Raw genomic sequence first — 249,459 nt, 5'->3', positions numbered from 1 at the left:
TTCTGACCACACTCATGAAAATGGAAGAAAAATAAAAAACGACCACATAGAAACCCACACGACAAATCACAAGAAACAGTAAAAAGATAAACCAACTTACTAAACTCAAAACCATACAACTGACCCTAACACACCACAATAATAACCAAAACTCTATCCCTACACTAATTCAAAAAACCCCCAATACACTATAAAATTAACTAAAACCTTCAAACTAATTAGCAACATAAAAATCTAAACTACTAAAAAACCAAACACCACTACTCAAAAAAACATACCTAAAAAAAAACCCCACCATACTATACCCAAAAATACCCCTAATAAAAAGACCAAAATGACTGTCTTATGATGCTTTTATCCCCAACCGTCTGTTCTGTGTGTGTTGTATGTTGTGTTCGACCTTTAGGACTGATTTTGAGAGCAAAGCAAGGAAAAAAAATAGAAAGAGTGCACAGTTTGTTCAAAGAAAACAGTGGTCACTGTTTATAAGAAGAAAACAGCAGTCACTCCGTGCATTCCCTCTCCAGTATATTCACCTAGAGCACACAGACTGCAGCACAGATCTGCTTTGCTCTTAGTTAGTTTTAGCTAGCTATGGCAGAGAAGTTCCCTGCACTATGGGGGATTTTTTTGTTTTTTGTTTTGTTTTCCTTTTCTTAGGACTGATTAAACCTGCTGCAGACTGAAAAACCCAGAGGAGCACAGAGAGCTGGCACCTGTAGCCCACCAAGGCTTACACCTGAGCATTTTACCAACACCAGAAGAGCTGATACAAGACCGAAGGACCTGAACTACAACCCACAGCAAGGGCTTCCTAATTTACCATCTCACTTCAAAACAACAAAGAGTTTTTTTTATTTTATGTTATTCCTTCCTTATGCTTATGAGAGCTTTGTTAAATAGTTTTTTCCCTTTTTTCCAAAGAAGTTCTTTCCCAAACCAATTTAGAAAGACAGAGACCATTTAGGTTTGCTTTCCAAAAAAACCCTATTCAAAGTTTCCTCACAAGTTTACCTTACACCACAACAACAAACAACCCAACTACCAAAAAAAAAACAAAAAACAAAAAACCCACAAATAAATTTAAATTAACACCAAAACAAATTATTCCTAACTCAATATACCCATGCCTCAAACCATCAAAACAAAAATGCTACCTATAAATACACACAAAACCAAAAGATCAATTTAACTATAAACAATACCTCCCAAATTGCCCACAACCATGAAATAGATACTGCAAACAAGCAAGCTAAAAAAATAAACCCCTATAACATAATAAACAACAAACCAATAAAAAACAGTAGAAAACCCAACAAACCACATCACACTACCTCAAACCCACCAAAACAAATGCTACATACTCACCACGATAAAAGGCACCACTAAATAAGTAAAAGTCTGCCCTACACCTCTCACTACAGCTAATTACAGCATCGTAACCCTTACAAAACATATCCTTTAAAAAACACACTCCCACCAAAATAAGTTCAACAACAAAAGTCAGTTCAAGAACAAACTGATCAACACGGAAGCTAAAAACCCTAGTGTGAAAAAAATAAACCATATCCCTCATCATACACCATCTACTTCGTAGCAAAATAAAGCTACACAATAAGTTATTAAAAACCACCTTAAACAGAAAAATCTTTTAAATATTTAGTAACTGCATCAAACAAAGCATCCAAACTTCCACCAGTCAGGCTAGCCCTACACCCTGAATTCTTATATACAATAAACAAAACCCCAATAACACATATCAGAAGTCTATCCAAAAAAGCTACTTAAATTAATCCTACCTCAAAATACAAACAAATGCACCCATAAAATCACCTTCATTCAAGAACCAAAAAAACATACTAAATAACACCAAAAAATGAAACAAAACTCTGGATACCACCAAAGAATGCAATACCGAATGAAAAAACGCATATAAGTACCACTATTTATTATAAAACCGGGTGAAGAGGAGTTCCCCCCAATTTCTACACAGATAACAACGGAAGAAGAGTTTCTTTCCTCAGTTTAAATTCCTTTTATCATCATAAAGCCCATTTTTTTCCCCCTGGGGGCATCAGGGAGAGATTAACAGGACAAAACTGAAAAGGAGAAGGAAAAAAAAAATCCCCCATAAGCCCACGCTGCCTTACCTACTGCTGCACAGCACATCCACGTGCTCCCCCAGACCCCGTGACGGGCTCTCACCCTCTTTCCACGAGCCACAACCAGGAGACCAGCACAAACCCCTCTCAACATGCAGCTCCGTGCCAAAGCGAGCAGAGGTTCTCCTCCTAAACCAGCCCCCGGCAGAAAACCGCTCTCTCATTATCCTTTACAGCTCACACCTGTGGCTGGACTGTCCGCTCCTCATCCTAACAGCTCACACCTGGGGCTGGTCCGTCCCCTCCTCATCCTGCCGGGTCACACCTGAGGCTGCTTTGACCCCCCTGAGCAGGCGGGGGCGGGGCCGAGGAGACGGAGCCGACCCCACCATCAGAGCTGGCCGGAGGGGGCCGGGCCGGGGGCGGTTCCCGAGGACCGCTGTCCACTCAGTGCTGCCAACGCCTCTGCGGGCTCGCCAATCGCGAGCCGGGCGGGGATTCAAAAGGTCCCGGAAGGAACTGCTGGCTTAGTGCGGAAGTGTCTGGTCCGTCTGTGGGTGCGCGGTTTCTGCACGCTGTTGTAGTGCACTGAGAACGTGTTCGCTTATTTTTCTATAAGCTATGGTGTGTGGGACTGTATTTAGGTGCGTATAGCGTGGTGAGTGGTAACAGGTGAAGATGTCGTTGGGTTGAGGGGTTGTTGGTCTGCCGGAGTTTGCCTCCGAATCCCAAGACCTTTTCCTGTGTGGAGTTGGGAGGCGAACGTTGCTTTAATTTGGCTTTTTTCTGACCTTTTTTTGGTGCTGGCTTAGGGGAGTGTGTTCTGTGTCAGTTATCTCTCTTGCTTGTGATTTCCCACTGCTCAGGTAGAGGGAACATGGAGAATTATGCTCCGTGCTGGAAAACGTTCTTGAGAAGTTCTTCTATAAGTTAAAGTTACGCTGAGCCTTGGGTGAGGGGGGAATGTGTACTCCCGGGGTGTGTTGTTTGTGGGCGGTACAGAGATTTTTCCTGCCTGTTTTTCCCTCTTTAATCTCTTGTGGTGTATGGGCTTGGCTGGGGTCTGATACTGAAGTTTTTAATTAGCCTTTAATTTAGAAAGAACGTGGCAGGAAGAAACAATCTCTTGAGGTTTGTGTTCTTGGCTGATTTATGACGTTATTTCAATAAAAAGCTTTCTGCAGGAGTTGCCATAGAGTTTGTAAGAGCTACTTATGGAAGCAGAGGTAGCTTTTGAGTAATGTGTTTTTGAATTAGCTTAAGCTTTCTGTTTAAGGCCTGCAGGTAGCCTCAGCCCTGGACAGGGTAACGCTGCCTGAGGGGAGGGAAGTAGGGACGGAGGGGTTGGAAAAGGTGTGTGAGACCTCCCTTAGATGTCCTTAGTCTGGGAGGGTGCTGAACATCAAATGAAATTTGGACAGCCCGAGGTTTGTTGCTTTTGGGTTGGTGGTACCGTTTCTTTGTGGATATAATTAATTTTCTTTCTGTATTTTGTACTTCAGGACACATAGAAGCTCAACTGACCCTCCCACACCAAGTAGTGTAAAGGTATGGTAGTTAAATGAATCAGTTGTTGTCTCAATGGGTTAAACCAGTTGGTGCTTCTGTTGATACACTGTAAGAGTTTGTTGTTCCTGTGCACCTTTTAAGATAAGTAGTTGGCTTGCTCTGGACACTTGATAGGAACTGTGAGTTTGGAGAAGCCCTCTATGGATAAATTGCTATTCTGTTGCAGCTCTGCAGCAGTGCTGGGTTTGGCAGTGTGGCTGAGGCATTTGTGAGAGCGGAGTAGAGAATGAGCCAATCAGCTCCAGGCAAGGTGAGCACTGTCTGCTTCTGTTTCTAGAAGCTTTTAACTTCTGGAAAGTTTAAAGCTTGTGGTTGTAATTAGCAGTAATAATGGTGCCTTCTTTTATCTCTCAAGGTCCCTGGCAAGCATGGAAGAAGAACTGACCCAGAACTTGTTGGTGCCCTGGCTGAGAGAGAAAGCAAATGGTCTTGAAAGAATTTCTGTGAGTATATAAGATCCTGTTTTCTTGACAGCTTAAGAGTTTATTTGAGGGGAAAATATCTTTTTTTTTTTTTTTTTTTAACAGGAAAATCTGGTGTGAAACATGTGACCAAGATGATTTGATGCAATGTTTTGAAACTTCAAAATAGGGTGATATTAATCTTTTTGGATAGAAGCAAAGCATCTGCAAATACTTGGTAGGAGACTGAAAGGTAAGTGAGGGGCTGAGAACACAAGGAACCATCTGGGGCTGTGATTTGATTTCACAAATGGTTATGAATTCCTGTCTCCAATGTCTATATGTCAGTAGAACTGGATCCAGCTGCCCCAGCTGAGAAGCAGGGTTATCATGTGTTCCTGGCTTTTTAGTAGCTTGAGTTTTGCCCAAGGAAGAGCATCCTGGTTTTGCTGCTGTGTTCAGCCAGCATAGTACTCTTTGGTACATCTTTCCAGCAGTAGGAGCCTGGATTTCTGTCCCTTGGATGGCCTTGCTGTCCAAGACAAAGGCTAAAGGTGAGCGGCAAGGCGTGCCTGGCATTTTATCTCCTGGTATCGCTTAGGTAATTGCTCACGTGTTCACCAGTTGGTTTTTTTGATGGCCTTTTACTTTCTAGATTGAGGAAAAAGGGTCTTTTCACCTCCCTGCCTTCTATAATTCTAGGATCAGCCATTACTCTTTTCAGGCAGACTAAATAGCCTCAGGAGTGGGCAGAGGAAGTGCTGCCTGAAGTGTAGTTCCACACGAGATGGGAGCAAGCTTTCTGCAGAGGTTCAAACAGCTTGAGACTTATTGAAGCACTGAAGCCTGAACAAGAGTCTCGAGGCAGAGCTGTCAGTGGCCTATTTTGGTATTGAACAGTCTTGATGGAACTGTTAAATCCAGTTTTTCCAAGAGCTTTTTCAGTGTATCTTTACTGTCTTTGTCTTGACTGCCTGATTTCCACAAGAGATGCCTCCTTGAGTTTGTTGTGTGAGCAAAGGATCATTCCCACAGAGGCTTTTCTGCATTGCACGTTTAGTTACAGTCTCTAGTCTGGAGGAATTTTTCATTTGGAACCAGTTACTGCCTTTCTTAGAAGATTTGTAGCATAGTCAAAGACTGAGCTTACCCTTAGAAACACAGCATGACTGACAAGGCTATCTGTGGAGCATGTGCCATCTCCAGAGAGGATTCAGTGACAGCTACTTGGGTTGTAGGAAGACAGCTGGTGACAGCTGGCAAGTTTATCCTTTATTATCAAGGCTGTCAATGCTGCTGTTCTTCCTTTAGTTCTGTTTCTTTGCACGTCAGTTCTGCAGCTGTGCTGCTGAAGTGCAGAGGATGAGTTCACTTACTTTATTTCAGTTTCTCATAGATTCTAGTCCCATTAATGGGCCTGCCTGGCATAGACAAGAGGAGAGTTTGGTTGAGGGTTTTTTTTGTCTTTTTTCTCCCCCCTCACCCTTTTGTAATTTGATTGACAGCAGGTAATTCTTCAACTCAGTCTTCACTCCTGATGCTACAGTGTCGTGCTTGCTAGGGGAAGCTGCACGTAGTGAATGCACATTGCATTCAGCTGTCAGGAGTAATTTCCATCTGTCCATGTGTGGCACAAAATTAGAAAGCAGTCTTTCCATCGTGCAAGTCTGCCCTATATTTCCCCCAACCAAGTTATTCAGTCCACAAGTTACCAATTTTGTCCTCTTCCCTCCTTTCTGCCAACAAAATACACGTAAAAAAGAACTGCTTGTAGGCTGTGAAAGCTACTTGCAAGTCATGATCGAAAGCTGAGCTTCTTGGTCTTTTCACAACTTTCTTGCCAAACTCTTTGGTTTCAATGGATCTCAGTTCTCTGTGAGAGAAGGAACCTATTAAAAGCCACACGGAGACATTAGCTATCAAGGGCAGAAAAGCCTTCGCTACGGTCAGCTGCAGGTTTTGTTAACCCCTCCAAGGTGCGACCGCGGTCATTACCTCGACACGGTAGATCAGATGTGTATGCTGTTTTGTGGCCCCGGTGTAAGACAGCCCTTTGTAGGTCATAAATCATCATGGGTAGTCACACAGACAGCCTTGCTGGCCCTGTCATTGTTATTAGGTCTAGAAAGATAGTTGCTGACCTTTACCGAGTACTATTTCTGTTGACTGCTAAAAACCTTCTTAGCAAAGTTGCATGTTCCTCGGTTGTGTGGGCTAGGCTCTTTAACTGCCTGTGAGCTTTCTGAATCTTAGGAATCTTCAAGGATCTCTCAAATGAGGGCCTAGTTTATTCTGCATATACTCTAAGAAAGGTAAGCTTCAGGTCCTGACTATTGGTACTAAATACTACCAGTTATTCCCATTAACACAGCTTCTAATTTTGCACACAACAGAAAAGTGAGCTCCCATGTAGAAGAGGCATACTGCTGTTGCCTGACACTGTTGGTGCGGGCAGCCCAGTGCTGGTTTACGCCATAAAGAGCTCATTAGGGTTATAGTAGCAGGGTGAGAACCTGGCATTGTATATTCCACAGCTTCAGGATAACACTTGTTAAATGCCTCCTATTCTGCCATGTATCTCAACGCTTCTGGTTATTGCTTGCAAAGTTATTTTGCAGCAAACTTCCAACCTGTACCAAGCAGTATGGGATACAGGTAAGGAAAATTGCCACAATTGTGCCAATTACGGAAGGAAACGCCACCTTTCTAAACCTGTCAGAGAATGGTGGCAGAGGGTTCTGGAGGGATTTGATGCTGACGTTCATGGGAAAGTTTTAAACCAGAAGCTCATGAAAGGTCCCCGTATTTTCTATGATTTGAGGGTGAAGTATGAGGAAGTTGTATTGGTTTATGTCTTTCAGGGAAGTCCTAAATATTTCTTTGCTAACAGACATAGCTTAGGGTGCTGAGAGATGCAGTTGGCTAGGTGCATTGCCCAGCTTCCTCCTTGCCCGGCTATCGGAACACTCAGTGAAGCAGCAGAGAGGCAAAGCTTAAGCCTGGTGCTAGAAAGCCAGATGGGAACTGTATGAAGCTGAGTCCTCATTCAGTGGTTTAACCACTGGTGCTGTAGACTAGTGAGTTACAGCACTCAGGAAATGCCTCTGTTTCTGTCCCATCTGTAAAGACAGGAAAAAAAGTCTTAGCTTTCTTAAGGAACTTAGAGATGCCTCCTGCTTGTAATAAGTATCACATCAAAGAAATTGGTTATGAGCTTGGTTCCATATTAACAGAGTTGAAGCTCAACTGTTGAACCCACTGCTGCTCTCCACATTTCTGTGTTCATTGCTCTGATAATGAATAACAGTTGGGATAAAATACTTTCGATGAAGCAAATACAAATGTTTTTTTCTGCCTCTTTTTGTAAACGTTGTTGTAAGCCTACATATAGATCACCTTCTTTTGTTGCTCATTTTTTTGGCACGTAAGGGAGGAAAAAATCCAGTACTTGGTATGGGCACTCTTCAAAATCAAGACAAAGGCCTGCATTCTGATTTTTAGGGAGATAAGAGTAAATATCAAGTAACTGTATGGATTGAAAGGATAATTTCACATTAATGATAATCTTATAGCTGAGATTGGCATTTGCCTTGTTAACTTTTAAATTACCGGCATAGCTTATGCATATTTACCTCAATTAGTAGCTTCAGATCATTCCTTCCATTAAGCTTAATGCGAGGTCTGGGTTCTATCTGCAGTAGAAGTTTTTCCCAGCCCTTTAGGAACCGTACGGGGATCATTACGTGTCTGCCCTTGGCAAATGTCTGACCATTGTCAATTGCTATGTACAGTCAGCGATGCAATGAATGTTAACTGTGTTACCTGTATCACATGGGCCGAAATGCCACAGCAGCAGCCAAGGGCTAAAGTTCTCCTGCTGAAGGAAGGAAGCTGACTGCTCTCCGTTTGGCACATTATCAGTTTTGTACGGTTTGTGATGGACTGTAAGTGTGTTTTAACACTCGGATCTCCCTCCTAAAAGGAGGCATAATGGAGCCCACTTGCTGGAACAAGAAAGAGTGGGACAGATTGTAGCAAGCTGGGAAGAATAACAAGTGGGAAAAACAGACCATCAGGAAAAAGTGAATCCCTCAGGAAAAGGGACAAACGGACATACGGTCAGGCCTCTTATCCAAACTGTGGGAATTTTACATGGTACACGGGAATGTGTTGGAGGATTTAGGAAGGGTGCTTGAGGAGCTCATCAACTAGCATTATCAGACAGTAAAGCCGTTACCACGCCCTAGCCTGATAAATGTCAAATAGCCCTGATGAATTCCATAACACAATGCAAAGCGAATAGTGGGGTACCTAGCAGAAGATTACACGGCAGGAATGAACAGCAGCCTGCTACTGGTCTTTTGACATTCCAGAATATCTCCAGGTGCTCGCTAAAGGTGTTTTTTAGAATGAGGACTGTAGTTAGGACTGATTCAGGGACATTTTAGCTGGAGTTTTGTATGTCTTTTGGCAACTCCACAGGGAAACACCCCAGCCATACAAGCATGCAGCAGTACCCCAGCTGGACAATGCCAGGGTGCTGTTGCCTTCCTGTAGCGTTGGGCAATCCTACTCCTTTTAAATGTAAACCCCAAAGGTGAATTAATACAATAGTAGGTTTTGGTCCTCCTAATAAAGATTTGTTCATGAGACACTCTCGCGCTCTCTTAGCCTGAATCACTCTCACAGTGTACCAGATCCCCTAAGTTTCTCAGTTGCTTCTCCTTTTTGCCCACCTCTGCCCAGGTCTCAGAATTTTAAGTGTATCACCTCTTACCAGATGGGTGAGCTGAGTGCTGTGCAAAATAATAAACCACACTGTAAGATGCTGTGCTTGGTGGAGCAAGTGCTAAGGAGGAGATGCGAATAAGGAGCTGGTTTGGGTGAAGTGACTTTTTTTCCGCTTGTTTGTAGTAGAGCGCTTGGAAACAGGTGCTGACAAAAAATGTCATATTGCCGAGGCCTTCCCCTTGGCTGGCAGTCTTGTGTATGCTGGAGCTAGCCCAGAGTATCAGGTTGCTTTATGCCATGAAAAGCTAGAACTCTGATCTGGAAAGAATTGGAACAGCCTGTGGAACGCTGTCAGACACGATCGGATAGTGATGGCTAAGAGAGGATGACCAGGTCTCAGATACCCGAGATCAGTATTGAGAAAACAAAGTTTGCAGCCATGGCAGCGACTGTTGTCTTTTAAATGTTACCCTTCACAGGGCTTGGCATCCTTAGGTGTAACGGAGACTGTTAGTCCTTCTTGTGGTGAGTGAACAGGGCCAAGGAGCTGAATACCTTGCACAAATCAGGGAATGGCTTCTCCTATTGCTGTCTTTGGGTGTATGTGATTGCACATACATCTGCAGACACGTGCCTCGTGTGCACGCTCTGTTACCTTCTGCCACTGTGATGTCAATGTTACGATAATTCCTGGTACGAGCGTAAAAGACACAAAAGTTGCCTGTCAGTTACAAGAACCAACTTATAGACTGTTTGCTTCTTGTTGTTCTCTTTAGCTGTTTTCAATGAGCTTTGCAAATTAGAACTAATGACTGAGATAGTTACTAAGAATATAACTCATGTTTTATATTTAGAAGGTTTATCCTTCCTCAGTTGCTAAGAAATTTTAGTTTCGCATGCAGTCAGGCTGTGAAACTTCTTCTGAGCAGTGATTGTACCCATGCACTCAGCTGATCCCATTTCAGAATGGGCTTATGATATTTAAACTATACAAAGTTTTTCTATACCTAAGACACATCTTTAAGTCCTTGTGTGTAAGTTCCAGTGGAATGCTTTGCTTTTAGATTAGTACATTTCAGTAGACTGTGTTTTCTCAAGGTCTGAAATGAGTACGCTTAACACAAGTCTAGAAAGAACTTACCAGGTGAGGGCTTCCCAGCTTGTGCTTTGGCTTCTGAATGTACATGAGTACTCCTACCTATGTTAAATGTGCATATGTCTTTGTATGGAGAAATGTAGGGAAGCAAACAGAGTTTTTTTAATGAAATGACATGTTGCTGCTGTTCTAGGACAGTTTGTTGTTGTTTTTTTTCTAGCACTCCAGGTGGATTCTAAAAACTGGTAATCCCAAGTGTTTAGCGATCTATTGAAATACCATGAACAGAAATGCTCCTATTGATCTTGGTCTTTGAGTTGTGGCTCAGACCTGAGAAGAGATCCTTAACTGCCTGTTCTTCAAAAGAAATCTTATTTTCCAATGGAGTTTTACTGAAGGAGAAAAACCATCAGGTATTGAGACAGAGAGCCTAGTGTGATTTGGGCATCAAAATATTCTAAATCTCCCAGTTTAGCTCTAAGGATCTGAGTGTCATCTTTCTGTCTTTGAATCGCTGGCGTTGCTTTACCTGTGCTGTTTACATCCAATAACTGTTTTGAGAGGCTTCTGGAGAGTCACGTATTCCCATGCTCCGTCCACCTGGAAGAGCTGAAAAGAAGATGATTGCAACGGGAACAGAAAAGTGGGAGTGGTTTTAGACTGTGAAGTATAAAGCTAATTCCTTGTTTCTCACAGGACGGACAGAGATGGAAATTATACTTGACTTTTTTGGTGAGATTAGAAAGTGCGTGAACCATTGGTTTCCTAACCTGTACTGTAAATTGTTCTAAATGCATAAATGAGAGGCAGTTTTAAAAATAGTGGGCGTTTGTGATTACTCTGTGGTTGCTGAGTCTGTAAACAGCAAAACAATTTGATTTGCTTGAGTCTAACTTGGACCTAGCTGAGAATAGGTTGGACATTTTCTCTCAGAACACCTTTTGTCAGAAAGCTGAATTTTTTCTACTAGATAATCATTTTGTGAAGTGTAAGTTTTCTTTAGTAATTGAAAATATTGTAAAATGAAAATATTTACTATCCAGGGAAGAGTATTTTCCAAAATTACACTATTAGTGCCATTTGCTAGTGACTATGAGCTGTCAGCTTCAATAACCACACACATATGTATTATTTTTAGGTAAGGTTGCATATGCTAAGAAATTGCCTGTGAGCTAATGGAATTCTGTTTTTATTGCTTTAGGGTTTTACACATACTGACTGGGGAAGAACTCCAACTTTCCCTGTATATTCCAGGTTTACAGGCTTAGCTACTTGCTGCTGCAAGAGGGCTACTATTGACAACTGTTAAATGGTACCAAAGAAGTTGCAGCTACTTGATGTAGAGGGCTGACATATATAGGCTACCTGATAATGCAAATTTCCTTAAAATATTCTCCGACTGCCTTTTTCTGTGAGGCTTTTTTTGTCTTGTGCTGCAGTAAAGAATATGCCTGAAAGCATTCTGCATCGTGGCTCTGGCTAGTCTGACAGAAATGTCTCTTCCTGCATGCAGACAGATTTGATCTGCCGGACGATCAGGCAGCCCAATACAAATGCCCATGGAATTGCAGCCGACTATGGGAAACGTTTAAATGTGAACATGCTGGTTTGAGTTTCTACCCATGAAAGCGCAGAAACTTGGCGGTTTGTCTAAAGGTATATATGCATGCATTTCTGTCTCTAATGCCCTTAAAGACCGTTCTCTTTTAACCTTTGCCCCCATGTTCCCACGAAAGAGACAATCTGTGCGTACTTTCACATTGTCCATCGTCAAAGCAATTCGAGAGTCGTGGTAACGACTACCCCTCCTCCCCTCGTTCTGTCTCTCTCCCTGTTCCTTCCCGACCCACTTCTTCCTTCACCCACACCGGCTCTGGCGCCCGCTTCGTGCCGTCTCGCCCCCGCGGCCGCGCCCGGCCCTCTCGGGCCCCTAAAGTCCTTGGGCAGCTGTGAACGAGCCTGTGGCTCCGCCCATTCTCCCTGCTTGTTCCACCGTTGCCTCCCAAAATTCCATCTCCCCCCTCTGAAGGAGTGTACGCTGAGCGGGGCCGACCGGCAGCCGCAGCACCCGCGCTGATTCTCTGCGGCGGCTGCACCGGGCTCGGCTCGCGCCAAGCCGAGCTCCTGCGCCCCAGAAGAACGGGCCGTGCCCGGCGGCGCCGGGGGCCGGATTAGGGGCCGTCAGGAGGCACAGGGAGCTCTCAAAGAGAAGGCAGGCGCGGCGAGCGGGGACGATCAGGCTTCCGCCGCTAGCCTCTCCCGAGCCCCCCCGTCGCTGCCCGCGCAGCCCGCGATCCGCGGACACCATGGCCGGCGAGATCGACGATCTGAACAGCCGGGAGGCGCAGACTGTCTGTGACGGCCTAGGACGCTATGAGACACGTTGCAGGGCCGTCCGGGACATCCATGTGGATATCCAGCTGTTCAAACAGGGAATAGGCCGGCAGGTGGAGGAGGTGCTGCGCCTCGCCAGCCCCCTGGCACATGCGGTCTCTGAGCTGCAGCGAGAACCTGCCCTGCGGGTACAACTGGAGCGCCTGTCTCGGCAGTGGAGGCCCTGGGCCGGTCGGGGGCTGCCGCAGGACTGGGTGAACGAGGAGGCCGTGGGGCCCGGCTCGCCGGGCAAGGTTCGGCCGGGCACATTCTCCAGTCATGCCAAGTGGCGGTCGCTGGCCGGAGCCAAGTAAGCGACCTGGGAGACAGCAGGAGGGAGGGCCAAGGGCATGCACGAACCGATGTTTCACGGCTGTTGCCAGACTGCGTTGGCACGGAGTAGTGTTTTAAGGACACGGGGTTCCTCTTCTCTGCGGTGCTGTCAGTGGTAGCTAAACTTGCAAAAACATAGTCAGTCTTTCCTACTAGTGATAAACTTCCTGCATTTGAACAGAGCATTGTAACGTGGTGCATAGAACCCCCACTTAGTGGAAAGCTCATCTAGTACTGAGATGCTTTATGTAATCCTTTTTCTGTGTCTATCTCTGTGAGAAGAGTTGAAAACTGCTGTGCATCCTTGACGCCAGAGAGGACTACCAGACAGTAGCTTGATTTGGTCACATAAATGGGTACCGGGACTTGGCTTTCACACTGACAGCATGTTTCGTGTCCTCTTGGTTTCATGTCTTGAGGAGGTTTTAAGACTGTTGAAGCTTAAAAAACTGGCTTGTTGGTCTATCCAGCTTGGGGTTAAAAATAAAAGCTTGGAAACGAAATTCACTAGGATTGGTGAGAATGAGCAGCGTCTGTATTGCATTCCAGCCCTCTTTATTCCTACTGCCCTGTGAATGGGGCACTAGGCTTCCTACCTCGGCTAATAAAAAGGTAGAGGTGCTGTTTGATACATTGTAGCAACTGCCACCTTTCCCCCCCTGTGATAAAGGTAAACAGCATCCATACAATTCACAGACCCGTTTCCTGTCTGTTCTGTGAGCTATCCACGCTTGTGTTGCAAGGAATAGGAGTAAGCTGGCTGATACGGAAGGGACAAGGGATTGTTGTCCCTCATTCCATTTCACCTGCACCATCACCACCGTCTACACTGTGGTGTGTACTTCACGGTCTATGAAGTCTTGCATCAATGTTATGGTGATATTCAGCTTTAGATATCTGTGTCCGCATTAAGGCACAGCATAAGCTTTTGTTTGGATGAGAACCTTCCTGCTTTGCTTCGAGGGTTCAGGGAAGATCAGTTAAGTGCTGATTGATCTTCAGTGCCCTCCCAACAATTTAGGTTGCAGAAATTCTCAAGTTAGCAGAGCCGACCGAAAGGGAATTTCAGTTCTGAGAATTATGGGGGTACAGCTACGCTCTCTGCACCAAGTTTGTGCAGTGAAAATGTGAATTTGTGGATCAGATTCTGATGTGGCTGCACACAAATGGCAAACAGCAAGCTTTGGTTGCTGTGCCGATCACCCAGATTCGCTGTAATGAACACTGTTCCTTCAGTTGACTCCAATTTCTGGTTATATGACTGAAGCATTTCAAACGGAATACCATAAATGGTGCTGTGTATTTTTTCAGAAACACAAGTATCTATGATAAAACTGGTGACACTTCTACTCTTAGTAAATACTTCTATAGTGTGAGATATGAGAAGCAAATAATACTGACCTGGAACAGTAGCAAATGAAAACGAGCTCTTTTGCTCCTGAAAAGATTTATTGGTTGATTCCTTTTTACTGTGTGGTCGATGCAGCATTAATTGGATACCAGAGATTCTGAGAATCTTTGGTGTCTGGACCATTATTTTCTAATAGTGCTAGATTATTTTTCATGGTCATTTGTTGGAGGAAGAAGTGAATCCAGGGAGTTCCAAGCATAGTTCACAAGTAAGGACACAAATCTCCATTTAATTTTAATCTGGGCAATTTTTGCTATGATGTCCTTGAAAGCTGTTATACAGCCGTCTAAGTGCTGGTTTAGGTGGAATTTTAAATGACCATTAGCCATTCTGATTCAGAGGCGAGTCTTTCTGTTGTTTTGGTACCAGCCTTCAACTCAGCTCTCTTAACCAGACCGGAATCTTGAGAGCTGCTTCCGCAAAGGTGGGAAATAGGGGATATTTGAAGAGTTAGTTTCGAAGATCTGGATCCTGGAGCCATACCTGAGCTACTGAGCATTTACAAAGGATGAGTTTTGATCTTTATTTTGTTGATCTGATTTTACATTTTGGCAGGAGCTTTATAAGTTATAATATTTTCATAGTTTTTGTGATTGAGTGTGATACCTTTGTTAAGAGGGAGGACTAAAAGTACTTTGAAGGTGTTCTGTTTTATGACTGTCAGAAATGTTTCTGTGTAAATTGGACAGACAGCTGCAGAGAGTCTGCCTCATGCCTCAGTAGTCAAAGCCTCAGAGAGATAGCCGCCATGACCACCTATGAAGGTCTAAGCAAGTATTACCCATTGGCTCCCTGGTGACCTGATGGCACCCAGTAGTTAGTCAGCCTGTGAGTAACTGCACAAAATGTGACTTGGTTGTACATAATGACCTACGTATTTCCAGCAAAGATAGGCTTAGAGAGCTGATGTTGTTCATCAGCCGAGAAGGCTTCAGGGCGACCTCGTTGCGGCCTTTGAGTACTTTAGGGGCTTACAAAACGGAGGGTGAGCGACTTGGTTTTGTAGGGGCAGACAGCAACAGGAGAAGGGGTAATGGTTTTAAACTGAAAGAGGGCGGGTTTAGATCAGATGTTAGGAAGAAACTGTTCATTCAGAGTGTGGTGAAGCACAGGTTGCCCAGGGAAGTTGTGGATGCCGCATCCCTTGTCAGTGTTTGGGGCCAGGTTGAATGGGCTCCTGGCAACCTGATTTAATGCGTGAATCCCTGCACACGGCAAGGGGTTGAAACAAGGTGATCTTTACTATCCCTTCTGACCCAAACTGTTCTGTGGTTTTATGATGACGAGGAGATTACATCATCTGGCAATCACCTGGCATTACATACTCTATTTCTAAGCTATCTCAACTCCTGTGTATGATAAAGGATGTCTGTTGGTTTAACTTCTTATACTCCCTGCAAGTATCCTTTTGGAATGGTGACATTTCAAGGTTGCCTTGATCCTTATCTAGGTTATTTTTGTGTGTTGTTGTTTGTTTGTTTTAATTCACTGTGACACAGTCACAGGCACCTGCTGGAGCTGCTGAGGGAGAATCGTTCCTTGCTATCCACTTATATCCAGGCTTACTTCAAAAAAGATTCTATTCTTCTTTAGTGCAATAGCTTTTCTAGTGTTTTTAAAGGTGTTCAAGGCTTTTTCTTTCAAGTTCCAGCATGAGTTACAGACAGAGAATACTTGTATTGTTTGATGGACAATGGCTTTCTACTAGTAGAATTAAAGGTAAATGTGGTGCACTTCTTGCTGGTGTCTAGCAGGCTTGTTTGCATTTCCTTAAAATTTCATCATTCCCAGTATCTGATGTATCAATGATCTCTAAGGGACAGGGTGTGGGATCTTGCGTTTGTGGCAGTCAGTGGCAATATTACTGTTCATCAAAGTGAAGCATCAATTTCACCTGTCATATGTAAGAAGTGGATGCACTTCTAGATAAACAGCATTTCTAGAGCCAGTGCTTTTTATTGTGACCCTTGGGTAGCTGGTGGTTTTATGAAAGACACTGAATGACTGAAATCTCTCATTTGAGGGAGAGTAATATCATTTGTGTCTGTCATTCTTCTGGAAATTGTACTTGTTGCAGACAAAATCTTGAAGACATAACAGACATGCACCTTAGAGGTTCAGCGAGGAATTAACAATGATATTTCTTTTGTTTCTAATCTTGTGATCTGGTGCTTACTTTATCTGAATGCATTGAGTTTTCGCCACTAGCTTGCAATAATTGCAGCTTCTGGTTATGGATCTCCAAAGTGTAATTTCTTTGCAGCAAACAAGCAATTCCAGCCTTACAACTATGGAAAGTATTATCACCATCCATTACATGAGACCTCTGAGGTACGCAGAGGTTAGTTCTATAAGCAGGCTTGGATAAGGCATCCAAAATATTAGTGTTAACTTCCTTTTCTTCAACTTCACCAGTTCCTCATCATGTTGTTGTCACGTACAAATGAGTACTTCTTATTATGAAGTACAGATATATGTAGTTATCGTTCTGCTATTTATAATCAATGTGACCACCACTGATAGAGTAGTGTTGCTAAACATATGGGTTTGTCAGAATCTTGGCATCTCCAAAGTGGATTTTGAAAGTGACACCACTAAATGCACATCAGAATCTGATCCCAGCATTCTGTCAGCACGTGGGCCTTCTTGCCCATCCTCCAGCCTGGTATCAGTTTCTCCTTTGGCACTGTTAACCAAACCATAGCAGTCGGGTTTGCATGAAATCGGGTAATGCTAATGCAGCACTTGTCATTGCATTAGAAAGCCGGTTCAGTGTGTAGAATGCTACATGACCTTTGCAATGATGATGTCATTTGACGATTTTACTCACCCACACCCCCAGCTTATAAAAGCAGATTGATATTTACAGCCAGCACAGGCATTCTTCACATTCAGGTCATAATGGCTAAACAGTTCTAACCGCATATCATGTACATTCTAGGGAGCTGCATTAGCTATGCTTTACATTTCAGTTGTGGATATGGACAATAATTGTTGACTGGGATCTCAATTGCACTAAACACAGCAATAAAATTCTGAAGCCCTGATTCTGTGTGGTTTCTATAATTAGTATTTGTTGCAATTCTCTCAATCCTGGCAGCTAGTGATAACTGAATATATTCATGCACAGTACTGTTTTCTTGATAAATATGAAAGTTTCAGAATAGTTGGGGGTTTTTTAGAATTTAAAACTTCTGGAACCATGCAATCAATGAGACTTTTTTGTGAACTGTGTGTGTGGGGAATTTCTCTCTACTACTTGTAGCTGCTGCTTCTTGGAAACTTAACTGCAGTAATCATGTATCCGTGAGGCAGTTTCTTCTTCCTTTAGTTACGCAGCCAAAAATCACATAGTTTCTCATGGTTTAACGTGCTGCTTCACCCCCTCCCCCCCCAAAAAACCCCAGCCCAGCCAGGCAAAGACCCAATCAACAAACAAAATCCAAAAAACCAAACCACGACCTCCCACTAACCATGAAAAAAATTCCTGGCTAATTTTTCTGGAGTTACATTGACAGACATTATGAGGAAAATTTATGTTTTTCCCAGAAAGAAGCTATCTTTACAGAAGTTACAGATTATAATATATTAATAGGATTGGATTTACTTTGTAATGCTTGTACAATATATTTTTTAATGAAATTTCTTTCTGCAGCAAATAGAAAAAAAAGGCACAGCATACCATGCAATCTCAATCAATTTCTCCACTGTTACACGAAGTTTTCTGTTTATCCCCATCACAGTGGATGGTGATACCTTTATCTTACAAAAGATAACACCTCCTAGGTGCTTGGGGTCTGTTAAGGAAAAGTGTGTGAAGATTGATTTAAGTTATGCATTGCCAATGTTTCGTTTGCAGGGTTGGCTCCTGGGATTAAGCAAGTATTCCTTTCTTATTTGGAGGTCACTTGCATGAGGAAAGCCTGTTCTTGGCAGGCGTTTCTGGATATTCTTCTCACTTTTGCTGCCATTTGAAATTTAGTTGTCATGTCTGTTGTCTGTTCTGACAGAGCGTAGACCTGGATGACCGCCAGAAACCTGAGTTTAGAAGAGTTTTTAGTTCTTCCATCATTGAAAATGGGCATCGATCTTCATCATCAGGTAGGAACAGAGCATCAAATGAATTATCACTGCTTGTAAAATACATGGTCTTGTCAGTCATAGAGCTGGTCGCACATTTGGGAAGGGTTGGAATCTGCTATAGTTTCAGGATGGATATTGTCCTGCGGCACCAACATTTTATTTCATAATTTGGAGTTTAACGTTAAAGCTTTGGCTTTACGGTAAAGCATGTACTATGGTGTTTCATAATTAGAGGCTATTACTGCTGCATTAACTTGAGACGTAAGTGATATAACGCCTACTATGCTGGGTGCCATTGTAGGCTTGCATCCAAAATGTCTTGCGAGTCACCCGTCAGCTTCCATCATCCTTCAGTGGAGGAAGGACTTACCGTCTTCACTTTAGAGAAAGTCATACGGTGTTTCATAAAACCACGAAAGAACAAAAATGGTGCTTCCTTAACCAGGGCGAGACTGAGAGTGAGGGATGTGCAGAGGAAGAGAAGCTCGCCGATGCAAATGGTAGTATATTAAAGATCTAAAGACGTTGTTCCTGCTGAGATTCATCTAGGGTAACTGTGATGGCCACTAGGATCACTTGTGCCAGGGTTGTTTCTGCTACATAAATGGTACAATGTTTCACAGGGGATTAAGTCCAATGACTTGTAAAATAAAGTTTTGCAGGGACATTGCTTTGTAACTTTTGTTACAAATCTGCAAACGAATTCACTGCCTCCCTTCCATTTTTTATTCAGGCCAGGCAAAAGTCACCCATGAACGGACCTGTTTTCAGATGTCAGACTCTTCTTCTGCTGAAGCCCATGCCCCTGCAGTCGCCTTACAGATGCCCCACCTTCCTGTTACTGCAGTTAACCAGGACATCTGAGAAGTTTTCAGGAGAGAACATTCGGCCAACAGGAACAACTAATACATCCTCTTGCCTGCTGGGACAGGGCAAGAACACAAATACATGGGAGTAAAATCTTCCAGCCAGCCAGGTAAAAGCGAGAAAAAAACTTGCTGAAGCTGCATCCTGCTTTCCTTTCTTCAACTGGCTGCTATGAATATATATGGTCCTGTGTAACTATGAAACCTTGCTTTTTTGGCTAAATATCACACTGTGGGGCACTCCAGTTTGGAATACTGTGGGTCCTTCCTAGCTGGAGCTTTCAGCTGTAATGCCACATCTGCAGACAGTTTTTGTGCCTAGTGTAGTTGTTTTTAGTGAAGCAGATATTGCAGCAGTTACTGAATTCAGTAAGTTACTGAATCTCTTAATTACGCCCAGCTCTTTTAATAAAATTTGTAGACATTTTTAGTGCTTTGAGACTGGAGGCCCTGTGAGAAGCTAGGCAGATATTTGGCTAGCAGGTTCAAATAGTCATTTGGAGGAAGGCATGACTGACAGCAGTCTGGCACATATACACACGTCAGTGATTGCATATTCTTAGTTAAATTGAAACTAGTTTGGAAAAAAAAAGCCACATTGAGCCATTCATCCTTGGCTGTGACACTTACAAATTGGACTTTATATGGGTCAGAAATTATAGCAAGATACCAGATGGGATTGCTAGCAAGAGATGGGGATTATTTGCAGATGATTTTTTCAGTTTTTATCTTACTGAAGCTGAGAATGTAGCAAACACTTCCTTTGTCTTTTTTTGTGCTGATACAGTAAGGACTGGAATTCAGTTACAATGAGAACAGTGGATTCATCTGCCACTGGAGCTGAATGTTCCTATCTGCGTGCCTTTATGCAACAAAATGGAGAGTGATTCCATGCTCTTTGGGGGTTCAGATCTGAGCATGTATTTTGATTTGTAGGTACACACAGTAATACTAATATTGCTAACAAGTCTGTATATAGACTCATAGAATCATGAAGACTTGTTCTACTCCATCAGATTCTCAGTCAGTTCAAAGTGAGGGGTACTTACTGTTATTTGCGCAGTGATGTACGTATGTGCTGTTAGCAATCTCTGCAGTGGAAACCATAGGTGCCAGAAAAGTGTGCCAGGCAGACAGCTTGAGAAGTGAAGATCTCAGCTATTAAGTGAGAACTGTGGCTGTACACAGTAATGGCAGTCGGAAAGTGGTGTGCAACCCATGTATATTGAAGTAATTACTTTTGAGCAAGGTAGAAGTAACGGTCTCCTTTGCAATACGAATGTGGCAAAGGATAAAATGCTTTAAGGATTTCTGATTCAGTTGGAACATGAATTGAGCTCTGTCCAAAAGTACTTTCTGATTGCTGTCAACCAGTCATTACTGTCTGCGCAATGTACTGGCATTCCACGTGGTCCCCAAGTGTACCTTATTTAGCAAATACATAGCCCTTTCAGAATAAGGATTACCACTCCTCCTCAATCTGAAAACATCTGAGATTGGCATAGATATCTGGCAATTGTCAGTGGTCACAAATTTGTCACGCCTGTATGCTGGCATCTACCAGTGTGTTTTACATGAGAAGTGTAGTTGATCTGAATCACTTCCAAGAAAGGGGAGAATTCACAGAATTTCAAAGAGTCATTAGACAGTGATCAGATTGTAATTGCCTAAGATGGCCAGTCCTTTCTGTACAGAAAGAACATTCAAGAAATCAGTTGCTGGGTTTGCAGCAAGTTTTGGCTTTAGGATATTAAACTTGGATGAGACTGCTCCACTCCTTTTGCAGTTATAGGGCATAGCTGGAGTCCAGAGCTGAACCCTAGAGGCAAAGCACAAAAGAAGAACCTCAGGGGTGGAGGGAGGAAGCTGCAAAGTTGATTTTAGCTGCATTTGCAACTTTGAGTCTGTTTTACTTTACAACTATAATGTCTTCCTAGTAGAAATTAGGGTTAACCCTAAACTCCCCATGGCTTATCTGCTCGAATGACTTTTGTGAGCACCACTTATTCCATTAACTGATATGTCTGTGGCAGTGTACCCTCCTCTGAGGTATGCACAAGGGCCTGAGGTGGTCTGACCTTCTGAATGCAGTTTTATCAAAGACATCCTCTCAGAGTCCGTTCTGGTAGCTTACACTATCCTCGCTGCAGTGCAACAATTGTACAGAGGAATCTAACAGCTGGGGGAAAATCCTTCCCCAGCTTTTAGCTCATATGGAAGTTGGGGGCCTGTAGCTTACAGTGTGGTGGACTAAAAATCAGTGCGTGTCTATCCACCACAAAGCAATGAGCAAAGTTTCTGTGCTAATGCATCTTTTCTGTTTTATAGAGAGAGATGCTACTTCTGTCACCATGTCTGTCTCAACTGTGAATTATGGGCTGCGTAGTGGAGCCAAAACGGAGAAAGGGTATGCACTTTTCGTGACATTTTGTTAGACCATTGTGGTCAATATAGGGTCTCAAGGGATGGCTGTTCTGCTGACTTGGAGAACAGGTGAGTCCCAGATGCTGTATTTTAAGCATGTGAATGTATAATTGTATATTAATCAACTTGCCCCATAATCTCTTACATTAGCGTAGGTGGTTCATTTAATGAATGCACTATGTCCATCAACATGTAAATGGGCATAGTCCTCTTAACCGCACTTCTACTTTAGGGCAATAAGCAATCAATGACTACGGAATAATCACACTATCTGTACTAAAACCATCCCTAGTGATTACTGTACGTAGTATTGTTTCATTCAAACACAGCAGTGCTTATATACATACCCTGAATGTTCTCAGGTTGAAATGTGCCAGGTTACTTACTGATTGTGGATGGAAATCAGCAACCTGCTGTAAATATCAAGCCATATGTCTAGTTTGAGGACCCATTCATTCCTCCTATACCCCTGCATGACTAGCTCTTTTGTTCCTCTGATTCCTATATCAGGGCCATATCCTGGCTCATCCTCACACCTTTCTTTTCACGGGACATCTAGTAGGCTGTACATTGACAATCACATCTGTGATTACAGCTTTGGATAGGCCTTAGCACACTTGGCTGTTTTTGCGGGGAGACTTCTTTAGGCTGTCCCACCAGTCCATCGAAGAACAAATGAGTCACTGGTGCTATATTTTAAGGCCATTAAAGGCTGTGAGCTTTCCTTTGGGCTAAGTGAAACAGAGATGAGAAAGGACAAAAATTTACAGAGCAGTTTCAAGCAGACGTAACTGTGGATTTCCACATTGTTTTAGTCTTAATTACTAAGACTTTCAGTGCCTGATAATGGTGGATTTTTGTTATGAGGAGGAGGTACTTTGAAAACAGTTTTAAAAATACTCATCTGTGTTGAAATTAGTACTTTGGGCTTATTGTTGGAACCAGCATATGATTGCCATCAAATATCCTTAGTTTAGCTAGCCTAGAGTTTAATTTGTAGATAACTGCCTTGCTGAGGACTACTATACATTCTTTATTAACTCAGAGTTGCAGTTGCTTAGTAGAGGATTACATGGTATCACAATTACTCCTGGTTTATCCAGACATCCTCTGCATGCAAAATATCCATCAAGAAAAGAAATGGGAGAGAAGAAAGTTTAAATCTCAAGTTAGGCTTGTATTTGCCTTGAAAACAATCCCGAATTAGGCATTACATTTCTTCCAAGGTAGTTTCCAACATCAGCACTTCAGTATTTGAGTCATGATACACTGAGCACCCCTAGAGAACTCTGGTGTCATACCTGACCTCCATCTGTACCAGAAATTAACGCGTGACACTGATGTCATTGTTCTTTGCCTGTTTCCCATATCTATGATAGGGAATATTTTTCCAAATGCAATGTTTAGCTTCCCTTCATTTAATGCTGAGAAGTGCTATATGGCCCAAATGAGCACAATTAGAAACATAACCCTATATTTCTCAATCAAATTAACAGCTTGCAGTCTGTAAAGCAATGCTGACAGAGGCTCAGAATTCTGTGCACTGTAAGTAAAAAGTTTCAAAAGTACTTCCTGACTTATTCTTCAAGTTTCATTTTTAAAATGTCATAGCCTCCATGAACCCTGAAGCTGGAAGCCAAAGGGATTTAGTGCTCCTGTGTGGCCACAACTTTTTTTTGGTCGTCTTTTTTCCTTGAAGGTTTTTAATTGTTGCTCTGCTCAGGCCTACCAAGTGCTTGTGACTTATCAAGCTGTGTCTTATTTGTAACAGTACCTTAGGGGCTTCTACACTTCAGTGCTGTTGTGTGTCAGTAAGAATTTCACTTATCTTAAAATTGCTTTTGACTCATCAGGTCCCCTTGAAATGCATCTTTTGGAAGGTTTAAAGACAACAGTTGAACTTTTATGCTTGTCAAGGTGACAAGTGGTGCTTCTCACTGCAGAGAGTTACTTTTTTGTTTAGCACATAATTTTCACATTGTTTCTCCAGTGCCATTGACGGTTACTGTGATGTGACCCCCAGCTCTCACTCCCCTTCTCCTACCGTGCATCGCCAAGTTGAAAGGAGGAGAGAATTGGTGCGGTCTCAGACGCTCCCGCGGACTATAGGAACGGAGGCCAGGAAAGCGCTTTTTGAGAAACTTTGAACGTGATGATGGAAAGTACGTCACACTCCTTGTCTCCAGAACGTTTGTTAACTGGAAACTATTTTGTCTGGGCAAAGTTGCATAGATGTTCCTGACAAGTAGGTTTAAGTTTTTCTAGAATTTAATTTAATCTGGCCTCTGTTTATTTTCCAGAGGAAAAGGAGAATCCAGAGCTAAGCTGAAGAGGTCGCTGAGTTTTGGCGTTGCCAGTGCTAGCAGCATCAAGCAAATTCTGTTAGACTGGTGTCGCTCAAAAACCATAGGATACAAGGTGAAGAATGGCTAGTGCTCTCATCTTTCTCTTTTTTTTAGGAGAATTTGCCAAATTCCATGCTCAAAAAGGTGAATGTAAAATATGCTAGAGAATGAGTTAACTTCCTCAAGGTCATCAATTTCTGTGTGGGTAACACAAACATGGTTTGCATAGGTAGCACTTCAAGAGAGGTCCATGATTGCATGAATGACATTCTGTATGTCTGTTAAAGCAATGCATTTTTCTGAAAGCCTGCCCTTCTGTGCTTATGGATATAGATTCCAGTATACAATCAGATATTTCTTTTTCTTGGTTTGCGGGCTGTAGTTTTTGCATTCGTACTATACATGACAAGTTCTGAATACACAGAGACTATGGCCATTTTGCTACATGCAGACCAAAGCACTCTCTTAGTATTTTTCAAATGAGTTTGTGGTAAATGGTTGGGTTTTAATCACACTGTGAGTAAATTTCTATGAGGAAGCATCAGTGTAACTAAAAGAATGCAACAGTTGATTTTATTCATTTTACCTGGCCTTAAACTGCAATTGTCAAAGAAATGTGATTTTTTTTTTCCTCAGGGATTTTTTCGTGTGTAGTATGTTTTTCAACATTACTAAATGTGCATAATTATTGCTAAACTGTATATTATAGTATAAAACAACCAGAACTAATTAAGTTTATGGTTAACTGCTTACCCAAAAGCTGGGGCTTGAATCCCATATGATGGGAAACCAGCATGAGATAAGAGCACAAATGCGTTTCTTTTCGACTGTGGCATTTGAATTGCCTAAGAATTGACTAAGAATTTGTTTTAAGAATCAGGTTGTGCAGGAGGTATGATTTTTTTTCTATATTTCATACCCATCTCTGTGTAAACAGATACTGAATTGGGCAAAGCAAGCAAGCATGACATTGCCCAAGCAAGCATTTATTCACAAAATGAACTGTTCTCAATTTCAAATCCTACATAGGGTGATTATGGTTATATATAAGCAGTGTCCTCAGTTTCTACAGATACTTAGCTGGTGCATTGGTGGTGTTTGACGTTCACAGTATTTTCTAAGGGCTTTGGGTCATGGACCCTGACTATGTGTCTGCTCTGCATCTGGCTATTCAGGCAAAAAGCTTTTATTGCTGAGTGTGCTGTTTTTCCCAGAATGTCAACAGTGAAATAGATATACAAAGATGGGAAGGAAAAATAAAGCCTATGCTCTTGCTGGTGGGAAAAAGAGTAGAAAACTGCACTGAACAAAAGCAGCTGCTCTTACTTGTTCCTCTGTGCTGCATTAACACATGTATTTTTTTCATCATGACAGCACATTGATCTCCAGAACTTCTCCTCAAGCTGGAATGATGGGATGGCATTCTGTGCTCTTGTGCATTCTTTCTTTCCTGAAGCTTTTGATTATAATAAGCTTGACCCAGCTAATCGCAAGCAGAACTTTGAGCTGGCCTTCACAACAGCTGAGTGAGTACATTAGCTCTTTGTGAAGTACTTCCAGTTCAAGTCTAATGCACCTGAGCAGCAGTGAAGAGTTTAATTATTATTCTTTTTGACTCTGTATTGATGCCTTGAGAAGCTATCTAGAACAGAGGCTAGACAGTGTTAAAGTAGTGAAGTACGTGCTTATTAAAAGGCCTTCAAAGGATACGCCTTGGGCAGTACGAGAGCCTGGCCGAGGCTACACCCAAGATGGACGATGGATTACACGTTTTCACACTTTGTAAGTTTTGGTCCATTTACATATTTGGGTTAATTGTCCAATGACAGCTTCAGGTTATGAAGTCCCATCCTCCCAGTTTGCTCTTTGCAATTTGGTGTTTTTTATACTTCTTGGGCCTGAAGCTGCAATGGTGTTCTTGGTTCTTGGGCTGGAAAAGGATTGGTTTGTCTAACTAAACTGTGAGGAGAACTGCTAACACTTTATGGGAATTTCAGAGTTATGTACCCATGCACTACAGAATCTGGATAATATGAAAGTTAAAACTTAAGGCATCAGTATTACTAGCTCGTATGTATTGCATGTATCATTCCAAAAAAGATAATAAAGCTCTGCAGAGAGAATGAATAGAACATGTGGGAGACTTCACCCCTTACTGCATAATTTTTGCTTGAAAAAGAATGAAGGTTGAATTCAGTGCAAGCAGAGATCAAGGCTGAGAACTTCTCAGTATCTCAACCAGGTTGAAACTTAAAACAGGCAGAGCTAATATCCTCAGTCACACTATCCAGATTCTTTTTTTATGCAGAATTGCAGGCAATTAAACACTAACTTGTTTGTTAAAGTAATTATGAATGTGAACTTGCCAGTCAGAAATGGTAACTTTGAGCTGCTATTAACATGATGCTTATGGTAAGACATTTCCATGTGGTATGCAGCTCGGATTGGTACACTTTTTCCAAATAATAAGTGGTAGGAATACATGGCTAATGCGGTACTGTAAAGAACTGGATTTGCCGGTGGCCATTCAGAAAAAGCCTTTCAAATTTCTCCACATAATGTTGTTTCTCCTCATTGCAGCCTCTAGCAAAGGAATTTATTTGGGAATTACAAGTATTTTTACAAATACATATGTATGTATATATAAAAAAAAATTTTGCTTGCTCGTGAGTTGAAGGAGATTGTGATACTTTTAGGTGATTGATCTCTAAGAAACTACCTACAACTCTCAAAGAAAAGATGCAGTGTTCTTCTACCTCAGTTCTCGTAAACAGTAAGTTTAGGGGAGAAGAAAAGGCACCACAAACACAACACTAAGAAACGTTAGTTAAGAGGTATCTACAGAAATTACTGTTCATAGCTATGATTGCCTTTAAGCTGATTTATTCAAGTGCCAGTAAGTAAAGGCTATCTTCTCAGCTATTGCTGATCGCCCCAGTGCTAGCTGTGCTGAAAAAATTGATTCCTGCCCTTGTGATTTTTCATCTTAAGCCTCTGCAGATCTGTAGATCTGTTCCTTTCTGCTGGTTCAGATCATGCACATCTTGAAGATATGTGGGTGGTGGAGAACAAACAATTCACAGCCACATGGGACTTCATCAGCACATCTCATCTCTTCCTGAGTTTTTCCATTCTTTTGAAACTCCCTATATATTAACCAAAACCTGACACATGGGCAGAGTAGTGCGAGATTGGGCTACATGCTACAGATATAAGGAATGTGAATGATAGTGAAAAAACCACCCCTCCAGGGCTATAGATCACATCCCAGTATAAAGCAAGAGAGAGAAAGAACAGGAATGTTCTATGGTCATAATAATAACAATGTCCATCCTCACCCTGCTCAATTCATTGTGAAATGAAATGATGCTGGTAAACCCTGGGATTTCTTAAATGTTTCAATGATGCTCAAAACAGAGCATCAAATGAGTCTTGAAAGCAGTTACATGACTCTTGATTTGCTGTACCTGTTTTATTGTTAATACAGGAAAATGGCTCACTGTGACCGTCTGATAGAAGTGGAAGATATGTTGGTGATGGGTCACAAACCAGACCCCATGTGCGTCTTCACCTATGTCCAGTCTCTGTACAGTCACCTACGACATTTTGAATAAAACTATCAACACCTCTCCAGCCAGAAGGGTCAAGTACAGCATGCTAATGGGAAGAGTGACATTTTGCAAATGGAATACAGTATTATTTCTTGCTTTTTACTGTCCCTTTGCTTACATTAAGCTGTGTGGCTGGCTGACTGAAGTATTGCCGAGCAGTGCCCTGAAGTGTTGTTCACATCACCATGTCAGTAATACAGAAATAGGTTTGAAAAAGACAAAAAAGACATTGGCCAAGGCAAATGCTGTAATTTTGGTGCTAGTAGTAGATTGGATTTTTATGACTTTTATGTTTAAAGATCACAGGAAGCAAATTTGTCTCTATCAGACTGGGGACAATATTATTGCAGTGATTCTGCTATGAAGGTGTTCCATCTTAAAATGTATGTAAAGCTTCAGAAGATAGTGTCTTTAGTCTCACTTCTCTGTAGAGCACAGTACAAAAGAAAAAGCAGATGGACAAGGAAAATTCTGTTTAGCAAATAATAACCTAGAGTACTCAACCACTAGGGCAATAATGCCTCTCCTCCAACTCTACCCCTCCAAGTGGGTTGTGTGCTTGAGATTGTGGGCACTGAGATTGTGTGCTTGAATGGTCTAGGATTGCAGGAAAGGTAGGAGCTAGCAAGGTACAAAGTCCTTTGGAAAGTTGTAATAGAAACAAGCCTGTAGTGTGCTTTTACCTGGACTCGGGGAGAGCAGCTTTTCATTGTGGACAGGAGTGAACTCTTTAGAACTTGTTAGTACAGATGCTGATTTTGAGGTAGATGAACAATGGACAAAAAATAAATGGAAGATGTGGGAGTTTTGAAATAGTTTCGAAAGCTTTGCACTAGTTTTAGTTTTCAGTTAAATTAGCATTAAAACCACAGTAGAGTTAGATTATTCCAGATTTACTGGAATAAAGAAGCCGTCTAAAATTATTTTTCCCGAAGAACAGGGTCATAGAAAGTAAAAGCCACAAGTCCTCTGATCATGCTAGAGAATGTTTTTTAACCTGCCCTTGTGCTTTTGTAGATATTTAGAAAGATTAATTTGGTTCTGGATTGATGCTCACTTATAATAAAATATGTCAAGCATTCTTCAGATTTACTGCATCTCTTTAGAATGATGTGACAGATAACCGAGCAAAACCAAAAGATTTTTGTTCCAGTCATGATTGTGTGATCTGAATTTCAGTTAAAGTACATAAGTTCAATTGCATTTGAAATATGATTTTAGTTCAGTCTAGTCAAGTTTACTTAAGAAACCGCTTTGTTAGCATGTAAGTGCCATTGCCTTCAGTTTTTCACTTTGTCTTGAATGGCTATAATTCTGAGGAGTAAGTGTGCGCCTGTAGCTCTACCAAATGTGTCATAAGGACAAACGTACTTCTGTTTTGGAGGAGTTTGGATTAAGCGTGATGAGAAATCTGTCCAAAACTGGCACACACAACACACCTGTTTACATTCTTACAGTACAACTGCCACAAGAGGGGCAATAATGACATAATCCATCGCATTCCTTTGCAGTCCAAGGTCATGGATGGTTTTACTGTGTGATATGAGTGCTGAAGACACAGGTAAGTGCTTGGCCAATTTAGGCCTAATAGCACATAATTATATAAAGGAAATTTTAGACTGTAAAATTATTGCCAATTCACCTGGGTGAATCTACATCCTTTCTTCATTTTAGCTTGTTTTTGCAGCTACCCACAATGTCTTAGTACAGGTTTTCTAAAGCATTCCTGCTTCAGAGAGGTGGTGGTAAAGGTACCTGGGACTTAGCAGCCACCTGTTTGCAGGGAAGTGGAAGACTATAACCTGAGTTGATCTATTGATGGTTTGTGTGTAAGAGTTAGGAAGAGAGTGCTATGGCATACTTTTAGAAAAACTTACAGCTTTGTGTATTAAGAGGTCTGCTCTATATGAGTAACATCATCTATTTGATTGTATGATTAAATTGGAATTAAAGTATACAATGTAAGCCCCAATTGATTTTTCAGTATTTTTATTTAAAAAAATAAATGCAGAGCATGTGTGTATATATGACAGTGTGTTTAGCATGAATGATAAAAGAATAATCTATTTAGTTGGCATAGTATAGATTTTACACAAATGGATTGTTTCTTAGCTTTTCTAATGTTTCCGTATTATATCTAACAGCATATCTATGGTTTATTGACAACTTGATCCTACTTTTAAAAGCTAAATTGATTTGTTCTGTGCAATATTTTCAAGATAATGTCAGCAGAGACATCATCTACTTTTTAAGACTATGCTTCCCACAGCAGGCAAGTCCTTCCCTTTTAAAGTGTAATAACTGGATGAATGTCTTTCATCACTTCTCCCTTGGTGTGATATTTCTAATAAAGTGTTTAATCTAAACATATGCTCAAACCCATGCAAGCTCTTTTTTTATCTATTTTAAATATACGTAATTATGTATAAAGCTATCCCAAAGGTTCAACCTGGTACCATTAATTTAAACCCCTCCTGGCTTACAGTGGTAGTGTTAAACTCTTCAAAACAGAAGATAAGATTGCTTTGTGTTAGATGGATTTAAAAGCCATTTTTGGCTATGCTAAAATATATCTATGTATACAAAAAGCTCGGAGGAGTTAACAGAACCACAGAATATTCCGAGCTGGAAGGGACCCACAAGGATCACCACATCCAACTCTTCAGTGAACGGCCCATATGGGGATCAAACACATAACCTTGGTGCAGTTATAGCATCATGCTTGAAATTACTGAGCTAATACTTTGGGCTGGATGGGATTGATCACTGTGGTGGTGATCTAGTCCAATACCCCCTTGCAATAAGCAGGGGCATCCAACCCAAACCATTCAATGATTCTATGATTTCAGCTTTATCAGATTGCTCAGAGCGAAGCCCAAAGCTGACCTGGAATTTTTCTCTGGGCCACCTGTGCTAGTATTTTCCACGCTCATTGTAAAAAATTTCTTCCTTATATCTAGTCTAAATCAACCTTTTTAGTTTTAAACTGTTAATGCTTGTCCTATTGCTACAGGCCCTACTGAAAAGTTTGTCCCCATGTTTCTTAGAAGCCTCTTTTAAGTACTGAAAGGCTGCAGGAAGCTCTCCCCTGAACTTTCTGCAGGCTGAACAGCTCCAGCCCTCTCAGCTTTTCTTCATAGATTATTTTGGACACTAGTCGAACACCAGAGTTCAGACCTATTACATTAGTCTGCTTTGCAATTCCAGCAACGTGGAAAGAAAGCAGTTTATGATGCTGCAGTATTAGCTCAACCTAGAGAACTCTCCTAGTACAACACAGTGGCAGCAGTTCTGCTGATTCTCCGACGAATAAGACTATCAATGGTATTTTTCATGCACCCAATAAGGAACATGGCAACATTTAATTTAGATCTTGTCTCGTTAATGCTGGTTGGTTAGACTCCTCACGGAAACCGTGAGACTTTTCCAGACTGAGGACTTGGCTATTTCACAAATAGTGAAGTCCTTTTCTATGTGAGGAACCCCCTCCTTTGTAAAATCCTTTTTAAAGGCATTACAGTGGACTGTGGTAAGCGAGCTGGTGTTAGCTTACCCCTACTGCTGTGCAGAAGAGAACTTACTTTTTCATCCAGTCATCACCCGTGGTGTGGAAAGGCGATGCCGGTGTCCGCGCAGCCGGCGGTGCCTCCGCAGCACGCCGCCTCCGCCGCTCTCCCCTCAGGGCCGCCCGCGTTCGTTAGTGTTAACGGTCGGTAGTGCGCGGCTCGGCCGCGGGGGCGGGGGGCGCGCGGTGAGACCGTCCGGTGCGCGCAGCCCCTGCGGCCCTGGAGCCGTTTCCTACCCCTCTAGGTCGGTAGAGAAAACCATCTGAGGTAAAACGAAAGCTTTATTTTGTTGAAAATTTTATATTGCGGGATCAATTGTAAATTTAATATTAACAGTTGAGAAACAATTTGTCTTTTACGGTAGCTGACATTGATGAACGGATTTATGGTTTGTAGCTTTAATTTGTGACAGTGTTGCTACAATCTGAGGCAGGACAGCATGGGATACTGGGTTTTCAGAACAAAACGGCATGAAGTCCCACTGGTCTCACAATAATGTTGTGGAGATCCATCACTGGGGGGGCAGTCTTCAGCTTTCAAGGTGATTGAGCAGGTTTTCAGAAACGTTACATTCTCTCTGCTCTGCTCTTGTGGTGTTTGGTTTGGTGTTTGTATGTTTGTTTGTTTTGGGTGTTTTTGGTTTTTTTTTTTCACCAATATTCCTTCTTTATAATTTTCTGATTTTTTTGAACACTGTCTGGTTTCACTCTGAGAAACTCTGCTCTGATCTAAACTACAGAAGAGCTAGACGGAGGGGACACAGCTGTATCATCTGATGTCAAGCTCTTGATCTCCTTCATCTGCTTTGGCTCCCACTATATTTCCTCCCAGGAAAGAATATTGTTGACACAAAGATGGAATATACTACTAAGGATATTTTATGACTGACATCTTAACTAGATACTTAACACACCTCTCATTTGCTTCCACGGTCTTTATGCATTTCTACAACAAATCAATTCAGAATTACCATTCACAGGTCTGGGGACTATCAAAAAGTAATGTCCAGCGAACACGTGGGTGTTTTTTTCCAGATAAATCTTAACAGGAAGTGGGTGAAAAGAAAAACCAAGAAATTACGTGTGTGTGCTATGCCTCCTCCACTTGCTGCTACAGCACCAGGCTGCTAGCAGTGGTAGCTACTGTAGTTCCCACAGCAGCCAGTTTGGTTGCCTTCAGTGCAGTTCAAGCCACCTCCTGCAATATTTAGTCGCACATCTAAAAATAAACTGCGGTGCTGCTGCTGAGGAGATTGAGACTGAAAGACCCTTCCTAGGGAAGGGGAACTGAGGATGTGGCACTTTGCCAAGGCTTTGAACTTCCGAGTAGTTCAGTCAAGGAGCAAGATCAGTCAAGAGATGTGTGAGGGAAAAAGGAGTTAAGGGTAACTGTGCTGAATGGGGTGTGGGCAGAGCTGTGTGTTGCTGAGCAGCTACGTACATTTGGGCTCAGGAGCTGTCTCAGGAACATTGCATGAGCATACTGCAAGAATAAGAAAATTTATAATCAACTTTGCATGAATTCAGGACATTGGTTTCACCCTCTACTAAACATGTGTCCTCAAGTATGATTTGTTCTTTTGTTCTTTGCTCTACTTTAGTCCTTTCTGGACTTTCTCATTTCCTCATTTGCCTGCTGAATTTTCTACCTCAGCTTTTCAGCTCCTGTTTTGATTTGGGGTTTGTTTTTTGTTTTGGTTTGTTGTATTGTGTGGTTGTGGTTTTGGTTCATTGGTTTGGGTTGGGTTTTCTTTGATTGTGGGGGTTTTTTTGTTTTTTTTTTGTTTTTTGGTTTTTTTTTCCCAAATCAGCATTAGAAAAAAAAAATCACCTAATCAAGCATTAGAACAGGCTGCCCTGGTGGAATTCTCATCCCTGGATGTGTTCAAAAAGCATGTGGATTTAGCACTTGAGGATATGGTTTAGTGGTGAATACAGCTGTGCTGCCTTAACAGTTGGACTCAATGACCTTAGAGGTCTTTTCCAACCTCAAAAATTCTAAGATTACATTTCTTTTTACAGTTTAGATTTTATGCAACCATATTCTTGAAATGTGTTTACTTCTCCAACCTCTGTGAGGCTATTTATCTTTTATATTTGTTCACTTTTTCTCTTGTTTTCTGTGATTGCTTGTTTAGTAATCCCATCTTCCTCTCCTTTCCTTTCTTCTTCCTATTGTATAGTCTATCTTTTTCTGTCAGTTCCACTTCTCTCCTCCTAAATTCCAATCATAAATTCATCTGTTTCTTCATTCTCCCACTCCAAACACATCACTGCATTCTTCCCTACACGTCAGCAAAGACTTGGAGAACTTTGAGCAAGAAATCTATTTTTTTCATATCAGTGTCATTTTGCAGGTAAAATGAACAAAATATTTCTCATCCTTATAGACCTGTCTTCTCCCCTTCTTGCTTCAGCAGTCACATATAATGCTATTTCTCTTTTTAGGTTCCACATTCCAAGAACTGACCTTCATTATATCCAGAAACTTTCCAAATAGCAATGGCCAAACTGTTGCAAGATCCATCTAAACTTCATCCCTCAGAATGGCACACTGCAAACAGGATGCAGCGTGCCACTACAGAGTCCCAGAAATCCAGGTCAGAATGCATGATAGCTGAGAGTTGGAGGCTGGTGGATGAAATAGAAAAGACAACTCAAAAAACCCAAAGTGATGTCAACAAGAAATTAGGTAATCTCATGTCTTCTGCAAGGGTCAAGATACGTTATTTGAAATATATATTCAAGACGGACTTAGAAAATTAGTTGATAATGAATAGGAGTGAGTATATGTCAATGCCATGCTCGTTGATGTCACGGAAAAATCAAAAATACTTTATAAAATATTTTGAGGCAGACTCTATTTTTATAACAAAACACACGAAAAGCTATTTTAACTAAACCTCCTGACACAGGGTTGCTAAACTGTTTCCACAGAGCCCGCAGCAAGAACAGGCAACTCTACTATTGAATAAGTCTATTTTTAGCCATATCTAAGATCTGAGCTACATACAGTCCTCTCGCTCATAAAATGGGCCCATATTAATATGTTTGTTATTTTGGTTCTACAGAACAGAGACTGGAAGAAATAAAATTCTGGAAGCAAGAATTAGATAACAAGCTGGAACAAATTGTTCATGAGACAGAGACACTGTTGACTTTGAAGAACAGGCTGGAGAGAGCTTTGGAGGGCTGCAAAGAGCCACTTGTCATTGCCCAAAAGTGTCTCCTGTACAGGTGAGCATTCAAAGAGAGAAAAGAAATCTAGATAATGAACCTTTAACAAATAAGAAAACAGACTGCAAACTAAGGCCCATCTCTCTTTGCAGTGGAGTCACAGTCTGATTTAGGTGTTAAAACACTGGGGAAAGCAGAACTTTATCATCTTCTGGTAAATGCAGGCATTTGAACAATGTGGCTGATAGTTTTTCCTTTTTTCATGCAGGCAGAGGCGAGTTGGGATTGACTTGGTACATGATGAAGTAGAACAGGAGCTGGTGAAGGAAGCCGAAGTCGTCCAGGGGATTATTGCTTTACTTGGACGTACATTGGAACAAACAAATGAGCAAATCAGGTGCAGAGGCAAAGAGCATAATAGAACACTAATTAGATGAAAATTAAGACAGCTATAATAGTGAGAACTTGTAGGGTCAGACTGAGCATAGGTCTTAAGTTATCTTCAATGCTAAATAGGAGTAGGAGGTCAGTCCTAATTCATACCGCTCAATCAGTAACAGTGAGAGGTTCTGCATATGGAATACAAAGTACTGGCACTTGATGCTTGGCCTTCTCATGATACAGTCCTGTGCCTTTAATTTCAATGAGAATTGGACCATCAGTTTATAGAAAGACAGCTTCATACTGTAGATTTTGTGACTTGACAACTAAGGGTTCCTACATGAAGATTTCTGTAACAGCATTTGAATTACCTTAGTGCATGTATGCATGCATATTAAAGATACCTGTGTGTGCCTACACTTTGTCTTAGAGTTTGGTTGTTTCTTCTCCTAGACAAAACCGTTCAGCAAAATACAACCTGGAAATGGATCTGAAGGACAAATTCACAGCTTTGACGATTGATGATTACTGCGCTAGCTTGACAAATGACACTCCTCAGATTATATATTCTGACAATGCAATGAAACTAGAAGGAAAGTAAGTGGTTCTTTAGTTCAACGTATGATAATTATACAGATAATACGGGCTGTCCCAGTGATAGCAAGATTAGTTTTGTGTAAAACAGGCTTTATCTTTTTGCCATCTGATTGTTTCTCATACTTCTGTCCATTACTTTTGTATCTGTATAATACGTCTATGAAATAAGCCACAATAATTATGCTCCCAGTGAACTGCTTTAAAAGGCTTTTGAAGCTCACAGTTAGCTAAGGCAGAATTTCACACATTGCTTAAACACAGAATAGATTTACAGATCATAACTTCTTTCCTCTCCCAGGGTGTCCCAGTGCGGAGAGTGCTGGACTGGGAGACATGAGATGTAGAGTCAGTTTCTGACTCAGACATTAACCTGTCAAACATGCCCACTCTGCATGGGTTAGTTAGTGTGAAAGGTTTAAATGGAAAAATGGCTACCACAGAAAAATGGGCTGAAAAGAGGAACTATACTGAGAAAGCAGTGTGTGCGAGGGCCTCAGAGAGTCACTGTTGCTATGCAACAGCTGGCAAACTTGCAACACCAAGAGGCTGACAGCTCTTGTGGCCAGCACAGTAGCATGCATCAACAACGTTATGTAACTCTGACCACATGCAAGATGGCATTGCCCGCTCTGTGCAAGTGACTACTACAACTTTATATATCCACCCAATGAAACAAGGAACGAAGCCCTCCGAGGAACTTTCCAAACACTCGCCTGCAAGCCACAGCTGCACAAGGATGACCGTCTAATTCTGGGGCTGGGCTTCTCAACTTTTGTTCCAGGCAGGTACTGCAAGTGTCATATAGGTGAACTGTGTGAGAGAATAAGTGACTGTGTTGTGTAAATAACTACCTGCTATTAATAGTAACAGCTTTATTAATGGAAGATGTTCTAAGAAATATTTGTTATTATGTGCATTTAACCCCACGATAACTCAATTCTTCGCCAGGGGAAAAGAAAGTTATAGCAAAGTTGCTCTATGACTAGCAAATTTATTTTCATCTGACTCAACTACCTCATTACAAAATTATTGTGACAGTGTCTTTCTTTCGTATCTGTAGAACTCCCAGGACAGGTGGCACTTACCGGGACATGCAGTTAAAAGTACGACCTTGTTCTTGATTTTGTCATAATTACAGATTTATGAAGTCATACAGGGCCTCCTGCTGTCTGTTGGTGACTTTTTATATTGAATCTCTTTCAGTTTTGTTAGCCCTGAGGACTGGATAGATTTCTCAAACATAAATGTTGAAAAGGCTGACAAGCAGCGAAACAATTCTTTGGCACTGAAGGCAGTTATTGATGGCATCCTCTCGCAGACAGCAAATGATATGCGCAGGCAATGTGAGATGGTGAATATGGCTTTTAGAAATAGGGTGAAGGAAGTCAAGGATGCCAAGCACAAGCTAGAGATGCTTCTTGCAATGGTAAGTCATAGGGGACAGTCAGTGAAAAACTGGAAACACTGGGCTTGGGTTATCTACTGGTTTTCCCAGTCCAGTGGGTTGCACTAATCTGCCACATTTTCCTTTTTTTTCCCTTCTCCTTCCTCCATAAAAGTAATCTTACATTGCTTTTCTCAGCTCTGTGTGCACCACCATAGAGAGGAATTTCTGGAGTCACTCATTCAATCTAAGTGTTGCTGTAGCCATCGGTAAAGTCAGGACTTTCCTTGTGATTTTTAGTTGCACGGGGCTCCTATAGCTTTTTCAGGATTGTGATATGAGCCTGATAATTGATAAAAGCAGGGTCAATGTGCTCAAAATTTGACACATGAAAACTGAGCATTAATATTAAAAAATAATTGCTGAGCTTAAGTTTCTGGATTCACCCAGAACAGTATCATCTGCTTTCCAATGAAGGAATCATACTCCTGGCTAAGCTTTGCAAAATATTCTTGGATGAAATAACAACATAGTGAGTGTTACTGTGATTGTTACAACTATTAGAGATGGTGATGATTTCACACATTGCAAGAGGCAGCGTGCAGAATTTTGTTGTTGGATTTGTTAAGGTGATGGATGAGATTGCTGCACAGGAAAAGAACATTGCAGCCTTAAAGAAAGCAATCGCTGATAAGGAAGGACCTATAAAAGTGGCTCAAACCCGCTTGGAAGCGAGAAACCATCGCCCCAATGTGGAACTGTGCTTTGACACAGTGCACAGCAGCCTGATGACTGAAGTTCAAGAGATCACCAAAAATATTCAAAGGCAAGTGGAAATGATGCAAGAGGGAAATCTGGGGTGGTAATTTAATGAGTTAGCATGACAATGGGTCCCAGCTCCTCTCCCTGAAAAGTTGGGAATTGCTTTTCTCTTAAGGGCAGGACGCTTTAAGGGAAGTTGATGGATAGACTTTATGGGAAAACAATTGATATCGTCTCTACAAATCTCTTTCCATCTTTCTTTTCCTTGCTCAGAATTCCTAAGCCTTATGAGAAAAAACCCTATCCATGTGTTTTCAACTAATGCCTGCCTCTATTTCCCCTATTAGATTAAAGGATGCATTGGCACAGGCTCAGACAGAGCTGAAAGCTCTGAGCCACCGACAGCTTTCCTTGGAGGAAGAGATCAAGGTCAAGGAGAATACACTATACATTGATGAAGTGCTGTGCATGCAAATGAGAGAGTCTGTTTGCATAAACAATTACTGAAGTAATTTTTTCCTAGAGATACTGGGAGATTGTGCTCCAAAGAACCAGCTCCTGCTGAAATTTTATTGACAAATTTCCAAATTTATTGCCTTGGCTCAATGCTGTCTAGTTGTGCAAGGCAATTAAAACAGACCTAGTATTTACAGGTATCTGTTTCACAGCTATCTGTGCTCAAAAACATTTGATGAAATCTTCCACGTGGCAATAAAAGTCCAGAATAATGAGAGATGCCCCTTCTTACATGTTTCTCTCATGTGTAACCAGTGATATCTTTAGCCATTGAAAGGTGTCAAAAGGCAACTGTGTGGAAGCTAGAGCACGAGTGTCCTCATAAATCACTTATTGGAAAGCTGGGCAAGTGAGAGGGATGTCTGTCAGGACTGGCCATGCTATGTTTTGTTTTTATCTTAGCATCTGCTGCTAAGAACTAGATGGTATGGCCAACTTAACAGAACAGGACCTAACTTATCTAACTGATACACTAGATAGTGCATCTGTCTGCACATCTGAATCGAGATCAAGTCAAGGCTGACTTTGGGAAAATCGCTTCTTCACCCCATGTCTCAGTTTCCCCATTTGTAAAATGGAAACAATGAGATGGGTTTCAACAGTACAGTGTTTGAAGCTCTACAGTGAGAAGTGCTGAAAAAAGAAGGGGATCTTATTTTTTATCAGAGATGCCTGTAAGGATGGAAAAGGGATCACTGCTTCCTTTGGTTCTGGCAAGGAAAAACAAAGCAAGGGCAAGAATAAATAATGCTAGAGACAAAGGAGTCCAATTCCCAAGTGCAGCATTTTAATGCATGGAGTTTAAAATTGTCCCTTGCCTCTCTCTTGCTGGAATGATAACTCCCTTTCAGAGGCACTGCTGTCAAAATTCAAATCCCTTACTAAAGCCCTCCAAAGAAATCATTAATGCAGATGTCACTAGGTGTTCTTCTCTTCTTGTAGTTTACACCATGGGGTAGGTGATGACAAAATAATTGAGTTCTGAGTCAATCAGGTACTTGAACTTCCTGTAAATATCAGCCAACAGCCGCTCCTCTTCAGTGCTGTCATCTTGGGCTGTATAAATCCTGACCTGTATGCACAAACAGCAGTCATTTCTCTCAGATATAGGGAGCTCAACTCATCACAGCTCATGGCAACAAGAAGCATCTGTGACTAATAAGGAATCTAGAGAAGCAAAATTCCTTAAATTTGAATAGAATCTTGAGGCTTTCCTCTCTTCCCACTCCCAACTGACTGAAAACATCATCTCCTGCCAAAGAATTTTTGGGAGGTGTTGGGAGGAATGGGTTAAATAATGGAACACTAGCAAGAAGGATTGTAAATAACTCAGGTGATCTTGCAGATGGGAATAGCCCTTGATAACCCAGTACGAACACTAGCCAATGACCCTGTGGCATGGAGTTTATGCCTGCATCTCCATTCATGTGCATCTGCCTGGGGTTGCTTTGGGGATGCCTCGGTGAGCAAAGGAAGGGAAGTAAATTTACTCTTTGTCTTTTAAGCTGTGGTTTTGTGGTTGTCCTAGCTGTCTGCCTGTGCTGACACAGGCAGGAAGAGCAAGGTTCTTTTTACCTCCATAACTGATGCATCCCTAGGATCTGCAGAGATCTGTGAGGACCTACTGAATTCAGATTGTAGCACACGAAGTAGCATGTCAGCATGGTTTACACCAGCTGCAGTTGTGGCCTGGCCCCAGTTCAACACAGGTCCCCTGAAGGGTGTGACGTGTTTATATTTTTTTGCAGTTCAGTGGGATTCAGTCCACTTTCCTTGGTTTAAGCATAGACATAAGCACTGAGCCTGAGAGGTGACTGAGAAACCCTAGAAGTGGGAGATGGCTTGAACTAGAGATGACAGAGGGAATGCCAGTCTAGGAAGAGCTTCTGGAATTTTCAAGACTTCAAAATAAACTTGTATAGTATCTGTAAGTGGCTAAGTAGGTTTGGAAAGCCCCATTTCTCTGAGTGGTTCCCAACCTCTTTAGTACTAAGGAATAACATAGGGAAGATAGTTATATTAACGTTTCTGTAAGTGACCTCTGCCTAGGCATGGGGTCCTTTGGGTATAGGAGCAAGAAAGGCAATGGGAGTTTTGAAGCACAAAGTCTTACCTTTATGGTAGTCAAAATACATTTCCTTTCTGCACGGTTTTGTAGCAGCCTCTCCATAAAGCTGACACTTAGAAATGCCCAGACTTTCAGAAATAACAACCTCTTGCATGATAAGATAAGCTGTAGCAGCTCATTGTCCAGTAACTCATGGTCATTGTTCAATTCAAGTGTTAATTTCTGAGAAAAAAAATGAACACACTGTTACTGTACTACTACACAGACGTTACGTGCAGTAACTAGAATTCAACAAATAGTTTTCCAAGTTAACCAACAAAAGTTAATGTCAGCAGATCAATTTGGTACCTTGACATCAGCTGAGAATCTGTTTTGCATTATGACAACAGTGTATGTGCTATAGTAAATCACTCTCCTGTTAAGATGGGGTGATCCTTTGTGAATTTATTAGAAAATGCTGTACCCATAGTCATACCATGATCTTATCTAACATAATGAAAATTATGAGAGAGAAGAGTAGAGCCTATGATGGTTTCTAGAAAGCTTTACAGATCTCTGGTGTCTATTGGAAACTCTGCAATGGAACAGGACTTACAGAGAGCTGTCAGCAACCATCAGGTGTAAGGCCAAGTGTTTCCTTCTGGCATGCAAAGAGCTGATGCTCACTTACATGGGTCAGCTGTTGCATACCTTTGGTGACACATCCATTGTGACACTGAAGTGCTTTGACATGGGCACTAGTTAATTTAGATGTGCAGTAGAACGTTTGTGCATTGCCAAAATAGGGCAGCCCGACAGCATTATGGTGGGTTATAACTGGACAAGGATAATTTCATAAACTATGCTATGGGTAAAACGCTGAAATGACTCACGAAAACTGCCCTCTGAATGTAAAACTGAAGCAGTCAGGAACTTCTGTTGCTGAGTGCTGTTATGCAGAAGGCCTACGTGAGTACTTTGTTTAGCTTTGTGATAATGCAGAAGGGTGTCCCTATCATTTCCCTTACCTGCAGACCATGCCAGTAAGCTGGGAGAAGGTTGGTGAGGGTAGGTCTCATTGTCCAGTCTGGGTCACTAAAATAACAGCTCCGTAGGCTGATGCTCCTTACTGGGATCTCCACTAGCAGGATCCTAGCTAGGTGATCGTGCTTCATGACTCTTTCAAAGAAGAAGTTCACGTTCAGTTTCGGGGCTCTCTTGGCCAAGTTTGCCCATGACATTCCTGAGACCACTTGCCCATGAGGGTCATGGATATGACACTTGATATTCAAGGTGCACAGGGAATGAGAGCTGTGCTCCCGCAGGATGTCCAGCAGTTCATCAGACATGCAGTTATAATTGAAAGTCAGGATGGTCAGCCTGTGGAACTTAGACATAGTTTGGTGGAACAAGGCACTGCTGTAGACAGAAAGGTGGAGACTGAAGAAATCCTCAATATTGATTTCAGATATAAAGCTTCTATTTGTCAAGCTGCTCAGAGAATTCAGAAGCTCACAGCCTTCTTCCAAAGTTATTCTTGCTCCTTTTAAGTTAAGATAATCAAGTTGATTGCTCATCCTTTTCAGGAAGGCAGCTAAATTCTTGATAAACTGAGCCCTAACCACATTTTTCCAGATCAAGCAGTCTAATTCTAGGTACTTGATGCTCAGGGATTCTAGGTGACTATTACATTTACCCAGGTGTGAAAGAAGACCTCTCATAATCACTTGAAATTTTTTGGTACAGGGAGTATTGTAAGGATTCGATAACTTGATCTCAAGGCGCTTCAAATATTTGCCAAATTTCTTGGTATACCACAGTGCACTTTGAAACTCCAGTGTGCGTGCCCTTGATGGTTGGCCATAGAATGTGATGGTTCTGCATCTCCAGAGAGACCCAGAGTGCATGGTGCAACTCCATTTTTTACAAACCAAGGCAGCCTGAGATCTGTCCCTGTCATCTAACCAACGGAAGACATGACTCAGACAGACATCAGGTAGATAGGCCCAGGAGCTTTGCTCGGGTTCACCATCATCTTCCATTGAGAGGGCTTTTCTTCTGGGTCTTGAGTCAAACCAACATGCAGAAAGCAGTGGGTGGATTTCTTGCCAATCCAAACATAATAGGCTTCTAAAGAAATGGATTAAAGTTTGCTTCTTTACAATCCAAAACCACCAACCCTTTGCCTCTGTACTCCAGCTGTCAGAGTCAAATTCTTGAGTCTAAACTATAGTCTTACCTAAACCAAAAGATAAAAAACAAAGAGTGAAGAGCAATCACAGTACAAGCACAGGATACATGTTTTAACTTTTTGGCCTTCAGTCTCGCCAAACAGTGAAATGGTATCAACTGCTGCTACAGCAGTCACACCCTCTAAGAAACTTTTGGTTAGCATCAGCTGCAATTAATTGATCATGGTTTGTGGCCTGATGCCTGATGTTTAAAAGTACTCAGTTCTTTGGGCTGTATACATTTGAACAGGGCCTTCAGTGCAAAATTAGCCCTAATAACTTTTCACAGACTTCTGAGGTACCATTCCATGATGATTAGTACCCTGCCTTAGATTAGGGCTGGATAAAAATGTTGAAATGGATGGAAACAAGAAGTGCACCGTAAGAAGAAAAAGAAAATATGCAGATCCCTTAGAGTCTGTTTACAACTACAAGGCTCAGATATTTCAATTTTAATTCTATAAAAAGGCATGAAAGGACAGGCTGATAGCACATTTAAGCTTCAGTCTGCTGTTTGTCTTCTCGCCTACAGTTCTTATGGCATACAGAATCTCTCTGCCTGTACACAATACTCTTTTCAGTTAGCACCGTTTCTATTCTTAGGGATTCCTCTGCCCACTCTTGCCATTCGAAGTGCCAATCCACATCCCCAGCTCTCAAGATAACCCTTAGAAACTGAGCATGTGGTCTGATTACGACCCAACTCTCTCTTGTTTTTGTACCTCCGAGAAGAGCTCTTTGTTTTGCAGAACTATTAGTCACTTAAAGCTCTTCTCGGGGGTACTAAAATCCAAGCCAAGTCTTAAAATATGGTGGCTGAAGCTACAGTTAGATAGTGAGAAGAACCTGAAACTTTTGCTACAGAGATTGAGGGTGGGGAGGACACAAGGGAAGAGGTCTAACACTTCAGCTACCTGGAAGCCCTGAAGTCAAGGGACAGAAAAAAGCAGAACAGGATATAGGGCTGCAATACACAGAAACACATCTGTTAATAAAGGATGTTTATTACACTACAGTCATAATTTTTAGTGTGTGAATACAAAGGGGTACAAACGTCATTACACAGAACTTTTTGAAACCAGAGTTCTTATGAATTGGTAAAAAGTATGTTTGTTCCTAAGCCAGTGTTGAGATTCAAGAGGTATCCTGCAGTGTTACTGAGGTGGCTTCCCCATCACTACAAGCCAAGTCTTAACTAAGGAGGTGTTCTAGGTGTCAGCTCTGAGTTTAACTTGGCAGGGGAGAGACAAGTCTTTGGAGAAAAACAGATGCTACTACAGTTCTTTCTAGAGCAATTTTTTTTTTTTTTTTTTTTTTGAGGCAGAAGTCATTTAAAGATAAGTGAATGCTTTGCATATCTTGTTTGACACTCGGGTAAAGAAAAAAACCCCTAAAACAAATAAAAACAAAATCCCTCCACCGCTGAACACGTATGTCCTTTACCCTCGGCCCCCTTTGCTGCCCGACTTGCTTCAAAGGGCATCCCGGATGGTTTACGATCCCACACACGTAATTAGCTGTCTAGCTGTCTCCTCCAGCAAGAGCTGCAGAAGCCCGTGGAGTAAAAGCAAACAAACAAACGCCTTCTTAGACTTTGAACGATAATTACCAGAAGTAACAGGAGCTGTGGCCTGGATACGCAAGTGAACAACCTAGCCTGAGTGCTTTTACTACTCCAGCTGGCGGGGATCTGTGGGCCCAGGTCCGCAAAGGCGCCGGGGCCGCGGGCGGGGCGCAGCGCAGCCCCTGCGGTTGTGCCGCTGGGCCCGGCGCATTCCCCTCAGCCGCGGCACGGGCCGCCCCCGTCACCCGCAGCTGCTCCGCGCGCGCCGAGCCGAGTAACGGCAGCCGCGCGTGCGCGGGGCCCAACCAATCGTGGCGGGCGGCAGCGGCGGCGACGCCAATCTGAGGGCTCGCAGCGGGCGGCGCGGCGTTCAAACGCTGTGGCGGCGCTCCAAGCGGCTGCTGCAGGGCGGTGGCAGCTCCGTTCCGATCCGAGTCTCGGTCCTCTCCGGCGTGCTGAGTGAGTACTGCCCCGAGCAGCTGGCAGAGCGGCTCGGTCGCGGCCCGCTTTTTCCGAGGCCCTCTCCTCCTTCGCGGCACTTTTCGCTCTTGTTTCTACCGTCCCTGTGGGCGCAATAACGGCGCCAGCTGGACCTGCCCAGTGCCACGGTGTCCCGTTACCCTAATGTGGCCGCACTGCTCATCTGCCACGGTTGTCGGTGGGGAGCACGGCCAGTGCCAGCAGAGCGGAGTCCCTGAGGCGAGAGCGGCTCGGACGAGGCCTGGGCGTATGCAGGGGCCTCCAGGAGAGATAGAGCACCGTGCTGTGCAATACCCGTTTGATAACAGATCACTGTAACCGTAGGACAGCAGCGGCTGTCTTGGGTCATTTCAACTGAATCGTATTTGCTAGCATGTGAAAATCAAGAACTGACAGTGTTCATGTACATATGTTAAATTGTCACATAGAAAACTAGCATTTTAGCCCTTCCCACAAAAGTCTTCTGCCAATAATAATCCTATTTTTTTCAGGACGTATGTATCTACAATCATTACTGTGACTGAAGCAGAAACCTTCAGCTAACAAGTGCGGCAGGAGACGATAGCAACTGTAAGTTGCTGCAAGTGTAAACTTGTCTCACAGTGGAAGGTTGTTTTGATTAAAGAAGGCAAGACTTTGGTATATCAGATCATGATCTGAGACACAAACAAGCATATCCACTCATAGAGCATTCTACCTCTCAAACTAGAGTCTTACAGTGGAATTCCATTACCAGGCTTCTTTGTGGACCTGCACAAACCTAAACAGCTGTAGAAATCAACCCTGTTCTCTTTCAGGACTCCAAGAAAAAGTCTACTCAGCTCTGGTTTTCTTCTTTCAGGCAAGTGTAACCAAATATATTGTGTTACAATTTCCATTTATCTTTTTTTACACTGCTTTGTACCTTGTTCTGCCTAAGCCTTGCTCTCATTTTGATTGTTTTAGAGATAAAGTTGACCAAGAACTGGAACGAGATGGCATCTGTGATCCAAAATGTCAAAGCAAAAGTGGCTTGGCGGAAACACGAGCTCCTAGCTGACCTCAGTGAGAATGAGAGCCCTGTGCCTGACAAATTCAAGACAAGAGCCTCTCTGAGTTCTCTCAATACCATTCGCATGTCTTTAAGGAAACGGGTACCATTAAAGCGAGTAGAGCTGTATTTTCATAAAACCCCAAATATGGAAAGTCTGGAACCAAGACAGAGGTGCCAAACTCTTCAGACTATTAAAAGAACAGCAAAATATGCTTTTGGAACAGTGTCCCAGGTATTTTGCCTTTGCAGTGGAACATAGATAAGAGTTTAGTTTTTGCTTCAACTCCAGTACTAAGGATTCTGAATTCTGTACTGAATGCTGTATTCCAGACACTCCATTCCCACACACTTGCACAACTTAGTTGTTGTCTCATAGCTACTAACTTTTACAATATTTTACATCTTTTCCTAAAGTATAGACTTGATATACTTTATATAATAAAGTATAAATATATAAATTTGCTTTATATATAAAGCAAATTTATGTATCTGGCAGAACACAGAGGAAGGTGAAAATATTTTATTTTATTATGAAATAAGAGTTTTTCCTCTACTGTATTTAATCATATATGGCAGAGCAGCCTTCACACAGAGGAAGCTGAGATTGCCATTGCTTGCAAAGAATTGTTACTGAGGAATGTGTAGCACTTCGCATATTTTTTTTTCTTTTATTTATTCTCTTGTACCCATACTAGTAACTAGCATGTTCTGCATTACAGTTAATCTTAATTTAGACTGACAAAACCTGCTACAAGGTAGCAGGGTAGCAGATGCAAGCTTGCATTTCCCTTTCTTGGAGAGCTCTAATTTGTAAATGCATGAGTTTGGTGTTGGGGAGCCTGACTTTTTCCAGCAGAAGAGCAGCAGGAGCTTTGTTCCAGTGCCTGCTCTGGAGTCCTTGATGAGTGCCAAGGGTTGGGGAAGCAAGCAAATCCTACAGTGCGAATGAGTACAGATGTTGAGATGCCTTCATGTTAGTTGAAACCTGATATGAGAATGGAAGCTAGGAATTCTGCCCAAATATTCCTAGTCTTCCTGGTCCCAAACTCAAGGCTAATTGAGTTCATTTAGCCTAACATGTCTAATGCTTCTTTCAGAAATTACAGAAGTCTTGCCAAAGCCCAGTACGCTCAATAGTGGCCTTTCCAGCTGAATCCATCAGCAGAAACTATGCAACTAGTTCTACCAAAAAAAGAAGTGCTACACCTCGAACACCTTGCTGTAAGAATGTTACTCCAGCAGCCAGTTCCAAAGGCACTCCAAGGTCCAGCAGAAGGGCCTTGCTTGGGCCAACAAGGGAGTCAGAACTTCAAGAATGGAGGGATTTCTCATCCGGGCTTGGTAAGAATGCTCTCTCTCTCCGGAGATCCAGAAGAGCAGCAGCACTGAAGAGCCCTTATTCATCACCTGCTCCTTCCAGCAGAAAGATGTAAGTTACATTTTTCTGTAACCTCACCCCCTTTTTTTTTTAATTTTTTTTTATTATTATTATTACTCTGATTAGAGTATCTGGTAAAGTGAAGGGCAAGGTATGAAGTTTTCTATCCTATTCCCCTGAAGGTGCTGCTTGAATAGCTAAGAAAGTAGATCCAGCTCTCTGATAGACAGGGACTGCTCTGCATAAAGCTGAAACATAAAAAGTAATTTTTTCCTAGAGATACCTGAGTTCTTTTCTGGTGCCTTTTGGGTAAAGGAAAATGCTCTGTATGTATCTCACTCCAACTTAATTACACCTTTTCTGAAGCTGCTATTTGTATTGTAAAAATATCAGGAATATTTTTACAGGAATATCAGAACGCTTATGCTGAGTTCTTACAGAACGTACAGAGTTTCCTGCCTCAAAGAACTAACACAAATGAGATCAAGGGTTGTGAGCCAGGGAAATACTGAATAATGTGCACATAGGTTTTTCTTTTGGTCAAAGTTACAACAAAGGTTAAGGCTAGAAGTTGAATCCAAGCCTTGTGAATCTGAATCCTGTGTCTGAATTGGAAGATAGCTGTTTGAGGGATGATTTGAGATGTGAAGCAGTTGACCAGTGGAATTAAGGGCATAATTGCCACTGCCCTAAACTTCTCTGGGTAAAGCCTAGAGGTAACCAGAGTGGTACTGCAGGGATGGAGGGTTGAGTAGTGTCACCTAGTCAGCCTGTCCTGTTTTGATCCTTAGCACTGACCATTCTGTTTGCAGAGAGTTTGACTATGAGTTGGGACTGGTCTCCTCAGGGATTTGCCAATTGAAGCGTATCTCCCAAGCATTCAGTGATGCCATTGTGAAAGAGGAGAGGTAAATATTGCTCAGTGTCCCTCAACTTTTCGCACAGCTTACCTGCCATCTGAACACAGCCAATTGAAGGCTAAGTAGTCCCTGTAACTCAGGATGAGGAATAGTTGCAGAACTTTTTCACATGTAATGTAATATACCCATTTTTTTCTTTAAGATACCTGGGAAGATTAAATCTGCAGTTGGATTTGCAGCTTCTAAAACCTGGCAAATGCTCTCCTTATCTTCAGCTTCCTTGTTGTGGAAGTCAGATTTTTAGCAGAAAGAGCCTATCTTTGACCTTGTGTGAGAACAGTATCTCCCTGACTCTTGTCTAAAAGAAGTGCCAGTCCAGGCGGGGGGAGGAGGTGGGAAAATTCCAGTGTACTGGCACAGTCACTGATGTCTGCACATCTATAAAAAATGCTTTTATTAGGTAGCGTTAACAGTCCCAGATGAAAAAAGCCTCTTATAAAATACCTTTGTTAATCCACAAGGTGGTAGGCTGTTGTATTGGTGAAGGTTATGTCATTCTGAATTAGACGTATTAAGAAAGTAAAAATTAAAGGTCAGAAATCTTGTCACAGGGTGATTAGAACACTTAATGTCAAGCATTCAATAACTAAATGTCAAGCACCTCAAATTCTCTAGAGAGTTTAGCATCAAGTACTTACCTACAAAGAGGTAAGAGCTTAACATTGCAGATAATTGCAAAAATTTGTACCAATGGGAGCGTGTCTAGATAACAATAGATTAAAGCTTGAATCAAGTTAATTTTATCGTATCTACTGAAAGTTCACTAAATCTCACTCGTAATATTCTCCCATCTGCTAGTGATATGACAGTTTGTCTCATTCGTAACTGAAGATAGTAGCAACCAGGTAAAGTAGTTGTTTGCTTATCTTGCCTATGCCTGCATGCATCTGGGGGGAGAAAACCTGCTGTTTAGAGAGAGGCTAATTATCTCATACTGCTTTAAGGCCGTATTATGTAGAACCACAGGGTTCTTCCTTCATGTTCACTGTGGCCGTCTGCTACAGCAGGTTATTGTGCAGTTGTATAACTTCATGTCTAAGTTGCGGATTAGTGAGTCCTTGTGGGTTCACGATGATGCTCCTATACAAACATCAGCTTTTCTCACCCCAGACCAAAAAATTACTGGTACTAATATTTTTGTCACTCCAGTTCTCACTGGTTACTAATGATCACAAAGCATGAAAGAACCAACCATTATCCTGAGCCATCTGATATTACAGCCTTTCTTTTCCACCCCTCAAATTTTCATAGCGGTTGAGTTCATGGTATCACAATTAACAGCAGCTCATAACTGTATTGGTGGCATTTTTCAAATAGCAGTTGTACCTCAATGGATGTGACACAACTATCTTCTTCAGCCATTATGTTGGAAGGGTTCTTTTTGTTAAAGGGAAAACTTCACCCTGAATACTATGTTCTAGTTCAGCAATGAAGATAGATGCAAGACACTCTGCTCTAACTCTTCAAGAAAAGTGAGAGCAGACTCAAATGCTGGACTGATGCTTTCAGCAGTGATCTATACTGCTTCCACAATTTGGCCCAGTATTCCTGCATGTGTGGAGATGCATACAATGTGTTCTCTTACTGCCTAGTTGCCTACTGGAATAATTGTGAAATGAACTTTTTTGGAGGTGCCTTTAGTCTTGCATGAGATTTTCTGTTCTGGTATCCAACTGCCATGAGTTTTAATGTTAGCGCTCCCTTTTCATTTTTTTCATGACGAAGCAAACCTTGATCTCAAATGATTGTTTTCAACTCCACGTATTGTTCTAATGTTTTGCATTTTAATGAATTAGATTATATCACAAGAAACGCTCCTGTTGATAGTTAAAATATTGTCGTACTTAATTTGTGTATTGCCATTTATGTTCACTGAAGGTAAAATATTTTCTTGATAGTGTTTAGAACAGTTACACAGTGGAAGTGTACCGGGCCTCTACCTTTCTCCCATCTGTTTTCCAGCAATTTGTGACAACCAGTTTATTAACTCTAGTGACTTCATGCTGGTAATGGTAGTCCTGTTGTTTTTCTGCAGGCAACTAGCAATAGCAAACTACTACTATCTAATGGCACAAAACTCACAGTCTGTACATCAATCCCTGAAACCCTCTCAAGCTATCAGAAGGCAAGCAAAGAAACTTCGTCAAGCACTTGGTACATAGACAGAGATGGCTGTAACAGTTTTTTCATGTTTCCAAGTTTATGGGCACATATAAAGGAGAGGTCTTTATAGCACCTGAAAGGCTGCACTCTATACACTTAAATGAGCCATTACAGGTTTTTGGTTGTGGTGTTTTGTTTTGGTTTTTTGTTTGTTGGGTTTTCTTGGGGTTTTGTTGGTGTTGTTTTGTTGGGCTGGTGTTGTTTTGTTGGGCTGGTGTTGTTTTGTTGGGCTGGTGTTGTTTTGTTGGGCTGGTGTTGTTTTGTTGGTTTGGTTTGCTTTTTTGTTTTGGTTTTGATGAAGCAGCTCAGGACTTCCCTTGCTTTCTCTTTTCAAGTAGAGAAGCAAAATGGTACCAACCACAGTGTATTATCTCCCGCTGACATGAGCAGACTGTCTTGAAACTGACTTTCATGAGGCAGTAAATACTTAGAAACTGATGCTGAACTGGCCAGTAAAAATCACCAAAGGAAGGGCTTATGACAGTTTTATGAAGAGTAATCCTATGTAAGAGTAATGTTTAAACTGGTATCCAGCAGCCATGAGATTTAGCATAACTACTTTCCATGTGAAAAAGGTTGGTCTATTATTTTGAAAGCCTAACTTGATTTGTGTTTTTTTTTTTCTTATTAGCAAACTAAAAGTTATTCATCACGTTAGCCGGAAGTTAATAAAAGAGTAGTGGCTTCTTTGACTTCTAAGCAAAACTGCCATTCCAAAGCAACAGCTGCTGTGGAGTCACTCATGCCACAAGAACAGAGCTGTATTAGGACTCTTGCTTTGTGGCCTTAAGGATTAGCCTAACTAATCCTATCTTAGGTAGTTTGGTTCCAGACAAATCAGCACCTTGTAATTTCTTACTGCTGCTTTAGATAGCATCTTGGCAGTTGAGTTAAACATTGCTTTTGTGCTGCATCTGTCTTTTAGCTATACATGGAAATTAGTTACTACAATTAATGTAACCTCTTGCAACAACTGTTATTAGCTAATATCACAGTGGAAATATTATATACGTAAGTATATATATATTTTTATAGATAACACATATATATATAAGTATGTAAGTATGTATACTTTTGATATAATTTGATATCTAGATCTTGCTTCTAATTACTTAAAAACCCATTCATTTGACAAGCCCTTTTTAGTAGGTCATTCAGTGTAACAAAGTTTAGTATTACAAACTAAAGCAAAGATTTCTCGAGATTTTACAATTCAACAGTTCAACAGCAAGGCTGTTTTCCATGGTAAGCTTTGGGCTGGCTTCTCTGATTATGTTCACTCTAAAATGAACCTTCAAATGAAAGACTGATTTCGGAAACTTTGCTCTACTTGGTAACTTTTAAGATGCGCATGTGACCATTGTTACTAAAATGTTAATGGTATCAGGTATAAATATGAAAAGTATTCAGTTATGATTTATGTATAAGTACTGATTTTAAACTTGCTCACAATTATGGTTTTCTTGTGAAACAAAACCATTTTAAAACATTGAAATGGTTAATAATGCCTGGAAACATGAAAGCAACCCTGCCAGCCAGAAGAATTCTAGACTTTCAGATGACTGAGAATTTTAGCTTATGTTATTTCTTAATGAAGTGTTTGTGTGCATGTTGTGGGCTGCTTTTTAGAGTTTTTTAACAATTTTTCTATATGAAGTATAGTAAAGTATAGTATCTCAAAGTTATTCTTTGCATGTCCTGAAACTACTTCTATAAAGCTTTCACAAAGATGTTGTCTTATTAGTGAAATGCCGCCTTCTGTGACTTTTGAAAAAGGAAGGAGGGTTGGCGGGTTTTGAAAAGTTGACCTCCAATCTAAGTATTATTTCAGATAGATCAAACAACCTCTATTTATAATGTTTCCACCAGCTACTTGGACGTGTACAATCAATTTATTTTGGTAAATTACTGGTAAAAAAAAATCGGTGACACTGTTTGTTTAAAGGCAAGGAAGGTTTTATTTAATTTGCTAATCTGTTTTAAGATCTTAAAAACCAGCTCACATCAAAATCTATAGCAGTTGTAGAAATCTTACTCCTTATTTCACATTAAGAAATTCATTATTGTACATTTTTGAATCTTTACAAGGCAGCCATAAGAAATATAAACATTTGTCACCAGATAGAACCTTCTCACTGACAATAGTTAAAAGTATGCACTTAATAAAACTATAGACTGAAAGAACACCTATAATTTCAAGTTTCCTCGTGTGAATTCAGTTGTAAGGGGACTGTCCCTTTTCCCCCCCACAAATAGAAAAACAAGCTATGCATAAGACTTGGGGTTCTGTGAGAGGACTGCCATTCTGGGCTGTACACCAGTCATCGCGGAATAACCCTGCCTTTCAAACTTGCTATCCAGAAATCATGTTTCAATGTTGCAACCTCTGGTATACCATCTCCCAGCATATCATACTATACCTGCCTCTCTCTTTTCCCCGCCTAAGCTCTATACATCCATACAAATGAAATGTCAAATTTATCTTTCCCAACTCCCCAAAATTCCATTTCAAGGATAGCTCACTGAGATTAATATAAGTACACGATAAACTGTATTAATCCCTGTCTGTTGGGCTTGACCTAAAATCAGTGAAAGAGCCAATATACGACTTCAATTCCAGAATCCATGGCACAGGATTCTAGCTATTACAGCCCTTATTTCTGCATAGTGGATCTTTTCATCCAGAAAAATGTGTTATTACTTCCATTTTTATGGGGGTTCTGAATTTAGGCTCATCTGTAGCAACATAAAGTTACCTCGAGTGAATAAACATCATGGAAGCCTTAATTACCTGGATAAACCCACAATTTCTGCTTAAGCTTTGAACACAGACCATGAGGAATCATATTACTCTTAGAGAAGCTGATAAAGTAGGCTGGAAAGTTTTGTGTTTATAGGAATTCTATCCTGTACCAGCTCTAGATGAGGAAGAAAGTGGCCTGCATGCCTGACATGAACAATTCAATGCAGAGATCTTGAGTTCAGATGCCACATATCTATCTCTAATCAGAAAAATTATGAAATTGTGGTGCATAATCCTCATCTCTCCATTATCAAGCCAACGAGTTTACCAAAAAGATACCCATTCTCCAACTATCTAGTCCTATGACGATGTACTCACCTTTCTGCAGCCTAGATGGTGACGGGGAAAAAAAAAAACTAGGGAAAATGCTACTTAAGTAACAACTGTTGGACCTACAATTTTAAAATGTAAAAATACCTACTGGTTTCAGGTATTTTAAATGCTTATAAAAAATGCTTTTAGCAAATTTAAAACAGAAAATTATATAGAAAGAAGGGAAATTCTTTTCCCTTTTTAAATTTATTCCATGAAGGACAGGATGATACTATAGATCTAACTATTGAGGATTTGTTAAATAACCCATTAGTAGTGTCCTGGATAAAGAAAGACTGCAATGTATAAACAGGACAACTTGTTCAGTAGCAATGGCAAACAAAATAGTTGGGCTTCTGGAAAAAAGCCATTGTCCTGCATAGACCAGGGTTTGTCTTTTTTTTTTCTCTAGTTTACTGACAGTTCCACTTGTATATAACCAGTGAAAGTTTTAGCTGTTTGGAAGTGACTTCCCTTGGTGCTAGTGGAAAAAGTGAAGAAATCTGTATAAATTAAGACCAGTTTAATGTAAACAAAAATGACAGCTCTCATGAACCCCAATGAATAAAGATTACCAGTACTTTGTTATTTTTACACCTAACAGAATTTTATGCTGAAGAGATACAAACCATGCCACAAAACTAAACAGGACTACTTTGATCAAGCAAAAAATCTATTCCAAGAGCACTAGTGTATGCAAACAAAAATGTTCTTCGAAATAAACAGATTTGGATTAACATCACTAATCAATTCTGCAATCTATACAATGATATCTTGTTCCAAAGCTACCTAGACAAGAAAACTGAACAGATAGCCACTGTTGCTGTGTTTGAGTTGATTTTGTTCTTTTTTTAATGTATATTGGTTACAAATTTGCTGTGAAAGCAGAACCAAAACTTAAGTGTCTTCCAGTAGCTATACACATATACACACAGACAAAACCAAAACACCACAACTGTGAAGGTGTGTTTTCACAATATCTCAAATAGCTCTACCACTGCTATTAATCACAGCCATTTTTTACAGTAATTTAAAATGGATCCATATCAACAGGACAAATAAGTAAATGCTTCCAACTGTGGCTTACTTGTACTGTAGCCTTAGTACCCACTGGACAAACAATGCTGCATTTTACAGTTTCATTTATGCTCCTCCATTCAGCACATTAAAAGCATGTGCTTTTCTGTTACATACTGGAGGCACTAAACAACTCATGGTGCTGAAACAAGGGATGAGTCTAATAAATGCTCTGTGAGCACACCTACCTGACTTTTCTGTCCCTTTTGCTTCCGTGTATGCTAAAAACACTTTCATAGTCTGTATAATTTAAGTGCTGACTGCACAGAAACTGCAGCAATGAGGAGTTGCAATCAAGAATAAAATGACTAGGGTCAAACTTGCCCTCAGTGAATGGCCTGCCTAGAGAACTGATATTCCACAAAAACACAAGTAGAACTTAAATCCAATTGCAAGCTGAATGCCCATGAATGACTGGAGGCAGTTTCATGTGGACAAAGCGTGTAACTAAAATGCCTGTATCACTGTTTTGCCAAAGTACACAGCTGGAGTGTGTGATCACAAGATAAACCATTCTAGCCATGAGCAATCAGCAGTGCTGGAGTTATGCAAATGCCACATAAGCTCTCATAAAATTGTATGAAAACAAAGTTAGGGAGAATATTTTCAGCTTGATTTTAATACCATGTGTAGAAACTTTGAAATCGTTACCACACTAAATCATGCACACACACACATACACACACACATACACACACACATAAACTTGTTTTACTGCTATTAGCTCCTAATATTCTTAAGGGAAGCCAGCACAATGACTACTGTAAAGGTGACCCAGCTAGTAATAGAAATACACGAAATCAGAGTCTTCATGACATGGAACCCTGTAAAATGACATTGTCTCCAAGAGTAAAAGACAACCCTTTATAACCTAGATGATTTTTCTAACTTGTACTCAGACACTATTTCCTTCAATACAGTCACAGAATTACTCACAGATCCCTCTTTTGAAGGGAAGTAGACCTTTCTACTACAGCAACATAAAAAAATAGGATTTCAAGTCTCTTGGGGGATAGAGGTAGATGGCTAAAGCAACAGTAGCTTTGAACAGGAATAGTGATTACAGTCAGGAGACACGCTACACAACATCCAGTGCTTAAAAAGAACTTTTTGAGCAGTCAATATTTTAGACCCCTCAGCAAACTTAAAATTTTCCTCGTAAGTTCCTCTCTCACAGGCCTTGGATTCCCATGCCTATTTAAAACTAATGCAGGAGCATGTTAACAGTAAATTCACCAGAAGGAGATGGAGGCCAGTGTACCCATGCAACCTCTTCCTAGTCCAAAGCAGAGAATAAATGGATTACGTGATTAGAATTAATACATGCAGTGGGTTGAGACAGAACATGGAATAATTCCTCCAATTTCAGGGGTTCAAGAACTATGATACTACTGGGAAAGCATTTGTAAATGTAAAGACTGTTTCAATGAAGTTTGCACACAATCTTTCATTTAGCTTTTGTAGCAAAGAGCACAAAACCCTAGCCCCTTGTAATGCATTTACCTGCTCCCAAAGACTGTTTGCTACCAAACTTTTTACATCTTTCCTTAATCTTCAGCAGAGATTACCCCTTCCCTGAAAGGAAGCCTTAGGAAAGAAAAAAACAACTACTGATGTGCCAGAGATATTTCAGGAAGTTTGAAATAGGTAACTGACAGTCTTACCAAGTAATGTCTGAAACTATTAATCAAAGATCTCCACTTACAAATTATTTTGCTGCATCTTAAGACAAAAGCTACACTCCTATGCCCTTCCAAAAGCCCACTTGAAACTTCAGCCTTAACAGGGAGTATAGATTTACTTTACTTCTGCACTGTCTTAACAGTTTTCCATTGCATTTCTTGTTTTACATGTTAATTTTCAAAGTCATTATCCAACTTGGTGAAACTCTTTCTGGTCTAGCAAAACCTGAAAGGGGGATGGAGAGGCACAACACCGTCTCCACCCCAATTCCCTGAAATAAAAAACAAACAACAAACCTGAAAAAGGAATGTCCTTTTGACTTCAAGCTTTCTCAGTGTCAACAGTATGTTTTTAACCCTAAAAAAAAGGGGGGGGTTTATGTGCACTTGTAACTTCATTGCAGGTTTTAAAACATGTGTCAGTTTAGTCATTAAAGTTTGCCTGATGAATTTCCATGGAAGTATATGCATGAAGAATCTGCAAACTGCCACTATGTTAAAGTAACTATAATGCTTTAGAAATATTACTACTTAGGGAAAATGTCTCACATTTTACCACTAGTAAGTTCATTAAGAGATCAGAGAGCAATTTAAATCCGTAGAAAAATGTCTATTTGGCACTTGCATTGTCGCATGTCCACTCTTTGAAGCACAAATACTGTACGTCTGAATGCTACAGATTGTCTTAATACAGCAGTTGCTGTGAAATAGGAGAAGGTAAACAATTGATCAATTTACTTACTTTTTTTTTTCCTTCTAGTATAAAGATTCTAGTTAGAACAATTTAAAAAATAATTGCTCTGAAGTTTGCAGATCCCTTAGTAAAACGGTTCCTTTTAACTTGCCCTCTCAGGATCTGACTCTTGGACTGAGATCACCAGAGCCATCTTCTTTGGAGTAGTCCACACATTTTTGCACAGTCACCATGTTCCACAAACAATGCGATCTTTGTACAGTTGCACACTACTTTGTTTACAACAACACTAACTGTGTTCAAGCTGGCAGACACATTTATCTTTAACATGAAGTTTTGTTTGTGAAGTCAAGTTCTCTCATTTATTTGTCCAGCACCTCACACAAACATGAGTGCCCATGTTGGAGTCTGCTGACCAACAGTGTAGGCTGAAAGGAAACCTTGGGTTTAAGGCACCCAGAAAGCATCTTGTACAAGTCCTAACCACCTGTTATAGTAGCTCGCACTGCTGCTTCCCTTTATCACTTTTATTGAAAAGTGAAGTGAAAACAGACATGACTACTTAATGTTTAAAGTGTAAATCTTCTCTGTAACCTACAGGACCTACCCTTTATAACTGCTTTGGGTGCAGTGAATAAGCTGATACCACAATCTGTCTGAGTAAAATCACTATCTTTTCCTCTTATTGCACGTTATATCTGTTCCAAAAAAATAACCTCTTGCTATTATGATAAAAGTGATAGTTTTAGATTGTTTTAAACTCCCCCAATAAACATGATAAGAGGAAGAGACTGGGAGTGCCCCACTTGGTGTAAGAAGGCAGATTTCAGCACAGGGAAGACTCCAAGATACAAATTCCTGTCTACTTCTCTTAGTTTGGAACTGCCTAAATACTATCTTTGAGGCATGCCTAACAAGTTTAATGGGGGTGCACCCAAGATCTACATTCCCAATCCTCCTAGGGAACAGATTCAAATTTGTGAACTCCACCTCGAACCCAAGCAATGGAAGGCAAATGCCTGTCGTGATCTTTGTCTGATTCAGGCTGGCTCTGAGCACGCTCTGGCTTGGGGTTCAAAGAAGGCGGGTCAGGCTGCTGCACAGACATAGTCCTGCGGAGGTGGTTTCTCTTGCGCAAAAACTCAGGTTGTGAGTGGAGGCCAAAGCTGCCTTTTCTCAAGATCATCCGAGAGTTGTTCTTTTTGGGTCGTGAATGGAGACTGAACTCCAGTGAGGCCAAGTGGGCTGCATAACCTTCACTGAGGAACTGAAATAGGAAGGAAAGAAAGGGAATGACAAATTATTGCTGCCTTGACCAATGAATGCTATGAGGAATTAAGTTTGGAACACTGGCGTCCCAGTTAGACATCTACAGAATACTAATACGCCTTTCCCCTCACTGTTTTTTCAAGTCATGCATTCCATTTTATCATTCAAAAATATATAATGCATGCACTTGTAGATACAACTTACAATCACTTGATTCTCTTTACTATTATTCAGCCTTTTAGAAAATGCCTCATTTCTAACCCAAACTGCCTTTCCTTGAAACACTGTTGCTGCTTTGTGTATGTGTGAGTTTGCACATGCAGTCACTTGCATGCATTTTCTTCTCTTCCCTAGGACTTCCTGATTGAATAGCAAGAGTTACTTACTTGACACTGTGCCTGGTATTTCTTTGTGGATCGTCCAACTATGTAGATCTGGGACGGTGACAGAGCCAAGACACTGTACACAGAAATATCCTTCATGGAACCATATGCGGCACAGATTTTGATGTGGCACTGAAACAAACATTACTTCCAAAGTGAACGCACTATTGAACACCATGCATCTACAAGGCTGGTGCTTGATTTGCAATAAAGCAGCATATGAGTTCACTGTTAATTTCAATCTGTAAACCACAGAAAGCTAAATTGGTCTGCCTGCATGTGAACAAGAACTACAGCTATGCACACAGAAAAGAACAAGCAGTTCATTTACTTATTTTTCGTGACTGGAGGTCACTTTGGATGTTTTATCAGGGTTGTTTTATTATTGTTGCTCTTTAAAAAGTGAGAAAACAAATGAGGAATGGCAAAAAGACTTTGTGATGTTCAGAAAGAAGGAAGATCTCTACTGAATGGCATTCTCTGAAAAGAGGTTTTAAGTCTATAAATAGGTTTCTAGTACCTCTTGTATGAGATTCCGGAGAAAAATGGTCTTTTGTCGCAGTGGGTCATGAACAAGTCCATCTGAGAAGAAGATCATCCCTTGTGGAAAATTGTGTTGAGACAACCACGAAACCACACGCTGTTTTTGCATATCTGGACGGCCGGTTATATAGATAATCAGATACCCCAGGTCCTGCCAATGCCTGTCAGAAGAAGCAGTTAAATTACATGTGTGTAGAAAGAGAAACAACATTTACAGGTCAGGTCAGCATCTTTTCTCAGACCAGTTAGAAATCAGATGTTATCCTTCAACAAGAGGAAAGGAGCATGCCTAAATTTCTGCTCCAATCAAGAAACTAAGTAATAATGTCTACACCTGGGGGGGGGGGGTGGGGGGTGGAGGGGGTGGAGGAAAGCAAGAGACATTCTTATACAAAATATTATAAAAACTATGAGAGCCGTTTAAAAACACACTTAGAATAAACCTTGCAACACATCAGGTACTGCTACTTTTGAAACCTTCAATGAAATTTCCTGCCGTTTCAACTATAAGGAATGGAAACCCTTGAAAACTGACATTTCTATATTCCCATGCAAGTTCCAAAATGAGAACTGCCTTTTCCCATTCAGTGCAACATTAACAGACCTGCAAAAATGGATTTAAAGACCTTATAATTTTTTCTCCAAAAAACATTTTTGCATTCCTGGCACCTGATAATTCTGAAGTACAAATATGTTCTTATTTGAAATTAGTGAAACACAAAATACATATGGAATCATTATTCATTCACTGCACACACTTCAAGACCATATTCCTAAGAAGCAACTTTTTATCTTTAGGCAACTTAAACTACAAATTTCAATGTAATCCACAGCATTCTTACATTGCTCTGAAATTCAGGCAGATGTACCGTGCAAGAAAATACAGAAATGTATCTGCAGTGGATCTTGGCCCTTAGAAAATCACTGTCTTTAGTATAACAACCCTTTTCCTTCCTACTGTGTTCAAGCAGAAAGTCAGAGATTTGAAGTGTTCAAACCTCATTTACCTGACAACATCAACAGCCCCTGCTCGGACTTTGGGGTCACTTCCCATAATTGAAACACTTGCTGCAAAGGAACCATCAATGCTGAACACAACACATTCCATTCCTCGGGGCAGTACAGTCAGGTAACTTGCAGCACTGCTCTGGTCCCCTCTGGAGAGTCAAAGCAATAAATTCATTTAAAAAGCAGAATGTCAGAATATGCCTTCTGCACATTTTATTTCAGACTTGAAATTAGATCTATCTGGACCTACAGCTTTAAAGATCACTGTCAAATATAGCTTCTGATTTCAGTCTTACGTGGGACAATTAAAATTTACACTTTAAGGAAACAGTCTTCCAAAGAGAGATTTGGAAACAGCTCTTAATAAGAAATCACATACGTACAAATAACTAAAAGAATTAGAAAAAAACCCTGTGACCCAGCTTGAAGTACTCCAGCTACTACTCAAACTTTCTCCATAAGCTTAACAGTTGGTAACATGAGCATTAGCCAACCTCTATCCTTGAAAATTACAGTGAGAATGCTAGTTGAGAAAAGTAAAAAAACAAGAGCAAAAGCAGCAACCAACCAACCAAAACCAGACAACCAAAAAACAATGTGGTCATATACCACTCTTCTTGTGGAAAGACATGTGAAAAACATTTCCTTATGATATATTTTCCTAAGAGAACTAGATGTTAAAAAATTGATAAATGACAAGGAAAACCAAAGCTTTCCCCATTCCTCATGTTCCCTAAAACCTGTAATCTAGAGACCATGTTCATGTCTGGTGATGAAGATTCTTACAGTATGTGCTCACAGCCTAATGAACAGACAGGATAATTAATTCTGTTCCTCTTTAAACCTTCTGCACTCTAAAGCTTCATTTTTGAATATAATGTTATTTATGTATCAGTAACTCTACTCTCTTGAATTGATTGCCTTTTTTATTAAACGCAGGTAAAACATTTTCTCCTCCTCAAGTAGCACTACATAGGATTGCAAGCTGACTTTGGACTTTGTTAACTGGTGGACAAAAATACATTCTATTTCAGCTAAATTCACCTCCCAAGTAGGGATTCAAATGAAGCTTTTATGCAGTTTTGAAGTTCCTTCCTGATCACAACAACCCATCACAGCTTTAGTTCCAGCTTGGAGTTATTACCTGACCACCATTTTGATGGGATACACACCAACTCTCAGTCTCTTCTGTTCAGGTATATTGTAGGATATTCGTCCACTGCTGTTGGATATCTCCGTGTCAAAATACACCCACCTACCCGAAGATGGCTCAGTCATTATGAAGATATCCACCTGCAAAATCAATGAAACAGTAGTCTTAGTGTGATAATCAACAAAATACCCCCTATTTACAAGGCCTGCCAAGCCTAGATAATATTATTATCTACAACCATGGCGGGTAGTAAAAACTTACAAGGAATTTTAAAGAAACTTCATGACTCAGTAAGAACTTCAAAGAAAGTCCTCTCAATAAGCAAATGCTTCCTAACATATAATACAAGAGTTTATTGCTTTCATGATTTATTGCCTTCATAATTTAAAGCCCTGATCTTAGCACTGTATGTGTCAAACATAGGTATAGAGGTCAGAAATTTGGGAGGAACCCTAAATTAGGAAAAAGACAATTTTATCTTGCATGGCTATATCACCTTCTCGTACACTAAACCAACTAAATTTCATCTGGTAATTGAGATGAACTCTTTCTCAAATCATAACCTTGCCTACAACCAAATCGCTTCAAATTATCAAAAATTTCATCAATGTGGTTTTCTTCAACTGAAATATTTAATCAAAATTAACATAAAGGATATTAAATACTTTGCTGGACCTGAACCAGCTCCTGAGTGAAGCCTCCATGCTTCAGTTATCCCCTCACCTCAGCAGCATTGCTCTCTTAATTTACACAGAAACTCTTACAATCTCAGTGAATATGAAAAAATGTGTTCACTTGATGCTTGGCTTTGTTAGCTGTAGGCCTGACTTTGGCAGGCAGCTTTAGGAATGACAGTTTCAATTGTGTCACATTACCAGTAATTTCTAAAACTAATCCTTACTTGTCCATGTGTAAGATACAGCAGCCACCTAGCCTCTAGAATGTCTATTCTTTTATCTAGTTGTTTTACCTGGATAGGGTGATACATTACTTTCTTTTAGTGCTTTGTCAACTACTATTAAATTCTTTTTCCTTCTTCCTTGAAAGTTAATTGTCTCCAGTAGGTGGTACAGCTGGATGGCAGGTTTAGAAACCACTGCACAGCACACTCACCACTAACCAAAGGAGATAGCTATAATCAGGTAAGAGAGATGAGAGCTCAGAAAAAGATCAGCTATCAGAAAAGCCACTTTAGAGCATATTTTTGCTGAAGCAGTAGGGGGCTAGTGACATATTCCTCCTCACTGTAAGGCTTTTTCTGACACTGTACATGGGTACTACATTCAACAACTGTTTCCAGTAAAACTAAGAAAATTGATTACTTGGACTTCACCTTTTCACCTGTTAAAGCCACCATGTCCAGAGGTCCATACATAAAGCGCCCAACTAGTACCTGAGGACCATCTTCTGCTGCAATGACATCATTAGCTCGGTGATTAGCAGTCACATTCTGAAATAAGAGCAGAAGATGGGAAGGGTGCTGTTTGTTTTTGTCACGAGGCTGCTGTTTCTATTTCGGTATAAACAGGGACACAGAAAAACAGTCCTGGACAGTGTATCTGAGATATATCAAGTGCACTGCATTCTCATTTCAGCTGGAGTCTGATTTCCACTAATGCTGGGTTCCTGAATAGACTTTCTAGAGAGAGTGCTCAAGACAATCAAATAAGAGAGAACATTTAAGGGATAGCAAATTCTTTTTCACTTCAAGTGGTGCCATAGAGCCACATCACTAGGTGCAGGGCACATGCATTTTAACTGACTTAGCACCAAGAAGAACGAAGGTAATATTTTTGCTTGGCTTATGGATTTGTCTAGCATAAAATAAACCTCTTTGCATAATGGAAACTCAGGCCTATCTGTTATTTAAAGAAAGAAATACACTTTCTCCCAACATGAAGTGATAAACCAAGACGAAATTGCTTGTATTCCCTAACCACTAATCTGTCTGCCTCTGGATTAAGTTAGCAGTTTTCAGCTCTTTAGTGATATTCAGTTATGTAAACTCTTACTTGGGGAGATTAAACTCCATTTAAATTTCTGCCAAACCCATGTTCCATAGCTGCCATATAAATTCAGAGTTCAACTTACCCTCAGTTTGACATGTGTCCTTTTGCGTAGCCATTTTTCTCGTGGATTGGATGGACTTAGTGTTTCTGGATCCAGGTTGCCATTTTCCTTGAAATTTACATTTTCATACCTCATCACCTGAAATTATATTAGTATTTTAATAGTGTGTGGCCTGGAGAGTCCTGATACTTGGCAAAGAAAGAGAAATTACACTGCTTCCCCTTTTGAGTGACACTGCAGAGCCAAAAGCGCAATGGAAGTAGAGAGAGTTGAAGTCATATGTTCATATTAACTGTACGGACAAAGAAACTGCTTTCACTCTGTTGGCCAACACTTAATCTCAAATACTTATTGAAGAACTTTTTCATTCACAACACAGCCTGCACATTCCTCCAGAGAAAATGGTGAAAACATTAGGATGGTATTAAGTGATAGTCATGTTTTCTTGATTATGGTCTGCAAAGTCAGTAAAGCAGCTTAAAACCACAGAAGCATTTTTAGAAGTCCTTTATGTGGCAGACATCAGACTCCTGACTTCACTCGTATTGATCTTCTACCATCTACTCAGAGAGAATGCTTCTTATCCCTTTTGGGTATTACTACTCCAGTAGGTGATAGGCAGGTACCCACAAGTACCCACCGAAGTCCAATCTGTAAACATCCAGTAGCCTATTTCGTCATACACATTCTTACAATCTATCATACACTTACCAAGAAACTTGCAAGTCCAACTCAGATTTCAGGACACAACCCACAGAATTCAGAATCTGGGTGTGGGTGATGCCACATTTCAACTGAAACCAGAAGCCCTGTCTCACTGAAATCTGTGGGTTGTACCTGCAATCATAAATAGCTATTTTGAATGAGAAATAGATCAGCAAATTTTTCAAGTTGAACAGCTGGTTTTCTGTGCTGAAGTTTTACACTTTCAGTGCTCTTGCTAGAAGAGTGGTCTAGAACCATTTTAAAAGGTGTCTTATATGAAGTCCCTTGAGTAAAATCATGCTGCTATCAGAGTCAGCAAAGCAGCTGGCTTGCAACCAATCACAGTAATGTAGAGAAGTAAGCATGGTTTTTAAGAAATTGGCATAAATTCTATTCACTAGAGGTAATTTCAGGCAATATATGCATCCCCAGGGCATTCAGGAGCCATTAGTCTTAATCTTAACCCCCCAACAAAGGCAGAAGGTCCAGACTGTACTGGAACTAACCAGCCCTTTATGTAATACTGTAAGCTTACAAACTGCTTTATAGACATGTTCTAAATGCTTGAAAGATTTACTAAATTCTAAAAGCTCTAACGCATATACAAGGCTAGGAAAGTCTCCTGTAAAGGAGAGACTCAAATTTCTCACTGAAGCAGTACTTTCAGACTGGTTTACTATCAGATGCACGCTAGTAATTTGATACTTAATAGGGAGATACATAATTATGTAAGGGTGGAGATAGCCTATTCCTTCAAAAACAGCACAAAATCAATATATAATACAGGTTTAGACTAATCTGGGCCATGGGAGGGGTGAGGCATGCATAAAGGTGCAATATTACCAGTCACAAAGTCAGCAGTGCTAATGGTAGACTCATCGTCCCCTTTACCTCCCCAAAAAATCCAGATGTTTCACTCCTACATGCACTTGTATGCGATGCATCCACTGTTAGCCATCTAACTGACCTAAAGATTGAAAGACTGACCCTTGGAAAATGCAATTAACAACCACAAGGTTATCTGTTGCAAAGAAAAAAAAATAAAAATCAATTACCTGTCTTAAGATGAAGGCCACAACGTCTGTTGATTCCCAGTAGCTGGCATGAAAGAGATGTGGGAGGGCCACCGTTGGAAAGGCTGTCAGCACATCTGGACAATACAAGGCATAATCTATTCGTTTTGTTCCCCACCACTTTGCAGTAACTACAAAAAATGAAACAAAATAGTATCATATTTCTATATCAATAAATTTCTTGCTGTCTTCATTTTTAAGCTAGAAAATGGAATAAAGTCTTCTGCTTTCTTAATCTTGATATTTTGAGTCTGTTAAAGGTATCTATCATTCACAAAAGTACTGTTTTTACTGACTGCATCATCACGTAACTGCCTGTCATCTAAAGAGTTCTTCTGGGTCCAAGTTTTGGGAAGCAGAAATCATCTCAGCATGATCCCTACTGCTTTCTGGTCCACAGAAACTGTTCAGTGAGAGATTAGTACTGTTATGATCATGTTATAGGGTAAGAATTTCAAATGTCTCCCAAACAGTGAAGCAAACATTGAGACAGATATATAGATACATATAAATATACACACATATATGACTATAGTCCGTAGCAGGCCAATATAATGTTTTATAGCACTTTGAATTATGAGTAACAAATCTTATCTACCTATACTGCTTCATGCCTGTAACATGACAATAAAACTCTTGTGGCTATTTATCAGTGGCACCTTAATATAAAACTCTGACTTCTTTTCTATTACTTTTATTTATCTAATTGCAAATAGAAAAGGATTATAATTTGTGTTATGTAAAATTACAGAAGATTGGGCTATTCTCATTCTTCCCAAATTCCAAGCAGATATCTTTTCATAATCAACTTTTTCACAGAAAGAATGTGAAGGAAAAGGCTGCTGCCATATCCAATAGCACATGGCACCAGGCTTCACTCACTGTCAGTGAGGCATGCTGATGGCAAGCTTTCAGCTGACCCAGAGTTTTCACTGTTCGTGCTGCCCAAGCTCAACTTTCTTGTTTTCCCTTGCAGTTGATTAGATGTATTTGGAGATCCAGGGCTCTCCAGAGAGAAATGTATGTTCAAAGAGCTATTCTCAAGGAACAAACTGCTGTGATTGTGGAGAACATCACCTGCAGGTTACAAAAATGAAAACAACATTAAAAAAAAGAGGATGCGCACCATCCTTTTTGAAACTAGCTTTTGAAATAGTGTGTATATTTTGTTTGTTTATTCATTCATTTATTTTTAAATACAGGGCCAATGAGTGTTTTCATCAATAATATCACATTTAATGCCCATGGATGAAACTTCCTCCCTATGGAGTGAGAATAGCATGACTACACGGAGAAAGTACACACCCTACTGCCATGAACGTGCAATGGCAGCTGGGTGCTTTTGGCCAGGATCTTCCAAACTGGATAGTGATCCTGGGATGCTATTTTACTTCACACTCAACCTTATTCATTTAAAAGTCATTCTGTGAGAAGAACTACATAGCCCTGGGAGTCTGTGATACTCCTCTGGCCCTCTTTCTGAAATAAGCAAAATGTCCTTCCTTGCATAACGTGACAATTGAGAGATACTTTATGCCAATATGATTTTACCTTATTTTCTATAAAGTCAATGAAGCACGACTCCTTCTACTAGAACCTTTCTCATCTCCCCCTTCCTCTTTCTTCCCCAGAAATCAATCTATTTCTGTCTTTTCCCCCTGGATTCAAATCTCTATTACCAACATAACTATTGTTTAGTAACCCATCCAGGAGAAGAGTGATCAAGACTGCTTAGTGGTCTGATTTGTCTTAGTAGATACCTACAACAAACCAACCACAAGTGGCCAAAAAAAAGAACATGCAAAAATCTAGGGAAAGGTCAACGAATTGTAAAAAATAAATTGTTTTAAACAATAGTCAAAGACATGGAATTTTCTAAGCGACACTTCTTAACACTTCTAACTAGAACAGTGGTATCGCTTTCCAACTCCTCTTTAACACAACTAGTATCACAAACCTCATGCATAAGAATAACTTTTTTTCTTAGTAATCTTCTTTGCTTCCACACTTGTGAAGTATGTCTGTGCTACTCAGTCCCAGATGACTTGTTTTTAGCATATTGCTATTTCAAATTCTCTTGAGCTGTGAGAGAACACTTAAGAGAACAACAGGCAATGAGACTCATTAAAACAGGCACTGTACCTAACTGGTGAGACCTTCCATCCCCTAGTGGGTATCTCTGGTACCGTGGGACACTGAATGGAGGAAGAAGATGGAATCTTTTCTCCAGCAATGGTTCAAGTCTGCAGGCAGAAGGGTCAGCAGAGTGAAAGAAGCTGTACACTTGACTGCAGGCTGGTCGGACCTGGCATACTTGGATGAGAATAAGACAGAGAGAGAGACATCAGTATTGCTGCTTTACAATTTTCAAGAGGTCTGTACAGAAACATAGTAATTATGGTCTTTTGCAAACCCCAGATTGGGACACATCTGGCCAAAAGAAACTTAACTGAATTGTTTCCTATTTCATATGTAAAGAACACTCCACTACACAGGAGTTTACAGAGACATCACAATCTGAGATGCAGGCACATAAGAAATGTGAAGAGCAGCAGAAAAGAAAAAAATGGAAGCAAGAAAGGAAAAAGAATTTAAAAATCTTGTAAACGTATTATCAGGCATTATAGCTGTGATGCTCAGCACTTCAAATATTTACTAGCAAAATGGTCTGCTGGGCTTGTGACATCCAGAGGACTTAAACCTAGAGGACAGGAGAACCTTCCCTTATATTATAAAAATTGATTCTAACAAAACAAATAAATAAATATATCTGAATTTAACTTGTCACATTATCAGGTAGCTTTCTACCTTTCATTTCAGTAAAAAAGGCACCTGACTCTTCTCAACTAATTTCCAACTGTCTGAATGATAGGTTTCAATTTGTCTGTTTTCCTCTCAACTGTATCACAATTATCACTTTAAAATAGGATTCTTTCATCATATGCACCTCTAAAGACTAATTATGCTTCAAGTAGACACTGCTCACCTTACAATGTGTTTGAAATGCCCATCAGTTGAGCTGCTCTCAAAGCATACTCCTTTGCAGGATACCAGAGGAAGGATGGAAGTGAGAGCTAATTTGAAGAAAATAGTTTAAAATACTAGTAATTAACATGAAATTTTCCTGTCAAATTGTCTGGAGGGTAGCAGAGCAGAGACTGGGGAAAGGACTACTGGCTAGGAAAAAAAAAACCTTGGAGTTCTGCATTGTTGTCTCTTCCTCATTACTACAACAGATTTTCTCCCTCACCTAAAAAATAAATGCAAAATTTCCTATAAAGATACTGTGCTATCCAATGCTCATACCATGCAAATAGAGAAAGCATGTGCTGCTGAATAATTAAAGGTAAACTTTTAACTGAAAAACCTAAAAAATCCAGATGCTTTAGAAACAAAACTAAAAAAAATCTGATCTGATCATTAGGTCTGTTATTAGAGAGGAAGAATGGCTCACAAGTAGCACACCTGAGGGCCAAATCCACCTGTGAAGCCAGACATGAACAAGAGGTAATGCTGAACAAAGAAGAAATGTTATTTGTGGTATTGTTTTCAAGGACTGATCCTTGGTGAAGTATGAGCTTCATGTTGTATGACATGGAATATATGATTAACAGCAGAACATAAGACATGCTTTTATAAGCGAGCAGTGACATCCCTAGAACAATCCTTATCACCTACTCACATTAACTTCCCCATCTCTTAAAGGAAGAAACTTACCTCACTCCCTGACTTTAACTAGGCTTTATTTACCTCCTTTTTGTGTGAGCCCCCTTGTTTACAAAGGGAATTATGCATCCTGTATTTTAACCCCAAGAAGAGCTTACCATCCAGACCAGGCAGAACAGTGCTCCTCATGGCCAGCACCAAACCAAGTGGTGATCCAAAAAGGAAGAAATCAGACACCTCAAATTCAAATCGGCCCAGATTTACTTCTGAGAGACTGGAATCCACAGGAGGAAGGTCTGCACCATCTTTCAACACACTTGAGTGGATGCTGAACAAAGAAAATACTGAATCAAAAATAATGAAGAGGGCATTCAGAAAAAAAGAGCATTCCCAAAACAGGATGTCCAAGCAATACACCTTGAAACTGTAAAATGATACTGCAGTATAGCAACCATAATTTTCAGTGTGGCTATTCAGTAAGTTTACTACCTTCAACATGCACGAGTTTCCTGCAATCACTCTACAGAACACTTGGTGAAGTTTTGCAAGGATCATGAATATTCAAGTTTACTATTTTAAATATAACACAGTACTTCTCCTATAAAATAACCTAAAAGTGACTGACCAAAAAAAATCTTCATGTTTTCAGTTGCAGATAAGAGAAAAACAACCGTTCTGTCTCAGAAGGAAAACATTCTACAACACACTGATATCCAGAAAATGCAACGAATGCAGAATAGTCACTAAAAACAAAGCAAAGGACATTCAAAGCAGACTACAGAATTACCTTAACCTGCTACTAAGAAAAATGTCAGACTTGAAGTAAAGCACAATAATAAGTCTGCACTAAACTCTAGCAGAACTGAAACTTCAACACACACTAGGACTTCCTCCTCTGCATCACTCACAATGAAATAAAGGAAATAAGACTATAGATAGAGGAAACAAAAGCCTGAATAATTCATGTAAGTAAAAAGCCAAATAGATTAAAACCAGCAGGAAGAGACAAAGGGAATGCTTATGTTCCCATCCCATATATTTCAAAGCTTTTTTAGGATAAAGGAAAACTAAGTTAACTTCTCCCCACAGTACCCTCCTCATTTAAACCAAATGCAGGGCACTTTCTTTGTTGTTTTAAAGCTGGTCTGAATAGTTCATAGACCAATGGGAGCACCTAAAGCAATTATCTCACTAGATAATAATAAAAGTCCTGAAAGTGAAATCAGAGGGATTGTTTAAAAGAAATAGGTAACAGAAATTTACAATTACAAAGTCTTCACTCATCTTGTTTTGACAGGGCTATACTGAAGAAATAGAACTTTGTGCATTCATTTTTGCATGTTCAAAACCCTCACAACTGAATAAAGATTACATAAAAAACTCTCCAGATGTGAGTATGTTCAGGCGAGACCCTCTAAATCCATAGTTTTCTTTGAGTGCTAGACAAGAACTTCAAGTAAACCTCCAGAAACATACCACAAACAATAACAGTGCCCCTGTGCTCTGGTGTTAACAGGCTCCTTTCAATGCAAGCCCATTTCTTTTACTCAGTCAGTGACCACTGGTTACCTGGACAGGAACGCCTGATGCTGGGTTATGGTATCACAGTCATAAGTGGATGAGTCACTCTGTTTCCGAGGCAGTGGCGGCCCTTGCTTCTCGTCCTCCGTGACTGCCGAGATGTCGATATTGCTTTCGCTCAGGTGTTTGCTGCCACCCAGACTGGAGTCCTCTGCTAAGAGCGGATTATCCTTCAGAAAATGAACAGAGCAAAGGGAAGATTTAGACAGATAACAAAATACAAAAGAGCTTATATGAAATGCCTGCATTTATACATATGACCTCATTTTATCCAACAAAGGGTGGAATGGATTAAAAATTTCTCTTTGCAGTAGAAGGAAAGAGGTGAAGACTAAATTTCCCTTCAAGATAATAGCCAAAAAGCCAGAAGGAGAATCAAGAATTTGAGGGTGGAGGGAAGTGCAAGGGGTGGAAAGGAGGAGTAACACAAAAGCTTTATCCCTCATGACTTTATTATTCTTAGAGAACTATAAATAGGGTAATCAGAAGGGTTGCACAAAATGTGCACAAAATGTGCACAAAATGCACATTTACAACATTAATGATCTCTCTCATCATGTTCCATGGATATGGGATATGATTTTTTGAAAAAGTTAGCTTCTGCACAATGCGAGAGGAGACCAGTGGTACCGTATTATTAAGATCATTTATTTATTGTTCATTATTAAATTATTTTTCATTTCCTTCAGCAGTTCTGCTGCTTGCACCAGCATCCTCCCTGATGCTGCAGATGCTGCTTTTCAAAATAAATGCCATTGGACTGAACCTCGCACTTCATTCATGCATTAGAACTATGTGCATGAGGCATGCAAGATCTGGTTTTTTAGAATGACTGTGCATAAAGCCTGGGGAACAAGAGGCTGGAGAGCAGCCACACAGAAAAGCACCTTGGAGGTCATGGTCAATAGCCAGCTGAATATGAATCAACAGTGTGCCCTGGCAGCCAGGAGGACCAATTGCATCTTGAGGGGCATCAGGCACAGCACTGCCAGCCAGTCTAGGGAAGGTGACTGTCCTGCTGTGCTTTGGTGTGGTGGCCTCCCTTTGAGTCCTGTGCGCAGTTTTGGGCACAACAATACAAGAAAGATAAAAAAGCTATTAGAGGGCATCCAAAGGAGGGCTATAACAATAGTGAAGGGTCTGAAACGGAAGCCATAAGAAGAGCAGTTGAAGTTTTATGGCTTATTCAGGCTGGAGAAAGGGGGACTGAGGGGAGACTTCATAGCAGTCTATAGCATCCTCGTGAGAGAAAGTGGAGGGGCAGGCACAGACAAGTTCAGCGAGGAAAGAACAATCAGTTTTGGGAGGACATGGGATTTGATCTCTATGAGGTGACCCTAGAGAAGGTCACTGCAAAGTTAGCTCAGCATTGTAGAAGAGAGCAGGATTCAAAGTTGTTCTCCTCCTCCTTGCACATATCTATCTCCCAACACTTATTTACATTTTCTTTACCACCATTCTCTGCTCCTGTCCTCCTGGACATAGCATTATGCCACTGCATTACACTATTGAAGTATCATTGGAAGACTCTTCACAAGCCATAACATCAAGCACCCTGAGTACAATTATGTTGTCATGGTTGGTACTTTTAAGCAGGAAGTGCAAAACTCCAACTAGACAAGACAGAGGAAAAGAGAGGGCAAGGCTTACAGATGAGGTCTGAGGCATGACAGACACGCAGACAGACCATGGAAAATATGCCAACTGAGTCTGTTTCTCTGAAGCTACAGAAAGAACAAGTTCATAGGGTGTACGAACTATGAGATGAACCTTCCACCACAGTTCTACCTACAGTCTCCAATGGCCAAGAGGATCTCCTGGCTTCTGTGGCAAGTGAACAGTTTTATTCCCAAAAAGCCATGTTATTAATGGTAATTCTCCTTCCTGGAAAAATTTAGAGGATGTCTCTGCTTGAGAGTACTCCCATCACACGTAGTTCTCAATTGAACCAAGACAATTGGTACCACCGAGCCCATTTTTGAGAGGAGGTAACTATTTATACGAAACAATTTTGCCAGGGTCACAAAGTCAAACAGAGCATAGACACCTCACACAGTGTCCACTCTAATTCATCACACTTACTTGAGCCTGAAGTACATAAGATCAGGTGAACTTCAATTTTATTTTTAAAGTGTGTTGCACACAATAATGACGTTTACATGCTAGCATTACTTCAAAAACCTGTACTTCTACTACCACAAAATCTTTCCTGGATCACAGGTATAATGAATCCTCTCTTCTGTGCAAATGCAGCACTTGTATAGACACTCAGTGGTCCACTCACAGATCTCCAAGTGACTTGCATTACTTATGAAGAAAGAGGCATTCTTTCACTAGTCACTAAAACTTATTCATAATATATTTTAATGCTAGACCTCCCCCAGTGTAAGGAATTCCAGATCCCAGGTGAAAAGAACGAAAGAAAGCAAGCAAGAAAATATTTTGACAAAAATGGCAGCCTACCAGAGACTTCTGAGCAAGGACTTGTTTCCATCTACAGTAAGGGATACAATATAGAGACCTGGTAACCCTGCTTTAAAGGCTAACAGATCAAGCCTTCACTACTGATTTCTGTACATCATAACACTGAAGCTTAATTTTTAACTTAATTTTTAACAGCAAATTTTTGATACATGGGCAGAATCCCATTCTATCACGGCAATTTACCAAATCCTTAAATTTCCTCTGGCTTCGATGGAGCTGACTTCCTCCATGGAATGAATCTATAGGGTTTCAGCTGTGTGTGTTTTTTCTCTTCACCTGGATGCTGCTGATGCTTCCTCTCCTGCTACTGTTTCGACTCTCATAAGCTGTATTAGAATTATAGCAGATGGCATCAAAGCCCAAAATTCCTCCAATGCAGTCACCTATAAGACACACCTGAAAAAAAGATTTTTTTTTTAGAGATGTAGCAAGTGTTTTTTAAAAAACCAAAATCATCACAGTACTGCAGAGGAGCTTCTGTCTTACTTCATCACCTTGTTACTGGTTTTTACACTTTGCTTTGTATTACAGCTATTTTTTTCTACTTGCTTTTATCACCAGAAATATGCCCTACACTAAGAACATCTGTCCCAGGGCCTATTTTGATGAGTGGGAGTTCTGCCACATGGATTAGAATTTTTCCAGCTGCTTGCAGCCAGATTCCAGCTCGATAAGTCCAGATCACCGGATGACCAGTGTCACAAAGATTTCAAGCCACTTAACATTTCCTTCAGAGTCATACAGGGGAGAGAACCCTACAGATTGGCACTCCCCCGTCAGGACAAGGGAACAAAACTTCAAAATGAGGTATTAAGCAGAGAGATTCAGTGTTGCTTCACATTTAATATATACACAGTAGCTACCTTCAAACTATGGATCTGGCAATTCAAAATACATATGCTATTAAAACTGGGAGTTCAGGAGTAATTTTATGGTACACTAGAATCTCCCTCACAAGCCAATTCCACTGAACACCTCCCCATCCCACACGAGATGATGCTTTCTCCCTGTTCCCCTGTCCTAGTCTGATCATGAGTAACAGCTTGATAACATGCTTCAGCAAGTCTCTCCTTATGATGCTCAGACTGAAGCAATTGTCTAATGTGCTGTTCCCAAATCTGATTAGCAAGACAGATGATACTACAAACCTTAACTTACTTCTAAACTTAATTCAGCTTGACTACAACACTAAACTACAAGTTTTGGATAAAGGATGTTGTGCATGTTTTCTCTGAAGTGAAGAACATTAGGAAAAGTGAGTTCTTCAAGACGTAGGTAGGGGAAAATCTCAAACTCCTCTCACTGCATACCCATTTAGCACTCTTCCTATATTGAGTACATTTCTTATACTCAACCAAAATTATAAAAAAACACTTTAAAAAATAAAATAAAATATCAAAATACACTGAGATATCTATCCTAAGACATTTCTGTTTCTGAAGTTGTATACAACTGAACAGCATACCAATTTACTCTTTGACTTTCAAATTCCTATGCTGGATAATGAAGTCCACAAAGAGTTGAAAATCTTAAGATACAGGTAACCTCAATAAAATTAACAGCACTTTTTGTAGGGAGTTGGCAACATCTTCTTCAATTTACCATTGTGTTTCTCATTCTTACTATTATTGGCATTAAGGTAATGGAGTTAATTTGCTCCAGATACTATATAAATTCAAAAAGGCAATCTCTGATGTAACAAACTTGTAATGTAAACTGACAGAAGAGACAAAAATATGAAAGATACGCATAGTGTGCACGTCAGGATATATGATGTATATTCCATCAGTACAGGACTTATTCAGAGGCAGAGCTGAAATTTCTAAGGAGGAAAGCAAAGCACTTTAGAGAGCACAGAGAAGTCACTTCTACTTTAACAGTGGTGCTAGTTGATGGCAAAAATTCTGTGGAACATACAGAGGTCAAGCAGACTCTTCTACAAGAAGTAATATATATTATTTGTAAACCACAACAGGGAGACTTGTTTGTAGCTTTGTCAAAGAAAAACTTTGTAACACTGAAGTTCTGTTGAGAAAAGATTATTTTTGTAACTGGTATCATTCTTCTTTACATAATTTCACCTTTCATAATGTTCTGTCACTGCAGTTGGGCTGGTTTTATGCTTTAACCAAGAACAGTTTTACCATGCATAGTAAAAATGGCTTCCAACCAACTTTTAGTCTAAAAACACTGATACATCACAGCATAATCTTATTAGTGGCATGGAAAAGAATTTGTGTAATAAGACACATGATTCCCTTTGAAGTTTACACTTTACTCTACATTAAATGTATTTTCTTTCTTTTTATGAAGTGTGGAGGTCACTGTACTTAAAGGAAGTGAATGTTTATGGCTATTGTAGATGGCCCCATTACAAAATAATATCAGCAACTCAGGGTATCAATATCACATTTCTGTGTGAAGCAGGAAGTTTTGTAGACTAAAGATGGTGAAGCAGGAACAGTAACTGACAGTTACTGTCAGTTGAAAGAAACCTGTAGGCGACTTCACTGGTGTGCGGGTCACACCAGAAAAATGACATTATTTCCCCACAATTAGACAAGAAATCTGCAACACTGCTAGCAACTGAGTATTTGTCTTCTATGTTTCTTTACTGTCAATTGCTTTATTACTATCATGATGGAGGCAAAGAAGAAATAATAGTTCGGTATTGGATTTCTTGGGTTCTTGAAGGCGTCCCAATTTTTCCATCAGCTATGTCTGAAGAATTCAGATGATCATTTGTCTCAGGCTGGCATGTTCACTACATACCTCGCTTACCATACCATAGCAAAATAAGAGGTTAGGAGCCAAAATGCTTGTGGGAGAATGTATATAATCTTCCACCAGCCCAGTAAATGCATGTGAAATAGTGCACAGGATTCCAGAAGTGCCTGTCTTGTGCTGGAACTAAGAAGGCATTTTGTGTAGGTGATCTCATGCTAACATTCATTCATCCATTGTATTTGTAGTGTCCCATACTCATAACTCAAACCCCTCAACACAATGGCTTAAAAAGAAACAGTCTTACTCTGAAGAAATTTTACTTAAGAGAATTGATTTAAGAGAAAACAGTCCTACCTGTCCATTAAAACCGGCCCCATCAGTAGATTTTAGAAACTCGTTGTAAACTTGATTGGCTCTACTGATCACCATGGCAACTGCATCCTGGTACTGAGGAGATGAAACAGCCAGCAAAGGCAAGGCAGCCAGTGGGATGTGGTCTTCACTGCTGCTAAGACAGCTCTCATCATAGCTGTAGGGATTTAGGCTAGAAAAGAACATATCATCAGGAAAACTGCAAGAGGCAGCACACAGCATTAGAGAATGGGCAGTTACTAACAGAAATGGGTTGGCCTGCTGCAGTTCACAATGAGCAAACACAGGAAGGATCATTATCTCAAAGAATTCAACTCCTTAAGAAATCCAAGGCACTACTGCTTTAGATGAATGGGATCACACTAGAAGCTATTTCTGTAGTTAAACACATTTCATGCAACTGTTCTTCATACAACTAGACATAACTTTGAATGGCAATGACGTGATCACATTTCAGCTTTTGTTCCCCCCCCACTACAATAACTCACTGCACCGGAGAGCAGAATCCAACCATCACAATGGAATAGTTTCCTAGAACACAAGTGTGACAGGTGTATTGTTCAAAAGTATATTAAGTAATTTTCCCAGTGTCCAATCTCTTCAAAAAGATGAAACAAAGCTGCACACATTCTGAAATCATAGTAAATGTTTGCATAGTAACATCCGGCAAAAAGGAGATGACTTAATTGAAAATGCAACCTTAAATTTGATAGAATGTCAGCTTTACTTTAGTGGATGTGCACCTTGCAAGTTTCCCAGTAAGTCTGTTGATCATGTCTTGACTGATTTTTACTGATGAGTGGGAAAACAACTCACAGAGAGCTAAAGATGGAAGGCACATCAGTGTGTGCCAGATTCTCTTAGAGTAAGTTGACTGTCTTTTAGAGATTCAAGAAAAGTCAGAAGTATTTTGAAAAATGCAGCACATCTAATGTCCATCCAAAAGCCACAGGCAGACAACTTGAGCAGTATTTTGTATTCCTTTTTTTGGGAACTTGGTGGACTGTCACAGTACTTAAAAGCAAGCTGCCTGAAATGGAGTTGGTCTGTACCTTTGCTAAAATTCATATCCTTGAGACTACTACGAGGGTAATAGAGGAAGAAGAGAAAATTTGTTGGTCTGTATTCATGTTCTGAGCCTTACTGGACATTTTCACACTTGCCTCTGCCGGAAGCAATCCAGTCACTCGGTATTTTTCATCCAAAGTAGTAAACCAGACTTAGATCCTGGAGCTCAGCTGATCTGCCAAGCTGTGTCAATTTACCAATTAACACAGTTTCATTTTGCCAGCTGATTGGATCATCCAAATGCATAGCAGATATACCGTTATGAATACTAGCTCAAAAATTAAACCTGAACCTTCAAAACCTAAATGAAATCCCCTAATTTACTAATAAAATTGGTAGGTAACACCTCAGAAAGATAGAAACCCAGGAGAAAAAAATCCAACATACTAAATGAAGGCTTGAAATGGAAAAGAATACCCGCATATGTTTTCATAATAAAAATAAGCTGGCAACAATATCCACAAGAGAGCTATGCAAACCAGAGGCAATGGAAAAATAAATAGCTGGCAATCTGCTGGTTTTTTCCCCACAGCTAAAGAAATATAGAAAAAACTGAAATACAGCAATTACTATCAAGACAATTAAACACAGCTAAATGACTTAGAAATGACGGTTTGGGTTTTTAAATTCCAATGTGTTTTATTGTACAGGTATAGCCACAGTGACCTCCATTGTTATTACAGACACAACACAAAGGAAAGACACATCCAGACTACCAAAAGAATATATGGAAGAGATGAAGTTGTTTGTCAGAGGGGACAAGTATCAGTGCTGAAGCTCAGAAAAACAGGCAAAATATCAGTGCTGAAGCAGAAAAGAGAACAAATCTTGGTATCTTGAAAATCGTCAGGTTGTAAACATCAAACACTTACACAAAGGTTGGAGATGGAGAGGGAAATCACACAGAAGTAGCTGCAATCACTAAGCACCTGAGAGATAAAGTCACTACTGTTAGAACCTAACACCTCCGTGATGAAAGGCAGCAAATGACTCAGCTACAAGACAGGCCTCATCTTTCACAGTGGGTAAGAGCACACCTGGCTTTTAGGGAAGAAGGGACTGATGGCACAGTGGCATTTCCAGAAGGAATAACTGAGACTGCACCACAGAGAGGGGGGTTGAGGAGAAAGCATCTTTGGATATCTGTACTCAAGAAGTCCCCCAACATACCTTCCGGCCCGAGCCCCTCAGGGCCCCCCTAGGCCTCACCACGGTGTTGCTGGCCTCCTGTGGGCCCAAGACAGAGGCGTGTGGGCATGTCCTCAGCACCTGGGGCATCGTGCTGCTGGTGAAGGGCTGGGGGGAGGTACCTGGGAGGACACCTGCAGTGGGCTGGAAGCGACCCAGCAGGATCATTGAGTGACTCTCAAGTGAATAGCCCATTCAAGGGCCAAACCCACAATCCTGGCATCAGTAGCACCATGCTCTGAGCAACTGAGATCATCTCAGGGTCACCTTAACATGGACCATAGCCTGCATCTTCAGAAAACGGAGACTACATTCAAAGCTACTACAAAATCTTGTACCACTGCTTAGTCAGTTATCTGCCTCACCCTCAACAAAACACTACAGTAAATAAAACCACCCCTCCTCCACCATGGTTTGCTAAATGAAATGTTTATCACACCTTTATGTTCCACAGCTGCATTCTGGAGTTCTGGCTATGAAAGCTGCTGCCATGAAGCTACAGAAATGTGAGAGACAGTGGGAACTGTCTCCTCTTTTGTCAGCCCCAAGTGGGTACATGTCAAGCAGCTCTACAAAAGAACACACCACCACAATATCAATCTTATATCAGTGCTCAGAATAATTCTATAGAATATTCAAACATCCCATCTGGCATTTTTCAGTCTGGGTGAATATTCTGTGCTGCAGCAAGGGGCAATAAAGAAACAGAGAAAGAAAGTTGGAGCTGTGTTCATTTGGGCTGCCAGCACACATTCTTTCTTCTACTCTACCAGCTCTTGCAGATAGGTCGACCTGCAAGCAATGAGTTCCTTGAGTGCACATAACTCTCAAGGGGTGAAGGGGAAAAAAAGCCTGTTGACCGATGGCCCAAACGGGAAAAGATGACCTTCCAAACACTCCTTGACGTTTCACCTCCTCTTCTATCAGTCCTCTTGTTTTACAGAGCAGCACTTCGGATATATACACACTTATTTCCTGGTTGTTTCCACATTTAAAATTATGCAAATTAGTTTTTTTGGTTTTTTGTTTTTTCTATGATGCAAACAGTAAGGCACAACTTCCATCAGTCTGGTCTGCATCCTGTCACCTCTTCCTCTGATATGCAGGCATCATCATTCCTTCACCTTAAGGCCCAAAACACACTTGTAGACCTCCTCAAATCTTCTGCAGGGTTTTCTGCACTGCATGAGCTTCAAATGTAACCCTGGGTACTATACTGCAACAAAAAAAGACTCTAAAAGGAACCATCCCTTACAGAAGCCCCAGACAAAAGCAAAAGAAGTGTCCCTTTGCTTACAAAAACAGAAATCAAGAAAATCTGATTCTTTCCTTCCCTCATCAGAGTTCTGCAGTTAATCCTGGTTTGCATTTGTAGAAGAGTTGATGGGGTGTATATGTTTCTTCTTCCCTTCTCTGTCATGCCATTTAAAATATTTATGTCACGGAAAGTAATATTACTTCAAAACATTCTCTCATTCCATGAGTGAATTTCAAGACTGAAAAAGCAGCTGAGAATGAGCAACTACTGAAGTGGATACATCCAATAAAAATGGTTTTTAAAACGAATTCATCCACTTAGAAAAGGATGAAAGATTGCTAGTCTTGCAGTGAGCAAAAGATTAAGAACGATTCACAAAATTTCATAATGCAATATACGGGTCACAGAAAACCATTCAAAACCACAAAGCATAACCAAACAGCAGGGAATGCAAGTCAACTCACCTGGAAACAAGAGAGAAAGCTGCTGAACAGATTGCTGGGCAGGGAACAAGTCTCATCAAGATGTGGCCCGAAGAGGCAGGGAAATGGGCTTGGGTCACTTTCTCAAACACGGAACTGAAGGTGTTGATGTCTGCCAGCTTGCTGCTGTGGTCTCCATTTCCAGTGTCTAATATGTTCCCCCCATGTAGGATCAAAATTAACACATGAGTTTTGCAGTTCTGGTGTTGAACTCCTTCCTATGAGAAAAACAGGAAAAAGGAAAGAAGGAGGCATTTTTATGGACTTTGTCAGTTTACTTGGTGTCAACGTTAGCAGTGATTTTTCTTTTCCCACCCCCACTGTGATAATTTTGTGATATTTGCTTTCACTGGAGTGGGAGGTGGGGCATGTGTGTGCATGTGCACATCCTGTGTGCTCCATTTCATTCACGTATGTCTGACTCACATATGCTATGCTCTGGCACAAACCCTGTGCAGCACAGATCCAGGCTTCAGATCAATACAGATTAAGACAGCTTTGTGTACACCGGAAGTTACTTTAAATACTCTGAGACTGGAGAAAAATTCCAACCTCCACAGGCAGCATAAGCAATCATCTTTCTAGGTAACCTAGTGATTGCTTCATTTACTGGCAAGGTTCTCATTTAAATTATCACAAGTCCAAAAAAGACAAATTTAAATTTCTCTGCCAATGAAAACATTCAGCAAAAGTAGATGATACAGTTATCTCAGACTTTTGAGACTAGTATCTTCTTATTAAAATGAAAGACACTTAATAAAAAAGTAAAAAAATGCATCATTGCTAATATTCATAAAACTCACAAGCAAATTTATGAATATGTGAATAGGCACATACACAGACAACAATCAGCATGTTCCGTAGAATAACCAAGATATTTCCTACTTGAAACCAGAAAAGCATTTTGAATGTCCTATGATTTCACCTTTTTTTCCCTCTTTATCCCTTGATACTCATGTGCACTCCAAGAACTCATCAATACATAAAAAGATTAGATTTTTTAATCTTGTTAAATCTTGATTGCTATTTTCTTCTTCACTTTGGATGACATAATTAGTGAAGATTCTAGTTCCTCACCAAATATGAACACACTGCAAAAGCAAGACTAATGATTTTTGTCTAAGGATCATTAAGTGCAAGATTGGTTGATTTACTCAGAATCTGGCAATGATCTGGACAGTTTATTCTTAAGCGAAATGGGTAGCTTTAGCACTTGTATAATGGTGACAGAGAAGCAGCTGAAAATGAGAGAACTATAGGTTATTCCACTATCTCTGTTCAGCCCAGGAATTTTAGTATCCAGTAGAAGTATTTCTTGTGAAAGCATTTTGCTGACTTGACTTGTACCTGCTTAAATACAGGAGAATCATGGAAGCATTTTTCAGGTTCCACTTTTCCATGCACTGATTTACAATTTCCTTCTCCAAAAGGTTTCACTCCAGTTTTCAGAAGAGAAATTTAATAATTCCCTTTAAAAATTAAATGTAGTTCCTTCCATGGACAATGTCTACTTGTAAATAAGCAGCACTGCAGAGGAGTTGGTAGAACTGAAAGCTTCAAAAATGAAAAATTCAAGTGGATCAATATTGCTGAAGTCACTGCTATGAGAAGTCTCTCAGCTGGATTTAACCGGTATCTTTCACAGGAAGACTCAAAGGGAATAAAATGAATTTATCTCTCAGCAGTAGCTCAAGCATGACTTAGACAAGGTGCTCAAGGACTAATTGACTGGACATCTGAAGTCAATCAATGACTGTCATTATTTTAAGGAGGCTGTAGGACTGAATTCTTCAAAAATGGTAAAGTAGACACTTCCATTACCTGTCCTATGTGTGAATGGAGGACCTTAATCAGTTTTCTGGAAGACCACAACATGTTGAGATTCTTTCCTGCTTCTAAAAAAAGGCAATTCTGTTTTTATCAAATTCATGACTGCTGCTGAATCTACTTAACAAAACCTGCATTTCCAGTCAAGTACTAAGCAGACATAACAATTTATCGTCAGAAAACTAAGTCCTATTTCCACCTAAGTATGCAATGTCTAAAAATCTTGTGATGATTTTCAGGGATTGCATGCGCACCTACTAAACAAGGGAAAACCACACAAAACCATCAGATGAGTTTACAATTACATAACACAGTATGAGAGTATTTTCACATGTCTACTCCTTGAAAATCAGCACAGCTTGTTTTAGGAAACAACCTCACCTCATTGTCCTCATGTATTTCAATACTGCCTTGTGCAGGGAACCTTTGTTTTCTTAAAGAGGTTCTATATAATTCACCTGAAAGGAAAAGCGACATATTAGTCATATAAATATTTGTCTGCTACATCTTTTACAGACATCCAAGGCACATTTCTAATTTCAAGACAGAATGTTCTGTTCACAGGAAATCCTGTAGACAAACAGAACAATACATGTTCACCAATGATTCCGAGAGACACTAAGCAGGTTCTGCATCTTTTCCTGAAGTTATTCGTTGCTCTGTCTCTTCATGTGGAGTACATTAGATCTCAAGATCACCATGAGAAGAAAGCCCAGTGGAAGGAAAAACACTGAGTGATTCAACACCCCAAAGCAGGCACGAAAAGCATGGGTTTGATACATGACCAAAAAAAAACCTTTGCACCCTGAACCCAGGTGGAAAGAAATCGTATCATTATTCCTAAACTTCTGAGATTATAAGGTGAAGTTCCAATCCATACTAAGAATCAAGCTAGGTCCTCTTTTATTTTTATTACACAGACCATTTAAAATATCCCTAATATTCTGCCATGTTAATCGGGGAGAGATTTAGAGGAGAAAAAAAAAAAAAAAAAAAAAAAGGCTTGTGCTGGCTATAAAGCATAAAGTGGTGATAGTCCCAAAAGAAAACTGCTATTTCCATTATCATGCTCTCATGAGAAATGACGCCGTTTCTTGCCATCTGCTGCACTATTGCTAGCCCTTTATAATGACAAATCCATCAAAAGAAATATGTTCACATGAAGGCTGTGACATATGCTTTCTATTAACAAATGAGAAAGAATACTGTAAATATACTGCAGATGCAGTTTTGCAAACTGCACTGTTTATAGGAAAATAATGGCATGCATCAGAGTCCAATCCTGCTCTGAGAATCACAGGATGAGATAGTTCCTGTATTAAGTTCCACAGTTTCTCCATTGAACGAGTCCTACACATGCTACCAGATCTCGTAAATAACTACTACACAGCACAAGAGAAGAAGAAATACACAGGGTTTAGCTGAGGATCTCAACTCAAAATGCTCCACAATTCCAGTTACCAGACAGGCCAGTTGGGAAAGGTATGATTTCCAAAAGGGAAGGGGTTGGCACCTAGTGACAACATGTACTTATGAACACAGCTTCGGGAATCAAGAACTGGCATTTCACTGTGGACTCCAGGAAGGTAATGGACAATGCTTCCAGAGAGAACTGTGATGAAAGGAAACACCCTCGTTAACATGTTAACATCACACTTCTGTAAGTCAATTCCTGCTCTTTAGCAAGCAGTGCAAAAGCATAGAAAGATCAAAAGCAGAGCCACATGTAAATATGCTTGTGAAGTTGGGCACCAGCAGCAAAGGAACCCTAGCAATGCCAGGCTTGGCATTACTTTTCATGCTTACAGCACTCAGAAATTTCAACAACACACTACTTGCAGCTCCCTAAGCAAAGATGGGAGAAGGAAGTCCTGAGCACAAAGCACTGAAGGCTCCTACACTCCAAATGGAACCATGTTGTACTGCCCTGTGTGAACTACTGTGTACATCAGCAGCTTCACCCTTCACTGCTCTACCTCTACCACTTCAGTCAACACTATAAGGCACTAATGCATTAAAAAATGTCATAGGCACTTTCCTGGTACATTACAATAATCCATGTTGAAAATAATTAAATTTAAAAGACATTTTAAAAAAAATCATGATCCCTCCACATGCATTTCTCTTCTCAGTGTAACATACCACAAGACCTGTGCTAGTTAACAAATGCTATTACTATCTCTAGTTGTTGAATAGCTTTGGTACAAAGGAAAATGAGAACAACTTCAACTCACGTTGTTTTTCCTGTAGAAAGCCAGATGAGCAAAATGAAGACTCTTCACCTGCAAAAGAAAGAAACCACAAAATAAACTAAAATTCCTTTACACGAGCATCAAGTTCTTTACTTTTTCTCCCGTGTTGCTGTAGATATTTTGCAACTGACTACTACAACACTGATTTCCAAAACCCTTATTGGCTTCCATGGGAATACACCAGCACATGACACACTTGACAACTGCTGGAATCTATTAATCAAAATGGTTATGTTAGAAGCCAGATTTTACTCTTTATTTCAAGAAAGGTATCACGGGCAATGAAGTTTACAGGTAGGTAGGGAGGAATTTATTTGATAGAGGAATGCAGGTAGGAATCCATTTGAGAACCTGTAACAATAGCCACTGAATCTCTCAATAACTAAGAATTGGCATAACTTACCTAGGAATACAAACCAGATTCTTATTACAAATATTTAATCAGCAGCTGTTTAGAGAGTATTTCTGTCCTTCCATTCCCTCCCACAGTCCACCCATCCAAGGAAAATTGCAAGTATTCAGATCTAAATACAAAACCCTAAAATACAGAGACATAAGGATATGGGAATAAAGGTCCTACCTACAGATAAAGTGCTCCTACAGCACTCTGGCCAGTACTACCAGGGAAGGCAAACACCTTTGCCATCATTTGACCATGATAAAATCTAAAGGTATCTAGCCTATCTCTACCTACAACTACCCTCAGAGATGGAATGAGAACACAAGTCTCTCAATCCCTTCTCTAGGTTCTTTCTTCAGAGGCCCAGGCAAGATTTATTTTATTCCCAGAACCTACCTACCACTTGAGTACATTCACACATGCAACAAACACAGAACTCTGTTCCTGGGGCACAACCTGACTCAAAAACAGAGGCAACATCTTGTTGCATGTGCTTGCCATCAAAGAACAAAACAGCAAATGACAAGGACCAGGGAAGCTGGTGGCCCTCTATGATATGTGAATAAAACTGCAAGTGCTGCCGTTCCCTGCCCATTGATTTTCTGTGAAAAATTTTTTTCACAGAAGACTAAGAAGACTCTAGAACTTGTCAGCACTGTCTCTCACTCTCATGAATTATAAATGCTGTTATGCTAAATCCAACTAGAGTTAATACATTAAGAATAATAATAATGTTTAACTCCTCTGACGGATGAAGCAGTAAGTAAGCTCTTACAAAGTAAGAGCCCTGCAACTATTCTCTATTTTTTCAGGTGCTCCAACTATGGCATTTGACAATTTGGTTTTGAAGGGAATAAAAAGAACAGAAAAATGTCAGGCTTTTAATATACAGCAAAGATATCTGCTTTAGTTCATTCTCTGTGCTAGATGTACCTGCAGTACACTGCCACATCTTACCTTTGAGGAATGAAAATATTTTGAATGAGTTATTTTCAAATTTCACATACAATCTTTCATTTTCAGTTCCTTGCCAGGGCAATTCACAGATGGTTGTTCTGCCAAAGAGGTTGGGTCACAACTGTTACCTGCTTTCAGCTTATTAGGGAAGAAATATTAACTGCAATAGCTCATAGAGAGTCATTGCTGGGGCAAAGCAGCTGTCAGTCACTCCTTTGGGAACAATGTGTGAAGCTCTCAGGAATGTGAGAGCTAAAGGCAAAAACCAGACCTCCCTGCCAATAGCACAGGCCAGCCTTCTGAAGTGCCTGTATACACAATTCCACAAATGACAACATGTAAAACAATGGGTTTCACAAAGAAAAGTCCTTCCCATGGCTGTGTAGGTAGAAACTCTCCATCACAAAAGAACAACTCTCGATAGAAACTGAAGATACATCCACTATAGAACAAAAATTAATTTTTATTTGGTAGGCTTAAGAAACAGACGATCACTTTTTTTAGTTTTCATCACACACTAAATTTAATATATTCTGAACAAAATGTCACTTCTCTGTCCCAGAACTGAAGGATGATCTGCAATTACTCTTATTTGAATGTTACTAAAAAAAATTAAAAAAGAAAAAAATCAGGATGCTGTTTTTTGGGCAGTGTTGAAACCATCTTATTTTCCCACAGAATACTGGTAACACCAGTAGAAATAACTGTATCTGTTCTTCAGAGAAAGCAGCTGCAGGTAAAAATAAGATTCACAAAGTTATCTTTAGTGTCATGCTGTGGTACATAGCCATTACACACACATTAGATTTGTAGACTGCAGCCATTACACACCCATGTAGCTGTGCTCCTGAGATGTCAGAGGGCATTTTCCACAATTCTTGACTCTTGTTTTGCTCTCGCCTGGGATTCCATCAATAATGGGTTCAGCATTATAGGACAGCACAGCAGAACAGAGTAATGTGCCTCAGCACCAAGGAGATATCAAGGGAATTGTTCTCTCCTTTCTTCCCTCACACATCCAATCTTGCAATACTGGCCAAAGAAGTGCCAGCAAGCTTTATGGTATACATGACTTTCTGCATTCTAATAATCTGAATTCATGTAACAACATAACCACACCACTGGAACAAACAATATTGATGTTTCTCTTTAGAACATGACTTTCACCTCAGCAAGAATCCTGTGAAAATCAACTTCTGAAGAGAAAAATCAGTTAAGTATTTTTTTAAATGCCATAGCAAATGTAATGCTAGTGTAAGCACAGATATGTCAAACTTGGGAAAACAGAGGGAAAGGAAAGGAGGCAATATACCTGCAGATGGTATGATCCTCTTCATGGGAATGGCAGTCAGGGAAACTCTAGGCTCAATGAAAACGATGCAAGAACATATGCTGATTTCAGCATGTGGACTGGACTTCAATACAGATTAAAAGATGAAAAGGGAGAGACTGCAAGGAAAGCAATGCTCTCTGCAGCAGGACTCAGCTCTTAGCTAAAAAAAATCTTAGCAGGTAGATTAGGCTTCCTCCATTTTGCATGCATTTTCTGAGCTGTATTCTAGAACATACGGCATCACAAGTAGTTGCACAACACTAGTAACCTGCCCGACTATAAACTGCCAACAGTGGTGATTTGCAGAAATCCAATTCACTGCTTTTCTCTAAAATCTGCAGCTAAAAGTAAAATCTGTTCTTTACATATGAACAATCTGATGTGTTTTGCAATGCTGATGACTATTGTAGTTTCCATCCTTCCCTTCTACTGTTCACTAAGCCAAACTTTCTGTTTGCCACTCTTCATATTAATAGGCAGCAGCAGATGCTATTGCAATAAATTTAACAGCAGCATAAACACTACAGTCAGCTATGTAAAAACACCGCTTAATTAATTATATGTCTCCAGGAGGGCATGACGAGGAGGGGCAGACCACACACTGCCAGAGGGAAGGAAGAGCAGTTTGTTTATACAGAACATTTACTGAGGACAAAATCAGGAAAGGCAGTCCTCAGAGGAGAGAGAGAGAGGGAGAAACACTAGTAAGAAGGTAAAACTCGTTGCAGCAGTCATGAGGGCGTACAGATTTTTCTGTTATATTGAGTGTTTTGATTACTGTATAAATGTTGGAGAACCTCTGAGATACATGGCAGGTATAACAAAGAGGACTGAATGAGTGAGCCAACAAAAAGTGAGACCAGATGAACTCACTAAAGACACCACAGTCTGCACCAGTCTTGCACAGAGACCCTGGTTTCCTGTGGGAGTTTAATGGCTCCAACTCAACACAGCTCATAATTTCAGACACTATGGGTTAGTACCCACATCACAATTCACAAGTCACTTAACAAAACGTCTAAATCATGCAATGCAAAAAATTAACCCTTCCCGTTGAAGTGGAGAATGCTAATTCACACCCAATTTAGTATATCTCAAACATTTTCTTTTTATTGCCTTGACCTGGTAATTCACCTTTTTTAAACATTAGAATTGCAAAATTCAACAAAACAAAACCAACATAGAATTATGCTGAATTATTTTACACACAGGAAAAAAACCAAGTGAGAAATAAATATATAAATTAGCCATCATTATACAGGGAAATTATACAAATATACTATTGTACAAGGAAGAAGAACAAGGGACAAAAATTCAATAATCTTGCCTGAAAAAACTGACCTTAAAGACCAAATTAACAGCTGAATTTCTGTCATACTGGTAGTTAACTCAGGGCTGTTTGCTAGCACCTTAGCATCTCTTCTTGTCAAAAAGGCATTTAACCATTGCACAGAGAGCTGCAGGCTCTGCTTTGCTCCTAACCAAGCAGCATATATACGTATTAAAAAACTGTACAGCCTCAATCATTCACTTAAACTGGGATTAATTTTATTTCACAAGAAACAATAGACAGTTTTTAGAAAGGCTACAGGCTTTCTCCTGTAAAAGCATCAACCTGAAGAATGATGTAGCTAAACTTTCCTCTTACGTGTAAGACTTGTACCTATTGTCCAACAATGCAGCTGAATATTTGATGAAGAAAAATCTCCTAAGGTTGATTAATTACTTCTCTCTCACAGTAATATTCCTCCATAATACCAGACTAGTTATACTCTTAATTTGATGGAAAGATAATGCAGTACAGTTCCGCAGCCAAATTAAAACCTGTTTATACCCTACAAAGTAATAAACTAACAATTACTTCCTCATTCCCTTTCCTATCTCTACAATTCTGTACAGGGAAAGATCACGGTAAATTTTTGTAGCAGCTGTCAGTGTATCCTACCCTTCTGACGGGTACTGTCTTACCTTGTGCATTACTTTGGCTTAACCAGAAATTCAAGAAATCTGGGACAAGACAAAAGCATTGTAATACATGCTTAATGCTCTGGAATGCCTAACACAATTCCTGGGAGCTTAATGCACTCTAAAAAGCTACTAGTTGTGCAGTCTGCTCAAAACAAAACCAAACTTTATCAAAACAGAAGAATCACTGTCATTGAGCTAAGTCTTTCTAGCAGCTTTGTGCACACACGACAACAGAAAACATGAATTCCAAGCTCCATGTAGTCATACAGTTTAGCTTTAGGTAGTCCTGTGAGGAGCAGAAAGTTGGATTTGATCCTTATGGGTCCCTTGCAACTTGAGATATTCTAGGATTTTATAAATTAGCTTATTCCACAGATGTGTATCAATCTTAACCAAAAACATTACTCTAGTCTTCAAGTCCTGTTCAGTGCCTTCTGGATATTATGACAGGAGAACAGAAAGAGCAGTTGAAGGAATGAACAAGAAATTGTCCCTGACACTCTTAGAAACTGGCTGCTGCACATATAAACTAGCCTTTTTTTTCCCTCCCTTACTCTCGAGGGGGCAAATGAGATCCAAAAGATATGATACTGGAGCGGGGAAAAAGAAATCATCACTCAGTGATGCATTTACTGCACTTAAAATGTCAGGAATTATTTTTTTAAATGGAAGTTATAAAGACACCTAGAGCAGTGGGGAGTCATAGGGCATGTCATGAATTCAAAAGCACTTTACGGTCTACCGAGAAACACAAAGCTTGTAATTAAAAAAAAAAAAAAAAAATCAGAAGAAATCAAAAAGCTCAATCCTAGGTGGTGCAGAAAGGGAAGGAATTGCAGGTTTCCATACACAGACCAAGTACAACTTGCACAAGAGTAGCATCGACCAGCTCCAAACCACTATCTTGCAATGGTGTGGACATGAAGAATAATTTTGATCTAAATCAGCAATTCAAATTACTCCCAGAAAGAAAGCAATGTCCCTGTCAGCACCATTTTCCAGATAGACAATTGATTTGTTCAAAAATGAAAAAAATCTGTTTAATCTAGTCTTGTGCAATGGGACAAAGAAAGGCCTTTCACTCACCTGATATGAAAATTTCCAGTTGTGAAAGCTGATCATGTCCAAATATTTTGCTGGTAACCAGTAAAGCAATCCATCAGTCTGTATGTGTGGCATATGAAGCACAGGAAAAGTGAATTTCACAGGCATTTTACAGTCAGTTATGTTTTAAACAACTAAAAATTAAATCGTATTTTGTCAATATACCTGAGAATTCCTCCTAATTTGAAGCATTTTAATTTAATCAACTGGACTTGCAGAGTAAAATAGTAGCATGTTGCTGACAAAATTGACTAATAGCTCTAATAGCTCTTAAAATTTAATTTGGGTGTATTAAATAAATAGTCATCATCTCTGGCAAGCTTCATTACAGAAATTACGTTGTTAGTTGTTCGCTTGCTTGTTTATTTGCTGCAAAAATACCAAATATGGCCCTTTTTTTTTTTTTTTTGTGAATAAATTAAATTTTAAAGCAAAGAAACAGTCAAGATTCATTGGGGCTTTGCCTGTTTCACTTTTTTTGTGTGTGTATGCATGGGTCTCTGTAATATTAACATTTTGGAAAATGCAGGCTGAGCTGGCAAGGAAGATGACCAGCCTGGCTGATAGAGAGCTTTGGTTTGAACTCCAGGGAAAAAAGAGAGTGCATCAGCTTTGAAAGAAGGGGCAAGCAACTGGGGAGGACTACAGGGCTGTTTTGAGGTTACACAGGGAGAAAACTAGAAGGGCTAAAGCCCAACTAGAACTTAGTGTTAAAACTACTGCTATAAAAGACAACATGAAATTTTACAAACATATCAGCCATAAAAAGAAGGCCAAGGAGAATCTCCATCCTTTACTGGATGCAGAAGGAAACACTGTGATAAATATTGTAACCTGGAGCCCAGGGAAAGGAGCCCACTTCTGGCAGGACTTGTGACCTTGAATAATAGCCTGGTTGATTTGTCTCTTCAGCAGGCCAGTGGGCATCCACTGGTAGGACAAGAGAGAATGGCTTTAAACTGAGAGTAGGTTTAGTTAGGATATTAGCAAGAAATTAATGCCTCTGAGGGTGCTGAGGCACTACCACAGGTTGCCCAGAGAAGCTGCAGCTGCCCCTGGATCCCTGGAAGTGTCCAAGGCCAGGTTGGAGCAGCCTGGGCTAGTGGAACATGTCCCTGCCCATGGCAGGGAGTTGGAATGAGATGGGGTTTAAGGTCCCTTCCAACCCAAATCACTCCACGATTAATTACACCTTCTGGTGAAAGACAGAAATTATGGTCTCCTGAGAACCATGACCTGTGCAAGAATGCACGGTTAAAAAAAAATAAATCAGAGACTGTAAACACCAAGTTTCAGATGTTACCTAATTCTGTTGCATATTACAAAGATGCATATTTCTTTTCCTTAAAAGAAATAACCAAACAAAAGCAGGCCAATTACCTATTTTTCCACAACTACACCACAAACTCACATTATTGCAAATATCTTGCTACTGTGATTTTAATACATAATCTAAGCCAACCATTTCAACCTTCCTACTCATACATCCATATGTGTTTCTGAAGATCATCTTCTCTAAATTTCTAAGGGAAGTTTTTGTAGGAAAAAGCTATCCACAGACAAGAAAGATGTACAAGCACTTTCTCTTCACTGCTAGACAAACTTTCCTCCAAGACGTCTTTCACCACTGCTAAAGACAAAAGCTCTCTTTCTACCCATGTCAAGGACAGTAAACAAACTTGATAAATACAATCCATTACTTTCAAACTACTAAGTAATTAAAACCAGTGTGTCTGGGCAAACAGACAAAGGAAATTGATAAAGATCACATTAAGATCTCAAGCTTGGCATTTGCTAAATTCTGAAATCTTGGCTTCGCAAACTTGGTTCTGGGATATTCAGCAGCTGTATTGAAATATGACCTGTCCTATCATTTCTGGTAAAATGGCCAAGAATCAGAGCTGTCCAGCAATAGTTGTTGGTTCATTGAGGACAGGCAGAAAACCAGGCAGTCACAGAAAAAAAACAGAAGCTCAATGCAAGAAAAACTTCCAAGCTTGTATATTTTATTAGATATGATGAAAAAAAGAGGTCTGATATTGCAATGTAGCTTGCACAAAGGTATACAGTAGTTTTGTCTGTGTTAATGACCCACAAAATGCCAACTGCTTCTGCTCACCAGTTAGGAAGGCAGAAGTAAGTAAAATTCCGTAGCCTGGAAGTTACCACCTCAGGAAGGGCAATCTGATCAACTAAAGCTGCAGAACAGCTCAGCCTTTTTCACACTGTTGTTCAGTGTAATTAAAGCTGATTTATGTCCATGGGTATGTGACACTGGTCAGCTGGCAAAGCCCAGGTATCCTGGCATTGAGCTGCATTGCCAATTCCTTAGAAGCTTCATGTTTCTTCTACTCTTTAGAAAAATAAAATGAACTGAGGGAAGGGGGGGGAAAGAGGTGACAAAATGAAGGCTAAAGAGCTGAAAAGCTTGCTAGCTGTATATGGAGATTGAATCATAAAAATACAGATAAACTCCAACTGCACTGGCAAACATTTACTATCTCCCTGTGGAGCTCTGTGGTTCTTCATTCGAGATGTTTCTGGATTCTCTCACCATTTGTGTGTGTGAGAGAAAAGAAAAAAGAAATGGTATGCTAAGCTCTTTTAATACTTTGCAGCTCTCAAGTCCACATTTACAAAACACCAATATAACGAGAGATAGCAATTGAGGGAGAAAGGACAACCCTAGTATTCACGTGACTTTATTTCAAGTTTTATGCAGGTTTGATCTCAAACAAACATGTCTTGACCTCAAGGATAATGCATACTCCAGCATTTTTTCCTCAGGATTTCACCTTTTGAAATGCTGACAAAGGTTTAACTTTACATGTTGATTACTAGCTTGAATTGAATGAAATTTTTTTCTGTAACAAGTATTTGCCTGGTTTGCAAATTAACATGTATAGAAATCTCATTTCCCACCATAAAAAAACCTCAAGTGATGCAATATAAAGCATATACTCATATATTCAAACTATATGAAAAGTCTTCTTCACCTTACCTTAACTCACCTTTACTGCACTATATAAAAACAAACTAACAATAACTTCAAACTTAGAAACACTAACAATATATATTTAAAGTAAAGATATGATCTCAAGATAGCTGGAGGACTGAAAACCACCAGGCTGTATTTGCTCCTAGTGGTGAGTACATGCAGTTTCCCTTAATGTAATTGACAGAATACTTTGCACCAGGAATGAATTTAAATGCGTTAACTATGGTGTGTGAAAATGCTTTTGTTCAACAAGAAAGGCATCTGCATCAACATAATTTATGCAGTTGTATGAACTTTTAATTCAGCTTGATTGCTGTTTATGTTATTTTCTCTTTTTAGCAAGAGTGCAGCTAAGAAGATTTCTGTCAGCGTGCTTTACAAACAGAACTCTGCTTGCTTTTGCACTGCTGAAACAGTAAAATCACATTCTGGCTAAATGAGAGTACGTGTAATATTGGCTCAGACTTCTGCTAGCCCAGTTCTCAACACCTTCAGTCCTTGTCTGACATCTCTATTAAGAACAGTCAAACTCAGCAAAACGAACTGTGACCCAGCAGTACAATGGCTGCACAAGTGACACAGTATGACACTGCAGGTATATCTTAGCATAGATCAATCCACTGGCTGTTTTGAGTCCGGTATGCTGGTTCTAAAGTTTGTAACAGGTATGTGTGAACACAAATGAAAAAAGGAAAAGAACAGATTTCTTTTGCAAAATATCACAGAGAATTAGCTTAAATGAAAATAGAAACCCTTTGTATGAAGAAAGATGGAATGTAACTCAGAGGACTGCTTCCTTCCTGCACATATCTCCCATGCAGCCCTGGGTCTCGCATTCTCTGTGGCAGTTATTCGATTGCATAATGCAAGAAAACCCAGCCCATTATCAGCCTTGTTTCTGAACAGCAGAAACCCTTAAAAGTAGTCTCTTAAAACTATTCACTAAGTGTCCAACACAAAGGCCAGTGTGGAAGAAAAAAGCTAAACAAACCCATCCTCATACAAAGGTGCTAAAATGAAAAAAAAAAAACCCATTCTAAATCTTTGCCAGACGTGGGAGAAGTAGAGAAATTTCTGCAAGAATTCAAGGATACATGGTTCTTGGTGAGTTATTAAGAAGACTAACTCCCTAATAGATATAATATTGGTACCTTGTAGCATAGAAAATGCAATATTTACAACAGGTATAACATCTATAGTGTATCTTAAAAATTGCCATTGAATCTCTGAATAAGTTATCAAGCAACATAAATCATCCTTGATATCATGTTAAAAGCAAATGTAAAACTGACTTTTTTTTTCTCTATTTGCCTATTTATCAACTGTAAATACACTGCGTGTATTGTGTCTACCTGTCAGCTAAATACTATAAAAATAAATCATTCTCATAGTAGGTAATCAACAAATTTGTGACTCACATAAATATTACTTTTATATATACACCTGTTTACTTAAATAAACCTGTTAACAGGTATTTTCCTGTAATATACAGGATTAACTACATGAAGAAAAAAATAAAGAAAAGCCTCCTAAAATGGACAAGTATATTAAATTATTTTTAAAGCTAGATTAATTAACAAGCACCATTATGCCTGAGCCCCATATCACCAACGGAGAAGCAAGCTAGGTCTTTCTCTCTCCCTGAAGTCAAAAAGGCAATTTAATTTTCAAACAGCTAGGAAATTTAGGAGCCAAAATAACAATAACACTGCTTAGGCCTTTATCCTAAGTCCCAAATTCTTACTAGTGTATCAGTGCCCATTTCCCACTCCTTTCAGTGGTACACAGTTACGCACATATTTATATAAAAATGGTCCCAAATACACGTGAAAGTATGTGTACCCATAGAAATTCCAGATAAGAATTCGTTGACTTTGAGGAGCAAAATAACCTGATGACAACAAGAAGTCTCTCACACGTTGAATACAAGAAAAAATAAGTTTTAGTCTTGTAATCTCTCTTATAGTTGGTCAGTGGAGCCCAACACTGACTTCCCACTGAAGTCAATAAATTTGTATTACCTGGTCTGCCAAAGTTTTCTCCTGAAAGAGATCACTGCAATTCATTTCTCAGCACTAAAATGCTACTTACATATCAATGTAAATCTTTTAACTATGGGATGCTGTAAAATGACATTACTTGTGTAGAGTATTTACATAGTATCTAAAAAGTAATTGCTTCAGTAGTCAGATGTTCTTGTTAATTTTTAAGAATTATGTAATACAAGCTAAACATTACCTTGATTTTCTTCAAGCTTCCCAATAGTTTCTATCTGCTCAACAAGGTCATTTGAGTTCCACTGGCTCATGCCTATGAGAATAGCATTTTTTCCTTCCACCACCTCTTCTGTAAAAGGAAAAAGAATAGAATAAATTGCTGTGACAAACAAGAAAAATAACAGGGTGAAAACTAGTAATCGAGAGACAAACATTCATTAGAGGCTCTAAGGGGAATAGAGAACAGGTTATGCAGGACTGTCCAGGAAAGCTCCTTGTCTACTCATATGCTTCTTAGCGATCCTATACGCTTCACAGACTATGTGCAGGAAAAACATGGAAAAGAGAGGACTGTGAATCTTCTCTCTCTTGAGCAGCTGCTGTAAAACAGTCTCTAATAATCACTGAGTCTTAGAGTGGTTGGTTGGTTTGGGGGGGTTTTAATTACTTTTTTTAATTTGAAGAACATCTAAAAGGCAGAGCAGAGAGAAGCGTGGACACACAGACCAGTTCAAGACTTTCCAAGAATATTTTTTGCCCTTTTATCAAAGCCACCTGTGCTACGTAAAGCTTTACATTTTCATCTAGGAACACACAGACATAATGGAATGGAACCAACTCACAGCACAGAGAAGCACCTCTTTCATTGAGATCCCATTCAGGAAGTGGGGTAGGAAAAACTGAAAGCACAAAACACAACCTGTAGATAGATATTAACTCTCTTTTGTAAAAAACAAACCCAAAACCAAAGAGGCCTAGAAGGTGTAGGAAAACATTTTCCTTCAATTTAATGGCTATTTGGCAAGAACAGTGCATTATTCCTTTCTGAATAAATTTACTCAAAGCACTTCAGCATGGCTGGATACAACCCAAAATGGTCTCTGTACCTAGGGCAAGTATACAGAAAAAAAGTAAGTAAAATAAGTAATAACAGTTCTTTACTTGTTAAGGCAGATTCAGAGAATGGGTCAAATTCTGTCCTCTTACTGCCCTTCATAGAGAGAATGGCTCTAATATGCAAATAAACACAGAATAATTTAGCCAAAGCATTTCTGGCTAAAATACTAATTCTCAAATACCTACCTTGCAGTAGGCCTCTAAATGAATCAAAAATTTATGTTCTTTCATGTTCTCTCACATGTACCTTTCTCATTTAGAGAGATCTTGGTACTGGAGAATGAGAAAGATGGATATGTATAAAGGACTGTATAAATCACTTCACAGTCACCACCACATCTTATCTTTCCCTCAGTCATACCTTTATAAACAAACAGTGATACAGGTAATTTATCAGATTTATCAGAGAACCTGGATCCAGCAAAGCCCCCTGAGACGTGATGCAATCTCAGCTGCTCCCTGACACAGAGAGAATCAACCACTTAGCACAGACTTTTTCGCAGGTTTTCATCACTTTCTCTCAGAGGCTGATTTATTTGAAGTTCTATAAGGAGAAATGGAAGGACCCATGGTGGATTTGGTCTCTTCCCTCCTCCCTTCAATATGTGATTTCAAAATCCATCTGAGTGTGGTGGGTATTTTCAGTGATTTTTTGTGCTTAGTCTTTACTGCTGTTCCTCCTGCCAATTTTTTTAAGTAACAAGAAGCGTCTTGCACCCTGAGCCTCACATCAGCCCCTCAGTGCAACTGCACAAATACAGATGGAAAAGCAATCAAATTAGCAGCAGTGTAGAACAAACAGCCCTCAAGACCTCCTTAAGGTCTAGCAGTGGTGAGTGTCTGGCTGACAGGTTTTACCCACAAAAAAAATATGGTAGATAATGGTTCTCTACTGTAGATTTTGTTTTCCTGTTTTGTTCTTCTTGAGGAAAGTCCAGTGTTGGTGCTGGAAGACTAAGCAGCAGCAACACAGCCGATGGCCCTTAACACTGGCAGGTGTGTGCAGCAGACATGAAGGCCAGTGAAAAGAACTGAAACAAATCGCAGACAAGTGCCTCCAGGGTTGTGCAACAGAAGATTCTTTTTTTTCAGCCTAAAGGCTGTGGGGCAGGCATGTGGGGAGATCAGTATGGGGGTGTTTTCCTGTCTGTTGTGGAAGTCTGATAAAATGGCCAAATGGGAATGTGCAGGGCTCTCTGAGCAGCTTTTCAAATCTGAGAAAAAATGTCTGTCAACCATGGATTTTTATATTCTGACAATTTTGTGAGGATGTATTCAGCTGTAATTTTCATTTTCTGTGATCAGAGGTACATATTTAACTCTGTGATCAGAGTTAAATTACAAGGCAGTTTCCTGCATCAAATATAATTTTACATGTTGACACTGTAAAATTCACATGTCAGTGGCATGTCACATGGAAAGCAAGAAACAAAAGAAAGCCAGGCAATATAAAACAGTATAATATTACTTCTTCCTTTCCATATGGATTTCACTAAATTAAGTAGTTAGCCATGACAGATGAATCAACAGTCAAAACATGTACAGCTGCTTCAACTCAAACACAGGTGCTTGAATTCTCCCTTTACAAGGCTGCCAGCCTGAAACTTATTTGCACCAGAAACTGAGATTTGACCCCAGCTGTTTTTCAGAATACAAAAACAGCTCACTAATGTTATGTTTTAATGGTGCCGACTGCTGTGCCCACTGTTTCCTACTTCAGCCTGTCTATGAAGTACAAATTACACATGGGTGGATGTGGGATAGCTTCCAGATTCTCCCATGAAGAAACCCCATAGTACTCAACTCCAGCTGCACTGTGCAGCTGCAAGAATATTGAACACTGACGAAGCACTATCTGTAAGTAACAGAGAATGGGTGAGAAATATAGGTAAGAAATACTGCAGAAAATGTTATGCTGGAGACAAGAAAAAGGGTATCAAACTACCTCATTTTTAGGAGGTGAAAGGCACACCCTCTGTCCTGGACAGGTTTCCCTCACTCCAGCACAAACAAACTCCTCTTGTTTCTTTGGTGCTAATTTTAAATTAATCTACTGATAATGCAAATTACTTCAGTCCACGCATATGTTTTCCTCTACCAAAGACATGAGCTCCCTTATCACCAAGAGAGCTTCTGAGTGTAGAAACACCTTCTGCCTCTTCTGCTAGTATTTTTGCTTCTGTGTACATTTCTTTTCCTGACATTTAAACACTTATTTCTGAAAGGCTGTTTGGGAGAACCTATGGACTGCCCCAAGGGTAGTGAGGCCTTGCAGAGAGATCTGAATAGACCACTGGGCAATCACCAGCCATATGAAATTTAGCATGTGCGAGCGCTGGTGGAGACCTGAGATGGGGTCATCCTGGTTTGACCCACAAATTGGGAGAAGGGGCTGAAGAGAAGCCCTGGGGAAAGACCTGAGGGTTTAGGTTGATGGCAAATTGAATATGAGTCAAACAGTGTATCCTGACAACCAGAAGGGGCAAGAGTATCCTGGGGTGCATCAGGCACAGCATCCTAGCCAGCTGAAGGAAGGTGACTGTACCACGCTGCTCTGGCACAGCCTCACATCAAGTCCTGTGACGAGTTCAGGCTGCCATAATACAAGAATGATCTAAAGCTATTAGAGAGCATCCAGAGGAGGACAATCAAGATGCAGAAAGGCCTCAAGACCTAGATCTATGAGGAATGATTGAGGTCCCTTGGTTTGCTCAGTTTGGAAAAGAGAAGGCTGAGGGGAGACCTCCTCACAGGCTGCAATTTCCTCAAGGTCAGCTATGGAGAGGGAGGTGCTGGTAACCTCTCTGGTGACCAGTGACAGGATATGAAGAAATGAAAATATATCTAAACAAAACTTGATTCGAAGAGCATTTTTGCAAGGTAACTACCAAGTAATCTAAACTTGGAAATACTTTGTGTCAACTCAGTATGTTCAGCAAATTCCAATTGCATTTCTTGTTCTCAGTCCACAACGCATGCCTCACCAACTCCAAAAATGCAGGCATCAAATTGACCTTCAAAGCATTACTGAACAACGGATCTCAATGATTCAAAAGAATATTCCATCAAGCACAGTAACTGGTCATACTCGCAAAGACAGAATCTAGTCACACTTTTGATCTACCCACACCAAGAAAACTACGCCATCTAGAATGTCTGAAACATCATTAGTTCTCCTTTTGGAGAAAAAATTTGAAGCATGATTTGGTGCTCAAAGTTACAACAGCAGCTTCACATGGAATTTAGAAACATTGCTGAAATCATCAAGACAGCTATTTTAAGCACATGGTAGAACATTGCAAAGCACAAAGGCAGTGTGGAGGAAAATCAGCATAGGGTGTATTTCTTTTCTATTTCCAACTCTTCCACTCACTAAGATTTAAATGCAGCTTAAACAATTTGGGTATCCTATTCTCATTGAATATCCAGTGGGAAGAGATCACCATCTCTCATTCTCTTCATGCTTAGACATCTCCCATGCATATTTAATTTTGATCCACAGAAGCAATTTATCACATATTATTATCTCTCACTAAAAGTCTGTTATTAGGAGATTACCAACTCAGTAACAGATGTTGTTCATTATCTTTACATAGCAGTGACTTTTTATTTCAAGTAATCATTATAAAAATGATAGTGACTGTCATTACAAGCCTTTCAGACTACACAGACTACTTCTCACATTACAACTTAAGTATTTAAGGAAAGCTCTTTCAGAAAAAGCAAGTTAAATGTGTCAGATAAGCGTAAGTCTTAGTTCCTAGAAACAGAACCAAAACCAGAGCCCCAGTCTCCCACTGGAGGCAGGAGATTGTGTATGCACACAACCTACAGATTCTTCACCCAGTTCAGAACAAAACTTGGCATGTTACCGAGCATGTCAAGATTCAGGGCCTCACAGATGACATATGGACTGCTGCAGTTACCTCAGCTGGTTAGAGCACAGTGCCATAGATTCCCATATGGGCTATTCCCTTAGGAGCTGGACTCCATGATCTTTGTGGGTCCCTTCCAAGTCAGAATACCCTGTGATGAAATCCACAAACATTCAAATACTGCTCCTTGAACAAGCAGAGGTCCCAGTTCCTCCAGTGAAAGCTCTGATAGAGTAGAAAATCTAAGACATTGGTCTTGAAAGTAGGCCATAAGTAACATGGACACTCATGGCTTCATCAGGAACTGTGAACAAGAGCACTCCCATTATAACCTCATACACTGTCTGAAGTGGGAAGGACCTGAGTCCGACCCCATGACGTCTGCACTGGTGGTGTCATGCTGCTTCTGATGCCAGAGTCAGTTCAGAGCAGCTCACTCATCCACCCCAGCACCTCACCAAACTCCTGTAAATTTAGATCCATTCACAAATCCTGGATAGAAGAAATGATGGAGGTTTCGTCTGAAGAGGACAATGTTGTCAGTTCACCCATGAGGGAGCTTAGTTAATTGTTGCAAAATTGGGGCAAAAAATGGAGAGGGGAGAACAAAAAAGCGTACTCACCTCGCGCATCAAAGAATTCATCATCGGAGCTCTCTACAGAGTCTCTGAGAACATTCTGCATGTGCCGCCGAGCACCACCGAATCGGCATGGGCCAGCTGGAAATGCAAGGAGACTCACATTAACTCATGGGAATGCTCTTCTCTGTTCCAGAAAAGACCACAACACAACCCATTAATGAAGTTCGTGTAGGTGCCTCAGGAGGATGTTCATCATGATGGTCATCACTTTAATCTCAACTGTCAGCCAGCCAGAGCTCTCAGGAAGGCAAAAAAATACTTCCACTTAACCAAAGTGATTAAAACAAATTCATGTTGAAGATAAGCCTACTTTTAGCTAATGCAGCAACCTCAAAAGATAAATCCTTTCCTGTTGAATTCACCTCGCTGTTCCGTTCCAACACTGAAATTGCGCGTTGTTTCTAAGACACAAAGCAGCATTTCCCCAGGACATGGCAGTCGCTCCCACTTTAATTTAATTTAACTCCTAAAAGAAGTGCCATCTTATTTGGCTCATAGATTTGCAGACAAGCTGCTCAATTCTCACTCACTGAACTGGTTTAATCAGAGAGCTTTGCTATGCTGGAGCCTGGGGCTTTCATTTGAAGATTGCTGTTTGAAGACAGGAAGGCAAAACCACATTAGAATAGTTACAGTAACAGATATAGTCATAACAGCTTAGATGGTCCTAACGGATTATCACACTCAAACTAATTTGTAGTTAGTAAACCAGCCTTGTCTAAATATCTGAATTCTCCTTACATCTAAGCAACCCAACACTAGAAAGAAGTAGCAAAAAGATACTCCTTATATTAACAACAAAATCTCCCCACAATCAGTGGAGAACAAGGGATCAAATTCACCATACATACCCCTAACAACACTACTGTAGAAAGGACACTCGTTACCCACCAGAATAGTGTCCTTCGTTTTATTCGCTTCCACAAATGATGACATCAGACCTGATTCTAATGTTCTGAGCCCCTGGCCACAAAAGCATTCTTCTTCTCTCAGTAGTAAAAGGGCAACTCAAACAGAGGATGTATCCTTCTGTATTATTCTGGATAAAACATGCCACTAGGTCACAGCCTTTTGTTCTTCATTTACTCCATCTATAGCTGAATTAATCAGAAATATAAGTGAAGGGTGGTGAGAAGAAGCAGATTTTAGCTGGCCAAGATGTGAGTAAAAATAATAATCAATTAATATCATTTTAATAGGGTTTTTAAAAATGGTTAGTAAGGAGTCAGAATTCATTACAAGAATACAGCATGTATTGGGAACGTGTCCAGTGATATCTGGCAGCTACTGGAACCTCTTCATTCAGATACATATCTATCCTAAAATGGATCCCTACAGTCATCAAAATAGTGGTAGAAAGAACACTATTCTCAACTTCAAATGTAAAAAAATCTGCATTGGGTCAATGCTTGGAAGAACAGGCATTCCAACATTTCAAAAGTTCAAGGTGGAACGCACAAAAAAATTGAAACCCAGAGTGATGTATGGAGGGTTGGACAGAGGGAGGAAGAGAATGAGGGAGGGAGAAAGGAAGAATGAAAGGAGGGAAGAGGGTATTAAAAAAATTGCAAAAATAAAAGTACTCCAAAGCAAACAGCAATTCCCTGGAGAAGAACTGCCACTAGCCTAGCTCAAAATCAGTTAAAAGTACCCACCCCACAAAAAGAGCTCATGGTTCCAGGGACCTTGGAGTTTGATGCAGAATGTGAAGGGAAGGCAGGGAAAAGTGTCGCAAATATCCAGGCATAAATTCTGGCTATGAGAAAAGATCTTGGGAACATCAGTTTTATTATATTGCACTGGGTATGCTTCTAGATTTAGAAGCAGCTTAAACATGACCACAGTCAGCAGCACAAATCTGCATAAAGCTCACTGCAACAGCTCTCCACATCTAGATGAATGTGCTGGCTGGACTGCATTGCATTGCCCTAATACATTGGTCCTATTGAGTCTGCTTCCTTCTGAGCCAGCAGATTAGCATTAGGCACCTTCAGAGGACTCTATTAACATTTCTTGATTTTATTAGACACTGTCATTGTCTGGACTCACTGATGTGATTTACACTGTCAACTGCTGCATGTATTTTATAATATTGCTTCAGAGAATGAAAAGATCAGCCCTACTTCAGAACACAGCTGAGCTCCTCGGTAATGACGCCTTATGCTTCTGTGGCAGTGAACCTACCCCTTATCAGATCATTGAGCTGACTTAGCAGCAAGATTTCAGAAATTTTTGCACCCAGGGTAGCAACTTTCATTTCATTCCAGTTGTTTGGTATCACAACTACTGATCAAAGAAGAGGAAAGCACGTAGAAATGCTTTGAACACTACATGACCAATCTGTGAGTCACAATAGTTAAACTGGAAGCACATACAGTAGTTCCCCATAAGCTGTCGGGGCAGCATGACAGAGGGACAGTAGGATATAAGTGTATAAGCTGGATGCTCTAGTCAGGCTAGCACTAACTGTAAGTAATTGTAATTAAGATTACAGTCAGGGATTTTCCTCAGTTAAAAAAGTCTTTGTTTTTTTTTCTTCAACAAAGAACAGCTGGAATTTCACCAGTACTTTGCTGCATCAGTGACCTGGTGATCAGACAGGGGGTGCTGTGATGCACGTTAGATATTGATTTCCTTATCCCTATGTATAAGGATCACAACTGAAATCTATAGGCTGCACAACAGCTTCCATAAGGGGAAGAGCCAGAGATCACAGTCAGCTGCAACCTCTTGTGATAAGCAGCAAAATAGCCAGGAACTTTGACTAAAAATTGCTACAGAAATAGCTCCATGTTCTATTATGCAACACTTGCACTTCAGCTGAAGGCAAGTCAAACTGCACCTCTGTACACGTCATCCTAATTCAGATGCGAGGCAAATTTCATCCTTGGTGTTTAGTGACTGTACGTAATTCCAGCAAACAGCAGAAGAAACAGTTCCCACTCACATATCAGCAGCTTCTAATGCTGTCCATCCAGAGATGGAACAACCCACTAAAATGATGCAATCTCTGATATGTTCCACAAATAGAGCTAAGGAGCAGAACAGTCATGGAAAATACCAATTCCACTTTCACCCACAAACACCAGCAGGCTTCATTCTACCATAGTTCCACAAGAAATCAACAGCAGTTGAAAAGTATATATAAGAGAAGAATTAGCTCTAGCTTCCTCTGGTCAGGAGGCATAAACCCAAATTCTTTCCTAAGGTGTCTTGTTTTTTTACAAACTGGCAATGATATGACATTAAGCAGTGCATGAGCACACTTCATTCCATGTGATATGAGGGTGATTCTAAAAGAGAGGGGGAAAAACCAACCAAACAAACAAACAAAACCAAAAAAGACAAAAAAACCCACAAAAAACAACAACAAAAACAAAAAAAAACAACAACAACAAAAACCACCAAAAAAAAGAAACACAAGATGAATTAAAGTGACGCTACTGGTCTGTAGCCAACATTCTCCAGACTAAGGAAATGGAAACAGAAAAACAGGTAATAAGTGAAGTAAGGCTGAAGAGGCTCTGCAAAACAGTTTAAGAAGCAAAGGTTTTCCTCTGAAAACTGAATAGCTAATGCTGTTGATTCCCAACTTCAATCACTTTCCTATATCCTTTGGAAGGTCTGGTGTCCAAACCACACTCGTCCTGTAAGTCCTAAGCATCCTAAGATAGAACAGTTCACCACTGTCACTCAATAGTAAGCAATGATCTGCTACCAGTACCAAAGATGCTGCCTCAATATTACTTGTTAAGCAAAGATAGTATTTGAAATGCATATCAAGTGAGGAGAAAGAAATGGCATCTACTTTCCATTTCCATTCCAGTAACTGGCATAAATTCTGACAGCACAAAGTAACACCATACAGTACAGACCCCCGGTCCTCAGATGGCATTTACCTAGAGGTGAAATGTGTGGAGAGTACAAGAATATCTTTTGGAAAATGGAAGGAACATTTTCTGGTGGAAATGACGTCCTCTAAGCACACCCTGCCAAGTCACAGGGATTGAATCTGCTACTGGATCTAATGAGCAGAAAATTAATTTTCAAATGCAGCAGGAAGTAAGTCTAGTCCTGCTGTGAAACCATAGCCATGTTACCTTTCTTCACTGGTTCTGCCTTCTCCTCATTTTGAAATAGCTTTTAAAACCACTTACTGCAACTGAAACAAACTGCATTACTGGAGTCATCACATCACTGTTTACAGAAACACTTCACAAGCAGGACCAGAACATACACTTTGGGAATAAAAGAGTAGTGATTTCATTCCTGAAACATACTTGTGAGGGCAGAGTAGCAGCACAGTAGGCTCAGTCCAGAAGATTCCGTTTAAGAGTCACTCCAGCATCTCTGTCTTCTCCTTACCAATGCACACATGACTGGCTACCTTGTCAGGCAAGCAGGACAGATGGAAAGTAAGCAGGATGACCCAAATGCCAGTTGTACTAGCCCCTTGTGGACTGGCAGCATCACAGGCTGGTTCCAGAGGCCATCCCAGCTCAGGTATGCTCACACCAGACTTTGCAGGAAGACTCATTCAAGCAGCCTGGGACAAGAGCAGCAGTTTTCATTGGATGTGATTACAGCACTAGGTTTTACTGTAAAACTAATTCAATATTCACTTCACTGTCATACTATCACAGATTTCAAGCTTTGCAGCAGGCCCAGCCTTTTTTCTACATCTTTTGCTTGGTAACATTTTTCAATTTCCAATCAAGCCCAGACATAAGCACATGCCAGAGGACAGGGAATCATAAAGAGAGCATTCCTGAATACTGTCACCACACCTAACTAGAGATAAAACAGCACACAGTGTTCTCATAGCTACTGGAAACTCAGTCTTTCACACAGTCAAATACTGAGTATTGAATTAATTTCAATTTAAAAAATAATAAAAATAAACTCTATTGCACAGATTAAAACTTTCCACCATTTGAAGTCAGGGGCAGTTTTCCTAACAAAATTTAAAAGCACAAGTCATTTTTCCATTTGGATAGAGATGCTGGGTAGGAGGAATGACCTTTGCTATTGCAACTGACTGCTGTTGCATAATAATACTTCTTTCTGTTTTGCTGGTTTCAGATGCTTCTTGCCTACCCATTAAGTGATTTAACTGAGCTACCCACACAGTGTTACCTAGTGACTATGCAGTTAAGACTTACTGGAGGCCAAGTTCACCCACTATTATTTTTTAGTTATGTTTTATTTTTTATTTGGAAAACATAAAACTGAAGATGCATGTTACAAGGACGGGTATTTAACTACTGGAGGCACTCCTAAGACTCAGGAGCTCATACAAGACAGAGGGAGATGCTGATCAGAAGAAGTCCTTGCCTACACACTGACCACCAAAAAAGATGAACCATATGTGGCATCATTGATAGCAGGGCCACACAGAATTCATCCAGAATCACAGAATGAATCTGCATCAGAGACTGGAACTGAAATGAAATCAGTGGAAGCTGAAATGAAACACGCTCAAAGGAAGGGGCTGAGGGGCGACATGGGCTGGGAGGCCTACAAAACTGTGAGGCTAAAGGAGGAGAGGGAGAAAAATAACAGTGGGAGGCAAGAGGGAGGGTAGAGACAACATAAAAAGCCAAAGGGGATGAGGAAGAAAAAAGTGGGAGATCAAGTAAAGATGTCAAGTTCCCTTATCAAAATACACAGCTGACAAAGCCAGACATAGTTACAGACAGAAAAAAAATCCACACAAATTGCAGGCTCTCTTGTCAAGAAGTGAAAGACCTAACTGATGGAGCAGTCCAGATGCAACTGCGGTCAGCAGTGCCCAACACAACCAGCTCCTCTCTCCTATTCCTCATTCAGTGTCTTTCATCTCACAGCAGTTTCACAGTGAGAAATCCCTGACTGTCTACTCTGTAAAGCCCTCCACTGGCAGTTCTGCAGCAGATGGCAAGAATGGGCAAGTATTTGAATACTGAGTTCAGGTAACAAATCAAGAAACTAAGCCATGCAGGCCTTTAAACCCCTATTTCAAGGTACCAGTGACATTTGCCATCTTGCACTTTGCAGGATTACTAGTGAGGTGGAGGAAGAGAGAAAAGAAGTTTATCATGACTGTTCAGACTTAAAATCCTAGATCAAACTTTCCTGTAAATATGGTACACTTCCCAGAGCTGTTTCCTGATACTTCAGATGCCAGCTTCTCCACAGCAGACACTAACTTCCTCCTCCCTCTCAGCAGTGTCATCACCTCCTCCAAACTGACTCTCCAAAATCAGAGAAGATTTGAATGTTCTCTAACCTTTTCCTGTAATGACTGTAGGTGGATTGCCTGCAACACATCTGAAAGTCTCTACTTTCATAGTGCAGAGATTCTGGCTTTCTGAGGAGGCTCTGGCATTTTTGAGTCACTGAGCTCTGTTAAAAATTAAGTCAGAGCTGAAGAGCAGATACCCTACCACTCCCACAGGGACATGTCAGGTAGTGATCTGCAATTGTCTCTGTGGTTTTACAATTGACACTCTTGCAAATGCCCAAGCATTTCTGCACAGAGACTACTTCAAGTGCTTAAGGTCTGGAGTTCATCAGGTGAGATCTGGCTACTCAAATGAGTCAAGTGTGGACCATGTCTAAAAGCCCTTTACAAGCAACCTGTCATTCAAAAGTGAGGAAATGGCACATTTTCACTATATTTTTGGTCTTCCTTTCTATTTGAGGTAAGGCTACAGCACTGCCAGGGTCTGCAAGATAGGATACATACAAGCAAAACAACTTTTTTAGATTTGTGCATATTGCAGCTCACATTGATAAACTAGGTAGGCTCAGTTTATAAAAGCAGCACATTTTCCCTACGCCTAGACCAGATAGTTTCTTCCAGACCTCCTTTGTGAATGGTCTATTCTTATTTTTCTTTGCAATAAGTAGTGACATTACAAAGCTTCTTTCAAAATACATCCTTTGTCAGTGATATCACATCCAAGACAAGTACTATGCTTTAAAATTCCTCTGCAAAATTGTATTTGAACACACAAACTATGTATTACAGGCTGCATTATTCATGTATCATAGAAAGAAACAACAATGCCCTCTTATTTTCCTATCAAACTTAAAAGGACTGCAAACTAATGCCAAAGAAAAAAAAAAAAAAAACTTATGAGACTTTTCCCCCACTTGATTACTTCTTCATCTTCCAAAGACAGAAAAGAAACATGTAGTTCAATCCTATATTTGTATCCTCCTAAATTATTAATGCTCTCATGTTCCTGAGTGTTACATCTCTGGGCTGCAATCATTCCATGCTTATTTTGGGGGAGAAAAGAAATAAACAGCGCTGGAAAAAAAAAAAAAAAAAAAACAAAAAAAAAAAAAACAACAAAAAAAAAAAAAAAACCTTTGGGTTTTGCTTTAATATTGCCATGCTGCTATAAAGCTGCGTCCAGACCTGGCACTAAACACCAGGGAAATGTCACATACTGACCATTCAGTCATGGCAGTTGGGCCTTCACCTGCAACAGCAATGGGTTCTGCATTCAACCTAGAAGAGAAGCACTTCTGCATCAGCAATTGCACTCTCATCTGTTCTGGCTTTTGTGCACACAGAAAATATGCTACCTCTTTCAGGCTGCACCTGCCATCGGGCACAAGACATCAGGGTGCTGCTGAGCATCCTCAAGCCCTGGTCTCAGCCCCAGCAACCGACCTCCAACCTCCACACTGCTCAGGCTCCAGCGGAAGCACGAGTTACGCGAATGGGCAAGGCGCAGCGCAGGCTTTCATCAAATTCCACCCAACAGCACACCGGTACTGTTCTCCGACCACGGCTGCTGCCTCCCGGCCTGTTCCTCCCGAGTGGGCGGCAGCGAGCACTGGCCCGAGCAGGCGGCAGCCACGAATTCCCCGGGAGCCGGGAGAAAGCTCTCCCGCACCCGCGCTGGCGGAGCGCGGAGAGGAGGCCGGCCAGCGGCGACGGGCGCGGGCGCCTGCGATGGTCCCGCAGACCCGCAGATGCGGGCGCCGAAGGCAGAGCGGGCCGTGCTCGGTATCGACGACCCGCGCCTCGTCCACACGAGTTTGCGCTCGGCGGTGAAGGACAGGAGACGGAGCTGCCACGGAGCCGCGGGTGGGCGGGGAACGTGAGGAGCCTCATCCCGGTCCCGCGCTCCCCTCAGGGCCGCCCCAGCCCGCCCCAGGGGCCTCGCTCTGCCCTCAGGACTGCCCCAGCGCGCCGCGCGGGCTCAGCACTTACCTGGGAGCGGAGCTTTCGCCATTTCAGCGGTGCCCGATCGCAGCCAAGCCGCCCTCAGCCGTGTCAGGTGCTCTCCCGCTGGGCGCTCCGGCACCCTGCTCTCCGGCGCCCCATGGGCTTTCAGCAGAGGCCCCGCGCCGCCCCCGTGCCTGCGGCGCTGAGACGCGGCCGGTAGACGCGGCCGGTAGACGCCGCCGCCGCCCGGTGCCGCCCGCCCGCCGCTGAAGGCGCAGCCGCCGTCGCTAAAGGCGCAGTGAGCGGCTCCGCGGAGAGCGGGGGCCGGGCCGGGCCAGCACGGGGACGTGGCTGCGCATAAACGGCCTGGAGAGAGCGGCCGCGAGGTGCCGGCACCACCCGGCCCCGGGCAAGGGCTCGGCGGCGCGTCTCGCCCCGCCGCTGCCGGCGAGGACCCTCCGCCCGGAGCTCACCTCGCCCGCAGCCCTCACGACACGCCTCCCGGGGAGGGGGCGCGGCTCCCTCGCCGTCTTGGCGCCCCTCGGAGCTGCGAGCGCGGAGACCCGCGCACCGTGCCCGGCCCCCGCCCTCAGCTGTCCGGGGCAGAGGTGTCCCCACCCCGGCCCGTGGCGCTGGGGCGGGCACGGCTCGGCTGCTGCTGCTGCTGCGGCGCTGCCACTGCGAGTGCCTGCTCTGGATTTTCACAGCAAGATTCCTCCGGGTGGTGCCAAGCCCCGTGTCAATGCAGTGGCTGAACAACTGCAAAGCTGCCTTTTTAAGTAAGCCACAGGCAAGTGGCTTAGAGTCTGCTGAAGGCTGAATTAGGGAACTTGCAGGGTTCGTCGTCCCTTTTCAAGAGCCTCCCTAGCAACATGTCTCTATAAGTAGAGAAGCGAACTTCTCCAGAATCCCCAACAAATGGGAGAAATTAATCTTCAGGAATGTCTTAAATTGCAGACCTTCTTGTAGAAATGATGGGAGGAGGCTGGCAAAGAGCTTAGGAGGGATTGTAGTTTACTACAGTGTGTCGGCTACCAAATAAAGGGCAGTGAACAAGTTCTGCCCCAAAAAACCTACAATTAAAGAACCGAGAAAACATGATGCAACCAAGCCCTAAAGCAATTTACAGGCTCTGTGTCAACACCAACTGGATAGGTATAAAGATAATTACATTCTTTGTTAAGGGTACTGCTTAGCAGCTTATTCAAGATCCACAGGATATACCCCTTGAGAACATGGTGAGTTAAGTGGTTTTGCTTGAGTCTTAAGTGGAATAGGTAGACAGAACAGCTAGTTCCCACCTCCAGAGCCACCTGCAAGTATATTATGGTTCACCTTCCCCCAGCTATGTGACAGTGTTGCTACATGCTGTAGTTTGCCCTCAAGCCACATTGCCACTGCTGTTGGACACAAGTCCTGTTTAAAAGATTTGACAATGATTGCTTTCCCAAAGATGCTACTGTGTCACTAAGCCACCAAAGAAAGCAATCTTAGAGGAAGACCATGGATATATAGAATCATAAAATATGCTGTGCTACTCCAAATGGATTCAGAGGGAAGTTATCTTAAATTAAAACTGTGTTCAGTGATAATAAACAAGTGTTGTTTATTAAAAAATAAAACATCTTCAAAATAATTTCACACACATATATACACAGAGACACTACTGCTTTAATATTTTTACTTAAAATTTTAGAAATCAGCTGTTTTAAGTTACAGAAGTTACAGAATATCAGCAAAGTCCCACTTCAGCAGCAATATTTACATCATTTATATTTGATGTAAATTTGAAGATGACTGAAATAGTAAACCTGGCTTCAATAGAAACAATTATTTTTAAAATATATGTTCTAATTAGAGGAAATAAAAATAATCTAGGAAAGTTAAAATGAACATCATAGATTGAACAATACTGGAGAAAAAAAATTGACAAATGAAACAGACTTTTTGTTTGTCATATTGTTCTCTGGGTTACCTCAAGGATTGAATTTAGCATTTCCCTAGTATACTAAGTATTACTAAGTAAGTAATTATTACTCATTGGTCTGACTCCAGACATAACCCAAACTAGTACCTTGATTACTTGAAACAAGTTAATTTAATGTTGCAGAAATGCCAATTGCTCATTTATTTTGTTGTTCTTGATTTCAAGGGGATTCCTAAGAGAAAGGAATATTGGGTTGAATCATTAAATGCTGACAAAAATGTAACATTTTACACTGGTTTAAGAAAAGGAAAGTAAGATCTCTATCACATGCTTCTATTGAAAGGTTTCCTTTCGCCTGTGCATTATGTACTAGAGGTACTCAGGCAAGAGCCCAAGCAAACCTGCAACTACAACTAGTGACAAGTGTTTGCATCTATTTGTGCTGTGCCATGACAGTCCTGGATTGCCAAATCTCCCAAAGAACTCACCTCAGTGTGGTATGTAATCATGTACTAAGATGATAAGACAATAAAAGGAAAGGAAGTCCTTTCTGAAAAGGAAAACGGTATTATAATTAGGTTTTATAAAAAAACTAAGATGAATCTTTGATGGAGATCCAGTGCAGAAAATCTCACAGCCTGTCACGCTGAAGCTGACATTGATGGGACAGGTGGGAAAGAATTCACTGCACTGGCTGCAAAAACTCCGATGTGAATACAGCTTCTGCATAATCCTCACAAACATCCTGCAGCTCTGCTGCCACATCACACAGGGCTTCTTCCGTCAGTTGCTCTGCAAGACTAGGGGAGAGGGCAAAAAAAGAGAAGGAAAAGGTTCAGAAAGTCACATTTCAAATTCCAGTCTCTCACTTCCAAACCACAAAGATAGTTCATATACCTCTCAGCAATCTGCCATGGATCAAAACTGCCCACTACCTCATGGGAAATAAGCTTTAAATGATGCTTGTATCTGCTGTTATAATCCAAGATGCTCTGGAGCACATCGCTTGGCACAGAGAGACACACAGAATACGTTTGCTGTAGAGAATTCAGAGGCAAGGGCTGCACAATGTCATTTCCAGAAAGCAATTTCTCCCCTGCTTCTTTATTGTCATCATCAATATCACTGGAAATATAAAATAATCAAGACAGAACTAAATTTTTAAATCTCTTTTTTGAGTCAATGTAATGAAAACACTATAATGAAGTCATATAGGTCTTATGCACCACAGTTTAACATAGGGTCAAATATTCCACTTACGTGCTGTCCAAAGGTTTTTCAAATATAATGTCTGTCTCCAGCTCTGTGTCTCTGATTACTTTGGTTATCTGAACTGGATGAGGAGATTTAAGTCTTTTAGCTGTTGATGCCATTTGTTGTTCTAGAAGGAAGAAAATACTATTTAAAATTGGCTTTTTGAAAAACTACATCTACTGCAGGTTAAGTCCTCACAAAGACTTTTGTTTCTTTAAGGAGAAGTCCTTCAGGTAAATAAAGTATTCAAAGTGAGAAAAAACATAAATTCAGCTCAGTGTATTAAAACTGAGGATTTTAGAAACACTACCTTAGTAGTATTTATCTGCACTGCCAATGGGTACTTCTAGCAGAGAGATAGAAAGCACCACTGTAAAAACAGCTCAGTCTATTAAACTCAGTGGTAAATCCAAGACATGGAAAAAGAATCCATAAAGGTTTGGGGTAAATCTTCACCAGTCTTACTGTGAGATTTTCCAACTTGTGTTCAACAATACAGCTTCAGTGAAGTTGTATGTGATGCAATGGAAAATCAATGTAGCTTCACTGTGCTACTCAATCAAACCATAGGATAAAGAAAAGGAATGTTGATAAAGTATTGATTTTAGAACTACATCTTAAAACTGTCCTCTGAAAGAAGCACCTATGGTAAAAATTGTGTCTGGGTGGTGCTATTTGATCACATATAATCCAATGACCTTGATTTCAAAACACTTAATTTAAACCTACAGATTATAGGGAAAGCAGGTTGTATTAAAAAAGACAATTACCCATTTTGTCTTCCTGAGCCCAGAACTGGGAGTCACTGTAGACAATCTGGGTGACTCTCCTGCGGACAGCCTCCTGGTACATCTGTGGTGGAACACACGACATCAGTCAGTTACCTGGCAGCTCAGCTGGACTGATTATCACTGACAGCAAAGCAAGTCATGATCCTCCTTGGGCAAAGCAGGCTTAGTTTGGCTGGACACAGCAGAGAAAAGGGGTGGGGGATTGAAAACATGTTTATCTTGTTCAAAATGCCATACTCGAATACAAAACTGATCCCCAGTCCCATGGGAACAACTCCCATTTCAGACCAACAGCTCTTAGCCAAACAACTGAAGGACCCTCAAGCTGCTCCTGCCTCACCAACACTGAATCCAAATGAGTGCTCCAGGGCCTCAGGGACAAGGACACTGCAGCTTCACACTTCCAACTAATGAACAGATCTCTAGAAGTAAATGGCACTAAACTGAGTAGCTCTAAGTCACACTAAATTTCAGAGAACAGGAGGATCAAAATGGAACTTAAACCAGAAAGTATGAGAAAACGGACTGAGGAAAACTTTTTAAGAAAGCAATATACGAGAAAGCTCAAGTCAAGTAAACAACAACCTTATGAATATTTATCTATAGAAAGATGAATAAAGGCACAGATAACCATGTATTTGTCTGACTTCTCCATGGTGCGTTGTGAAATATTTTGGATTGCCAGAGCATATTTCCTCAAGATGGTCATGCTACTAGAATACTGAGATTCTACAGCACATAAAAGGGAAAAATTCAAATTAATATTAAAATACTTTCCGATCTGCTAGACAATCAACATAATCACCATACTGATTCTCCCATTCCCACACAATGATTTAAGCCACAAATCCTCGAGATGGGATGCTAACTCAGGTCTGCCAACTTTACAGCAATAGATTGATCACTCAGCTTCTGTTCTTACACTGTGTTGTCTGGAAGCACAAACTCCACCCAGGTCTTTCATCTCAGACACTGATCCAGTCAGATGTTGCTTCATTTAAGGATGTAGATACTTACAGATATTATAATTAATGGACAGTAAATAAGGAATTGACACTAATGAGACCAACCAAGACAGAAAACATTACTTCAATTTCTTCCATTCTTTGCAACATTGACTCCAGGCTATGAGTGTCAGCCACAGGCAGGGCCTCAATCTGGAGTCTCTCATGCTGATCCATGCTCCACAGTTCCTGAGCAGTATCTTCCAAAAGATCATCCAATAGCTTTTCACTCAGAATATCTGCATTTGTTGCAACCTGCTACTTAAAAAAACAAACCCCAAAAATAAATGATGCAGAAAACAAAAAGACACAAATCCAATACAAGAAAGAAGAAAAAAACCCTAACCAAAACAAAGGTAACTTGCATTAAGTTGAAAATAAATTGTTTGTTGCCCCTTTATAAATGTTTGACAGCTCTCAAGGCATCATTCACCCAGCGGCGTGAGCTTGCCTGTGCTACCTGTGTCATGTCTAATGGAGGCTCTGACCAGTCCTGTACCTCCTTCTCAGCTTTGTCTGCACACTGGGCTGGAGAAACAGTTCGTGACCTGCACAAAGAACAAATCACAATGCCATTCTGAAACCTGGTATGACAACAATCATTTAAAACTTCATAAATGTATTTTTAGGAGGACTGTTGGGAGTGGGGAGAAGCTCATATAGAATCTGACAGCCCTTATGAGAATGTTCAAAGAAAGTCATTACCTTAACTTTTGTATTTTTTTCATTTCTCCTCTGCAACGGTCAGTTAGAACCTTCACCCCTCTTGAATTTTTTGCTTCAAGCCTTGCTAGTCTTCAAAAATAGCACAGTAGCATAGAAAGTTACAAAATGTACATTCTAACAACTGAAAAATGAAATGGTGTGATTTCCAGTATTAGTTTGGAAGAGTTACAAGAAACTTTAGAGAGAAAATTAATAGATTTTAAGACCACATAAGCCAGAAAATTCTGTTGAGAATGAGAGATCTTGAATCATGTTTCTGCTGTTGGCAAACAGGAACTACATGCTTATACACAAATACTGTCCAGAGACATGAGCTCCTCATCTTACCATGCACACTGCCTAGTACAGGTCCAGCACCTGGATCTCCTGCTTCAAATGCCACAAACACCAGTTCCAAACCAACCTAAAACTGGAAACTCCTAACAAGAGGTCTAACAGGATGTTGAATAGAGTAAACAAACCTGCACTCTGTTTATATTCTGGGACAAATATATGTATCTTGTCCTTCTGAAATAGGGAGATAATATTCCTAATATTCCTAATGCAGTGCTGGGAATACCAACTTCTCCTCCTGTTGTTTTGTCAGTGTCCTGCCTTGCACAGTTTTGTCTTGACTTCCAGGCAGCAACTCAGACAAAAGACAAAAGCCCTGGCTCTCCCCAGGCTTTAGGGAATGAGGCTGCTCTGGGCCAAGCGGAAAAGGAGAGCAGCTATATGACAGCAAGCTGAAGCCAGGCCAACTCTATCCTAGCCACTAGCACAGATCCAGATGCATTTCCACTGGGAAGCAGGGCAAAGGTGGGTGCCAGGGGACTGCAAACATACCGCTTAGCTGAAACAGACTGAGGTGGAGGCTTCAAAGGCATTTTGCTCTCTTTAACAGGTCGTTTGTTCTCTTTTAGTTGGAAAGCTATAGTTGGCTCTTGAAATCGGGCATGCTTTCCTGGAGGGTGTGCCTGTCTTGACTTCAAAGATTTCAGCATTCCCTTAAAATTAATGGGATCACATTAAAAACACATATTCCAGTTGCTGAATTTTTAAAGTATTTTTGCATTCTGCTTCAGACTTTGTCTTGAAATCATGCCTGCTGGCTTTGCTGCAGTTGACTTATGCTAAGGTTACACAAGTGCTTTAAAGGGATATTATTATTTTTGCAAACAGTTCCAACTTTTCCAGTGTTGCTCTTCATGGGGAAAAAACTTACTTTTGATTTTTCAGAATTAGACTCTATATTAACTATTTATAAATCCAAATAAAAGGTTTCTAAGGTAACATTGTATTCAGCCACAAAACTATAATATTCCCCCATTTATAATTGTTACAGGGTCACTTAGACTTGTCCCCTCTATATGAATTATTGAAATGTTTAACCTTCCTGCTCATGATCCCCACTGATCCACAGGGATATGAAAAGTAAAAGTTACATAAGCATATATCTGTGTTACTGTGTCAGATTTGATTTTCCTAGTTAAAAGTGATATTCTGAGAAAGGAATAAAAGAAAAACATACTTGTTAGCAAAATATAGCCCTAGTTTTTTAAGAATTGTTTTGTTTGCACTATGGAGCTTCTTTCTGGTTGCAAGGACAAAGCAGAAACCAGAATTGTATAGTGAGGTTTTATCATTTCTGTGGTCAATGAAGTAAGCCTGAGTAACTTATGTTCTTTTACTAACATTAGCACAACATTATTGCTGAGTGCATATTTTGTGATATACGATGACCATAGGAGGAAGATACTTCAGCTTTAATTTCAAATTGAAAAAAAACCACATTAATTTCAAACATGAAACTAGTTTCAGTGAGCATTTTCCCTACCAATTCTGTTGTTGTTTCTAGCTGTAGAGTGTATTTTCAAGGAACAGTAAACACTATTTTCAAAAAACATTTGCTAAAATAGTCATAACCCCTAGAAATAACAAGCAGCTGACATAGTTTATCCCCCATATCTCCTAGCTCAGAATAGCAATATTTTGAGGAAGTGTGAAATCTTTGACAGTGTCTTATATTATACAACAAACCCCAGAGCACAAGCAGAAGAGAGCATAAATGATTTATCACTTCCATACCTGTGGTTTTGCAGGCAATAACACATCTTTCTTCTTCAAAGCACCACTTTCAAGGACAGACTCTTTTTTTACAGCTCTAGCTCTCACCAGTGCATCTGTGCTTCTTTGCAAAATGGCATTTCTCTCTGAAGTAGGTGGGCCGCTTTCTTCTTGGTATTTATTGTGTAATATATGGGCACAACTGTTTGCCTGTTGAACTGCTGAAATATTTGCAACATGTCGGTGTTTATCTATACTAAAAATAACACATGAACTGTTAACTATAAGTTGAAAGGGGCAAGAATTGCCTTTTTTTCTACATTTGATACCTCTTTTATGCTAGGTATACCTAATAATGAACTTTTAAGCTCTACCATAATTTTTAAAAAATTGAAGAGAAAACGAAAAATTCTAGCCTTGTATTTACTGACAAGTATTAAAGAAATAGTATTTCTTACATTGTTTTGATAAACAGGAAGGTTTGGAGTTTGTGTGCATATACATATTTATATGTATAGAGATATTTGAAAATATACATATATACGCACATCATAGGAAAGCCTTTTGGGAGCAATTGCTATATGAGGTCTAGACCGTGATAATGAAGTATCCTCTTTTATGCTGCAAGACACATTAGATGTTTATATACTGTTTTCCCGCTGAAGATGAATTCTACCTGAGGGTAGTAGGGAATACTTACTATTATAGTACAAACCAGCCTAAGGTATGAGAAAGTCACCACAAAGAAGAAAAACAGTTAATGTAGTTTATGTAATAATGTAAAAACTTACAGTGGCTTTCATGAGGTGCTAAAATACTTCAGGTAAAATTATTTCACCACATCTTGAGAAAGAATAAAGCTCCTTTCATATCCAAAGCAAAAGAACGATATAGAATGCCAACTCCAAACAGCTGCATTCCAAGATAGTGGTGAAAACTCCCAAGTCTTCAGCTTAACCATTAGTTAATGTGCCTCTAGGTACAAAAGTGTGACTGTTGTGCAAAAGACATTAACAGTAATGAACTGGCCAGTATAAAACAGTCACTGCTCCAGAAGCAGAGAAATTGTACCAACCAAGGGAATTCTGAGCCAAAGCAACAGAAAAACTTTTCAGTATGAACAGTTCAACAACCACAATCTGGGTTTTGTTAGACTGATTTGCTGATATCTAACCAACTTCTGAACAACAGTACCATACTAAAAAATTGAACTGCAGATGGCAAGTTAAGTGATAAAAATGTAATTAGTTATTCAAAATACAAACCAGTCAAGAGACTCCTGTCTTGTCTATGCTGTCCCTTTAAGGTGAGATGTTTATTTTCTCCTTTTAGAGACAGAAGGTGCTTTCTGGCTGGAAATGTCTCAATGTTCATTGGAGATTTGGCCTGAGAAGCTGAAATGCATTTCTTCACTGTTTTTGGTGTTTGTTTTTTTTCCAGCAGTGAATTCAGATCCTGCACCAAATATTTAGAGTTATAATTACTCTCTCAGTAAATCTGATGTAATGAAAAGCAAATTCAAGACATTCTAAGCAGTTGGAGCTTTTTTGGTCTGGTTTTGTTTTGGGCTTTTTTTCAGGTGATGATTATTCCTGATAGCTTGTTCAAGTAGAAGCTTTTTCATATTATTAACTTAAATCTTACTGAAAAGGCTTACATTTTTGTATTTACAACTGACTCCAGCAATCCATTTGCTTACAGAATGTCCAAAAAGAATTGAACACAAGGGCTACAGACCAACAAAAACTTCATAGTCAAATGACTATGCTAACACAGACACTTCTTCCAATGCTTCATCCAAACTTAAACAACTACCTCTTTTCCCATTCCCAGTTAGCACTCTTACTGTTCATATAAGCAGGTCAAAACACTCAAATTAAAACACAGCTCCTACAATTTTAACAGTATTTTAAGGGAAGTATCTTATGTCCCCAGTACAGCTTTTTTTAATTTATGCAGCAGGCAACATGCATCAGAATTTTTCTATTACAGCAATGACATGTATAAATCATCAGATATGACTAAAAAAGATATTTGAAGGGCACAGAGACAAGCAAGTCTTGTACCGACAACTTTATCTTCTGCCCGAACAACTCTGCACCCACCACCATATGGGATGCTCAGGTGCTCATCACTGATAGTGATGACTAAAGCATGCATCCAGAGTAATAAACACTTAATGCACACCTATGTATAAAATGAATTTTATTGGTCCTGAAAATGACTAATGAGTTGGACACTGATGCTTTGTTACCACTATCACTACCAGTCCTCATTCTACCAGGACAGCCAAGAAAGCTAGGAACAGCATCAACAAGACCAGCAGCATGTAGCTTCTGTGTTTAGGATGCATGTCTCTTTTAGACCACCATTACTTAGGAACATTAGAAGTACATTTTTACGTTAGAAAATACACCCTTTAAAAATAAAAACAAAACCAGTAATATATTCTGCCAAGTCATGAACACAATCTCATATTTCACTACATCTTTCCTGCCTTAGCAAAAACCAATGTTTTTTCCTACCTCAATTTGCAGCAAAATATCTATGATAACTTCAGAAATGGAAGAATCTCCTTCTAGTTTGGCAGAGCAGAGAGACAGTTGACGAATGAGACTGCCCAGCTCCTTGTAGTGGGCAGGAATCTGCTCATCTGTTTGATCTGTAAACTGATTGGCAAATGCCTGCAAGGTTCGTACAGCTCCTCTGTGTGCTGCTGCCAACCTGGATACTGCTCGAGACTGCAAAAATGAAAAATAAATAAATGCTTTAATAACTATAGTTTCTATGGATACTTATACTATTGGAAGAATTGTTGCCAAAATTTCATGCAGAAACGCTCAGGCTTGGAATAATTTTGATTGATATTAAGCCATTTGTGAGACAAAGCAAAACGGGCATTGAAGTAATTTACTCAAGATTCCTCACAAGAGTGCTCCTATCAATGTCATGCTGACTTCAAGAAAAACAGCCTGGGTGTAACAGGTCATGATGTTTCTACTACCTGTGCCAACACATAGCTGTAGTCATCAACAGCTGGCTGGAGCCTAATTTGCAAACAAGAATATTCTCAATCCTCCAAGTTTTGTCACAGAAGAAAATGCAGGTGACTGAAAAAGCACAAGAGAACAACAGGGCAACACTGGCCAGACAGTAGGCGTGATCTCAGCCATCCCCCTGAAAGGTGCCGAGCAGAGGAGAAAATCAGAAGGAAGGCTGGTAAGACTGTCATCAACCAGAAATTTAAAAAAAGCAGTCAAGAGTAGAACACATTGTTAATTCCTTGCAAAAAGGAATTGGAATGAAGAAGAAATTAGAAGCCACATAAATGCAGAAGACTGACCACCTTCCTCTCATTTACTGCAGATGAGAGCTGAGGAGAAGAGGGAAGCAGCAAAGGCAGTATCAGGCCAAGTGAGCCATAGCTCTTGGAGAATGAGACAAAATGGTAAGATATAAAGGAAATCTCCATTCTGGAGAGGGCTCAGCTGCACCCTAGACAATCAAACTCAATTATCCAGAAAACTGTCAATAAGTCACAGCCTGAAGAATAATTACATCTTACCTTTTTAGTATGTTTGATTGTATGAGGACTCAGTTTCTCTAAATCGTCCTGAATTTCTTTTATCTGTTTATCAAGAAAGGAGACAGAGAGGAATAAGTCAGTCAGAATTAGTTCCATGTCTATAAATGAACAACAGATCTTCACTGTAGCATCTGAGATTTTCCAATAGTGATTTTCCAACACCTCTCTGTCCAGCCATGAGAGCAATTAGTCACATCATTCAGATCTAAACTAGAATGCCGTGGCAGTTCAGAGATAACTCGTTTTATTTTCTCTTGTTTCAATTAGTTTCTGACAAATTCATCACAACGAACCAAATTCCTATGCATCCCAGTTTAAAACCATGGTTCCTACCTGTTGCTGGAGCACATACAGCATCCGAGCTGACCGTGCAGCTTGTTGCTGTCTCCTAGTGCAAAGCCGCTGCTCGTTCTCAGGATCTAAAACTTCTCTATCTCTCCCTAAAAGGCATAGAATATGAAGTTTTATATCTTAATTTAACCTGTGAAAATCCAAATCAAGCCATGACACAGACATAATTTAGTAATAAGCCTTTTCCATGCAGAACCAAACCACACATTTGTTGAGGTTCCTTTAACAGTAATGCAAGTTAGTCATTGTAAACTCTACATCCTGTTTCTATTTAGAATTTGACTAAACAGTTTAATACAATATAGCTCATCAGTTATTTAAAAAATCATGCGACCCCTTAGTTTTATGACAAAGTTGCAGATAAAGCACTGAAAATTAAGTTAAACTTCCTGCTAGTTATTGCAAAAGAACCAGCTGCTTAAGCTGGCTAGGTATTTTTTATCTACTTTTCAAAAAAATAGATGGTTCTCAAAAGTCCAGGCATAAATACAAATTCTAATCCAACCCATAAATGGGGGAAAACAAATCAACAAACTAGTGTACATTTATATAACATAAATACTGTTCAGTCTTACACCTTTTGTAACAATTTCTTCAATTTTCTGGACATAGCTCCTCAATTCTTTTTGCAGACGCTGGACTTCCTGCATATTTTGATGTTCTTTTTTACTTAAGTTTGGCTTGGGGTCTGGTCCTGTGCCACAGGTGGGTAGAGAGTCCAAACCAGCTGGTATTGGCTTTCCTTCTTTAACTACACAGAGAGCAATGTTGGTGCCAGGACTGGCAGAGCCCCCTTGGGAAGGCTGGTCGAGCCTCTGCTGACACGTCAAGCGACTCTGAGACTTCAGGACATTTTTATTTTCTCGACTTGCAAACACTTCAGTGTTCTGATGTTGTGATTTCTGGGTCCACAATGGTGTACTGACCATATCTCCAAATACCTGCTGTTGTACTTGTTCTTTGAGACGTCTTTGTTTGATGTCCCTTTTTGCCAGCTGAACAGCCAATTTCAATCTCTCTTCAGATATCACTGAGAACATCCCAGAGCTTCTCAGGCTGGAGTCCTCACTTCCAACTAGATTTCTCTGATCACTGGATGCCTTCAGTTTTTCTATTATAATTGGACGGGGTTGAGAGAATCTGAGAGCCAAGTTCTCTGGAACTGCAGGAACATTTCTATTAAACTGGAGCTGTTCAAAGTGTAAAAAAACCCTGATGTTATACAGAACTCTATACACAGGTGATGCAACTCTGTCCTGATGCCATAATTTTGGATTTGTGCTGAATACAGTGCTTACAATACACCAATGTTTTCATTCTTGCTAAGCAGTGCTCACAGAGGTCAATGCCTTTTCTGCTCCGCATCTGCTCACCACTTTATAGCCTGGGGGTGGGTAAGAAGCTAGAAAGGACACAACTGGATGGCTAATCCCAACTGACAAAGGGGATATTCCACACCCTGTGGCATCATGTTCAGCAGTAAAAGCTGCAGGGAAGAAGGAGAAATGGGAGACTGGTGACAGTATTTGTCTTCCTAAGTCACTATTATACATGCTGAAGTCATGGAAATGGCTGAACTCCTGCCTGCTGATGAGATGTAGAGAATGAATTCCTTATTTTGCTTTGTTTGTGCACACAAACAGGAAAGCATTTGCTTTCCCTGCTAACCTGCCTTTATCGCAACCCAAAACTTTTCATACTTTTTGCCTTCCAGTTCTCTTCCCCATCCCAACTGGGAAAGAGTGAACAAGTGGCTGCATGCTTAGCTGCCTACTGGAATTGAACTACAACAGGCAATTATGAATAATTACAAATGCAGTTTGTGATTTCTACCTTTATAGAAGGACAGTGTCAACATAATGTGCGACAGCATGAGGAAAGCTAGTATGGCATTCCCTGCTGTGCAGCTGTCTCAGAGGTGGGTCAGAATCATCTTTTGGTTACAATCACAAAGAAAAGCAAAATTCTGCATCGCTACATACGGGAAATGGTACCTGTGTTTGTAAAGCTTTAGCTTCATTTTTGTATCGCTGGGTGCTGAATGCATACGGATCCTCAGACACCGCTGTCTTGCTTGGTCCCATCGCATCGGCTTGAGAGCAAATCCCGCTGTTGCCCCTTGTTTGTGATCAGAGCTGTGAATGCGAGAACAACAAATCGTATTTCAGGCTCGCAAAACCATACCGAGTCTGATGCGAGAAAAACGAACCAGCCCGAGGAGCCGCGGAGAGAAGACTGGGGTGGCCTCTCCGCAACCGCTCAGGGCCCTCGGCTGCTCCCGCCCTGTGCCCTCACGGCGTCCCGGGCGGCACCGGCGGGCGTCGGGCGCCTGGCGCAAGGGAGAGAGGAGGAAGGGAGAGAGGAGGAAGCGAGGGAGGACTGACGGCCCGGGCCGCGCCGGGACCCTCCGGGCGCCGTTCGAACGCGGTCCCGCCGCCGCCGCAGGGGCCGCCGGGAGCGCGCGGAGCTACGGCGGCCGAGCGGGCCGCGCCGGGCGGAGCCTGCGCCGCTGCCGCCATGGGCTGGGAGGAGGTGCAGGTCCGCGGCTACTCGGAGTTCGTGCGGACGGCGCAGAGCTACCACGGCCGGCCCATCTTCGCTCTCTTCTGCGGTGATAAGGACGCCGAGGGCAAGAGCTGGTGTCCCGACTGCGTGACGGGTGAGGCCCGTGGGGGGAGCGCTCTGCATGGGCCGTGTCGGTCCTGGGGAAGCCGGAGAGGTACCGGGTACCTTTCCGGAAAATGCGGGGCGAGCACAGCAGCCCCAGTGCCGGTTCCAGGCGCTGTTTCCCCTGGTCAACTGGACGGGGTGAACGGGCTGTGACTCGCAACTGCCGCGCTGCCCTTTTCGTTGCCCACGTCGAACGGCGCGGGCTGTTGGCGAAGCCGGGTCCGCGGCCCAGCAAACAGACTTGAGTCTGACGGTCAGCTTCACCTGTGCCGCACGTGTCGAGGCGCAGCGGTGCCCTCCTTGACGGTGTCCGGCCGCAGCAGATGAACGCTGTTCTCCGAAATCAGCGCGCTGAACTGCCCGGGCTTTACGTGTCTGAGCAGGTGTGAAGGTGCGTTATGGAACCGTCGCCCTGCAGAAGGGCGCCGTGCTGGGCTACCACGCCCAGGACAGGGCAGAACGAGTTTCTCTTCGTGTTAAGAGAAGAAATTGGCCTTTACTCAAACACAAGTCCAGTCAGTGTTTGAACATGTAATAAACAATGAAAAACTTGTGGATAGCCAGGTGAAATGAAATAGAGATCTCTAACTAAAGCAGACAAAACTATAATTAGTAGCATTGCTGGTCCAAGTAAATCCATGTGATTCTGCAGCATGACTATTAGGTACTAACAGATTTTAAAAAATATTTTCTAGCTGAGCCAATTGTGAGGAAGGAGCTTCATAACCTGCCTGATGAGTCAGTTTTCATCTACTGTCTAGTAGGAGATAGAGCCTAGTAAGTACCTTTGAATGCTGACAAATGGGATGACTTTGCTCTGATGATGGACTGGTGGTTAACCTGTTGAAAAAACTCCTTGAGCTGTCCTTTTCTGTAAGGAGTCAATAATTCTTTGAGGTCTTTGCCGTCTCTGACATAACCTATCTGCATACTTGTTTTGAGAAGGGGTTTGGGAAGATGTGAGGCAAAGGCCTTCGAATAATTTTTAATCTGTTTCAACATCAAAATGTCCCTCTACAAGCTGTGCTTAATACCTTCTTTCCGAACAGCTGGAAGGATCCCAACAATGAATTCAGGAGGAATCTGAAACTAACAGGAGTGCCTACACTACTTAAATATGGAACAGTAAGTGATTTGTTGTATGTTCTGGATATACAGGCATTGAGATGGGGACCTGGCAGGAATTTAGGGCTGTAAATGAATTAGTCATGTGTATTCTCTGAGAATCCTCTCTTGTTCAAGGAGACCAGAGCTCTTCTGCTCCCTATTCCTCACTCAAACAGTTGAAGAGAGAACCATTCTGCCTATTGTGTAATGTCTATAATAAACATGCAGTAAAGGGAATATGTGCACTTGGCTCATAGTGCTTGAGGGTTTGAGAAACTTCTTAACATACTGTTGTCTTAAACGTCTACATATTGTTAACGTTCCTGCTTTGCAGTTCCTCAACTTTTGAAAAATCCAAACGCTGAACTACAGGAGTGAAACAATTTATGAGCAGTACACACGACTCAGACTGCAGCTCAAGTTGTAACTTGTACATGTTAGTTAAATTACCAGTTACTTTCTTAGAAATGCCTCTTCTAAGGCCAGAAAACCCTCAGGAATGTTTCAGTTGTTACTACCTTTCTTGTTCCACCCCCACTATCTCACTCCCCAGGACAACAGTTGCTGGATGTGGCTAATGTTAGTATGTACAGATGGCTCTTGGCTAGAACACATTTTTTAATTATGAACTTTTCCTTTCAGCCTCAGAAGCTGGTCGAAGAAGAATGTTTTAAAGCAGAGCTTGTGCGTATGTTGTTTACTGAAGACTAAAGCCCTCACTAGTCAATCATTGATGAAGATGGTAATCTCAATTACTGCAGTGTCCTTTCAAGGAATCACTGACCTCCATTAAAACTTTCATGATTATTTACTTCAGACTAGTCAAGATAAATGTCCTGAAATTCTGGGTCCAAAACTTACACTAAAATCTTACAACAAAAAGCTGCATCATTCCTTTCATGTCTAAATAAACTTGAGTTTGTGAATAATCTCTTTTCAAAGGAGCTGAGCTCATGCTAGAAACTGAGATAAGCCTGCACTTACTGAAGTGTAACTGCGAAGTTACACTTAGAGGGAGTACTAAGGGAGAAACAGAAAAGCCTCCTTCCTAAGCCTGACCACATAATTACTGAAACTGTTAAGATGAACCTGCAGTGCCGAAGATGTTTAATGGCTTATCTGTTCAGTCCAGGTGTGATAACGTGATGGCTGACACCTGTAATGTCACTGATCACATGTTAATGGTTAATAGCTGGGAGTACCTGCTCCTACAAGGACAGGAAATACAACATGAATGCACCAGAAATACCGTCTAAAAATATGAAAATTAAAACCCTGGCAGCTGCCAGAAGCCATGTTCTTACAATAGAAAAACTATACAGGAATAAAGGGCAAGTGCTACTCCAAGCAATGGCACGTTTCCCACACACCCTGTTCCTGTTACATGGAGTGTAAAGAGACTCCAGAGCAGCCACTGCTGCACAGAGGCACGATCCAGGGAGGTTGAGTTTAATGGAACAGACAGTTATAGTTTGTTTCCTTCTCTGTCCTGCAGAGTTTATCACCAACTATCTCTGCTCCACTCCCCAGACCTCACCATGTACACTCCTGATTTCTATCTGTTCAACATGCTGTAAGGAAATTTGCAGAACTTCCATCAACAGTGACTTCCAGGGAAACAGAAGTGACAATAGCTCAGCTTGGTTTCAAAGAAAAACTGCACAATTTCGACTTTTATCTATCATCACTTCACCTTTTCTTGTCCCAGAGCTTAAGTAGCAGGGGGCTACTTAAGCCCTGACAGCAGGGGGCTGTCAGTGACACTTAGGACACATCATTATTCTCCAGGAAAAAGGCTTCCTAGGAACAGCCTTTAGAGCTACACTTTTTTGTAGATACTTAGTAAGTAGTACTACTTAGTAACAATTCTAGGTTTTGTTTTCAAAATCGAGATGACTCAATTATAGTAGTAAAGCTCTTACAAAATTGTCCATGCTATAAAATAAATTGCAAGTGTTTATTAGTCTTTAAAAGAGTTGAAGAAACAAAAATAACCCCAGTCACTTGATAAATTCAAGTAAAAGTGAAGTGACATACATCCAGAGCCACTTACACAAGGGTTCTCTCCTGTAAATATTTCACTAACACAAAGTACACCTTATCATCACTACTCCATGTGCTTTTCATTTTACAGAGGTGTTGTTTTGTTGCTGCTGCTCGGCCAGTGCCTGCTGGAGGCGCATCCTTTTCCGGGAATAGTGCTGCCAGTGGAGGATCTGCTGCTCATCAATAAATTTGGCACACTGAGCATTGACCAGTTCTTTGCGGAAATGTTCATACTGGAGCAGCTCTAGCATATGCAAACATTGAGGATACCTGGGTTAAAAATAAACACAGTTTAATATGGGTTTTTACAAGGGACACTGAATCTCGAGTCTTCAGTACTTTTTGGGTCATTTTAGTTTTGACTCATATGTGCTTTACCCAATGTGAAACCACTTCAGCCTGCATACTGTGACTTGGTAACTGCAGCATCAGGCCAGGAAACAAGGAATCCAGTTCCATTAATAAATGCACATTCCTGCTTGCTTTGAGTAGCTTCCCCAGTGGCTTGGTTTGATAGACCAAATCCATAACATTTGCAATGCCTGTTTCTAGAGCCCAATTGAAAGAGATGACCAAAACCATTTTCCAAAAAACTGAAGAAATTTGCACACTTGCAGAAACACAAAATCACCCTTTGTCTCATGTAAGCATCAATAATGCAAAATTCACCTTAAAATGCACTTACTGCTTTTTTTACCCTAATATTCAATAGTTTGATTTTAAACCAATCAAAAGTGCAGATTTAAGGCTTCAAAGGAAGAGTCTATGCAAAACTCATTAAATATTTATAACTCTGCCCACTGCTGCTACATGTGGACTATTGGAAACAGGAAAATCTACATTGCATATAACCATAATCTTGCATAATCTATGTTGTGGGGCGGACAAAAGTAATGTTACAGGCAGAAATGAAACCCTGATATGCTGCTGTACAATATGTAACATGAGATCAATGCCAAGCCATTAAAATGCAGAAACTTAAGGGAATTTAGCACTTACTTCAGATATTTTGCATAATCAGGTTCTTTCCAGTAAAGTAAATATTTAAGATAATTTACAAATGCTTTATCTTTGAAGTAGCCTCTTTGTGCAAGAACTGAAATAAAATGACAAATAAGGAATTGTCAGTTACAGATGGGTAAAAAAAACCTTATGCACACTTGAAAAAATTCACGAAATCAGAACTTTCTCATTACAATCAAATTTCAGTAATTTATATTTGGCAAATAAAAAACACAGGGCAAAATAAGATTTTTATGTCAACAAAAAAATGGATTAGTCTCATCTCCCACACAGTTTATATCTTTCATTGAATGGAACAGCTTTTTGAAACATGAAATTTTGACTGAAGCATCAAAATTAGCACTGAGTTATGTATAGTACCTGAAACTTACCAGATTAGTAAAATTCTGTTTTCAGATAAAGGAATGCTGTTAACATTACTTGACATTACTTTTTTAAAACAGACTGGAACTTGTTGTTTTCTTCCTCCACCAAATACTTTTTTTTTTTGCATTCCAACCAACAAAAGACTTTGCATTAAAAAAAAATCCACCTGTTAAATTATTTACAGAATAACTTTATGCTGTGAAAACTCCTTTTCTTTGTTTAGTCCTCTCTCTCTTTTTAACATTACCAGTAACAATAAACATCATTAAACTATAGTAACTCCTCCGGGTCCTGGTATTTACTTTAAGTACTCACAGTTGAGGTAATTTGGATTTGCCAGACATTGAACAAACTCCAGCTCCAACTGGAATCGAAGTCGATTTCCTGTATCATCTGATTCAAGAAAAAAAAAAAAAAAACCAGTAAGCATTTGATCCACACAACAGATTGAAAGTAATTGCGTCCATGTGACAGCCGGGACCAAAGCGGGTGGGCGAGGGCCAGGGCCGGCGGCAGCGAACCGCACAGTGCGCGGAGCCGACCCGGCCAGGGCAAGCCCGGGAGAGGCCTTCGGGGCTGCGGCCCCACAGGTCCCGCAGCGACCCTGCACCGGCCCCGCAGCGGCGCCGCGCCAGCCCCACAGGCTCCTGCTCCCACACCCGCCCCGCGCCAGCCCCACAGGCCCCGCGCCGGCCCCACAGGCCCCGCACCGGCCCCACAGGCCCCGCACCGGCATCCATGTCCGGGCCGCGCACACCTGACGGCGGCGAACGGCGCCCCCTGCCGGCGGCCCGGCGAAACGCAACGCTGAGCACGCTGGGAACGCAGCGGCCGTTGCCTAGCAACGGCGGCGGAGGCGGGGCGCGGCGGAGGCGGGGCGCGGCGGAGGCGGGGCGCGGCGGAGGCGGGGCGCGGCGGAGGCGGGGCGCGGCGGAGGCGGGGCGCGGCGGGGGCGGGGCGAGGCGGAGGCGGGGCGCGGCGGAGGCGGGGCGCGGCGGAGGCGGGGCGCGGCGGAGGCGGGGCGCGGGGCGCGGCGGAGGCGGGGCGCGGCGGAGGCGGGGCGCGGGGCGCGGCGGAGGCGGGGCGCGGCGGAGGCGGGGCGCGGCGGAGGCGGGGCGCGGCGGAGGCGGGGCGCGGCGGAGGCGGGGCGCGGCGGAGGCGGGGCGCGGCGGAGGCGGGGCGCGGCGGAGGCGGGGCGCGGCGGAGGCGGGGCGCGGCGGAGGCGGGGCGCGGCGGAGGCGGGGCGCGGCGGAGGCGGGGCGCGGCGGAGGCGGGGCCGGGTTGGGCTGCCCTCAGGACGCGGCGGGTGAGGAATGGTGCCCCGGTTCCTTCATTGGCGCCCTTGAGGGAGTGGCTCCTGCTGGGGGACAGCAGCAGGGCATCGAGTAACTGCTCTTGGAAAGAGTATTCAGAGATCCCAGTATCCAAATAAACCCCACACTGAATATGGCACTGTACAAATTCCTTCCTTTTCACAGTGCTCTGCTACAGCTCACGGCAAAGAACTCAGAAATCATTAAAGTAGAAACCAATGTATTTTTAAACGACCAGCATTCAGTTTGAAATCAATCGCTTTGTCCGGACGACGTCCCTCAGCACCGTCCTGCGGCAGCCTCCAGCCCTGCGGAATTCCTCCATCTGAGGGGAAAAAGCCCAGTCACAGGCGCTGCTTGTGCCAGGGGACCCAGCGCAAGTACCGAGTGACAGTCCTGGGACTCCGGCTCCTACGACTCTTTCCCAACGTGAACATTCCTCCTGGCAGGAACAAGGGTAGCGTTTTGTCCGTCTGCCACAGGGGCTAGTCAGTCCCAGAGCCATTAGAATAGAGCTTTGGGGTCAATGTTCCAGGCACTTTTTCCCCAGATAACCCTTGAGCTGGGAAGGATAAAAAGAGGATCAACTTTTGTTTGTATTTGCAGAAAATTCATTTTAGCTTTGTACTAGACAAAGCCACTGCTCACCACTTCCAGAGCAAACGGAAGTGGAGAGAATCAACCTGAAAATACTAAACTGTATTTAAAGTTTAATGGTAATTATTGGATATTGGACAAAGTTTGGAGCTTTGGGTATTATTTTTTCACAGTGACTTTACAGTCAGCCAAGGAGACTTCTGTCCAGCCTCTGCACTTAATTCTTCATTAAAACATAGTTGTCTCAGAGTAAAACTGTGAATAAGCAAATGCTCCATGAGTGAGCAGCAGCAGTGTAAGCAATCTTTACAGACTTACCTGAAACCATTCTAATATATTCCTTTTTTGTTGTTATTTTCTGTTTTCATTTGTTGAAGTATTTTTGGCACCCAACTTAGCAATTTTCTATAATACTATCTTTTCCTATGCAGTATGATTTTTTCCCTGGGAATTGGATTACAAAAAAACGTATAAAAAGGATCCATGCATGGTTTTTTCTTAATAAAAAAAAGGTTGCTTTTTTAGACAACATTTTAGTGGTTGTGGAATACTACTATTACTATATCAAAACACAACAAGTCACTCCCCAGTAAACACAGACTTTGGGCTAAAAGAAGAGATCAAATAGATCCCACGTGTCTGCACTGCTATTCTAGAGTAGGATTTCTCTCCCAAGAGTAACTTCAGAGGAGAGAATCCTAAAAATGGATTGGTCACAAAAATAAATTACTATGTAGGTTTGCCAGAGTTAAGTCAAACATCTCAATTCTTGTCCATCAAAACTAGGAACAAAATTGAACATCAGGATTTTAGTATACTGAGAACATTCTCTAAGACAAGTTTGATTTTTTTGTTGCTTTTAAATGTCAGGTGAGCCAAAGGTGGGATATGTATTAATATAAATGGAATTTGTCTTATTGTTATACTACTAGGATGACATTGCTGCCTCAGTTTCTTCCTTTCATAGAGAAGAGACTGCTATCATTGCTGTTGCCTGCCCAGAAATGAGATGGTTTAGGACAGTAAGTTTATCTTAACTCATCAGAACTGGCGTAGAGACACAGCTCTTAAATGGAGCCACTTCTGGGACCTGAAGCAACCAAGGTTTTACAAGACACAAGAGAAAATAAAGTCGTGTCTGGCATGCTGTTGAATCTTGAAGGTAAACACTGAGGAAGTGAGATGCTGCAAAAGATTGCTCTGCGACACCACAGTGCAGTGCATTTGCACCAGAGAGAAAAGAAGGTCCAGCAATTCTATCACTGAAAGCTGATCAAGTGAGATGAAACAGGGAGGTGTTTTATGCCAGTGCATGAAACCCAAGACATCCCCTCTTGTTCACCCATTTACCCACTGCTTTGGAATAGAATGCAAACTGGTATTAACATGGATAACATCTGACAGGATTTTACCCAGAGAAAGCAAGACAGCTCCTGTAGATTGGAGAGCATCCTGCTTAAAATATGGTTAAATAACAGAGAGCAGAGTATGCATTATGTTATATTTATAACAAGCCAGCACAAAGTCTGCAATTTTTTTATTCCAATGCTGTAATTGTAATTCAATAGAAACAAGATCATAGTTTTCAGTAACTAAAACAATTGTCAGAATGTATTTAATTAAAGGCTTAACTCTTCACTAAGTTTTCTTTTTTGAGGTCAAGAAACTGGCAGGTAATGTGCATTTCAGAAGGCAGCCAGTAACAGTCATGGTGGAACCACTTCATCTGCAGATGCCAAACACCATTCAAGCAGGCTGCAAATCGGATGAAACAGTGTAAAAAGACTGGTCTCTTGAAGGCACTGGCACATGTACTTCTGGGACTGTGGTACTCTTCCAGCTTCAGACAAACACTAGAATTAAAGATAAAGTCAAGATTAAATGTCATTTAGCATGTCAGAATGCATTTTATATTTTTCATTAATAAGTTCGTTAAAAATATGTGACGGCTTCTATTAGAACACCTGGACAGCAGGGAACTTGAAATCAGCCATTTGCCAGGAGCAATATACATTCCTATGTTTCTGATTTCTGACTGTATAGCCGAGGCAAAATATTGAAGTAAAATAGAAACTTCCTCCAGAATAATCATTCCTTAATTGAAAGATTGTGTTAACTTTGTTTCTGGTGGAAATTTGATCTTCAGCTGGCTTTCTAAAATATTTGCTAAGACCCAACCCAAGTTACTGTTCTCAAAGAATAGCTCACAAAGAAAACTACAATAAATTCGATTTCGTAGATGGAACATTCAGTTCTTTCAAGACAATGGTTTGTCTATAAAAAATGTTTTATGAACATTGTAATGAGGCTCCACTCTGGCCTGAAACAGCTTATGAAAACTCATTGAAGTGCCATGTGACAAATAAGACCGGGAAATAATTTTGTGGGGGTAAATAAAGCCCTGAAGTAAACCGGGAAGGATAACATCTCTTCTCTGACAGAAGAAACAGTCTCTTTCTTATGGCCAGACTCTACAGTAAATGTAAATCTACATTTATACCATAATGAACGGGAACTATTGACTAAGTGCTCCAGAAAAACCTAAATGGGCAAAAATAGTTTCAGCTTACTCAGCTCTATTTTTAAAGAACTACTAAACGTTGTATTAAGCAGTTCTCAATCACCTCAGGGCAGCATGGTATGCCTACTCTTACTCTGTGCTCCCAATAGTAAGGGCTGTACTTCCCTCAGAATTCCTCTGCCAAGCAGAGGCAGTCTGCAGTGCAGGGCAAGCTCTCTCTGTGCCACAGATCCTTCACACAGGGGCCAGCAAAGACACAAAAAGGGGAAGAGCTGATCTGACACTGAAGAGCTGCCACTGGGATGGTTCTTCTGGGCAGAGGAGAATCAGCACCCTGCCATTAAACCATGCAGACAAATGCTGAGCCCAACAAGTCTATTGCAGCAGACTGGTGGCCTTGTGGGGCAAGGTACAGAAGTGTTGAAAACCTCTCAATGGCACAAAGAAATTGATCAGACTTGTCTAAAGTCACACGGTTATTCACCCATACTGGAAAACATTGTGAAAAATCTGTCACTTGATCCAAGGCTCAGGATTCATTACTACCCACTTCTTCACATATTTAGCACAGACACTCGGAGGGAAAAAAGAGATGTGAAGTATGTAAAAATGTATATGATATGTTATTAGTAAAAAGGAACCACTGCTGCATTTTGGCTAGGACTGATTCAGTGATCTATTTCTGTTTCTGGGCTGATTTTCACCAACTGTCCAATTCCAACTTTGTCAGCAAATGTTGAGTTTGGCTACAAAGCAGCTTATTGCTATTTCAAGTGGCAACACACCTGAGCTGGAAAACAAAGGCTGAATAACCAAAGACTGAGCTCAAGTGAGATGAGAACTCAGCTGGAATGCACTACCTGCTGCTCTCAACTCAGATTTGACACTAACAAATCAGAACCGCTCTTCAACTTGGGGACTTCTGATCATATAAAGAATGCTGAAAGGGTTTTCTTCTCTGTTTCTCAGATCTAGATGTTCAATACATGAGAAATACCTTTGTCCTCCCTTTGTGTGTTTTCTTGTAGTTTGGTCATTCATGAACTCATTCACGATTGTGAGACCATTCCCAAGCACTAGTGCACTGTGGGCTCAAGTTTGCAAACTGGTAAAAAACCAGGCAGGAGCCCTGTGCAACAGCAGCCCAGATGACAACACTGCAGATTTGGAACACTCAATATTTGCAGAAACAGCATTAGCAATTTGGTATTTTGGTAAATTGGTATTTTGAGAGAAGAAGGGTAAAGCCAAGGATCCATAGAGAGTGGGCAGAAAATAACAAAGCATTAATTTAGCTCCTTCGAGGTGGCACTGCCAGCTGTGCTGCCAGCTGGCCAGCTGACAGACTCACTGACCACAAGGAATCACACTCTGCCTCCGTATGGTAAAATGGGAACTGTTTGCTCATTCAGGGTGGCTGAATAACGCACCCTGACAAAGCCCACACTGAGGATCCTCCCATGTTTTCTGTGGGTGGGGGGGGTGCTTGTTTTGAAGTGTGGGGCAAACAGATTCTTTTATGCCACTACCTTAGGATCACCAGGACTTCTGCATCTAAAACAATAATCCTTTGATTATTGCTATAAAATAAATGCCATGCCTGGGAAGTTTCTATCATGATACTTGTCCTGCAGCTGAAGGGGCTGTAAACCAGATCTAGCCACAAAACAATTGTTCTTGCATTATCCACAGTAAGTAACGTGTATTTACTCAGGACACTGGAACAGGACACCATGCATGCTTGATGATGAAGAAAAGCCCATTTGTGCCTGTTATATTGGAAAGTTTGTACAACATTAATTCTTAAAAACTGGTTGTGTTTCTTAAGATTCTTATAATCCTTTACTCTGAAATGAATAAGACAGTTTGTAGGGTATGCCACCTGATTTGGTCCCACCTGAGCATCTTCAGAGATGCAAACTTGAGTCATCACTTAGCTGATGAAAGAAGAGAAACTACTGATATTCAGGTCTGAAGACATTTAAGAGTGGTGTCAAAATCTGTGCTTTGCATTACTCACTACAGCATGTACCTTCCTGGATCTTACTGGGGCAACACTGTGCTACAGTGAAAGCTAATGCAGATACAAGTGGTCCACTATACTGCACAGGAGGGGAGACTGTTCTAGAAAGTTTTTATTTGCCAGCCTCTAATTATGCAACCCACTCATTTAAATTAAATATGAGTCAATCACAGGATGTCATAAAAGTGCCTCAAAAAGAAACTGCTATTAACAGTACAGAGGGGTGACACATCCAATACTTTGCAGTTACAACAAACCCAACACTCTCTATTACCTCACATGCACACTTCCCCTGGCCCAGCACTCCTGACCACGAATCACCCTGTGTGACTGCTGATGAAAATAGCATTTGCTTCCTTCTTGTCCAGCAACAGAGTGAAACTCTTCACTAGCTGAGGTGAGGGCAACTTCTCCCCTTCAAGAAACTTTCAGGATGTTCTTTTCTGCAAACAGGATGGTGAAGTGTCTGTCCTACACCTTTTAGCTGGAACCGGTTGTAGAGGAGTTTTGGTCTGCATGAACTGAGATAGCCAAGCTTAGTATCATCTACCCATACTCCCCTGTATCTTATTTGTCAGACAGCACGTACCCCTTCTTCACTACACAAGTGACAACAGGGATTTCTCTGTACAGTTGCTGACGTGTAGATACAAGGAATAGATAAGGAATGTTCAGCCCCTGCCTGAGTGCAACATTCAATGCTAATGATTTACAAGTACATACCAATGATATAATAGTTCTAACCATTTGATACAACAGCCTCCCCTCTCTTTATCAAAAGTCTGGTAAATCCTAATTCTTGACCTTGACTGGAGGTACAACGGATCACTTAATCATACTTATGATCCTGACACATGAGGTTGTATAATTGCAAACACTTTTGGCTCCAGCACAACTGGAGTAAGATTGGGATGGCTCAAACCTGAACTGATGTGTGACTGCTGGAAGGCAGCAAAGACCCAACACTGGATCTGAAGTGATGATGAGACTCTATACAGGACTTTAGGCAATAGGGAGTACTAAGGGTACTTTCCTTGTTTAACACATGAATTCTTCACAGCTCACTGGTTTGTTGTAGTGTTTGCCCAGGTTGGAAATGTGTCCAGCTCAAACATAGGTCTTCCCCATGTGTTGATGGCCAGTGTGACACAGCAGACTCCAATGATGTTCATCACTATTCCAGTTTTAACCTGTCAGGAAAAAAATCCAAACCAACAACAATAATCAAACACCAGCACAGCAAGTCCAAACCAGCAACAACAAATTGTAGCAAGAAAGACAGTCAAATAAATCACAGATATAGCCATTGTATATATCCACTGCCTTCTGCTCTTGCTTAGGTGGAGATACCAGGGAACACACTGTGCAATGTTTTTGAGCACTTTGCTATGTATATAACCAGTCTAGGAGCTTAAAGGCATGTGTAACAAGTTGTTCTTATTAGTTAGAGAACAGCTTATGCTCTCTTCAAGTACCCAGTTAGAAAACCAGTAATGTTTGTGTGTTCTGTCCAGAACCTGCCCTGTGTGGTCTGGCAGAAAATCAGAGGACCAGAGCCAAAGGCTACTGATTGCTACCTTCTGCTTTCAGCTCCAGTGGAGACAAGGCTTTAGACCCTTGCCAAAGCCCCAGAATACTGCAGGGCATGCCTGTACTTTAACCCTTCAGGTTTCAGAGACTTATGACTTGTCAGTTTTTCATTTCACTTGGGCCAGTCTGTAAAGTCTTCCAAAGCCTGTGAGAAAGGTACTGTTAAACTCTCACCATATTTCAGGAAGAAAGCAATGGAGAATTTCAGATAAGGGGGAAGGCAGTTATCTTACCATATCCAAAACACGGATGTGGCCGTAGGAAAACACTATTGCATTTGGTGGTGTTGCAACAGGTAGCATGAAGGCAAATGAAGCACTGAGAGTACCAGGCAGCATAACATACAAAGGGTGGATCTTGACAGATGAAGCCTGCATTTAGATGGAGAGAGAATCACTCTGATGGTATTCAAAAAGAAAAGCGTAAAGTATCAATCCACCCCAGACCACTGGGATGGAGATACATAGGCTTATTTTGTTTCCTTGTATTACATCACCAGAATAATTCACAAACATTTTATTCTGAAATCTACATGTGCTTAATGGTAACTTGCTGCTGTTTCCTGTCCCATGATACTTAAAAACAAGGCTTGATTCTTTCATGTTGTTTGTTTTGCTCTATGGTATAATTTAGATTTCTAGTCAAATATATCCAACAATCTTTTCTTTGACCTTGAACCACCCTTTTTCCAGAGAACACAAGAATGGGATTATAATTACTAGGCACACGAAGTGACACTCTTAGACTTTACATAAACTCTGTGGGAGTCAAAACTTAAGTGCCAATTTAAGTCATTAATAGCTCAGTACCTTGACTGGGGTAATTTTGCTTTGATGAAATAGTCTAGAATAAAGTGCTTGTCCTTTTCTAATTAAAGAACAAAGTAACCTATTTTTTTTTTATGCCACAGTTCCGATTCTGCTCACAAAAGACAACAAAACTTATCAGATTTTCCTCCCTAAGTTTTAAAATTGTTTAAAAAAACCTGAGAAATTACACATTTCTAATAATCAGGCCTACCACTTTGAGTATTTAAGCATAAAATGTGAAGATTAATTATTCAAAGGCACCATCAGAGAGCTGGATTTTGTTTTGGTTTGGGTTTTGTGTGTGTGTGTGTGTTTTTCCAGTTCTAAGTTGATGGTTCAAAATGACCAGAAGTAACTGATGTTTGCTGATCTGTAGTGAAAAAGTGACTGTCACTTCACTTTCTCCAGGGCCAGTGCCTACATCTTGCAGAAGGCATGACCTGGCTTCCCTTTAAGTACACTGGAGTAACATCCAAGACAATAAATACAATATTCCTTTTCCCAGTTTAACTCCAATCCTCCAGCTGACAGGGTACAGGACAGAAGCAATCTTACCATGGATGAAAAGACGGGCAGGAAGAGGGTAGCTGTGGCCACGTTACTGGTGCATTCAGTGAAGACAGCTATAATAAGGCAGACCACTGTTGCAATGGCCCATGGGGGGATAGATCCCAGGGGAGTCATTTGATGACCCAGCCAAGCTGAGAGCCCAGAGCTCTGCAAGAAAAAAGTGGGTTTCAGTGAGGTTTAGAACCCCTGGCTCAGAAACAGGGAAGCCATGTTATGGGCAACATTCCTGTCAAATAATGCTAAGAGTCCTGAATTATACAAACACCATCCAGAAAAGTACAATGATCTGTCACAAAAACTAAAAGAAATTCCTTACCAACCAGACATATCACTGAATCTCACTTTTCTGATTCTTCTGGACACCAAGTACTTGCTCACACACAGGTTACAAAATTATGCTTTTCTTGCTAAACAAGAATTTTTTCTGAGGCTATTGCAAATACTTAATGTATGACCCAGAAGCTTCATGGCACATTTTTCTAAGGTTTCTGAAGGTTATGATTCTGTATGAATGTTCCTACAAACTAGGAAATGTTTGTAGGAAGTGATTGTAGGAAAACAGTCAGTAGTTGATACAAGCTGGTGACAAAATCTCTGCTTTGATAATTTTTAATGCTCTGGAGCTTTAGTAATTTCTGTGTGATGTATGCAGATAAATGTAAGGCCTAGAGCTTTAAACTGCCTCATGGTTTAAAGCTAATTAGCCACACAACTTAGATCTAGACATGACTTTCCCCAAAGTATGGCACTACTGATTGCTAACACTTCCTTTGATTTAGATGCGTCTTAGCAGTGATGAAGGAAACAATATGGTTCACCTCAAGATTCCTTCTTGTTTGGGGAATTTGGCTGCCTTTTCTGTGAATTTATGAACACAGCATCAACCCAGGGTTTTTCTTTCTGACAACTTCAGCAGTGGTTTTGCTTTAAGTCTGAAGATATATAACCTCTTAACAAACTTCAAATGGTTCTGAAAATCTGAGAGATGTTACCTATACTTCTACTTCTTTAGCCAGGGCTGGAATTGGAATGCTTACAGAAATAAGAAAGCATGCTCTTCTGGACTGTCCAGACAGTGAAGATCCCAACCTACTCGGCAGTCTTCAAGAGGTAAATCAAAGAAATTTGGTCATAGAACAAAAATTCTTGGAAAAGACTCACAAGCATTCACCTCTCTTTGTTTTTTGTTAATTTACATCTCCCTCCAGTTTTGAAATTCACTACTGGGTTTGGCTTTGGGTGCATGCCCAGTAATACAGGACTAGATACCAAACCAGGGAAGTTCGCCTTTGGGTCAGAGAAAAACAGATGTCAGAACATACTGCGCTTGCATCAGCCAAAGCAAAACCTCCTCCCAGCAGCAGCACAATGCTCCAGGGCATCTTCCTTTGAACCACATTCCAGTCTAGCAGCGAGGCTGATAAAAATTGCTTTTTTGTATCTGAAGTGAGAAATGAAAAGTAGAACACGTTTTAGGAGAGCGAAGGCACTTTGTCTCCTGTTCTATAAGATACCGGTGGGCAGATGCACAGTACTGAGAAATCTGCACATGCTGAGGGTAACACACATGAGCATGGACCGAGCCCTGCCCAACAAGGGAGGTAGGTGAGCTGTTCTAAAGAACTGCATGAAAATCCAGTACATGTTTCTGCCTTGTTAGCTGAGTGGGTTAGCTGTTTCACACTACAATCCCCCTTTTAAATACCTTCTTCAGTCTGTTCGGCGTCAGACTTGCTTGGATTCCAGGGCTTATGAGCAGGAAGGATAAACAATAACAGGGCAATAAACATAGCAGGAACGGAATCAGTGATATACCTAATGAAGAAAAGAGAATGCAGGTTAGAAAATGGACACCTTTCTCCTGGAAAAGGGCTGCCTTTCAGCATTCTTGTCAGTGATCTTTGCCATCCCATTTGGGGCTTGAGCAAAATGGGTCATTAGCTCATGTCTGAGGTCTCTCAGACCTGCCATAATATCAACAAAATAACAGAAGAAACAAGTTACAATACACATTAAAAACCAGAGTTCCGGATGACAATTCATTCCTCCTGGAGCACGGTTCCTTCTTCGTGCTCAAGCCAAGATTCAACAGTTGTATCTCAAAGACAGACATCTAAAGAAATGGCCTGAATGACAGTCCCAATGTACATTTTATGTTCCTAACATGCCATGCACAAACACTATGCAAAGTAGCCATTCAAGGCACAAAATCAATTTTCCAGTGAGTTTTAAGGTATTGGTTAAAGGTGATATTACCAAATATTCAAGTGTCACTGCAACTGATTAGAGCTGATACAAACAAAATACCAAGGTGTACATCAGTGTGACTGAAACTAGTATTACAGAATTTTCTGTTCTTTTAGGAGGTTCAGCTTGCTCCCTGTCTCAGTCTGCAGCCTTTCTACTGCAGTACAAACTGTCAAAGCATAGATTATTGGTAGTGTAATGTAACAAGCCATTGGATCAAGCCCAGCAAAGATGTGAAGTCAGGTAAAGTTGGAATTAATGATCCCACATTCAAAATGGAATGTATGAGCAAGGGAATCTGACTAATAACCAAGAGGGTAAAAGATGGAAAAAAAACCAAAAAAAACTTACTTTTCTCCTCCTGGGAAGAGCCTGGAGGCCCAGCCTTTTACAAAGCCTGGGTTTCTGGAAAACCACAAGACCACCAACAATACAAACAAGATAAGGACATTTAATTCAGCATAAGAGATAGGGCCTAACTTCTTCATTTCTTCCTTCAGCACACTGTATGCCGCTTTTTCTTTAGCAGTTTTCTCGGTCCCAAAGCCCCAGCTTTTTATAAAGCTTTGAGAAAAATGGAGAAAAAAATACTGTAAGTATGAACATATTAGAGGGCTTTAACATCCTTATCACTCTGAAGCTGTCACTCTTGGGGACAGACACAGACCACAGCAGAGGTCATAAATAATTTACAACAGTGCCAAAGCATTTTGTGGGGGCACACGAGTTCTCACAGAAGAATGGGGTCTATCAAAGGATGGAAATTTGAAGTAACCCAGGATGAAAAAGTCAGGTTTGAATCAATGGCTGCAAACCAGCTATGCCAGCTCTCCTAGGGCTGAACTTCACAGTTGAAACATTTAAAAATAAAAAGGCAATTCTGTCTGAAGATTTAGAATGTATAAGGCTTTTGCCTTAATGTACCTCCCATGAACACAAAAGGTTTCCAGACCTCAAATTTTCTGTGAAATCGACCTGCTCACTCTGCTACAAAATTAATAACTGGTCAGTGCATTTGTTTTAGCCAGATGTCTCAGTAAGCTGATCTGCACTAATTTACTGAGGGGTTTACACAATATTGTGTAGATAAATACTCACTTAAGACCAATGAAGGAGCACTGTAACCAAAGCCAAGCTAGCACCAACATCAGGATCATGTTTGGGAAAGCAAATCCAAACCAGGAAGCAAAATTCACAATATCATTATTGTTGGGGTATAACCTGTAAAGAAATGACTTTCTGTATGAATGTCAAAACATTTAGTAATCTACTCTCCCTTTAATACGTGCTAGTGACAATCACACATGTAAATCTAGGGCAACCATTACAAGCAATCACAGCTAACATCCAGAGCCTAACTTAAGTCACAGGGGAAGGCAGCCTGATTTCAGAGCAGAACTTAAATGACTGTCAGTTTTCCCCGTGTTTCACTTTGATGCATATAGGAGCTTATGTTGATACTTTAGGTTTCAGTCAGTCAAATGTGGCTGAAAGATCTCCCACACATTGTAGACACCTTTCACTTCCAACACGCCTGTTCATTTATCCCAAGGCAGGATATTTTTCCTTCCTCTCAATTTATTCTAATAAGAGAGCAGGAAATGTCTTTCCTGAAATTAATGCCTGTACTTCTGCTGCCTTCAACAGATGAAAAAATTGCTAGCTGACTTGAAAGAATGAAGACAATGTTTTAAGAAAGGCAATTTTTGTTATTCTCCGTGTTTGCCAATAATGATCAGAGGAAAAATATCAATAGCAAACTTCCAGCTGGGTGTTAAAACCAACAGATAATGTAACAGCTGAGGCTGAAGTACTTGCAGCACAAGGAAGCAATGCTGGAAAATTTCCACTGCAGATTAGGTTCTATGTAGATCAGTTCCCAAACTCAGTTTAGCAATGAGAAAAGAACACAACTGCACAGTTGCCACAGCCACAGCATGGAGGAACAGTGTTACAGGAGGGGCCAAGCTCCTTCTAGCTCTCTTCAGTGTGCTTATGAGTAGAGTTAATCTACATTCTTCTGGTTCTCTTTACTGCAGTTCCTCTTTTAATGTGCTGTATTTCAATTGAAAAAGAGGACACAGAAGAACTAATATCTCATAATCAACCCCTTGCATGTCAATTGCAACAAATATTTCCAGTTTTCTCAGAAGACCTTAATTCCACCACATAGCTTCCTTTTTAAAGATGCTGAAGGAAAAAAAAAAAAAAAAAAGGCCAAACACTTTATACACATTTCTCAGTCTCAGTTCCTCAACTTATTGCTTGAAGTCCACAAGTGAAATTGTCATCTAAGACCAGTCAATTAGTAACACAAACAGTATGACAGTGTAACTAAAGGAAGCAGCAAAAATTACTTACTGATTCATCTGGCCTTTCAGTACTACATTTGGTCCTGTTCCAGTAAGTGTTGCAGTTCCGCCAATGCTGGCAGCATAGCATACACAAAGTGTCATTCCCTTGCATATATGCTTCCTCATTTTCTTTTCCTCAGAAGATCTGGGGTCATCAGGGACTTGTTCATTGCTTACAACTAGACAGAAAGAAAATTATTTGCCTCAGGTAAAGTTGGAAAGGCAGAGAGCTCAGTATAGAGTCTGTAGGCTTAGTGCTTCCAGTCTGTATCTGCCATTTATTTTAATTTGAAAACCCACAGATACTTCCCTAAATACTTCAGACTAATGCTCATGAGGAGCTGAAAAAAGAGGCTGACAGTGTGGGTTTACATCCAAGGATGCTGTTGCCCACATCAGAGCCACAACTTCTCATCAGTAATGTCTTGTTTCACAGAGAGGCTTACCACCAGCCAAATATTGTAGTTACTGGAACCACTCCAATTCCACAGTGAGAACCCAACTAGCTTTAAAAGATATGAATATAGGCAGAAAAAAACTCCCACTGAAACCCAAATCCTTGCATGGCATTATGTCAGTTTACAATAACCATGGAACTCTACTGCTGTGTCCATTGTTCTCTGAGGTTAACACTCTAATCTTGAAGTCTGACTGGACTAATGGAGCAGGACAAAGAATTTATGGCAATTACAATCAACTCATCAATATCAAAGGGTATTTTTTGCACACTATTATTATCTTCGCTACACTTGGAATCTGATCTTTATTCACATTTAATAATATAGCCCTCTGTAACAGCACAGCAGAGCAGTGAAATGAAAGAGTCTGAGTTTGTGTGTAAATTTCAAATGAAGTGAAACCTATTGCAGAACCATAGCATTGGCACAGGACCTTGAGGAATCAAGCATCAGGGTAAGATCACACACAAGAACAGTTTGTCTACAGTGAGTCAAATTACACCAATTCCTCTTTTCCATGTGGCTTTTAAAGCAGTCCTCTTTCTTCTCCCCACCTCCACATATAACCTGGTCAATGAAGATATATTTATTATCCTAGAACCAAAATAGATTGTGTTTACACAATTTTTTCAAATAGTCCTATCTGGCCTAGAAGCTGAGTCCCCACTGATACTCACAAGATTTAGAAAGTGGGATGCTGGGGGTTTGGATGGTTATTTCCCACAGGATATGCTCTTCACTTCCCTAAACAGGTGGTTAAGTCTAGGGAAACTGGGAGGAGGATTCCAGCTCGAACAAAAGAACATAATAACCAGTCTGGGATCTAGCATTAGCATACAAAATGGCAGTCATCAAAATTGAAAGCTATTTTGTAAAACCTAAATGTCACATATTTAAGGGATTTGTCAGGTTACCATCCTCTTTCCTTGGAAAGGGTACACAGCACTCCTGGGTTGGGGAGCTGCGTGTAGCAAGTTCAGTAGCATCAGCTTATTAGTGAGCAGGCCCTTACCGTTCACTGCAGTGGATGTGCTCTTTTCTCCCAGCTCAATCACTGTATTTGTCTGCCCAGTTGCTTGTTCCATCACGGTCACATCATATTCTGTGTTGTCCATTTGATCCAGGACAGCCTGGACAATGGGAACCATCATGGCAGTGGTGGCTGTGTTACTTATCCACATGGACAGGAAGGCAGTGACTATCATAAATCCCAGCATGAGGCTGAAAAGAGAGAAAGACTCAGCAGAGAAGAAGAAAGTGAACAAGTGCTGCTAGGCTTTGTAGTCACTGTAATTTGGAGAGCAAAGCCCAGGCAGGGATGTGTGCAACATCCACAACTACACAGCAGGGCCAGACTCCCTTCTAGGACAGCTCTGCTACCTTCACTGAAGAAATCCCAGTGCAGGATTAAATCTGTCATAATTCTGTCCCTAGTGGCAAGCCCCTAAAATTTAGTTAGATGCTAGTTTTGGATAAAGGACAAATAAACTGTTCCTGTTGAGAGACTTCATTCCTGGAAAATCTGTGCAAGTACAGCTAAATTGGCTCTTGAAGGATCCTTTCTCTGCCGACTGTTAAATATCATCCCTAGATCTCTGCTAAACAGACAAGAGGTAAGAAAAAAAACAATGTAATACTCTTACAATGCAGGTTGCACCCCAAGAATCAGAAGGATTCTCAGTGCAATCCTTTTGTGAAGATTCCACTGCTCAACAGAAATTGCGACAATCAGCCCTCCAAAGAAGAGCATGTTTGTGTTATTTAGGTACTGCAAGCACACCTGAAAGACAGAGAAGGGAAGTCAGGCCAAAATACTTGCTTCACCAGTACAATTTGCCTACCAACCTCTCAAATCCATGGACTGTACCAGGCCCCAGTCAACACTGAAACAAGAGGAAGCTGCTGCCTGAGAGCTCCTTGTCGTTTCTTGAACCCTTGATCTGTGTAACTGCTGACTTGCCTGTGGCAGGAGCTCTTTGTGCATCATTGTGCAAAATGACACCAGTTTCCTAAAATACAGTTGGGGGCCCAAAGCATGGAAGGTGCTGGAAATACTGAGCTCCAAAAGGGCTCTCTCAGCACCTTCAGCAACCACACCTGCCTTTACCAGCTTGTTGGGCAGTAGTGAACCTGGGCTATAGAACCTGAATACAACCTGTGCGTGCCTTGTGCCTTCAGCACAGATGGCCCAGGATCTGGGGAGGACACAGCATACCTGCTGGCACCATGCCATCTGTCCTCTCAGAAGTTTGTCCCATGCATTTTGAGATCTCCCAGAAGACAGTCAGCACTGCTTTCCCACAGGCTGGGAATACACAAACTCCTGGCACTAGCGGGATGCTCACCGGCAGGATCCATGCCCAAAAGAGACCCTCCCCTCTACCACCTCAAGCCTCCCACTCCTAACAGTTTGGGCAAATGTGTGTGTAGCTCAGCATCTTCCCATATGAGAACCTGAACACTAATACAGACTTATTGGCTAAACATCGATGAGAGATTAGAGCACGGGATTTCTCTATATCAGACTGGGATTGCACAAGTTCCTTACTTTTTTAGCAGTTTGAACTCCAAGTAGAGGGAAAAATACCACTGGCATGAGGGAGGTGATAGCCAGGGGGATCACTTCAGTGCACCAGTACACAGCCATGATGATGATGATATATGCACATCTGGCCTCCTGCAACATAAGACACATTTAAGCATTAGAAACTTTTTAAAGATAAGAAACACATTGGTAGCTCTTACAAGTGCCTCACACAGTTCGCTGTCTGTAGCTTAACAAGTTATGCTGAATGAGGACTTAAACCTGTGCTTTTAAATCATGTTCTGAAGTCACTTGTATAAAAAGATCTTTTTGACTAAGAAGACCATAGTGTTTGCTTTAATACATCCACACAAAATAAATGCTGTGAGAAAAACAAATCTTCCACCACTAGGTAAGTGCACAGTTTGCTGTGTACAAGTACCTCTTGATGGTTGAGGTCATCAGATTTTACATCTAGGAGCCAAGAACAGCAATATAGAGTTAATTTTTTAAATGGATGGCAAAAATTCCCAATGTGGATGTCTAGCTTGCTTGAAATTCCCAAGTCTTTGATATATGTCCAGTAACACAGTTGAGCTCAGAAACTACTTCACTGAATAGTTTAAAAGTTTTTCGCTTTCTAAAGTAACTCCTATAGTAAAACTCTTTTATAATTTTATAATTTTTGTGTCTAAGCACATTAGAGGTATTAAACTACCTTCCCAAATCATACTGTCCCAATCTGCTAAGGGGATTCCCTAGTTTAGAATTGTTGCAACCTGTCTTTTTGGGCTGTTGATCAGGCATTTCTGCATCCCAGCCTTCTGTGGTTTGTACTCTAAAAATTGTCAGGAGAAGCAAGCATTCATTAGCTAACAGTGAACTGTTTGAAAGCTGAAGTCAGTGTTCTGTAGTTCAGTATTTGCTCCTATTTAGAACATGTGTTTATAGGATTTTAGTCTAATACAACAAATGTGACTTTACTGCTAAAATAAATGGTATGACAGCGACATTTAAAAACTGACATCAGGTGATATTAGCAAATAGGGCTGTGTTTTCCTTAATTTTATAGAGAAGTTTAACTGCTGAATTCCCTTTATACATATAAGGTCAGCTCATTATACAGTTCATGCTGTACTGCAGTTATGCTGGGCTGAACTGATTGTGGTTAATCTGTTGCTAGTATGAAAGATAGATAAACAACTGTAAGTGAATAAAATTCAGAACACTGGTTTTAGAGAGTGTGAAGTTCAAAAACACAACCATGCTTATAAATTAACTCCAATAACCATGGCCAATTCAAACAACCAAAGATTTGGAATTAAATATATATTTGTACTTATACCTATATCTATCTGTGATTTGTGGGAACTGCCACAGAATGTCTCTTTGGTGTTTCTGTACAGTTGACACAAGACACAGTGACCTGCCCGTTGGCTGAGACATGAAAAAGCAGTCATTGACAGAAATATTGCTTTCCCATCGTGAAATATTGTAATTTCTCAGGTCTGACTACTGACACAATATGCCTACAAATAATGGCAAAGTGAAGATTTACTCAATCTTTTGGGAAATTACCTTTCCTAGATTTGACCAAAGTAGAGCTCAACAGTCAGAAATTCCCCTTTACATAAAGCACCACCATGCAACTGAAAGGCCATACTGGTATAATTTAGACCAGTAAACCAGAAGGGTTGGCAATTTGGTATATAAACAGAGATAAAATTTTCCTGTATTTTTAAACAGACTGAGCGACACAAGTTGCCCAGAAGAAAGGTTGTTTTTAGCATTAGAATAGTCTCCAAAGCTCTAGTAGGCTAAAACACTGCGAACTGAGCTTTCACACTTGGTCAAGAAGGCTACAAGGCATTAAATCCAAACTTCCCTGGGTTATTCCAATTTCATGCCGGTGTAACTCCGCTGAACGCAAAAGAGCTGTGCCATCGCCATCCCTGGAGTAAGATGGATGAATTGGAGGACAGGGCATTTGAAATCCTGACCAATTCATACAACATATCGCTGACTGCATCAGGACGGAGAAGGCCACCAAGCAACACGCCGGGAGAAGCGGCGCCTCAGCACATGGCTGGGGAGCGCACTCCGGCCCTTCAGCCCACTCCAGTCGCTACGACATAGCACAGGACAAATCCAAACGCCAGCCGCACGTGGGCCTGTCTTGGCCAGAAGGAGCTGCATCTACCGGGCACGGTGGGCTGCGTGCGCGGGAGGCACCGGGAGCAGGCCGAGGCGCTCGGAGCGGGGTCGGCTGGGCGGCAGCGGGGCCGGAGCCGGGCTCTGTTCCCGCAGGGGCCCCGCAGGCACTTACCCGCGTGGACACAGCGAGGGGCAGCGGCAGCAGCAGCAGCGGCGTGAGGAAGAGGATGGCGAAGGAGCGGTACCTCAGCAGGGGCCGCAGGCACGTCGGGGCCATGTTCTGTGGGGTGACACGGTCAGGGCGCCAGCGGGAGCGGCGCCCGCCGCCGCCGCTTTAAGTACGGGGCGGGAGGGACCCGGCCGGGGGCGACACGTCCCGCCCGCCCCGCCGGGGGCCGCCCCGGCTGAGCGCCGGCAGCGAACGAGCCTCCGGAGCGCCCCGGCCCCGCTCCGGCCCGCCCTCGCTGCCCGGCCGCCGGACACGGCGTGGGGCCGAGCCCCCTCCCCTGCGGCCACCTCCGTGCCGAGGAAAGCCGCTCCGGGACTGTGTGTCAGCTACCGCTCCGGAGAGTGCTGTAAGAGCGTTCTCCCCGCTCACGGAGCCCACAGAAAGGTGCCAGCAGGCACACGCTGCCAGAGTGCGCATCTCGTGCGGCGCCGAGGCGCTGACACGGCCCCTTTCGGGACGCCGAGGGAGGATCGTCCCTCGTTCATTCACACGGCGGTGGGGAAGGACTGAGCTCCTCTAGGGGAATGGAGAGTTAAAACCACTGTGGGGGTCTCCCCAAAACAAAGGTCTGTGCAGGCATGCATGGCTGTGTTTAGCTATTATTTTGAGAGGCATTGTGCCTCTGCATCTAGGTTAAAAATAACCCAGGAAGGTTAACTTGAAAGGTTATTTTTAATGTTGAATTCAGTGACTTCGTCTACAGCACAGCCTTGGAATCCAAAGGGATGGCCCTACTGATGGTGGTCAGCACGACTGAGAGGGCAGAGAGGGACCACCAGACAGAGGACAAATTGTTAATATTTTAGGTTTTGCTTCTGAGATGGCAACAGCCACCTGAAATTGAAGTCAGCATAAACCATATCTCAACAATTTGATCCTGCTTAAGTCTCTTAATACGGTCTTACTGAACAGTTACAGAAGTAAAGATTCCACAGCAAGTAATGAGGGAGCTCTGACTACAGCTTGCACTCTTTGTCCTCTGCTGACCAGAGGAACTTGAGTGACAGAAGCTCAAAACAAGACACTCCAATGTTACTTTTCATTTATAAAAGCAGTGAATGCCCACTAAGAAAAATAGTTGCCAACCGGATCTGGACAGGTTCCAAATCTTCAAACCTTTCGGAGCAGTCCCTCTGGGTAACTTACCAACACAGAGGAAACTTCACACCAGTGCAAAGTCTAGCAGAAAGTGGGGAATCGGCCAAAACTTGCATTCCTGTGGCCTGTATCCAATTAAAAAATGGTTCCTAATCAAAAACCAAAAAGGACTAGAAGCACTTAAATAAGAAAATGCAAATAGTTAACTCTAAAGGAGTTGTTCTAAGGTTAACTCTGATAGACCAGTGCAAATATGATTTGTTGTCTTCTTGTTTCAATAAGATGCAGTGAAGAAAAAAGAAAATAAAGAGAAAGACAAAAATGTGTTGATACCTTTAGATGGACTAATCTTGTGAAAGGAGACTTGCTTGCTGTGCCTGGGGATGAGACATGGGACTCCATGAGCAATTATATTAGTTAATTCATGCCCTTTTTTTTTTTTTTTCCCAATACAGAAAGGGGAATCAATATTCCCATATTGTGCAGAATTATTGCAAACTTGCCTTTATATCTTTTCATGATGAGCTTCCTTTTCACTGTGCCAGGGAGAAGACAGACAGACAAAGTTTTGGCTGCTTGCTTTATAGAACTGGTCTGACAGCTGGGTAGAGGGGAGCTGCAGAGAGCCTAAGCACTTACAAAACATTCAGGAGGAGTTTTAGGTGGTCCAAAGAGCATTCAAACAAAAGCCTCCCACAGCCTGAAATTCAGCTTATGCTAATTGAGCACTAATTGCACACCTTCAAGAAAAAGGAATCTTTTCCTCCAGTCATTATGGCTCTGAACACAGTAGAAAGCAATGGCTTCAAATACTGCTTTAGAAGCAGTGGGTAAAATTAGCTTTTGTTTGCAGACATCATTTAGATGTGGAAGACTGTAGCATCCTTTGGACCAATTTTGATACCCTAGTGCTGAATAATGTGCTGTTCTAATTCTTCTTGGTAGTAAGTTTCAAATCAGTTTTCAAAGGAACTCCAATTTTTGTGTTATAGGTATCTTAGGCATGGGTGATGATGTGAGGCGGAACCAGGAGCTGAATCAGGTCCCTTGTACCTGAAATCTCTTTTCTTGTTTGCAAGGTACCACTTCTCCCATTTGCTGTTCTGCTGCCCTAATAAACAAAGGTATTTTGAAGCATGTTAAGAGTCAAGGGTTTGAGTAACAGAGCCGAGCCCATCTTGTAGTTCACTGCCACCAACCTTCCCTGGCCTTTGCAACATTTCTCAGCTAGTGGCTCTGGGGTTCATTTGATTTAACTTGACAAAGAAAGCAGTACATTTTTCTGCTGTTAGTGAGCTGAATAGGTTCAATGAAGTGTTCAAGGAGCACCAGAGCCAGCTCAAGAGACTGGGCTAGTTATGGCTGGGCAAGGAACAGCTGTGGCAGGAACAGCTGCACCTCTCAAGACAGCAAATGCCTAGATGAGCTTGACAGCACTGTCAAATCACATGCAGAGTCTTGCAATCTTCTCTTTTATACTTCAGATACCAGAGTCAATGATGTGAACCATAGCCAAGAGTTGCAGTCAGAAGTGAGGCACTGCTGAAGACTAGTAAAGAAGGGCTGACCTGTATTATTTGGTAGAGAAAGAGACTGAAAATCAATCCCACTTAGAAAGCAGGAATTCCAGGATCAGTCCAGATGGAAAAATTGTAAAATAAAGATTTTTTTTTATAGTTTAGTTCATTTCTGAGAAGCTGCTTTTCTGATATATTGCACTCTATACAATCATCCCAGTTACTCCAGTTATTAGAGGATATGAATGGTCTGTAAAAAGGTGGCTTTACAGGCAGCAGCTGGTTCATTTAATTACAGATAGACATATTTTCTGCCTCTAATTCAAATGCTCCCAAGCACACAAGTACAGTTTGCTTGTTCTAAAGCAGTTCATTTGACCTAGATAACTGCTACTCTCTCTCGAGACAAAAACTCCTCACATAGTTTTTAAAGTTCTTTCATGTTGCAGGCTCCATACAACAGCCAGAAGTACAAAAGTTAAAACAAAATAAAGTTAAAACAAGGACAGTAAATCATATCATAGTTGACACTGAGAAACAAAAATTGAAACAACTGACCCCGGGGATATTCTAGGACTTAGCAGAAAAAGAATGTTTTTTACTTAGGCTTTTGAAAATTACATGTAAAAAATGACCAGCTAAGAACTTACCTCTATGTGATTCTTGCCTTCAAAAGATGCCTAGAAGAGGTCTTGTATGGTAATGTTATGCACTGGAAGGTTTACACAGAATTTAAATAGAAAGAGTTATTACCAGCATTCAGAGAAAATCACTCTTTCATTGCTCTCCATTTTCCCTCCAGTTGTCCTTCTCAGCTACTGCCAGTCCACTGTCCGGCTTCAGGAGTAGCTTTCAACTAAGTTCCCAGTGGAGCATCTGATATTTTTCCAAGAAAAGCTCTCAAGACTCTGAATGAACAGTCCTTTCGGCACAACTCCTGTGCCCAACAACTTTCTACATAGAAGCCCTCATTATGAATTTTGAGTTAGTGGGGTTTTCTCAGTCAGTGTGTATTGCTGATCAGTCTTTCTTGACCTAGAGTTGGTGTTTCCCATATAGTTTGTGCCCTAAAGACCATTCAAATGCTGTGCAGGCTAACGACAAAAGACAAAAGATCCAAAAGGAAATCACGTTAAAAATTTGATCCAGAATTGGCAGCTCTGTAACCTCTCCCTTAGTTGCCATCTCATTAAGATGTCTGTTCAAAAGCCTTTTCTCTGCTTCATTACATAATTTGTGTTACAAAATTCAGATAAACATTCATTATTCTCAGATCTAAATGATGGCTTACTGGGCTTCCTTTTTCTTCTTCTTTCATTTTTCCCAGAGAAGAATGGGGGACAGAAGGGGCTTTTTTAGATGGGAAATGAACCACACCAATTTCTGAAAAACATCTGTGGCAGCTGTTGTCTATGGCATTATGATACTTTTTTTCTCTTGTAGTTTTGTTAATAAACCTGTCTTTATACCTTATAGCCTGCTTTAAATTTTGAGCCTGATTTGCTTCTCTCCTAATGCTAATTCACAGCAGAAAAAGGGTAAATATTTCTAGTAAGCACTCAAATCACTACACTAATATTGGGAAACAGAAATTGGTGAACTGAAACCACTTAATTTGTGTAAAGACTAGTGAATGATTCTTTCAGATACTCCTACAAAGTGAAAGAATTAATATTAGTCCCCCTACTTGACAGACTAAGAAAGTCAGTTGATACTTTCTGCATCTCCTGTTTCCCATTGTTCCACACTGGGGAGGGTCTGTAACATCAGAGACACCCCTTCCATCATGCAGCTATAAGGGGTCAGTTGTAGCAGCAGGTACACAAATGCTCAACCTTCCTTCAGAAAGTCTTGAAACTTCTTGGCATTGAAAACATAAAGCTATGATAATTTTTCTCTCTGATTTATAGATCTTCTGAAGTTTCCTATTTAAAAATGTACTGCTGAGGTCCAGGAGGAGACAGGACTTGCTGTTCCTGGGGCCTCTGTGCTGTCAGTCCATCCCAATCACAGCAAAGCATCCCCAGGGAGGAAAGGCAATGCTGCCTAATGCAGGCTGGAGATTTCACCTGGCACGTACTTGGACACTCTGGAGGGCTGCAAAGGTCCCTGGGGAACCAGTGAGGCCTGGGCACCTGCTGGGCACAGCTGAGCAGCCTGTGCTGTGCACCTGGGGACCGATGCTGGGCTTATCCCAGGTGGAGATGGAGGGAAAACACCTCCCATGAGCTGGCAACTTTCGTCCAAGGGAAGCAGCATTGGCCCAGGGAGGCCAAGGTGGGCTTGTGGGGATGAATATTATCATGACCATCCCTCAAGACACAAAGGGGATAGCAGCCTGCCCCTGCCCTCCTGCTCACCACAAGCCAGCCCTGGGGCCCTGCAGCCTGGAGGACCTCTCATGCTGTGCCTCCTTCCTCAGGGTGCCCCAGGCTCCCTCTGCTCCTGGGCTGGAGCCTGCCTGGGTGCCAGCCAGGACTATGACTATGGAGCCCTGCCATCTGTTGAGCCAGCTAACATAAATCAAACTTACATGGGAAAGAAGGAAACTGAGACCCCAGGATTTCTCTAAGGATTAGCAAATTAATCTGCGTGGGGAACTCCCACTGAAAATCAAACCCCAATATTTGTCTGGAAATTCTGTTGTTTCTCCTTTAAAGAATTTTTTGGCTAAACAGCTGTTTGGGGTGGAGTTACTGCAACAGACCCTTTCAGGGTTTTTTCCTCTCTGCTCTTAGAAGAAAGGATATTCAGCAGAATAAAAAGGAAAATGTCAGGAGAGAGCAAGTTCTGCAAAAATTGATAAGAGATCTTCACTCCTACAAAGGGGGGATTTCAAGAGTTTCTAGGATTTTCCTTAGTGTTATCTGGATCTCTATAAGAGAGGCAGCAGAGGAAGAGCAGGAGTATGCTAGCCATTGAGTAGGAAACAAAAAATATTTTGTATGCATTTCACATTCCCAAGTTCCTGCTCTCTTGCTACTTTGCTGTGCAGAGGTTTCTTTCACAGCCTTCTGTCCCGCTGTATGTTCTCGCTGTTCAGACTGCCTACCACTGTAGGCGATTTTGCAGTATCTGGCAGAGAGGAGTCAGTGCAAGGACCATGCCAAACCCAGCAGCTGCCTCAATTTCCCCCCACAACTGATGATCCTTTCTATCGATATGTTTGCAATTAAGTGATAAAACATTCATTTCCTTGTTCAGAGTAATTGGCCATTTCTCATGGAATAGAAGACTGGAAGAGGCCATGAGGATCACAGAACCTGATGTGTCTTGAATAGCAGCGAGGCCATTGGACAAACTTCACGAAAGAAAGATGATTAGCTTTCCCTCTCCCAAAAGTGATTATGTTCCACATTACCTCAGGCTCTTAAAGACACTCAGTCTTTCGACATGCTGGTCACCAGTGACTATTGTAATATTCTGCTGCCACTTCCAACCCTTCAGAAGCCTGAGGTGAGAAGTGACACACTGGACTCGGCCTCCTACCTGCGAAGGGCCATACTTACACAATCACAAATCATCTCCCGAATGCCCAGGACCCTGTAATAATAGGAACAAAGTGACACGAACCTCCCCGTGCATTCGAAGGAGATCCCCTTATTGCAGAAATCGCCTGCTCCTCTGCATTCAATCCCCGCCAACCGTAACCGAGGCCAACCTGAGGCCCAACGGACTTTAACAGAAGAAGGGCACCTATTGGCCGGCGCAGGTGCCGCGCTGCTGTGCGCGCGTCCTGTCACCCAATCAGCGTCCCGTTCGTGCGCCGTCCATGCTTTCCTCCAGCCAATCACAACTCATGTCCAGCTGTCACTCACCTGAGTCTCTCCTCACCTGTAATTACCTGTCGCCCCTCAACCGTTTTCCAACCGTCGGGCGTGCAGCTGCGCCGTTCCCACAGCGCTGTCTGATGTGCAGAAACCCTAACAACGGATAAATATAACCCACAGTCCACAGGACCCCAGTGCCCATCTCTGCATTCCAAAGCTTCTTGGACGCTTGGCCACAGGTACGCGCTTGTCTGTGAAGTGTGGAATCTGGTCGTTCCATTGACTATTTATGCTCACATCTACACAAGCAAGATGTGTAGTGCACAAGCAAGATTTGGTGCCTTGCGGACAAACCAAGGCTCTTTGGTTTCGTGGGTGGCCTCTGTCTAAACTGCCGGGTCCCAGTGGCAGGGTGAAGGGCCGGCTCATTTGCCGAGCGGCGGGACCGTACGAAAGCAGCAGATCCCACGCCTCTGCAGACCTGGGGCCCGGGGTCCGTGAGGGATGGGGCTGACAGGGTACCACGAGGGTCAGGGTGAGAGGAGCAGCGCTTGTCGGTTTCCGAAGTCCCCGCTGTGTCGGTGCGCCAGTGCTCTCCCTTCGGTCACTAGATGGCAGCAGAGGCCCGACGTGCCCTTCCCTGGGCACACGGGAGGGTCGTGGAGCTCGGCCTGGGTTTGGCCCGGGAGGTAAAACGGGGAGATACTAGAGAAGCCAAGAAAATAAGTGTGCCATGTTCCGCTCGGTAACGAGGATTTGTTTTGTTACTGTCTGTTTCTTAAAAAAAAAAAAAATAGATAGGTTGTATTTACTATGCACAAAACTAATATCAGATTAAAAAAATATTTCTGTGCAAGAAAAGGAAGCTCAGCCTTAGCAGGACAGGTATTCAGAGGACATGGCATCATACTCCTGAAGCATTTCTGGGGTTTCAAATACTCTGGGATTTTAGTGACATATTTTTATACTTTGGCAGTGGCAGGAGGCAGTCCATTTCTGTATGACCTTCCTTCCCTAGTAAACCCTTACCTACGTGCCTCTCCATATGGTATTTTTTTAAACAATCCTTTGTTTTAGTGACAATTTTAACAGCAATCTCTGAAGCACCAGAACGAAGGACACCTCATATTTCTCCATTTCCTAGGGGCTGTGTGCTGGTGACTGTTCCCCACTATGCTGTGTGCAGTGTGTATATTAATTTTGCTCAAAGATTAATCTCATTTGAATGAAGGATTTTTGTGTCTACAGAAAGCATTGCAAAGCCAGCTGGCATATCCTACTCCCAGACACTGTTGTGATTCGAAAGCAGTGTTATGGGAAGCAGAAGGAACTAAATGAGGAAATTAAACTGACAATATACCCTGCAGTGAGCTGATGGGGAGACGCTGAATGACCTATTTTTGAATTTGCCCACTGTTCCTTCTCAATGGTTCTGTTGCAAAAGACAATGCAGGATCTCATTGTCTTACTCTTGTCTTCTGTGGGTGTGGATTTTCGATAATCCAGAGGATAAACGTCATCTGTTGAGCCAACACAAGGCCCCCACACTGCCTAAGCATGTTAAAACAAACAGCATATATTTTATGAACCATACCAAACAATGTAACTTGTGTTACTCATGACTGGCATCTCTTTATTTGCTGCGGAAGAGCTTTCTGGGTGTTTTGAGTTGAGTCACATTGGGATAAAGTTTGGCAGAAACTTGAGCTCAAGTACTTTTTTGATTATTTAGGAAAGAAACCTGCAAAAAGTAAACAAACTATTAGGTAGACGACCAGGACCGTCTTCTTCTATGGTATATGAACACATATGAATGTCCCTGACATTCAGAAAGAAATGCAGTAAAAGTGCAAGTAACCAGTGGAGGAGAGTGAGTGGACTAAGGTAGGCAGAAATGTCTCCAAGGGATGGGAAATTGCAGAGGCAGCAGAGCAGAAGCAAATTCATCCCCGGGCTGTGAAAACTGGTATCATGCAACTGCATAAGTAGTGGGGACTCGGTTCTCCGCCACGTTCTAAAATCCAGAACAGAAGTGGCGAATAATAGTTATGTCTGAGTTCCAAAGTAGCAGCCTGGAGAATGGAGACATAGCTTAAATTCCCATAAGATTGCTCTGAATTTTTTTTTTTTTAGTATACCTACATGAGAGAAAGAAAAAAAGAGAGAGAAGGAACTGTAGAAAAATGAGAGCTGGTGCTCATTCTTGATTTCAGAACCTGACCTAAATGACTTTGATCTCTGCAAGCAAACCTGCTTCACAAACACCTGCAAGTGCTGCTGCCAACCTGCACATAGCACTTTACTGTCAGGCAATTATAAGCTACAACTGTGATGCCACTTCAGTTTCAGTGTTTGCCCTTTTAATTTTCTCTGTTGCTATGGCAGCAACAAATGATTGCGATCACTGCTGTTTATATTGCAGTCCAAGTCACATCAATAGAAATCTTGGAAAAGAAACAATAAAAACCTGACTTCACTGTATAATGCATGTGTTGTTGTACATAAAAAGCTGTTTGCAATAACCACGATTCTTCAAAATCTTTTTTTCCTGTAGCATTTGGAAAATTCCTTTAACTAATAGTTGTGAAATGATAATTTACATTTAATATGTGCTTACTCAGTACTCTTAATGTAGCTGGACAAGATTTCTTTTTCTTTTTTCCTTGAAAGCAAATATTTTAATGGCCTTTCTAGTGTTGAAGAAAGGCTACTTTATCTTTTTGTACACTGTATTAATCATAGTAGTACATTAGGTCTGAAATAATACATCTTTAAAAAGATACTTCAGTATTTTCTCTCACATTGTTTTGTCAATTTAGACTGTCCAGGCTGAGTGCTCTACTGGAACACTGCTCCCAGTCCACCCCAGCATCAGTCAAACAGACAGCAGAGGTGTCAGGGTGAGTTCATTTCCTAGGACAGTGAGGAGTGTCCCTTGCACCCCCTGTACCCCCGTGCAGCTGCCATGCCCTGAGTGCACACCTGCAGCTGCCCTGCACAGCTGAGCTGCAGGACTGAGCCTCTCAGGGCTGGGACTCCTTTGCTGGGTGATGGGACTTTTGTTACAGAAGGTTCAGTCTCTATGGGAGAACTCAAGAAGGCAATTTGCTCTTTAAATGACCCCAATGCACATCGGGTGTGTTGAAGAAAAAAGCCATTTCCTACTGACTAAATTTCATTTAAAAAGCAATTTTCCAATCAATTACAATGCATTTTAGCTGCTAACTGTTTAATTATCAAAAAAGAAGCTATTTTGTTCTCTGTTCTTGTATTTATGAACCATGCTTTAAAATTTAATCTTTAGAGTTTAGTATGGAGGAATGTGACTGCTCTATTGATGAAATTATAGTAACATTTAAATTTTCACTTCAATGTATTGTATTAGTTTAAGAAAATATTGTTTGCACAGAAGCTTTTGGAATAGGAGAATCATTGATTTCTACAAGAGACTGAATCTTTATTGTTATTTTCATGCACTATAAAAATTGTATTATCTTATGTAGATTTTATTAGAGGAGCATTGGGATTATTTTGTTTGTTTGTTTGCTTTTGTTTTCTTAATCTTGTGTAAGAATTTTGGTCCTGGAAACATGCTGAAAGTAGAGCAAGGTTCCTCTTGAAAAAGGAATTTGTGTCTCTGGAGGGACTGCAAAGGAACATTTCAGGGGTGGTTTGTGTGAGCTGGGATACTGGGCCTGGTTGTGATGCCCTGTCTTGGGGTGAGCACCATGGTGGAGCACACAGGGCTCAGTTTTGAAAATGGGAAAACATTTGAGTAGCAGAGCTGACATGTCTTGCAATTTTTATTTAAAATCTTGCTGTGCTTGCTGTTTCTCCTTGAAGCTCCAGTTCCCAGAGTTTTCTGAGAGGAAAAAGGGAGCTGAGATGTGAGGGGTGGGTGGGGTCCTAATTAGGAGATAAATAAATAGGCATTTCTCCAATGTGTCATGGGCATTAAAATGGAGTTTGATGGTGGCACTGACTGGATGCCTACTTTTTGGTCCCCCTTCTCTCACAACTTTTAGATTATTGCAGGAAATTTGTTACATAAAACTCCTATGCATGTCAAGACCCACATCACTGCTCCTTGATCATGTCTTGATCACTTTGCTCATGTTTGTGTGTCCTTGTGCATGTCTGCTCATGCACAAATTATAAAATTATAGTGCAGAAATAATACCAGATATGGTAATTATTAATCTGCTCTTTTCAATTTTCAAAAGCCTCTAATTGGTTTAAGAATAAATTATCAGTCCACAGCTCTGGCACTTCACAAATCTCACTATTATACACTTAGGGGGAAAAAAAGTAGTTTTTGTGAGGATTGTCTATTTTCCTTCTTTCCTGCATATGTCCATGTTGCTGTTGTTTATTTCCAGTGTGTCTGTGTCTGGAAGGTTCTGTTTATGAGCACAGAGGTATGGCACAGATAATTATTTATTGATCTAGCTTAAATGATTAATGATTCAGCTTTAACAATTCTGTTCTATTACTGTGCATAAAGAGCATTGCAGTAATTAAAGCAGTTTGATTGCTTTGAGTAAGGTGAGGCTTAACACATACACAGACACACGTTGTAGTGTCACCAGAGGACGGCACCAGCCCAGGTGCAGCACAGCCTGAGCACTGAAGGAGCCCTGTGCCAGCTGCAGAGCCCTGACTTGGGAAATGCACATACAGCCTTCAAAGGAAGCTTTGGGGGCAAGTTCCCTCATGAAACTCCACTGCTGGATTTTAAATATTGACTGGAAAGACACAGTTGCTGGTCACAATCCTGTACAGGCTCATCCTCAGTTTTGCAGTTTCGGGGATGAGTCCTCCCGTCTGTGTGAGTGGATGAGTCCTGTGTGCAGCACCAGGACCAAGTGGCTGCAAGGTCTGAGGTGCAGCCATCAGAATGTTTGCTATGGAGCTGAAAGGCACAGCTGTGGGAGCAGCCCCTGGCTGTGAGGGAGAAGAGAGCTGTGGTTTGCAGGTTCGTTCTAGCTGAATGATGAGGACCATCCCCTAAGCCTCTGGCAGGGCCGGGCCAGGCAGGAGTCCTGTCACTCCCCGTGGTGCTGGTGGGTGCACAGGGGCCCTTGGCCTCTTCTGCCATCACTATTGGGGAAGCCGTGCTGGGATTGGGGGGTGCTGGGGGAGGGTACGCCAGCACCAGGCACCAAAGGTGCTTTTTGATTCATCTGTGCTGTTCCTGAGGAGTGGAAATAAATTTGGGAGGTGAAATGAGTCCAGCAAATGGATTTTTCCTGTGAAAGGTGACTTTTATCTCTGCTAAGCTTACGTATTTAGATTATAAAGCTGAGGATTGAAATGGTTTGTTCCAGTTTCTCAGCTACTAAATGCCTGTTTAAATAGAAGGTTTGCTAAATAATTAATATAAATATTATTAAATAATTGATAAACTTTGTAATAAAGATTGAAGCCTAACCCAGTAAAACTCCAAATGCTTTTATGTTCTTTATTAGCTAATTCTGTTGAGAAAAGTACTGTTTCTGTGTGGAAGTTCTTGTGTTGGTTGTCTGTGGTTTTGTTTTTAATTGTTTGTTGGTTTTTTGTTTATTTGCTTTTCTTGTCCCCTGTCAACTGGCCTCACAGGAAGCAGGGATTAGAGATTTGACACCAGTAACAAGCAAAGCTGTGCCTCACAGAGGCACCCGGGCTCACCTGGTCTCTGCTGTGCTCAGCCTCAGCACAGGCACAGCTCAAGGGCTTTTGGCCAGCTTCCCTCTAAAACTGCTGGAGGCAGCCCATAGGTGCAGCATCTCTTTGGGTCGTTGCATAAAAGAGGCAGAGGTGTTTCTATCTGTTGGAGGGTGTCAGCTCAGCTCGGCTCTGTGTGGAGGCAGTCCTTGGCAGCTCCTCTCCATCTCCTGTCCCGTGGCTCTGCAGTGGGGGCCAGAGGGGCTCCTGATGCAGTTCCAATCCCTGCATTGCAGCTGATCTCTGCCTCAGGGCTAAGGAAAGCTGAAGCAGGTCCAGCTCAATGTGAGGTCACTATGCATATTTTAAAACACAATTAGCTCTCCTGCAGATGTTTTCATTCAAAGATAAATCAGCTTGCATCTGCTATGGAGGAATAAGAAATTACAATTTAGGGCCATTTCTGAATGAGGGCCTTCAAGTAAGCATCTTGTGCATCCGTTTCACATTTTTTAAAGATTTGCATCTGGCTTCCCAGCTGGTCTGGTGCTAGGAGTCTTGGGGGTCTAGAGGCCCAGCAGTAGCAAGGGGCCTTACCTTCCTAGATTTGAATCTCATTTCCCCACGTGTGGATCCTCCTGTAAATTAATGATGCATTGATGTCACATGGGTGAAATGGGCAAGAGAACTACCTAGATCCGTGAGAAATACCAATATCTGTGAAACATCTGCTATGTTTCTGGATTACTGCTACAGAAAGTTTGTCCCGGGTGCTGTGATCTCCCTCCTGGCCAGGATACCTGTGACACTTCATCTCCTGTGAATGCTGCTGAGACAAGCGGTCACTGTGAGGTGGAGGTTTGGGAAGTGGTGGATCAAGTGTGCTGCAGCTGGCTAAAAATAAAAAAGAAATCAATAATGAGTCACATCCGATAATGACAATCTGCAAATTGATTGAATATTTACCCCGCTGCAATACGGCGATGGCAGTGTTTTCCGTGTCGGAGCTGCTCTGGTGCGAGGCTGAGAGCTGCCTTGTTGCCGGGGCGGGGTGCGAGTGCGGGGGAAATGCGCTGGGTGTCACCTGCCCTCGCTGGCACTGAGACCTTTCTGCGCTCTGCCGGGGTGAGGCGGAGACACGCTCACTCTCTCCCTTACCTGGAAGGACAAGAACAGTTGAAATCCCCAAGTTTCATGTTGCTAAAAATGGGGTGTTGAGGAGCAGTTCTTGGTGGGCATCTATATTTTTTTTCAGGTTATTTTCCCTGATTCATTTTCCCTTGGCTCTAAAGATTGTCACTGAAAGCTGCTTTGGAATATAACCCCTTGCAAGAACTGGGGGCAGGGTGGTGGGTGTGAGAAGGGGTCTGGAGCTCTGCAAGAGGCTAGCTGACTAATATTTTGTGATTGTAGCTCCAGAGTAAGGTTTTAAACACAAAGACATGGAATGAAACTGATAGCTTTGAGAATGAACAGAGCTTGTATCATTCACTACATTACCCCCCATAGCAGATTTGCTTTGGCAAGTACAGATCAGCTGTTTATCTAGGGAAAGGGTCTGTTCTGCTATTAGATGCCAATAATAGACTGTTGTGCTTCCTCAGTGCAATATAGCAACTGAATAGTGAAGGGAACCTTTTCCCCCCTGGAACTCTCTGTAACTCACCTGTATCTGTTACTAGTGTATTGAAAGCCTGCTCTGCAAGAATGTACAAGCAATTGATTTGAATGATAAACTGGTTTTCCAATATGAAGTCATCACTACGAAAAGAAGTTACAGAAGAGTTAGGGTTGGAAAATGGGTCTGAAGAGCTGAGAGGAATGCAAGAAGCAAGGAGGAGAAAGCAGGGTTGGTGGCTTTTGTACTGGGCTCAAAAAAGAGAGCAACTATTTCTGGTTCTATTACCAGAAATTCTCACCATGGACTGTGCTGCTTGGCTGCACTTTGAACAAAACAAAAGCCAAAAAAAGGTGTAGGGAGTAAACCCTTTCAACCTATAACATTTCTTTGGGACAGAACAGAGAGCCATTGAATTTGGCACAGGTTGGGCACTGTGGTAGGCAGGCATGTGAGGCAGCAAATAAAAGTGTTTGTATATAAATAAAACTTACCACCTTGCATGTGTTCTTGTGAGTTGAAGTGATGGATTTTCAGAACACTCAATTATTAGCTAAAATTGCACTAAAGCACCTTTCTGCTCAAGTGAGTAATGCAAGAAATATTATTGGACTTGGATTTACAAAACCATGATTATGTTATATATAGTTTGGAACAACTTTGATAAACTTGTTCATTTTGTGCTATCAATTTAGAGAAGACAGGAACCATTTGTTTATGAAAATTTACCATAAATAAACAATGAGACAAGGCCTAGATTTATGGCTTAGTATTGTAACTGGGTTTTGCTGAAGAAAAAGTAGTCTTTTGAAAGAGCGAACTTACAGTTATTTGTGTACACAAGGAAGGTGCAGCATATTGCAGATGGCTCATTGCAGATGCCTGTCAGCTTGTTTGGGTGGGAATTGCATTTACTGGAAATATAAAAAGTTCGCAAAATCCATTGCAGATTATATATACAAAGTAAAAAATGTAAGGGCTTCTGCATGTAGCTACATGAAGACACTCACTGAGTGAAGTTGGTGAAGTGGTACTCCTGCTTTCCTGGCCAGGCCACATGCAGTGAGTCGCAGCCTGGCTGGTGAGGAAGGATTTAATTTCTCTTGTTTTCAATGCCTCTAAAAAGGGCACTCTGTCCTGAGGGTCCCAGCCTGGGGAATTTACTGCAGCACAAGACAAGAAAGCTTCACAGGAAACATTTCATCTGGGACCTGTTGTGATTTTTCTTTCAAGGTGTTGGAAAATTCCCATTTCCTAAAATTAATTTTTGCTTGTTCTGTGAAGTGCAGAGGTGATCCACAGTCACGGGTTTGCTCCAGCTCTTGGGGGAAAGGGTTCCTCTGTGTGTTAAAATTTTGCATGTCCTGAACTTCTGGGTGCAAAGAACTTCCCAAGGAAATAGAGTGGGAAGGAAATCTGTGGCTGCAAAGACCATGAGGGTGAACTGTCAGAGCAACCCCGGCCCCTGGACATCCAGCCCATTCCATCATCTCCCAGTATTTCCATCATTTCACAGCAAAGCCACTTGCAGTGCTGTGGGCAGACCAGTGTCAGCCTGGAGGCTGCAGTGTTGGGATTCCTGGCCGCTCCAGGAGGCTGCTGAATTCCAATATGTTCTCCCATATGTTTTAACACTTTTGCATTTCTTCCATCTGTTTATGGGAAATTCGAAGGAATTTAATGATCTTTTCCAGGGTTATTAAACCAACAGCTGTTGTCACTAATAGAGGACATTCTTTATGGCAGTGTGCAGATTCCAGTGATAAATCCAGCCCTACCACCCTATATTTCCTTTTATGAATGCAGCATTTGTACTGAAACCGAGGTTATGAATACAGGCAGTTCTTAAACTATTATTTTATGATATAGCTTTGGAATAAAAATAGGATTTTTTTTTCTTCTCTCCTGATTCCTGAATGCTTTTACTATGAGATACATTTTATGCTGGGTGAGACAGAATTTTTTTTGTTCTTGTTTTCCTTCCTTCTCCTATTTTTGTTCTCCCTGATGAAAAAGCAAACTGAAAAACTGGGGAAAAAATGCTCAGAAGAACAGAATACATCACAATTAAATAACCATTTTTGGTGATGCAGAATGAGATTACCCTCTGATACACCAAAATGATGGTGACTTTTGTTGTATTTGGGCAGGGTTTTGCTTCTTGTTTGTCTTACTGTCCTGAAGACTGTAAATGTCTGCTTGGCTATATGTTATGTCTAATTACACACTATCCTGTTTTTCAATACTTTCGCTTAATACTCTATAGTGAATAACTTTTTTTGTTGCATGACTCTGTTTTTTTCCCTATTTTTTAAAGTTGTAACATAACCCAAAATTATAATTACCGTCTTGAGCTCAGTGAAATACTTGATGTAAGGTAATTATATTCTATGTACTTGCATAGTGGTCCCATATCTAATAATTTCAATATCTTTGCCTGAATATTTACTGTTCCCTTGAAGACTGTCAGAGCTTCTGGCATCTGTGAGTGGCAAGGCATCAAGGAGAACACAGTGGGACCACAGTAGATTCCCTCTGTTTCATGGTTTAATGTGTCGGAATAAAAGCAAATAGCAACAGAAAAACAGTCTGCTAACATCACTCTCAAAATATTTGAGGTACTTTAACTATTATTAAAATTGTGTATAAACTGCCAGGAGACTTCTGATGGATATCACTTAGCGGTAATCACTGCATTTGTGTCATTAAAAAACAAAAACAGGAAGAAAATACTTTTCTGTTGTCTTCTGTGACTTCTTCATCCTGTACCTTAAAAAACAAAGCACAAGACAAAGTAGTTTTTCATCTTGACTGAAAACGCATTTTAAAATTAATTGGTTTACTGGCTTGAAAGCTTCATAAATTGGATTAGAAGCCTATATATATATATATATATACTGGCTACAGGTAATGGGTGACCTGGCCTGTTTGATATGTTTTGATTGATTTTCTCACCTACATTTTAATTAAAATAATCTCTGCACTGACATCATAGGCAGAGATGTCCAGAAGCTGAATGATTCTCCCTGCCCTGGGAGAAGATTTGGGCTCAAATTACCAATTTAAGAGGGATTTATCAAACCTGTACAAAATGCATATATTGGAACCTGAATTAATTAGCATGGAAATGAGTGAGCACAGTTAAATACATACATCTTGTTAGTATTCAGCATTGCTACCATGAGATAAAAGAATAGGAAATGAAAAAGATGGAGTGAGTGGGAAGAGGAAGCAAAAACCCAGATGTTTCTTAATCTGTGGTGGTGATTCATGACAGTTTCCTTGTATCGTATCTATGTCCAAGTGCATCTGTCTATATTAGAGGTAATTAATAAATTATTATGCATCTATCTAAGGGTTTTATGCTGTCACTTAGCACTGCAAGTATGTGCCTTCTTTGGGAAATGGAAGCAATAGCTGAAATTTAGGGATCGTCACATACTTTAGTATAAATTCTCTTTTTTTTTTTTTTTTTTTTTTTTTTTTTTTTTTTTTTTTTTTTTTTTGTTTTTTTTCTGAGCCAAAACTGTATGTTAAAAGTAACAATCCTTTCCCTGAAGGGCAGGGGCTCATATATCATGATTATATGATGGGTATGTGGATAATGAGACAGACGTACAGTGACACAGAGGGATGAATTAAACATTTGCCATTCACCTGTGCAGAGAATAATCCTTATCTGGAATATCAAATGGAACTGAAATAGAATTGAGCCTGTGTATAGTTTCAGCTCTGGTGAGCCTTCGAGAGCAATATTTACTACTCTTTGGCAAGCTGGACTTGTAGCCTCATTCAGTTCAAAGGAAAAGGAAAGCAAAAGGGAAAATGTCTTTCAAGAACAGCAGGGACTTTGGATCATTTTTACAGTATTTCTTCTCAACCAGAACTTTTCTGTGGTTGCTTCAGGCTGAGTTTTAAAAATTAGGGGTTTAGGCGTTCTTTTCTGCTTCCTAGGGAACTCATTTGGAAGCACATTTTCTGGCAAAAGTGTGAACCTCGGGAAGAGGGTAAGAAAGACCCTTGTTCCCAGGAAGTAGGATGCCTCTTCCCTGCTGCTGGTGGCTGTGCTTTCTGCCTCTGGCTGGCAGCATTCCTTACAGCGCTGGGAGAAACTTTGCCAAGGTAGTGGAACGCAGAGTTCTGATCTCTCCTTGCCGGACTGAGGGGCATTAATTACCTCAACCAGCCCGTGGCCTAGAGCTCCTTCTTGTTGTCAGTCAAGTGCCTGGTGCTCCTGCCATTCCCCAACATTTTCATAGTCCTTCCCTCTTTAAAGTGAGTCTTAATCCCCAGTATTGTCACATTTGTGAGGAAAGTTGCATGCGATTCATTGCATTTCAGAAATGAAGGATCCATCCTGAAAGGGAAAGTTGCCTTTGAAATACATCAGGTCTTGGTAATGTTTTAAGTGTAGTGCTTATAGCATTTTTCACTATCAAGGTGACAGTAATTGAAAGATAGATTCATGCAACTTTGACATTTATATTTTCACTGAGAAAAGGTCAGCTTCTTCATGGAGTATTTTTTAAACTGGTGGAAAGGCGTCGAAATGTCACATTGTCTTTCTGATAGTGTCACCAGTGCTTTGATTAACACAAGTTTAATCTGCAATGTAGAATGAAACACAAATCACTTCAGAAGAAACTAGTCCCAAGTTCTTGAGATCAGCAGAAAGATTTTCCTCGATTTCACTAGTTATGGGATCTGGTCTAATTGAAACATGAAGAAAAAGATAAATTGTTGCAATTTTTAAGAAACATACTGGGAAAGGATCACTATAAACTTACTACAGGTCTTTCTGTTGTGTATCCTGTAACCACCTGCTTTGCCAAGTTGCTTGTCATGAGGTTTTTCTTCTTGACTGTCTTGGGAGTCAGCAGAATGAACGGATAAGTGCAGATTTGCAGGTCATCACCAGATCAAAAGGACTTTGAGTTAGTATTCCCTTTGAACTGAAAGGTCCGAGACTTCCTGCTCTTTTACACTGCAGCAGGTCTATTAACGCTTGACTTCTGTACCTCAAACGTTATCAGAATGATAAATTCCTTGACAGCTGCTTGCTCAAACTTTTAGCCATCATGTTCCAGTAAGTTTGTTGAGAGGTACTTGATGTGGAATGTATAATGAGATTGCCTCTTGCTGCAGGTAAACAAGATTGTTCTGTTCTCTTCATTTGTAGAAAATGCATAAGTCCTGTTGGATTTCATTTACATGGCTTCAATTGCAGTTAGAGATCCCGAGGTCTGACTTGAGTTGTTCTGAATTTAGGTCTGTTCATAGAGCAGAGGCTTGCTTTTTCTATTGAGATGATGCTTCTGACTTTCTAGGAGCCATTAACTTGTATGAATGTTTAGCTGTAATTTAAGAATATGCGTTTGTTTTCAGTAGTAGGGTGAGTGACATGGAGCATAATCCTGACAGAGTTTGATATTTAGCATGTCTGAATGCCTCTGAAAAGAGCCCTATAATGTTAATGTTCACTGCTTTTCCTCTCTGTTACATCTGTACCTGATCTCCTTAGTCTGACTTTCATTAGACTAAACCACCTGTTTTTCCTAAGCAATTTTGAGACTTCAGATCATTCCCCTCTGCATTCTCTCCAGTTGATACTTTGTGGCATCATGAGTCGATTCTCATTTCTTCTATAATCCACGATGATCATAGATTCCTTCCTGCAGGATGCTGCACAGGCGTGTTTATTACCCTAGGTGTTTGTCCTGCCTGTTAATCTTGCCTTCTCTCTGTTGATTGACTGAGGGCAGCAGAAGAAGCAGAAAAAGCCTTGGTACTGTGCCTTAGTGTTCAGCAATAGCTGAGATGCCTCTGTGCTATCAGTGCTGCTTTCACCACAATTCTAGCACAGCACCATTTGGGTTTGGGATGTCAATTATCCATGTCTTAAGAGAATCCAGAGGGAATAATGGGCAAGACTTTCTGCGTCTCCTGTATGCTTCTACCTGTGACACACTTACTGTGTTAAGCATTGCTAACATGTTGAATTTAGGGGCTCCGGGTAATGAAAAGACATGAATTCGCTTACTTCAGAGGTGGGATGTTCCCAGACACCCTGCTCATACCACGCAGGATGATGTGACCTCCTGCCTCTTGCTCCTTGTGAACCTCCCTGCTCAGAGGAGGAAGCGGGCTGTTCCCGAAATAGCAGTGGCTGAAGAAGAGAGTGGCTTTGATTTGTGATCCTCCAAAGCAAAGAAATACTAGGCAGGATGTCCTTTGTGTTCAGCATATATGTGCTTGCCAAAGAACTGCTTTCAAGGCTGAACTTTTAGAAAGCTGAGGATTTCTCTGCAGCGCTGTCCTACAGATGTGTTGAAGTTTAAAAGTAGGTAATGCCACTGTTAGCACAGGGAAAATAGCTGAATTCACAGAGTATTTGGCAAATGGTTTGCCACATGAAGTTTCCCATACATCCTGTATAAACATAGCTGACAACAACTAAGAACCTAGTTTTAGAGGGCAAGCCACAGTTGCTCTATTAAACACAGCTGTTGGAGCACATTGCTTGGGTTTAAGAGTTCCTGAGCACAGGGACTGGGAGAGGGCAGTCCATGAGTGTTGGTCACACAGGAGTACAAGTATATTCTAGAGGTTTTTTTCCTTCCACCAGGGACTCTGCCCTACTGTGAAAATAATGTTCTAGATATGGGCCACTGCTCTTCAAATGGCAGAAAGGTGTATGTGAATGTCACATCCGAACACCTGAAGCAGCAATTCCACTAGCATTCTTTAGTTTTCCAAGTATGTATGTGAAGAGGCGATGTTTCCTGGTCTCTTTTTTTTTATGCTTGGTTTTGTTCTAGAACAGTTTTCTTTGTTCAAAGAAAACAAAACTGGCAAAAAAATACTAACTTGTTTCCAAACTCAGGAAAACTTGTTCCAGGGCCCAGTTTCTAGGATGGAACCAGTAGTTCAGAAGTTGCATGGAGTGACATGGAAATGAGCATCTTGGCAAAGCCCAGTGAGTTCATTTGACTTACATTGTTTTCACTGGTCTTTGATTCACACTTTTAAAATTTTGAGAAATAAAGGTCACTTCTATCTGTTGCTTCCACTGGCCAGTTGACTGATCCGTGGATCTGATCCTCATTTGTAAGAACTAATATCTGTCTCTTGCTGAACTCAGCAGAGCCTGCAGATGGTCCAAGTCTGTATTTGTATTTGAACAAGTACATCAAAGCATGACAATTTCTTCTGAGACTGGTTTTGCAGGGAATTTTTGTTAGGTTTGTTTTTGGCAGTTTTTTTTTGTCACAGAGGTGATTCAATGATGCTACTGAATTTGCCCAAGGGAATCAGTAGCTCTTTCCATTAATAGCCATCTGCGTTTTGTATCCTTGCATCCACTAAAATTCTTCATTTTTTTTTTCCAGCATTGGAATAATCTGTGAAACCCAGCCTGTCATTAGGTGAAAGTGAGTAAGGAATGCTTCCTGCAGCTTTGTCTTGTTTTCTAGAAAGCTCAAAGGCAGAGAAGATACATTAATGCATATTGCAAGCAAGAGATGCCTCCTTGAACCATAGCAGGAGCTAAAAACATAAGGCAGAGTAATAAATCCTGTACTTGGAGCAGTCAGGAAGTACGGGCACACCCATACCAATTTTGTTTCAAAAATTGAAAATCTTAGCGGAGTCATCAGGCTTATACCTACTAACTTGATCATTATGTCCTTTTTATTATTGGAAAAAGGATCTACAATGGAGGTATTATCATCACACATTGCTGTTATGAGATTTAGACGGTCACTGTGGGATAATAATTCACACCTTGCTGGGACTCGAAGCTGAAGTCTAATACGCAAGTTTCTTCCGTGAGGTTTAGATACTGATAGCACATTGAGCTCATGTGTTTGCGGAGTGGGGTGTGAGGCAGGGCTGCACTCCTGCGGGACGCCTTGAGTGAGCTGCTTCACCACTGCAGGCCCATCATGGGGCCCTTGTGCTTGCTGGACGTGGCAGAAGAGGCAGGGTGGGCACGCTGGGGGGAAGCTGATCTGCAGGGGATGACAACTGGGTGTGGCACCATTCACCACAGTTACATCATTATCAGGTAAATCTTGAATTTGCTTCTGGTAGACATGAGTGACAGTTAATTTTCACCTTAATTAATAACAAAGGATTTTGTTTGCAGAAGTGATTCTAATTATCTTTTTTTTTTTTTTTTTTTGTAATAGCCTATCCCTGAGACAATTAGTGCCATTCACTGTAACCTTAGATTCAATTATTTCAGAGAATTCATTAGCACGTTAATTCTAAACTGCTGCATATTGTTGTGAAAGCAACTCATGCTTTCACAACAGTATGGACTTCAGTTTTAGTACTTGCTAGTGGCTGGGGAAGATGAAAGAGGATGGACAGGAGAATTACATCGTTTTCAGAAAGACAGTAAGGAGGGATATTTGCCATGAATTTGTGTTGAAGGCTGGAGGAGAACAAAACTAAGGTTTATTTCAGCAGGACTGCTGACTCGGGGAAAAGTAGAAAATGCACCCACCTGTTGTGTAAAGGCATTGCCCCAAGGTCAGTGATGTAAATCAGAACACTCTGATAAATGAGGACCAGAATTAACTCTTTAAGCCAGCCTCTTACACCTTTATTTAAGCTGAATCTCTTGTTGCTTGGTAGTGGACCTCAGTGACAGGTCTGAGAAAGCAAAGTGCACTTCATTGCAAGGTCCTTTGGAAGCTCCTTGGCACATAAAGAAACTTAAAAAACTTATTTCTGATCTTTCCAACTTGATTTTCTGATTGTGTTGTTTTGGGTTTTTTTTTTAGCTGCTTGAACATCTGTGCCTAGAGCATCTCATGTAGCTTTCTGGAAAAACTGAGAAGTTCCTTTGTCACGTTTGGTGTCATTCTTGCTCACTTTTCTGCTGTGGACTCTGACACCAGAGTGAGGAGATATTAAAGTGCTGGCCTTTGGTTTGACACTGTCTTTTTTTTGAAGGTTCAAGGGGGGAGAAGCCTTTGAATATTATCTCAGCAAACAGCGGCAGATGATACGGCAGCCCAGAGTCAAGGAACACTCCCCAGTTCTGGAGAGGATCATTTGGGGTTAATGTTGAGGGTAGGTTTTTGTGTCATTTGAAGAGATACTGAAGAGGTTCATAGTAATTGCTCCGTGCTGGTATCAACAATGGCTCCCAACAAAACATGGACAAGCTCCAGCAGAGATGGGGCATCAGCAGTTACTTCTAGGAGTGCTTTGGCTTTTAACTCTTTTTTCTGGCATAAATGAAGAACATAAAAGAATACAGTCTAAGCAGAAGGTGGATTTAACCAGATGTGTGAATACAATAGTAACAGTTCTTTTCTCTAGACACTCACTCCAGTTTTCACCTTGCCTTTTGTTTTGTTTTGTGAAGAAGTGGGGTATTTGACTTCACTCACTGGTTTCAGTCACTGTGAGAAGTGACTGAAATTTACTTCTTTTACTGGAGTAAATTCCCACACTCACCCACCACCTGGTCTGGCTGGTTTTCAGTTCTGCTTCTCTCAGGAACAGAGCATTAATGTGTTTTCAGGTTCATGACTTCAGAAGATAATGCAAATGCAGTCAAGGATTTCGTAAGATAAGTAGTGGTGCTCCTTCTTTCATTTTGCTGCTGCTTCCAAACATGTATTTATAGCAGTGTTTCAGACATAGTCCTCATTGTAACAGGGTTGGACTTCTCCAGCAGCAGGAACTTTTAAATGGAAACAGAATTCAAAATCTTTGAGAAGATGGAATGTAATTTATTTACAATGAAATGAGGGGGGAAATGTCTGGATTTATGCTGAGCAACTGCTATACAACTCTTGTAATAGATATTTTAAAATACTGCATCCAAGGGGAGATATGAGATGCCAGGATTTACAGGGGAAACAGTGATCTGAGGAGTGCAGCAGCCAAGAGCTGGTGCTTGTTGCCTGCAGGGTGGCTGACAGAGTTACCTGAGGTGGAACCCAACTCCGCAGAATCTCAGCATGTCAAGGGGAGGCATGCCCATCCCAGCGCTTTGCAGCCCTCCACCTGATTTCAAAGCCTAATAAATTCGGTGGGACTATGCACATTAAATTTAAATGTATGGCTATCTTGGGGTTTTTTTCATCCCCTGTAATCAGAGCTAATTCTTTCAAGATGATTTTTTGGTGCTGCAGAAGGGCACAGTGTTATTTTGCAATATAAGTGGTTTTAATTTCTATGTTGATTCTCATGTGAACTTCAGGCGCTTAATTATAGCCTAAAGGTTTTTAAAGTCATTGATCTACAAATTCTTGATTAACACAAATATAATCTTGAATAATATGTAAAAAAATTTCCTTGGAGGGGTTGCCTTATCTGAGTCTTGTGGAAAATTTTGCAGGGGAAGTTGTGGAGACTTGGTTGTGTCTCTTTGCCCCAGTTCCACTCAGGGAGTGGGTGCCAGTGGGGCCAGCTGTCCCCGAGGGCCTCCTGGCCCTTTGCTTTGGCTACGGGGCCATCAGAACTGCAATGAGGCAATGAATAAATCACATAAGCCAAATAGTAATTTTAAAAGGAGTCAAACTGCAAATAACAAGTGACATTGTAATAAAAACCAGCGTGAATTGTGAGACGTCTCACTCTGCTACCCACAAGGAAACTATATAACAATATTACATGGGTCCTCTTAATTCCATTTTGTTGAAGAGCTGTGGCATCATGATCAATCAATCAGGAGCTAAATGAGTTTCCATTTCTGATTAAGTCTGCCACAGGGAAGCATTGCCGACTGCCTGTGTGGTAGAGGAAGTATTATTCAGGGTTTAAATTTTTTCATAAATGTTCAGTAGTTATTAAAATGCATTCTAATTAGCTGTGATTAAAAAAACTCAGTGAAAATTATGCATTCAGTAAATTTTTTCTCTTGAAAAGTTTGGTTCATGGAAACATCCCTCTTCACTTCACCTTTTTTTTACTCCTTAGGAGAAGCTTAGCCCTGCTGGGGGTGTTTTGAATGAAGACAGTTTGCTGGGGTAACTGAGCTCTGGGGTGCTTAATCCCTCTCATTGTAAAATCAAACAACAAAAATCCTTAAAGCTAATTCCTAAACCTAACAGGTCGTTGATACAATTCTGAGTTTTGCTTTGGAGGCAGAAGGATTTCTATGAAAAGAACAATTTTGGAAAAGTAAATGAATGTCTGGATTACAGTGACAGCAAATTACAGCCTCACTTATGGTTTTGAAGAATTATTGGATGAATGCTTTATGACAGGATCATGTGTTTTCCTTTCAGTGGAGTTAATGTACTTCGAGGCCCTTTATTTATGTGGCTTACCTTGCTGTAAATACTGCAGGGAGAAAACAAAGTTCACACCAGAGCCTTGGCAATCAATCAATCAGTCATTTTCTCACCATGCTGAAGTGAGGCTGCACTGTGTGGCTGTGCGAGTCAAGGCTCTGTTGAACTCAGTAGCCAACAGATCTTGTATCTGCTGGAAGACATTAACCCAGTTATTGAAATTGTCATTCTTGCTAATCCTCACTGCCTTTTCCAGAAGTTATACACAGAGCTAGAGCAGCTGAGCAATTTGCATTTTCTTCTGTATTATTCTTTTGCTCTTTTCCTAATTTTCCCAATTTTCCCCCCATTTTTTTTTCTTTTTCTAACAAGAATGCAAGTACTTCTCTGGGCATATTTATCAAGTATGTCTTTTACTAAGATTTGTCTGTCAGGTTGCCAGACAACCCAGTTGGAGACACAGAAGCAATTTAAGGATGAATATTTTAATCTAAGAATAGCATGAAGGAAAGGATGTCAGTGGTTTCTGCTGTCCTGAAAAAATCTCATTCCCTAGAGCTGTTCTTTTCACATAAGTGCTCAGAGTAAGGCAGAACTGCAGCCCAGGATGTGTGGTCAGAGGTTTAGATAGATAATCTCAGAACAGATAGCTGAGATAAGGTATTCCAGACAGACAGCTCAAGCATTTCATTTACCAAACTTTCTGCTGTCTTTTGGCAGCCTGGCCTTCTGGCTGATGATTACAGCTGTGGAGAGTTTTCTGATGGGACTTTTTTTTTTGGGAATTGCTATTTCATTAACAGTGAAAATGGGGGTGTACTGATATCAAGGAAATAGTCAGTTGAAATGGGGTCATGTTTTTGCCATAAATCTGCGGGGGAGGCATACCAATCCTAACACTAACTTCAGGTTTTCCAGGTCTTGCTGAAGGAAATGCAAGTTAATGGCAAAGGATGAAGAGATAATATGTAATTTTGCATTCCAGTCATAACCCTGAAGAAGTTACAGTTGTCAGAATTCATCATTGTAATTCTAACATAATTATTATAAAGGCAATCTCTTTAGTGCCCCAGGGCATTTGTCCTGATGGGCAGTGAAGTGGCCCTATGGACACACTGGAGACAGCATTTTTGTGCCACTCTATTTCAGATGTTGTTTTACAAAATCAAGATGCCTGTCATTCAAAGCCATGCTTCTGGGAAGGTACTAAGGGTATAATTTCTACAAATTAAACTGCAGCCTTTGTACCCATTAATGGGAAAAAACAATCTCTCTTTGTGTTCTGAAAGCCCAGTTGATCATCCTGAATGGATGCATGCCACTGCCTTGGCTCCATGGAGAAGCTTCTGTGTAAATCTGTGATCACAATGATACATTTCCTAGCAGGTTTTTATGAACACAGTCTGATCAGTTTTCAGACAGTACATGATAGCGTTTTTAATTATAGCCAAAAAATGAAGTGCTTAAGATGATATTGGAGAAAGCCTCACACAGGAGATACAAGAAGACTTAGAGCTATGGTCTGTATTTAGTTGAAGTATTATTGGTACCATCGATTTTCAATTAATATTCAGTATTGACCATTACCATAAAGAAGACAGCAACATAGTGCGGGAGATTTATGGAATTTTTTACAAGTCATTGATTTTTTTTTCTTGCTATGCAGCTGTTTGCATTAATAAGGCACACATGGAAATATTCCATAAGAATTTGTCTCTCCCCAGTTCAAGGAGACAGTGAGTGAGAATCTGTTTTCTCTGGAGGCATCCCCTGCAGTACATGGCTATTTGTCTCCTTTTCATAAGGGTGGAACAGCTGGGCTCTAGACAGGTTTTTACAGTAATTTCTCTCTGTTGATCTCATGGCTAGAACTGTAAAATATTTTTGATCTGGAAAAGATCTTGCTCTGTACTGATTACTAACAGAAGCCATGCAAATGGACATGGATGCAGAAATAAATTGTCTAGTTTTTGAGTCTTTCACTGCAAAATGCACTTGCCTTGTTTCATCTCTGTCACACCATGGATTCATCTTTTGAGCTGATGTCTGGATTAGTTACACAAATTACATGCTTAATTACACAAATGAACCTTTTTGGCTTCTTTGGATGTTTTTTTGCCTTGTCCATCCTACTGTTTCTACAACTTGCAGGTGTAAGCTGTGTAGTGGGGATACTCTGTATGTAGCATTTCCATCCAGACAAGTCATAGCATTAGTTTTGCCTCAGTGCAAAAGATGCAGACTAAATCCATCTTCTGTTTTCTGTCTGTCTGGTATTAGAGACAGTTCCCAGAGTGGTGTGAGACTTGCACAGCACCCAGGTGACACGAGACTAGTTATTAAGTACTACGCCTTGATTTGATGCTAGGGCTGTACCACCACCCAAGTGGCTGCTTCTCATGCCTGACATAAGAAGTGATCAGCTTAGCAGCCAAAATTCAAAGCTAAATAACCAAATGCAGATAAATACCCAGTGGAGCCAAAGTCCACTGCTAGTGTTAAGAAACTGCTTTCAGGACCATGCTGGAATTCACTGGAATGGATTAGTGCCTGCTTCACATAACTCTCTGCTTCTCTGCTGTGATTGGAATTTATGAGGTGACACAATATTGGCAGAAAAGTTTACTTATTTTCTCTATGAAAACGACATAGGAAGGCTTAGACTGTATTTGCTTCCTTTAATAGATACCCAGCATGGAATAGTGCATTGAAATGTTTTTGTGTGCTAACTTCTAAAGAGCAGATCAAACTTTTAAGCTGTCACTAGTAATGGGCTGGAAATGATCTGTGTGACCTGTGCCACGAGCTGGCAGCTGATGGTTGTGTTCCTGGGCTTCCTCCCCAGTGGTAGTCTTAAACGTGCTTAAAAAAGCAGAAATATTACAGGAGAGACTAATTCACCATCATCTCATCTCCCTTTGGAAACGTGGCACTTCATTGGGCTCTGAAGCCTTTTGCGCTATTCTGCTGATCTTTGGATACATTTTGCAAGATTTTCCCTCTCTGAAATGTGGAGCCCAATGCAGCAGTTGTGTGCAGTGCCAGTCCTGAGTGTGTGGGCAGGGGCTGGCCTTTACTGGAGTCAGGAGAGCCAGATGTTCACTCTGCTTTCCCAAAGCCAGTCTCTCAGGGCAGCTTGCCAGGAAAGAGTTGTGTCTTCAGAATTAAGCAGGTGTGCTTTACTGAGCTGGCTCTTCAGGGTCTTCTCCATTATATGAGGCTGTAAATGCATTTTAAGAGATTGCCTATTAATGTTGCAATAGATTATCTATATCTTACCACATTACTGTAGCATTTACTGTTCCTAAAATGCTGGCAATAATTTCCTAATTTTTATTAACTAAAGAAATACAGGAAGTGTTTTGACAGGCCATGTGAGTGTTGCTGCTGTGCACTGCATTCATTGCCCTTGGCATGCTCTCATCCTCCACACAGAGGCGTGTGCTGGGCTCACAGCACTGACCTCACAACACTTCCATTAACCTGAAATAACCAATTCTGCTAGAAGCTTAAAAAGCTCTTCTAGGCTGGGCTGTAATTTGGGAAGTATTCAAGCATTTTTCTTATGAAGTGATAAAGCTGAGGCAGAAATACAATGTGCTTTGTCATGTTTAAATTTAGCACGCAACAATTACTGAGAAAAAGAAATCGTATATTATCAGCATATTGTCAGCCCCATTCACTCTGATTCCCATTGTCCGTGCGCGGCAGGACCTCGGGCGCTGAAGAAAGGCACTGTGGCTTTTCAGCTGTCCCTGAAGGCTGGGGAGGAGGCAGAGGCTGTTGTCCTGGGGCAGAGAGTTCAGCCTCCCTGGGCCTGGGGCTGCTCTGTCCTGCCGGGGCTCTGCTCAGGGCTGGGGCCTCTGGGGCTGCTGAAACCCCTCTGCCTCTCCTCTCCTCTTGTAGGGAGCACTGCCAAGCACAAGGCAAGTGCCTCAAGAGCTGGACACCATGCCAGGGGGGTTAGAAACAACCTCCAGGAGCAGATAAAAGCTGAGGATGTTGGAAAAGGCAGCAGTGTGCTGTTTGAGGACACCTCTGTGAAGGCTTTTTATTTGTCTCCATTTGTGGATGGAAAAAGATCCTTTATGAAAAGACGTTTCTGCTTTATTTATAGTTCACAATAATTTAATATCTACCTTTGCAGCTCATTGAGAGCAAAAAGCTTTCTCAGGGGCTGCTTGTTACTTACAATGTGTGCCCATCACCAAACACTGACTGGTCCATCAGGGTACCTGAGCCCTTGCTCTCCATGGGAAGGAATGCCTGGGAGTGTGTCTTCTCTCCCCTGAGGTTCCACGTGTATCAAAGCGAGCCCTCTCCTCAGCAGACACACCACAATGCCAGCAGGAACAGGGATGGTGCTAAGAGGGCCCTTTCCTTGCAGGCTTAGCTCTGGATCACTGACATGTTGGTGTGGTGAAGCCACTGGGATTGGCTCTCTGCACAAGTTATTCTCAGGTATGCAAACCCTCTGCTTGACAAAAGCAGAGCAGCTCATTGCAAAAATCGTTGTAATGAAGGAAGTTTGAAGTATTTTTAAACTTGAAGATGACCACATTATTAGGCTGTTGTGTTACTAGGGTAGGCATGGAGTTGCAGGGTCGAAGTCTCCTGCCGTCACTCCTGTGGAGCAGCAGTGTGATGCCAGCTCTCTCTCGGTGAGAGAGCATGTCGTCAGCCCCAGGTGCTGGGATGTGCTGGTGCCTCACCAGTGTTGGCTGAAAAATACCTTGTCTGTGGAGGGAACATAGCAGTGGGAGGGTTGGTACTTGATGCAGTGAGTTAGTGTTTGTATCTCTCCCAATTCCATTTGATTTCTTTATGCTGCTTGGAAGTTCTGTGCTGTGATGACAGCATTGTTCTTTCCCCCCTAATGATGGTTGTATCTCCTCTTCCCTCAGCTCTAACACATGCAATGCCTGGCCTCAAATGGAGCTGGCATCTTCCAGCTGATGTGTATTTGTGTCAGTCAGGAGGGTGAGGAGCTCAGCTCATGTTTATGGTCCATTACTCACCCCTGCATTGTAGGAAGGAAAGTCACTTCCTTCTGTGCTTTTCTCTGGGCAATTGTAATTCCACAGCTCAATAGCTTTGAATTTATTCAGCCTAGCTGGATATTATCAGTTTATTTTTATATACGTGGAGAGACACAGCCAAAGAGAGAAAGGGAGGAGGAAGAACCTTAGAGTTTCTATAGGGTATACAATGGGATTTACACTGAAGCATGAAATTCTTCATATAAATATTTCAGGACTCTTATCTCTGTAGAGATTAATCTTGGAAATCCTCCCAGGGGAAACAAAGGTAACTTTTCTCAGCTCTTCCTCACCTCCCTTTGCTGGCTGCATCTCTGGAGGCTTTTGCCCCCACACAGAAGTGGGCTGAGCATGGACCAGAGCCAGACCCTGGTCACAGCAGCTAGGTGCTGCCCGCAGGAGTTGAATGCTGCTGGCTGGGCAGGAGTGATGGTGGGTTACTGTGCAGAGGGTCCCAGTCTGTGGCTCAGCTCAGGCCAGTAGAGACTGTGGTGCTGGGCCCCTGAAGTGTGACCGTGGCATCACTGATGTTTGGATGGTCATGTTACCTCCAGGACATGAAATACACTGCTGGAGTTCCAAGTTTTAGAGAGGGCCTTGGAAAGCACCTTTGCATTGAAATTCCTGATCAGGGTTATTGATGGCTTCTGATTTATTCATGAGTTGAATAATATTGTCTGGGTTGTGCAATCCACACAGTCACGCTTCTAAGAATTCATGGTTCATGGTTGTCTTCTTTCATGCTTTATAAGTGGAGAAAAATGAGCCATGTGATGGGGAAATCAGAAATAATATTAGAAATTTTTCAAGGATTTAGTGAGCATTCAGAGCTTCAAGCCCTTTGTACCCTCACTGTTGAATTACCAATCTGGAGCAAAGAAATTGGGCAGTCAGGTGTTTCATTCTTTTGGTGTTTTCCATAAGAGTTCTATTGGCAAACAAAAGAAAAAAAACTAAGACTAAAAGGATAAACAGAATGAAAACAAATTTAGCACAACTGTAGCATGAGGATCTGACACAGGGTTTTTTATTTAGGATTGCAACTTAGTAAGCAGCTTGGTAGGAAATGATTGCTCAGAGAGGTGCACTGAGTGCATTTACATGTCTAGGGATCCAAACTATGGCATCAGATGTGATTAATGTACTGTTTTGCTTGATTTCACACACCTCACCCCCATGAACATGCCAGAGATTAACATAAAGGTCAATGCAGAGTTGTGTCTGTAGTGATCCTGGTGCATGAATGACTTGAAAATGTCATTTGTTTGGTGTGACTGGAAAAATGTTGCAGCAGGTACCAGCATGGGGAAAAGGTGTAGATGGAAATCTGGGGTGAACTCAAATCTATTATACTGCTGTTTGACCTCAGGACTTCAGAGTCTTATCTAATATATGTTATTTCCTATTCTAGCAAGGTATTTGTCCCCATTCTTGAAAGTTTTCCCTTACTTTTCTCCACTACTGACAGTGATTATTGTTCACTGATCCAGAACAGCTGATTTGCATCCAAAGAAGCAGGCTTGCTGCAAACTGCCGTGATCACAACTCTGCAGTGTCTGTTACAGACCATGTGCGTGCATTTGCAGCACTGAAGGAGCCATAAAATTACTTGTCACAGCAGGTGATCCCCTTGGAGGAGGTGATGGGCAAGAGGAATTCAGGCTGGGGCAGACCAGACTGTGAACCACATCCCACTGAGACTGAAGGCAGCTGTGAGGCATCTCATTTTTTCAAGTCTGCCTCCCAGACAGCCTAAGCAGCCAGAACAGATGGAAATTCACCACAAGACACCCCTGAAATTTGTTTGTGAGTTTAAAAAAAGCACCTTGTGGGTTCTCAGCCTGGAGCTGGCTCTGGGCAGTGGTGCAGTGCTGAAGGAAGCACAATCAGTACACGTGCATTTGGGCAACTTTGACTTGCCCCAGGAGGGCAGATGGTTTGTGTTTGCATTCATAATGAACAGCAGAAGGCAAGGTTTGTCAAAAGTGAAGGTGTGTTTACTTGGTGCTATGCCTAGGAGAAGCTCATCTGGCCCTTGTGCAAGCTGCTCATCTCCTGGGTGATTTGACCCTGGGTAGACTATGGAGCTGAGCAGTGTCGATATGTGTGGGTCATAAGGACATGCCAGGACAGTGCTGTTAGTGAAATGCTGATCATCAGTCATGGCATCTCCAAGGGAGAAGCACTCCTCTGGCTACATTTGTCATTTTTCGTGAGCTTGAGGAAGCTGGCTAGGCTGAGTCAGCTTACAGAACTCATTTTGCTAACCAGAAGGCAAACAAAACCCCAACCAAACATAGGAAACAAGTACTTAATAAATATGGTGTTATTTCTAAACACCAGCTGCTTAGAGAGGTAAACACGACAGATATTGAGGATTAGCACAGTTTAAGGTCATGCTTTGAGAACAGAGATGTTTGGAGAAATTGAGAGCTACTTAAGGCAGAAGTTCACACAACCTCTTTTCCTTGTTCCTCAGGAAACTACACTCTTAATTATTAAATTTATAAAACACCTTTACCACTGGCCCACCTTACTCCTCCATTTGCAACAGTCTGTCTTCATTTTTAGCTCACACACAGCAGAGCAAACTCCTTTTAAACAGCTGTTTTTGCAAAACATGAATATCACATAAGAACAAAATTAATTGCTGAAATGAAGGGTGGTAGCTGCAATATTTTATATTTGTACACTGCTTCCAAGAGATCTGGAGATGAAGTCACAAAATCCGAAAAGCATGTGCAGTTTTCTGAAAGATGGATCATCTTTCAGTGTTTGCAGCACTATTATTTATTTATGATGTTTTTCATCCATGACATTGAGCATTTGCTTATTGAAAGCTGCTTGCCTTCTAGAGAGTAGAGCCACTCATTCAATGACATACATGTTAGGTGGAACAATCCCCCATGTACCCAGCACTGAACAAAGTAATAACAGTTTTCTAGCTTAAACTGGTTGGAGAGTCTTTCTCCTGGTTTTCAGTGATACCCTAACCATGCTATCAAAATAGCTGTCTCCTGGGAGCCTTAAATAATTCTGTTTAAAACACAGCATTATCATAATCCCAGCTTGCTCTCTTTTCCTCAATGTCATTTCATTAAAAAGAGCCTGAAGAGACTGAAAATCTGACATAAACTTTCAGATGATCTCCAGGTCTTCCTCACACAGGAATATGAGGGTAGATATAGAAAGAACACCTGAGCTCCACAAGGAAAAGGCATATTTCAGCCATTTTTGGGTGCTGACCTGTCGTCTTCAGGCTAAAGCCACCCATTCTTTTTCCCATGTAGATTAATATCACTTTTCCTGTTGCTATGCTGGGCACATACATTCTAGGCAATGGGAAATATGGGCTCTGTTCCTTGCTGCTTACAAGAAAGAGAATATTTCTTTCCCATTCAGTAGCTGGACCACAGACCCTGTGTGTTGTGTATTCCAAAGGGAAGGAAGCACTAAAGGACCTCTGGCCTCTGTGCACCTTTGAATTATTAAATTAAATCCCTCAACACACACGTGTGCTGTGAAGAGGGGTGACAATTTCCAGATGTGTGGAGCTGAGGTCAAATGGTTGTCCTCTGTGCCACTGGGTGCTGTGGGGGAAGCACGGGCACCCCAAGGCAGCCTGCAACCACTGCCAGCTCTGTAAACAGGGAGATTAAATGGAATTGCTTAAAGCTCATTTCGCATTTCAATTTTGTTTTAATTTGACTTGGTTACTGAGTATTGGCTACTTTATGTATTCCTCATGTAATGACCTAATGGTGTGGGGTCAATAATACATGATGGAGCATTCATAGTATTAAATTTTTCCGTTTCACAACAGTTTTAATACATCTGTGTAGAAGACAAATCCATAGCTTATTCCTGATCACGGTGATTTTTTAACTTCTGCCTAACAGAAAGGTCCCTGCAGCAAGCAGCAGACTGCTGAAAGCCAGCTGAGAAGAAGGTGCACCCCAGCAGTATGGAGGATGGCTTCAAGTTTGATCTTTTGGGATTGCATTAGTTGGGTAAGTGTAAGTTTCAAAATCAAGCTTTTATTTTTTGACCCTGCTTAAGAAACCTGGAAAGCTGAAATACTGCTCAGTCTGGAGACAAAGGTTTGTCTGCTCATATGTTCAAATGAAGAGAAATGGTATGAGCTTTGTGTAACTTTGAACTGAACCTACCTGCAATTGATCATTGGTTACTGAAGTGAGGGCATCCCCTGGGATGGACACAAGGACATAACTTGTTGGGGACGACTTGACTGATTCAGGACGGGTGTCTGGGTTTGGGAAGTGCTGCTGTCACACACCAAGATCCAGGAACAGACTTCCTCTTCAATTAACACTCAGTCTTTAGATCCATATGTTGTATACTAGTCTAAGCTCTTTGGAAAGCACTGCATGACAAATAATCTTATACATCAGCTTGTCGAGAGGACTTCTAAGTAATTTTAAGAGTTATTCATTTGGAAAGTCAGATGTTTCTTCCCCTGGGGCATACCAGCAGACAGCACAGCTTGTTATTAACTGTGATACAGTGCTGGTACTAGAGAGGTAAACACACGAGCCAGGCAGACTGTGGTGCAGGGGACAGGCACCTCCTGGCACTGTGGTGACAGGTGCCCTGTGCTGGGGCCTGCTTGCCTCATTGTCTAACTGGGCTTAATCACAGTCGCATCAACCACAAGTGGTGAGCAAGAGAAAAGAAGAAGGAATAAAAAGAGATTAATGAATATACAGGAAAATTGAGACATGCATAGGAGGAGTATATAATTCCATTTTGAACAGATGGTGTGTTGTTTGTGTTTAAAGACTACAACAAGATAGATATCTTATTGGCAAATATCATTCCTCTTGTCTTGTTCTGGAAAGAACTTCATGCATTTTCAAATTTTTACTGATAAATTGAAGACATTCATTAAGGTTTGGAATGAAATGAAAAATGGCTGTTTCTTTCCCAAGTCTACAAAATCTGCTGGGGAAATGGCCTGGCCCTTGCTTAGTATGAGGCTGCAGGGTGCTGTTCCTGCAGTCTGTTGCAGTGGAGCAGGCAGTTCTGTGCAATGGTCAAGCAGCTTGAGTGAGATATGGGAACGCAGAGGAACATTTAAAATGCTGAGACCTTAGCTAACCCTGAGGCTGGAATCCTTTCTTTCCAACTTGCTTCTGGAAAAGCTCTTTAACCCATGTTCACAGCAGGTTGCAATCCAGATCCCTGTGTCCCCTGGTGATGCTGTGGCAGCAGTGGGTGCATTGATTTTGGCTGACAGCTTGTGAGATGAGAATGACCATGTTTTAGTATATAATTTCTCATGGCAGTAGTAATGCTATTGGATTTGTTTCTATGCTTTGATAAGTAATTAGGATTAGACAGCTGATGGAAAATATATTTCCCCTTTTTCCCTGTGAAACGGGATGCTTCTTTTAATCAGGTAATCTGTAGTAGCAAACTGGAACTCTTCCTGTGCTGGTTGGAATGGCCAAAGGATTGGACATAGTTCCTCAGAGTTCAGTGAGGTTCCTCACCCAGGAACGAGTAGTTTCTCTTGTGGTGATCCTTAGGAATGCACAGGCTCCTCCAGTTTCAGATGGCCATTGCAGTTCTCTGTGAATCACCCCAAAATACACTATTTTTGTCTGTACTGGTTTTCAGTGATGTAAAGACTTCATAGCACTCAAAAGGAGCATAAAAACAAGATTAAATGCCACTTACATCCATTATTACCCACAGGATAAATCAGAGTTCTGTGCATAAGGTCAAGTGAAGCTAGTAGATGTTTTGCCCAGTAATTTTTTTTAGGAAGGCAGATATCCATATTTCTCCAGAGGTGTGGAATTTCCAGTCATCTGAAGTGCCCTGTGGCACAGACTGCTGGTAGTGACCACAGTTGGTAAGCTCTGCAGGTCACACAACGAAATATCAAGTAGAAACCTTGAATTAAGACAATGATTCTTCAACATCTTGAATGTGTTGTATGAAGCCAATAGGATTATTTCAGACTCACCATCAAACTCTTAAAATGCAGTTTTCTGTGTAAGAAGGTAGCTGAATATCTTAGTGATGGATGGATTCATAACAATCCAGATGAGCCATTTTGCCCTGCAGAAGCCAAATACAGCAGGTGGAAAATACTTTTCCACTTTCACTGTGCTATTTATCATTATAACAACACCCTGCATCAAGAGTTAATTAAGACCTGTATCTGTGCTGTCTGAGCACAGATGATCCAGAGCCAGGCAGTTGCTTGCACGTTTCGGGCTGGAGCAATTTTTGTTGTCTGTGGCACTCCATGGAAGGGTAAATCCTCTGAAGACATTCCAGCCTATTTTCTGTTTGCTGCCTGCTGTTGGCTCAGTTTGTGCCGGGGCTGCCTGTGGTTGCAGTGGCAGGTGGCACGGGCAGGCCTCTGTCTGCCTGGGCTGGGGCAGTCCCCTGCACAGCCACGACACCTCTGTCTCTGCCCCATTGCTCCCTCCCAGCACAGAGTGGTAGCAATGCCTTTACTGAATTGCACTGTGTGTCAGCTGCATTTGAGAGCAGAATTATCTGTTGGACATCCTTTGGACTTTTCTGCTCTACTAATTTTGCTGCATCTTCTATTTTGGTCATTTGTCCTACATTTTAGAAAGCAAATTATTGTCCCATATTTAATCTCCATTGGGTTGAAAGGGTCTGTGCTGCTGCTCTCTAGTGCTTCCACTGCAGGCGTTTTACATTCCTCTGCTCTATTAAGTTGCCAAACCAAGGGTCAGACAATACCTGCAGGAGGCTAGCGTTCCATTCACGTTCACTTATGTTTGTTAATTATTATTTACATCTAGTAAATCTCCCGATTAGGTCTGCCAGCACCCTAGATACCTAGGGCACAGCTATTGCTGTCAGAGACTTAAAAATAAGAAATGAAATAAGGAAAATAATAGAATCCGTACTGATGGCTCTGTTCAGTGTGGGTAAGCAGAGCACAGAGGGAAGAAACAGCAGCACTCAATTTCTGATGATGCACAGAACTGCAATGACATGGTGGAGACAAGGGGACTGGGCAGACAGGGCAGGAGTTGGTCTTGGTTGGCATAAATGCAGCATAACCACATCCAGTTCTACTCGATACTGCACACAGGGGCACAAGCCAGTGTTGGGTCTGTTATTTCTGTGTAACTGGCTTGTGCCAATGGCTTTTGCACGGAGAAGGGAATGCTGTGTAATCACCTCTCATTGTGTATGTATTCCTAGTGGAGTAGCTAATCCTTTGGTTTTGACATCATAATTAGTATGAGAGAAATTATTGTGTCCCCAAAGCAAAGGCAATTTCAGAAGACAGGGAAAAAACCCTTGCTCAAAAACCTCAGCTAGAACTGTTAAACTTTGAAGGCAGAAATCCAGTTTTTATGCAAATGACCTAATTAAAGAAAGAGTAAGACCTAGAGGGAAACTGGGAGCGCTTTAGTTTTGTATCATGTTTTGGGATGAGCTTTAAAGATCATGTAACCAGCTGCTGTCTGCATTTGATTTCTCCATCTTGAGTGTTTAGGTCCAGTTTCTGCCTATGCAAATCAGCCTGACATAATTTTTTTCCTTCCAATTGACAATAATTGGCAGTATTTCAGGATATGACCTGCATTTACTGGCTCTGCTGACCTTCTTCTGAGTGTGTATATATTTTTTTAAATGATTTGTCTGCTAATACATGGCAGCTTGATGAAATAAGTTGTTGGCACATTAACCTTTCAAGCATCTAAGTCCAGTTTAAGTCATTATTAGATCAACTTTGACAGGATATTGGCTATTATCACAGTTTATTTTACATCTACTGTACCACTTTAGATTTTTTCCTCCAACACTCTGGCATTTCCATGAAATCTCCCATCTTCTCACTCTCGTTTTAGAAATTTCAGTCTCAAAGCAGTGCTATTATCAGACTGCCACCTATGTGTGAGCTTAGAGCTTCCCAGCTCTAGCTGCTGCCTGCAACACGAAGCCAAATCTGTTTGTTTCAGCTCCCCAGCCCGCTGTCCGACACGGGGACGGGCGCATCTGCCGCGGGGTTTGTGCCTGGCAGTGGCGCTGATGTGCCGGGGCTGGGCACTCCAGTAGCACCCCTTGCCTGGCTGGTGCATGCTGCTGAGCGTGGTGGCTGTTCCCTCGTTAGGTTAAAAGCCATTTAGTCCCATGTACTTTTCTCCCTGTGAGCCTATTAATACCCTGTAATCAAGCCACCTTTCACCTTCTTTTTGATAAACTAAACAAATTGAGCTCTTTAATTACTCGCTGTAGAGCATTTCCCACAGATCTTAATAATTCCTTCAAGTCCTTTCTGAATTTCCTGAGCTTTTAAAAATATCTGAGTATCATCTGTAAACCTAAGTCACATTTCATGAACTGTGGCTGGTGTTTAAGGGATGAAAAAATAAGAGAGAAAGAGAAATGGAACTCCACACTTGTACATGGATAACATTAGCTAAGACATGTGGATGAATATCATTGCTTGAAGCAATGTTCATACTATTGCTTCTGGTATCTGAGGAGCAAATAGCCTCCCATTTAATTTATACTGTAATAAAATCTCATATTGATTTTAATAAAATTGAAGACAATAATTTTGAATGAAATCCCTGAGGCAGCTTCTCAATAAAAACTGACTCTTATTTTCTTTGCACACGTACGTTGCAATTCACATCTGATAGCAGTGAGCTGGGACATCATTTTATGAAGAGCTGGGAATAGTTTTAAGTACAGTGTGAAGAAATCCTTCTTTAGAATAGAGGTGCTTGAAGAGCTCAGCACAGAGCCCAGTCCTGCCTTTGTGTAAGTGCTGTACAGCTCACAGTGATAGAGTGCCCTTCCTCCTGTCCCCATCTTCCTCTTCCTTGAGGTGACAGCATGTGGATGAAAAAGGTGACAAAGGCTCAAGTAAACATTAGGATGCCTTGGACACCTCTGGTGAGTTAGTAGTTATTGGTATCTCCTAAAGTGCTGTAGAATTTGCATTTTACAAATCTTTAGTGTTCGCTGCCCATCCTGCACATACAAATCTCATTGATGTTATTTTTCTGTTCAGCCTTGGCAGTAAGTTCAGTTGTGCATGAGAATTTACAGAAATGAGATGTAGAAATGAGATCTGCTGAGGAAAAAGCCAACTGCAACATAATGAATATTCACCTTGATGTTCGTCTCACTTTGAAATGTGTTGCCCAGAGGAGCTGCTAAGGAGAATTAGGATTTCATTGTTGAATGAATATTCAGTATGCTTTTAGTGCTGCTTCCTTCTACTCCCTGAAACCAGTCTCCAGTGAGACATCTCTAATCAGTTTTGTTTCTCAAGTGCTAAATAGCAAGGGGAAAATGCAATGAAACAGGAGGGAGATGCTGCAAAAGAAATGCAGCCCCGAGGCTGCACAATTTGTTGTTGTCATTGTTGTCGTTGAAGCTGGGTCTGGGGGAGATAGAAGTCATGTTTTGGAAGGCAATGCCTCTCTCTGCACAGGGGCCCTGCCTGGAGAGAGGAGCCTCCACGAGAGCAAACCAGAATAATAATTGTAATCTCCAGTCCCGAGCCTGAGCACTCCATAACCTTCCCACTGCTCGTGGTTGTGGGGCTGGGTGGACACATGGCCCTGGTGTGAGCTGGGATGCACGGAGGGGACTGCACAGCACTGGAGGAGCTGCCAGCTCCTGTCCTGGGAGACACAAGGGGCTCCTGTATGTGCAATCAAAGGCAGGTTGTTTTTTTCTATCCAAGGACTTCACTCACAGCATGTTTTCTGAAGCAGGGCTTATTTGGGGTAGATGGAGAGTGGTTCTCTCCGCAGGTGATGTGAAAACAAGCACTCACAGTGATTGGATTGCTCCTTTACAGCAAGTCCCGTGGGCAGAGCCACTGTCTCTGTGTTGCAATCTGAGCACATCAAGCACTCCAAAATTTATCTTTCAGCTTTGTGACTGGAATGGATACAAATGGAAATGCTGAACATTACATTTAACATCAGAAAATACTTCTTTGCTGTGAGGGTGGTGAGACCCTGGGACAGGCTGCAGAGAGGGAGAGTGACTTCTGTCCAGGGAGATACCCAAGCCTGGCTGGTGGTGGTCCTGGGCAGCATGCTTTGGGTGATGTCCTTGAGTGGATGTGAGGGCTTTTTTCTGGAAATCATGTATGTGACAGTCCTTTTCTCCTTCCCACCTCCAAGTCACTCAACCACTTCTGAAAGCAATACTGAGAGTTGCCTCAGTCGCAGGGAGGCCCTTTTAAGTCAAGTGTATTCCTTCGTTTGGAAGATACACCTTCCCAAGCAAACAATGAGATCGGCTGTGCTGAGCCTAAGAGTTCTCAGATGCTCTAATTAGGCTGATCTGGCTGCACACTTACCAGCGGGGTGTTTCTGTAACAGTTGGTAACTGATGCAGTCAAGCTGTTCCTACAGCAGGGTTCGTCCTCCTAATGGTTCCCAAGACTGGGACATTTCGGGCTTATAATGGGATTTCTGCCGGGGCTCCAGGCTCAGCTCTGCTGGGTACCCCACCTGTCCCATGTGCTTTGTGTCTCTCACTCCTCCACGCAGCTGTAGCACCTCTGCACTCATTTAACCCTGATGGAGCTGCCTCTGCTACCTGCAGCACCCAGGTCTGAGCAAGTACAAAGCTTCTGCTAATGAAGCCTTGGCTTTCTGAGGCAGGCTTTAGTTTCTTTGGCAATGTAGTATTGGGTTGTTTGTCAGCATGCTGAACACTGAACAGGCAAGCTGATCACGTCCCCGTTCCCTGGCCTGCCATGTCAATTAGGAGGTGGCACGTTCCCAGTCTCTGGGGAGGAGCGGCAGGAACAGAAATGGGAATTAACAGCTTCATACCCCATGCACGTGATTGCAGGGAGAGGGAGAAAGGGAATGTGAAATACTGGACGAGAGACTATTTCGTTTTTTTAGCCCACTCAAGCAGCAGCTGCATCCATGGAAACTGCCTGCATGAGATCTTCCTGTTTGTTTTTCTCCAGAATTTCTGTGCTGGCAGTGTTGTCACCAGACACTGTGTGACCAGTTAAAATTCACTGCTCAGTTACAGTCTCTGCCGTGGGAGATCTCAGTGCTCCATGCACAGGAGGGCTGTGGCAGAGGATGGGCAGCCGTGGGACTGGCCAGATGGGCACAGCAGGGGCAGAGGGTGCCCAGGGCAGCAGCAATGCCCCTGCTCCTGCTGAGGGCCCTGCCACCCTCCAGGGCTGTGCTTCACAGGGAGGGAGGACAGAATCTTTCAGCTGGTTTTCCTTCTTGAATCAGTGAAGTTGTGCCTGTCAAACCCCTAAATAATGCCCCAAATGTGGGCTTCCATCTCATAGGAAAGAGTATTTATGAGGGGTAAATAACATGTATGGAGAGAAAGAGAAACAGAGAGGTGTGACAGAGCAATGGACAGGGCAGATAATTAAGAAGAGACATTTGTGCTCCAGGAATAAACAGAGTGTGATTGACAGCATGCTGCCTTGGCCATGCCACTTAGGTTCCATGTGCCACAGCTGTCTGGAAGGAAAGGAAGCTTGCAGGGAAGCGGCACTGAACTTAACAGAACTGCCCAGGGAGATCCTCTGGAGCTGAGAGCTGACATTTTCCAGAGGAGGAGTGGGCTGCTGGGCTGTACCACAAAGCCAGGTCTTGCTCTGCTGCAAGTGGCTCTGTGCTGGAGGTGGAGCAGGGGATGGGACAGCATAGTTTATTTATTGGAGAGAATTTTTCAGCAGAATGAGTGAGTTGTTTTGAATGTGTCTTTCTGGTGTAAGACCCTAAATGGGGATTCAGGTGAAACCAGAGACACCTAGACTCCTTTCCATTTGTCTCATTCATGAAAGCCAATTTCTTTCCCTTGCTTTGTGTAATTGTCTTGTCCTCAATCTAATATTCCAGGTTTATGAGGAACAACAAATCAATACCCTCTTTTTTGAAAACTGCCGATTAATTAATTACTGGGGTCTGCCTGCCTGCTGCAATTGTATTAGATGTCAGCAGTAATTAATTTTTAAAGGAAATTGTTCTTGCTGAATTTTGAACACCAGCTCAAATCCCATCTTTCCTAGTTGTTCATCTGATGGGATGTTAGGCTGTTCCCCACAGCCTGATGGGGTGAGGAGCAGCTCATAGGAAAAGTGGACGGTGACACATCTGCACTGGAGCTCTGGAGGCATTCTCACTTTTGCATTAAATATGTTACTTTGGCTTATAGGAAAGTGAAAATATATGCAGAAAGCAAAGAAAAAAATATATATGCATTTGGAAAAAGGATAACCATCTTTACCAATTTAGAACAAAACTACCTGCAAGGTCTCCTTCTGCTGTTGAACAGATACATCGGCTGTTGTATCATATAGATTTAGAAGGAACATCAAACCTTTCTCCTGGAATACAAATTTTCCTGGTTAAAAACCAAATTATACTAAGCTCCCACTGTAAGTTTTTAGAGAGACTAAAGGATAAACAGGAAGGAAACAGCCTGTCGTCTGCTCCCTTTTTTTCAACAATGGGAACATGCATCTCTTAAAGTTTTACCAGTTCACTTTTTTCTCTGAAGGTCAAGTGAGGAAGCTCAGTGACATCTCACTGCCTCCTCCCTGCCAGGCCAGCTCCTAAAACATCAGCCTGTTCATTCAACATTGGCTGTGCTGTGGGCTCCTCACACTGCTGCTTCTTCACATCCCTGCTTGGAGCCCTCCTCTCCCTCTGGGTTATCATGGATAAACCATGCAGTTCTGACACTGCTGTAAGTTCCCATGGGAAGTACACACCTTGACATCTCTGGTCAGTACAGGCACATCACGCTGCCCTCGCCAAAAGCCAGCCTCATTCTCTGACCAGTGCTGCCATGCCACGGTCACTGAGGGCAGAGAGAGAGCAGCTGCAGAGTGCTGGGGTGTTACCAAGCAAACTCAGATGGAGCCAGGACACCAGTGTTAGCACACGGTGTCAAAAACTAATATTCTAAGGTGTCCAGATTCACTGCAATTCTGCCGATTTGGCAGCTCAATGACCGGCACCACCAGCCCAGGAGCGTCACCACAGTGCCAGTGGCTGCTGCAAGCCATGAAATGCTTGAGAGGTAGTCTCTTTAGACGGACATGCTGAAGTTCCCTGGCTGTAAGCAATGGGGAGAGAAAAATATCTCTTGTCAACTCATCAGTGTGCTTTAAAAACAGCCCTAGAAGCTCTGGTGACACCTTAGCTCCTTGGTTTTTCAGTGGCTTCTGAATTTAAATAGTTTCTTAATCCAACGGCTTTTCCCTCTCCCTTTACATGTTGCCTTAGGGTTATTTTTGCAGAATCACTTGAATTTCTTGTAACATGAACAGATTCCAATGCCAGCAGCATTGATTTGCTGTATTGTACTGAGAATTAAGGGGTTATTTTCCAGTACTGTTGCCTATAGTCAGAATCTGTTCCTATCCCAGTCTGTCCTCTGAGGGCTGAGCTTTGATTTGCAGCCTGCAATAGATAGGGAAGGCAGGGGCAGTGCTGGGGGTTATGGGGATTTAGTACTGGCTTCCTGCTTATTGAACAGTCCTTGATTTTTTGTCTCCTTTCCCCCACACTGACCTCTCTGTGCTTTCAGCAGCATCTGCCACACCCAAGAGGTGAGGAGGTGTTACCTGGCAGGAGCTTCACCTCAGGTTCTGGACACAGGTACTGTTGGGACAGGCACATGGACTATCCTTCACCAAAGCTGGTTTGGACAAAGGAGGAGGATAGAGCCATGAAAACTCTTCTGACCTCTTGTTTAAAAAACATTTGGAACAGCAGCATTCAAACAATCTGGCAGAATATTTTTCAATAAATCTTGAATGTGGCAGTTGCGTTTTCTGTACTGTGCTGGAAAAACGATTACAGTATACTTACTGCAGAGACAGGAAGATTGATTCTCACTTGGAAAATCTGTCAGATTTCTTGATTTAGAGAGCTGATGATTGGTGGAGTGTTTAGGCTTGATTTATATCAAGTTTTCTTTCTCGCTTGCTTGCTTTCTCACTTTTTCCCCCTGCATGTTGTTTTATTGCTAACATGAGTTAGTCTTATTCTGAATGATTCTTTGTTTAACAGCTGTTGGGGGGGATTGGATTTTGATATTCAAGTCAAAACTCTCTTCTGTAATACCTGTTTGCTCAGAGTAACATGACTAAATTTCACTCACATGAGGTCTAAATAAAGTCACTGTACTTTATGGCAATAGGCATTGGAATCCAACCCTTTACTCTAAAGAATGAGTAGATCTTATTCCCTGTGGAAAAGCTTTCTTGGCACCAGAGAGCTCTGCAACAGGTAGTCTAGATCTTTAAAGATCAAGTTACTGTTTTCTTGGCCTAGCCATGGGAAGGAAGGTAGATCACATCCATAATTCCTCCAGGTCCTGGTATTGCTGTCAGCACTCTGAGCAAAGTCTGGCTCACATCTAACAGTGTCTGATAACCCTGATTGCAAATGAGCACATGTGTCAAATGTTTAAAAATGGTCCTCCAAAAAATACCAATTAGAATTTAACATTACACTGTGTTTTGAAGGGAGGTTCTTTGCTTTATGTTCTTCTGCTCAAACACCATGTGGCTGAGCAGGGCAGTCAGTGAGTCATAGCTGTATGTGCATAATCTTGGTCCGATTGCATTGGTATTGAATTGCAGGTAGAGCATTAAATTGATTTCACAAAAATATCCTTGCAAGTATCTAGTGTTGATGAAAAGGTCATTGTGCATTTGCAGTGAAGTTGTGTCTGTGGAGTGAGGTCAGGTCAGGACCAGCTCAGTCCTCATGGCACCAGGGGTGGGTGGAAGCCAAATCCAGCATTGACCAAACACCACCTGGCACAGGTGGGAGTTTTACCTTTCAGCTAATTAGCACACATCTAGATCCATCTCGTATTAAATCTTTAGTGAACTTCTAACAATAAATGGATTTATAATTAACATGGGAATTCTTATTAAATCCATAGGCATTCTTATTAAATCCATATTAGGGTGCTTGTCTGAGACCAGTGGCACTTTTGATTGGAGGTGTTGCTAAGTGCTTCTCCTTCTACAACAGCAGTTGTGGTTCCTCCCTGAAAGCATCAGACCTGAGGCAGATGCACCTATCAGGAGGCTCCTCAGCTGGTGGCGAGCTCAGAAGCTGAACAAATAATTCAGTCTCACTCATCCTGTTTTTAGTGGACATGTGTGGTGTGTCTCTTGGTGCGCTGGGTGTTTGAAGGCGATTTCAGGTTTGCACCCCAGTTCACTCATGGCTCTCAGAGCATGCTTCTCTCAGTCACTAATCATCCCTCCCTTAAGGAAGTGGGAAGCTATTTGGATGTGTTCAAACCCTGCCTCTCACAAACAAGGCCAGATCCTCAGCTGCTATAGCACCCTTTTAATTATACATGTGGAAACAGTTCCCCAAAATTCATCTGGTTTCCTTTACTTTCATCTGGAAACCTAGAATTATAATCAGCACTAAATTGTAGCTGGGATTGTATTACATGATTGCTTAGATCATTGGTGCTGTTTCTGAATTTTCTTTTTTCTACTATTTTCTGAGGATGTGATAAGTAGTGCTCAGATATAGTCCTATAGCTGCAGGGTGAATTACACCTTCTCAAATACAGTTTAATGGAACCTTCTTTCCTTTTGTACTCCCATGGAAATAGGAGTTGGGCTGGATAAGATCGCACATGACCGTTGCCATAATTTTGCTCTGTGTCAGATATGATCTCATCAGAGCTTGACAGTATCACTAATTTGAGAAAAGGGCACAAGCATTAGAGCTGAGATATGCACCCTTTAGCAATCCTTCAGTTTCTGGGCAAGGTCTCTGGAATGCAAATCATTAGGCATTATGCTCTGAAACGTTCCAATAACTTTTGAACCACAAAATTATGTGACCATCAGAACTGAGGTCACTTCTACCCCTCCTCCTCACTCTGTTCCCCCTACCTGAATACAAATCTGAAAGATGTAGGCTATTAGGATTCCAACGGATTTCCTTTTCCATATGAAAAATGAAGGCTTCATTTTAAAATTTTTCATGTTAAGTTACCTATTTGTGGTGGGCCCTGCACTCAGCTTGCATGACGCAGATGTATAAATATTCTTTCTAACCGAGGGCTAAATCGTGGTCCTGGCTGTGAGACAGTGCACAGGGAATAGGCCCATGTTACTGGATAAAATTCCAACAGAGAAATTACTTCTCTGTTTTGTTGGGTCTCTGGGGGTATGTAAATTCTGCCCTCCTGGGCAATAAACCAGGATTTGCAGAAGTGCATCAAGAACTCAGGATCCCAAATCCTGCTGAGTGGTATGGGGGATTTCCAGCACTGATTTCCTGGGCATTCAAAAGCCCCTGGTTGTGCTCCATGGCAGGCAGGTACTCCCTCATGGCTCTGGATTCTCTGTTTCCTGGTCCTGCCTAAAAGGGTGGGAAAGCTTTTCTGTGTCTCTCTCTCTCCCCCCACAGGGAAATCAGCACTGTAGAATTATTAATAGAGTTTATGGAAATGGCTAAGCAGGATTGAAAAGATGCTTGCAAACGTGGGTAGAAATTGTCAGTGGCTCTTTAAAAGTGAGTAATACCATTTTAATTGTCGTCCTTACTGCTATAGATCACAATAAGGGTATGTTGATGGAATCATCAAGCATAGTAAATGCTCTAAGTACAATATGTTAGTACTAATTATAGAGTAATTTAACAACAATGTATATGGAGAGGGCAATTTTGCATGCCAATTCACCATGGCAAATTTAATTGTATAGAAGAAGGCAAAAGCAAAATATTTTCAATAAAGAGTAAAATGACAGGCACTGGGTGGCTTTTCCAGTGCTGGTGCCATTCCTGATTCCTTTTGAAAGGGTTGCTGCCACCTCACCCCACTGAGCATCCCTCTGGTACATGAATATTGACAGGACACAGGAGATCTTCAACAAATTGCAACAGCTCTGAGTCTCCTCAGCCAAAGCAGAAGTGTGTTATTCCTCATTGAGGCAGGTAAGCTGCCAGTGGAAGTGATGTGAAATAGTAATGGAGAATGCATAAATAAAAAGGTCATTTCCTTTTTATCAGGTTGCAAGAAGTCAAAAGCTGTTACTCACTGAAATAAATAATCTATCAGCATTAAGCTTTCCTCCCCCCCCGCCCCCCCATTATTGCAATTTACAGAGCTGTGAAAGGGCTGAATTTAAGAGGCATTTAATTGTTTAGGGTGAAATAAGTTCTCCTGCTCTTTGCCTCAAAGATATTTTTTTATTAATATTGTAGTTGCCTTTCACTGTTGTGGACCCACAAACAGATGTTTGAGAGTCTTCAGAATGGTTACAAATTCTTCTTCCCAAAGTCCGGGAGTTGTTTTGGCAGTTCTGATATTGTTACTCCCAACAGAGGTAGAAGCCTGTGGATATTAACAGGCCTTGGTTTTAACATCTGAGGCTTTTTCATGTTAAACTTCATTCCTGTTTTTGCCAAACTCTTGGTGACCCTGCTCCAGTGTGAGGCTAACAGTGCAGCTTCTGCTGATGGGAAAAGGCAGCTAAGTAATGTGACACTGCATTTCTCTTGCTAATCTGATGAAATGAAAACCTGAATTCTGTGCTATTTCACAGCAGCATTTTCTCCTCTATTTGTCCTTCTGTACTGAAAACCAAATCGTTTGATGATTCCCTTGTCTGTTTTACTGCACAAACAGCAATAGGCATCTCTTCAGACTTGCAACTTACACTTTGAAATTGCTTTTAATGTTTCCTTGCATGGACAGTTTATCAGTTGTAGTGAATTTTTTTAACAACATTTTTATTACCTTGAAATGGCTGAAGGAGATAATCCTCAGCAACTGATAAACCGAAAGAAGTCTGTTTGAAGTTACTAGAATAATGCTAACTTTTAGCAGCTAAAGCAATGGTTCTTGACAGCCCCAGAACAGCAGGATGGCTGACTCCTGAGCCATGTCACTGCCTGGCAAAGCACAGGTAAATTTAGTGGGGGTTTATCTCAAAGGATGAGCTGTGCCATTTGCTTCCCTGTAGGTAATACTGTACCGTGGTTTGCGAGATTCACTTCCAGAGACAGAACCCCGACACTTTCTGGCCTGCAGAGATTTTTGATTAAGATCTAATGCTGTCTGCCCGTTCAGGGATCCCTGGCGCGTCAGGGAAATGACAGCTCCCTAGCAGGGGAAGCAAAGTGCTGCCAAAGCAGTGATATGTTACAGGCGAGGGATTTCCCTCCACTGCTCTCTTCCCACGTCCTGCCCGGCTGGGGCTGCGAGCCAAACGCTGCCTGAGCGCTTCTGCCTCGGAGGGTCTCCTCAACACCTGGGTCACGGGCAGTTTGGCAGGGGCTTCCCGGAGGGGCACGGGCAGAGCAGTGGCTGGCTGTTAGTGTGGGGCTGGCTGTTGGTGACTCTCATTAGGTGTGAGACACTAGAGGTGGGTGTTCCAAGACCCCAGCAATGTCTGGGTCTGCTTCAGCCTGGATGCTGTGGACGGGAGGGAGCCCGGGGGGATGCGGGAGCCCGGGGGGATGCAGGAACCCGGGGGGATGTAGGAGCCCGGAGGGATGCAGGAGCCCGGGGGGATGCTGCAGCCCGGGGGGATGTGGGAGCCCCGGGGGGATGCGGGAACACGGAGGGATGCGGGAGCCCAGGGGGATGCGGGAGCCCGGGGGGATGCGGGAGCCCGGGGGGATGCGGGAGCCCGGGGGGATGCGGGAGCCCGGGGGGATGCAGGAACCCGGGGGGATGTAGGAGCCCGGGGGGATGCAGGAACACAGGGGGATGCTGCAGCCCAGGAATGTGCTTCCCAGCACACCTGACTCACTGAAGCACCAGCTGGTAGAACCCAGGTCCAGACTGTGGGCTCTGGGAAAGGCCGGCCTGAGTCTCACCTGAGCACAGTGGGAAGCTGACCAGGGTTAATAAATCTCAGGTATAAATGCTTAGAGCTGTGGGTGCACTGGGCCTGTTTTGCCAGGATCTGGAACTTGCCTATAGACTTATTTCAAATTAAACAATAAGCATTTGAATCTGTAAGCAAACAGTTGTTAAATTTGCACAAATAATCAATTTGTTCCATCCCAAGGATTTCCAATCAATATTGCATTCCAGCAGAGAAATAATGTAATAAGCCCTTATTAGAATAATGTTGTGTTTGTTTGTTGATGCTCACAACTGACAGCAAATCTTTATTTTAATTAATTCTTAGATTGGGTAAATAAAAACCATTCTCATTTTTCATTCTTCCCTTTTTATAAAAATGGTTTTATTGTGCTCCTAGTACAGATAAAATTGGCAGGATTGGCCAGAAATGGATGTAACTTTTATTTCTCCACACTGGGGATGCAGGCCTGCTTATATTTTTGGAAGTGTTTTACCAATAACAATATGAGGGTTTTTTTTAAAATGCTGTGGAAACAAGTTGTCTTGGAAGTTCCTCTCTGCATGGTTCTGATTAAAAGTATCTTGCATATATGCTAATGCTTTAGCAATTTTCAAGTTGGATGTATTTACGTTTAGCATATGTCTTGCAGTGAGTGATTAAAATGAAGGATTTTGGCTTTTCTGACTTGAGAGAAGTGAGCCGCTCCTGGGTGAGGGGTGTTCTGTAAAACAAGTCTTCCTTACACAGCTCAGGAGAATGACAGTCAATGCATGGTTTGCATTTTCTTGTCTAATTATAATTAGTTATATATTGCAGCAGTAGCAAATGAAACATCATTAACAGTCCTTGGTGACATAATGCAGAAAGTACATTCAAAATAATTTTGTTGTGCCTCATTACATGGAGAGTGGGTAGAGGTGGATTAAGTGTTTGTAACAAACCTCTATGTTTACAAAAGCTCAGCACTTAATTTTAATATTGCTGTAGATGTGAGCAGAAGATTTTGTTTCCTGTTCCAGAAGAAAATTGAAAATTCCATTTATTTACCTTTTTTACTCTTCCATATTGCTGCTACATAAGGGAGCTGAAGAGACAATTGGTGGAAGGATGCTGGTTTACCTTCAGTCAATCAAAATAAATCAAATATAACTGGGTTTGCAAAGTTGAGGTAGTCTGAGCTAAAACAAGTCCTTTCCAATGCACCTGCTTTGGCAGGTTCTGCCGTGGGGAGGGCACAGGCTTAAATCAGCCCACATAATGTGTACAGGTACACTCTAAGTGCATCTTGTGTATTGTTGTAGTCACAGAATACACCTTAATTTATCTTCTGCTTGTGGTCATTATTACTACGTGGTCATTATTACTCTTGAGAACTGAAATAATACCACTATTTGACCCCTAAGACTGTTACCATGTCAGAAAATTCCTTGCAAAGAGAGATTTTGACAGACCTTAGTCAGTGGCAAAGTGGCAGCTACAGTTTTATATGAAATTAAAATGCTTAATTCTTCCCTCCTTTTTGGCAGACCTCATGCATAGTTGTAGTGTCAGTTTCCTGGGCAATGTATGATGTTCCATACTGATGAGGAAAGTTCATGCTTGTTTTAGGTCACTTTTTTCCCCTATGTGCTGTTTAATATTAATGATGTAAGTTGCTGTGTCAAAATAGTAAATAATTGTAACCTGTACAGGAAAGGAGTCTGATTTTAACCTTTGAAAACCATATTTACATGTTTTAGTATATATGAATAATGCATAAAGTTAGGTGCTAAGGTTATTTTCAAAGTCAGTCATTTCAGGATCAAGCTGTAGAAAACAATAAAAGAGAAGAGTGGTTTCTTTCCTCTTGCTCTCCCCCTTTCTTTACTTCCCCAGGATTCAGGCAATAGCATTGAAGTCGAATGCCATTAGGATTTCTCACTAAACTTCAAAGCTTAATTTAGTCTCTGCTGGAATAAAGAGAGGCATAAAACAGGCACAGTGGAATCCATTTAAATGAGTGACTGAAAAAAAGAGTGTTTCTAAGAAAACAAATGTTCTGCACATTCTTTTAACAGAAATCCTCCATCTGAGCACAGTGGCTCAGGTGCAGCTGTGCCCCTGGGGTGGTCGGTGCTGTCCCAGCTCTGCCTTCTCTGCTACAGCGTGGGGTGCCAGCCCTGTGTCCCCCCAAGGCAGTGCAGAGGCTCCAGGGGACTCGAGGCAGGGACAGACCTCGTGGTCCCTGTGTGGGGGATGTGGGACCAACTGCCCATGCAATCACACAGGCGTGTTGGTGTACATTTGACAATTTTCCAGAACGTCATTGGAATAGGGTAAGTCAGCATGGAAGATTTGGTTTATTTTACAGCATATTTGATGCTTCATGAAGGATGCAGTTGTACTGAAGGCTGCTTCTGTATAACCTCACTCATCAAGGAAATGTTCTTGTCATTAGCAAGGTGTTGCCTTTAAATCACTTCCCCTCGGTGTTTTTCATTCATTGTGACTTGAATTTCCTCCTCTGAAATGAGCTGTATAATTTTGCTAGGGTGGTACTAAGTGCTTTATTTCAGAAGCATTATAGGTTAATGCAGCTTCTGACATATCTAAAAATCCAAAGGCTGTGACTGGCTGTTTTGCCTTCAGGATAACTGCTTGTAATCCAGTCACTGTGTGTCTGTATCAACTGCTCCAGATAATGCAGTTTTGCTTCCTACTCACCCCACTGGAGCAGAACGGACCTGGAGAGATCTCTCCACTGTTCACAGGAGGAAATTATTTTTGTTTTTAGTACTTTTAAGAGCTTGTGATTCCATAGCCTCTCCTGCCCACACACCTTGGAGCTCTCCACTGGGCACGCTGAAAGGCAGCAGTGCCAATAGCCAGGGCAGCTGGATGCTGTTCCCTTCACTGGGGCAGCACCTGAAGGAGCTCTAGCCAAGGCTTTGGTGAGCCTTGAACGGCAGAGAAATCCTGCCTGGTGTCTCCAGGGTGGGCAGGAGGCCAGCTGGTACCTGCAGACCACCCTCCTGTAGGCAGGGATGTGGCAAGTAGGCTCCAAGAGCAGGGGCAGGACACAACTCTGCAGTGAGAGGGTGGGGAGAGAATGGACTGATGAGACCACATTTCCTCAATTAGAGCTGATTTCATTTAAAAATCTTTGGGCCTTTTGTATCATCTTTACTATTGCATAAAACATTTAATAATGCATTTCAGTCCTATTCCTATTGCTTGACAGTGATTCATGTGATTAGGAGAAGCCATTCTCCTCTTTGGTGCTCTTTCTGGTGACTTGGTCAAAACCATGCAGCTGTTAGTGGTGATCATGCCCCGTGTCTAGAAATGATACACTTCCTGATAAGATTTTAGCATTTTCTTGAACACACCTGTGAATTGCTCTGTTTGTAACAGAAACAGCACTGATGGTGCAACTTGAGGGGTGCTCAGACTGAAGGACTAGGATGTGTGGATGGCAGGTGGAGTCCTGTGGTGGGAAAAGCTCCTGATCTGGGAACCAGCAACTGGGGATAAATAGGTGCTGTGTAGAAGGAGCTGAGAGATGAGTGTGTTTGCTGGTCTGAGTATGCAGAAGGCTAAAAAATGCAACATCGTGCTTCAAAGGGGAAGAGCTGATTTACAGTCCATTATAATTGTACATCAGGAAATTTGTTAACTAATTAGATGCTAATATAAAAAGGAGATTCAAAGGCATAGCTTCCTTAAAGATTGCTCTCAACCAACCAAGGTCAAAAGTAAAGTGTAAGTAATGCAGTTGGGAAGCCGGATCTTTCTGATTGAATAAATGTCACAACTGACAAAAGTGGTAACTCAACGTTTTATATTTGAACATCTCATTATATTGCAGGCCATTGGAAGACACATTAGGATCCAGAGAGGTGTCATGTAAGGTCTCATGCTGATAATCCATCCTTTAATTATTTAATGGAGGTTAATATTGCTGCAGTAGTATAGTAGCTTGGTCTTAGCAGTGAGTAATGGGTTTTAGAAGAAATGGGTTTAATGGAAAATTCATAAAGCAGTGCAGAAAGACAGAGCTGCTGGTGATGACATGCATGCTTTTTTAGGATTGCTTTAAAGGCTTTATTTTGCAGTCAGTTTCCATGAAGAAAAAACATTTTCTCTCCTATTTTGTCCTCTCTTCTAGTATGGTTTACCCACTTTTTAGCTGCAGTTCAGTGGAGAACCTGGATTCCACCTTGCCATCCACAGGTGCCATCCTGTGCAGGCACCATAGGGTCTTACCACTTGTCTTTATTTGGGCTCACAACACACAAACTGAATTGGTTTTTTTTAAAGCTGTACCCCTTGCATAAACAAAAAGAATTTCTGTTTTCCTTGTGAACCAACTCAGTCCACCACAATCTGTCACCCCTTTCTGGCCCTTGAGGCTCTTACTGCCAGGGAAGGCACTGAGTATTGGGGATGGGGATGTGACAGCCCCACAACAAGCCCCATATCAGGCAGGTGGCACAGAGATGAGCCACACGTTGGGGTGTAAACAGGGAGAGACTCGGGTTGTACTCCACGTCCTGCATTGTTTTTAAAGCACTAATGATACACAAACAGAGGAAGTTCAGCTCCCTTTATATAAACTTGTTTTATTAAAATTAGTATTTTCACTCAAATTTTTAAGAAATCCTTTATTTCACGTGAACAGAAGCATCTCGCAGCAGGGCAGCCTCTGGCCACAGGGTAAACCAGCTCCAAGCTGCCCAGTGGCCCAGGATCATGGGACCAGCTGCACTGCCAGCCCCGTGTGCCCTTGTTTTCTGCCCACTGCACGCGGCCCTGCAGGGCCAAACAAGCCTCAGGTGACTGCAGGAGTTAAAAACCAGACCTGCGTGGCTGCTGGAGGGAGCTCCAGAGGGCAGCTCGCAGTAGCCACTATTTTTCAAGTTGGACTGCCTTTGGAGTTCCTCCAAAGATTCAGGGATGAGGTAGGAGATGTGATCCTACCCCTGCTGGGGCTGGAAGGACTGGGGTTCACCCCTTTGCCCCTATTCTCCAGGTGTTCCCGGATGACATCAGTCTGGCCTGGCTGCAGCCATTTCTAGAACCAAGAGCACTGACTGTGCTGACATTTTGCCCTGGTGTCCCCCCAGACCCTCTGTGACTCTCCAGGTGAAGAGATGGAGGTGCAGAAACATAGCACAGGCAGCACTCCCTTCTCTGCCACCCCTCTGAGGTCTCCTCCATGTCCCTGGAGCCAGGTTTGGGGCTGTCTGGGGATGACAAAAAGCAGATGTTCCCAACTGCTGCGCTGCTCAGCAGCCTCCACAAGTATCTTTGCCACAACTGCTAAAGAGATCTGGTCTTTTTTTTTTTTTTTCTTTTTTCTTTTTTTCTTCTTGTTTGTTTGTAGGAGTTTCGTTTGGTTGGTTTTTTTCGAGGTTTTTTTAAAGAAAAAAAACTTCATTTTTAACCACAGCAGCATGATACCAGGCTATCATCTTGGCACATACTCCCTGGGCAGTCCTGAAAAGTTTCTTCCCCTTAGGGCTTCATCCACAGTCAGGATGTATCTGTTGATAAGATCTTTCATTTCCTGGGTGAATGGCTCAAAATTCTTTTGCTTAGCACCAGACCGCTTGAAACTCCCGTCTCTGTTGTTCTCCACACAGAGCAGCCGGTCCTCTGTCACTGTCACATTCAGAAACTCCACCATCTCCTTCAGCTTGGGGATGAGGCTCTGCTTCAAGTCCTCATAATGGACAACAAGCAGGCGCTTCCCATACTTGAGCCACTCCAGGACATGGGAGGCCCACCAGGAGGCATAGCTGTTCACGAAATCCGGCCACTCTGAATCACCAGGAAACCAGGAAAATGAGACACTGTTAGCCATCCTGCATGTCAGCAATTTTCCTTTGCCTTACAAATTAATGGCACCTTGATCTCTATTTGCTCTCTTTGATCATTTAATTTCCTGTAGTCAAGACAGTCCTAGTGAAAGCTTTTGGGCTGGACAAAGGGAATTTGTGGCTGAAATTTAACAATTCACAGTTTGCAGTATGGGAAGGCTATTCCCGGCAGACTTTTCTTTTTTCTGGGACTATTTTGTCAGTTTTTGATGAAAAGGTCTTGAGTTGTGACTGATGAAAGGTGATACATCAGCTTGGGAAAGAAATGTGCTGTGACACAGGACACTTTCCCCCAGCCCTCTGCCAAGTCACAGCTCTAATGCCTAAAATATGTACAAGGAGAAATGGAAGCCAAATGGCTTTTCTGCTGCAGAGTCTGAATGTAGCAGTGTGTCCAGTGGGGAAATTGCCAGTCAAACACATGAAGTGCGGCAGGCAGGTTCTGAAGTCATTTCATGTGTTCGAGGGACCCTGAATTTCAGGTCTGCTTATTGCTATTATCCTTATTTTTCTGCAGTGCAGTAGCACCTGTGCAGTGCTGTAAAATATCCTTCATGAAATGTCATGCTCTACTGGATCCTCCAAATCTTAAATTAGATTTCTTATGGTTATTACATTCTGCAGGGGCAAATTTTCTTCCCCTCAGCCTGGCAAATGGACTGTGCACAGGAGCGTTGTACATGGACATGTTTTCATGCCCAGCAGTGCAGGGGCAGTGATGCTCCTGTGTTCCTGTGGCAATGGTGCTGCACTTCCTTCCCCTCTGGGGGTGGACACACAGCAAGACCACAACCACTCTCACCGTGCAGGTGTCAGAGGTGTTAGGATTAAAACCTCTGATCTCAGCTGCAGCAGGACTCAAGTCCTACTGAATTTCTTAGCAGTGCTCACTCAGGTTCTAGCGTGTTCCCCCTCCCCAGCACACTGAGGAGGTGGGTTTCAAGCCAGCCTGTGTTGGGGCAATACTCACCTTTGCTCTTCCAGTTGCGGTCAGTGGCATAGCCCAGGTGCCCAGCGTATTTCCTGTTGAACTCTGCCATCAGTGATTTGTACGGGTTCCTTATCAACAGGATCGCCGAGTCGAACATTTCAATCTCTGTCTTGCCACTTTCATGTGTTTTCACACAGATGGTCCTTCTACTTCTCCAGTGGTCTTTTTCTCCTTTAAAACCTGTTTTACAAGACAGGACTGTTGGCTTTTTTGCCTGATTATATGTCTACCTGTTCCCACTAAATCATTCCCTACGGTGGTGTAAAGCTGGTGTGACAGTACCAGTCAGCTAACCCATGGCTGGAGCCCCAGCCACCACGCTGGGCACATGCTGGCAGAGAGGCTGTCCCTGAGCTGGGGGGCATCCCTAGCCCCTCACTGCAATGAGGCAGCTTTCCACAGCACCAGTGCTTGGTGCTTGCTGAGTCTCTGCTGCCTCAGGATACTGTTCTCCTGCAGTAATTAATAACGTTTGAAAATATAACCTACATGTTTACTGAAGGGTCTTACCCACAGCATTTAGGTAATTGGCCTTTTGGATCAGCCCGCCAGGTGGGAGCTGCACATGTATGTGCACAGGATAGCAGTGCAGGCAAGGTGCACATTTGTAAATGGAGAGGCTGGCCGTTGTCTGTGAGGGCAGCTGCTCTGTCAGAGCAATGTGCTGCTGGAGCTGTCCCTGCTGCCATCTGCACTGCGGGAGGCTGCTTGTTCCAGGCGTGTTTAAACTGTTCCAAACATGCTGACAGCGACAGCCATTGCTGGCCCAAGCAAAAGGATGGCAGAGCAATAGGTAAAGCTCTGTGCTTTGGAAGGGCTACCTTTGTCCCATCTCTTGGGCCCCAGTACCTTTGTTGTAGAGGGCTCCATCAAAGTAATAACTTCCTGTGTAGTATCCTGTGGCATGCTCTATCAGATGGCGTGCCCACGTATTCCCAGCCCCAGGAAAGCTTGACAAAGCAACAAACACTTTGGATTTGGTGGTTAAGAATTTCCTGTCTGTGCAGCGGGTGTCTGTGAGTAGAGAAGGTATTTCATTGTTAGCACTGTGGCTTTTTAATAATTCCACTCTTGACAGCTCTTGATTACAGAGTTTATTGCTTCCTCCTTTTCTCTCTCAGAAATATAGGATATCAATTTGGTCTGGTTGTGAATCATCTATTTCCTAAAATTAATTCAGCTGTATGAGGCCAAAGAGATTATCCTCAAAGAGGTTTTTGCTGGGTTTGTGTAACGTGATGTTTTTTTGATAATGCCGTAACAAACTATTGTACTTGCCAGCAAGTTGTCTTAAAGGTGTTGCATAATGATAGAATGGAAAGATGCATCTTCAGGAGCATGATTGCAAGGGGGGGAATTTAGAGAAAGACTGTTTCCTAAATTCTTGCCTGTGTGGTGACACCCACTAGTTCAGCTCAGGCTGCCGTAATCAAGATCCCTTTTACCCACTGCAGAAGGGGCCCAGGGGCTGTTTGCAGCAGCGGAGGCGCTGGCACAGCGAGGCTGGAGCTTTACCTTGCACAGGGGTCTGGTAGACGAGGCAGTCCTGTCCCCCCGCAGCGCTGCTGGCGTTTTGGGCGCCGCTGCAGCGCAGCCCGGCCGTGCCCTGGCGCAGCGGGAAGCGCCGGGTGGGGTATCCACAGTAACATTCCTGCCCTCGGATCACTGCCAGCGGGAACTCCTGCAGGGAGGGAGAACGGATCGGGCTGTAAATGCCACGGCATCAACGGCCTGCAGGGAATGCTGCTGCCATGCAAAGAAAACAAATCTTCACCGCGTCACTGTCGAGATCAAAGCGGTGTCATTCTAAAGCTCGTGCTACTTTCCTGTTACTTCTTCATGTTTGTGTTACCTTGTTTCTAAATAGGAAACCTATCATGAGGAAGTTATAGTTACCGTCGTTTGTAAGGAAGAAATTCCTAAGTGTAAAAAGTGTTTTTTAATGGATATGATGCAGAGTAATTCAGGTTTTGGTGTACCAGTCTTACGCAAGAAGGGTAATAGGATGCAAACCTGTGTAGTCGTGGGGCAGTGAACCCCAGCTGCTGGGCTAATGGTGGTAAGAACTAAAACAAGTTTGAGGGAAATGTGCTAAATATTTGCCAAATAAATTAGCGGTTGCTTACTGGCCCTAAAATTCAGGTTTTCGACTGTTTACGAGAAAGATTTGGGTTGCCTTAGAGTCTCCTGTGGGCTCTCTTGGTGGCATGGGGCTGTGTGGGTGGGCAGAAGGCTGAAGGAGGTTCAGGGAGTATTTGAGTGCAGAATGTTCCAGTCCATCTATTCCATATTAACACTTTTTGCCTTTTAAAAGTCTTTTGGAGTCTGGGAGCATGTGACAGGACTGCTGAGCAGCTTATCTCTTGCTCTTTCCCATGCATTCATCCTCTGATAAGGAGTCGAATGCAACACGTGTGCCGTGTGTGCCCAACAGCGAACATTTACTTAGCGAATGAGATATGACATTGTCAAAAACTATTTACAGATTTGATCCAAGGTCAAGTTCTGGGTTTGCCTGTAAACAGAATTTTTTCCTTCACAATGAAGCAGTGTTTCTTAGTTTGAGAAATTAGTAAGTTTCTCTGCCCTCAAACACAGCCTAGAGTAAAAATGTTCCTTGTACCTCATGTCAAGCAGCCCCTGCAAGTGATGAACTTTTCTGGAAGGCTGGAGGTTCTATGAGGCAACAAAATAGTTGCTCCTCTGTACTCCTGCATCTTCAGAAGGTGGTCTGTGCAGGGTGCCAGTGGTGCAGTGTCTGTCCCCTGGGCAGGCTGGGTGGACAGGTGGACCCTCACCTGCACAAATTTCCCACGGCTTGGGCAGCACATGAGTGAGGAAGGAGAGAAACCTGGAGTGGGCTTTGCATGGGAAATCTCAAAATTTTCCTAATATCCAATCTAAACCTCCCCTGGTGCTAACTGAGGCCATTTGCTTATTCTGTGGGAGAGGAGATTGCGCTGAGGCCATGGGTCCTGGTCAAAGCACTGTAATCAGCCAGCTAATAGTTTTAATCAATTTTGTGATGCTGCAAAAAGTAATTGAACATTGAGTTTAGTGCATGAGGCTGAATGCGGCTGCAGGCAAAATCCACATACAGTGAACCCTGTGTAGAACAAACCAGCCCCATTAGAGTGAGGAGGAAGAGAACCAACAGGCACTAAAGCAGAGGGTGCCCTGCCCGCTCCCTGTGCATGGCTCCCTGAGTGGAGCTGCCCCTTGAAGGGCACTAGAGCCACGTTTTGGATGCTGGCAGCCCACATCCACCCGCTGGCAGTTTTCCCCATGAGCTGCAGCCACCTCCCCCGGGGTCAGATGTGGCTGAAGGCTTGACTGGAATGTGGCACGGAAATGGTATTGATTTGCTCGTGGTCGATACTCATCACTTAGGGCAGCTTGCCTGTGTATCATGTCTAGTGGCACCACTCGCATGACTTTCCCTCCCGCATCCCCACTCCAGCAGTTGGACCAGATGCATCATTGGGTATTTACTCTGATGAGTTTTATCCTCTAGAAACTCATTAACAAATTCAGAGCTCTAAGGCACAAATCTCTGCCCTTCCCTCAGCAGGTTAAATTTTAAAATAACAATAAAAGAAAAGATGTGAAATTAGAACTGTTCTTACTTTCTTGGAGCAAAATTCAGAGCACATCTCCACCGTCAAATTGGGCTGTATCAACGAGGCTGGAAAGGTGTCTGTTATATTTTCTGGAGCTCTAAAACATCCTCGATAGATAACATTCTTCCCTGCGGGGATATGAAATAGGTTTCTTTGAGAAAACCATGTCCGTAGTATCCTGCCTCTTTCACAAAGAATAATATTAGGTTCAGAAGCCAAAAATAATAAAATAAATATTATATTACAAAGGCTGCAAAAATAAGAAAAACTATAATATACGCTAGAAAAACGTGTTCCAAATCGTGTGGTGTTGAAAGGAGCACATGCCTTTATCTTTGTACAGACCACGGGAAGCAGCGCTACAGCACCGAGTTTGAGTTAAATTCCACCAGCGGAGGGCATTGCTATTGTCTGCAGGTCCCAGTTTCCTCTGAAGACCTGCTTTCCCCTCAGTGAGTTAAAAGCCCTGATAAAAATCTACAAAGCTTCTGCGTTAGAAAGGGAAAGGAATGTAAATGACTTCTGAAAACCTCATGGGACCCACCTTCCTTTTCAGCTGCCCCTCTGCTCCTATGCCTTTTCAGGCCAAGGGAATTTGCTGCAGCCTTTCACACTCTAAACCGGGCTTTTGTCAGCTGCTCAGGGAGATCAGCTTCCATTGTGTCTTCAGCACCAGGCTCTGATTTCACCTGCTTCTGTAGAAACACCACAGAGCTTGGCACTATTGCATTTGCTCCCTTGAACGGTATTGCCAGAACTGATGTGGGAAGTGAGTTGAATGACAGGAGAGACGTGGTGCAGTGAAGAAAAAAAATTGGTTCTGCATGCATTTCTTGGCAGAAAAGCCCAGACTCCCTAGCAAGAGCCTAGAGCAATCTAGAAGAAGCTGCTTAAATTTTGTTATTGTAACTGTTCCATCCATTTACTAGAAGCAGAGCTGGATCTCTGGGATGACTCAGGTGGTGTGAAAATAAAATAACTCCACCCGAGCTGAAAGGAACAGGAGTTCCTAGGAGTCCACCTAGGTCCCTTTGGGCATGGCACCAAAGAATAAAAGGAGTGTTTAGACTTCTCAGAATGTTCATGAAAGGTCTTCTACTAAATCTCGCACTTATATTTAATTCCTGAAACAAAAGGTTTGCAAACATGTTTGGAGTTTTCTCAGCGGTCAGGAAGAAAGCTTGCCCCTGCCTCCATGGGCGTGGGGAGCCCGTGGATTACACTGGGAACGGCCGGGCTGTGTGCCTGCCCGCGCTCTTTCGGGGGAAGGACATCCTAAGGCACGCAGGACTCTGTGCCACAGCCACCCACGGCTTCCTTACCGTGACACGGGGCACGAGTCAGGGCGGCCGGGGGCCGCGGCGGGGACACGGAGAGCGGGGACAGGGAGGGGGGACAGCAGCCTTGCCTGGGAAGGTTTAAATGGGGATGTCACTGAATCTGCTCTACAGTACACAGCGTAAATCACGGGGGCCTTTACAGTCCCAGAATTACTTTCTAACAGACTTGTTCTTCGTGATTAATACTTCTGTTGGCCCCTCAGCTGACTTGTGTCAGGGGGATTCTTCAAACAGACAACTATCAGGTATTACTGAGGGCAAGCAAATTACAACTCTAGCTTCAGGCTAGACTAATTTGAGGAGTAATTCATTAATACTTAAAAAAATTAAATGCTGTCTTTTTTTCTGAGGAATGTGTATATATATTTCATGCTGGAGGTTTAAACAGTGATGCATGTCCTGGGAAACCTGCCAAGATGCTTGTCAGCCTGACAGTGGCAATTTAGGTCTATGTACCTTTGATATATAATTTATATGTAGCTGGTTGGATTATTGTACAAACCTTGACTTGTCTTTAAGAAGAAATGAAGTACTATCAATACTGGCACAGCCTAAGGTCTTGGTGCTTCTCAGCAAATAACATCCATAAGGTCTTGTGAGCTTGCCAATTGCAAAGAGCGATCAGCTGTTTAGATCTGTTATGTGCTTTGCGTTTGCCTAAAAGTTTATCCATTGAGTACCCCATGGCAACTAACTGAATGATGGGTAGAGTGTGTTTCCATCTAAAGATGGAACAAAATTCCCAACTGCTACTGGAACAAAACTCCATGGAAAAGCAAACCTCTGGTCTCACTTCTCTCAGGAAAGGGATTGATGAGGCCTCTACTTACTCCTCACAGTCACAGGTCACTCATTTTGTTTAGAATAACTAAGCGTAGAGTGCTTGATATGAGTGAATTCTGTCCTGCTGTTACGCAGCACCTGTTCCAAGGCTATTACTTAAACACACTTGGGTTTGTACCCCTTCAATAGATACCAAAGGGAGCAATTTTTTCAGCTGAAATTGTGCTTCTGTTGCAGTCACTCTGCACTGTGCTGAGTTTCCTCCCTGGTGACAGGAACCTCCTCTGTGGCAGCCCCGAGCAGCGTGCCAGGCAATGTCCCTGCTCGGGGCTGGTGAGCAGCGCTGCCGTTCTGGGGAGGAGCCAGGGCTCAGACCAGCAGCGAGGGGACATCGTGCCTCTCAGGCACCTCTGTCCTTTGCCGCTTCAGACTCTGGTGACAAACGGCGCGAGACAAGCGGCGGGGACAGCCCCTGCGCCTGGCCGTGCCCCCTGGCCCTGCTGGCCCCCGCACTCACTTCTCCGGGCCGGCGCCCGCAGCTCCTCCGCGCCGTAGACGGAGAGGCGGCCCACGCCCCCGCACACGGAGCCCTTCTCGCCCTTGCACTCGATGTTGCACTCCTCGGGCTTGGCGGCAGCAGCTGGCAGCGAGTTCCCGCAGTAGCACTCCGCTCCGTACGCCAGCCCCGCGTAGCTGTAAGCCCTGCGAGGAGAAACACCGGCCGCTGTCACGGAGGGCTCTGGCTGCTCCCCAGCTCGCACCTGAGGAAGGGAGGAACCTGTCCCCAGGTCCCTGCAATACAGCCTGTGCTCCTGCCTTGCTCTGCCCCTCAACGAGATATGGGCTAGAGACCAAAGATAGATATCTTACAAAGACTGTTTAACCAAACTGTAATTTTTGTCCAGGACAATAGAGAATATAATGTAAGTAGTCATGGTGCCATAGAGAATAGGCAGCAGTGCAGCAGTCTGCTTCAAGCAGAGAAGGAAAGCTATGTTGTGCCTGAAGGTATGAGATAATCACTGTTTTCATAGATGCTGTTTGTTTAACATAGGAATACTTTGCCCATTTCAAATTCAGTTCCACTTATTGTCAGAAAAGAGAAAACTTGCAATGGAAAAATACCACTCACCTCTCAGCACAAGCTTCCTGACAGTGAGCTACTGTCATTTTTCTTAAGTCATAAAAGACAGCTCCCTTCAGTGTCCTCTCCCTTGAATCGTGAGTGAAGCAGCCCATGTAGGTGCCTGTGTGCACGCAAGACCAGGGTTAGGCAATGCATATGGACAGAAGGGAAAAACCCACCCCAGGCTTATCCAGGGCCTCACACTGCGAGCAGGGCTGTCCCAGCCTATCTGGGGTCCCATCTGGGTACCCTCTGCAGACCTCTCCACTGCTGCTGAACCTTGGTAAGGGGTCAGGGCCCCTGGCCCATGGAAATGGGCAAAAAGGAAATGAGAATTTCCTTTCCCCAGGTTTTTTTCAGCAGACCTGCCATTGCATACCCAGAGTCTATGACCCACCCAGAACTGCAGCTCCTGCGTGCAGCTGCTGTCTGCTCAGCTCCCTCCTTTGGGTGACAAAACACAGCACTTCTCCAAAGTACAGGAGAATGTAGCCTTCAAAATGCTAAAAACTTCCAGAAATCCTGTTGGATTTCTCCCAAGTGTTCTTTAAAATCTCTAGTTGATAATGAGATGGTGCAAGAGAAATATTAAGAAAATCAATTTTCTTTGGATGTAGAGGGTTACATTAAAGCTGTAATGGAAAGATAAATTCTCTTTTAACTAGGCAGCACAATGTAGCTATCGCACTGAGCTATCTCCTCTCTGGTGCAAAGGAATCTCTTCAAATATGTCTTGCTTTTCTTAGCATAGGAAAGATAAATGTTTCTCTTAGACTGCATTCAGTGCTCAGCCTAATTTTTGTTGTCATGAGCAAAATACTGTAAAAATCCAGCCCATTATTTAATATACAATTGGAATGATGATGTGGAGTCCTACTATTATACAGCAATTGTGTGTCTATAAGTACATTTTATCATCAAAATATGAAGGAAAAAAGGGAATTTGATTTTAGAAATAGCAACACTGAGATGATAACACGGGGAAATTAAATAATGTAAGCTGTGGATAGGAAAAGAGTATACGGTGAAAAATGAAACCAAAAACATTATTTTAACTAATCCACAAGAAAAAAGAAAGTTTGAGTTGCTCCATCAGGGATTTTGGAGCCAGGAATGATAAATCAAACACTTAAATATTACAAACACAACAGTAGATTCAAAGACCTGCACAAGGTAATTTGCCAATGTGTAATTAGAAAATTCACTAACTGTGAATACACACCCCCAGCACACCATTAACAAGGTGGGAATCAGGCACCTGCAACAAATATACTCCACATTTTACTGGAGACTTTTGATTTGGGTACTTCAACTGAAACCTGTAGCAGCAAAAAACTGAGGATGTTGGGCCAAAGAGCCTGAGGGGGGGTCCTGGGCAGGCCAGCCACCATCTGCCCTGTTCCCTGTGTCCCTCCAATTTCTCATTCACACCCTCCCATGAATGAGTCATGTATATTCCATGGTCTCAGAGTAACATGTCATGTTATGTCATGTCAGTGATACATCCCTGTCACCTCTGCATCCTGTTCAATGGCAGAACCAGGCCAGAGGAACTGGAAATTCCATCCACTGGGAGCAATCGGAATAGAACAGTATTTGCCAGGAGTCTCTGTCCGGAGAAGTGTGATCCCTACCCTGGGCCACTTGCCATGTCAGCAGGTGAGATAGCCTAGCCTGGAGGAGAAAAGGACTTGGATTTTCTTGCCAAAGGCTACATGCTCCTGGGTGGGGACAGATCGAGGCAAAGTGAGCTGGGAGATTCCCAGCAGGCTGGGGCCATGCCATTGTTTGTGGCTTGGGTTAAGGGTCTGCCTGGGGAAGCCTTTGAAGGGCTGGCTAACAGCCCCTGGGCAAGCAGGGGCAGAGCTGTACTGCCTCGTTAGGATGGCATCCATGAGGGAGCCCAGCCTCCATGGTCAGGCAATGCTGCTCTACTAAACAGGAACCACAGGGCATCACTGAAGCTTTATTAAGCATTATAAGCACGAAGGAATTCATTAGGTCTTGAAAGAGATCCATAATGAAATAACAAGCCTCTAAGTTTACTAGAAGTGAATTGGAGAAGATAACATGCTCTATGTAGGTAGTTAAGTTTTAATTAATTACCTTCAACGGCATTCCAATGCTTGTTAACAATATTGTTATTAATAATGTCCCGTCATATTCAATCAGATATTCAAATGATGCATATTTGAATCTACAGTTCAATATGGTGAGATGTACAAATAAATAGTCATTATGGCCCCTCTCAGTATGTCAGTAGTTAGAACCTCAGCAAGGCCCTGGCTCTCAGGTCTCAGTCTCTCCTCTGCTACCAAAACCTGCCACCAACAAGGTGTCCTGAAGCGTCCTTGGAGCAGCTCCAGCTTGGAGCTTCAGGTAACTCCAGCGGTTCAGTTTCCCTGACTCACTGTATGACTCATCTCCCACCACTATCGCCTGCTCATTCCCATTTCTGACAATTCCCTCAGTAAGTAGGACAATGTGGCACCCATTTTGTGGGATTTTGTTTGGGCAAATTTATTCAAACAAAAAGCAGTTCCGAACTGTGGTGTCTAGTCCGGATCCCATTCTTGTTTTATTATCAGTGAAACATCTCCAAGAACAACTAGTTCTTGTAAAAGGCAAAGCACCCAAGATTGCAAACTGGTAGTTTGCTGTTGCAGTGATGGTACAGCAGTCATCCAGCGTGGATTCTTTGTACTTTGGCCTATGCATATGCCTAAGAACTGTTTTGAAAGTGGTGATGAGCGAGGAGGAAGGCAGACTTGCAGGGGTGTGTGATGCTCACCCGTGTCTGCTTGGGATCAGCAAAGCACAGTCTGTGTGTGTGCCAGAAAACAGGTCCATCCCTTACCTTTGTGTTCAGCAGTGTGCTTCATTGCTTTAAATCCTGCTGTCTGCAGGGGCTCCTGGTCGCTGGTGAACCTGTGAAACCACCTTCTCCTCAGCTGCCTGAGCTCCGAGTTGCGGGACACGAGCCAGTGCGGGCTGTGCTGCTGGTCCAGGGCGGGCTCCTGCAGCACATCCATGTGCACCAGCAGCCTGGGGCCGGGGCTCTGCAGGGTCCTGGGCTCTGTGATCCCAAGCCTGCCCATCTCCTCCGGCACCGGCAGCGCCTGGTTACTGGGGCTCCCACGCGGACCTTGCTGGAGAACTACGCGGGTCCGCTGCAGTAGCAAGAGGCTGCCAGCCATCAGGTAAGCTGCTGTGAGGAAGAAGAGCAGAAACTGTGTCCGACGAAGAAACTTCTGTAGCCTGAAGAAAGCTTTGGCCATGCCCTTACTGAAACTGGCCCTTCACGCTTCCCAACCGGCCCCCGAAGCTCTGCCTGGCCAGACACTCATTCCTTTAATAAGTTCAGCCCATCACTTCAGTGCCTTCTCCTGATGAAAAGCTCCTTCCCAGCCAGCTGCAGCAGAGGCCAGCCTGGTGTGGCACTGCTGCCAGCCTCAGGCGCCTGGGTGGCCCAGGGGCTCCGTGGGCTCCTGGGGTGGTGCCTTCATCGTGCCCTGCCGAGCTGCCCAACAGCCGATGCTGAAACCTGAAAGACCAAGGGGTGTAAGGCTGGTTCACGTCCAAACTGAAAACATCCACCATCAGGGTGACTCTCCCCCACCCACCCCTTTTGGCTTTATCTCAGCATTTCTCCATCTGTTGTTTATAATTATGCACGTTAAGAACTACAGTCCAATGAGATCGATTGACTGAGTTTCAGATCTTCAGACTTTTTTCTTTTCTTTCTTTTAACTTGTAATGCACAAGAAATACTTTAATGATGAGGTTATTTCTCTTGGGATGTTTGGAAAATAAGTTCTTTATTTTCTTTCATCAATAGCCAACATTCCCATCTTTTGTCACTGGATGAACAGGCATCTTTTTAGGGAGGTATTACCGAATTCTTTCCTTTCAGCTAAACAGTAGCTCAGCTACAAATGCAGATCAGAAGGAAACAGAAGTGTGGGTGTGTGGGAGGAAAAAAGAAATTGCATCAACTCACAATAGATAAGATAATTATTAGTCTCTGTGCAGCACAAAGTTGGGCTTTATGCTGAAAGGATATTTGGAGATTCTGTGTGTGTTGCTTTAACAGAAACCAGAGATCTTGCTGTATTGTTTTTAGTGGATTCATATTGCCAACTATTGATGTGCGGATGCATGTGGAGAAAAACTAGTGAATGTTTGAAAAAATTTCAGCTCAAGTTCAGCAGATCTCTCTTGACTGCTGCTGAGCTTTGCAGCTTTAGTTGTGCTGATGTGTACCACGATGGGATTGTCTGGGCAAGAAAAGCTCCTTTGTGCTCTAGGGAACCTTTAACCTCCTATGGCAAATAAAAGCTGGCATATCCCCTTAAGTTCCTGTTTTCCCAGTCTATCCATTCTCTATGGAGCTAGGCAAGTGCTGAGAAAAGATGCAGTGTTTTCCAGAAAAGAAAATATTATAGGTTTTGCTAAGCTTGCAGTTGGGGCACACTCCTGAAATCCACAGTCCTGGCAACAAACGTCTGCTTGCTATTTCTTGTTTCATTAGTTGATTTAAAGTTTTGTGGATGTTCACTTATGCTGCTTTATTAAATAAATGTTACCAATTAACTCTCCACCCATTACCTTTCTCATTCGGTTGTGCAAATTCTTTCTGTCTTAAATAGCAACCAAACCAAAGATCCAAAACTTCTAGGACAAAAATAAGTTAAGGCTCAGTTAATCTTTTCTCAGTTGAGTCTGAATTCCTTTTGTGTGACCTTTTAGCCTCAGTTCCTAAATGAGGCTGTCACAAGTCAGGTCTAATCTTACAATTCAAGTGATTTGAAGACCTCTTTTAGGCACTTTTGTTAATGGTATTATTTTTTAACTACGTGTATGCTGATTTTAATTGTAGAGGACTGAGTAATATCCAAAAGTATTCAATGTGCTGGATTGCTACTCTTTCTCCAAGGGCTTGTGAGCATGAGCAGGTGCAAAGCACTGCCAGGATGTAGCATCTTCAGTGAATTCCAACTGCTCTCTCGACAGTAGAAGTTACACATCTCCCTTCGGATCAGCTCCAAAGCCAAAGAAAATGCATTGATTTACACCATCTAAAGAGCTGACCCTTAGAGTTAAATTATTGAAAATCTCTGATCAATGTTGTGAGTGCTCAAGAATTGCAGTAAAAGGGTCAGAAGTACCAATACAAATGAATGGAAAATTAGCCATAATTAGATCCTGCAGGTTGTTACTGCACTAATTCATCTAAAGAAATACTGTCTATGAGCATAGGTGGGATTTAATTCACTGGTTGTTCCTGCCATGGGGCTACTGTAAACTTGAGCTGTTCCCAGTGGAGGCTGTGTGATCTGAAAGCAGGCAGTGTGCAGGTATCAGCCACCCAAGACTCCAGCTGGGGATGCCCATGGTCCCTGCAGTGCCTGGAGGTGGGGCTGGGTCAGGGGGCACTGCCCACGCCTCGGTGTCGGGCACTCCACGCTGCCCGAGGCAGCCCTGCCCCGGGAAGCTGCTGGGAGCCCTCCACGGTGAGATGGCAATGGCTGCAGTCACACACAGTCTCAAAACGTTTAAGATTTTTCCCCCCTATCAGCAAGATAAGGCTGGATAAATCTATGAGATTTGCAGTCATTTCTGCCCAGCTGTAATTCACGGTTTCACAGCTCTTCTGGTTTATTCACTGAGAGAGGCGCTTCAAGCCCAAGGTCTCAGATGAGTCCCAGTTGCTGGTGTTGGAGAGGGCGTGCTGGGGCAGCTGTGGAGCTTTCTGCCTCATCAGGCAGCACCCACAGCTGGCTGGAAAAGGGCCATTAAAACCATGTGGCAAAGGTCAGGTTATGCTGGAAACTGCACCACTGGCCCAATTCAGTCCTTTTTAACACCACTCTTGTGCTTGGTCAGTGGATTTTGGGAGGGTTTCTCCATGCTTGTGATGTAAAGTAGAACAACTGGAGGCCACATCATGGCCAGGATGAGAGGATCTGGCACTTGCTGGGACAGCACGTGGCAATGCCTCCTGGAGCCAAGGGACACTAGTCTGGGCAATGCCTGCCCAAACAGCAAGTGGGCAGAGCAAAATGTTCTCCTCCTCCACACAAACAGGACAGAAACCTTGCTGTGCATCAGCAGAAATGGAGAAAACACCCAAGGTATCAGACATAATTTAACTGTGCAGCAGGCTCTGCATCCAAACATCAAGAAATGGTTGGTATTGCTCCTAGTGCTCTGCCAAGTTTGTTTATATATTTACTTGTTTAGTAAGGAGAAGCTGCTTCTGAGACTCAAAGGGGTAACTTTGCCCTTGCCTAGTGGTTGAAAAAGTTCAAATGGTACAAGGCAATTTTGCTGCATTCAACATGATGTGTACGAATTACCTCCAGATGCACTCACCCTTAGAGCAGTTGCCATGACAGTACATTGTAGTAAAACCCAACCAAATAAATAAGCAGACTCTCCGCCCACAATCACTGCTGCAAATGTGCAACTCAAAAATTAAATGTTGCTTTTTAGTGGGGAAATAGCAAAGTGCTGCTGACATAAAAACTGTCATTTGATTTTTCCATAAACTGCATATTGCAATATCATCAAAGTATGCCTAAAAGAGTTGAAGTGCATCACTTCCGATTATGATATTTAGAAGGAAAGACTAAGGAGGAAAGAGCTAGTATCTGGTAATAGAAAATGTGGCATTTGTCTTTTTCATGCATGTTTCACCTAAAATGAATGAAGCGAAATGGAAGAAAACAAGTCTACTATTCCTGTTTATCAGTTCTCACAGCCAAAGGGGACCATATGAATAGGAAGTTGTTAGTAAAATCATAAAATTATAATTGAAAGGACAATGATGGATAGTTGATGGGCAGTGAGCACTTTTAAATGGCAGACAAGACCTCTAGGTGAAGAGGGTAATGAAAGGTATAACACTACACTGGAAAAAGGGCAATAATTAGCACTGGAAAATACCAGCTTTGGGCATAGTGAGTGGAAGCACAGTTCTATAGGGTGCTGGGACTTCAGCAGAGAAAGGACCCCTTGCCACCAGAAAAGTTGCTATAAGGAAAAACAGTCAGTATCTTGCTCCCAAAATGAATTCGTAAAGTGTGACAGAGGATGTCACTCTAGGCAGCTGCATTAATGTATTTGTAGAGAAAAATAAAAGAAATATGATAAAGGTCTTGGCAATTCTACTCTCCTAGCTGAAGGGGGATTTACAGAATTTTTAAGGGAAGACTGAATATTTTCAGTGATGCCATGAATTCTGGTGAAGGGTGACGACACTGAAAAACAGCCCCAGACTCGCAGGTGAAGAGCTGCTTGAGTGAGGACTGTCCCCTGATGTGTGTGCAGTGCAGAAGCTCAGATCAGTGCTGCATTGACAGCTGCAGGTCATCAAGACTTGGTCCTTGTCTGAAGACGAGCAGGATTTTGCAAATTCAGAGTTGTTGGCAGGGAAGCAAGATGATGTTTCCTATTGTAAACTGAAGGGAATTGCACTCATGATTACTATTTTTAGAAAAATCCATCCCTCTTCCATGTCTCTCCTTTCTTTTGTCAGCTTTCTTTGAGGACAAATGCAGTCAGGCCTCAGCTGAAGGATTCTGTCTTGCGTTTTCCTTGGATAGACACTGCCATTTTCTCAGGACATTTTGGAAAGACAAGACAAATATCATATTGTGTGAATGAACATAGGAAGTAAAACTCCTAAGAAGCACAAATTTGATGTAGGGACCCTGTCAAGTATTTGCAGTTCCCTTTATTCCAATAGCCAAAATCATTCTGAGAAACTTCAAGCACTTCTTCCAACTTATGAAGTGTTCCTTGCCAGAGGATTTCTGTGCTGACCCCACACATCTCCCTGTTAGGTCTGCCAACAAGCTGGAAATTAGGTGGGAGCACCCAAATCTCTCCACACGCTGCGGTGACAAGTGTTGCAGCTTGAGAGGCTTTCCAGCAAGTTTACCATTGCTTGCTACACAAGGGCTTGCTACAAGATGTAATCAGACTGCAAAGTTATCTTTGATGGGGAGAGTGTGCTAAAACCTTTAAATAACACTGAACTGGGATAAAAAAAGAAAGAAATACCTTTCTGTGGAGTTAGCAGAAGGAAAATCTCTATAGTCCATAAACTGGTCAAGTATAATAAATACATAAATATATATAAAAATATATATTATACCCTGTTTATCAATACAGGAGGCATTTTACAGCGACAGATAATTCAGCTTTGGAAGGGAAAGGCAATGTCACAGAATAGAGCTGCAGCCTGAGGCTGGAGAGGTCGGCACTAACTTGTGCAAATCCTGTCCCAGTGGCCCTTTCACCAGATGTTTGACTTCTTAAGACCGATTTTTTAGCATGATAGGTGTAAATCCAGATGATACTGTTCTTGATGAGCCTGAGGTGAGGGATGCAGAAGAGCCTTCGAGAGGCAGATGGTCCAGCAAGGCTTATTGTGAGAGTGCTGACTTGGAAAGTGCTCAGGGACAGCCTGAGCAGAAATGACACCATGATATTTCTCCATTAATCCCACATTTTTTACCTATGTCAAGTCATAATGCAGTAACCAGCAGGACTGATTCCATGCCAGTATGGAAGAGATGCATGCAGACATATGCATACCCACATTTCAGATGTACATGTGCATCCACATCCGTGTGTGTGCATTCTGTAAACAGAGGGATAAGTGCTCCAGAGGTAACACACAGTCTGCTGTCACCATTATCTGATAAACTGAAAGCTTTCAGCAAACTGTTACTGAATCTCAGAAGTATTTTATTAACAATAAAACATTCATGCATGATGTACATTCTTATATATTAAGAGTTCAAGTGCCCAGCAAATGATGCTCTATCTGCAGTTTCCAAAAGCCCCTATGTCGTCTGTGGCTGAAGTTTCTCAAAAGAAGTTATAACAAATATACCATATATTTATGTTTGCCTTTAGCCCACAGGAACTACAGATGAGATCTTTCCCTGTGTGCAAGGAAATCTACTAGAATTTAAACAACACACAGCTCTGTAACTGAGTCATAGGTGGCTTAAAAGTGTCTTTCATAAACCCTTCAATGTCTCAATTCCTGCAACATTCACCTGCTAAACATTGTTAAAGTCTGTTTGTTCAGCACAGTGATGCTCCAGAAACTGCTGGGAGAAGCTGAGCTTTCCAGCCTGCCTTGCTAGGCTATGACACAAACACGCTTGCAGTATCCACTGCTGACTTTCCAACTATAATGTTCCGTGGATGCCTGGGGAAGGGCATCTCGAGAGCAACCTGCAGTCTTTGTAAATAATGCCGCTAAGTCCCTCTACTTAGACGCTGGGGATTAATTTAGTAAAACAAACAGTCACTGAGACTGCAATGAATGCTGATACCTCAGCCTCTGCAAAAAGTTGTCCGGTTATTGCTCGTGCCCAGGCCAGCTGGCACACGGCTCGCGGAGGCTGATAGTGAGCGGTATAAGAAAAAGAGGAAAAACCTCACCTTTCTTTTGTGGCTGAGGAACCCCTGTTGTAGCCAGGCAAAGTCCTGTACAATCCAGTGAAATATTACAAAAGGCCGTAGCGCATATCTGAAAAGCTGATCAATCCTGCTCCCTCTGCCCTTCCCCACTAATCCCTCCGCTGCCTCCCGCTTCCAGCGCGCGGAGCCGTAATCCTGCCGGAGCGCTGGGTGCCGTGCCCGGCTCTGCGGCGCTCCGCTCCCTCCCGCTGCCCCTGCGCTGCCCAGCCCCGCTCACCGCTGCCGCCCTGTCCCTCCGGTGCTCCCCGCGGCTCTCCGGTGTCCCCGCGGCTCTCCGGGGTCCCCGCGGCTCTCCGGGGTCCCCGCCGCTCTCCGGGGTCCCCGCTGTTCCCTGGGGTCCCCGCGGCTCTCCGAGGTCCTTGCCGCTTTCCGGGGTCCCCGCGGCTCTCTGGGGTCCCTGCGGCTCTCCGAGGTCCCCGCTGTTGGCCGGGCTCCCCGCTGTTCCCCGGGGTCCCTGCCGCTCTCCGGTGTCCCCGCTGTTCCCCGGGGTCCCCGCCGCTCTCCGGGGTCCCCGCGGCTCAGCGGGCCGGGGCGCCGGGGTCCTGCGCCCTGCGGGGGCCGGCGGGAGGGAGCCGCTCCATGGCCTCCTGCGCCAACAGGATGGAAGCAGCCTCCGCGCTGCGCTGCCGAAATCCTCAAGCACGGGCAGTGCGCTCGTGTTTCATAACGCTCCCTTGCCCGGGAAAGCAGCCTCTCCTCTAAGGCTGCCTCACAGCAGAGCTCTGCAGCCTTCTGCAGCTGCCGACGTTTCCAGACCTACCCATTCCCTCTGCCTGGGTGTTTGTCCAAACGCACGGATGGCTGCATCGGCAGAGCTGAGTGGCAGCAGCAGCGGCGAGAAGCCCTAATGCGATCAGCTGAACGGATGCTCCGTGTTTGTTCCTCGTGCCTCTTCCCACTAGGGGCACATCCCTTCAGAGCTGCCCCTCAGGAGACCCGGACCCCTTCCCGACAGCTCCAGAGGGTCCCGGGGAAGCGAGTCCCTGACGGCCTCCCGGTACCAGCTCGGAGATTTCAGGCAGAAAATTGTTATTCTGGGCACAGGTGGCTGGAAATAAATTATTTATAAATGTGAGAGCTGAAAGGCAGTTGCTGGTGTCCTCGGAACTGCCTGCACTGCCACCTTCCCTGCATGTTCCAGCTCCATTCTGCTGCTGCTTCACATGGAGATTGAGCAATTGATAATTATTCTTAAAGCATTTGCATTTAAATGGGGGCTGGCTGCACCCCTGCCTAGGGCTTTGAAATACGCATGGTCTACACATACTTAATGAAACCTGTGGAGATCCATCTCTTGGAGTCAAGACAGAATGTGGTTATGGGACCGACCTTTGGTTCCTCTCTGTGCCAGGGAGTGTGGATCAGAAACATCAGACCCAACACCTGCCTGGCTGTGTGAAAACAGCACTCAGGGGTTTCTTGGATGTGGGAGGAAAGAGGGACTTGGGATGCCAGTGGAGACCAATCCTGTTTCCTCTCTGTTGCACAGTGCTTCAGGCTCTGACCATTCCCGTGGACTTGAGTGATGTGGGTGTGTGCATCTCTCCCTGCAGTGCACCCCATGAGTGGGGTCTGAACCCCACAATGGGATGCTGACACTACTTAAATGACACTTAGCTTGCCCATCTCCACATGACATTGGAGAGAAGGAACCTCATTTTTCAGCTCAACATGAACAACTGAAGTGCTTTTGCTCACAACAGATATTCTCTGTGACCTGATGGACTGATAGTGCTGCAATCCTAGAGTGATTTGGTGAATTTTGATCAACAGAAAAACCTGAGGCTTAGCGGTGTAACATTCAAACTTTAAAATGCTGATGGGTGGAGGTCTATTCTCAACCCTAAGAAGTTGTGCATCTGTTAGATTGCAACCCATCCAACCTTCATGTGGGTGTAAAGCATTAATGCTGTGAGATTGTGAAATTAATTTAGTTTTACTGAAATGAAATTAATCAAATATTAAACATAATGATATTTTTTAATGTGCTGGGTTGGAGCCTAAATCAATAGAATTGCAGGACTGTGCCCAGGTGAAGTAGCGGCAGAAAATGCAGTCAGCATTCTCAGTGAGTAAAGCTGTGCTGACGTGCCCCACAGCGTGTGTGGGCAGAGAGGTGTGTGGGCAGCACAGGTGTGAGAGGTGTGTGTGTGGGCAGAGGAGTGTGTGGGCAGCAGAGGTGTGTGTGGACAGCAGAGGTGTGAGGGCAGCAGAGGTGTGAGGGCAGCAGAGGTGTGTGTGTGTGCAGAGGTGTGTGTGTGCAGAGGTGTGTGTGGGCAGCAGAGGTGTGTGGGCAGCAGAGGTGTGTGGGGGCAGGTGCAGGTGCTCACACCTTTGCCGCAGCACGGGCGGCTGGCGGGGCCCGCAGCCACGCTCAGAGCACTGGAGAGACCTGCTGGGTGTGAGGAGCATCCCGGGGACATGCTGTCACTTTGACGTACGAGCTGTTTGCACAGATTTGACATGAAAACAAGCACTGTTGTTCGAGGGTCTCACAGCTGCTCTGCCTCGGTTTCTAAACACAGGTGAAGAAACCCAGACAAACTGCCGGGGTTTATAAAACAAGAGCCCCTCTGCATTGAGCCCACTCTAGTGCCACTTTGTTTCCAGGACTTTGAGTACAAAATACCACGTGGGGAAATGCGAGACCCACCACGTCCCTGGGCAAGAGTCCTGCTGCCACAAGATTACCTGGCTGAGGGGTGGAGTATTTCTGCTGGGGGTAGGAGGTGCTCTGTGTCCCCTCCTGGCTGATGCTGTATCACACACGGTGTGAGCACCGGCAGCTCCCTGTCCTGGCCGTACTGTCTCCAACTCCCTGATTTCCAGCCTGGTTCGTAATACAGCTTTTATCTCACTCGCTGGGGAATTTTTCTGTCTCTCGCAAGGAGCTTTGTGAGAGGTTGGCTTTGCGATGCACACTCCTCCTCACAGCTGAGAGATGCTCAGCTCTGTTTAACCCAGCCTGATGGTGGACGGGGGTGGTGTGTTTGTACTTTGTTCACAGCTGCAGTTTAAACGCCTTAAAGAGAAATATCTGTTCAGCGTTCCAGGCAGCAGTGCAGACATAAGCAAGGCAGAGCAGAGCCATCACTGTGAAGGGTGAGCAGAGGAGCCCACCTGAAGCTGTGTGGTGAATTTTGTGCCTTCAGCAGCCACCAGCAGCAGCCCCTGTGCCACCACCCCAGCCCCATGAGGGGGGGACTGCTGGGAACACCCACTGTTGGGATGGAGAAGTTGGAAATGTGATGCGCTGTATGAGAAGAGACACGAGTGGCATTGATGATGAAGAGGGATGTGTGAGGTTGTTTCAAATGTTTTCAGGGTCAGACCTACAGGAAAATATTCTCGTGATTTACTCTCACTGTTTTCTGACCTGTGTTACCCCACTGTCTGCAGAGAAGTGGCACCTTGACAAGACCCGTGTGAGTGACCACTGCAGCTGCTACTAAATTAAGAGGGCAGCGGGTCAGACTGTAAATCCAAAGCGTGTTCTGCCCAGGGTGTAGACATGAAAAAATTATATCTAATAACACTAAGAGAAAAGGGGCACGACTTGGGATAAAATGTCTGTGTGCATTATGGTCACGTTATGAAATTGGTCACTGGTGGGAGGAGTGGCATCTGGAGGTAGTCTGTGTCTCAGTAAAATCCTGGGCACTTACTTTCTGTGCTTGATGGTTCTGCACAGTTGTTGCACAAAATACGGCAAAGAAATTTGGAATGAGTGGCATTACTTTTAAAATCTTGTTGTGGGAGCAGTTCTTGTGCTAAATGACTCAAACTTTCAGTCACTTCAGAAAATAGTCTCAATTGTAACAGTAAGGATCAGCTCAGGAAAGTGACAGGCTTTGCCAGTGCAGTTTAAAAAAGAAATATCTAAGAGACTGTGTGGTTTTATAAAGGAATGTATTGTAGCAAATAGTTTTCATGTCCTTTTCACCTAATAATCCCAAATACTCAAGGATTAGGCATTCCATGTAATGCCTAGATACACTTTTCAGTTACTTCACGAAAGAACTCAGCCAAACAGCTGTTTAGTGACATCACTCTCTTTTCACAAAGTGTTTATAACATACGTGCCACATTAGGTGTAGTGTAGGGAATGCTGTGAAGTCTAATACAATTATTGGCAAACCTTTGCATGATCTCAGAGCACCCAATAAATATGCCAAGTGCCAGGCACAGAACATTTGTTGAAGATTGTGCAGATCAGTGAAGGATCTTACACTCCTAAGATATCTCTCAGAGTTTGTTTGGCTGTTGGAGTAAAGGCAGATGCTACAGTGGCAGTGCTATTTGCTCTGTGCAGGTGATGCAGCAGCACAGGGGTTCAGCTGATGGTGGAGGGTGGCTCAAAAGGGTAGAAAGATGTGCTGGGAAGTGCTGCCCAAATCCCATCTTTAGTATTGGCATCCTCAGGCATCTCAAACAACATTTAATCACAGCCTTTCTGTTAATGCATTGAGCCAGAAGGTTTGAACCCAGCCCTCAGCACCAGGCAGCTCAGGACATTTTGGGGACAGAGGCTGCCAGGAGGCATTTGGGATAGTGTGAGGTTGTGAAGTTTTGGAGCCAGTTCTCTTCAACAAATGAGAGGAAATAAAACATCTCAGCTCTTTGTACAGCTTGGATATAAACTTAGATTTTTGCCAGCTCAACTCATAGCCTAAATTAAGTGCATGTTGTGCCTAATTCTCATTTAGAACAGCAATGGAGGTAACAAAACAGCTCATGATAAGAAAAGTGTAGTGATATCCTTGTGCAGAGTTAATGCAATGAAAGGTCTGGTGAAGCTCTGGACCTAGGCAGAGTTGTGGGGTTTTCAGCCTGGAAAGGCTGGGTCCCAGGGCATCTGTTTTCTTCTTTCCACTGTTAGATCCTTGGGCTATAGAAAATCCTGCAAAGCACTGCAGTGTGTCCAATGCATACAAGAACTGTGAATGTTGAGAATTTTGTTTGCTGTTTACTTTTGTTTTTGTAATATATATCAGATTATGCTTATAGTTGTGCCCACATAAATCCAGAGCTCTTCTGCTGCAGCTACTGGGCTGATTTCAGATTTTCCTCTTCTCCTTGTTCCTCCATCCTCTCTCAGTGCAATGTCTGGTCTGTTTTGCCATACTCACCACTTCCAAGGGCCCAGCTAGCTCTGGAGGCCCTGGCTCCACACACCGTGGTGTGTCAGCTGTCCAGACTGCCCGGCTGCACTCGCCGTCCTGGGAGGGCAGAGCCATGGGCTCTGCCTCCCCCAAATTTGGACACGCTGCTGGCAGCAGAGCAGGTTGCTTGGTAACTGCAGCCACATTTCAAAAATGTACCCTTTTACAGCCAGCTTCCCAAACTAATGTCTTTGAAAGGAAGAGTTGTTCTTTCAGGATCGTTTTAATTTTGTTCTTTCTTTAAAAAAGGAAAAAAAAAAAAAAGCCTTTCAGCTCCAGCTTTGCTTTTCTTCTCTCTTTCCCCGCATCTGGTACCACAAAGGGGAGCAGTGTCACATGCCCAGGAGCAAAGCCCTTTCATCCTCTTCTCCTTAGGGTTCAGCTGTTACCATTTCTGACTTTCAGGCGGAATGGAAGCAAATATTGAGCGCTTCCCATAATGTCTGCATTTGGCATCTTCTCTTTCCTGAGCATGGTTTTCCTCCTCTAAGGGTTCTGTCTTTCACTCTCCCAATGGCTGACAGGTCAGTATGGACTGGTGTCATGGAAGTGTTTAGTGTCTGTTCTCAGCTCTTGTGGTGGTTGCTGAGTGTCCCTGTTGGATATGCCGTGTGCTCCTCCGGCCGTGCTGTCCCTGTCCATGTGGGGACGGGGACAGGTCAGGATCTTCATGCAGATTCAGTGCTGGTGATCTGAAGACTGCTGGAAGAGCCCACGGTCATTCCTTGTGCACAGGGCACTGTAACTTGGCAGGATGTGCAGGGAGCAGCAGTTCAGGGTCAGCGCTCTGCTGAGAGGGCTCCTGGGCAGAGCTGCCCAGCCCCTATCCAGAGGTACCCCGATCTCTGACTGATGGCCAGTGGCAGTAGCCACTGCTTGGATCATCCCTTGTGCTCTGAGGTCAGTGCCATGCCTTGGGCTCAGAGGTCAGTTCTGCCACCGTGCTGAAGCCACTTTGTGTGTCCAGAGAGCTGCATTCAATTCGTACAGGCACCACCTGTGTGAAAATTGAAATGATGGCGTCACAACAAGGCTCAGTGTAGGCTGTCACTTTTTATTTCACCACTGCTGCCTCATCACGTAGAAACACAAACAATTGCAGAAGAAGTACAACACCCAGAGAAACAGGCTGCTGACACAGTGGGAGTGTGGGACACAGACAGAGCCTGAGAATATGAGCTGGGCCTGCTGGGCACAACAGGCACTGTGCTAGCTGGGCAGAGAAACAGGAAAGCTGTGCTGATGAACGTGGTGTGAAAACAGGGCTGGCAGAAATCATGAGGAAAGGAGTGAATGCTGATAAATACTGCATTAATAACAAGAAAGGATGACTCACAGCTCAAGCTGACTGTATGCTCATCTCAGCCTTCCCAGCAAGTTCAGAACCACGCACTTGTTACCGGGCTTTGTTCTGCCTGTTTGCTTTTAATTTCTGATTCTCTGTTCTGGATGGCTGCAGTCATCTGAACCTTTGGATGCATTAATATTTAAACAGGATGGGCAACAGAAGGCAGTGAAATGTCAGTTGTGTCTGAAAATCAAGGGGGATTTGAAAGTAGATGATGGGTAGGTGACTATCTTAATTCAGCAGTGTAACAGCAGAGCTAACACAGACTCCTTCCTCTCTCTCCTCCCCTCCCACATGCACTCACTGAAAGGAAAATAAAAGACATTTGCGTGTTTTGGCAGCTGGTGAGTCGTTCAAAAAGATCCTTATTGGGCAGATAAACAGTCATGTCTCTCTCCCTTTCCCCTAGATCTGGGTTGATGACTAGTTTCCCTTTGTTTCTCAGATGGATAAGACTCTTCAAAACATAAGCATTGATGTAATAAATCATAGAAAGGAAAAAAGTGCACACTCATACTTCTGTATCTCATGGCTTGCTCAGGGCACACAGAGCTGGCATTTTCAGAAAGCTGGAGTCAGACCTTCCAAGTCCACCGTTAGTGTCCTTTTAAGAGCTGTTCATTTATCAGGGTGTTTCATATAATCTGGCAGGAAATTATATTTACGATGCTTTTAGCTCCATTTGGGACATTTTTTTAACACTACTTCTGGGATGTAAATTATTTAAAAATCATCAATTTAGTTCTTCACATGAAGACATGAAAGCCTAGCTAAAAAGCTTTTCTGTTCATGGTAGTCTTAAATTCTCCAGCAGATCTCCAGATTTTTGCTTAATTGAACACCTAAAGAATAAAAAGACCTTGGCCTCATAACACTTTTAGTAGAAGTAAATTTTAGATTTATTTTAGCCCCATTGACTTTTGAAATACAACCACTAACAGCATCTGTTTAAGCACTGTCCTTCAAAATGGATAAAGTGTTTTATCACCAGGCATTAAATTCCCCGATGGAGGATTTTATGTACACCCCCCTCCCCCTTGCACACCTCTCCTGGCCACGCCAGCCCTGTGTTCCCCAGGGGTGGGTGGCTGTGGCTGCTCTGGCCCAGTGAGGGTGGCTGTGGTTCCCAAGCCCTGTCTTGGCCAGCTGGGCACACCAAGGTCCCCTGTGCCCAGCTCAGGGCTCTGGCTTTGTGCCAGCCCCCAGCAGCAGGCTGGTCAGGATGGCAGCAGGGCTTGTCCTCTGCTCTGACCTGCTGCTCACACATCTTTCTCAGGTGGCACTTTTGGTTGTGTGTGATTCCTTTGTCTTGACAATCCTTTCAAAGAACTAATATGAGCAATGACTAGGAAATACTTGAACTCCTGGCAGATATATTTCAGCTGTGAACAACCTCAAAGCCCAAAGATAAATGTAATTGAAATGAAAATTGAAAATAAAAGATGTCTGTCTGTATGGATGCCATTTTCCTCCCTGGACAGTTTCAACCCTAAACCAAGAATCCTCAAGAAGATGCAGTGTGAAGCCACAAAACCAACTGCTCCCAGAAAACGGGCCACTCTAATCTCACAAGGGAGCTGCAGTGAATGGTTTTGACATTCTTTTAAAACCAAAATACATCTGTCATGCATAGAAGTGTGGAAACTTGCTAAATATTCATGAATCTGGGATTTCCTTTGTTCCAGTAGTGCCTGGGGAGTATGGGATGTTTCCCCCCTACCAATTACTGGCTGTTTGATCCCTGTCAGTGTAAATCTGAGGGCAGAGGGACACGTTTCACATCAAGGTGCTGTGCCTGATGCAAACCTTAAAATCAATATGTGAGCAGCTGGTGGTTGCAGGTAACTGACACTACAGATGCAATGGAGACACTGGGATTCCCTGTTGTAATTAGCATTGATTCCCCTCTGGTTTGGGAGCTTTGTTGTCTGTGAACTCATTAAATTGTGACCTGTATGTAGGACTTGTGTTTCTGCCCTGGAAAAGTCACTGGATTTGCTATCGGTTATTACACTCCTGAGGCTGCAGTTGTTTAAATGCATGTGATGAGAGGACTGTTGAGAAATATTTCAAGTAAGAATTATAAAAGCAGGTTCCAAGGGTACTTTTTTTACAACCAGAATCTGCTCTCTTGCCTAAATGTGACGTACTAAAAAAGCAGCACTCTGTTTATCAACCAGTGTGGAATTTCAATGCCTGCACTCATTGTTCCTGATGAATAGAGGGTGGCAACAGCCCTGGTGGAGCTTACTTGGAGGCTGATTTGGCTCAGTTCTTCCTTTCGGTAGGAGGATTTAACTCCTTTTTTTTTTTTTTTTTTTTTTTTTTTGTGTCCTGTTTTGTCTTCTGAGTGATGCTGGAAAAACCCAGGTCCACCATGAGGTGCAACACATCCGTGGGGCTCTACACGATGCTTTCTCTCAACCTCCAGAAAAGAAACAGCCTTTGTAGAAGACTAAGTAATACAATTTCCAACCATTCCTGATACACAAAACCCGGGCTGTTTTAGTCTTGAGTTCAAACTCTCATCCACCACTGCTGGTTTGACACTGAGGACACTTGAGTTTGCCTGTGGTAGTTCCAGAGCTGGCTGAACAGAGAGCTCTTACCACCTCTGGTGCTCTCAGCTCTTTCCATGTGCTCACGTGCACATCAGTGTTTTTTCTGGGTTTGGAGGACTTTTTTTACTGCTGGATTCAAAACAGAAATTTCACACAGTAAGGCAATTCATTGTCCCTATGCTTAGGCCAGTATTCACCAGGGGGCCAATTAAAATAGTGCAGTGCTTGTTAATAATAATTCAAAGCGACTTTTCAGTTCACTTTTGGTTTATTTAGGGATGCACACTGGGACACAGCCAGCCCTCTTCAAAGGACCGAGCACACAGACCCGGCACAGCTCAGGATCTCCACTCCTTTAACCATGGCTTTTCAGGGCAGCTGAAGGTCAGTTTTACTGACTCTCAGTGGGAATACTGATAATTTAAGGAGAAATTAGCACAAAGTTTATATGTTGTTTGTGTCCCTCTTAACTCCCGAGCGCTGATGTGGAATTTCAGTTAGAAAGCTGTTCTGATTCTTTGCAACTCTGATGGACAGAGTCTCCATATTGGTGAATGCACCCCCTAATAAGACCCTGGCATGATTTGTGTTCTTTAGTAAGTAAATGGACACCCATCCATAGGTCTCATAAACTAGTGAAGCTCCAGTGACTTTACTCCTACAGTTAATGAGTTGCTGGAATTAATTACAAATTTGGGTGATGATATTCATCTCTATGTAGCTCTATTTAAAACTCTCCCCTCCAAAACGTAAGCATGCTCTTGCATCACTGCTGCAGAAAGGGACTTGGGGCTGGGCGGCCACGGGGGACAGTGAGCAGAGCACAGGGCAGGAGTCCTGCGATGGCAGGAAGCAACACATTTTCAAAGCTGCAGTTTGTCATATGTTTGGATGAAGTGTCACTTTCTGCTTCCCTGAAAACACATCCTCCCTCAGGGCTGTGACCTGTACCCCTCAGAGTCCTGTGTCCGTGAGGTTTATAGGACACTGGCTTTGTGAGCTGGTGTTTAGTTACTCCATAAGGGCATATCATAATCTCCACCATTTTGGTACACTGATAATTTTCTTTAAAAACTATCTGTAAGTGTGAATTTAATCTACTTATTTTTGATGTCCAGTGAAGCTTTAGACAGCAATTTAATCATTATTATTGGTATTGTACAGCTGCTCCCTAGAGGTGCTTAAACCATGTCAAAAAGGGAACCAACATAATGAGTCTGACAGAATTTCAGAGGGAGAGATTAAATTTAGGATAATGAGTTCTGGTGCATTTTTAATGTTATTGTAACAATTCACACCACTGCATCCTGTTCATCTCTGGACTCAAAACTGAAATGTCAATTGGGAATTAGGCTGTGCAGATATATTCTTTTTCAAGTCTTTTCCTCTTACAAAAATTAAAAGCAAGACAAAAGGAACACTACATCTCTTCCAAGATGGGGTGGAATAAATTCTCTCTGTGTAGGAGATGGAGCAGCCTCTTCTTGCTTCTCTGAATCAGACACCATCTTACAGATTAACTTGAGCCTTGTGAACTCCACCCGTGGATTTTGAAAGCTGGGTGGTGACTCCTGGGTTGCAGTCCTGCGTGTGCTGGGGGACAGTGAAAAGTGTGTGCTCACAGAGCAGGGGGCTCAGGCAGAGGGGGCCTGGGCTCTGGCCACTCCACAGGAGGAGGGTGTTTTGTGTTTTGCTGTAGCCAGAGCTCCAAGCTGGGTTTGGGGCTCAGAAAAACTGACAAAAGTCGCCTTTCACTGGTGGAGTATTACTCCTGGATTTCCTATCCCTCGCCCCTCTCTCCTGACAGGAGCAGCATCATTCATTAAGAACAGGAACTCTCTTACCTTGGGAGCTGAAAAATGTGATATAATTAATAAAAGTAATGATAATTTATTCACTGAATACCAATTAGTCTTCAGCTTTCTAAGGGAATGGAGTTTGGGAATGGAAAACAGGTTGGATGATATCAGATAAAGAAATAATTTCTTTGATGTAAAGGACACTAGGAAGGGGTTCCATCCACGACAGGATGAAGAATGAAGCAAGCTTTGTGGCAACTGTGAATATTTTCATCTGTCAGTGTTCATTCTTTAATGGAGACATGGACATAGTCCCACACAGGAACCTCAGTGCCCATGGCTCCCCTCGTGGTGGGGCTGCCTTCACTGGGATTGGAGTTCTTCTGTTGGAAAAGATGCTCTGGTGACAGAACAGAGAAAGCACAAACCAACTCAAGCTTATGACAGTAAAACAGAAGAAGCAGCCCCAAATGACATTGTTAGTTTGCTTTAATGAGCCCACCCTGCTGCTCCTGCCCTCACAGAGCAGCAGTCACTGAACCCATCTGTGACTTGTGGCATTGGAGCTGCACTGGCTGAGAATGCACAACACAGCTCATGGTTGCTTGATCTGTTGTGTATTTTTTTATGGTGTGTTTAAATGCCGGGCTGGAATCTGGAATGCCTCATTTATTAGCTCAGTATTAGGAAGAATAAGGATGCAATTAGGGTTTGAAAAAATTAGGTTAAATACTCATTTCCTACACAGAGAGATTAAGGCTCCTCCTGTTTCATATTAGGAGGGCAGGCTGGACAGCAGCCCTGTAATTGGTGCAAATGGCACAGGATATGCTTGGAAGCACCTCAAGAGTTCAGCTTCAGCTCATCTGACTCCTGGAGAGCTGCAGTTGCACATCCTCATGCTTTCACTATGTTCTGGGTTGCTTTTGTCCTGTCTTCTCCTGTTTGGCTGTCTCATTTGCAATTCAGGTCTCTCTAGCTTCTTGACAAAAGGGTTCTTGACAAATCTTGGTTGCTGCCTGTGCTGCTGCTCTGGTTCTTCTGCATCCCTTTCCCCAGTCTCTCGCTTATCCCTCAGAACTGTTTCTGTTTGTTCTCTGATGCTCTGGCACAGGAAATGAACTCAGTGCTGTTGAGAGAGGTAGCATTCTGCCCCCCTGCAGAATCTTGAAATGGCTTCCAGGAGTCAGCAGCCATCACTTTGCAGCAGGAAACCATGCTCTGTGTATATCCATGGTATTTCCTCTGAAATGCTGATGGGTTGGCACAGCGTTGTTGCACTGATGAAGTTTTGCAGTTATTTGGTCCCCAGATAATTGGACTTCACAGTAAGACAAAGCCTTTGTCCCAGATAGCACTTCCAGAAAACATTTTTTTTTTCTTGAAACTACAATTATAAAAATATCCCTACTTTTCACTGTGTCCCCTGGCAAATGGAGCATGATGTTTAACTGCTCTTTGAAAAATATTCCTGAGATAAGATCATTAGTATATAAAAATGCTTTCCTAGCAAAGGCAGCTTTTGTTGAAAAACCTTCATTGATGGTTGATTGGGAGTAATTAAGTGAAATGTAATGACTCAAAATAACAAACAAGCTTTTCATAGCTATTTATGAACACCCATTTCTCTTGGGGAAACCCAATCTGACATGAGCACAGAGTGTGAGGTGTGTTCAGGGTCATGGCAGGTAGAAGGGGCATTTCTGAGCTCCAGAGTTGTGTCTGTGGCTGCAGAACAGGTTCTGTACCCCACAGCAAACCTGGGCCAGGCTGGCAGCTCCTGCAGGGAGTCCATGAGGTTGCTGGTCCCAGATGTGTTCAGTTTGATTCTGACTGCATGATCCCCCTTTGTGTCTCCTGTTGGTAGCTCCTGGGGACAGGGACCTTCACTCAGCTCTGGTTTTGCATGTGGCTGTTAATCGTAGTTGCTAATCTGAGCTCCTGTTGCCACTAACACTCCTACCTACTTATCTATATCTATCTATATCTATATCTATATCTATATCTATATCTATATCTATATCTATATCTACATCTATCTAGACCTTCATCTATATCTCTCTATACCTATATCTCCTCTCTGTGCTCCTCCCAATCCATTATGTTCTGCTAAATGCAAGTGGTGGAGGTCCTACACCAAAGTGGAGAAACCAAATGAAAATGAGAAACAGCCTTTCCAGTGATTTATACAGAAGTCAATCTCCAGTGTGTGTGTTTGCCTCCAGCTGTGCAGTGGTGTCCCAAGGACGGGCAGTCCTGTGGTGATTTTTAAAACCTCTTAGAGACACACGATGATCAGAAGTTAATTTTCATGTATCTTCTATGGCTGCTTTATAATTAATTTCTCTGAAGCAGTTTGTTTTTCTACTGCCAAACACTTCAACACTTATATGTAAATTATCAACATCTGAAGCCGTCTTTCCTTAGAAAGAATACAAGGCAATCATCAGATAAAAGTCATTACATATTCACAGCTATTCTGCTCCACTGATAATAAAACATTCTTAGGCAAAGGTGACCTTTTTACAATAGACTTATGTCAGGGCTTCAGAATTGTCTTTTCTCATTACAAGTCTTACCAAAAACATTAAAAAGAGTGAAGTTTATGATCTTAAAGATGTGTCAAAGCACAGCCATTAAGGACATTTTCATAGAATGTTATTTATATAACCCATTTTTTGCATTTTATGTGGAAAATATCAAGAGAATGCAGACATTCTTGACAGAACTCTGTGTTCTGACTTCTTTTGACTTCTGATCATATTCTAGAGATTCCAGGTCAGATTTCTAGCACTCATATTTATCGCCTTGGAAATCTCCCTGGCTCCAAGAAAAAGGTACTCCCATACACATGAGAACATCAGCTGCTTCAAATGCAGAAACATTTTTGTGTTGTCCTGAGCTTGTGCCGCTGGTGGAGGGCAGATCCATTAAAATCCAAACTATCCCAGAATTTCCATCTGCTTTTCCTGGTCTCCATCCCACCCATCAGAGTTGGTGATGCTCATCCTCGAGCTGCTGTGCCAGCAGGATTCAGCCCCATGTGCCTCCACTTTGGTATCTCTCCAAAATCAATATTTAAAGAAACCTAAATTATTCCTCCTACAGGAGTCATGATTCATGCAATGGTAACATCAATATTAATACAATAATCGAACTTTAAAGTTGGCTGCTAAGCAACCTGTAACACCCACGGAGCAAACTGGACTCAGACCAGAACAACTGGAACTGGAGAAAACTTAATGTGAAAAACAAAATACTAAAGGAGGGAAAATGTCAGTCAAGTTCCAGATTTTGCAGAGCCACCCTCAGGGCTCGGCTGAAGACTGAGACTTGCCTTCTTTGGATGTTCCCATCCTGTCTGGTGTCCAGGTAGAGCTCAGCCCCAGCACTGCAGGCTCGGAGCTCACCCCGCTCCCCAGGCTCTGCCCTGCAGCTCTCCAGGCACATCCACCCTGCTCACCTTCTGTGGAAATAAAGAATCAAGAGGAAATAGTTACAGGAAAAAAAATCTTATTCTCTTGCTCTTTCCTTCCCTCACACTTCTGAAGACCCATTCAGTGTTTTTCTTCTGGCAAACTGTTTAGTCAGAGCAATCGCAGAGAGCTCTGTTTCTGCCCTCTGAAGGTTATCTGTTGGCTTTCAGTATGGCTAGTTTAGGATGTGTCTTGATGTGCAGGGAGCTGGGATTAACAGAATAGAGGAAAATTACTTATTCCAATAGCTTTTTAAATAAAAAAGCAAGTTGGTTTAAAAGAGGAAAGCCCATGCAAAGTATTTCCATTATGCTGGTTTTTTCTTGAGAAGGCTGAAGTAGACTCTGGGAAATGAGATTCTGTTTTGGTAGAGGATGCAAGTGCAGGTTGGGAAAGGGTATCAGAGCCAGCTGGTGCAGAAGGAGAAGAGAAAAGAGGTCATTCATTATGATTTTTTCCTCATGGTTGCCAGCAAAACAGAGGAAGAAACGTCCTCTGGGATATCCCAGCTGGCAACAACATCCTTAAAGGCTGAATTCCAACCACACCAGCAAACAGAAAAAAATAATTTAAAAAACCCTGGAGATCTATGTATTCATGGCTTCACAGCGTATTGGCAAGCACCCTGCTTGTTTTAATCTCAGGAGCTGCATGGTGATGTATAAAGTAAAAAAAAAAATAGGATCTCAACTCTAGGAACAGACCCAAATTGCTGTTGTTTTTGTGCTTCAAGGCTCAGCAGTGTTTCTTTGCCTTTTCTCTCTTTGCTGCTTTTATCCTCCTAAAAAAAGCCCTTCCACCTGTTGTTCCTGCCTGGTCCCTGCACTGAGCACAGCCTGGCCATGGAGGGCACCTGGCAGGTCTGGCATGGTTGTTTCTTTCCTTTCTCAGACATCAACTACCTGACTTTCCATTGCCTGTATTTCCTTCTTGTCAGAGAAGAGTTATTTAGCTCACCCAACGCATTGGCTGCGAACAGCGACCCAGGCTGCTCTTTCTTCTTTTTACCTATCAATCCATCATGAGCCGTGGCTGAGGGTTCATGCAGCCCCAGCTGCCCCACTCCCTTGCCTCTCCACTCGCTCCCTGAGGGCTGGAGCTGCTGGATGGCAGCCGCCTGGCAGCAGGGCTGCCAACAACACACCAAACACAACAACAACACCCAACACACGCGGAGCTGGAGCCCAGCCTGGACAGGCCCCGTTCTGGTCAGTAGCTGTAAGAACTCTCAGTGGCACCTGTTTGTACAAAAGGCAGCTCAGACAAGTCTCTGTCACTCTTATGAGTCTACTGGTGTTCCTGCTCCAAAAAATAAAAGGTTTTTATTAAATCAAGCACAACAAGAGTAAGCCAGGATTTTTTTTTAATTGTATGGAATGTTGACATGGTCTTCTGAACTTTGAGGGCACATTATCCATGGGAAATAACTTTGTTGCTGCTGTTGTTTGGCCTTAATCCTAACTTGATACCTTTAGATGGGTATATAACTTTGCCATTGCAAACAAATGATACTTCTTTTCACCCCTCCCTGCTGAGAGTTTGGGCTGTTCTTGCCAACATGACTTTTGGAAGTGGTCTTCTATGCCTTTTCTGTCAAACAGTGCATTTTTCATGGTTCCAGTTTTTCTGCAGCTATTTAGTTTTCCTTTGATGGAAGCAGAAATAATACCTAAATAATCACTTTTATTTTTCTTTGAGGCAGTTGTGCTGGGACAGAACCTATTGTTCAGATCTGTTACCTTTTACACAACAGAGATAAATTAATTACAGGGCTTTCCCCTGACATCCAGGCTCTTGCCTGCAAATGTTCACATAAAAGATGAATGACAATGAGGTTCTCATTACAGCTTGATGAATTAGCCTTTCCACTTCAGTTCCAGGAAAGTCTACTTCATGGTCAACACTCTTGTTTAGACCCTGCTGTTTTTTCTCTCATTGAATTCAAATCGTGCAGCTGCTGTCAAACCACCTTTGTTGGAGCAATCCATTATTTTGCACTGCCCTTTAGAATTCTTCACTTTTCCAGGGAATTTGCCACAGTGATTTGCCAGGTAGTCAGCAACAGCGTCTTCCTAATTTTCCTTTGTGCACATCACAGGCCTGGGGCTGCTGGAAGAAGTGACAGCTGTGTGTAAAACTCAGGAGAGCATCCCCTCCTCAGTTCAGGGCATGATCCTTGTGTTCAGGGTAAGCCAAGTTGCGTGGTGTTTTCTGCCTTTTTTTCTTTTTTTTCCCTTTTTTCCCCTTTTTTCCCCTTTTTTTCCCTTTTTTTTCCCCTGTTTTTTGTTTGTTTGTTTGTTTGTTCTTCCCCAGTTGCAGAAGCTTAAAATAACAGAAATATTTTATTTGGCTGGGATGGATGTTTTCATACAAAGTAGGTGTGTCCACACAATGATCTTGTTGGCATGTAACACGGAGTTTATTACAACTGGAATATCTATGGGGCAGGAGGGAAATGTGCAGAGGTGTTTGCCAGGAAGTGCACACGTGTGGATTCCTTTCCAGGTTGTGAGAGGATGGGACAAATGGTGATGGAGCTCCCCAGTGTCTGCCACATCTTGCAATGCCCAGAGCAGGGACACCCTGTGTCCAAGGGCACAAGGGCCATTTTGCCTTCCTGTTCTGCTCTGAGGCCAAATGGATTACCTGGGTGATTTGAAAGCTGTTGTCTACACAAAACAAAGTCAAAAGACCCATCCCTGCCAGGTGCTATTTCAGAAAGAAAGAACACTGTGTTTCTTGCTTGCAGTTCTTGGCAGTTTATCATGTTCCTTTACTTGTATCTTTAAGTGTCAACACCTTGATCAATTTCATTACACCTGCCTGTGGTCAGAATATTACCAATGGTGGCTCTGATTGGTGTCTGGGGACAGGAATAAGTCATTTGTAATGACTGTAAGTGAAAACATCAAAATATTGGTAGAAGAATACTTGCAGTGGTGTGAAGCTATTGTTATTGAAGTGGTAATATCTAACTTTATATCTTTTCCTAAAGCTTCCCAGATCACACTGACTTTTCTGGCTTCTCTGAGGTTAAGATGTTTGGGTGCTTTTGGAAGTGCTATCCAAACAGGATGCCAAGGCAGAGGGATGGGCATGGTCAGCCAGTGACTGCTGCATCGGGTGGCAGTGCCTGTTCCCCACCGAGCAGGAGAGGAGGTGGGTGTCAGCCAGCACTGTGAGGGATTGTCCTCAGCGCCTGCACACTTCTGTGTCCTGCCGTGCCACTGCTGCTCCAGAGCCCTCTCATCCATGAGAGCCCAGGAGGAACTCTTCTCCTTGCACTTTGCTGCTAGAACAGGAACATACCGTGGGGATTTTGTCTGCTCTGCCTGCCAGCTCTTCAAGGAAAACTCTGATCTCTCCAACCATGAAATAAAATCGAGCAAAATATCACTGAGCCATATGGACACCAAACAGCATAACACTCCTGTGGAAGCCCTCCCTGCTGTCTCTGGTGCCGATTATCAACGCAGCTTAGAGCAAAGCTGAGATTTTCAATGCCCCAAGCGTGATGCACTCCTCTGACCTTGGGAATTATTTTTATTGCTATTTTGGCTGGCTCTGTCCTTGGCAGGTTGCTGGACTATAAGCAGATGCAACAGAAATGGTGGAGATAGCTAATTTCAAAGGTACACAGAGTCCTGCCATAGCACATGGCAAACATGTTTAATGTTTGGAAATCTCCTTCTTGTGGCAGGGGTTAAATTTGGAACTGTAAATGGAACAGTAGAAATTCCTTCAGTCATGTGTTCTGACAGAAATTATACTAATGTCTGTATTTACACTGCTCTGTGGTATCTGTGCTCCTGTTGCCTGGGCTTCTCTGTGGGGTTTATTTCCCAGCAGCAGTGATGGACAGAGTGTTTTGGCCAGGGGAGCACACATCTGAGCTGGGGCTGCTCACCCTGGGCTCCCTGGGCTGCAGAAGCAAGCCATGCACTTTACTGAAGGTTGCTTTGCCTCCAGGCCCTGATGCTTCTTTTTTTCCCCTTAAATGGATGTTTTCCCCAAAGACCATCTTTTTAAATAAGTTCAAACAGGTTTCAAATTACTTTTCATCACATTAGTCTTTTGTTCTAAAAATCTCAATCTCAACATCAAGTCCATTTTGAGAACCTGGGAAAGATTTTTTTCTTCCTGTTCTATTTTTGTAAGATGAGCATTTTTACAAAGAGCTTTCTTCTCTCCTCTCTCCACTTAGAAAACCTCAGAGAACTGGTGAAAAAGAGGACCAGTCTCTCTGCTCTAATAACAAGATGCTCTTACCTTTCCCAGTTCATGCTCTGGATGCTTGCTGACAAATGACCTCATGTGAGAGAAGACTCAAACATTTTGAGTGAGGAAACATTTATATAGAAACTTCAGAGAAGTGCCTCACATGGAGCAGGTCCTTAACCTGTGCTTATACTGAGTTATATCCCAGACCACCTTTAAGCAGGTTTTCTGAAATCAAGGCTCACAGAGCAGGTATGGCCCAGACCTGTGTTAACACTTGGATTTCAGCCGGACTGTGAAGTGGGATAATAACATATTTCCCATTGTTTTAAAACCTGAAACAATCTCAAACAGATTACTGAATAGTCATTACATTTGGGAGTCTGTTGTGGTTGTTTATTTGCAGGCCCTAGAGAACTGAGATTCAGTGGTACCAGTGTTAATTAAAGGTCAGTTTTGGCAATTGCTTCAGAAGTGTTTCTCTTCCCATCCGGACATGGAATGAAATCAGCTCCAAGTCGGTCCAACAGCCAGTCTTGACAAAGTAATCAGCATTCTCATGCAGAATATTCAAATAATTCCCTGAAGTGCAATGTAAGGAAAAAGAAAACAAAAGAAAATTATAATTTGCTGTTAGACTTCTCACAAATTGGAAGTTGAACTGCCCTTCAACCCCGTTTTGATGTGCAGGCCTTGCCCTCATGAGGGTGCAGACACTGGCAGCTGTAAGACAGAGCCCCTCGTTGGGGTGCCACAGGCCCCTGGGGTCACTGCCTGAAGGACACATCCCCTATGGGTCTTCACCCTGTTTTCTGGAACTTGTTACATGGTTAATATTTGCAAAGCTTCTGATTTCACTGTTTAATGTAATTTTATTCAGTAAAGCTGCCTCATTGCATAAAGGTCTTGGTATTTAATATTTAATAGCATAAATCCCACGTGAGTCCCAGGCAGAGGATAAAAATTAAATTTTAAATTAATGTGCACTCAATGCCTGCTGCTCTTTCTGCACTTCAGGGCCAATGGCCATCTCAAGCCCAGCACCGTGTTGCAGGGGCAATGCCTGTGTTCCCTGCCAAAATGACCAGGCACCATCACAGGATGTGTAACACTCTCCTCGACAGTTGCCTTCAGCTGGGAGCCCCGTGCTCCATGGCCACTTCAGGATGGACACCTGGGATTCATCCACACAATCCTGTCACTCCTTCAGTCTGGCATCTTGTGACAAAGGGCACTGGAACAGTGCCCCCAGCAGAGACCTCCGGCACGGCCTCAGGTGTCCATGAGCTCACTGACACCAGCCCAGGAGAACCTGGGACACACAGTCCTGTGGTTCAAACAACGTGTACCCCACATCTGTGGTGCTAATCAACAGGTCCTGGGAATTCCACATTCATTTGCATGTTTGGTTATTTATGCTGCTGCTTTTGCAGAGATAATTCCTTACTTTTTCTTTGATGACTTTTAGCATTTCCTTTTTCCTTCTGCTGGGAGAAAGTTTGTGATGGAAATCTGCACCTAAATTTTTTGTTCTTGAGACACAACAGCCAAAAACACGTTCAGCTTGTCATATGATTTGTAGACCCACCCCAGAAGCAGCCATACACATTGTCCCTGCTATGTAATGTCTATTGCCTCAGTGAAATATATATATATGTAATATATATATATTTTTATATATAACATTTCAGATTATGTAATGCCACCATCTGCTGCTTTACATAAACAGTGTTCAGCTTCCACCTCTGCTGCTTTATGCAATTTGTCCCCAGCCAAGCCACTGGGGCAGGGGATGGAGGAGGCACTGTGCTGTTTGTTCTCCTCTAACTAAATACCTCTCCCCTCGCTAGGGCAAAGATGGGCAACTTGCAGTCACAAACACCACGTATTGCAGCAATGCCCATTTGTTTGGCACTTATTGTCCTCATTCTTCCACATGCAAACCAGGCAGCTTGTGTTTACTTTCATAGGCAAAAATTACTGCAGGGTCAAGTGGAGAGAAGAGATTGGCAGGAAAGGAGCAAATCCTCCTTAAACAAAAAAGTCTGCAGTAATCTGCAAATGTTGCAAGAATGAGCTGGTAAACAAGCAAAAGTTAAGAAGGGAAGGGTAAGCTTCATGGCAATTAGTTAAGATGGTAAATGAAAAGAGGCCCAAAATTTCTGCAAGCATGTAGGAGATGGGAGGGTATACTGGGAGCATGGTATTTGTTCAAGCAGGGAGAAAAAGCTGGAAATACAGGGATTCGGGACTATTTTTGAAAGGAACTGGTTTGTTTTCCAGGAACAAGCCTCGAGGAAAGCAAGACAACATTTAATTTCTTTGCCAGCAATTTGTATTTTTTGCTGTTCATGAAGTCCAAAAAGATGGAAGTTCCTTTGCAAAACTGGGGACCCACACCCAGCTCTGCTCTTCAAGCACAAGCACCAGAACAGTGCTTTAACTCACCTGCAGTGCAGCACACCCGAACAGATGGGTTTGGGATGGAGCCTGTCCCCTGCTGTGGAGCTGAGCCCTATTGCCTGTCTGCCCCTTGGGGTCCCTTCCTGCCCACCCTCAGCCCCAGAAGGAGCCAAGTGCTTGTGCTGATGCCTGAGTTCCCTCTGTACCATGTGAGAAGCCTCTCAGAAATGTGAGAAGCCTCTCAGGGCCGAGCCCCAACCCCTCAAATGGGCTCAGTCAGCCTCCACAGCTGGCTCAGGGGAGACACTCCCAGAGGAGAGGGATAAATACAGGGTGTTGACTCTCCCTCTGGCTTTGTTCCTGCCTGTCCTGAAGTTCTGTAGCAACCTGAGACTATGCAAGAGATCTGGGTAACTGGAATCTGACTGGTGAAGGGGGACTGGGCTGGCACCATCATGATCTAAAGCTCTTCTGAGGGCTTGTAAAAGACTCAGCTCTAAACTGTCCCCATAGCTTTCTTGCTCCTAATTATTGGAGAAGTCTTGCTTTAATGACTGTATCATCACCTCATCATGCTTTTCATGACTGAAGCATGCTTGACTCTTCGGGGTCGGCAGCTTTGTAACAGTTATTGTTAAGGGGTTTGGGGCAAAGGGATTGGGATTGCTCCACAGAGGCAGGGATGCATTCTGTATTTCAATTTTTGGTGAGTTTATTTTTGAGGAAGAACAAGGAAGTGATGTATGTTTTCGGGAAGTGATCAATTACCTGGCGTGTCTAGACCACTGAGGATTTTATCACATCAGGGTGATGGTGATTGATTTTTTTTTTTTTCCAGATCTGCAGCAGAGCAGCAATCTCTGGATGCCTGATTGCAGCTGACAGGTAAGTTGTGGAGCAAGCTTACAGTGACTGTGACAGACCTCCCTATCTCATGTCCCCACTTCTTTTCAGACTGTAATGGCTTGATGAAGACATGCTGTCAGGGTGATAGAGATCCAGAGATTATTAAATGAGGACACTTTTGACTTGGTAAATTTCTTTAATCTTGCAGGAGGCTCTATTAGCTCCTATTGCCCCCCGCTTTGTAGGGGTTAAAGAAGAAAGCAAAAGGGGTGGGCTGCAAAACTGCAGCAGTGTTTGTTCTCCTGAAAAGCTGTGGCAGAGTTGAGGAAGAAATGTGGGAATTGCACCTGGCTTTGCCTGCCTTGCTGGCACCACGCTGGGCAGAGGATTGATTTAATTTATCCCAGCAGGTGTTGGGTGCAGAGGGCTGTTATTAGCTTTGGGGGCTTGTGAAGCACAGCACTTTTGGTGTCTTGTCCCTGGCTGGTCCTGGAAAGGATGGAGAAATTATTCTGTGTAAGGCTGCTCTTCGCTGTACCTGGCTGTGTGGGCTCCACGCTGCTCCAGTGCAGGAGGGGGTTGTGGCATGGGGGCTGCAGTTTGTGTCCAACCCTTGAGTGTCTGTTTCTCTGGAAAGGAGGCTGCCGTTGCAATTTGTAAAAAATCCCTCTTTGCCAAAAGAAATGATGGGGCTGGTTTGGACTAATTACAGGGTTGTTCCATCATTCTTGCTGTGACAGTGTGACACGAAATCCATTTCTGATCACCTGTAGCATGAAGAGGGAAAGAGGCAGGAGAATAGCGAAAGGAGCCCAAATGAGGCAGGAAGGCACTGAAAAGGGAATGAGGCCAAACCAGAAAGGAAAAGGCCTGTTTGAGGTGCAGTCAGTGCAGAAAGGCTGCTATCCCCAGATGACATTCACTGTAGTTGAAGACATGTACCTGCATTCCCAAAGTGAAGCAGGCAATAGTCTCTGAGTGTCGGTGAATTAAATTCTCTGTTGTTGGATGTCACCACAGCAAGGGTGGCAGTCAGAGCTGTCACTGGATTGTGGCTGTCCAAGACATGGCTGTTGTGCACTACAATGAAAAATGTGTAGGAGAGGAACTTCTTGCCAGGCTAGGACAGGTTTGTTCAGAAATGGTCCCCGCTCCCAAGGCCTTGTGAGTGTTTTAGGGTAAATGCTTTCAGGTGATTGAACTTCTCAGTGTGAGTTAAAAGTAGCAGCTGAGCAGAAAGAAATATTCCATGTGGACCCATCTCCCTTCCTCTTCCCTACTATCTATACAATTTAAAAAAACCTAACACACACACACAAAAACACAAAAAACAAAAAACCAAAAACAACCCAACAAAAAAAAGCACTAAAAAACCCCAAACAAACAAACAAGAACAAAAAAACCCTACCAAAACAAAAAACCAAACCAAAACCAAACAAAAAAAACACCTCAAAAAAACTCCACAAAACCCCCCACCACTCCAAAATAAAACAAACACCTACACACCACCGAATAACCTCTGACAAGACTGAGGTTAACAAAGCTGATTTTTAAAAGATCCTTGCAATGAAATGAGCTGATTACCAGTATGAAAAAACTTAGTTTATTATCTGATTTTTAAAAACTTGAATAATTTTAGCCATTGGCTTTATCATCAGGAGGAATAACTATTTAAATTATTATCTTTAATAACTTTGTAGGAAATCTTTTAAGTTCTTTTCCATGAATCCTACTTCAAATGCACCTGCAGAGATAAAAGCAGCAAACTTAACCCAATGAATAACTGATTAACCAGAAATATCACTGCCTTGCCTCAGAACATCACAGCTCCAAGTTCATCCCGTGCATGTAATCAGTGTCTGTGCTCTTCCTGGCCTCTATTGGCGGCGAAGCTCTTTTATGATATTCTGTCATTTATGACAGCTCCTCCAGAGAGTTCATTAGGGTGAACATTAATGTGGCTGAATCCTGGAAACTGCTTTTCCTGACATAATGCCAACATCTATTACAATGCTGTGCAGTGCAGGGGGGAGCTTTATGGTTGTTTAATGCGTGTGTGTGCGTTGCAAATGGCATCACTTTTTAACTCTCCCTGTAAAGCAGTGTCTGTTTTCTGGATTGCCACCACTATAAATAGATGTAACGGGGAGCCTGAGCAGCTGTTGTGTTCAGCAGTTGTCTACGATGATTATGAATTAATGGGTTGTGGTTCCCAGTACAAGAGAGCCACAATTAATCTATCCCATGCTTCAGACCATCAGCATGAGTGCTGGTGTTTCCCCTGCTCCACTGGTATTTCTGAGAGTTCCTCGTACATAAAATGTGTATTAGAAATTGAGGCAAAGGAATGCAGCAGTGGCCAAGAAATAGCCGATGGCTTTCTCCTGTCTGTGTCCACGCAGCTGGTTGTGCAGGAGCAGTCACTCAGTGTCTAAAGCTGGATCACTTGTTTCAAGCCTAGCCACGGTGGAATGTGGAGGGCTGGTGGGATGGACGCTGTGGACTTGCTGTTTCCTTGCAGTGCAGACCATGTGTGTCCTTGGTTTTGAAAGAAAACCACAAAAAAACAAAACCAAAACCCCCAAGTCCGCAGAAGAAAACCGTGCTTATGACAGCAGGAGAAACATGGGGCTGAGGGTTGTCATTCCTTGCAGGCCTGGCTCAGATGGAGAGCACTGCAGCTGTGAACTCCCTCATGCTTTTTCCCACAGCCTTATCCCAGTCTCCTTCCTGGGTCAATTCCCAGGTAAGAGAGCGGTGCCATTCCATTTTTAATTGTTTTCAGCTCAGTCTCCTGATTGCCAGTGCGGGGCTGGCAGGGCTGCCAGGACATGCTGTAACACACTGTGTACAAGTGTCTGCTCTGCTCAGAGCTGCCGCGGGTGTGCCGTGCTGAGGAGGCTCCAGGGGCACTCATCTTCTCAGTCAGCTGTGCAGGGCCATGGCTATCAGCAGGACAGGCACCCTGGGCCCAAAGTGGCTCCACGGGCACTCAGTCAGCTGTGCTGGGCTGCGGCTATCAATGGGACAGGACAGGCACCCTGGGCCCAAAGTGGCTCCATGGGCACTCAGTCAGCTGTGCTGGGCCATGGCTATCAGCGGGACAGGACAGCCACCCTGGGCCCAGAATGGCTCCATCTGTCAGCTGCCTGCCCATGGGCTGGGGTGGAGGGCTCCGAGTGCCAGACTTGGCTAACAGGCAGCAGAGTGACTGCGGGGAAGGAATTCAGCGCTGGGGAATTGCTGCCCTCAGCACGAGATGAGCTGGGGAGTCCCGGTAGCCTTGTGGGAGGCAAGGAACCCCAGGAATGGCCATTCAGGGTTAATTAAGTTCAGATCAAAGAAGCAGCGCGTCAGGAGCTGTGGAAGGCTGCTGGGAACTGGGGTTCTGATGTTGTGTGGGGTTAGGAGACTGGGCACAGCAAGTCCCATCGCCCAAGAGACAGTGCTGGGACGTGGGGCTGGAGAGAAAACCCGTGAATCCTGCTGCAGGATGTGAACCCGGAGCAGGATCTTTCCTGGCCGATCCCAGGGAGCACACGGCTTGCATGGACAGCCCCTGCTTTGGAGGGGCCGTGGCTTCAAAGGAGGCACAGCAGCTGGGAAGTGGGAATGGTAACAGAAGGGGAAGTGAAATCTCAAAGGAGAAAGTCCTGTGCCTGTTCCTGCCCCACGCTGGTGCCCAGCACCAAGGCTGCAGGAGCCAGTGCTGCCAAGAACTGGGCTGAGGGCACAGCCAGCTGTGTCCCTGTGTTGGACTGGAAAGGAAAACCCAGCCTGTTTTTTTCTAACTGCCCCTTGCAGAAATTCCAATTTTATCAAATGGATTTTATTTTCTCTTTCTAGTCTAATGATGTCAGGAAGAGGCAGCCAGGTTATAGCTCTATTTTTAATAATTAGGAAGATTGGTGCAGGACTGTGGAGAGGTTTCCAATAGCTGGTTATTTCTGTGAATGGTTTAGATTAGTGTCCCATACAGCTGATAAATATACTGGAGTGACCGGAGGATTGATTGATAGTAATGTCAGGATGTGACTGGGAATTCAATTATCTCTTAAAAAAACGATGAAACAAACAACTTAACCTGAGTTGTTTTTTGGGGCTTCAGCAGCCTTGACATTTTGTTCCATCCTGGAACAAAGCAACAAAAAATCTAGATTAACTGGGCTATTAATAGATTTAAATTATTTTGCTTTGCAGAAAAATAATTTCTGTTCAGCTAAATCAGTGCTTCAGCCATTTGTGTTTTACATGAATATTGATATCTGCCCAGCACAGGCTTGTACCATCTTGTGTTCTCTGATGGCTCGAGTGATAACTACACATCACAATTGCCTTCAAAATAAGAAATGCTTCAAAGCCTGCCCCCTCCAAATCTCCAGTACAATCCAAACAGAACAGTTTGATGGGTTCCAGGTACTTTGAGGGTTTTTTTCTGGACAGATGTGTTTTAGTTGGCTCTAGCAGGAGCAGCGTTGGTGGCTTTTGGCAGCGGAGGCACTGGGGGCTCTGGGTGTGCTCTCACCGAGGTGTGAGGGATTCACACTGTGTGAACCAGTGCCCCCAGCGTGGGCAGCACAGAGACAGCCCCCAGTGCCCCCCAGTGCCCCCCAGTGCCGTGTGGGCAGCACAGGGACAGCCCCCAGTGTCCCCCAGACCCGTGTGGGGAGCACAGGGACAGCCCCCCAGTGCCCACCAGCCTGGGGAGCACAGAGACAGCCCCCAGTGCCCCCCAGACCCGTGTGGGCAGCACAGGGACAGCCCCCAGTGCCCCCCAGTCAGGGGAGCACAGGCACAGCCCCCAGTGCCCCCCAGTCCCGTGTGGGGAGCACAGGGACAGCTCCCCAGTGCCCCCCAGTGCCCACCAGTGCCCCCCAGTCTAGGGGGCCCAGGCACAGCCCCCCAGCCCCGGGTCAGTGCTCCCGTACGGATGCAAGCAGAGCCTGTGCTCCCTGCCTTGCTGTCCTGGAGGGTTGCAGGAATGGGGATGGGGAGAGGCAGAGAGGAAAAATATCGGAGTAAAGAAACCCGATCAGTTAATTGGCGAAATCCTCTTTCTCTGGTTGACTGTATTCGTTCTGACAGGAGCCTCTCCTCCTTCCCTGGAGTGCTCTGGCAAGTGAAACTCTTGCAAATAAAGCAAAGGATCTGCTGAATGCACAGCCATGCATAATTTAGGAGTGCTGGAGCCTTCTGCGCATCTCATCACAAAATGGCATTCAGTAAATGCTAACACAACTCCTTTGTGGATAGACATTTCTGTGAATTCCTTGTTTTTCAGTAAGGTTTGGACATCAGACCCCTGCCAGGAATTAAAAATTGACCATCAGGAAGTTCGGTAGCAGGGCTAACACTTAACTGACACGTGTGCCCACAGTCAAAATAAAGAAATGATTGTGGATTCTTGAGTGGGTTTGCTTTGAAGGATAGCATGAATAAATGATGGAAGACTACATTTTCCTTGAATTCACACTTTTCACCCATAAGTTATAAAAACAAATTTGATGCTAGAGAATATAGCTGGAAGGGGGAGACAAAGACATCTCTTTCATTCTAAGGGTGTGGAGAGAAAGTGTTTTATGGCTCTGGACCAGGTGTGTGAGAGGGAAGAGGAATAACTCTTTAACTTGTGTATCTGTTCCCATCAGGTAGATGTGTCATGTGGGGAGAAAGACCAAAGAAATAATTAAAACTAGTGTTGATATTTACTTGCACTAATAGAATGTTGTGCAACATCACCTGAATGGAAATAGAGTTTGTGATTAGTAGGTGGTTCATCCTGTTTTAACAGTGCAGAATGATTAATTCTTCTTTTTCATGTCACAAATAGTAATTGAAGAGGAATATTACATAGTTCCACCTGATTTTCACTATACAGTTACAACAGTGTGTAAGCCAAATCTTTTATTGATGAGAACAGCCATAAGTTTGAAAACTGAGTGAAGAGCATGAAAACCACTCTGAGGGTCCCCTAGAGACATGTGAGAAATCTGAAATTATTAAAACATATGGTGGCACATACTGATTACTGACAGCTCCTGCTGTGGCTGTGAGCCCTCATTTCTCTTTGACTCCAGCTTTTCTAAGGATCCTCAGCTTGGCTGAGAAATGGTAAATCTGCTGTGACAGGGAAGCCCTGCCCCGTGCCCTGGACAGTGTGACCCTGCTGATGGACTGTCCTGCTGCAGGGACAGTTTGCTGGTCTCTGTTCAGCAGCATCCCCTAAAGCCCCATCCCTGCTGGGTGATGAGCAGTTTTAAATCCCACTTACCTGCACAGGCCCCTGAATCACAAGGCTTTATTCTACTGCAGTTTTTAAAAATCACTGTTGTATCTGATATTAAAGCTGAGTGTTTATACCTTGTACTTGAACCCCAGAGAGGGAGGGAGTATATTTGTATATGTGGTTGATCTATTTATGCTGTTTGCCAAGTCCCTGTGTGCAAGGACCTTCACCACCACTCAGTGGCCATCATCCAGTGCCGTTCTCTCTTTATGCGTGCATATATATTTACTGGTATTGATTAATATTTATTTCTCATAAATAATACATTGCTGTGGTTTTGTGTGTGCCATTGCAAACTGCAGGAATACACAAAGGGTATGGATGTCGTGGTAAAGCTGCTCCGTCCCTGCAGAGCTGCCCTGGGGCCTGGGGGCTGGCTCCTGTCCTCACATCAGTGTCCCTGCCCACCCAGTTCTGGGCTCCAGCACAGCCGAGCAGCCCCTGCTGCTGTCTGCACCCTGCTGCTGCCTGCTTCAGGAGGAAAAACTCTTTCCTCTGCCCCTGGGGGAACCCCTTTGGAAGTTTCCTCCCAAATTTGCCCTAAACCAGGACACCCAGCTAGAGGCAGCCAGGAGGGAATGTGACAGCAGGGATGGAGTTCTGTCACTGCACAGGGCACAAGCTGGGTGAAGCCATCCTGCTGACATGTGGGGACAGAGAGCCAGGGCTGGAAGCACAGGTGCTGACAACTATTGCTTCTCTGAGGAACTCAAGTTACTCACGTCAGTACCTTTTTGCCCAGTAAAATGGGCAGATTCTCCCCAGACCTCGCAGCCCCATTGTGCCAACCACAGCATGAGTAAACAAGATAAAAGCTGAGCCCCTGGGCCCAGGTTCAGTCAGCTCTGATGGGAGGGAAGGAGGCAAACAACGCTGAGAGGTGAGCACATCAGCAGCCCCTCCACCGGGAAAAGTAGGTTATTCTGAAGCAACAAACAGCAGAAACATAAAACAAATAAACAAAAGAAAGAGAAAAGAAGGGGGTGGGATTCGGACAGAGACTGGTTTATTAAATTCCAGCTGGACAGTGACACCAATTCTGGGAGCACTCTGCAGTGCATTTGGTGCTGTCCCCCAGTGCTGGGATAGGGACCAACCCCACTCTTCCCAGTGAGTAGCTATGTGTGCCCAGCTAGGAAATTCTGGAGAAATCTGGCTGTTCCCAATGGGCTTTCGGGGAGCCCATGTCCTCGTGCTCACAGCTGAATCCTGGGCATTACACCTGAAACCCGGGTGTCCTCATCTGAGTGATTATCTGCCAGCAAATCCCAGTCAGTCAAGTGCAGCCCAGTCCTCTACCCTGGTGGCTGCAATTGCTGTGCAAACTTTTTGTTTGGTATTTGTTAGAAAAAGCTAATGCCGAAATGGTTTGCTTTAGGAAAAACCCATCCCTGATAAATGGGACTGTTCTGCTTTGAGTAGCACTCAGAGTGGTTGGTGCGAGGTACAGCTGGAGCCTCTCATCGTAGCAGGGGGAAGGCTGACCTTGCTGTAGCAGAGCAGCCTTGCTGGCAGGTTCTTTTTTCCCTCCGCTTTCCTTTGGTGAGGATACAAAAGGATGGAGGGTTCTGTGCCAAAGCCAGGATCCTGAGCCCTGGGGAGTTCTGGTTTGGCCTGTGCCCTAATCCTGCTGATCTGTTCTTAAGCATGTGCTTTGATGATCAAAAAGTAGTTCAAATATCAAACAGCACTTTGCTACCCCAGGTCTCCAAATGCTTTTTAAAGAGGCCAGGACGATGTGTGATGCTTACAGCATGGGTCTGGGGGGCTGGTTGGTGTGGGAAGTCACTGTGCACACCTGAGGCAGGATATGCACTGAGGGGTCTGTGCTGCAAAAGCGTGAGAATGCCTTCTGCACAGCCAGGAATGGGTTTTACAAAACACAGCAGTTCTTCCTGGCACAACCTGGGCATTGTTAGTATGTAGTTATATGCAGAGGACTATATGTCCCTGCTTTTGCACACTTGTGTAGTCCCTGTTCTTGGAAGCACCTATAAAGTCAGTATGTTATTGACTGCCATTGACTGGTTTGTCACGTGGAGTTATCTGCCACACCAATGGGGCAGGGAGTTGCTTTTGCAGTGATTTTTGGTGCGTCATCAAATTCATGGATCTAAATCAGTTTGTGCCAGCTGAGTATCATCTTTTACAGAGGATTTTCAGCAGAGACTGTTGCAAAACAATTATTTCAATAAAATCCATCAGTTCCTTGCTCCTGGCACTGCTTTGGTCAGCCCCAGAGCTGACCATGGCCAGGCTAATGCCTCTGTTCCTGGCATCTCCGTGGCGATGCCACTGCCAGCATCAGCTCAGACAAGCATCTTGGTGGGGCAGGGAGAAGCTCAGCAAGCCCAGGTTTGCCTGTGGGCATTTGGGATCTCATCTCTTCTGTCCCGTTTTTGGACAGAATACTTACCCCTTCCCACACCAACCAGGTTTTCTCTTGGTCGTGGATGATGGACCCTGGATTTCTACTTGGCTCCTACTGGTTTTCTGGGTTTGTCCTTGTACATTTGTCTTATTTTTACATTTGTCCTTAGTAACCTGACCCAGTTTCCACTCTCATGTATTTGCTCCCTATGGCAAACCCCAGAGTCCATAAGACATCAAAGATAGTACATATCCTCTTCTAAATTTGTTGTGAAATGATTGTCTGGAGGCAAATGATAATTTCCTAAGACTGCAAAAGATTGAGAAAAGCAGTTTCAAATGGCAGCAGCCTCAGCTCTGCAGTAATTGGTGTCTTTGGCCATGCTGCATAGGCTCCTGATGGTTTCTGCTCCCCTTGCTTTTCTAAACACTGAATAGTCACAGCTTTAGCAGCTCCAGCTTTGTCCCTGCACCATGGCCAGGGAGAGGTGCTCCAGGAGAGGTGACACAGAGCCCTTGGTGCTGCCTTGCCCCATGTGAGGAGCATTTTAAGGGCCCAGAGGGGCAATGTCAAGAGTCAAATGAGTAAGAGGAAATTTTACACCAGTGGGAGTCTCTTACATATCTGATGTTATTTAGAAAAATATGCAGAGAGAGATTCTTTATCTTTAAATAGAGTTGCATATTTTATCTATCAAGAGAGCAAGTCTGGTGTGTCAGAATATGTAAATATGTTGAGTAGCTCTGAGGCTGGCAAAAGAGCCAGTATTAAAAAAACCCAGATTTGAATCTCTGGCTGCCTCATATCCTCTGCTGCAGATGCCTACCTCCTTAGGAAATAAAAGATATTGTTTAACACACTCTGAGCTGTCACAGTTAAGTTCAATACCTCCAGTGTCTAGTGCTC

The 249,459-nt window shown here is 42.6% G+C and overlaps 10 protein-coding genes across 17 annotated transcripts; 4 read left to right on the top strand and 6 right to left on the bottom strand.

Annotated features, from left to right (window-relative positions):
- Nucleotides 1–12,140: 12,140 nt before the first annotated feature.
- On the top strand, nt 12,141–29,315 carry LOC136370279 (smoothelin-like protein 2). The gene is given in 13 exon segments (XM_066333654.1): nt 12,141–12,557; nt 12,560–12,582; nt 18,027–18,117; nt 18,833–18,948; nt 18,950–19,043; nt 19,046–19,081; nt 19,758–19,804; nt 21,296–21,372; nt 23,380–23,533; nt 23,535–23,551; nt 23,690–23,807; nt 25,109–25,260; nt 27,222–29,315. Coding segments are annotated over 13 exon segments (1,404 nt in total). The 5' UTR covers nt 12,141–12,205; the 3' UTR covers nt 27,349–29,315.
- A 1,775-nt stretch (nt 29,316–31,090) lies between these two features.
- Nucleotides 31,091–37,958, top strand: TEKT1 (tektin 1). Of its 4 annotated transcripts, none has more exons than XM_066333652.1 (8): nt 31,091–31,178; nt 33,359–33,602; nt 33,982–34,147; nt 34,356–34,484; nt 34,922–35,065; nt 36,269–36,491; nt 37,079–37,275; nt 37,559–37,958. In XM_066333652.1, the coding sequence occupies exons 2-8, from the start codon at nt 33,413–33,415 to the stop codon at nt 37,716–37,718; spliced, it is 1,209 nt and encodes a 402-aa protein (XP_066189749.1). In that variant the 5' UTR covers nt 31,091–31,178; nt 33,359–33,412; the 3' UTR covers nt 37,719–37,958. The 4 variants fall into 4 exon arrangements, with proteins under 4 accessions (XP_066189749.1, XP_066189747.1, XP_066189746.1 ...); XM_066333650.1 differs by lacking the exon at nt 31,091–31,178 and adding an exon at nt 32,874–33,267; XM_066333649.1 differs by lacking the exon at nt 31,091–31,178 and having other exon boundaries at nt 32,874–33,602.
- A 638-nt stretch (nt 37,959–38,596) lies between these two features.
- Nucleotides 38,597–41,859, bottom strand: FBXO39 (F-box protein 39). Its single transcript, XM_066333689.1, has 3 exons — nt 40,803–41,859; nt 39,841–40,017; nt 38,597–38,799 (listed from the first exon to the last, which is right to left on the bottom strand). The coding sequence occupies exons 1-3, from the start codon at nt 41,814–41,816 to the stop codon at nt 38,671–38,673; spliced, it is 1,320 nt and encodes a 439-aa protein (XP_066189786.1). The 5' UTR covers nt 41,817–41,859; the 3' UTR covers nt 38,597–38,670.
- A 2,031-nt stretch (nt 41,860–43,890) lies between these two features.
- Nucleotides 43,891–51,727, top strand: PIMREG (PICALM interacting mitotic regulator). Of its 3 annotated transcripts, none has more exons than XM_066333647.1 (6): nt 43,891–44,028; nt 44,541–44,619; nt 44,995–45,314; nt 46,180–46,511; nt 47,273–47,368; nt 49,416–51,727. In XM_066333647.1, the coding sequence occupies exons 3-6, from the start codon at nt 45,024–45,026 to the stop codon at nt 49,540–49,542; spliced, it is 846 nt and encodes a 281-aa protein (XP_066189744.1). In that variant the 5' UTR covers nt 43,891–44,028; nt 44,541–44,619; nt 44,995–45,023; the 3' UTR covers nt 49,543–51,727. The 3 variants fall into 3 exon arrangements, with proteins under 3 accessions (XP_066189744.1, XP_066189745.1, XP_066189743.1); XM_066333648.1 differs by adding an exon at nt 48,179–48,225 and having other exon boundaries at nt 44,541–45,314; nt 49,416–49,503; XM_066333646.1 differs by having other exon boundaries at nt 44,541–45,314.
- A 4,731-nt stretch (nt 51,728–56,458) lies between these two features.
- PITPNM3 (PITPNM family member 3) lies at nt 56,459–107,960 on the bottom strand. The gene is made up of 20 exons (XM_066333645.1): nt 107,822–107,960; nt 99,592–99,687; nt 94,219–94,326; nt 83,203–83,250; nt 81,350–81,426; nt 79,124–79,359; nt 75,128–75,317; nt 72,323–72,442; nt 69,551–69,732; nt 68,140–68,309; nt 66,458–66,628; nt 65,198–65,392; nt 64,298–64,446; nt 62,559–62,675; nt 61,801–61,917; nt 60,459–60,607; nt 59,314–59,463; nt 58,284–58,467; nt 57,767–57,895; nt 56,459–57,378 (listed from the first exon to the last, which is right to left on the bottom strand). The coding sequence occupies exons 1-20, from the start codon at nt 107,841–107,843 to the stop codon at nt 57,070–57,072; spliced, it is 2,919 nt and encodes a 972-aa protein (XP_066189742.1). The 5' UTR covers nt 107,844–107,960; the 3' UTR covers nt 56,459–57,069.
- A 1,397-nt stretch (nt 107,961–109,357) lies between these two features.
- KIAA0753 (KIAA0753 ortholog) lies at nt 109,358–121,720 on the bottom strand. Of its 3 annotated transcripts, none has more exons than XM_066333642.1 (15): nt 121,456–121,720; nt 120,039–120,651; nt 119,444–119,550; nt 119,090–119,152; nt 118,050–118,265; nt 116,790–116,979; nt 115,546–115,745; nt 114,304–114,464; nt 113,458–113,547; nt 113,213–113,300; nt 112,837–113,010; nt 111,728–111,809; nt 110,964–111,084; nt 110,601–110,828; nt 109,358–110,503 (listed from the first exon to the last, which is right to left on the bottom strand). In XM_066333642.1, exons 1-15 carry the CDS (start codon nt 121,543–121,545, stop codon nt 110,386–110,388), a joined length of 2,541 nt encoding a protein of 846 aa, XP_066189739.1. In that variant the 5' UTR covers nt 121,546–121,720; the 3' UTR covers nt 109,358–110,385. The 3 variants fall into 3 exon arrangements, with proteins under 3 accessions (XP_066189739.1, XP_066189740.1, XP_066189741.1); XM_066333643.1 differs by having other exon boundaries at nt 115,546–115,742; XM_066333644.1 differs by lacking the exon at nt 113,458–113,547.
- Nucleotides 121,721–121,941: 221 nt separating this feature from the next.
- TXNDC17 (thioredoxin domain containing 17) lies at nt 121,942–124,120 on the top strand. Its single transcript, XM_066333641.1, has 4 exons — nt 121,942–122,120; nt 122,827–122,908; nt 123,181–123,256; nt 123,881–124,120. Exons 1-4 carry the CDS (start codon nt 121,979–121,981, stop codon nt 123,947–123,949), a joined length of 369 nt encoding a protein of 122 aa, XP_066189738.1. The 5' UTR covers nt 121,942–121,978; the 3' UTR covers nt 123,950–124,120.
- A 1,061-nt stretch (nt 124,121–125,181) lies between these two features.
- On the bottom strand, nt 125,182–127,514 carry MED31 (mediator complex subunit 31). Its single transcript, XM_066333640.1, has 4 exons — nt 127,404–127,514; nt 126,989–127,066; nt 126,284–126,380; nt 125,182–125,554 (listed from the first exon to the last, which is right to left on the bottom strand). Exons 1-4 carry the CDS (start codon nt 127,411–127,413, stop codon nt 125,362–125,364), a joined length of 378 nt encoding a protein of 125 aa, XP_066189737.1. The 5' UTR covers nt 127,414–127,514; the 3' UTR covers nt 125,182–125,361.
- A 6,288-nt stretch (nt 127,515–133,802) lies between these two features.
- Nucleotides 133,803–146,113, bottom strand: SLC13A5 (solute carrier family 13 member 5). The gene is made up of 12 exons (XM_066333639.1): nt 146,006–146,113; nt 143,704–143,832; nt 142,799–142,935; nt 142,168–142,376; nt 140,705–140,876; nt 139,442–139,564; nt 138,695–138,907; nt 137,802–137,911; nt 137,419–137,537; nt 136,082–136,243; nt 134,951–135,088; nt 133,803–134,317 (listed from the first exon to the last, which is right to left on the bottom strand). Exons 1-12 carry the CDS (start codon nt 146,108–146,110, stop codon nt 134,189–134,191), a joined length of 1,746 nt encoding a protein of 581 aa, XP_066189736.1. The 5' UTR covers nt 146,111–146,113; the 3' UTR covers nt 133,803–134,188.
- A 54,134-nt stretch (nt 146,114–200,247) lies between these two features.
- WSCD1 (WSC domain containing 1) lies at nt 200,248–212,425 on the bottom strand. Its single transcript, XM_066333637.1, has 8 exons — nt 211,437–212,425; nt 208,586–208,700; nt 207,971–208,155; nt 205,337–205,458; nt 203,226–203,391; nt 202,560–202,724; nt 201,690–201,890; nt 200,248–200,660 (listed from the first exon to the last, which is right to left on the bottom strand). Exons 1-8 carry the CDS (start codon nt 211,855–211,857, stop codon nt 200,308–200,310), a joined length of 1,728 nt encoding a protein of 575 aa, XP_066189734.1. The 5' UTR covers nt 211,858–212,425; the 3' UTR covers nt 200,248–200,307.
- Between the last annotated feature and the right edge of the window lie 37,034 nt (nt 212,426–249,459).

This window comes from Sylvia atricapilla, chromosome 20, assembly GCF_009819655.1.
Source record: "Sylvia atricapilla isolate bSylAtr1 chromosome 20, bSylAtr1.pri, whole genome shotgun sequence".
NCBI classification, from domain to species: Eukaryota; Metazoa; Chordata; class Aves; order Passeriformes; family Sylviidae; genus Sylvia; species Sylvia atricapilla.
This window is presented reverse-complemented; position numbering and strand designations above follow the sequence as displayed.

Bases quoted from the DNA above. Each gene is read 5' to 3' on its own strand.
- TEKT1 (XM_066333652.1), top strand. From the start codon at position 33,413: ATGGCCAAACTGTTGCAAGATCCATCTAAACTTCATCCCTCAGAATGG. The intron at 33,603-33,981 runs GTAATCTCATGT...TTGGTTCTACAG, and splicing joins TGATGTCAACAAGAAATTAG to AACAGAGACTGGAAGAAATA. The intron at 34,148-34,355 runs GTGAGCATTCAA...TTTTTCATGCAG, and splicing joins CAAAAGTGTCTCCTGTACAG to GCAGAGGCGAGTTGGGATTG.
- FBXO39 (XM_066333689.1), bottom strand. From the start codon at position 41,816: ATGGAAGATGATGGTGAACCCGAGCAAAGCTCCTGGGCCTATCTACCT. The intron at 40,018-40,802 runs GTAAGGGAAATG...TTTTTTTCTCAG, and splicing joins CTTACTGGCATGGTCTGCAG to AAATTAACACTTGAATTGAA. The intron at 38,800-39,840 runs GTAAGACTTTGT...TTGTGCATACAG, and splicing joins GTATTTTGACTACCATAAAG to GTCAGGATTTATACAGCCCA.
- PIMREG (XM_066333647.1), top strand. From the start codon at position 45,024: ATGGCATCTGTGATCCAAAATGTCAAAGCAAAAGTGGCTTGGCGGAAA. The intron at 46,512-47,272 runs GTAAGTTACATT...TTCTGTTTGCAG, and splicing joins GCTCCTTCCAGCAGAAAGAT to AGAGTTTGACTATGAGTTGG. The intron at 47,369-49,415 runs GTAAATATTGCT...GTTTTTCTGCAG, and splicing joins GCCATTGTGAAAGAGGAGAG to GCAACTAGCAATAGCAAACT.
- PITPNM3 (XM_066333645.1), bottom strand. From the start codon at position 107,843: ATGGCGAAAGCTCCGCTCCCAG. The intron at 81,427-83,202 runs GTGAGTTGAAGT...TTTTCCTTTCAG, and splicing joins CTTTCTACAGGAAAAACAAC to GTGAATTATATAGAACCTCT. The intron at 57,379-57,766 runs GTAAGTAACTCT...TTCCTATTTCAG, and splicing joins AATACCAGGCACAGTGTCAA to TTCCTCAGTGAAGGTTATGC.
- KIAA0753 (XM_066333642.1), bottom strand. From the start codon at position 121,545: ATGGGACCAAGCAAGACAGCGGTGTCTGAGGATCCGTATGCATTCAGC. The intron at 119,153-119,443 runs GTAGGAACCATG...CTTGATAAACAG, and splicing joins TGTATGTGCTCCAGCAACAG to ATAAAAGAAATTCAGGACGA. The intron at 114,465-115,545 runs GTATGGAAGTGA...ATTAATTTTAAG, and splicing joins TATTGCCTGCAAAACCACAG to GGAATGCTGAAATCTTTGAA.
- TXNDC17 (XM_066333641.1), top strand. From the start codon at position 121,979: ATGGGCTGGGAGGAGGTGCAGGTCCGCGGCTACTCGGAGTTCGTGCGG. The intron at 122,121-122,826 runs GTGAGGCCCGTG...AATATTTTCTAG, and splicing joins GTGTCCCGACTGCGTGACGG to CTGAGCCAATTGTGAGGAAG. The intron at 123,257-123,880 runs GTAAGTGATTTG...TTTTCCTTTCAG, and splicing joins CACTACTTAAATATGGAACA to CCTCAGAAGCTGGTCGAAGA.
- MED31 (XM_066333640.1), bottom strand. The intron at 126,381-126,988 runs GTGAGTACTTAA...ATTTTATTTCAG, and splicing joins AAATCCAAATTACCTCAACT to TTCTTGCACAAAGAGGCTAC. The intron at 125,555-126,283 runs GTAAGTGCTAAA...TTTTTAACCCAG, and splicing joins GATTATGCAAAATATCTGAA to GTATCCTCAATGTTTGCATA.
- SLC13A5 (XM_066333639.1), bottom strand. From the start codon at position 146,110: ATGGCCCCGACGTGCCTGCGGCCCCTGCTGAGGTACCGCTCCTTCGCC. The intron at 138,908-139,441 runs GTGAGTATTTAT...TTTTTCTCAAAG, and splicing joins TGCTCCTTCATTGGTCTTAA to CTTTATAAAAAGCTGGGGCT. The intron at 136,244-137,418 runs GTATGTTCTGAC...TTTTTCTTGCAG, and splicing joins CTTTGGCTGATGCAAGCGCA to AGCTCTGGGCTCTCAGCTTG.
- WSCD1 (XM_066333637.1), bottom strand. From the start codon at position 211,857: ATGGCCAAAGCTTTCTTCAGGCTACAGAAGTTTCTTCGTCGGACACAG. The intron at 208,156-208,585 runs GTGAGTGGTATT...TTCTCCTCGCAG, and splicing joins CAGGAAGCTTGTGCTGAGAG to GGCTTACAGCTACGCGGGGC. The intron at 203,392-205,336 runs GTAAGAACAGTT...CCCTCCCTGCAG, and splicing joins CTGAATTTTGCTCCAAGAAA to GAGTTCCCGCTGGCAGTGAT.